The sequence below is a fragment of the Anabrus simplex genome, chromosome 7, assembly GCF_040414725.1.
Source record: "Anabrus simplex isolate iqAnaSimp1 chromosome 7, ASM4041472v1, whole genome shotgun sequence".
In the NCBI taxonomy this organism is placed as follows: domain Eukaryota; kingdom Metazoa; phylum Arthropoda; class Insecta; order Orthoptera; family Tettigoniidae; genus Anabrus; species Anabrus simplex.
The window spans coordinates 240,120,995-240,349,070 of NC_090271.1; the positions used below are offsets into that span (position 1 = coordinate 240,120,995).

Below are 228,076 nucleotides of genomic sequence, written 5' to 3' on the forward strand. Positions count from 1 at the left end.
ACTTGTATTGCTGTAGTTGTTAGAATTTCTGAAAGTATGGCGAAATCACCTGAAAATGCTAGACAGTCTATTTCAACACCTCTGCTTTCTCTTCCCAGTGTTAATGGTGATAGTATGTGTTCTTTCAGTTTTTCATTCCAAATTCTTTCAAGAGTAGGCAAGGTTGAATATCTGTATTCACGGAATTGTTCATATTTTTTGAAAATCCTACATATTTAGCCCCAAAAATATCAGTGAAGGTCAGGGCACAAGTATTTCTATGTATTTTTAGCCTTTCCTAAATACCATACTTGTTGTATTAAAATAAACGCTATCTGGTAATGGGTACAATTACTAAATAAATAATTATTAAACTTCCTGTATTTAGTAGGTTTCTCATGCAACGTCAGTTACACAATGGATGAGAGGACACTGAATAGTAGACGCCTAATGCATGGTTAACATGTAACGAAACATGTAACTAACCACCGGTGCTAACCCTGGTTATGTTGAGTGTACTTCACAGATATGGGTGAAATAGACTTCATCGCAATGTCTGATCAATATAGTATGAGATGTGTACGGCCGAGCGATAGATCGTATTTCGAAACGAATACACGGAACACTTCCGTCTATGAAACATACAGATTACTATTTCGTACGGTGTTGAAAGTCTTTATAAACTTAAAAAAATGCTGGTAGAAGCTCTGGTTTTCTCTAATTTCGACTATTGTGACACAATTTATAGTGACGCTCGGCGAAAGTTATTGAGCAGGTTGCAATGTGGCGATTCGGCGAAGTTTGAAGTTCAATGATTTCACCGAAAATTTCATTCGTATTTTCAAGCTTGCACCATTTACTAGCTGAAATCGTACGCCATGATGTTTTAAATGGACGTTTTCTCCCCCTACAAAATTTGACAACCTTTACCTCCGGTGATCTGCAGACTGTACTATGATTCCGTACAATGAGTTACTAATCACCGGCGCTAACCCTGGTTACGCTGAGTTTACTTCACAGAAATGGGTGAAATAGCCTTCATCGCAATGTCCGAACATTATATTTTGATGCATTGACTGATAAAAGTTTTTAGAAAATCGGCTTATATTAATATTTTAAAGAATCGACAGATATCTGGCACTCGATTGATACCATCACTCTGTATTAAAATATGCACTATAGAGTCGTTACTGTTACTTTCGCATTACTAGGCAACAGAGCTTCACGGCGTGATCACACTGTCAGCCTCCCTTTGAAGGGTTTATGGTATCGAAGTCAATGATTTATGACCAGCTAATTAATTTCCAGCCAATCGCCGTAAGTGACACTGTCATTAGTACAGCCAATGAGCAGCTATTAGTAATCTCTCTCACGTGGTGGTGACCGCTGGTTAAAGGGGTGTATGTGGTAAATAAAGGAAGATTCAGCTAATGGTAGTTGTTCTACATGATGGTGTGATCGTAGTAAAAGGGCCGAAAATGAGACTGAGATGTGTGCGGCCGAGCGATAAAGCGTATTTCGAAACGAATACACAGAACACTTCCGTCTTTGAAACTGTGCTGAAAATCTTTATAAACTTAACAAAATGCTGGTAGAAGCTCTGGCTTTCCCTAATTTCTACTATTGTGCCGCGATTTATAGAGACGTTGGGTGGAAGTTATTGAGTAGATTGCAACGTAGTCAAAATGCATGTGTGACATACGTCTGTAACCTACGGTACTAGGACCATGTATCTCTTTTACACAACCATCTATCTTGTCCCCGACTCGCACTGTTCATATCCTATGCCATCTCCATAAAATCCTTCATTCTTCGAAGCCATTTTACCTTACTTCATATTTCAAATATCTCTCATCGTAACACTGTCTTAACGCTAGGTCTACTAATAATTCCATCCTTGCTTTTACCTACCCATAAAATTGCCATTTACGATGATTCATTTACAGTAATTGCCTGCCTTGAGTGGAACCTCCTTGCCGAAAGTATCAGACGGTTAAGCGCTATTAGCACTTTGGAGACATTTTATGCAATAATAAGGAACATATGTAAACGTAATGCTGCTACTCACAACCATGCTATTGTCATGGATGCCCTGGTAGAGGCTTAGTTAAAAGTTCTTAATATTTAATTTTTAAATGTTATTACATTTTTTACATGTAGGATATTAGTTTTTAGAATTTTTCCTTTTTATGATATTTCAGTTTATCACTCATCATTTTCGTATTATTATTCAATTAATTGTATTTAATCTAATTATTGTAATGAAACACAATGTAATATATTTCAGTGCCTGGTTGGAAGGAAGAGAAGGTCTAAAACCTTAACCTTGCCAGGTAAAATAAAACATGACTAACTATAATATTAATATGCCGTCCCCGCGATGTAGTGGTAGCGTGCCTGCATCTTACTCGGAGGCCCCGGGTTCGATTTCCGGCCAGGTCAGGGATTTTTACTTGCACCTGAGGACTGGTTTGAGGTCCACTCAGCCTACGTGGTTAAAATTGAGGAGCTATCTGATGGTGAGATAGCGGCCCCGGTCTAGAAAGCCACGAATAACGGCTAAGAGGATCCGTCGTGCTGACCACAAGACAGCTCGTAATCTGCAGGCCTTCGGTCTGAGCAGCGGTCGCTTGGTAGGCCATGGCCTTTCGAGGCTGTTGCTCCATGGTGTTTAATATTAGCATACACTCTAGTGAAACAGTCATTAAAGAATGACACGCCCACATAACGCCACCTAGCCATCTGGTGAGTATCGACCATGTTCGTATGCTGATAGAAGTCGATTGCGCAGTATCGTGTAGTTCACTGTCTACATTTGTGTAAAGAATAGAGTTCGACATAACACGCAACAAAACATCAAGCTCACTTGTCCTAGAACTTAAATTTTCATCGCCTGTTGACCGAATATTATATTCTTCTTCTGTAATGGACTGCGTCGCTGTCTATTATGAGTGCGGATAAGTTTCACGCATTTAATCTAAGTCGGGAGACATAAAATAAATTTTCCCAAACTCTCCATTTCTTACACAGTCCAACCTGACAAAACCATACATTAATTATTCATGACCCAATTCGTTATCAGTATCGTATTATATATATTTGATTCACTTAAGCCTATGCATGACCCAATTTAATTACAATATCTGATATGTCCCTCGCTTTCAGGGTTCGATTCGTGTATGGTGACAAGATCTGTGAAGGGAGCAAAATTATCCTAGTCCATATCAGAACACATAGAGCATTGTTAACTACGCCTTCCCAGCAAAGACATATACTGTAATTTCTAACAAAATTGCTAAAATATATAGGCTGCTTTACGTCGCACCGACACAGATTGGCCTTATGGTGGCGATGGGATAGGAAAGGGCTATGAGTAGTAAGGGAGTGGCTGTGGCCTTAATTAAGAAACAGACCCAGCATTTGCCTGTTGTGGAAATGGCAAACCATGGAAAACCATCCTTAGGGCTGCCGACAGTAGGGTTTGAACCCACTATCTCTCCAATGCAAGCTCACAGCTGCGTGCACCTAACCGCGCGGGAAAGGCTAACATATATTTTACGGTTACGTGCCAGATGCGACCGTGCCGGTTGCGACCCGGCCATTATCGTGCCAATAGCGACCGAGTTGATAAGCATCGTGCCGCATGCGACCCATCAATCACTTACAATTGATCTGCATTAAGGGCTGTCACCAAGTGGCAGATTGCTTATAAGTAGCTAACTTGGTATTTTCTAAAATAAAGGTCTTACACGGTGGTTAGTAGGTTCGAGTGCCGTTGGTCGAAAGAAAAATAGAATAATGTTGCTGGCTTTACGTTCCAGTAACTACATTTATGGTTTAAGGAGACGCCGAGGTGCCGGATTTAGTCCCGCAGGATTTTATTTTACGTGCCAGTAAATCCACCGACACAAAGCTGGCGTATTTGGGCATGTTCAAATACCACCGGATTGAGCCAGGATCGAACCTGCCAAGTTGGAGTCGGAAGACCAGCATCTCAATCGTCTGAGCCGTCTAAGCCACTTAGCCTGGGTGAAAAAAAATCACCATCAGAATGTTGGCCGGCAGGGTAGGAGAGTTGGTGGTAGACAGTTTCTAATCACTAGATTGCATGCCAAAAGCCTGGATTAAAATCCAAACCTTTTCGCAGTGTTCATATGGAGTGAGGGGATATGATGCTGTTGATGGTGATTCGGCCGTCGGATGGCGACGTAAAGCATTGAGCAACCCCTTGGTATTATTCGAGAGGAGTAGGCTACGAGCCGAAACCGGGTTTCATCTCTCCCTACTTCATTATCATGATCCCACATCCAGACGCGCAGGCCGCCCACGGGAGTCAGGTAGAGAGACCTGAACCAGGCAAGCCGAACACGTCCTCGGACACTCCTGGTACTAATAGGACACGATCAGTAAGAAGGCCTAAGCCGTAAATAATATCAGAGAATTAGGATCATTTTTGCTAGCGGCATTACGTCGCACCGACACAGACAGGCCTTAAGGCGACGATGGGATAGGAAAGGGCTAGGAGTGGGAAGGAAGCGTCCCTGGTCATAATTAAAGTACAGCCCCAGCATTTGCCTGGTGTGAAAATGGGAAACCACGGAAAACCATCTTCAGGGCTGCCGACAGCGGGATTCGAACCAAGGCCACACTAGATAGACAGGCCACAAGGCTCGGAGCGTGACGTCACGCTAGTGGCTGGCGTTCATCATGGCAGTGTAGGGCCCGCTCTCACTTTCACCATGATATTGTTCATTTATTTTACCTTAACGATAAAATTGAACACTCCTTCAATTGTGGCTTTACTTAGGCTTGTATACTACACGAGTTTTATGCGGGGAGAAAACTGGAAGGGCAGTACATGTACATTTCTTTACGTAAAATTATGATGACATCTGTCACTTGTAACTCAACACGGTATCTTTAAAAGATTAGAACGCATAATACGTATACAAAAAGTTTTAATGTTACTATGAAAATGCATGATGGTAATTCACAACAAAAGTCCTGAAACCTTTCTTAGAAATTAAGCTGCAACTTAAAACTTACCTAAGAATTCCTAAGGTTTCAGTTTGTACATTTTTATTTTCCTGAGGATTTCTTCTTCTCAGCGATGAGTTTATCTACGGTAACTTTTCTATTGTTATTCAATAATATATTACAAAAGATGTATATACATCTGTCAACGAAATGTTTAAAACTATTTAATCACAGCATGTTTAAACATTTTCGTTTTCCAGAACATTGTTGACAAGCGAAGTCAGAATTTTTCTCTGAGAATCCTCATGTAAAAACATTAGTATACAGGTTTACATTTTGTAGCTCTAAAAGAGTCTGGTACGACACCTTTTTATACAGGGCAGGAGCAAGCCAAGGCCGCACTAGATAGACTCAGACATTCTTTGTCTGACTCAGAGTTGTCAAAGTCAGGATAAGTTGTCAGCTTGATTAAGCCAGTTATTTATTAAGATTTTAAATAAATGACCAGTATCAAACAATTTTGTGTGTGTGTGTGTTTCGTCAAATGGATTTTGAAAAGTGGTTTGTAAATTGCTTTTGCACAGCTTTTCAAACATTTTCCTGTTATTATTAGAAATTATGCATGCTACCTTATAAGCTATAAGACTATCTGTTAATACTTTAAAGACTTGCAAAGTTAGTTCTTCTAAGAAATGTCATATTAGGTTCTTACATGGAAACAAATCAACAACGTCTTTATTTTTTTAAAGACTGGATGACAACATAAAAGTTTGTGCAGTTGTAGCTAATGTAGTGTTATTTTCTCCGCTTTTACTACTAAAAGCAACTCCCTCTACCTTTCCTCCTAGCGGGCGATCTGGCCGTGCGGCTGTGAACGTGCATCGGGAGATAGTGGGTTCGAATCCCACTGTCGGCAGCCCTGAAGAAGGTTTTCCGTAGTTTCCCCATTTTCACACCAGGCAAATGCTGGGGCTGTACCTTAATTAAGGCCACGGCCGCTTCCCTCCAGCTGTTATGCCTCTCCTATCCCATCGTCGCCATAAGACCTATCTGTGTCGGTGCGACGTAAAGCCACTAGCAAAAACAAAAATAAAACCTTTCCTCCTTTATAGTTCAGCTCACGTTTTATGTAGACTCCATTCAACAAGTTACAAAATATGTCATGCTCCTTTAACAATTTTAGTTTCTTTTTTCAAGTAATTCCAATGTGAATCATCAATACCCGAATTTCCCGTGCCTAGTTTTGCAGTAAAAGACTGTGAATAACCAAGTGGGGCATTGTAAGAAACGTTGACTGTCTTATCTTCTTTTACGCCCCAGGAAATGCGAAAAATATTGAAGTGAACCATGTTATTAGAATACAGGAGTAAGATACTTTCTTTGCAAAGGCTATATTTAACTGTTCCTTAAAAAAATATATAATTTATCAGTAATGATACACTCATTAACTTCACTTTCAATTTCATCGATTATTTTGTGTACAGATGTCCGCCTCTGTGGTGTAGTGGTTAGTGTGATTAGCTGCCACCCCCGGAGGTCCGGGCTCGATTCCCGGCTCTGCCACGAAAATTTGAAAAGTGGTACGAGGGCTGGAACGGGGTCCACTCAGCCTCGGGAGGTCAACTGAGTAGAGGTGGGTTCGATTCCCACCTCAGCCATCCTCGAAGTGGTTTTCCGTGGATTCCCCACTTCTCCTCCAGGCGAATGCCGGGATGCTACCTAACTTAAGGCCACGGCCGCTTCCTTCCCTCTTCCTTGTCTATCCCTTCCAATCTTCCCATCCCTCCACAAGGACCCTGTTCAGCATAGCAGGTGAAGCCGCCTGGGCGAGGTACTGGTCATTCTCCCGAGTTGTATCTCCCGACCAAGAGTCTGAAGCTCCAGGATACTGCCCTTGAGGCGGTAGAGGTGGGATCCCTCGCTGAGTCCGAGGGAAAAGCCGAACCTGGAGGGTAAACAGATGATGATGATGATGATTTTGTGTACAGATTCTATTTTATCGTGGACAGTCACTTTTGAGTTACGAGCAGGTCTAAACAGGAAGTTATAAATACTTTTCTAATTTGACCATTTTAATATCTTGCCCCCATCACCTAATGCACGTATATCAGGGTTATAACTCATGAAAATATCATGTTTAATGGATTTAAAATTAAGAGCCTCGTTTAATGTTAAGGAAGTACCAATTTTCGGAATATTTTGCTCAGTCACATACATTTTGAAAATACAGACTTTGGCTGTTAAAGTTGACGGAAACTTTGTCCAAATCTAATTTGCGTTTAATACTGAAATTACCCTGAACGTCGTCGAAGTCCTTGATCCTGTCATATTCTTCCTCAGCTTTCTTTCTTTCCTTCCTCTTCCCGTTTTTCAATTTCTTCTTGTCTTTGAATAGGATTTTTGCTCGTTGTTGGAAGATTTTTTATACAGATAGGCAGGCACATTTTAAAACTTAGGAATAGCATCGTTTGAGAGTTTTAAATGGTTAGGTTTTACAGTTAAAAGAGACTCATCAGGTCTTTTAACGGAATCGTCCCTAATTACGAAACTTCGTCGAAGTGTTTTATGCACACAACTGAGCTTGCTGAAGGGATGAATTCGGTTCGATGGATAGCTATGATCCACTTTCGTTTCCGAAACACGCCAGTAGGAAATTTAAACACTGAAATATTAGGCTGTTTTGAACTGTAGTTTATTCTACAACCAGGTATACAACACGACGTGGCCATAATTCACAATGTTCACACACGTTTAAATCATTCAACACCATCGATAGCCTCACTGCTGCGAAGTTCAGATCAGCTTATAAGTCACTGGCGAGAAGTGAAGCGGCTGGCGACTAGTGTGACGTAGCGCCCGAAGTGGAGGGGGAGCCTTATGGCCTGTATATCTAGTTGGCCTTGTTCGAACCCACTATCTCCCGGATGCAAGTTCAGTGCCACGCGCCTCTAACCGCATGACCAACTCACCCGGTGGGAAAAGACATAAACGCATCACCATGCTTCGTGTTGTAAAACGAGTTTCCCCCAGATGTGTTATGTAAAGTAGGGGCAGCAGCTGCCTATAGGACTTATTGAAATGGCATTGCACTCCGTTTAGCTTACCTTATCTTGGGTGATGACACAACTTATCAAATGACAATTTGCTTGTCAACGCCGGTCGCATCCGGCACGGTTACAGATTATGCGGTCGCTAGTGGCACGGGTCGCATGCGGCGCGGTCGCATCTGGCACGCCATCATATTTTACAAATCTGAGAAGGGCTAATCTGAGATAATTGAAGGCTAAAACTACTTTTATGTTAGTCTAAAAATCTGGGCCATAGTTATTATATAATTCCTAGCTTTTATAGCATTGTAATTATTGAAGGAATTCTGGTGTACATTGGTACGGTGGACCCATTACTAGAATGAAACAATAGACTTACTCTTTGTTAACTGGTACTGCTGCTGTTCCGCGCAGGAATGCTTTTAGTAGTACTCCCACTCAATGTGCCCGGTGTGGGCGATGAGAACTTCCCGATAAAAGCGTCCGTTGTCATCGCTTTGTTTGTGCCTGCCAGATGTGCCTAAATATAGCGCCCGCCACGATTGTGGTCGAAGACTCATTCACTTCTTTATTGCTGGAATCAATATTAATTCGTTTGTCTCGGAGCTGTTTGTGAACGAACGGCTTTTACAACAGAATAATCTATCAGCTACAGCACAAGACTAACAGATCCTTTGCTTTTGTACGTTATAATGTGATTAGCCATCTGTCCGACTCGTTGACTGAATGGTCAGAGTACTGGCCTTCGGTTCCGAGGGTCCCTGGTTCGATTCCCGGCCGGCTCGGAGATTTCAATCGCTTCTAATTAATCCTTCTGGCTCGGGGACTGGGTATTTGTGTCCGTCCTAACATTTTCCCCTTCATATTCAGACAACATACCACACTACCAACCACCACAGAAACACGCAATAGAGATTATACCCCTCCATACAGTGTTGGCGTCGGGAAGGGCATCCGGCCGTAAAACAGAGCCAAATCCACACGTGCGACGCAGTTCGCATCCGCGATCCCACAGGTGGTGGAAAAGCGGTAGTAAAAGAAGAAGAAGAAGAAGAAGTGATTAGCTATCTAGATATTGAAGATCGCTGGTTCGATACCATAATTTCGTATTTGAAGGCACGAATCTCACACACTAGAGTAAATTCAGTATGTTCACTTCTAACACTATGCTGTAGGTGATTGGCTGAAATTGTTGAAGTGGTGGCGATGATTATTGGATCCCTAATATTTATAGCTCATAACATTTTAACTATGTATACATAATGCGTTTAGTCGTCTACGGAGCTCGTAGAACCATTATTTAGCACTGGCCTACTTTTTCTCCTTATCTTCCCAAAACTTCCTCATCCTTTCACTATGGGCTTGTCTTCTCCCTTGTGCCCAAGAATTATTGAGTTTCAAGTTCCTGGCTGTTGGGTTCTTGGATGTGAATTTATGTAAACTGATTTTCTGTCTGAATGTGGTCCGGGTAGTTGCCAGTTGGTCAATATTCATTTCTGCAAGGTCGCTTTGAGTGTTTACCAACCAGCGTAATTTGGTTTGTCGGATTCCGTTAATGATGGAAAAGATTATTTTGGTCAGTCGAGAGTCCTCCATTCGTACTTTGTGTCCGTAAAATTTCATACGCCTCTTCCGTGCAACTGAGGAGAATTGCTCAGTCATGGAATAGTTCTTCTGAGATTCCATGCATCCAGATACCGTCTTGAATCTTGGGTGTAAATATCTTCCTGAGAATCTGCCGTCCTATTTTCACTATGTCCTTGATGTTGGGGGCAGAGGGTGACGTCTCAATTGCGTAGAGTGCTTCTGCAAGAACAACTGTGTGGTAGTAGCGGAGTTTGGCTTTGGTGGAAAGCGATTTCTTATTGTACATATTCGCAAGTGATTGTGTAGGTTTTACGTAATTTTTATGCACGAGTTATATTAGCTATTGTTTTCACTTCCAGTTATCTCGATAATTTCACCTAAGTACCTGAAGTGATGTTGCCACATTTGGTTGCAAGTGATATCAGGCTTTGCTTCTTGGAGACCATGTAACGTGCTTTCTAGAAAGATATTTGGAGGACAGTTTTAGTGGCGATTTCATTTGCTAATCTTGAAGCTACTTATGTGTTTGTTCTAACGTTTCGTTCATCCTACCACATCGCATAGCCAAGTTGTTGTTAGCGATAACTTTCCCGGCTGTCAGAATGGCATGTACTGAGTATCTCAGTAAAACGTTTCGCTTAACGGAAAGCAAATCGTCATGAATATGTCTTCCGGCCATGGCCATCCATGCGTACCTTACATCACAGACTGCACGGATGCTAGGTTACACTACGTCGGCATCCATCTATACCTCGCATCACAGCCTGCACAGTTGCTAGGTAACATTGCCTGCCTATCCATTGATACTTTACACCACAGCCTGCACAGTTGCTAGGTAACATTGCCGGGCTATCCATTGATACTTTACATCACAGCCTGCACAGTTGCTAGGTTACATTGCCTGGCCATCCACGCATACGTTACAACACAGCCTTTTACGGTTGCAAGGTTATTTTTTGCGATCTTTCCATACCTTACATCACAGCCTGTACGGTTGCTAAGTAACATTTCCTGGCCATCCATACTTTACACAAAGCCTGAATGGTTGCCAAGGGCATACTTCCGTCACACTAACTTCCGTAAAGCCAACTTCCGTGACGCACACTTTCAGATGATCTCCAACTATAAGATATATTTTTCGTCAAAAACCTGGTATGTCCACCAGACAAGTGTAACATTCCCCCAGAAGTATGCATGCTAATTCATTTAAGTTTGTCGTCGACTTCTCCATCGCCACCGTACTACCAACACCTCGCACCACTGCCTGTCATATTTCTGAACGCCGCATGCCTGTCTCTTCGCTCACCACGTCATCGTCAAGCACGAGTACATCATTTTCTTTCGACTTTCTCGAATATTTTCGTATGTCTCAAGTAGGGTTGGGCATTATGTCCCTGTTTCGGCACAAGGTGCCGGTGCACAGTTACGTTCCGCTGTTCCAGAACACCGAGTGTCAATTGTTCCGAAACATTCTCAAGCGAGCCGGAGACACTGACTCGCTGTCCCATCAGAAGCGCCGCTATGCACTGCCCTTCGCCTACTAGCTGAACTGTGGAGCGGGCGCACGGGACGCGGGACTGCAACTGCGCAGTGTAGAGAGAACTTCGAGAGGCAACATTACATGCTCCGCGCCAGTGGGAACTGGGAGTGTGCCTGTACGGAATGTCCTGTGTGGTGTGTGCCTGTGTGTAGTTATGGCCATGGTCCAGCATAAAGCTGCAGGGAACGTGAACGAACAGTCGGAACACTGAAATTCGCGCCCAATAATCACGTTAAAGGCTGCTATTAGGTTAAGATTTTTCCGGTCAATATAAAATACTCATAACACGGTTACAATGGCAGTGCAGGTGTTTAAGAGTAACCAATTCAAGAATATTTTCACCAGTTGAATGTATTGGCCTGTATTGTGAGTAATTAGTGAGTAATTAATATCTCGAAAATTTCCCTTAACACTTTCTCGGGGATTGACGTTAAACATTAATTTGGACTTTAAGGAAACTTTTAAGCCCAAGAAAAATATGGGTCGTCGCTTTGGAATTAAAAATATAACTGGATGAATACATTGTTGTACTTTCCTGCTGTTAGTCCGGGCGCACATTGAGAAGCAGTTGGCCGCAGAGCAGGGAAGAGCAGAGCAGAACACCGCGAAGCTTACGAAATTGCGAAGTGGACGTGAGCGCACATTGCCACGCAGGGTCTCGTCGGTTTTCAGAAATAACGTGTTTTCTTTAGACTCTGTGTTACTGGGGCATCCAGTATAAAGAGGCTCTTTTTTCTTTTTCTTCAAGCATTCGCGATTTTTCTCATTTTGTTAGTCATCTTCACAATTTCCCTTGTGCTGATGGCAACGCGGTTATTCAGCTTAAGACAATCTCAATAAAAACAACCACCTTCGCCAGTTTACAAGACTGAACAATATTTCTATGTTACCGATATTCGGCGTTCATATGGACTAAGCCAAGAATTTAATTCATGATTATTTTTTTATATTTTTTACGTCGCACCGACACAGATAGGTCTTATGGCAACGATGGAATAGGAAAGGGCTAGGAATGGGAAGGAAGCGACCGAGGCCTTAATTAAGGTACAGCCCCCCAGCATTAGCCTGGTGTGAAAATGGGAAACCACGGAAAACTATCTTCACGGTTGCCGACAGAGGTGTTCAAACCCCCTATCTCCCGAATGCAAGCTCATAGCAAGGCGATCCTAACCGCACGACCAACTTGCATGGTAAATTCATTAATAGGATCACAGTGGGGGAGAGGGAAAAATATGTATTTACAAATGTACTGCTAGATTTTCATCTAGTTGTCACAAGACACAAGATACTAAAATCAATCAACATTGACAATCTGTTGTGAACGCGTTTGCATTTATATTTGACAAGACATGATAAATGAATTTCCGTATTTATCTCTTCACATAAATGTGATGATGGATGACGGCGACGGAGTCGGCGATGATGCTCTCCATAATCAACATTAGATCTTTGTCTTAAATTCTATATGTTGCGAGAACTTGGGTCATGGATTGTTTCAGAGATATATGAGGATTACATGCTTTTGTTTAACGTCGCACTAACATATCGAAGGTTTTCGGCGACGGAAGAAGGGTGGAACATTGCGAAGGTAGCGGGCGTGGCCTTAATTAAGGTACAGCCCCAGCATTTGCCTAGTGTGAAAATAGGAAACCACGGAAAACCATCTTCAGGGCTGCCGACAGTGGGGTTCGAACCCACTATCTCCCGAATGCAAGCTCACAGATGCGCGACCCTAACCGCACGGCCACTTGCTCGGTGGATTACATTTTAGGCCTTTCTCTAAACTACCTTGTTACGCAGCGTGAATAAAATGATTTATAGCCTGGACTGTAGTGCCTTATTCCCCGAATTTACATACCGATTTTAATTAAATCCTGTTCAGCCATTTTCTCACGAACATACATACATACATACATACATACATACATACATACATACATACATACATACATACATACATACATACATACATACATACATACATACTGCATTGCAGTCCACATGATTCACATGGTACCTACAAAACATGGCGAGACTGAATGGCTGTGGTAATTTTCTCCTCCATTTCTTAACTGCGTGACACGTGCGCAGGAAACTGTGTTTCGAAGACATCGCGTGGTGGGCGGAAGTACGTGCAGAACCGGCCTGCTCTGCTCTGTCCTGCCGTGTCTGTCAACTTGCGATGGTGCAATGATTTGTGTGGATTACAAAAATCTGGTCTGCGCTGCACTGCTTTAGCTGCTTCGCCTGCGTCCCAATGTGCGCCCCGCCTTATGCTCTCTGCACTTCGAATTCCTTCCCTCTCAACTTCCATTTACTTTCTTCAATATCTCAAAAATTTCCCTCAACACTTTCTCGGGGATTGATGTTAAAAATTAATTTGGACTTTAAGGAAACTTTTAAGCCCAAGAAAAATATGGGTCATCGCTTTGGAATTAAAGATATAACTGGATGAAAAAATGTTGACACTCCAACACAGGGCGACACACAGCCGGTATCGACAGGCAGACACAGCCAAGGCCAATCTATATAGTGCGGCCTTGGCACAGCACGTTCGGTTCAGGCACATTCCAGCTGAAGCGGAGCATGTCCTGTTGCCTCTCGAAGTTCTCTCTAGGACGCAGTTACAGTCCTGTGCCCCGTGTCCCGTGTCTCGGCACTCTGTACCGAAGCACTCCGCCTCAAGTTCCTAATGTTGCGGAACAAGTGAATGTTCCGGTCTGCCCAACCCTAGTCTCAAGAACCTTCCAAATGCCCTGCAAAAACTGAGACTTTCCATCCCTTACTCAGTCCAGTATTGACGGTGAGGTGTGTGTGCGTGCGGGTAGGGCTCAACATCTCGCCGTGATGCGTGCTGGTCACGCCTTGTTATCGTCCTGCACGCGGGACTACTTGGTGAGCAAAAACATTTTATAACTTGTCAGGACTTTCTGTATCTGGCGCTTCTCGCCTCTATTCAAGCCATCATATATTCTCGTAACTTTGTGCATTTCGTGGGAGTGCTATGCTTTTGGAATTAAAGCATCACGATGTCTGACTGTTGGAACATTAAGTGCAGTACTCTCCTCCAATACGTTACAGAATATTTCTTTATCTGATGATAATTTTCTAAATATTCCCTCCTTTTACCTTGCTCGGCGAGGTCCCTTTTCACATCCCTGCCTGCGATCTCCCTTTCCTTGCCCAGAATAGGGTTCTACTCCTTTTGCAGGTGATTTACATTGTGTAATTGTACTTGGGTATCTCATTTTATCTGAAATGTCTTTATTGTAACCTATGTTTTTGTGGCCAATTCAAGTTATTAGTGTTTTATATTCTCAAATCTTAATTGAGGCTCTTATTAATACGCTAGTATATACTGTAGGTTCTCTTATTTCTGGTTTTTAATTTATTTATTCAAAGTACAGTTGTTGTTGAACTTGTTGATTCGTTACAAATCTTTATTTTGAATGATTTTGGGGTTTTGCACTCTTCCCGAACTCTACTTATTGCTTACTTTCTCACTATTCTAAAATATGGTACTAAGTGAATAATATATCTAAATTGTGCCTATTGGAATCGTTTATTACGTCACAAACCATTAACTGAGTTAACCCCCAACAGCACTACCTCCCCGATCAAAGAAGAAATCGGGAAGGTTTCTTATTTTTTTGTTACTAGATGCAGACGTAATAAACACCACATTTTATTAACAATAACTGATATGTACAGATACTATTCAGAGAGTTTCAAAATGCTCTGGAAACTAGCAAACACTGATACTTAAACATAGACCTGTTACAAACCGGGAATGTGTAAACTCGCGGCTACGTTAATATGTTCTTTGCTAAAATATCAAATAGTAATCCGACACTTCGAAATGCTCCGTGTCCCGGCTTTAAAAAATGGACGGAGGCTTCAAAGTGCTATGAGTGGTTTATTACTAGGCTATCGATCAATTATCACTACTATTAGTTTAGGGCTGTCACCCAGGTGGCAGATAGCAGATTCTGTATCAGTTGTTTAATTGTTTCTTTCTTAAACGATTTCAGAGATGATCTAAATCTATCGAACCTCTGCTTCCTTAATAAATTATTCCAATCCCTCATCAAAAAACAGAAAATTTTCCTAAATTCATTCTCTTGAATTCTAACTTTATTTTCATACTATTTTCCTGTAACTTACTATAGTCCTTAAATAGCTTCATAACATTTATTTACAACTTAGTTAATGATAATATCCGAATGACGATCTTTCTTTATATTAACACCTGGGTACTATACTGACAGTGATCCCCATGACGTACTATCACCCCATCAGCACAGAGATTAAAACTGCGAGGCCTTTTACTTTTGGTGAAACTTAAAATACATAAAATAACGTATTGTGTGAATTCAAATATCGAGCGAAATAAATTCTGTGTATTGCACAAGAATTAAAGCTAAGTAAACCTGACCTGTGTAATCTACAGTAAGTAATGAACCGAAGAGAATAGAACTACTCAACGTATTTTAAAACCACTAAATGAATTAGACACCATTTTTTACTGTTATGCCGAGTAATAACTACCGATAATAAAATAACTATCGTAAATAAGTGCCTTGATGGAAAGCGCAGAGAAACAATAAACGAATACAGTTATTAAATAAACCTTAAACCATCTATATCTTTCTTAATATGGCAAACAGATGAACTGAAATGAAGTTAAGATTCACAGAAATACAATATATTAGTGTTGTTGTTACGAGGCCCGCGGGCCACGTGTTGGAAACTCCTACCCTAGAAACTTTAAATATGTTTATCACCTTATAATAGGCTATAATTTTGTGATCTGAATACGGAATGTTATCACAAGTTAAGTAATTTATTTTGGTTCCAACACAGTCCAATCACTGGAGGGAACCTTAACGACTTTTGGTTTCAGAATGATTTAGGTTTTATTACAAGTCGGTCTGGTATTTAATTCCGGTCTGGTTAATTTTTCTGACTCGGGGATTGATAGTTGTGTTCGTATCAATATATACAGATCTTCAGTTACAAACAGTACATCACACTACAATCCACCACAGAGGCACAACATTATGAACAGTGTTGGTGACAAGAAAAACGTCTGGCTCAACAGCCCCGAAGGGCCTTGGCCTACCAAGCGACCGCTGCTCAGGCCGTAGGCTTGCAGATTGCAAAGGTGCCTTGTGGTCAGCATGACGAATCCTCTCAGCCGTTATTATTGGTTTTCTAGACCGGAGCCGGCATCTCACTGAAAGATAGATCGTCAATTGTAATCAGCTAGGTTGAGTGGACCTTGAACCAGCCCTCAGATCCAGGTAAAAATTCCTGACTAGGCCGGGAATCGAAACTGTGTCCTCCGGGTAAGGGGCATGCACGCTACACCTACAGTGTGGGGCCGGCTATGGCTGTAAAAACTAGGCCAAAATAACTGGTAAAACGTCAGGAAGAAGGTAGTCTTTTGTGACTATCGATATTGTTAAAAAAATTCCACCGGGTCTCCACTTTTAAATAGAATCCGAATGAGATGGACATGAATGTCACTCAGCTTCCACACCCTCTTTTATGTGTTTGTGGAGACAGAGTATTCAAATTTCTTGGTGGTAAAATCACTGTATGTGTATGTCTTTAATTTTGGATATAACCTGTATGACGAACGTGCAATATTTTTTTAAATGTTATAAAGAACCTTAAAGTATGACTGTAGCTCCAGGTGGTGAGAATGCAGCGCACGGATCTGACCACGGGAGCAATTAGAGCCGCAAATCGTGCTCGCCATCGCAAGTGGCTCCCGCTGCGATTAGAATAATCAGTGACGATCGATAAGACCAGAGTTCAAGGCTTGAGGCTGGCCCGGTGATCTCACGAGCGTCTCTTACAGAAAAGTGAGAGCATACAGGTGAAGTATCTGCATTTGTGGTTCATTCTTCACATTCCTGGGTTCAGTCCCGACAGAGGTTCTATCAGCATTCCATGTCGCACAATGTCAGCATGCAGAAGATCTCTGGGAACACATTCGGTATTCCCTTGACAGATATGTGCACGTAGAGCAAAATACAGGTCTCAAAACATAAATCTTCGTAAATTGTCTTCACGTAAACATAATTCATAGAATATTTTTTGTGAAACGCCACAAATGTGTAAATTAAAACTATTATTGAAAATATTTTATTACTAGCTGAAGTACCCGTGCTTCGCTACGTTGTAAGCCTGTACTGAATTCTAGATCAAGTAACCTACAAGTTATGAGTAATATTTCATTAAATTTCATAGCTCTTAGCGTTACCTCAGAAACAGGACGGGGAAGACGCCAGACATCGTTTCTCATGTGAAACGCGGGTTAGGGACTTTCCATTGTAATGACAGGCCCGATTGCCCAATGCCAGCCACATTCGAGTTGGGGAGTTCTTATTATTATGGCAGTCCCCCTTGCCTCCTGCCAGTTACATTCGAGATGCGGTGTTTTCATTATAATGGCCGACACTCTCTATCTGCATCTTTAAATCCTCATAAAACCTTAAAGGATCAGCTAATGGACAGAAAACCAACATGACAGCAATATTCACCTAATAAAGAGGTTTTTAATACTTGTCTACGTAAGTATAAATTCAAAGGAAAACGTATTAATATTAGTGTTCTCTTATTGGTTCGCTACAGAAGATATATCGCTAAAATTTTTCATAAAAACTTGGAGAATGTTAAGACTTAGGAAGTCTGCGATTGAGCAAGAGTTAAAACTATCTCTGTTATATTACTAGCTGGTGTACACGTGCTTCGCTACGGAATTCTACATTGTATACTGAATTCTAGGTTAAGTAATGTACGCGTTGTGAGTAAGACTGTATTAAATTGCATAGCTCTTAACATTACCTCGGAAACGCGCCGGCGAAGTCACCATAGGTCTTTTCTCATGTGAAGACTGGGGTAGAGAATGTTCATTCTAATGGCAGGCCCTGTTACCTACTATCAGTCACAATCGAGCTGGGGAGTTTCCATAATGATGGCAGGCCAACTTGTCTACTGCCAGTAACAATCGAGTCGGATAGTTTTAATTATAATGGCAGATACTCTTTCTCTACCTGCATTTTTATATCCTCAGAAGGACTGTTTATGTGGTTTTCCACACTGAAATCAACATAGGTCATTACAATGACGTCAGTAGGAATGTCACGATTGAAAGCAATGCTGTCATATGAAATATATGATAAAATGAAAAACTGCATATTTTCTCACTTTTAACGAATCGTACTACGCAGTCGATCTAACACTGCAAAGTTCCCAGCTCGAATGACCAGGCCGCAGACAGGCGAGAACATTCCTCTGCCTTTATTCCTTGAACTGCGCACACTACTCATTCGAATCAGTGCCTCAGAATAGGGATCGGATAGCTGGAATACCATGATGAACCAGTGTATTACATACAAGTAGTATCGGAAAATTTATGAACCAGAGGAATGGCATGCTAAAGAAGAAAGTTACCTCAACTCCCAAATCAAGCTACTTCCCAGCAATATTCAGGCAGGTTATTATAATCCCATCTATAGGAGATGTGTGGCAACGGAAGAGACAAAGCACATCACTAAAATAAATAGTCAGTGTAATGTTATTGTTGATCAATATTATGAGTTTTCGATATTGTAAGTCTTTATATTCACTTTTCTTCCCACTCTGTGATATGAGGGCATCTAATGTAAAGGAATTCCTCCTTTCTTTCGTGCTAGTTGCTTTACGTCGCACTAACACAGATAGGTCTTATGGCGACGATGGGATAGGAAAGGCCTAGGAGTTGGAAGCAAGCGGCCGTGGTCTTAATTAAGGTACAACCCAATTATTTGCCTGGTGTGAAAATGGGAAACCACAAAAAAACCATCTTCAGGGTTGCCAACAGTGGGATTCGAACCCAGTATCTCCCGGATGCAAGCTCACAGCCGCGCGCCTCTAACCGCATAGCCAACTCACCCGGTCTTTCTTTCATGACTCCCTCTTTATTCTTCAAGCGATCATTCCTTTGCAGTTTTTACTGATTTTCATAATCATGGTCACATTTTTCCTTGTCGATACGGGCCGATGACCAAGCGTTTTTACACCCTAAGACAATCATCACAATACCCATCGCCAGGCAACAAGATTGAACAATATTTCCATGTCAACAATACTCTGCTGAGCTTTGATATGGACTAAGCAACAAAGGTCTAAGTTCATCTAAATTCACGCTTTATCTTATCATAATTGTCCCCCTGTGGATGGGGAAGGTAGGAAAACACCCACGGTATTCCCTGCCTGTCGTAAGATGTGACAAGAAGGAGTCCCAGGAGCTCTGAAATTGGGAGCGTCGGTTGACGACCATGTGGCACTAGCTGAGTCCTGGCATTGCTTCCACTTACTTGTGCAGGCTCCTAACATTCATCTATCATATCTGACCTCACTTGGTCAACTCTTGTTTTTTCCTGACCCCAATAGTAATACGGATGGAGGCCTAAGGAGTTTTTACATTCAATCCCTTTGTTGCCCTTGTCTTTCTCAGATTTTTGTTATATACAGGACGGTTGCCTATTTCCAATTCCTTTTAAAACAATAATTGCTACCGCCACCATTCTTATCATAGACGGTACGGCAAAATTAAATTAAGACATAAATGATCAGAGATGTTTATTCTCTATAACTTTTGTTATGTAGTAACTTACCTTCCGATAGCACAAATAACATAGGTATTTAAAAATTAAATTTTAGGAGCTTCTCCTAAACTACCATTTCATCCGAGGTGAATACAATTATTTATAGCCTGGCTTGTACTTCCTTATTCCCTGAGAATACATACCGATTTTCATTAAATTCTGTACACCCATTTTTTTGGGGTTCGTTGTTGAAGGAAAAAACCGAAACAAAGTCATGAATATCTGTTATCATAGCCGAAACTGTAAAAATGTTTAACACAAACTGTGAAAGTTCGGAAAATTAATTGTATATAACTTTAGTTATGTGTTATATATCGATAGGACCACTAATAACATGGGCCATGGTCTACCAAGCGATCTGGCTGGGAATCGAACCCGGGGCCTGCGGGAAAGAGGCAGGCACGCTACCCCTACACCACGGGGCCGGCCAAAATAATGAATCAGCATCAATTTAGACTAAAATATTTAGTCATCAATGTATTAAAATTGAAAATAAGAATTTAGATGAACATATTTGTATGATTAAGAGCCATATAAATTTAACAACTACATTTTTTCAAACAGTTTAAGAGAAGGGCATAACATTCAGTTAAAATGAAGAAAATGTGTCAATTGAGACCCCATAAAGCCTTCAGCTTATAATATTGCATAGTTGCTGAGAAAAGTGCACCTGAAATAAAGTAATTAAACATTTTCATCATAGGCTGTACAAACTCGCCTTTTATTTTACAGGTGAGCATGTCTACTACTTTAAACCATGACAGAAACTTCTTTAGAAATAATGCTGCAGTACTTTCAGATACCAGGAATCAGTAATAATACTAAGAAGTCTACGACATACGGCCTGGAGCACCTTGAACGCTAATTAATATTTGCTTATGTAACTTAAACAGATTCCACTTTCATACTCAGAAATTCCGCTCTAGAGTAACCTTTAGAAGTTCGCAACTTCAAAACAGCATTGCTAAGTAAATAATAATAGTAATTAATAATAATAATAATAATAATAATAATAATAATAATAATAATAATAATAATAATAATAATAATAATAATACCGCAGTGAAAACAGCCCATGAACATTTTCACACCAGGCACATACTGGTGCTGTACATTAATTAAATCCACGGCCGATTCCTTCCCACTTCTAGCTCTTTCCTATCATCCCATCGTCGCCATAAGACCTGTCTGTGTCGGTGCGACGTAATGCCAACTTTACAAAAAATATCGGTGCTTGAACAATTAGAAATTCCACTAAACACCATACAGGACCGATCCCAATTTCGACGGATTACTATGCAAGGTGTCTGCCCATTGTCCCTCACCAGCCAGAAGAACACGGAGACGACTAGACCGAACTGGGCAGAAGAGAGGGAGCTGGCACACAGCCATAAAGTGAAAGTTTTATGGGTTAATAATGTTATTTTGCTTTAAGTCCCACTAACTACTTTTACGGTTTTCGGAGACGCCGAGGTGCCGGAATTTTGTCCCGCAGGAGTTCTATTACTTGCTAGTAAATCTACCGACACGAGGCTGACGTATTTGAACACCTTCAAATACCACCGGACTGAGCCAGGATCGAACCTGCCAAGTTGGGGTCAGAAGGCCAGCTCCTCAACCGTCGGAGCCACACAGCCCGGCTTTTATGGGTTATAAAGTTAGAGAAGACCCATATAAAGAGTAAAAACGACCCCGGTGGTCTCAAACGCATAATAATAATAATAATAATAATAATAATAATAATAATAATAATAATAATAATAATAATAATAATAATGCATTTAATTCCCACTAACTACTCATACACCAAGCGGGTAGACCGTGCGGTTAGGGTCGTGCGACCGTGATCTTGGCTTCGGGAGATGTTGGGCTCGAAACTCACTGTCGGCAGCCCTGAAGATAGTTTTTCCATTTTCAAACCAGGCGAATGCTGGGCTACGGAACGCCTAGACCTTTCCTATCCCATCGTCGCCATAACACTTATCTGTGTCGGCACAAAACAAATTATTTATAAAATATTAGGAGACACTGTGATGCGGGAAATCTTTCCATAGGAGTTCCCTTTAACCTACTGTACACACATGAGGATTGCGTCATTGAGCACTTTCAAATACCAAGAGACTTTGGCTCCCTTTGACCCAACATTTCTTTCATATTTTCTCCTTTACGGCTAGAATAGCATTAGTTATAATATGGCTCTGATTTATGTATCAGAAAGTTGTAAAAGTAATGGTTTCATACTAGTGATGTTAAGAGCTATCTGCTTTAAGGCCTTTGATCATTTAACCATTCACGCGTCACTTCACTTCACCAACTCTTCGCTCACTTGTCAAAAGCAGCAGACTTCGACAGCTTGGTTTTTAGGTATTAACAGTATTACCCATATGTAATGTTCAAAAGCACGGTCGATACCATCTGAAGGATAAAACTTCTGCAATAATAATATTGAGAATATACTGGCCACGTAATTCCGGTAGCATAGCTGCGAGCTTGCAGTCGCGAGATGGTGGGTTCGAATCACACCGGCAGCTGACCTGAAGCTGGTTTTCCGTAGTTTCCCATTTTCATACCAGGAAAATCTTGCGGATATATCTTGATTAAGGTCATGACCACCACATTCCCAGTACATGCATATTCGAACTCTTGCGTAGCCGAAAATCTTCTATATGTTAGTACAACGTTAAGCCATTCATTATCATCAGTTTCTAAGGTCAATGCCTTGTCTATGCAAGCATTCTTTTCTATCCTCAGCTCCTCCTTTCATATCATAACAAGAACCATGTTGAAGATTCTGTGCCTGAAGGAATTTTTTCCTCGGTCCTCCTCGGCCTTTCTTCCGCATATTTTTTCCTTCCAGCAGATTGGTAAGAACTAAATGATATCGCAAGATGTGCCCTGTCAATTTAGCTCTTCTTCTCTGTATCGATAGCATCAGTTCTCTTTTACCTTGAATTTCTTGCAGAACGCTTTTGTTTCTTCTCTTTTCAATCCATCTCATCCTTAGCATTCGTCTCCAAACCCACACCTCGAACGCTTCCAGTGGTTTCCAGTTCTGATCTATGATTGTCCTAAATTCCCAGCCATAAAATAGCACACTCCATACAAAAGAAATCACAAATTTCTTCCTAATACCAAAATCAGAATTTGCACTGATTAAAAGATTTCTCTTATTACTAAAAACCTGTTTGGGGAGCAAACCATAAGCAATAAAGAAGGAATTATACAAAATAATAACGTTCTTTGTTTGACATACCTCCAAATTAAGCCTTTCCTGGCAAGTGAGTGTGGCATGAGTGATATCAGTCATGCCATTCCTCATGTAGCCAGTCCCTGTTTTTAATGGTGCGAAAATATCGTTCATAGTTAGTAAATGCATTTCAGTGAGCTTGTCAGATTAGTATGCAATAGCAATTCCTGGCTTTCTGAGGAAAGCAACGGGGAATGACCTGACTCATATCCCTAGTAACCTTATTGAGTGACGCCTAAGCCATCTATGACAACTGATGGTAGAACTGTAGAGGCTGAAACCAACCTTCGGGATGAATACTCCAAACACACACCTTCAAATTAATATCGATATTTAGATGGCATCACCAATGACATACATTCATTTGCTATGTGTACAGGCAAGGACACGTTAGTATAAAACACATAAAAATATTGAACGACACCAAGTATTTATTTGTAGTTCAGGGTAATAAACACCCGCAGAAAGCAATAAGTACGGTGTTGGACCAACCAGGCGGTAATATGATTGGGTAAAGAGACATTAGAAAGTCGGATGTTTTCCTGAGGATGATGCTGCTATAGCTGGCGTAATTGACCCACCAAGTCTTTCGTGACTGGTGTTGGCCGAAGTTGCTTTCCAATCTGCCCCCTAGCGTTCCCGATGTGTGTGAGGCCTGAAAACCTTACTGGCGTAGGAAGTATGCTGATACCATGATGGTGAATCACAGATATTCACGCTGTGTGCAGCCGGGCATTACCTTGCCGCAAAACGGTGTTTTCGAGCTGCACCAGGAAGAGATGCACATACGGTCGCCGAATTTTCTGAATGTAGCAATACACCCTCAGGGTTCCTTCAAGCACCACTAGTGAGGAGCGGCAAATGTGAGAAATGGCACCTCTCGTTAGGGGCGATATTGGGCTGTGGAATGAAACGTTGATCACTGCACTGGCTGTATTCAGATAGAACAGTGATTCGTCACTGAACAAACCTCGTCGCCAGTCCGAAAGCTGCCATGGTGGTACCGGGCCGACTAACTCCATATTAGGACATAATCCGCATCAAAACTCGACCTTACACTTCTCATCACCTCCTCCTCGCTTCCCATGCCGTAAAGTTAGCTATCTCTATCCCGAATAAGAGCTTGAGAATGAAATACTGTCATCTCTCTACCATAGTACTCTAAGCTAAGTTGCGTTCCTTTACTCATATCAGTGGTAAAATAACCTCCAACAAAATTATATGCAAGGAAAGGCGGCAAAATATTAAGAACATAATAAAGCATTGTAACGAAGAGGAGAATTCAGGGCATTTAATAGCCAATAACGACTTGAATTTTAAAGGAAATAGAGAAAAGTCGAAAAAACATTCCGATTCAGCAAATCCAAGAATAATAGATATGTCTTAATGGAGCATAACGACATCATTGCTTGGCGTGCTACATTCATATGCATCCTGGAATACAACAGAAAATCCACTCTAAGGATTTGAACGTTTGAACAGGTCAGTTGTTAGTACATCCATTGAAGCTGGAACGTATGTAGTTTCCGAAAGCCGGTCTGAACCAAAAGATTTCGACAAAGTAAGCTGATACACGCCCTGTTTAATTAAAGAAATTGCGTCATATAGCTCTTTAATTCTTTCCACGTAGGGTGAATGGACCTCGAATCAGCCCCCAGATACCCTGATATGGCCGAAAATTGAACCTGCGGCCTCCGGCATTTATTTAAGGAAAGCTGGAAAGACCTATATCGATAATGTTAAATGTTGTTAATTACAAACCGAACCAAACCACACCCCATGGCACTACAGCCCTTAGAGGGCCTTGGCCTACCAAGCGACCGCTGCTCAGCCCGAAGGGCTGCAGATTACGAGGTGTCGTGTGGTCAGCACGACGAATCCTTTTGGCCGTTATTCTTGGCTTTCAAGATCGGGGCCGCCATCTCACCGTCAGATAGCTCCTCAATTCTAATCACGTAGGCAGAGTGGACCTCGAACCAGCCTTCAGGTCCAGGTAAAAATCCCTGACCTGGCCAGGAATCGAACCCGGGGCCTCCGGTTAGAGGCAAGCACGCCACCCCTACACCATGGGGCCGGCTATTTTGTTAATTCACTTCCCATTATTTCAGAAATCACTGCAGGTACGGATATGAAATGTTAATGGCCATTACTGGACATGTTGGATTGTGTTCTTATTTCATTGAAGAAAATTGATTGGATCCCAGTCACCGGTTTAGGAAATACTGATTTTTTAAAATAGGGATAATTTTTTAATCATTTGATTGTGCTTTCCCCTAAGTAAATTTCGTTATACATAATATTATGTATTCATTTTAGTTATTTTATAGGCATGTTATAACTCTCTGAGCATTTGAATACTCTACTCCAAGTGGCTCCTGATATATGAGGAAGAATGTGACTAAAAATGTACATGTTCAGAAACTGAATTTAAAGTTTGAAATGACTAAAAATGAGTGAAAATGTGGTTGTTTTGTCTTCTAACTTACTCAACAGATCAGAAAGAAAATTTTAAAAATACGCCAACACAATGAAAAGGGGATGCTGAAACCACCCATGCGATCCCATGATATTGCGTAAGAATAAACCTGATGGGACACGGGGCCCAGAGAAACAGAGGATAAACCTCATACTACCTTGTGACTATAAGGAAAGAAAATTAATAGCCGAAAATTGAAAAGTACGGTTAAATTTTGGAAATCCTAGTCACAAAAACTTACGTTTCCTGAAAATCCATATTCATGGAGACATATTTTAACATTTTTAAACGAATGCAGCTGACTTTTACTCAAAATACAGGCAGCACTTTCTACAAAAAAAGCACAGCCATATTGGTTTCTATATGCTACTAATAGGCACTACGTCAATTCTCCTTTCTAATACAACAAACCATAACCTTCTATATGTAAAAATTACCGAATTTATTTTACCTTGAAGTAACGAATGCAATATGTTTAATATTTTAGACGTGTGGAGACAGTATTTAAAGAAAAATACAAATAACACATTTCCCATGCGAGTGTATATATCCTTTCATTCAGAAAATAGCGAATTTTAACATGAGATAAAAATGCTAACGAGAAAAGAATTACCGAACATGCTTTCTTGCTCCCCTTAAAGACTATTAGCTGTAACCTCAGGAGATTTCCAACAACGACGAAATAAATTGGAAATCCACTACATAATACTTATCTTTAATTCTTATAATAATACATTATCACTTATATCTTCTTTATTAACTCTCAGATTCAATATAGCTAGGTACTTTTCTAGAATAATTTGCAATCTATATATCGACGACTTACTTCTAAAACCTCGTATCTCACAATGCTTTTTCCACCCATTATTTTCCCATACACATCAGCATAGGAAATTGATCACAATAAAAATTGTTCTGATGGACTGCATATCCATATGTGGCTGGGAGGCGTGGCCAGCCTTAAGGAAAATAATGCGTAGGAAGTGCATCGGGACATACGAGGTTTTAGAAGTAAGCCGACGATATACAAATATTGAACTATTCTCGAACCAGATCCCCTAGATCCATACCGACAGAATTACAATTTCGCTTATTTTCTGATAACCAGGCTGTACATTTCTCTTTCATGTTTTCCCGTGAACAGTACCAGTAACAGTACCATACACAAAGTGATGCATGCCTCGTAAAGAGAAAATAAGTGTCCTCAATGAAATGAAATACATTTTGAAACTCTCCATATATACCCATTTGGTGTAGAGGAACCTGTCCTTTACCGGGAGGTCAAGATCTCCATATCTGGCCTGTCTAAGGTTTTGAATAATAATAATAATAATAGTACCGGAAGGTACACCTCAACTCCGCACTTTCAAAATAAGCGCGTTGATGAACTCCTCTATCGACCAAAATGTGAACATGCTACTACATAATGTTGAGGCTTTAATCAGAAGGTGTCACTGCTGAAATATTAAGTAATTGTGTTATTGTGAAGTTTCCTAAACTGATTGGATTTCTATTGGTTTTGTTTTAGCTGTACACCAAGAAGTTTGGACATTTTTCCACAGATGTCACTACTAGAAACTATGGTAACGCACTCTGGTGCTAGGAAGAACAATTTGTTATTGAAATAATATTTGTGTTTATAGGTTTTCTCAAAGTTCATTTTTTTTGTAATCCTAAGTTTGCAACACTTCTTCTTATTCCGCCAGTTTTGAATCTGGCCAATGAAAATTTTCTGTAATGAATGTTGTTCGATTCTGAGTGTAACTTTTGGGTTCAGCCAATAAAATTGAAAGGGTGTATCCGTATTAGTCCAGAAATCTCTCGAACCTTCCCTGAGGGTACATAAGTTGCGACTTTTCAAGTTTCGTTGTCAATTGATCGTCGTCTTCCTGAGTGTGTGTGTTAAGGCAGGAGGCGGGGCGCCTCATTCTTCGGCAGGCAGTAAATCAGCCAGGTAATGGCCATCTAAATTCTCTTTTCCTGTAGCCACCTCCACAGACTTATCCGAGGGGAAGGTCCGAATTTTTAACCATGTAACTAACTTTTCTAAAATGTAATTTTTCTTTCAGCTAATGTAAAATTTCGTGAAGTCTTTAACTGTAAATCGGGGATAGAGAATGAGTTACTCTCTCGACCTCCCCTTCATATTGGTTTGAGGTGACTACGACTTCGTAACTGTTTTCTTTCCTGTAAGGTATTTCCATGCGAGCCACCTCAGTAGCTTGAGACTAGCCCCTGGTTCATCGGCCTGAGAGCCCTGTTAGGTTTTAATATTTCGTTTTCTAGGAGCGCAAGTGTATGCCTCCATTCATTTTGTGTTCGGACCATTAATTTATCCTGTTATTTCTTTTTACTCGAAGGTCGAGTAGGTTGGATACTAGATACCCCTGTGTAAAACTATTTCCATTTTTAAATCATGCCTTTTGAGGCCTGAGAGTATAAGATTTTGATGTAATGTTGCCTTGAGTGGGCCATAAGAAATCGAGAGCATGTAAGCTCTTTTCAAAGTTTTATAATAGTAAGGGTTGCCTCTTGAAGGCTAAAGATTGTAACTTTTGGAGCAAGTGCTGTTGTTTTGGGGAGATTTCTATCTGTGTCTGAGTAATACCACTTCTGAAATTGTGAACTAAGGGCATGAAGCCCGAAATTGTTAAATGCCCTATCCTAGGGTTTTTCTGTTTTAATCCATTAATTGGTTATTGTTCACTCAGGGAAGAAATTTGTTAAGTTTGATATTCTAAAGAAATATAACCTTTTAAAGTTTTAATTCACTTCTTGATATTGTAGTTAGACCCATTGAAGACCGCATCTTCTTTCACCTCTCTGCGTTCCACAGATACCCCGGAATAATAATAATAATAATAATAATAATAATAATAATAATAATAATAATAATAATAATAATAATAATAATAATAATAATAAGTACATGAAGTCCACGGTCTGTCTACAACAGGGAGTACAAGACGAACTGACATTATTGCCTTTAAAGATAACGACAAGAAAGGCTTCATTGTCGATCCGACCATCCGATTCGAGCACCATGTCGGCCAGTCTACTGAAGTTCATCTTGAAAAGCAGAACATTTACGCGCCCACCACTCCGTTCTGCAAAGATAAATACCAGCTGAATGAAGTACAGATTATCGGCCTAATGGTTGGCGCTCGTGGCACAATACCTGCCTTGTTCATAGAATTCTGGAAGAAGTTCGACCTGCCTATGAGCAGCATTGGATGAATAGTTACCACCACCATACGTGGATCTGTACACATCCTGAAATCTCACCCGTTCCGACCTCCACAATTTAAAAAATCCGTATCACCGCTATATTTCTATATTATAAAACATTATCCGTCCTGACATGCTTTTCTTTGTCCTTTGTGGCAACCCGTAATTGCGGGAAGTCGTTGACTCGTTCAATAAATGTATATAATAATAATAGTTATAATAATATTGAATTTACGTCCCACTAACTACTTTTACGGTTTTTGGAGGCACCGAGATGCCGGAATTTTGTCCCGCAGAAGTTATTTCACGTCCTAGGAAATCTACCGACACGAGGCTGACGTGTTTGAACACCTTCAAATACCACCCACTGAGCCACGATCTAACCGGCCAAGTTGGGGTCAGAAAGCCAGCGCCTCAACTGTCTGAGCCATTCAGCCTGGCGATTTGAATTCTGAGCTAAACGCTAGAACACGAATTACTCAGTCTTATAAGACCTTTAAGACCAACTCAGGAGCTGTCTGAGAAGAAAGGCAGTGGACCGTGTCGCAGGAGTAAAGCTGAGGATATCGCCAAAGTCACCACACCCACGCCATATTGTAGTAGACGTCCAAGTTTCTTAACCGCCTTTATACACCAAGGTACAGCATACTACTCGTATGTTGTATTCAGTGCCATTTTGATGTGTTTGCTCGCGAAGGAACTGAAATTATAGTGAAGAATGTTTGAGATTTATTGAGTCGGATGTCAATGACACGAGAATTCGCGTATGGTAACATCCTCAAACGACACCGACATGAGAGGGAATCGATCCCAGTCGGGAGCAGAAAGGTAACAACTGACTGTACCGCTAAGGTGGAGCACGTGAAGTTGATCTCGTGTCAAAATGCCACAATGTAGTAGACTCGTTAATTTTCATCTGACGCTATACCCCATGGGCTTGCAGTTTAAAAGACTGTTGGTAACGTGGTCATAACCACGAGAACTCCCGTTTCATGTGGTATATGAACCACAAGGACGTGGATTTTCACTTCCATAATCCAATATCAACTGGCCAGTATTCGAAAGAAGAGTTACAATGCCACTCAGCCATCATTCTCCTTCGTCTGTGGTTGGCCTGTTCGAATCCGGTTGGTGGAAAAAGTGTTCACCATGATAATATTGGCAGGCAGGGTAGGAGAGGTGCTGATATACAATGTCTAATCACTAGATTGCGTGCCAAAAGCCTTATCCGCAGAGCTTATTTGGAGTTAGGGCATATGACGTTGTTGATGGTGATTCCTCCGTCGGATGGGGATGTAAAGCCTTGAACAGACCGCTTGGTGTTACTCGACATGAGTAGGCTATGTGCTGACACCGGCTTTCATCCTCGCCCTACCTCATTATTACCATCATCCCGCATCCGTTCACGCAGGTCACCCATGACCATCGACTAAATATATATCTTCACCAGGCGGAACGAACATGTCCTCGGACAAATCCGGCACTAAAAGGCATGAATTAAAATAATAATAATAATAATAATAATAATAATAATAATAATAATAATAATAATAATAATAATAATAATGGTGGTGGCATCTAGGCAGCCTGCGTTCAAATTCTGGCATTCCCATCGTGCTGATATCTAGCAACGAAAGTGAAATTCTGCGGGACGGTTTCTATGGCTTTGTTAATTTACACTAAACACTACTGAGTTTTGGACCTAAAAATGACAAAATATAAACACGCTACAAGTTTTAACACCGCCTAGGTTTTGTTGCTCCATATCCGCCTAACTTGCCTCACGACATCCGGCTGCCTTAAGTTTCAGACGCTCCAGATAAGCGTTTTGATGCTCGGCGTTGATTATTTTGGACGTTTTGGAAATCTAAGAAGACGTTGCATCTTTTTGCATGGGATTTCAATAAGTTTGACGTTATTTATTGTCAATATGTCATGATATTTCATACGAAAAAAGAAATGTTCCTCATTTCTTTATAATACAATTTTCCTTACGTTCTCAACTTGATTTTCTTCGCTTCTAGAACTCACTGAGGCGAATGAAACGATTTGTCATGCGATGTCCTACCACACCGAAGTCTTTAGTATCTTAAGATGACGGCACTATTGCATCGCACGATAGCGCCATATTGTATATTCTTACGTTTATAGTGTTTGAACTCGATGGTCATATCGCGACTTGCATTAAATGTAAAGAAGAAACAATTACACGTAAACAAAAGGATTACATCAAAGTTAAATAGTAATCTTTAAATTGATAATATAAACAATAACATTTAAATAATTTGAAGGTATAGTGAAGGGAATGTAAGTGTCTTATTATAGATCACTAGCTACTTTTGCCATCGGTTGTAATGTTGACATTCAGTGGTTATGTGCTTGACTCTTAATGTTGGGTTACTGTATATTCATTGTAGATATGGTATTGCTCCTTTCCTAGAAGATAACTGTGGGTCAGTTTTGAATGTCCTATCATCCGTCGTGATATTAAAACATGATCCTGCCTGCAAAGGTTCTTAACTGGATACCGTGTTATCGAATTAGTTGTAACTGAATTGGCTGGCCAGTCCGTATAACATTGTTGACATATTTTTTCAACATAAGTTATTATGCCACTATGTGGAATAGGTACTGCTAAGTCACTCACGGAGCGTCTATTAGATTATTTCGCTGCCTGATTAACAGACTCATTACCTCTGATTCCACAGTGTGAAGGTATTCATATTATACTAACTCGTCTTCCTACGCTCTTGAAATTTTGAGATAATGAAATGCAAAATACTGTTGTCCCATTAGTTGCTTAGAAATATATTTACGTTGTTAGACTTCCATGTTTTTGAACGCTCATCGGTCTAAGTATTGTTTCTGAACTACAACCATATTTTAGTACTAGTAGTTACCACAAACTTTGGGGTACTTAGTGGTTATGCTTTCTTTGGTATGGCCATTTTTAAAGTCCTGGTGACTTTTAAATAACACAAAACGTCCCTTTGACAAACACTCGAACCTTGTATTCTCTCAAGAGCAACATTATCTGGAATTTTAAGCTAATTAAGATCAAAGCGTGGGGGAAGGTTTGTAGTACTGCTTGGTGTTACTTAAAAGCTCAGCTTTTAACTATCGTAAAAGCAAACAGTACAAACACCTTCCTTATCTTAACACCCATTTTTAAAATATGAAAGCAAAAAGTTGTGTTCCTTGATCATTTTTGAGAAATAAATTTCTAGGAAATAATTTTTTCATCAAATTAATCAAATTTTGAATTGCTCTGTTTAACTCATATAAATGTCTCACTAAATTTTGCGTAAATCAGGTTAAAACTAACAAAGATAGAAAATTCAATAGGCTCCCGCTTAATTTTGTTATTTGGTACTGAGTACACTGCCAGGGATCTTTAACATGTGAACAAGTATTTACAAGATTTTTGTTTTTCCTTCAGAAATCGAATATCTCGGCCACGATGGAAGCCATGAACTGGGGATTATGAGTCGGATACCTTAATGATAGTTCACTAGTTGTACTTCCTCCACCAACACCAGTCGGACAATCGACGGTACTTATCACTGATGTGGGAAGTGAAAACAGAGCGGCCATAGTCTGCAGGGAGTTGTCCACAGCTGATGGGGTATATTACTTGTAGGCTGACATCTGTCTTCCGCTTCGAATGAGTGCATCCCTTTTCAACCATGATTTCATCGCTTAAATCCTCCATTGCAGAACCAGGAATCGATTTCAAGTCTATCGGGCGTGAAGCTCTTATGGTAATGGTGGAGGCTGTGAAGTAAAGTTAATTTCCTCTACAGCGTTTCCCTTTACGCTGTCGTTCTGCTATTTATTGCCACAGGTTCTATTGATAGTTGTGAGCGTTATCAAGAGAATCGCTTAAGCGCACTCTCCGGCTAATTCCCTTCAGGATCAGCTCACCTCCCGTCATTACTGAAGTGATGTTTAATTAAATGGACAGTACAACCGCACCTATATTTAGAATATTAACGTGATCTTTACCAGTGTGACGTTATACTTCTGCTTGAATACTTAAACACTCTTAGGTTGCGTTTGATTAGATTGCAAAAGGGAGGTCGCTGTATGACCTCGTACCGCGGCCAATTAGATCTATTGTGCTTTCCCTTCATTAGATTCTAGATTATATCTACAGATATTCTCATCCAATCTGGTGTGTGTCAAAGAGCCGTTGTCTATCCGTCATTCTTCAATGCTGTTGTCGATAGAATCATGAGGAAACTTTTTATCGATCAACGTGGAGTTCTAGTGTTATTTGTGTGATACGATAAAATTGTCATTATGATCCGTATTGACAGTTGCAGTTCGTAGGTAATTGGACTCCACACAAATAATTCACCAATTCAAAACCAAGGCCCAAAATTTTATGACGGATGGACATAAGTGTCACCAAGCTTTCAGTCGGAGATTGATTTAACGTGTATTATCTTATCTACATATCTTGGCATGTGTAATGTTTATTACGCCAAGGTATAAATTCATTGTATAATATTTCTGACGCAGGGACATAAGTCCTACCAAGGTTTCTATAAGAGATTGTTATTAATGTGTACCTTTTTGGATGTCCATTTTTGTTGCATGATCTTTTATGTTTTAATCCTGCCTTTTTTATCTTAACGGCTGATGATGTCCAAGCGGTCGAAACTGGTCCCACGAACTAATTATACGTATGACAATGTAACTGATTTTTGACCAAATATAGTTACATGTTTTACTAGTGTGGTATTGAATAGGTGGAGCCATCTTACCTATTAACTGTTATTTATATGGTGCTGAGAGGCGTTATGGAATCATTCGTACATGTACGGTGGAGAGTGCGGTGTAGTAGACTAGGAGTGTGAAGTTCACTTCTGTCCTAGAGGAGCAGGCAGTTCAGTTCCTCGTACGATTTAGACACATGATCTGTATATTTTAAATTATAAATAAAGTGAACACAGACATTTTGTGCGCGTTGTACCTTTAAACACATATCTATACTGATATTTTGGTGAACAACGTCACAATAATAAAATGCTGGTAAAATAAGTGCTTAAGCTTGTTTATCTTTAATGTAAATATAAATCTGAATTTATTGAGTTTTTAGTGAAGTAAAGACTTTTTTGAAGACTGATATTACTTGTTCTGGCCAAGACAGATACTGGTCAAACGTTATTCCTAAGTTTTAAATGAATATCAGGGATACCAAAGCGATAATTGGTTGATAAGAAATCTAGGATGGGCTATACAATTGCTTGTGATTTGTTTGGATTGAGTTGTAGAGTCGTAGAGACGGGCCCGTTTACTGTGGAGCTGTCAACATCGAAACTGGACCATGTACGAAATGAGGCATGTGCTCTTCACAGATGAATCCCACTTCAGTTTGTAGAACGATTCCCGTTGCACATTAATCTGGGCAGAACTGAGTAGCCGATACAACTACAGGAACGGGACCAGTATGGTGGTGTTGTTATAGTGTGGAGCGGCATCATGCTGAATGGCCGTACGGACCTGCACATCTTCATGGGTGGTCCGAGGAACACTGTTAACGCTCGGAGATACAGGGATGAGATACTGAGACCACATGTTTGACTCTTCAGAGGTGCGGTTGGTCCAGACGTCCTCTTAATGTACGATAATACCCGACCGCTGCGCTGGTGGATGAATTTCTGGCTGGGGAAGACATTCATTGCATGGACTGGCCAGCGATGTCTGCGGATCTAAATCCTATAGAACGTGCCTGGGATGCATTGGGGAGACGAATTGCATCCCGTCAGCCTCCACCAAGGACCCTCCAAGACCTTTGGATTGTCCTTTCAGAGGAATGGGATCGACTGCTACAAGAGCTCTTGGGAGACGCGCGGCTGTGAGCTTGCATCCGGGAGATAGGGGGTTCGAATCCCACTGTCGGCAGCCCTGAAGATGGTTCTCCGTGGTTTCCCATTTTCACACCAGGCAAATGCTGGGGCTGTACCTTAATTAAGGCCACGGCCGCTTCCTTCCAACTCCTAGGCCATTCCTATCCCATCGTCGCCATAAGACCTATCTGTGTCGGTGCGACGTAAAGCCCCTAGCAAAAAAAAAAAAAAAAGGAGCTTTTGGACCATCTGCACGTCGCTCTGAAGCATGTGCGTCCGTTAGGGGTAACCATACACCCTATTAACAGCATATTTTGTTGCGGAAGACATTGACAAGCTTTGTTAGTTCTTGTCAAAGGTGTACCTTAGCTATCAAAACCTTTCTGACACTGCTTTTCTTGGACAAGTTGTGTATCATAAGGTGTGTGAGTCAGCTTCCGTTTGTTCAGCAATCCCTCTAACATTCCTATCAGGTGGTATGGTCTCTTTTAGAGATTATGCTTAACTTTTGGACACTAGTGTACTTATTTTCACTTGTGTACCTGGCTACTTCAATGGATTACAAGTTTTAGGACTCATCATTATCCATTCTTCAATTTTCTCCTCCAATACTCCGTAGAAAATACGAAATATTCTCAGGTTCTGTGAATATACTCTGAGTTGTCCACTTTTGCTAACCCGTCAGACCTCTCATTTGCGAAATCCACATCATCTTCACCGAACTGTGTTTCGCCAGGTTTATGAGTGAATCTAGGCATTCAGGAATCAGTTTCGATTGTACCTTTGAGGAATCCAGAGCGATGAGAACCGCTTGGTATGCTTATTAATAATAAAATATAATCTCCCAGCACATCCGTACACTCCACTGTCTATTACACTATTGTTTTTTCCTACCAGTCCCTTATCTAAATTCGCAAAATAATTTTACTTCCTGCAGTTAAGACTTTTAGATTTTGTGAAAACCCTCTGAAATGAACAAGTTATCATATTGCCAATTTAATGACAAACATATGAGGCGTCTAGTATCAAAACCGGCCAAGTCACAAAATTTACGAAAATGAGTTCAGGTTATCAATTTGAAGTAGAAGTATAGCACTATCAGGTGAAACAAAAATATGCTTTAAAATCGACCATGTCTTCATGTTATAGAGCACTGAATTCTCGGTCGTGCAACAGAATCGACCAAGTCATGTAGCCAGTGAATTCAAAACCGGCCAAGTCAAGGAACGAGCGACAATCTTTATGATGCAGCATTATAGTCTGGAACCTTGTGTTGTTACATTAAGCAACAATGTGATAATATCAGTAGGCAAAATCGTTCCTTGTAATGCATATTCTTTGAAGTCATAATATTTTGTGTTTTGTTCGTTTGCAACACTGATTTACGTATTCGCGGGCTTCTTACCGTCATTGGCGCCAAAGCAATCCTATTTCCGGTGTGCTCGTATTTGGTCATTATTGTGTGCTGTAACGTTGATATTGTTCCGAGTGGTGAACTGAAAGATTTACTTTCATACCTTGTAAAATTGTACAAAATTGCAACAAAAACGGCCAAATCAAAATTTAAATTAACAAAAAAGATGGGTTAATTATAAGTTAGATTTCTCAAAACAGCGGAACTTAAATATTAAACCATTAAGGAGATAACAGTGAAAAAAAAATCTTTTCTGACCATCATTGCTTTGTCTCTACAGGTTTTTCGTCCATATTGAAAAATATGCCTTGAGTGACTTGGCCGGTTTTGATACTAGACGCCTCATATGATCTACCTCTAATACGAACTTTGAATCTCGTTATTGAAGTGAGCACGGAAATGTTCAGTACACTACGATGTTTTACTGTCACATTTCGCCTGCAATACAGTGCACTACATAGACTTTGCACGTAAACAAACCAATAGTGCTATATCCCTGATGGGCCGTGGCCTAGCAAGCGACCGCTATTCAGAGCAAAGGCCTGCACATTACGAGGTGACGCGTGGTCAGAACAATGACTAGACCGGGGTCGTTCTCTCACCTTCAGATAGCTCCTCAGTTGTAATCACATAGGGTGAGTGGACCTCGGCCCAGCCCTCAGACACAGCTAAAATTCCCTGACCTGGCAATCCGTCTGACATTCCTATCAGACGGTATGGCCTCGTTTAGTGATTATGCAGGCACGCTACCCTTAGACGACTGAGGCAGCAGATTTTACACTTACAGGTGTGAAAATTATTTGAGTCAACATCATTGATTTTTCTTAGTTTGTGTTACTGTCCATAAAACATTCTCAGCGTAGAGAAATTTCTTTTAAATCGAAACAGTAACACTTCTGTATATAACATTGATAAGATCGGTATTAACGCATTAGATCCTAAATTATTTACGATATCAATTTTCGGTGAAAGCATTACACTGCACTGACAACCGCTTGGTTCAATGACCAAGAATAAAATATAATCTCGAACCACATCCGTACACTCAAGTGCATATTACAGTATTTCTTTTTTCTACCAGTCCCTTTTCTAAATACACAAAATAAATTTCTTTCCAGTAATTACGATTTATGTTCGATATTGTGCAATTTCTCTGAAGTTAATTAAAAACGTGAACCATTTCGTAAAGTAATTTACGTAATTCAGGTGATAAAGGACGCTTTTTTTTGCTAGTTGTTTTACGTCGCACCGACACAGATAGGTCTTACGGCGACGATGGGACAGGAAAGGGCTAGGAGTGGGAAGGATGCGGCTGTGGCCTTAATTAAGGTACAGCCCCAGCATTTGCCTGGTGTGAAAATGGGAAACCACGGAAAACCATTTTCAGGGCTGCCGACAGTGGGATTCGAACCTACTATCTCCCGAATACTGGATACTGGCCGCACTTAAGCGACAGCAGCTATCGAGTACGGTATAGGACGCTTTTAAGTGGGATATTTTACCTAAGGAAGAACAATAAATTTTATTTAATATATATAAAAACCAAACCCCATGGGAAAAGTGCCCCGAAGGTTCATGGCGTGCAAAGCGATCGCTGCTCAGGCCGAAGGCCTACAGATTACGAGGTGACGTGTGGTCAGCACGACGAATCCTCTCGGCCGTTATTGTTGGCTTTCTAGACCGGGGTCGCCCTCTCACCGTCGGATAGCTCCTCAATTGTAATCACGTAGGCTGAGTCGACCTCGATCCAGCTCTCAGATCAGGTAAAATCCCTGACCTGGCCAAGAATCGAACCTGGAACCTGCTAGTAAGAGGCAGGAACGTTACACCTACACCGCGGGGCCTGCATTTAATATAATATTATTGGTATTCTTATTATTATTATGGCTTTATTTACATGGCGTGACTCAGGCTACAAAGACTGCTATTCTGCCCAACAGTGTCTTCTAATGTACATACAGTTTAACATATCGTCGCTGCCGGGACAAAACCTCCTATGTGAAATATTTTAGCTTAGAACTTTGGCCGGTAAGGTTCTGTCATCTAAGGTACAATATTGTGTGAATATGGGGGCATTCTCGCTCTTCATAATGTATGTGCTGCGGGTCAGTATATCTAAAAAATTAATTTACACATAGGAGGTTTTGTCCCGGCAACGACGATATATTACACATAACTTGTTACATAGGCTGGGGGACCTGGAACTAGTTAGACACACCTAAAATTCCCTGGCCTGGCGGTGAATCGAACGCGGAACCTCCGGGAGAGAGGCAGGCACGCACACACACTATACTACTAAACTTTACGCATAATTATACAAACACATTAAAGGAAAGAAGAAAGAAACGTTCATGAAATAACCAAGGATGAATAAAATTGTCCTAATGCATCAATAAAAACAAATTTAGTAAGGCTTAGTGACACACGTAGGAAATAACAAACCAGGAAAAGGGAATTCGTGTATTACACTCAACTTGTTCCGTCCAAGTACTGCTGCCAATATTTCTTTCTAAATACCGGTTCACATAGGGTGTTTATTAGGTCATTGGGAAACGAATTCAATGTTCGAATTGTACTAACAACGAAAGAATTATTGTAGAGGGTAAATCTGTGATCTGGTATTTTGAGGGTTAAGTTAGCTGCAGCTCTGCTCGTGATATTATGAATAGAAATCTTCTTTTTTCCTTAAAAAGAAATATGATTTGTGCATACTGTTATTAAATTTAGGAAGCACAAATCACTTAGTTTATTTAGACAATTAGGTTAAACCATAAAAGGGAACGCTGTAAAGTATGTGTGAACATAGAAACTGAATTTGCCTTGAAATAAGTTTGGAACTGGTAATAATAAAATATATAAGTTTCAGCTCTTGTAATAATGGTAATAGTCACAAACAATAAGTTATTGGTCTCGGAACTGCAAAATACCGTACTGAACAAAGGCACTCGAAGGTGTCTGCCTGTCATGGTGTGTACAGTATCAGAAATGTGGTGTGTGTTGTGTACATGCCACAATATATGCCCTGAGGTGCTGGCAATGTTAATTGGCCATTCAAACAGTTCATGTAGCAGGATAGGAGTAGCCCCCTCAAGGGAGTGCTATGCTGCCATTAGAAGTTTTTAAATTATCTACTGCTCACCATTGGTACGATAAGGAAATGTGGCATGAGGGGGTGGTGAACCATAACTGAAAATAGAATCAACAAATTGGAATTATCGAATAAAAACTCCATATTCTCCCGAGACTACACGAATGGTCGGTAAGTGGCGATATTCGGTTAAGGCCTCAAAGATGTTGAAACAGCATCAAATATAATTTCACCTAAGGAGAAGGATAAAATGAATTATTTATTTAGCGTTATAATTGCATTGGAATATCTCCGAAAGGTTTCCCTATTCGCTCATGTTTTTCTTCAGAAGCGACCGAGCCTCACAAGAAGGCTGTGGCACTGGGACTGAAAGTGCTAAGTCGTGGTTGGAATTGAGGTACAACGTGAAAATATAAGATAATATAAAACCATTTTAGGGCTGTTGGCTGTATAATCCAAACAAACGACCTGCAGAATTGGAGCATACAATCAATAACTCCAGTTTTCAGGAGACGTTGTTGCCTGTTGACTAGATTTGTGATAAATTTTGGATACTATTGAATGTCCCAAAGCGGCAGTAGTGAAATTTTCTTTCTTTCTTTCTTTCTTTCTTAATCCGTTCATCCTCCATGGTTGGTTTTACCCTCGGACTCAGCGAGGAATCCCACCTCTGCTGCCCGCAGGGCAGTGTCCTGGAGCGTAAAACATTGGGCCGGGGGATGCAGCTGGGGAGGATGATCAGTACCTCGCCCAGAAGGCCTCATCTGCTATGCCGAACAGGGGCCTTGGTGGGGGATAGAAATATTGGAAGGGATAGACAAGGAAGAGGGAGGGAAGCGGCCGTGGCCTTAAGTTAGGTACCATCACGGCATTTGCCAGGAGGAGAAGTGGGAAACCACGGAAAACCACTTCCAGGATGGCTGAGGTGGGAATCAAACCCACCTCTACTCAGTTGACCTCCCGAGGCTGACTGGACCCGTTCCAGCCCTCGTACCACTTTTCAGATTTCGTGGCAGAGCCGGGAATCGAACCGGGGCCTCCGGGGGGTGGCAGCTAATCACAATAACCACTACACCACAGAGGCAGCAGTAGTGAAACTAAGATCCAAAGTATGTTCACAGTGGCAGAGGCAAAGTATTGTATTTTTCATTTGACACGTCTTACGCCAATAATTTTGTAAAAATCGTATTTCTGAAGAGGATCAGACTCGACGCACCTATACAGTATAATAATGCACTCTGCGGTCATGCAGTTGTTGTAATACGAAGATATCAGAGTTCAGTGGACATTCGGTTTTTCATAAATTACTTTACTAACAATTCCATATTGGGGATGTACAATTTCTAGGGCGAATAATGCTGCTAATATTCTAAAGACTTACCTCAATAGACTCTTTAGATCAAGGGCTCTTAACCAGCACCAAAACTCAACTAGACGACCAATTTACGCGATCCATGGTTCCATTTTGAAATCAAAAAGGGCTAAAATAATAATTCTCTATAAATATGTGTACAGTTTTCTGCTATTATTCATTGTATACTCAAGGTCAACGTTATTCTAGGAACTAAAAACAATTGTTTCCAGAACTACGAATCTCCAAACACTATCGTGTATTCAAATGTTAGTAAAATGTAGTTCTAAAATAGTAGGAAATTTGATTGGTGCTTTTAATATTTCTTATTTAATTTTCAAGATGGTGCATCTGAAATCCGCAGCGAACCAAGTTTGAGGTTAAGATCACCACATGACCAGCTTATGTTACTATAGTACATAGTGGTGGCAGTCTGCCGTATCATAATATATCTCTAAAACTGGTCAATGGTACATTACTCTGACTCACTAGCGTTAACTGAAGTGTACTTCATCTCTTCTGGTGAAAATCACGTTCGTTTGATACTCAAAGATAGTCAGCGGCCCTTATCCTGCAAATGGTACAAAATATAGCCCGTCAATGAGTAGGCTACTGCTGCAAGTTATAATGTTGTTGGTCGGGTCGTCAGTGCATGGACCGCTTTGGTTCAGCTTGTCATACCACTTTGACCTGCGTCTCTACTCTGATCTGTTTGTCATATTCATACCTTGGTTTACCCCTACCGTTCTTACCCCCAGCACTTCTCTTAAAAACTGGTCACATCTTGGGTGTTTTAAGGTGTGCCCTGTCTATCTATATTTCCTTCTACTCATCCCCCTAACCCTGTTGGTGGGGGACACAGACAAAGAATACACCCACGGTATCCCCTGCCTGTCGTAAGAGGTGACTAAAAGGGGCGACCAATGGATGATGAAATTAGAACCATGAGACTACTTGTGATTAGTACCATTACGCGAGGAACACCATGGGTCGACGTTACTTGCGATTGCATAATGTGAGGAACACCATAGATCTACGCTACCTAGAGTAGTACCCTATGTGAGGAACACCACAGGTCTGGGCGTTGCCTGTGGTTGGTACCATCGTATGTATCCCATTGTGGAGGGGAGGGGGGGGGCACTCCGCTGCGTGGACTAATACCCATGAGAGATAACGTGCCGTACGCTGTGCTGGAATATGTCGGTTCCCCTATGTTCAGAACTGATCTGCGTTACTTATGGGTAGTACCACCATATGAAGAACACCACGGGTCTACGTTGTCTCTGATTACTAACACTATGTGAGGAACACCACCAGTTTGGCTGTTACCCGTGATTAGTACCACTCTGTGAGGAACACCATGGGTCTACGTTGCTTGCGAGTGGTGCCCGTATGTGAGGAACATCATGGGTCTACGTTGCATGAGAGTACGACCATTATGTGAGGAACACCATGGGTCTGTGCTGCCTGTGGGTTATGCCATTATGTGTGATAAAGCCGTAGGTTTGCATTTCCTATGATTAGTACTACTTGGTGGGTGGCAGCAAGAGTATACGACGGCAGTGATTAGTTCCACTATGTAAGGAACACCACGGGAATACCGGCCCTCGTTTTAGTCCCACTGTGTGAGGAACACCATGGGTCTGCATTACCTGTGATTAGTACTATTATGAGGGGCCGGTGACCTGAATTTTGAACCCCTTTTTATAACAAGCATTTTCCCAGAAAAGAAGGCATTGTGAATTGGATCCACTGATTTGTTTGGATTCATGGGTATTTTTTCATCATTTATTTTATTCAGTGGATAGATTTTGAAGTTTCAAAAATCGTTTCATTATGTTGCACTTCGTACGGCTAGGGGCCGATGACCCAGGTGTTAGGCCTCTTTCAACAAAAATATCATCATCATCATCATCGTCATCATCACTGGTCCACTAACAGAGTCTAGCTTTGTTTCACTTACTTTTCTCAGGCTCTTCACCTTCCTTTTTCCCATCCGACCTCCCTTGCTCAACCCTTGTTCACTAATTTTTTTTTTGCTATTTGCTTTACGTCGCACCGACACAGATAGGTCTTATGGCGACGATGGGATAGGCAAGGCCTAGGAGTTGGGAGGAAGCGGTCGTAGCCTTCATTAAGGTACTGCCCCAGCATTTGCTTGGTGTGAAAATGGAAAACCACGAAAAACCATCTTCAGGGCTGCCGACAGTGGGATTCGACCCCACAATCTCCCGGATGCAAGCTCACAGCTGCGCGCCCCTAAACGCACGGCGAACTCGCCCAGTTCTTGTTCTCTTTCAACCCTGACGGTCTTTCTTCGAAGTGTCAGATCTGTTCCATTTTCTTTCTGATTAGTGTTAACAGTCGTATTTCCTGTTTAATCAACAATCACCCCCACCACCGCCACGATTTGTTCTTGCTAAATTTCGCCACATCATTCTCCTCCATCGAATTATGTTAACTACGTCTTCATTCATGATCCAATCTGGCTTCATCAATATTCTTGTGTAACACTACATTTCAAAGGCTTCTGTTCTCTTTCTTATTTTTGAACTAGATATTATTCGTGCTTCACTTCCATGTAATGCCGCTTTCCATGCGGAAATGTTCAAAGTCATTTTTCTAAACACAGTCGAAACCGGTTATAACGACTCCGAAAGGACCGCCCATCAACGGTCGTTAGAGGGGACAGTCGCACAAGCCGATCTTTTTTTGTTGTGTTTCTTGCTAATGATGTCACGTATGTCGGGTAATCAACTCGAAGACTGGTTTGATCCTCCACAGCTCCGCCAACAGCTGGCATAGATAGCCTTGGCGTCACTGAAGAGTCATACTAGGGAAATGAAGAGTGAGGCAGTTTCCCGTTGCTTTCCTCACCGAACCAAAAGTTTCCGTTACATATCAGTCTGCCAAGCCCACTGAAATGCATGCACTAACCAACCCTATGTGTGATATTTTCATATCAATCATATTAAGGACTGGCAGCGTAAAGAATGCTATCAGTAGCATCGCTCATACCTCCGTAACTTTCATAATATCAAAGCCAAGGAGGAGACTGAGACAGGTCAATGAAAGTAACAAATTTAATTTATTCTAGCCCATACCAGAAGACATAATGCACTGTAAACGCTACATCTCGCCAGCAAACTGTAGGCCTACGTTTTACGCTGCAAACTTAACAAGGTTTATTTACAGAATATAGTAAAAATTTCAAAACACCTAAGTGGAATAAGTACTGCCGGGCTGAGTGGCTCAGACGGTTGAGGCGCTGGCCTTCTGACCCCAACTTGGCAGGTTCAAACCTGGCTCAGTCCGGTGGTATTTGAAGGTGCTTAAATACGTCAGCTTTGTGTCGATAGATGTACTGGCACGGAGAAGTTTTCCTACGGGACTAAATTCCGCCATCTCGGTGTCTCCGAAAATCGTAAAAGGTAGTTAGCGGCTCGCAAACCAATAACAGTATTATTCATTTACAATACAGTATTTGTAGAGTGGGACTGTCCGGCTCATTGGCTGAATGGTCAGCGTTGAGGCGTTCGGTTCAAAGGGTCCCGGGTTCGATTCCCGGCAGGTTCGGGGATTTTAATCACCCCTGATTAATTATTCTGATTCGGGGACTGGGTGTTTGTGTTTGTACCAAACCTTTCCTCTTCATATTCACACAACACACTACACTAACAACCACCACAGAAGCACGCAATAGTGATTACATCCCTCCATATAGGGTTGGCGTCAGGAAGGGCACCCGGCCGTAAAACAGGGCCGAATCCCCATGTGCGAGACGCGACCCCACAGGTGTGGGAAAAGCGGTAGAAAAAGAAGAAGAAGAAGAATACGATTTGTAGAGTTGGACTGAGAGGAATTTTGCACAGTAGGCTAAATACAGGAAGAATATGCCAGCAAAATATTGAACCCATAATTCTACTAAGTTCAAGGATTCAATATAAAACAATAAATGAGCAAAGCAGTGGCAACCATATAAATTGATCAATAATATCGCACAGGGCCTCGGCTAATAAATGAGATGTTCGCTCTGTCCTTCCAAATTGTATAGATCAGAGGGTCCCGGGTTCGATTCCCGGCAGGTTCGGGGATTTTAATCACCCCTGATTAATTCTTCTGATCCGGGGACTGGGTGTTTGTGTTTGTACCAAACCTTTAGACGGGATAGTTACAATTCGCCATTATATCCAGTACGTCGTTTTAAGCGATGTCTTACTAAGTAGTTTTAAATAGAGTGTTTATATAGGATTTAGATGCAACCGTCAGATTTTGCCTTTATATCCAGTACATCGTTATAAGCGATGTCTTACTAAGCATTGTTTTAAATACAGTGTTTATATAGGATTTAGATGCAACCGTCAGATTTTGCCGTTATATCCAGTACATCATTGAGTGTGGTACTACAAAATCCTTCGAGATGCTGACGTTTGCTTCCCCATTTTGTAATCGCCATATTATTAGTGACTTTTCTTCTATATTACAAAATTTTCATTTTTTGCGACATGTTCACAGTGATGCTGATTTGAAATCTACACTCTACTTAAAACATGAGTTTAAAAAATACTTTACACTGTTGTCAACAATGTAATCCCAAACGCGTAACAAATAAATATCAACATCGGACCTTACAATCTATACATTTCTCCGAAAATGTGATTTTTAAAAACGCCGTTTTATACGGTATGTCGTAATAAGCGACGTCGTACTAAGCATTTTTTAAATACACTGTTTATATATGATTTAGACGGGACAGTTACAATTCGCCATTATATCCAGTACGTCGTTTTAGGCGATGTCTTACTAAGCATTGTTTTTTAAATGCAGTGTTTATATAGGATTTAGATGCAACCGTTAGATTTCTCCGTTATATCCAGTACATCATAATAAGCGATGTCTTACTAAGCATTGTTTTAAGTACAGTGTTTATATAGGATTTAGATGGGACCATTAGAATTCGCAGTTATATCCAATACGTCGTCATAAGCGATATCTTACAAAGCATTGTTTTTAAATACAGTGTTTATATAGGATTTGGATGGGACCGTTAGAATTCGCCGTTATGTCCAATACGTCGTCATAAGCGATATCTTACAAAGCATTGTTTTTAAAAACAGTGTTTACATAGGATTTAGATGGGACCGTTAGAATTCGCCGTTATATTCAGTACGTCGTTATACGCGATGTCTTACTAAGCATTGTTTTTTAAAACAGTGTTTACATAGGATTTAGACTGGACCGTTAGATTTCAACGATATATATCCAATATGTCGTTATAAGGGATGTCTTACTAAGCATTGTTTTTTAAATACAGTGTTTATATAGGATTTAGACTGGACCGTTAGATTTCAACGATATATCCAATATGTCGTTTTAAGGGATGTCTTACTAAGCATTGTTTCTAAATACAGTGTTTATATAGGATTTCGATTTCGCCGTTATATCCAATACGTCGTTATAAGCGATGTCTTACTAAGTATTGTTTTTTAAATACAATGTTTATATGGGATTTAGATGAGCCCGTAAGATTTCGCCGTTATATCCAATACGTTGTTATAAGCCATATCTTACAAAGCATTGTTTAAATACAGTGTTTATATAGGATTTGGTTGGGAACGTTAGATTTCGCCGTTAATTCCAGTACGTCGTTATACGCGATGTCTAACTAAGCATTGTTTTTTAAAAACAGTGTTTACATAGGATTTAGACTGGACCGTTAGATTTCAACGATATATCCAATATGTCGTTATAAGAGATGTCTTACTAAGCATTGTTTTGAAATACAGTGTTTATATAGGATTTAGACTGGACCGTTAGATTTCAACGATATATCCAATATGTCGTTATAAGGGATGTCTTACTTAGCATTGTTTCTAAATACAGTGTTTATATAGGATTTCGATTTCGCCGTTATATCCAATACGTCGTTATAAGCGATGTCTTACTAAGTATTGTTTTTTAAATACAATGTTTATAAGGGATTTAGATGAGCCCGTCAGATTTCGCCGTTATACCCAATACGCTGTTATAAGCCACATCTTACAAAGCATTGTTTTAAATACAGTGTTTATATAGGATTTGGTTGGGACCGTTAGATTTCGCCGTTAATTCCAGTACGTCGTTATAAACGATGTCTAACTAAGCATTGTTTTTTAAAAAAACAGTGTTTACACAGGATTTAGATGGGACCGTTAGATTTCGCCGTTATATCCAGTACGTTGATATAAGCGATATCTTACTAAGCATCGTTTTTAAATACAGTGTTTATATGGGATTTCGATGGGACCGTTAGATTTCGACGTTATATCCAATACGTCGTTATAAGCGATGTCGCATTAAACGGTTTCAACTGTATATACATTTTTGAAATTATTTTTCTTATCAGAGTTCTGCCTTGATTGTGCTAGTCTTTATTTCTTTACCTCTTTGTACCTGCCATCGTCACTGTTATTCAACTAACCAAAAACCACGATTAAACAATTTTCCTTAAGAGTTCATTTCCTAATCTAATACTACCAACATCGCCTGGCATTTTCCAACTCCTTTCCATTTCTTCTGGTGTCCCGAGATAAATAAAACGTCCTATTTCATCTCAGACCTGGCTTTTTCTATAGACACTAAATATTATTTGGTTGTAATTTCCACTTTAAACACCAGTTGCTAATAGTGGCTGCAGCACTGAACGTGTATTAAGTATACATGTCAACTGAGAATGAAAAACAGTCAAAACACTGCGGAAGCCTTTTCATTTCTTTTATAAGAGAAAATATGTTATGACCAATGGAATGGGCATGCAGTTCTTAAAGGGTTAAGAAAAATAAGGAGAAGAAGAAGTGTTTATAATTTGTTCCAGTGGCCGGGGTGACTGATTGTTATCATGCAGAAGTTGTTTATTTTTCTGGAATATTATGGTATGGAGTTGTCGCTACTTAACAATTTCAACTGACTTTTTCCTCTCTTGGGGTAAAAGCACCATCTTTGGAAAGAATGGCTGACATTTCGACCTAATGACCCATTTAAGTCGATTGAAACAGGTGGTGTATCTCAAACATCTACGACTGGTGAATTACATATATTAATCATCTCCCGTTTATGGCGCACTGAAAATCTCTGTCTTTTTTGTGTAGTTGAGCCGGCAAAGGTTGGTATGGCAGCGTGAATAGCTGTTTACATGCAAATCTGCTTTCATGCAAGCGATAAACTGAAATCCATGACATAATACGAGCTTTTAGGAGCTTATATACAAATTTGTCAGAGCGAATGTCCTTCCAAAGAATCGCTTGGGAGTGCTGTTAGTGATAAAGGAGGCAAATGTTTGCAGAAATCAGTTTTCTTCATTATTGGCATATCCTTCCGTGAGTTAATACTACGTCACCACTGTGATTATTTCAAGGGGAAAGGTTTCGCTAGCTAATACAGGGTGAGTAAAATAAAATTGGCTCGGAAAATATTTATAAGACTGCCGCGGAACTGGCCCTTGTTAATGAAAAGGACAACTGCCCATCACAGGAAATGTTGGAAACTGTGATTTTAATGCATCAATCGATTGCTGTCACATGTCTGTGCGTGCGCATCTTCAGCATATCCTGCCAACGGCCATACCATGTTTAATACACCTGTTCTCGCCCAATCACTGCAGTTAAGCAACATTGGGCGTGGTCAGTACTTGGATGGGTGACCGCTTGGGAACACCAAGTGCCGTTATGGTACTCGTATATCCTTCCGTGATTTAATACTACGCCACCATTGTCTGCAAGAGTCTGCCACGGAGCTGACCCCTGTTCATGAACGGGAGAACGGCCCATCACAGGAAATGCTGGAACTGTGATTTCAATACACATATCGAGTGTTGTCACATGTCTGCGCGTGCGCACCTCCCGCGTTTCGTGCCAGCGGCGATACCATGTTGAATACACCGGTTCTCGCCCGATCACAGCAGTTAAGCAACATTGGGCCTAGTGAGTACTTGGATGGGTGACCGCTTGGGACCATCACGTGCCGTTATCGTAGTCGTATATCCCTCCGAGATTTAATGGTACATCACCATTGTGATTATTTCAAGCGGAAGGTATACCTTTGGCTAGCTAATACAGGGTGGGTAAAATAAAATTGGCACAGAAATTTATCAGACTGCCACGGAACTGATACTTGTTAATCAACAGGAGAACTGCCCATCCCAGGAAATGCTGGAAACCGTGATTTCAATGCACCAATAGATTGCTGTCACATGTCTACGCATGCGCACCTCCCGCGTCTCCTGAGTACGTCACTGTATCATTACGTTTGAGTGAGTGAGAGGAGCAGACATGTTCAGTGACCAGTTGAATAAAACACAATATGATGCTCGCGATAAAACAGTGCGTGTTCATAGTGGCGTGTTATACGAAGCACGATTCGTGGAAAACCTCTGCGTAACTTTTTGCCCAAGAGTTTAAGACTGGAAGTGTTTTGGCAGAACCTCGAGCAAAGCCTGCAATGCAAAACATAGCGGCAAAATGGCGTGAAACGGGCTCTGTAATGAATGAAATCCGTAGCTATCCGAAAAGACTTCGAACAACAGAAAACATTGCTCGAGAGAATAAAAGCCTGGAAAGAAGTCCGACGATATCTCGACGCCGTTTACCTGTACAAGTGGGAATTAAAAAAGATACTTTAGTCGTGTTGAAACATTATTAAAAAGGACCTACATCTGTATACTTACAAATTTACTATTGTGTATGCGTTAAAGTGTCCAGACGAACATTCGGGTGTTGAGTTCTGCCGGTGGTTTCTGAGTGAACTAAGTCAGTACTTTTGGATCCTAAGTTTTTCATTTCTTCAGACAAGGCCATTTCTAGCATCTACCGATGTTCATTAACAAGAGTCAATCCCGGCTCAGTCCTATTGTAAATATTTCCCGGGCCAGCTTTATTTTGCCCACCCGGTGCTTCGTACAATTTAATTTCTGAAGTGAAGTCTTCTAAAATTTCGTTCCAGTAGCAGAGTTTAATTCTGGAATGTCACCTGACACCTTTCCAGCTGAATATTTTCGTTCCTATAATGTATAAACGACGCAACGTATTTAAATGAAGCAAAACGGTGGTCGAATGATGAAAGACCATTGTATACAATGCGATCTTGAGTTGGAACAGGTGTCGTAATCTTGCGGTACTTAGCACAGAGGAATTTAGGACATGAATTGACGGGTAGCACAGAAGGTAAGACATCGTAGCTGGAGAATGCGATTTGGTAGAACATCCGCAGTAGCATCAAATATTTCGTAACGAACAAGGCTATAATATCAATAGAGAAAGTATCAGGATCAAGAGGTTAAATTGGAAAATATGCCAGATGTATTGGGAGAATAGAAATATATTAATTATTAATTTCTGTGGTTATGGAGTGAAGTTACCGTGTGCGGATCACATATGTAACTAAGGAAGGATCTTCACTGGGGTGAGCACATTAACGAGGTGGTACATAATGGTACATATGGTTACGAGGGTTCTAGAAACGAGGGGTTGTAAGACCCCAACTAGAGCATGGTTCCAGTGTAATCTTCGTTACGGATTTTATTCACCACAGAGCCTGCTTCACTCCATTGTGCAGCTAAGTTTTCAGTGCAGTCTTTAGAACATTTCCACTCTTAAACTCTTGCGCAAACAGTTCCGCACAAGTTTTCCACGAATCATGCTTCGTATAACACTCGACAATGACCACTCTATCGTGAGCAGCATATTGTGTTGAATTGAACTGGTCACTGAACACGTCTGCTCCTCTCCCTCACTCGCACGTAATGACACAGCAACCGATTGGTGCATCGAAATAACAGTTTCCAGAATTTCCTGTGCTGGGCAGTTCTCCTGTCCATAAACCTAACCAGGATGACTTGATTTGAGTACTGGAAAAATCCAAGGCAAGGCAGCACGATTTGTTCTAGGTGACTTCGAACATATGAGTTGTGTTATAAAACGATTCGAACTTCGGGTTGTGAGGACTTAGGAGGAAGGAGACGAGCTCCTCGAATAAGCTTTATGTTCTGAGCTATCAGTGGAGAGACAGCGTGTAATGACATTAGTAGACGAATAATTATGGGCGTAGATTTTAAAAGTGGGAAAGATGATTTTATGAAAATAAAGTTCGAATTCTAGAGAGTAATTACTATGGAATGGAATAACGAAAAAATTCGATATATTCCAAACTTCTTCGATTTTTTTTTGTGAAATGACCAGGTGAAGAATTCAAATGGAATCTATCACTTGGGCCGGTAACGAAAAAATTCGATATATTCCAAACTTCCTCGATTTTTTTGTGAAATGACCAGGTAAAGAATTCAAATGGAATCTATCACTTGGGCGGTAGCCTTCAATGCAGATAGGTGGTGAAATATGGTGATGATGATCATGATCATGATGATGAAAGGACCGAGGGATTTGGCTATACGATTGGGGGCGCGCCGCTGTGAAATTGCATCCGGGAGATAGTGGGTTCGAACCCCACTGTCGGCAGCCTTGAAGATGGTTTTCCGTGGTTCCCTGTTTTCACACTAGGCAATGCTGGGGCTGTGCCTTAATTAGGGCCACGGCCGCTTCCTTCCCACTAGCGTCTTCTGCACCCATCGTCGCTATAAGACGGTTCGACATATAGCCAATTGTAAGAAAAATAAAAAGAACCTCAATGGTGAGGCATTATGTGGCGAAAACAAATGGGGGGTGGGGGGTTAGTGAAGAATGTGAGCGTTTTGACAAAGAGAAGAAGCACATACTTACCATTGCTGCGAGGTGTAGAAACTGCAGAGAACGCAAGAAACTGGTTGGTCGCGGGGGAAGGGGGGAGGGGGTTGAGTCAGTGAGCCGACTGCACGCGATACTTCTGGCGCGCCTGTGCCGGTGTGAATGGATATGGACGGGTATATCAATAAATTCTAAGTTAATTAACACTCCACGACAGATCTTGAAGTAAATTTCTGGAGATCGTCGGATTTCGAAAGACTTGCACTGAACCAATTTTCGCTCTGAGCTTGCGTTCGGTAGATATTGGGTTCGGAATCCATTATCAGCAGACATGAAGAAGGTTTTCCGTGGTTTCCCATTTTCACACCAGGCATATGGTGGGTCTGTGCCTTAATTAAGTCCATGGCTGCTTCCTTAGCACCATTAGCTCGTTCCTATTCCATTGTCACCATAAGACCTCCGTGTAATGTAAAGAAACTTGGTAAAAATTAGAAAACCTAACATTGATTCCAATTTTATCCTATTTTTCATACCATCTAACTATTATAACTGGTATGATACTAGACTATTTAACACGAAGGCATTTCTTCAGCTTGACGTACCGTCCCAAGAAACATATTCACGGCCAGAACTTGCGACTGACACTCTGATAAAGTCTGTTCCGTTTTTTTTAACTCAACTGCTACAAATTCATGCCAAACACACATCCATTACCATTTATGAAACAAGTACCATATTGAAAAAATAATTCCGTTAATTAACGATAAAGCATTTATCAAATTTGCATTTAAATTTCAGCATCGGAATCGAGTTTGCCGAATTGATCTGGCATTCAATGAATATTTTTCGATTTATGTGATGGAAAATTTTAAAGACTTACACACTTATTTGCGAAAGAAATTAGTACCATGAAAGAGCCAGAGCTGGGGCACAGGACAAGGTAGTATAAACAAAATGTCAAAATATTGTACCACACCAAACATGTACTGTAAAGTATGAACACCTGCAGGACGCCCTTATTAACCGTAGCACAGAATAGGCGTGGAGGGATAGAGACGTCGGATGATTTCCTCACGAAGATCCTGCTACAGCTAGCGCAACTGATCCTTCATCTCTGCAGTAGTCAGCGCTGGCCGAAGTTGCCGTCGAAACCCCAACATTATCGATGGATGGGAGGTCTGAAGAACTTGCCGGACAAGGAAGCACGTTGAGATCACGAAGGCAAGTTAGAGACACACGTGCTACGTGAGGTGGGGCATTATAACAAATCCACACCCTGTTTCCAGTTATTCAACCGGGTCAGGAATTGAATCAATGAAGCTCTGTCTAACGGCGAGGATAGGAATTGTGCCGGTTGTCGACCCCTGTCACAGCTGGAATGAAAGATGACAGGGAAAACAGAAACATAACTAGAGGAAACCGTCCCGCCTCCACTTTGCCTGCACAAATCTCACATGGAGTGACCGGGATTTGAACCATGGAACCCAGCAGTGAGAGGCCGGCACGCTGCCACCTGAGCCACGGAGGCACCTAGATGGGGCATTATGGCGCTCGAAAATGCGGACGTCGAGTTGAAAAAGGCCGCAGAATTTTCAGGCTGCACATTTTGAAATGAATTTTCATAACGTTCTCACAGTAAGGGTTCTTTCAGTCACTACCATTGCCGACCGGGAACCGAAGATAATGGCACCGCAAGAGATGATGCCTGACATTGGGAGTGTGCTGCTCTAAAATGAAGCTGGTCAGGACGTCTCCAGACTGGAATTCAAAGATTTTTTTATGGAAACGGAATCATGATCCATTGCATAATACCACTCATCGCCATGCTGGCTGTTCCTGGCGGAAGTTCATACGTAGTTGGCGATAATCAGGGTGTAATGGAAGACGTTCTTATGGACAGCCGTGACCACACATCCTTCTCTGCTAGTTGCCTGAATATGGGACTGGACGACTCAGACGTATTCCCAGGTGCCTTGGAATGTCTTTGGAAGGTATGCAGCTACGCCCTTGGAGTGCTTACAGCCTGTCACACGATGGAATATTTCTCCCTGATGGTTATCCGCCAGAATCGACACACATGTGTTAAAACACGTTTCCACTACACCGCAGACCGTTGCACAACGTTGTCAGAATGGTTAACATTTTGAGCACTGCACCAAAACCTCCAACCTGAGTGTCTTACTCAGCCTCTCATACTCTTCTAGTTCTGCAAAGGCCACTCGAAAGTAGAGTACATGCTAACTAGGTCTCATTCAGTGCCTCTCATCGATGTATGTGTGAAGGATATGTACGTCCCCTCGACGTACTGAGCATTGATCGTGAGTGAGACACATAAGAGCTATAGGTGCAATATCCCGATTCCGTGTCTCAAGTTTCGTCGTACTTGCGTGATTAGTTCATAGGGTGCAAACATTTTTGGAAATGAGTGTAAAGAAATAATCTGGAATCTCTCAAAGAATCGCTCAGACATTAGAGATAAATAAATGTTTTTTTGTCTGCCTAGAATTGTAGCAGGCCACAATAATGAAAAAATATGTGCATGGGATAATCTTGAAAATTCAGTACATACTATCAAGTCCAAAAGTAGTTGTCGAACTAAGGGACTGGCAGAGAGATAAAAGTGAAGTTCGTTATGAAGAATACTCAACGAATCCATTTTTACATCTAATATTATGTTGCTGAGTATATTGACAGGGTGACCAACTGCTGTCGGCATCTTAGGCTAGCTTAGATACGCCAACCCTCAAACACATATTTTTTAATGTTTACAGCATGTTTTAAAACATCCTGATAATCAATTACTGTTATTGAGGGAAAACGTATAAATCAGATAAGGAGCTCCTCAATTGTAAAACTGTAGGCTGAGTAAATCTCGAACCACCCCTCATATTTAGGTTAAAATCCCTGACCTGGCCAGAATCGTTCCCGAGGCCTTCGGGTAAGAGGCAGGCACGTCACCCCTACACCAGCGGGCCGGCTTACACATAATTCTCATGCATTAATTCAAACCAACTGAATGTACTGAATTTACGGAGGTTGTTTTACACGTTCTACAAGAGCAAGGCTTTTTAATATCTAGCGGGATCGTATTCCATATCTTCGAAGCAGTGACCTGGAACGAATAGCTGTAGCTATTCATTCCATTCGATGCTATATCGAGCAGTGTTTTGGAACGAATATTAATTTCGTGAAATGAAATGAAGAAAGAAACATAAAATTGAAAGATATATTCTAGGGGCTGCTGTAGAAGGCAACTGGCAGACGAGAGTCATTTGGTGGGTTTGAACGTAACCGTTGTAATATTTTGTATAAATCGTGAGGGGAATGTGCGAGTGAGAAAGCAGTGGGAACGAGAAGGCATGAGCATTATGTCGAAACTGGAAGGCATATCGATGGCTTTCATTTAAAACCTCGTATGTACCAATGCTATATCCATTATATTCCTTCAGACTGGTCACACATCCCAGCCACATATTTATATGCAGTCCATTAAACTGTAGGAGTGTGTAAATTTGCCACGCAAACAGCATCGCTACAATACTGCAGGATAAGGTCCATTTTCCTTTACACATTAGCATAGGAAAATGAATAAAACGAAAATTTTCTGATGGAATGCATATAAATATGTTGCTGGGAGGCATGACCAGTCGCAAGGAATGAAATGGGTAGGAAGATCATTGGGACATACGAGGTTTAAAAAGAGAGGTTTTAAAAGAAAGCCATCGATATGCAATGCAAGAGTTCTGTACACTTTGTAGTATTGCTGCATTTTTACAGGATAGGTCAATCGGTACACAGTCACAATAGACAAAGATTGGAAATAGAAGTGTTGTATGTTTGGATTTAAGCACACACACATCACAACGCTTCTCGTCTGGTGCATGGGGAACCTCGCTAACACATATTTCTTAGCTTCGCCACAGCACCTCCAAGGTTTTTGCTCGGCCGCGTGGCCCTCAACATTAATTGCTACCAAGCCGACCTCAAATAGCATATAAGTTGACGCCTCGTTGGCAGTCGGCATTCCCCACCCACCATGTCTCACTGCCTAATCCCCGGAGTAGATCCAACCATCTCTGAAGATGCTATCTACCACGATCTTCGTACAGCCGGCGTCCCAACTTATAACGCCTACCGATTGATGGATGACCTAACTTCCACTCCAACATCGCAGATTTTGGTACATCTCCCGGGAGAGGACGCCCTGTGACGCCTCTTCGCCTCCGGAGCGACCATTCGCCATAAGACCTATGCAGTGGTGCCACTTCAGTCGTCTATCCAAGACTAGCTCTCTGCGGACCCATCTATTGTTCCAGTCTTCAACGCGTCTCTACCCCGGACATTGCCTCAGCCACCATCATCCTTGTTTTCAAACACTCCTACTCCCACGACCACTATGACTATGACTATGCCATCCTCGAAGTGGTTTCCTGTGGTTTCCCACTTCTCCTGCAGGCAAATGCCAGGATGGTACATAACTTAAGGCAACGGCCTCTCTTCCTTGTCTATCTCTAGTAATCTTTCCCCCTCCCCCACAACGGCTCTGTTCAGTATAGCAGGTGAAGCTGCCTGGGCGAGGTACAGGTTCTCCCCCAGTTGTATCCCCGACCTAAAGTCTCACACTCCAAGACACCGTCTTAGGCATTAGAGGTGTGATCCGTCGCTGAGTCTGAGCGAAAAACCAACCCTGGGGGGGTAAACGGATTAAGAAAAAGAAAACAACAAAGTTATTCTGAAGCAAAGGAAAATTGAATTTTTGAACAGAATGAGGAGGGATGGTAGATTATATAACGAAACGATACCATTTTATTTGCTATAATGGTGTACACTCGTGAATACAAAAAATCCGGATGGAAAGGAAAACAGATAACGTTCGGGCGTAGATTTTGGCCAACCCTGAGGATCAAGAGGAAGTAAGCGAGGCAACGTCACATGTGTTCGTCTTCCAGGAGGCGTGGCTTGTGACGTTACGCACTCAGAGGTCACTTACAACAGCATTTTCTCGGGAAATAATTAAAATGTTTCTATGGTTAAATATTCTGGCTATATTGGCTTCTACTAATCAGGGAAAACAATTAATGAACTGAAATTTAATTTTGAAGAAGTGTGCATGATGTAATCCCACTCCAATACTCACTCAAAGTCAGTACCAGGTTCATGCCTGGGGCAAAGGCATCCTCGCGTAAAGCTAACCACTCAATCCCACCAAGTGCCAAGGTTACGGATAGCCTTTACCTTCCATTCAAGTGTGTGATCAGCGCTGACAACTCCATAGGAACGGTTTTTTTAAACACCCTTGCGTCTCTGATTATCATGATTATTTAATGCCCGGTTCATTTTACTGGGGTTGTTGGAGATAAAATATTGTATTGTTATTATTATTTATTGTTATTATTTTAACTTTATAAAATAGGGTTCAACACTGCATTGGACATTCAATAATAATACTGCAATAATCATAACAATAATAAAACACCCTATGGGAAATAAACTCAGCAGCTGTATAAAATTAAACGGCTTTATAAAGGTACAAGAATGGTCATGGTAAGAAGGAATACTTTTATACCACATGGCAGTTCGTGAAAAGAAAAGAAAAGAAAAAAAGAAAAGAAAACAAAAAAAGAAAAGAAAAGAAAAGAAAAGAAAAGAAAAGAAAAGAAAAGAAAAGAAAAGAAAAGAAAAGAAAAGAAAAGAATGGGAAAGACTTACAGTACCAACTTTGCACGTTTTCTCCTGTGAATAAATTATGGACCTGTAACGTATTTTAGGGAATATAGAATAGCACACAGCACATCGCTGAATACTGATCATGATCAGGCTCGCATGAAAACGGATATCTCATGTAATTCAGCGTTTCCAAACTACTAAAACAATGGAGTTCCATACAGATGTTTTACTATGATATTATGAGAATGTCTTATTTATTACAACTCACCTTTCTTTTTTTTTGGACTGTGAATAATATTCTTCATTAACAAGTTTTTTAAATGTGAGCATTGTCTTTTATATTTGTGCGTCATTTTATCCCATTTAATTTCTATCTCGTTTCCCATGATTATATTGAGAAAAAGTATGGTATGATATTTCTGTAAAAACAGTATGAAACACGAATCGTCTTAGTGAAGGTTACCTTCCTTCATTTTAATTTCCTGCGTCCAAATTAGATATCCGTGCATATTGTACTGCAAAATGTATCAATTCGTTGCTGTTCTGGCAAAAGGTTATATCTTACAATCCTATTCCTACCCATTATTTTCCTTAAGACTGGTCACACTCCCAGCCACATGTGGATATACAGTCCTTCAGAACAATTTTCATATGCTAACGTGTAAAGGAAAATGAACCCCAAGTACATTATACTGTAGCCCGAAGAGCGACGAATTCTTCATTTGACAGTGGCTGCAAATTTATTCATGTAGAGTAATTTAATCGGTCATATATTGACAAAAATAAGGGCCATTCTTTCTTACAATGGTCGGGCGCGATGCCATTTGACAAGATCGAGACCACTAGCATTTCAGCAAGTCTTCGCACAAAAGAATGACAAAGAAATAAGAGAATTTGACCCTCAGTGAATTAACATACGAGCCCGTGTAGTACCTCCCTTCATTCCCCTCTCTACCGTATATTCAAGATCGAGACAGTGGAGCGTGTGGGCAGGCGGGGAAGCAAGTACCTTCCCCTCTGTGGATGTTTGGTTCATTAAAGGTCTCCCGTCATTCGCTATCTCCATCTCCTCTCGCTCTTTAGGTGTGTCCTTCTGTTATGCTTCCGCATAAATCTAACGAATGATATAGAGAGCGTAAATTGGTGCTGGGCGGTTCTGAGGGCTGTACTGATTTCCTTGCCAGAAATGAATATTTCTGGCCCGATGTTTAAATGAATACTAGTGTACTTCTCGCGTTAACATCGTCCTAAGAAGGGAATAAAATTAATACCTGAGTCACCGCCTATACTCAAAAATTTTATAATCTTCTAATGAGCTCCTTGTTCTAAGTTTAGTTTGTGTGATTTCTATGCGCGTTAATACACTTCTGAACGGCTAATCCGATTATCATTAGCCTATCTTCCATACATCCAACATTACAGCATTCCCAAAATATTAGCTTACCACCTCCAGCAGTATTTAATGGACAGATTCAATGAAAACTGGATTTCACTAATATAATTTGTCAAAATTTGTATCAAATAAAGTAATAAGGATATTACGAATCACTTTTCAGTTTATTTAGATTTAGATTATTTAGATTTTTAAAGCTATTTTAATTTCAGCGTAATTTGTAGATTTGTAATATTGGTTAAAATACTACTTTATACTTTATTTTATCTGTCAACAACACAAATTTTGAATAAAAAATCTCTGAAGTTGCTCTGAAGTTGCTCGCAGCAATAAAATACCCACTAAACAAGTCAGACTAAAATTGATAGAATATTATATCAAGATATTACCTAACATGATGCCTGGCCGAGGCGGTAAATGCGTGCTCGGTTCATCCGGAAGGACATGGGTTTGAGTCCCCATCAGGAAGTCGAAAAATTTAAGAAACGAGATTTCCACTTCCAGAGGTGCACATGGCCCTGAAGTTCACTCAAAATCAGTACCAGGTTAATTCCTGGGGGCAAAGGCGGCCGGGCGTAGAGCTAACCAGTCTACCCCACCAAGTGCCGAGGTTACGGACAGTGGAAGCCTTTACCTTCCAACCCTCTGAGCGCCTTCATAGCCTGTACGGGGATGACTTTGCTCTGTTTTCATTCCTATAACTGAGTTCATTTAATTTAGCTGGGTTACAATACAAAGAGGTCCTCAACATGCCAATAGCGACGACATGGAATATCATCATGTTAATCACACTTCAAATCGGTACTATTTAGACCTGATCTAACCCGGGAACTTTGACACTTTATGACTTATCCACAGAGAAACTGAAGAACTATCACCAATCTCACGTCAAAAGAAAACAAGAGTTGACGAAATCAAGTCCGATCGGATTGACGGCAATATTAAGTGTAGGTAATGAAAGACTCCCTGGGGAAGATTGCTCGCTGTGTGAGGCTGATAAACTTATTTCATTCCATTTAAACTAGAATCATGAAAATCTTTCCGCATCGCGGCTGTGAATTATACAAACTATTCGGTAAACTAAGATAATCCAATACTCAAGGACGATACATACGGCTAAACGACCAGGATTCTGATACGGATGAATAAAAAGCGAGTTATTATTATAAAATACAATTGCACTCAACGTGAACGCAGAAATATTACTTCTGAAATGGGTGGTGACTGTGTGTAACATGGGCATAGAATGGTCAGAGGCGCGGAACGGCTATGGAGTTAATAATAAATATATTGGTTTCCTTTTTAGAGTTGTCCCTTTCAGTGTAATTCCAGCCGTCATTTTGGTCTGTGATGTAATAACATTTGAGAGGAGGGAAACAGTTTGGATATCGCTACCAGCACACAATCCAATTTTAGCAAAAAGCTAGTTGTTGGCTATAAATAGCTCACCACACTGCAGTCTGTTAACTAAAAATATTCCACTTTTGTCTTGTCGTAGACAAGTAACGAACAAAACCACGAACATTAATAATTTAATTCAAATTGGCCGCATGGGATTATAGCTTCATATCGAGACTTATTATAGAATAATCCCTACACTACTTAGGCATATTGCTTGTTGTTTTAAGGGGCCTAACATCGAAGGTCATCGGCCCAATTAGGCATATTATCGGTGGGTACGTATAAGTAACTTGTCCTATATAGATAGCAACATTATTCTAAAATACAGGACATCACAGATCATTATAATCATCCTTCGAATAACTATGCATCTTGCATATTTGGAGTACTTTTATCTTAATAGTACATATTTTGTGCTTTCCTCCTATTTAGGCATATTTTGAAAATGTTCTGCACCTTGAGTGTAGACATTGGCTTCTTCAGGACAATATTGGAAAATTTATATGTACTTGAGGGGGTAACTTAAATGATGAAAATCTGTGCATGACGCCATTTGTTTTTGTTTTTTTAAGTAGTAATACTGGTAGCTGAGGGCCATGATTCTGAATGAAGCACAATAAGTCTTCAGCAAAGGCGGTGTTCGTGAGCAACTTATTTTCATTCGTTCCAATTTAATGTTCACATTTGATAAATTGAAAGCAAAAAGGATCGTCCCTTTACGTTAATACACTAATTGTTGAAGAAGTTGAACGATACCTATTGAACCTAATACATCAAGTTTTCTTGTAAGAATGTAGATATTAATGTTAACAACACCTTTCTTCACAATTTTTTTTTAAAAATGGGGCTCCCCAAAGCGAAGAAAATATTGACGGTGCATCAATACTGGAAGTATCTGATTTCATTTAGTTGGAGTATGCTCCAATTGTGGCGTGTGATGTAGAGAGAGTGTTTTCTGAGTACAAAATCATTTTCATGAAAAATAGGCGAAAGTTTATGTTTGAGCACCTGTTGTATCATGTTGTGATTAAATATAATTACGACTTGCGAATTTCATTGAGAAACGGGAGCATTTTGTTTTGGTACGGTAAGTATTTCCTATTTATTTCGGCGATGTTTACAGTGTAACTTTCATTATTATAATGTAAACTTATTTTTAATTGATACGAAATTTACAATTTTTAATGCATATTTCAGCACTTTTAGTGCATATTTTGACACGTTTTAGTACCTTTATTGGTATGTTTAAATATATAATTATCCAAAGCCTGATGACAAATAAGCTTTGTTCTATCGGTAACAGCAAGAACATGTTTGGCTCCACGGATGAATGATAAGCGTCCCAATCTTCGTTCCTGTGAGTCCCGGGTTCGCCTCAGGACCAGAACGAGGGACATTAAACTTAATTTACCGTGGCTCGAAGACTGGGTGGTCTTACTATCCCCAACATTCCTTTAATTCACACACGATACAAAACTGTTCTCCCTCACATTAACACGCAGTTTTCCATACAAGGCAGACACTGGCCACCCTCGTCCAATGGTCAGCCTTAAAAGGGCTACACAAAATTAATTATTAGTATTATCAAGAAGTCTGACTCTTTTGCTCAATGGTCAGAGTACTGCCCTTTGGTTCAAAGGGTTCCGGATTCGATTCCCAGCCGGGTGGAAGATTTTAATCGCTTCTGATTAATTCTTCTGGCTCCGGGACTGGGTGTTTGTGTCTGTCCCCAGACTCTTCATAATCAGTCAACACACCATACTACCAATCATCACAGAAACACACAATAATGATTGCATCTCTCCATGTAGATTTTGGATCAGAAAGGGCATCTTGCCGTGAAACAGCGCCAAATCCAAATGTGCAATAAACTTCGCACCCGCGAAATCGATAGAAGAAGAAGAAGAGTATTATCAAGAATATAATTCTTAATTTAATGCAGAATTATCGGTTCTATTGTTTATTACTCTGAGCAGGTACCTTATGATTCTTATATTGCTTATCTATTCAAAATATCGTCGCTGCCAGGACAAAACCTCCTAAGCGAAAATTTTAGCTTAGAATTTTGGCCGGTAAGGTTCTGTCATGTAAGGTGCAATATTTAGTGAATATGGTCGGGGCATTCTCGCTCATCATGTTGCATGTGCTGCGGGTCAGTATATCACCAAAAATATTATCACGTAGGAGTTTTTGTTCCGGCAACGACGATATTCAGTTCATTTCCTGTATGTTACTGAAATTTTTTTTAGAGTTGGACAAACAAAAATACTAATGCCGTTTGAAGATTTTCTTTATATCTTCTAACACCGATCATGCCAGAGAGTTGTTAACTTCTGCTATTGCTTTTACATTTAAAAAAAATATTCAAAACGTTTCTCATCACGAACTGAACGTTTCTATATGCTTTGTTAAAATATTCTATGGTTGTGTGTTAAATACTAATGGGCAATCAATTATTGCTCCAGGATATTCCTTTTGATTGAATTTTATTAGTACTTTTCAACAATCCTAAAAATCCTAAACCAACGGTCTTACTCCGAGTATGTTTTATTAAAATTATTTGTTCGAAAAACTGTAAAACGACTTCACGCTTACAAACATGATAAAGTAGAAGGAGATGAAGTCAAAACTGACGTAGTGAGAGCCCAGTACCGTAACCGTATCAGATCCACAGCACCCTTCTATGAGTGACACACTCTCTCTTTGAAAAAGGCATCACTTATATAGCGGATAATTTATATTCGTTTCTTTCACTTATGTACTCAGGATATTCTATATATCAACCCCTGATTTCTTCCGATATTTGTTAAACGTCACACTTACGATGGCAGAGGATAACATGGTGGCAAGTATAGTTGACAGTCATAAGAATTTTAGGGGTAAATGGAAGGGAACATTAAGGCAGGAACAGTTTCAAGAAAAGACATTCCAGTCGTCATTAATGAACAAGAGGAGTGTATATGAGGACTTACTGAAGGCAGAAGAATTCAGTCAGTAGTATGTCAAGATAGTTAGACATAAGGAAAATATTCAGGTAGAGAGCGTGACTAATATTGGCGCGGTACAGAAATTTACAATTTACAAAACGATACAATAATTGAAAGGTAGAAAAGCAGTTGGTACTGATAAGATATTTGGAGATACACTAAATGGGATGGAACATAGCTCCGTACTTGGTTATTGTTTGCACAAAAGAGCAAAGTCAAATCAATGGAGAGTTGCTATTCTACCTCCAGTATACAAAGGAAACGGTGATAAACATAAACCGGGTAATTACAGGCCAGTTAGCTTGACATGTATTTCATTTAAGCGCTTCTGATTTATATCAGACAGTTAAAAGAGGAGATTTCTTCGTTATGATCTCCGTACCAGCAGTCACGTTACTCTATAAACTTGATTACTTCCTCTCCTCGTAAAATGGTTCACATTAACACTTCTAACTTCCTGATCGATCTCGTCCGTGATCGTTTGCAGCTCAAGTAGTCACCTTTTCCATATCTCCTGTCGCTTTTCACAATCCCTGCCGGCGTCATCGGTGTGATCATTGTCGGAGATGTTGGCTTTACCGACATGGCGGCCGGATACTTTTCCTGAAGTCAGCCCCGTAAGGAGGGATATATTCAAGTATTACGTCTTTTTGTGGTAGATGGTAGTTGTATGTAAGTGAAGAGGTGAGTATAAATAAACAAAACTACTCAGTTCCGGAACCAGTTTAATTAACCACATACGACTAAACTCGTAATATCTGGGAAGAATCAAATTCGAGACATTATAAATAGAAGGCTGCCCATTCAGCAAAGCTAGTAATTAAAGTATATAGCACCAATTTCTCCACGAAAACTCGTTGATGTAGGAAAAATTATTTAGCCCAACTTGGTTTTATCTAGATGTGCTGCTGACCCCAAGTAACCTGGTAAAGGTCAAGGAAAGGAAAAATTAAATGTGAGAATTTATGTATGATGATGCTGGATTTAGAATACGTTAACTAGTAGTACTTCTTGCAATATTTTCCTTCCATGGACTTGCTGTTGTATCTTGTTGTTGTTGTTGTTGTTGTTATTGTTGTTGTAAGTCATAGTGTAAATAGTTTGAAATACTTAAGCTGCATGTGAATTTGTATATGAAGGTGTTGTAATGTTAAGCAATTAGTCAGCCTAACCTATAGTATTGTAAGCCGTAGTGTTAAGCACTGAAAATATTTAAGTTGTGTATGAATTTGTTGTATATGATGCTGGATTTAGATTGTTAAACTAGTAGCAAACCTATTTCTTGCAATACACAGTTCAAAAAATTAGGGGAACAGGTTTTTGAACGTATGCCATGCTTCACAAAACAATACCTAACACCCGGGTGTATTACCAACTGAACATGTATTCTTTACGTTGAAGTATACAAAAGAACATCCATGAATTCAGGTTCATTTTCAGAACAGAAACAGAAATGTCCAAATAGGGGCGAAAACAAAGTGAAACAACCCTCCAGGGTGGATTTTTATCACAGTTTGGGAGCTTCAATATGATGTATGTCCTCCACGAGCATTTATCACAGCTTGGCACCTACGTGGCGATCTCCGTATAAGTCGACGTAGGTCACGTTGCGGTATGAGCTCCCATTCTTCAATGAGAGCCTGTTCGAAGTCTTGGAGAGTCTGTGGTGGAACAGCACGCCCACGAACACTTCTGTCAAGCCTATCTCACACATGTTCGATGGGATTAAGGTCGGGACTCCATCTCTTGAATATACAGTTCTCGCAAGACAGCTCTGGTGATTCGCGCTACATGAGCCCTGGCATTGTCGTGCATGAATACGAATTCAGGGCCAACACCGTATGCAGCAACCAACACATGCTGTAGCAGTATCTGCTTGATGTACCCCGCAGCGGTAAGATTACCATGGACGACGACAAGATCCGTACGGCCATCAATACTGATGCCACCCCACACCATCACAGAAACTTGTCCGAATCGGTCGCCTTCCTGGACAACATTTGGCATGTACTGCTCACCACGGTGTCTTCATACACGTTGACGTCCATCATGTTGGGTCAGGTGAAATCTGGACTCGTCTGGGAACAACACTGGTCTCCATTGGCGAAGTTGCCAGTTTACGTAGGTACGGGCAAACAGAAGGCGAGCTGCGCGATGTTGCTGAGTTAAACAGGGCACTCGAACAGGACGTCTGGGTCGTAAGGATATTTCTCTTAACTAACCTGTTCCTTACTGTCTGGTCAGACACCGTTACTCCAGTGAACATCCTGAGGTCTTGTTGCAGTTCTCTGGAAGTTGCTGAACGACGCCGCAATGGGTCAGATATCGGTTATCCTGTGGGGGTTGTCGTGCGTCCACAACCGTGTCCACCCCTCATTGTGAACTGGCCTGTCTCATTGTAGCGATTCAACAAGCGGTGAATAACTGACGGAGAGACATTGAGATCCACAGCAACACGACGGAAAGTCCATCCTTCTGGATCAAAGTGACGGCCCTTGTGACTTGAACCTCGTGCTCAAATGACCACAGTAGTCTGTGTACCTCACAACGACACACGGACCCACCGCTATTCACTCTGTTTTGAGGGGCCACCTGACATTTTATGTATGGCTACGCTTACAGATGGAGTTTTACTTCGATTTGATATACCCTGAGTAGCGAATGTCTCTAGGGAAGTTGTACGACCATTGGAACCCCAACTACCAAATAAGCGTCCATATGCCAGACGTTACAAAACATGTTCCCCTAATTTCTAACTGTATATTTTAGTTTCATGGAATTGCTTGCTTGTTGTTCTCTTGTTTTTGCTGTTATCTTTTTTTTGTAAGACATAATGTAAAATTTTGGAATACTTAAGGTTCGTGTGAATTTGTATATGTCGGTGTTTTTAAGCTAGTAGTAAAGTTCAACCTACAGTGTATTGTAAGCCATAGTGTTAAGTACTGGAAATACTTAAGTTGTGTGTGAAACTGTATATGATGATGCCGGATTTAGAATGTTAAACTTGTAGTATTTCTTGTGATATTTTATTTCCATTGAATTTCTTGTTGTACTCTTGTTGTTTTAGTTGTTGTTGTTGTCGTTGGTTAATTATGTTTTAACTTTATTTTATTGTCACAGTGCTGTAAGCAATCATTGTCACCGGGATATTTTCCAATTGCGATGTACTTGATGATGATGGTAATAATAATAATGATAATAATAATAATAATAATAATAATAATAATAATAATAATAATAGTAAACTTGGTAATCCGTAGCGATGTGTGCGATAGCTATTTGGGTAAAACTAGTCAACGTGGATTGTGCTGTATAATAATATAAATATCCAAGAGCTGAATTAAATATAAACCTCAGAATTTCCATGACCAAACTTGAATATCTTTAACAGTTACTTTGTTGGCTCTCAACGCATAGTGGAGCAGCGGACGAATATTTCATGAATAAATTTAAGATTAAAATAGAATCGGAACACGCCCTGGCTGGTGAGGTTTTGTCTGACTACAAGACTTGAGAGACGAAGCTCGCAAAATTAATGACGACTCTGTTTTAATAAATTTGCAAGTTTCCGGTGAGTCTGCACTCCAACCCAGACTGCTCTCAAGCCCACCCACTTCGGGAATATCTGACAGCGACGTCGCCTGAATGATCCTTCGTTCACCTTCTGTGGAGGAAAATAATTTTGAAGAAGCAGAGTGAAGTACAGTGGTACGAGCTCGCTCTCATAAGAAATGCCTTGCCGATATCAATTGGGTACACAAGTTCGGGAGTACTTGTGAATGCATTTGACCGCGACAGATCTCAACCCGTAACTCTGCATACTTCGAAAGACATATAATGGGACCACAACGCACTCTTCTACTTCGTATTATTCTTATTCTCCTTCTTCTTCTTATTATTATTCATCTTGGCCGTTTCCCATATTTTTAGCTGTGTAGGCACTTGATGAGGACTGGACTAGTTTTACGACTTTGACGCCAAACTCATGTGTATTTACTACTGCGTGTTTCTGCGATGACCGGTCATGAGGTGTGTTGCATGTAGATGATGAGAGGTGTATTAAGACGAAGAAAACACCTAGTCCCAGATCAAGAGAATTATCCATACACAATTAAAATTACATATTCGACTGGGAATCGAACCCGCGGTTCTTTGAACCGACGACTAGTATACTGACAATTCATCCAAGGAGACGGACACATATATATACTTGCTATTGGCTTTACGTCGCACCGACACAGATAGGTCTTATGGCGACGATGGGACAGGGAAGAGCTGGGACTGGGAAGAAAGCGGCCGTGACGTTAGTTAAGGTACAGCCACAGCATTTGCATGGTGTGAAAATGGGAAACCACGGAAAACCATCTTCAGGGCTGCCGACAGTGGGGTTCGAACCCACTATCTCCCGAATACTGAAACGGACAATTGGACCACAGATTTACTTCAGCTTTATTTTCTGAGTTTTCCATAAATCACGAGTAGGTTTGTGGTTCCTGAGGTAGTGGGTTCGATCGCACTTATATCGATAGCATCTGAAGAAATTAAATAGAACCAATGCCTGTCACTAGCTTCCGGCACTTTTAGGAACTTTCAAAGATAAATTTGTATACTTTGTCGTCTGTACACACCGTCAGCGGTTATAATGACAGTTTAATAATAATAATAATAATAATAATAATAAAGTTTCTTAATCCGTTTACCCTCCACTGTTGGTTTTCCCTCACACTAAGCGAGGGAACCCCACCCCTACCGCCTCAAGGGCAGTGTGCTGGAGCGTGAGATATTTAGTCGTGGATACAACTGGGGAGGAGGATCAGTACCTCGCACAGGCTGCCTCACCTGCTATGCTGAACAGAAGCCTTGTGGGATGATCGGAAGATTCGAAAGGAGAGACAAGGACGTGGGAAGGAAGCGGTTATGGCCTTAAGTTAGGTACTATCCCGGCATTTGTCTAGTACGAAAATTGGAAACCACAGAAAACCATTTCCAGGGCTGCCGACAGTGGGGTTCGAACCCACTATCTCTCGAATACTGGATATTGCCCGCATTTAAGCGACTGCTTAAATGAGATCGAGAATCTCTGTCAGAATTCCAAGTTTACACTTAAAAATGCTTGGCCCAATTTGGAAAGGTTGAGCGACAAGGTAGAAGATATCTCTGATTTCGCAAATAAATATGTGCCTAAGGAGAGAGCTCTTAAAGGCATTTGCAATGTCCTTGAGACCCCACTTCACTGTGTTTCTTTTGCTCTGAAAGGATGGTGCGACGTAAAGCCCCTAGCTTCAGAAAGTGTCCCTTTAACCTACAATTTTGACATGTAAGGTGGCCTGGGTATAAGAGAAGATCACCCAGGGTCGACGAAATGTCCAAGTATCGCCCTCAGTGATAAATCGTGTTGTCCCCTCTCCTTTCAATGTTTTGTACTGAACAAGAGGAATTTCGAAAGGGAATCGCAATCCAACTTGAGGTAACCAAAAGGCTGAGATTTGCGGACGATGTTCTTATTAAATCTGAGTCTGCAGATGATATGTAGAAATTGCTATATACTGTGAACATCGTCTTGAAGTAGGAGTGCAAGATTGAAATATATACTGTAAATCCTCAACAAAACTAATGGAGTGCAATCGGACAAGTCTGATGGTGCAGGAAAAATTAGATTAGGAAACGAAGTCTTAAAGAAAGTAGATGAACATTGGCACTTGGCTACTAGAATCAGTAGCATAGCCTATTGGTGGGTAGGAGAGGGGTCATAGTTACAAAATGATGGTAGAACACAATAAAGGTGCATGCATGACTTGTCATTACAAGGGCACTGATATAAATGAATTGCAGGTCTGTTGGTCCTACAATTATGTTTCTGAATTTTTATTTAGTTTACTGTGTATTGTCTATTTCTTTTTATTTTATTTTTTAAATCATGGGGGTTATAACACCAAGCATCCAACTCCTACCCTGGCTACGCCCTTGATAAGAATAACTAACCGTGACAGAAATAAGGAGGACATATAAAGCAGGCAAGGAAGACTTGTGTTAAGAAAAGGAATAGGCTCATTTAGAACACTGATATAGGAATGAGGAAAATGTTTGTCAAGATTTTCATCTCTAGCGAGGCGATGTATGGAAGTGAAACATGGGCAATAACTAACTCCGAAAGAAAGAGAATAGAAGCTTTTGAAATGTGGTGTTACAGAAGAAAACTGAAGATGAGTTGGGTATATCTAATCACGAATGAAGAGATACTGAATGTAATTGGTGAGAGGAGATCGATTTGGCTAATTTTTACCAGAAGGTGAGATAGGATGATAGAACACATTTTAAGACACCCAGGGCATAATCAGTTGGTTTTGAGGGAAGTCTAAGCTTTAAGAACGGCAGGGGTGGAGCTCCGCCTGTTGCCATTTCTTGATGGATGCAGTATTTTTGTATCCGTCTCTTGGCACAGGCCAGAGCAAAGTGTAGCTTCCACCGAAGTCCCAGTCTCATCCATGGCTGTGACAATATGGAAGCTGCTGGGGTATGGGTGGTGCTGAGTAATGACATCTCGAGCACAACTGGTGTCTTAAGTGTTATGAAAGGTGTTGCTCATAGGATCAGTCGTGCTGCAGTGGCACCTTCTGGTCCAGTGAGGAAAGCAATGACAAACTACCTCACTCCTCATCTTGCCTAGTACGCCTCATTTGAGCTCTGCCATTAGTTTTTGCAGTTTCCCTATAACTGCATAGCCTTTAATGGGTCTATTTGAGGATCCAACCAGCCTCTGGGCTGATGACCTAACAGACAGACAGGGGTAGAGCAACGCATGAAAATTGCAAACAATTTAGAGTAGATGAATGATGAAGTAGTTTCGTAGAAATGAAAAGTTTAGCATAAGATAGTGTGACATGGAGAGCTGTACGAAACCAGTCTGTGGACTAAGTCTATGGACTAATGACCCAAAACAACAACTGATAATTATAAACAGATTGTAAATATTTACGTGCATGCTTAACCCTTGGCAAGTGACAAGTGAAAATTCCTCTAAAATAGAGCAGGTAAGTTAGATAATAAACTACCATAAATATATTTGTTTGACTTACATGCTTTTTCGTCACTTTATCTATATTATAGAGGGTGAAGCGAAATTCGCGCACTCGGACGTCGCAGCGCGACTTCCCAAATGCCAGCAATAAAAATATGCCTCTCACAAAAGTTCATCCTGCGAGTATATCCGGGAGAAAAAGGACGTTGTGTAGTGGCAATCTGGCAACACTGTAACCACATGTAGGTTAACTACCTCTGTCAGCACCTATAAGTCGTCGTGTACAGTTGGTGCAGTGGATACAGTTTTGGGTTAGCATGCAGGAGTTTGAGGGGGTCGATCCTGGTTTGAGGCGTATGTTTTTTATTTCTTAAATGTAGTCCAGGTGGTATGGTATCTGGAATCTTAATCGTCAACAGCGATTGCAGCGGGTCATCTAGAAACCATTTGCACTTACATACTACGATCCTAGAAATGCACAAAGATTCGAAAGATGCCCTTTCCACATCGTTGGCGTGAATTTATTTGCACCACTTCTACTAGATGCGTTACAACGTGTTCAGCGTTAGTAAATTTTGTAAATGTGACCTAAGAAACGGTGTCTTACTGTATTACAGTATGTAATATCCGCCTCAACCCAGTATCGAACCCTCGACCTCCTGCCCGCTAACCCAGAAAACTGTCCACTGCACCAACTCTACAGCATGACTGCTACGTGCTGACATAGGTAGTTACCCTGCATGTGGTTACAGTGTTGCCAGATTGCCACTCTTCAGCGTCGTTTTTCTCCCGGATATACTCGCTGGACGAACTTTTGTGGTAGACATTTTTTATTGCTGGCAAATGAGGAGTCGCGCTGCGACGCCCGAGTGCGCGAATTTCGCTTCATCCTGTATAGAAATGAATGTTTGTTTGTATGTATGTAAATGATACATATCATAATAAACCACTGGACCAAAATCAATGAAAGTTGGTACAATCATAACTTACTATCTGGAGACGAGTACTGTGGGGGTAAGCCATCCCTAGTGCCGTGAAGGGTGGGAGGCCACGGGGTGATATACAAGATTTATCGAAAATGGTGTCGAATGCATAGTTTTCGGGTTCGCTGAGATGAATAGTGACACTCTGGATTTTTTAAAGTCCAAGTTCAGTCCCCTTCGTGATGGGGGCGAGGGGTAAGTGTTATCAAAAAATAATCGAAAATAGTGTCGAATCCGTACTTTTATGGGTTGCTGAGATGAATAGTACAAGTCCGGCCCACTTTGGGGTGGGAGGCGTACAGATATTACCTACTATCTGCAAAAAATACTGTGGGGGGCAAGACGCCCTGTAACCGTACAACAGGGTTACAGATTCCATTCAGTATTTATTATTATTGTTATTATTATTATTATTATTATTATTATTATTAACCCGATTCATTAGATTTTATATATTCTGTTTCTCATCAATTAGACTGTAATAATTAGGTATCACGTATATTATTGTATTTCATCATAGGTTAAGTGAATATGTTTGTAATTATTCTGTATTGTAGTAAGTGAGATTTGTTGGTTTCATATTGTCATGCTGTGGCTTGTAACTTTGGCTAGATGAGCTGGCATAGTATTGTGCAATCGAGGCTATGTTTAACTGGGAATGTTGTGTACAAGGAGATTTCCCGGTGACGCATTCGGTATAGTCATTCTTGGTCCGCTTGGGTAAGCTTCGACGACACATGACTGATGACATCAGTGCGTGGACACGTGATTGCGACCAAGTGTCAGTATTCGCCAGCTACTGTATGTGGAAGTGGAAGGGATGAACAGTGAGTGGGGAGATGAGTCGTCATCGCGAGGTGATATAAGTCGAGGCAACGGTAGTGAGAGAGGCAGATGATATCAATCAGTGGATAGTACTCAGTTCATAAGCAGTTGATATCGTGCAGATCATATGTAACAGTCAGATGTATCAAATGGAAGAAGTGGTCTTAGTGTGATGGTAAGAGCTAAGAGTTGTGTTTGAAGAAGTAATAATCGAGGAGGTCTACAAGTGGTGCTTGTATCCGAGCAGAGACGGGTACTATGCTGATAAAGAAACATCATCTTCTTGTGAGGATGGACTTCACAAGGTGCTTCAAGAATATTTTACAATTTCTTATAATATATTGAGTGGACGTAATTACATTGGAGCTCCCTACACGCGTACATGGTATGTAGGCCAACTCCTTGTTATATAAGAAGATAACAACAGACGGCTCCTGACTTCAGCTCACAGGTTTTCCCAAGAATTTCAAGTTCAACAGCGGTGTATGCAGACAACAGGTAATTAAAGCATCAGACATGTTATGCATTCATAACATGAAGAAGAGTGTAATCAGCGGCGATATCACATCTCACTTCAAGTTCATGCCAATAGCTTTTTTTGTTTAGATTAAATTTTCCTTTTCTTTGTACCGCAAATCTCACGATATATTTCTTTTGTTAAATTAAAAGACGTAAATGATTGTTCATTGTGACGTAAATTTAGTCATAAACTCAGTTTTATTTTTAATTATAATAAGTGATTCCAGTTCCATGTACAATCCTCAATTGTGGAAATGCAACAGTAATTTAATATTGTCCTGATCCATATCCCTGTATATTGCCAGATATGTGAGTTTATCACCTCACGCCTTGAGATAATTGATATAAGAGGTATGCTCTACCGAATTTTGTTGTTTTTCTTAAAAAAGCAACTGGCGCTCAAACAAATGTTATGTATATTGTGTGAAGGAGATGTAAGTATAAGAGTAGATGGTCAGAGTAGCCACAACGTGTCGCCAGCAACGTGGGTTTCGAAAGGTTCAGAAAAAGTGTTTCTGAAATGGCAATATACATGGATCAGTTCTTTTAATAAATACGCACATGTTAAATTCACCGAGTAATGTTAGGAAGGTCATTTTGTTGAAGTTTGTATTTAAGGGGTAATGTCAGAGGAATTGCAAGGGGAAATAGCTTTGAGATCGCGAAAAATTAGTAGGAAACCGAAGATGGACAAGGATAGCAATATGCAGTCAGGTGATGAGGCTGAGGTTATTGTGTCCAAGGAAATCCAAGGTGGTAACATAAATAGGAAGTTAGTGACTAAGTTGGGACCTGCTGAAAGTCAGAAAATAGTAGAAAGTGAGGAAAACGCTGTCACGCAAGATCAAAGTAAAGGGGTGATTGACCTGGGTTTATTTAATTTGCTGATGTCCAAAATGACTGAGCAGAATAATGCTATGAGTGAGAAAATTGAAACGGTCATTAGTGAGAAAATTGAATCTCAGAATAATGCTATGAGTGAGAAAATTGAAACGGTTATTAGTGAGAAAATTGAATCTCAGAATAATATTATGAGTGAGAAAATTGAATCTCAGAATAATATTATGAGTGAGAAAATTGAATCTCAGAATAATATTATGAGTAAGAAAATTGAAGCGGTCATTAGTGAGAAAATTGAAGCTCAGGGTATTAGTATTAATAAGAAGATCGATGATGTTAGTAATAAGATAGATCATAAGGTGTTAGAAATAAGTAAGCAAATTAATAATTTAGAAAGTAAGGTAAATAGGGAGTGTAGTGACATCAGAGCTGAGATGGAATTGGGTCGGAGCAATCTCCATACGGAAATAGAGCAAGTTAGTGAGACATGCATTAAACAAGGGCATAAGATTGATGAATTAGGTGCCAAGATCGAGTCTAATAAAGGAGAAATCAATGAGTTAGTAGAAGAAAGGTTTGAAAAGATAACCAATACAGTGGGGCAAGAAACTAGGAAATGTATTAGTAGGGTAGAACAGGTGGAAAGAAAACTTGGAGAAGTAGGTGATCTAGAGAGTGAACAAAAATCATTATCACAGAAGGTGAGAGAATCGGAAGAAAAATTACAGGAGAAGTTAAGAAAAATTGAAGAAAAGGCTGAGGAAACATTGGAAGAAAAATTTCTGAGTTGCCAGAGAGTACTCCAGAAAGAAGTGCGTGATAGTAGAAATGTACGCGAAATAATTGTAAATAATGGTTTAATCACTAGAGATCATGACTTACCTAAGTTTTCTGGGAAAGAATTTAACCCGATGGAATTTATGAGAGTAGTAGAGAAGAAATTTGCTGTTCAATTAAGAGACAATATTATTAGCTGGGAAACTGTATTGGAGATCTTATCTAATGCTTTCGTAGGAGAGACTAAGTCTTGGTTTCAAGTATATAAAAGCTCGATGTCTAGTCTAACTGAATTTAAGGAGAAATTCATGGCTAAATTTTGGAGTGAAGGTGTTCAGAGTAGAGAGAGAGAGAGAGTAATGTTTGGCAGGTATAATTCTAACGAGGGTGTTAGAATGACTGAATACTTTTTGGCTCATGTTTTGGTGTGGAGAAATTTAGAATGTATTGGACCTGAGGCTGATATAGTTAGACTTATGGCTAAGCATTATCCCGATAGAATAAGAGAAGCTGTTTGTATGCAAAGAGTGGACACTATTAAGGAAATGGAGATTTTGTTGGAAAGTTTTGATGCTTTAGGTAGTAGCTTGAATAATAGTAGGACACTAAATAGGAATGTAGAAGGAAGGGGTAACCAATCTTATAATCAGGACAGGACTATGAATAATCGTAACTACAGAAGAGAATATCAGGAGAGACCTAATAATAATTTCCACAGGGAGAGAAATTATCAAAATAGTTCGGAAAATTTCAGGACTGGGAGGCGTGATTATGGTAATCAACCAGAAGCTGGGAGGCGAGAGAATACAGGCCATAATAATAATAATAATGACGCTAGAGGAAATAGGCAACAGGGGAGGCCGACTGAGGTGTGTAACCAACAAGTCGCAACCGAACCTAGTACTTTAAACGCGCAACGGACTGTATAAACAGGTCACTGAGACAGTCCGTAAATGGTGAGTTCACGTATAAGGTAGATAAGTATGTTGATGTCGACCAGCCTATAGTTGTAAGTGAACATGATTGTGACCTAAGTAGCAATAATTCAAATATTTTAAGTGACGACTTAATCGTAGACAATAAATTTTATAAGTGTAATTTAAATTTAGATATAAGGCAAGATTTGTTAAGTGATCTTATATTATGTAATGAGGATAATTTAAGTAGTGTTACTGTTACACCGACGATTGAACTGCTGATATGGGGCAGAAAAGTTACGATTTTGTTGGACTCTGGTAGTGAGAAGTCATGTGTAAATTCCAAGCTGTATGAGGAAGTTTTAAGAGAGAAGTATGAGGTAGCGGAAATTCCAGTGAGGAATACGTTCATCGTAACAGCTGTTGGAAACAAGTCTCAAAGAGTGAATAAACAAATAGCTGTCCCCATTAGCATAAGTGGAGAATGTATTTTCCAACCATGCTTAGTAGTGCCTAATTTAGTTTATGCCGTTATTTTAGGTACCGACTGGTTAACGTGTCACAAGGCTAAATTAAATTTTGATCTGTGTAATGTCAATCTTATTTGGGGAAAGAGTAGCAGGGAAGTCAGTTTACCATATGATGTTTTGTCAGAAATTAGTGCGAATAAAGTGTGTTCTAGTACGGAAGGATCTTGTGAAATTCCTAATATGAGGAAAAATATTGATGTCTGCCATGTGTCTATACAGAGAGATTCTAGAGATGAATTGTATGAGACAGTGGAGAAATGTAATTTAGCGGAAAGTCAGAAGGACGAATTGTGTGAATTATTGATATCACATAGTGATGTTTTTAGCGATCGGCCTGGTAGAACACATCTTTACGAACACAAATTTAATGTTATTGATAACTCAACTTTTGTAGGACCGAAATATCCCATTCCGTTAAAATACGCTAGCGCGGTTGAAGAGCAGATTGACATTATGCTAGATTATAATATAATTGAACCATCATGTAGTCCTAATTTAAATCCACTTGTTATTATACCTAAGAAGGATAACACGGTAAGACTGTGCATTGATGGCAGATTAATGAGTATGAGGATAGAAGCCGATCAGCAAAGGGCGGAGACGGTAGAGGAACTTATTCAACGTTTTGAAGGTAGAAAATGGTTTTCTACTTTTGATTTGTCGTCATCTTTCTGGCAGATTCCGCTTAGAGAAAGTGACCGTCCACTTACGGCCTTTGCATACAAGAATTGCTTGTATCAGTTCGCCAGGGTGCCCTTCGGGACCCGTACTTCTTCTGCAGCATTAGTTAGAGCCATGAATAAAGTATTAGGGAGAGATACGGATAGTTTTGTGACCATGTACATCGACGACATTGTTATAGCATCCCACACGTTTGACGAACACATGAAACACTTACAGATTGTTCTACATAAAATCAGGGATGGGGGATTTACATTAAAACTGAGTAAATCGACATTGTGTTCACAACAGATCACATTTTTGGGACACACTGTATCTGAACAGGGGGTTAAACCGGAACAGACGAGATTAGACAAGATAAACAACACTCCTACTCCACGTAATGTTAAGCAATTGAAATCTTTTCTGGGAATGTGTAATTACTTTCGACGTTTTGTGGGTAAATATTCTGCGCTGTTAGAGCCGTTTCGTGAGCTATTGAAAGGAGGTGCGAAGTGGAAGTGGAGGAAAGAACATGATGAGGCTTTCCAGAAGTTGAAGGATGGATTTAATGAAGCAGTTATGTTGAGATATCCTATGTCAGATCGTGAATTTATTCTCATGACTGATGGTTCAGAGAAGGGAGTTGCTGGATGTTTATGTCAGAGAGATGATAACGGCAATTTAGGCATAGTTTCCTTGGCAAGTCGTGGGCTCAGTATGGCAGAAAAGAGATATACGATCACTGAGATTGAATTTCTTGCAATCATGTATTCATTAAGTAAGTTTAGAATGTATGTTTTAGGTAATAAATTCGAGATATGGACTGACCATCAGGCCTTGGTATTCTTAAATACTTATAAACTAACTAGTAATCGTATGACTCGTTGGATTTTAGCCATAAGTGAATATGATTTTAAGATACGTCATATTAAAGGGAAAGATAATGTTATGGCTGACTTTCTCAGCAGGTATCTCCCTAAGGAGGAAAATACTGTCTCTTTAGAGGTGAAAGAAGGTATTTTGATTTGTGTTGGCTCGATGACTGATAATACTGCAGAAAGAGATAGACTTCGTTATCTGTTGTCCGAGCAGGAAAGAGAAGAAGAGTTGGCGGGACTGTTGACCTCGCTTAGAGATAAGGAACCAGGTACTGTTCTAGTGAACGGTAAATTTACGTATAAGTTATGTAATGGTTTTCTCACTCGGAAATGTTATTCTGGGAAGTTCAATGTATGTGTACCTAAAGCCCTGCAAGAGGATATGATTTGGTTTTATCATAAGGAGCTGGGTCATTTTGGAGCAAATAAGGTCTTATATGCTATTCAGGGTAACTTTGTGTGGAGGAATATGGGAAGGCACGTGAGGAAAATACTCGCTACGTGTGATCTCTGCCAACGCTCTAAGCACCCGACTAGACTTCTAGAGGGGCCCAGGCAGGCTGTTATTGTTGACAGACCCGGGAAGCTTATTAGTGTTGATCTGTTTGGACCGTTAGTTAAATCCAGATATGGTTACCAATTTGTTTTTGTCTTGATTGATGCCTTCAGCAAATATGTCAAGATGTACCCATTGAGGAAAGCTACAGGGAGGGGTTGTCTCAAACAGGTCGTGGACAGATATATTCCTGAGTTCGGATGTCCCCTCAGAATACTATCTGATCATGGCAGCCAGTTTATTTCGAAGATCTGGAATACCAAACTAAATGAACTGGGGATCAAAACTATATTTTCATCGGTACGTTGCCCTCAGAGCAATATGGTTGAAAGAACGATGCGTGAAATAGGACGTATATTTAGGGCATATGTGCATGACAAACACAACTCGTGGTTTTCACAGTTGAGTAATGTCGAACGTTGGTGTAATATCACGTTGCACGAGTCCACTGGATTTACGCCCTATGAAATTCATCACGGCAGGAAGCCTACTGATGAAATTGCGAGTATGTTAGGCTTGGACTTGGGAGAGGAGAAAACTAAGGATTTTTATATCCAGCTGGCTAGGGAGAATTTAAAGAAAGCAGGAGATAAACGTATTCGCCAGCAGAAAAAGACTAAATTGGATGAATTTGAACTTGGTGACAAGGTTTTACTCAGAGTGCCACTTCCGTCATCAGCAGAAGCTGGTCAATTTTCTAAGTTTTTCTTGTTATATCAGGGATACTTCACCGTAGTGAAACGGATTGGGAAATGTGCTTATTCATTAGAAGACAAGGAAGGAAATATCGTAGGCACATACAATATAAGAAATCTTAAGAAATATATCATGTGAGTTTGTTGATTAATTTTCATTATTATGTTAATTCACCATATTTTATGAAGCTGGCATTACGAACAGGACTTCAGTGAAATTAGCGTGTGTTGTGATAATAAGTGAAGCACGGTAGTGCAATAAACTCCAGTGCTTGGAGACAGTGTATATAATGAAATGTCTTCGAGAATTACTTTTGAACACTCAATGAACGTTTGAAACGACAGAAGTGAGAAAGAAATGTAATCTGTATGTAAATAATACTGTATAATCAAAGGTGAACATGATAATTGATCAATGTTTTATATGTGTAACAACGAACATCCAGATGGATGATAACATGTAACCAATTTGTAAAGGGCATTTTTATACATGTATCTATGGTGTACTCGATTTCAGGTGATTATGTATATATTTCATGAATCAATCGATTCATTTAATCGATTATTTCATGAGGGAGGCGTTCTGTAACCGTACAACAGGGTTACAGATTCCATTCAGTATTTATTATTATTGTTATTATTATTATTATTATTATTATTATTATTATTATTATTATTCACCCGATTCATTAGATTTTATATATTCTGTTTCTCATCAATTAGACTGTAATAATTAGGTATCACGTATATTATTGTATTTCATCATAGGTTAAGTGAATATGTTTGTAATTATTCTGTATTGTAGTAAGTGAGATTTGTTGGTTTCATATTGTCATGCTGTGGCTTGTAACTTTGGCTAGATGAGCTGGCATAGTATTGTGCAATCGAGGCTATGTTTAACTGGGAATGTTGTGTACAAGGAGATTTCCCGGTGACGCATTCGGTATAGTCATTCTTGGTCCGCTTGGGTAAGCTTCGACGACACATGACTGATGACATCAGTGCGTGGACACGTGATTGCGACCAAGTGTCAGTATTCGCCAGCTACTGTATGTGGAAGTGGAAGGGATGAACAGTGAGTGGGGAGATGAGTCGTCATCGCGAGGTGATATAAGTCGAGGCAACGGTAGTGAGAGAGGCAGATGATATCAATCAGTGGATAGTACTCAGTTCATAAGCAGTTGATATCGTGCAGATCATATGTAACAGTCAGATGTATCAAATGGAAGAAGTGGTCTTAGTGTGATGGTAAGAGCTAAGAGTTGTGTTTGAAGAAGTAATAATCGAGGAGGTCTACAAGTGGTGCTTGTATCCGAGCAGAGACGGGTACTATGCTGATAAAGAAACATCATCTTCTTGTGAGGATGGACTTCACAAGGTGCTTCAAGAATATTTTACAATTTCTTATAATATATTGAGTGGACGTAATTACATTGGAGCTCCCTACACGCGTACATGGTATGTAGGCCAACTCCTTGTTATATAAGAAGATAACAACAGACGGCTCCTGACTTCAGCTCACAGGTTTTCCCAAGAATTTCAAGTTCAACAGCGGTGTATGCAGACAACAGGTAATTAAAGCATCAGACATGTTATGCATTCATAACATGAAGAAGAGTGTAATCAGCGGCGATATCACATCTCACTTCAAGTTCATGCCAATAGCTTTTTTTGTTTAGATTAAATTTTCCTTTTCTTTGTACCGCAAATCTCACGATATATTTCTTTTGTTAAATTAAAAGACGTAAATGATTGTTCATTGTGACGTAAATTTAGTCATAAACTCAGTTTTATTTTTAATTATAATAAGTGATTCCAGTTCCATGTACAATCCTCAATTGTGGAAATGCAACAGTAATTTAATATTGTCCTGATCCATATCCCTGTATATTGCCAGATATGTGAGTTTATCACCTCACGCCTTGAGATAATTGATATAAGAGGTATGCTCTACCGAATTTTGTTGTTTTTCTTAAAAAAGCAACTGGCGCTCAAACAAATGTTATGTATATTGTGTGAAGGAGATGTAAGTATAAGAGTAGTGGTTGGAGTAGCCACAGCCCCTAGAACCCCTAGGGAAGGGGGTGAAGTATAATCTATATTAATAAATGGAAGTCGGTTCGCAACGATCTATATATACTTCACTGTTTATATATATATAAAGATATAAAAATGAAAATAGACGTGAATCAATGAGGCACTTCCAGGCATCTTAGAAACTTAAAACTTGATACCAAAGAAGCTGATGACATCAGGATCCCTAGGAAAGACTGAAAATTTTCAAAGTATCCTCGCTGCGAGTCTCAAATTAGGTGCTCAGCATAAGAACGCAATGGGATATATTTATCCAAAACGATAATCTATAGGTTTCATGGGCTTAAATGTTTCCTGAAAGTCCTAAATTTTTACCCCCTCAACCAAATCAAGATGACTGCACAATATGCCAGACGAGCTAGAAAATTGAAGTTTGGCAAAATGTTTAAATTTTTCATTTTTAGCCCCGAAAATTACGGTTCAGACCTTCCTTTCGAGGTATTTGGTGGCTAAGTGGTAAGTCGTATCACAAAACGGATAGCACAATCGTGTTCAATTTGGAGTGATGTACAACTTTAGTCCTATGACTTTTTTCGTAAATCTCTCCCTTATACGTTAACTTTGGCTCTATTTCTGGATTGCACGTACATTTTGCACTTTTTACACGTATAATTGGTAGTTTGAATCACTTATCCAAAATATAGGATCATCAAATTCTACGCGAAGTTTGACCCACCCAGTGAGTCAAATTCTATATTTTTAGCTATCATATATGTATCCGAAAAGTAATGCACTGTGAGAAAACCTTGTCCTAATTTCACCCTATAGAACGTATCTAACTCAATCTTACCTGTAAATAGATGAGATACGATGACATATCATAGGACCAGCCATTTAGACCGTTATATGTGGCGTCTTATCTATATGATGTACCGTTTAGCAGCAGTTAATCTTTAGAGGCAGGCAGGTAAAAATGCACATACAGTACTTTCTTATGTCGATTTATATGTATTCACTGAAGTCGATTTGTATGGATCTAGAAAGGTTTTTGTGCCTTTTTAATTAATACTTTACAAATCGATAATGACTCTCAGCAGGAGGGCGTCTGTTATTTTAATCAGTACTCCCCGCATCGACTTTGACTGGCAGTATGAATGGGGTCCTTCTCTTGTGTACCATTGTAATTTCCTTCTCGATTTGAGTGGCGAAAGGCTAGGGAGCATGCAACTCTCTCGAAACTCTTATACCCGAATATGTTTGGTAGTAGGCAGGGCGCTCGCCATTATAAACAAAGTTATCCATCTAAAATAACTGACGTTATGCATAGTGGCCTGCTATTATAATGGAAACTCACCAACTCAGTGTGATTGGCAGTAAGCTGACTGGCATTAGGAAAATGGGCCTGTCATTATATTTATAACAGCACACCTCAGTTTTGACTGACAGTAGGGAAGGTTCCTGCTATTATAATAGAAATTCCTCAATTGTTATCAGTCTGGAAGTAGGAAATGGGGCCTGCCATTGCAACGAAAACTCCCAAAATCCATTGTGACCGCGCAGCAGGCAATGGGGCCCGCCATTATATTGAAAATTCCGAACTCGATTGCCAATGTCAGTAGGCAGGTGGACTTGCCGTTATCGTCACAATTCCGCGAGTCGCGATTTACTTTGGAAACAACGTATGTTGACCTCCCTATGCTGTTTCTCGGATAACGCAAAGAGACATGGAATTTTAAAAAATCTTATTCACTTCATGTACAGTAATTTACTTCGTATGCAATGTAGAATACCGTCGTGAAGCACGGGTTCATTTGCTAGTTATACGATAAAACGTATCCGACGCGAGGTATTTCCATGAAATCTGTCAAAAATTTATCTTCCCAAAGGTGTAGAATTAAATTGTGAAGTCCTGCGGAGATTTTCATTTTTATCGATCTTCACGATCCCTTCCCTTAATTTGCCGATACCTTAACCATTTCTTCTTCACTTTACCGAGCTCGATAGCTGCAGTCGCTTAAGTGCGACCAGTATCCAGTAATCGGGAGATAGTAGGTTCGAGCCCCACTGTCGGTAGCCCTGAAGATGGTTTTCCGTGGTTTCCCATTTTCACACCAGGCAAATGCCGGGGCTGTACCTTAATTAAGGCCACGGCCGCTTCTTTCCACTTCCTGGGCATTTCCTATCCCATCGTCGCCATAAGACATATCTGTGTCGGTGCGACGTAAAGCAAAATAGCAAAAAAAAAAATCTTCTCTTTCCTCCTCTGATCAGAAGAGGGGATGAGTGCTTAGCAGTGCTTCTCTTAAGAAAACCATCACCACCACTAAGTACACAGGACTGCTGACCAAAACATCTAGAGGCCCTTAAATGAAGGCGGTAGGAATTGCAATGCGTCTTGGCGCTTTTAAATCTGAACTGAGCGTATTTTGCTGTCATATCGTAGCTCTTATTGCAATTTGTTCTTCCGCGCCGAGAGAAGTGTCCTGTTAGCACTTTCCAAGTACCTGACTTGCAGGCCGATAATTGCTGCGCCCTGCGACAAAAGAACAAATCTTAATTACAGTCTGTGAGGCAGCAATTAGACCGGGAGCGAGCATAATAGGGGCGGTAAATAATTGAGTGGGGAGTCCAAATATTAGTCCTGTGTTCAACTCGCCTCTCACTGTGAGCAGTTCACTTCTCTTATCCTATAACTGGATCACCTAACCCAGGTTATATTCAAGGGAACGTGTAAGTGTGAAAGCATAAAAGAATAAATTGTTGTTTTTATTGCAGTTAATTCTTCTAAGATTTAAAAAAATGGTATGTATTTTTGTTGTGTTACGAGCGTATTTAGTTTTTTAAAAAATTTAAAAGAACGACGCGCAGTTAAGTTGTAATATTATGTTTGATTTTAAAATAACTTTTTCTCGATACTATCTATTGGAAAACGTGCTTACATATTTTCAGTAACTCTCGGACATAAAAAGATGTTGCTCGTATATTTTAGAGTGGTGGTGATTATTGTTTTAAGAGAAAGCACAGCTAGGCAAACAGCCTCCATTAACACTAATCATAGGGAAAAGTGGAAAGGTTCCGACACTTCAAAAATTGAAAGTATCGGCCGTAGAAAGACAAGAGCCACAAAGGGCGTAAAAATGAAAGACTAACTACGTCTTAAATACTCTAATACCATCGGGGTTGGAAAAGAACAAGGGTTGACCAAGCGAGGGTCGGATAGGATAGTTGGAAGTAAGGACCCTGGCACAAGAAAGTGGAAGCAATATCGTGACTCAGATAAGGGTCCCGTGGTGGCCAATACAAGCTCTCAAGTTAAAGGAACTGGGCCCCTTTTAGTCGCCTCTTACGACAGGTATGGGATACCATGGGAATAATTTTAGAGTCCCCACCCACAGAGTGATATGTTTTAGAGGTGCTATTTTTAGGTCCTCTAGATCCTAAGGCATTGATTTTGAGCTTGAAAAAAAGCAAAGCAAACTCATCTCCGTACAGGCCATGAAGGCCCTTGGAGTGGTGGAAGGTAATCGCTTCCACTATCCGTAAGCTCGGCACTTGATGGGGTAGAGTGGTCAGCTCTTCGCCCGGCCACTTTTGCCCCCAGGAATTAACCTGGTACTCATTTTTTGTGTAGGCTGAGTGAACCTCAGGGCCATGTGCTCCTCCGGAAGTGGAAATCTCGTTTCTTAAATTTTACGACTTCCTGACGGGTACCCACGTTCTTCCAGGCAAACCAAGCACCTCTTTACCGCCTCGGTCAGGCAGCCCCTTTTTGATCCTGAAAATATCCGAGATTTTAGTGAGAATAATAATAGTTTCTCCTACATAAATCTGTTTCAGTTTGAAAGTTGACTTCACACATCAGGCTCGAGGATAAATGGCAGCACAAAATATTAGACATACATTCTTTAACCATTTTCTCAGATATTGCGCAAAAAAATAATTTTTGGAGTTTTTGTAAGTTTTTTATTTTCTTCATAGAAGTATTTTTTGGTTAAACGATAAAACTGTGAGAAAAATAAGATAGCGCTTCGATAAGTTACTGACAAAAATTAAGTAAATTATCAGAATATTTTGAAATGATGTTAGTACAAACATGCACATTTCTCTGATTGAAAAACCTACCAGTTCCCTGAAGGATAAATTAGATATATACATGGGTACAACCTATACTAATATAATGTAGCGATCCATGAAGCTGCACTTTCTTATTTTTCCTGGCTGTATACGTGTCCGCGTCTGCCTCTGTGGTCTAGTGGTTAGTGTGATTAGCTGCCACCCCCGGAGGCTGGATTTGAATCCCGGCTCAGGCACGAAATTTGAAAAGTGGTACGAGGGCTGGAACGGGGTATACTCAGCCTCCGGAGGTCAACTGAGTAGAGGTGGGTTCGATTTGCTCCTCAGCCATCCTGGAAGTGGTTTTCCGTATTTTCCCTCTTCTCCTCCAGGAAAATGCCAGGATGGTACCTAACTTAAGGCCACGGCCGCTTCCTTCCCTCTTCCTTGACTATCCCCTCCAATCTTCCCATTCCCCCCGAAAGGCCTCTGTTCAGCATAGCAGGTGACGCCGCTTGGGCGAGGTACGGGTCATCTTCACCAGTTGTATCCTGCGACCCAGAGTCTGAAGGTCCTTGCCCTTGAGACGGTAGAGGTGGGATCCCTCACTGCGTCCGAGGAAAAAACCGACCCTGGGGGTTAAAACAGATAAAGAAAGAGAAATATACGTGTCCGCAGTGCAGGCCCATCCAAGTATCATTCATAATTGGCTTCTCTCATCTGGAGGGAATAATAATATTGTTTTTTACGCCCCACTAACTAGTTCGATAGTTTTCGAAGACGCCGAGTTGCCAAACATTTGTCCCGCCGGAGTTACTTTATATGTAAGTAAATCTATGACACGAGGCTGACGTATTTCAGCTCCTTCAAATACCACCGGACTGAGTGAGGGTCGAACCTGCCATGTTAGATTCAGAAGGCCAGCGTCCCAACCGTCTGAGCCACTCAGCGTGGCACCTGGAGAGGGTATTCTGCCCTTTGCTGGTAATGGTGACTAATACCATCTATTTCAGGAAACCATTCCTAACAAAGTTTACTGCCTGCCTTACGATCCGCATAAATTTTAGGCCCTTTTCACTTTCACTTTACGCTCCGCGGGGCAAGTTTCTGTGCGACTGGGAACTGTGGTCTCCCATTTATCAGTGTGAAAAGAGAATCACCGAAGGCGAGTCAGGATTCTTGTGCTCTAGCTACTTTTCAAACATGACAATTCATGGAATTCAATTTTTGGAACAATGTGGAATTCGATCATGGATTATTTTCAAGGAGTGAGGATATTGCACTATTTCCTCATTGGCAGTATTGTAAGCGATCCATGAAGCTGCACTTTCTTATTTTTCCTGGCTGTATACGTGTTCGCGTCTGCCTCTGTGGTCTAGTGGTTAGTGTGATTAGCTGCCACCTCCGCAGGTCCGGGTTCGATTCCCGGCTCTGCCACGAAATTTGAAAAGTGGTACGAGGGCTAGAACGGGTTCCACTCAGCCTCGGGAGATCAACTGAGTAGAGGTGGGTTCGATTCCCACCTCATCCATCTTCGAAGTGGTTTTGGGTCTCCCACTTCTCCTCCAGGCAAATACCGGGATGGTACCTAATATAAGGCCATGGCCGCTTTCTTCCCTCTTCCTTGTCTATCCCTTCCAGTCTTCTCATCCCCCCGCAAGGCGCCTGTTGAGCATAGCAGGTGAGGCCACCTGGGCGAGGCACTGGTCATCCTCCCCAGTTGTATCCTGCGACCAAGAGTCTGAAGCTCCTGGACACTGCCTTTGAGGCGGTAGAGGTGGGATCCCTTGCTGAGTTCGAGGGAAAAGCCAACCCTGGAGGGTAAACAGATTAAGAAAGAAAGTATTGTAATGCTATCGGGTGGAAATGGCACAATGGAGACATTAGGTGAAAGTTTCGAAATTGCTCGAACACCTGGAAAAGTTTTATAATTATTTTCAGATATCCCTATCACAGTTTTAAAAAGAGCACAGCTTCTCTGTGTCCAGATAATCGTGTCCCCGCATGTTACAGATTATCTCTCTCCTTAACTTCGTCGCTGTATTTAGAATAACACATGTTGCATAACGCAGGACGAACTCGGACAGCATCAATTGCCACCTCAACATACAAAATACGCATTACTTTTGTCACTGTACCGGGGATCCAAGAGATGAATCTAAACAGACGAGGGGACAGTCCCTGAGGGGCACATGATGCCTTTAGGCCGCAAGCCTTAAGACACACTCAGCATAGTCTGAAGGGGTCAAGGAGTTTCTCGTAGCAGAGAGAGACGCAGCTACCGGAGTCAAGTATAAAAGGGGCTTAAATGGTGCAACCACAATTACTACGATGGTATTATTACTAAGGTCAGGAATTATACAGAGCGATGCGTTAACATTCAAACTAGCATCAAATATCCTCTTGTTTACATGGTGATTTTGTTCTGAGAGTTGTATACCTATCTGCATCATGACGTGTTATAACACCTGAAAGTTATGCAAATCCTCCTACATAGTCAAGCGCAAGAGTATACTTGGTACTGCCATGCTGTATTATGAAATTATTGCCCCTGTTATAACGCTACCATGCTAATCCTGGCGGCGCCACTATTACTCTATAGTGACCAAACTCTAATCATTTGCATATCCATTGATGGTGTATACGTAAATCAAATTATATCCCACCTCAATCGTTCCTCTTGGGTGCTTAACTTCATTTTGCCGGCGTGTGTAATTCGAGATACAAAATGAAAAATAAAATGTAGTATTTTACCTTTTTCTGGGATGATTTCTCCGAGATTTCGACATTAACCTCAGGATACGATATTTTAATCAGATTTGATGTCTTTCCTGAGGTAATTTATCATAATGGATGAGGTGCAATAAACGTGACCAGGAAAAGAAAAGAAAATCTACTTGTGAGGAAATAACAAAGAAACACTCCAAAAGATAATTTCAGTTTTTCACCACTTGGCAGTAACAGCTGATTTATCGATGAGCTTTTCACACATAAGACAAAGGTAAGTATCACAAATCAAACCATAGCGCCAAACTCTTTAGTAAGACAAGATTTAAGACGTGGTTTTAAGATATAACCTTAAAAAATGAAGAAGTGAAATTCGAACGAAATCATCTAGTTCTTGTAAGTGCACGAGTAGTATGAAACTGTGTGGAGTGAGGGGCAGAATGACTAAGCAGGCATCGAGGTACACTAATTTAATCCCGCTGATTCCTCGACGAAACGTCAACATTAGGTAGACAAGGATTTAAGTTGTTGGTTTTTTTTTTACTGGTTTATCGTCCCACTAACACATCGAAGGTTTACGTCAAGGGAAGGAAGGGAGAGGGCTAGGGTTTGGAAGGTAGCGGCCGTTGCCTTAATTAAGGTACATCCCAAGCATTGTCATGCTGTGAAAATGGAAACCACAGAAACCTATCTTCTGGGCTACCGACTGTAGGATTCGAACCCACTACCTCCCGAATGCAAGCTCAGAGCTGCCGAACCCTTACTGCACAGACAACTACCTCTGGGATTTATTATTAATGTATCGTCAAATTTGATGCGTGTTTCAGCCATTCAAAAATATTTGATTCATATTTGTAATGTTCGTACAGCGAACGGTTAGATTTACTCAGCATTTACGTTTGGAGATGGCTGGAAAAGATAAGACCCAAAGTAAGGGATTGTGATAGTGGGTTTAAAATAAATGTACCACCTCAAACTGAATGAATTTAAGTATAATTTAAGAATTTATGTAGAAACTAGCAATTACCCACGGCTTCGCTCGCGTGGATTTTGTAATTTGATCAAAGTAATCGTTCCTCGGCATTGTATTAGACATTATCTGAAAATTCCTACAGTATAAAAACTCAGCCAAAAATTGAGTTTCATTTACCCCAGAAATATTTTGTAAACCATGTTTGTGGTATTACTTTTTGGGGCCAAGACGACCATGTGTCAGAAGAACTGTACATGTGAGAAAAGAAACAGTCTTCTCTCAAGTCGAAAAAATAAATACATGTTCCTTTATTTTTAAAGGAGATTCCAAATAGATATTCGCACATATGTAACATCTTCAGTTTTTGAGATATACATAAGTATACCCATAAAAAGAATTCAACCCCTTAATTAGTCCTACCCCACCCCACCCCCATTTGACTGTATTTTCCGAAAACAAATATATGTTTATTATTCAAGGAGATTCCAAATATCAATTTTCTCGTCTGTAACATCTTCAGTTTTTAAGATACAAGTATTCTCATAAAAATAATTCAACTATTTTTTACTTCTTTTCACTCCCCTCACCCGTGTTAAGTGCCTTCTCCGGAAACTGAAGGGTACATGTTCCTGTATTTTTAAAGGACTTTCCAAATACCAAGTGTATTGTCTCTAACATATTGATTTTTTGACACATAATGTAAAAATATCGGTACTCTTATTAAAAATTCATCCGCTCTTCCTATTCCTTTCAGCCCCTTAACTGGATTTTTCGAAAACAAAAAATACCCGTTTCATTATTTTTAAAGGAGATTCCTAATACCAGTATTCATGTCTGTAAGTCTGAAACACCTTCAGTTTTTGAGATAAATGTATACTCGCAAATAAAATTCAACTTCTTCTTCTTCTTCTTCTTCTTCTTCTTCACTTCTTTTCACCCCTCTCCGGCCTTAAGTCGACTTTACAGAAACAAAAAAATGCGTGTGTGTTTATTTTGAAAGGAAATTTAAAATATCAACTTTCACGTCTGTAACAGCTTCAGCTTTTAAGATAAAGTATCCTCATAAACATATTTCAACTCCTTATTTACTTATTTCATCCCCACACCCCTTATGTCGATTTTCCAAAAAAAAAAGTGTGTTTCTTTGTGTTTAAAGAAGATTCCAAATACTAATTTTCACGTCTGTAACATCTTCATTTTTTGAGACATAGGTATCCTCATAAACGTAAGTCAACTCCTTTTTCACCCCCGCCCCTTCCTACCCGTTAATCTGATTCTCCCCTCACCAAAAGTGCGTGTTTCTTTACTTTTTAAGGAGATTCGAAATACCAAATTTTCACGTCTTTAAAAACTTTAGTTTTTGAGATATGAGTATCCTCATTCAATGAATTCAACTCATTTTTCAATTCATTCACCCCCTTTAAGTTGTTTTTCTGAACACAAAAGAACACGTGTTTCTTTACCTTGAAAGAATATTCCAAATACAAATGTTCATTCCTATAACATCTTCAGTTTTTGTGAAATAAGTATCCTCCTAAAAGTAGTTCAAATCCTTTTTCACCCCAGCCCTTTAATTTGATCCCCCCCCCCTTCCTCCACAAATGCATGTTTCCTTATTTTTAAGGGAGATTCCAAATACAAATTTTCATGTGTGTAACATCTTTAGTTTATGAGATATAACTATCCTCATACAAATAATTCAACTAGTTTTTTAATTAATTCACCACCTTAAGTGGATTTCGTAAAGACAAAAGATTACTTGTTTCTTTACTTTGAAAGGGAATTCCAAATACAAATTTTCATGTCTGTAACATCTTCAGTTTTTTAGATATAAATATCCTCATGAAAAGAATTCTACTCCTTTTGCAATTCACCCCCGCCCACTAAGTTGGTTTCACCCCACCCATAAAAAATGCGTGTTTCTTTATCTTTCAAGGAGATTTCAGACACCAATTTCCACGTCTGTAACCTTCAGTTTTGAGATATAAGTTTCTCCAGAATAATTCAATTTTTTCACTTCCTTTCACATTCCTCATTTAAGTGAATTTTCCAAAAATAAACAGTACCCGTTTCTGTAAAAGAGCTTCAAAATACGAATATCACGACTGTAACATCTTCAGTTTTTGAGAGATATGTATCCTCGTAGAAGGAATTCATCTCCGTTTTCATCCCACCTACCAAGTTTATTCACCCCCCCCCCCCAAAAAGCTTGTTTCTTTATTTTTAAAGGATATTCCAAATACCAGTTTTCACGTTAGTAACATCTTAATTGAATCGCTAATTGCAGAAACCACCTAAGTGCACTTTTTCAAACTGTTGGGAAAATGAAAATAACTGTGTGGGAGTATAAGTTGAAGTCTCACCTCCTTCTAAATATTTTAAAATTAAACTTTAATGTGCTAGAAAAGTGTAGTAAACAAGAAATAAGTTTAACATTTTTTTAATTGCCATAAACATTTTTTTAAATATTGCACTTAGGTTGTTTCTGAAATAAACAATTTGTCCTGTTAATTTTTGTAGCAATTATAAAGAAAACAGCTAATTGATTAATTTATGCAAGTTTTAAGATGAAAGGTTACGTAAATAACGCCTTTCTATTCATACAAAATTTAATATACATCAGTTAATGAACCACAAAATTCAAATTAGAACAGTAAAACCCTTTCTGGCTTTATTCAGCCTCTGGCATATCCTCAGCAGGTTCTCTCTCAGTTGTTGGCCACTGAATGATGATGTCATAAAAATCTTCATAACCAACGGTGTAGTCCATTAATGTTTTCAAGTCTTCTACTTTCCTTTTGTTGATTGGAACTTAAAACCAAGAACTGCGATGTGCAGAACCCATTGAAAGTTTATAAAGCTATTATAGTCTACAAAATGTTTTTACTTGCTCAATAATTTTATATCCCTTTAATAATATTATTGTAATCAACATACCTTTCCCAAAGGATAAGCCTTTTCGGAAGGTGGCTCAGGTGGGCTGTCAGTTTTCAGTAGTGCGGAAGTAGATGATAGATGAAAATCCTCCAATAAACGCCTTTGCCACAACTTGTCCTGAAGTATCTTTATAGTGCAGAAACTGTTTGTAACTAGAAACCTTGAATGGCTTCTTACGTTCTCGTGGTACTTCCCTGCCTGATGTTTCATTAGCGTTTGTTATTTTCCTGTGCGATATAGCCCACCAATGTTTAAAACCTAAGACATCTTCCGAGGTAAGATGATAAACGGTAAAACGTCCTGACACACTTGCCTTGCTCAGCATACTCATCTAGAGTATAAATTCTGACCACCTTCCTCAAGAGCCGTTTAATACTTCCAAAATCCCTGTCACAAGGCGAAAAAGAGTGGCCACGGACAGAGAAGTTATGCGTAATCGTCTCAAACTGACCTCTGTCGCAGAGATTCAATAATAAACGCACAACTGTGTGATTCTGTGTGAGTCACAAAACAGGTTATCCTAGCAGAGCTACCAACCGTCATGAGTGGAGGAATGAATTTACCGCAGAAAGAACCTAAGCGACGGCGCTTAGGGTCTTTCTGAAATAAACACATTATTTACACAGCTGCCTAACAGCATTGCTTGTATGGAATATGGTTTGTTTCTGCTAAAAACAATGTATTTATCTCCAAATAGTACAATCCCGTCAAAAACTCAATTTTGATAAAAGTGTCACTTAGGTGGTTTCTGAAATAAACGATTCAATTGTTTTACTATATATATTCATACAAATAATTCAACTAATTTTTCAGTTCTTTCACCCCTCCGCCCGTTAAGGGTTTTACCAAAAAAAAGAATAATTTTCACATCTGTAACATGTTAAGTTTTTGAGATATACTGTAGATATGCTAATTTTTTACATTCATCCCTCTCTTTTTAGTTTCCCTTAAGTGGATTTTCTGAAAAAAAATATTTATATTTCTTTATTTTTACAGAAAATTCCAAGTACTATTTGTTAAATCTGTAATATGTTACCTGTCTGAGATAATTTGCAGATATTGTCTTTCTTTTTAATTCACCCCTTTTTTTCACTTCTCCTCAAACCCTATTCATCGGATTATCCAAAAACACAAAAGTATGTTTTCCTTTATTATCAAAGGATATTCCAAATACCAATTTTCATGTCTGTAACATCTTCAGTTTATGAGATATACGTCTCCTCATAAAAAGTGTTTTCCCCCGTTTTTCATTCACTCTTAATGGGACTTTACGAAAAACAAATGAATACGACTCTTTATTTTTTAAGATTGATCCCAAGTACCAATTTTTACGTCCGTAAACTTTTATGTTTTTGAGATATAGATATCCTCATTTTAAAATTCACCCCCTTTTCACCCCCTTAGTGCCCGAATATCCACAAATCCAAATATCGAAATATATATATATGTAGATTATTATCAAAGTGATTGTGTGACGTGTTGTCAAGCATTTGCTCAAGAATACAGGTGGATTGCTTTTGCAAAAAAAAAAAATCACCAATCTTCTTCCTTTCATAACGTCAAATCAACACCTTAACGCAGAATATGACAATTCAGTACCACAAATAAAATATGTGTAGCAGCTTATTTTTAAAACTGACAACCTAGGAAGGTTTGCTTCCAACGTTTGTCCCGATGAGCCGCTTGTCGCAGTGTGGGATAGACTGGATCCGATCTACAGGTAATGGTTTAGGAGAAAAGAATTCTAAACTTTGTACCACGAGCGACGTACATAGTACGATTTTTCTCCATACAAGAAAGAAGGAAGGAGGTAAAGGGATGAAATGGAGTGATTATCAGAGGTATTATGGTTTAATAATAATAATAGTAATGGTTTCTAATTTAACGGTTTTGAGAGACCCTGCGGTGCCGGAAATTTTGTCTCACGGGAGTTCCTCTATATGCCGGTAAATATATCGACACGAGACTGCGGTTTCTAAGCACCTTCATATTCCATAGGAGTAAGGCAGAATAAAATCCCCTGCTGGGCCTCAATACATTATGTACAGTGTACTAACTTAAGCCAGCCCCGTGGTGTAGGGGCAGCGTGCGTGCCCCTTACCAGGAGGCCCCGGGTTCGATTCCCGGCCAGGTCAGGGATTTTTACCTGGACCTGAGGGCTGGTTCGAGGTCCACTCAGCCTACGTGATTAGAATTGAGGAGCTATCTGACGGTGAGATAGCGGCCCCTGTCTAGAAAGCCAAGAATAACGGCCGAGAGGATTTGTCGTGCTGACCACACGACACCTCGTAATCTGCAGGCCTTCGGGCTGAGCAGCGGTCGCTTGGTAGGCCAAGGCCCTTCAAGGGCTGTAGCACCATGGGGTTTGGGTTTGGTTTTGGTACTAACTTAACTCGTTCCATCTACACAGCAGAAGCTATTACTATTATAGAAGCCCTCAAATATACCATATGATTCTACCGTAAAAGTATCTTTATCCTTTCGGATTCACTCAACATCCTTTCCGAAAAATCTACACCGCTTATCCTCCAGAATCCCAATATATACCACATCAGTATTATTCAATAAACATATGAACTCTAAAGATGCGGTTCCAGGGTAAACTTCGTATAGATCCCTGCTTACATCGGGATGGTGGACAGGTCATGAATACCACCAGCAACTTTATGGATTATATATCAATTATAAACAAAAGAGCCTATAGTCACTCGATAAAGGAGCGGTAAGGAACGAAAAGTTATAAAGGTAAACATTACTCAATAATTCACACAATGAATACACGACGATCACTCGAATGCGATTCAACCACGAAAATTTTAAAAATAATCTTTATCTCACCAATGTGGTGGACACACCGTACTCTGTTTGTGACAGCCAGTTGATTCATACCTAAATCATATGTTTTTTTTAACGTGCTTATTACCACAAACAGAAACTGCGTTGATTAAATCTCTTGTCCACGACAAACAGCAGTTACCATGCAACATAATTACACTTCTGGCGTCTAAAGAAAATACAGAACAACTATTTTTAAAAACGTGTATAAAATTTTGAATGTTTATATATGGATCCTTGTGTAATATAATGGAATAATTTAGAAAATAAGAATTTCATAAAACCAAAGCTAACAAAGCTGACTGAATAGTCCTCCAGAAAATGCATTTAATTACAAATGGCTTCATGCGGATGGTTAAAATGTATTATTAAAAACTTTTTTTTAACTTGTGTACATTTTTGAATGCTTTTGTATGAATCCTTACCTAATATTCTGCGAAACGTTTGCACAATGCTTAATGTGTGAAATCTGTTTTATATTCCACTCTGTTTAAATGAATTGTAAAGTAGAACAAATGCATTTTGTAATATCCAGATTGCTGTTTTCGTCTATCAATGATCTAAAGCTAAATAAAATTCTTTTTAAAACTTCACTTCTTTACAGATTGTAGACGATGACTTTTAAGTGCTGCATTAAGAGGTAAAATTTTTCAAGTTCATCTCCTGTAGACAGTTCATCTCCTACGTGAAGGAGTCATTAATTCACTTTCGCTTGATCAATACTCGAGAGAGTGCTAAATGTGCCGCGTGGTGGTAGGCGGAAGAAACTGTTTACAAGCGGGGAGGAAGTTCCCAATGTCGAGCTATTAGCGCTATTGATTGGCAGGTCTTCATTCAAATTAAAACACTGTGTGCTCTAACAGCATTCATTCACTTCTGGACCAACACAGTTTGCTAAACTGGTGATTTGTGAAGTTTTATTCATGAGCTAAGCTAACAGCTGGTGAACAGTAAATACAGTATTTTCGCTCTTTAGTCCTCTTGAATCGTGAAATTACCAGCATTTCTCTCCAGGGTGGTAGCGAGCCCGTCAGTTCGATTCAAAACGCCCGCGACTGCTGCATCCCCTTTTTCTTCACAATTGGCCTGACGTCGCAGTGACACGGGCAGATGTTATGGCGACGATGAGAATAGGAAAGGGCTAGGAGTGGGAAGGAAGCGGCCGTGGTCTTAACTAAGGTACAGCCCCATCATTTGCCTGGTATAAAAAGGGGAACCACGGAAAGGTACTCCCTTAATACAACCCTTGAAGCATCCCCCGTAGGACAATGTGACGGTGCACTAATGGCGGTATATTTGTATTTATATCTTACTGCAAATAGTGCTGTATATCCGTACACAGATTGTTCCCAGAAGTGCGGGAATTAGTCGGAACCTAGATATCACACCCCTAAACAAAACGTCTGCGTAAACATACATCCTACAGTCGGTGGTATACGAGTTGCAGGCATTCCAAAGTTGTACTGACGTTATTCGCAATAGATATGCCTTTCTTCTTCTTCTTCGTTTTGCCTCATGACTGAGGCGTCGTGACTATCATAATATTCAGCCCTCTAGCCGATGAACCATACTCCGCCATTTCTTCCCTATCTAAAGCTTTCAATGTGGTTACTCTGAGAGAACACTGCAGGGGGCCGTTCACCATGTCAATCCATCGCGTTGGTATTCGTCCTCGTTGTCTGGTTCCCTGGACTTTGCCCTCAACAATCAGCTTATTGCTGCAATGTTGTATATCCACCTTCATAGACGAAAACATGGTGCTGAATGGACTATAATGTATCCGTTTCCCGTCTGCGAATGCCCTCTATAAGAGTAGGCCCATATGTCTTGCAGGATAAATATATGTTTCAACTAGGGAATGTTAGGCTACTGGAACGGTGGCAACATTTTCCAGTTAGACGATGACTACGTCTTACGTCTGCCGCCACACAGTAGGTCACCAATATTGAAAATGTCCTGGACATAAGCAAATAACGGGTGAAGATTTACAACCTTTGCGAGTTTACTTGTGCAATGCTGTGTGGGTGGTTACAGCTCGGAGCCGTGCTGACGAGTACGGCAGATAAAGAGTCTCTGCACCTCTTTATTCATCCTCTATACCTCGTGCAGAGAACCGTCAAACGCAGTCAATGTCCTCAGTTTTGTTTAGTAAATACATCATGTGGAAATCACAAACAGTGCAACATAGTGTGCGGAAATTTATCAAGAGCAAATTATGTAATCATAAGTAATGCATTAGAAGTCGAGCCTTTACAAAGGCTATGAACAATAAAGTATATTACTGTACAAGAACCACTATTTTGAACGAAACAGACCAGAACATGACCTTTAAAATGTATCCTGGTACAGATCCTAGAAATTCGGGTCATTTTGAATTTCCTTAAAATACTAGAGTAATTTAGAATCATACTTCTTTTCTTTAGAGGAAATAGCCTACTTATGCCGTTTCTTATTGTGTTTGTAACATTTGAAACTAAACTTGCTTTGATACTTACGCTTCCCATGTCTGTACAATCAACGTGCACTGCACTGAGCTGTGTCCTCTGTGGAGAAGAGGGCTGCAATATATACCGTACGTAAAAGTCCTTTGAGTAAACAACGATTTAATGGATGGTTACCAGCTGGATTCGCTTGTTTGTTCAGTGTAGGTGTTACGAAACATTGATAATCACATTTTTTTGACAGTAAATTTGCTCATGTATGCAGAAACAGAATAAGTGTAACAACACATGCCTGAACCTATATATCTTTTTATTTTCATCCAAAGGACGGTATATGCTCCATGAACATCAGTGGCGTATGCTGAGGGCTACCAAGACTATCGGTGAAGCCCAAACCTCAGATGAGAACGATAGAAATCTAAAGCACATTTTAATGTAAGCATCTGGCACATTGTTCCATTTACAAAACTTGAAACCAATGAGAGAAAACGTCACACGTATTTCTGAAAGCAAAGCATCGGAGAATGGTATTGCAGCCCAGGCTCTGCTTTCCTCGACTCCCTGGACTCACCTTGCGCAGCTTACTGCTGTATGTCTGATAGATGCAGGGACTGGTGGGATAGCTGTTCTAGGCTTCGCTCCGTCAGATCGCCACTGCTAACTAACAACCATGCGTTCCTCGAATATACAATACTTTTACATCTCATACTTCTGACAATTATATAGATAACAAAGTGCTGGTATTTCACTCCCTTTTACTTCTACATCCTTGCAGAAAGACACTGCAAGGTTGCTGTTATAGGAGTAATATCGTTTTCTTTTTATAGGTAGAGCTGTTGAAATGAACTGCAATCTTTCAGGTTTGGTGTTCTATTTTGTTGATTGGAACCGAACCCGTGATCATAGGTCGGACACCACCAATGACCTCCCGAGGAATGTAATAAATCAGTAAACGATGGATACGACCACTGGTAATGCTGTAAAATTCACAATTTTTTTTTAATAATATTAATAATTATGATGGTGTATGGAATCTCTTTAGGCTTAGTGGTGAGCTAATGAGGATGAAATGAATTGTGAAGACGTCATAAACAACACCCAGTCCCCAAGTCAGCGGAATTAAGAGTACGAGGGGGTTGATTCTGAGAATTGAACGGGAGTCATCAAACCAAAGGCAAACATTTTATCCATTATCCACAAAGCTAAGGACTTCAATTTGCTAAACCTTAGGCTACGATCTCCACTGATCCGGTGTTGAGTATTGAGAGTAGCAGAGGCAGCAGGCATACAATAATAAAGTTTTATTATGAATCCACCTGTTCAATACATTATAATGTTGTCACATTTAAAATAACTTCATTAGTTAAAAAGCTATATATGGGACATGTTTCGCTCCCTTATAGAGCATCATCAGCCAAATCTGAATCTCGAATAATTGTTGTTTACGTAAATAATGACTTAAGAACTATTAGAACATTTTTGACAAACTTAAAACTTATTCTATTAGAATATCATAAAATATAAAATCTTTGTATACATGGCTTAATTACATGTGCTTAATAGGAAGATACATTAAAATTATGGAAGAGAGAGTACTAAAATATAAAATAAAATAAATATATATATATCATGTTCAAAATCTTAGGAGCTAAATTTGAGGATTTTCTTGGCAATGAGATCTGGTAAAAAAGTTCTTTATCCCTTGTGGATAAGAGTCTATAAAGATTCAAATTTATCGTCAATTTGATGATTGAACTTGTAACAGGATAAATGCTGGTCTTCAAGAAATTTAAATGCTTGTTGTCATATGACCTCGGCGAATGCTTTTGAAAAGATATGTTCTTATAGATGTCAATGACCGTTCGTTGAACTAATGGATTTGATAAAGGTGATTGAAAGGGACGTAAATCAACGTTTGTACTGAAAGCTGCTGCTTGGTTTATCTTGTTAAATGTCTGTAACAAGAAAAGGAATCTTGTAAGTAATCGGAATTTGTGTTGCTAGTTAAGAGTGTGCTTCTAGAAACTTCACTTACCCCTCTAATTGCTGTTTGTCGGTTTGGTGTTGTCCGAGGTTATGTGGTGACTGTCTGTTCTGTGTTTACTCCTTGTGTTGTAAGAGTGAGGTGGTGGGGTTGAGGGCAGGGAGTAGGGGTAGGAGGGGAAATGTTTGTGGGTGTGGTTTTGGAAGGGGAATGTCTAGTAGGAGCGCAGGGAGGGGTTGAGTTCTTTAATGTTGGATGATTATTAGTTGTTTTGGGAATGAAAACTTTGGCAAAATTAATCGTTTCTACATTAAGCGTCTTTAATAGTTTCGGTAATTGTTCGTGTAACGGATTTCTTATTTCAATTTCGTCATTTAATTTTTTTCTTTACTGAAATACTGGTCTAAGTGGATATAAATATTTTCTAATTCTGTCATTAGTTTACCTTTTTTCTATCTTCTTTATAATTTTTAGGTCTTTGTCTATGGTTGTAAATTGGTGGCCTGACTCTCTCATGTGAGCACTCATCGCAGAATGTTTGTTGTGCTTTGTAGCATTAAACTGATCTAAGTATCTTGTGAGAAAGTTACGGCCAGTTTGGCCAACATATGAACATTTACACTGTACACATGTTAATCTATAGATGCCAGAACTTAGATAAGGGTTATTGTTGGAATTTATACTATTGAGGTTGAAAAAAATGTTTCTGTTTGTATTTTGTATTTTGAATGCTACAATCACATCTCGTTTTTTGATAGGATTAGTTATTTGAAAAATGGCTGGATTGGTGAATGTAAATGTTGCGAATTTGGACTGCTTAGTTTTTTCGGGAGTAAGGGAGCGAAACATGTCCCATATATAACTTTTTAACTAATGGAGTTATTTTAAATCTGACAACATTACAATGTATTGAACAGGTGGATTCATAATAAAAAATTTTATTATTGTATATCAACAGATTTCAATACGGATTAAAACATGAGATTAGTCACTTGCAACGCAGCAGGCTTCTCCGTTGGCTATTGGCTGCAGCTCAAAATTCTTGATGTTCAATAAGTCTAGTAATAGCCCACGTCCTGATCCCAGCATACGCCACTGATGAACATACAGAAATATACATTGCAAATGTGGTCATAAATCAGCTTTATCAACTAATTTATTTTAAACTGGTTCACTAAATGACGTGGAGGAATGATTTGTATCACAGAAAATTTGTTTTAGCATTGAAAATCGGGAAACAAGTGGAATAGTTAACCATTTATCCCAGAATTTTAGACCTAGGTGTTAGCCGCTTTACTTAATGAGCCCAAAGACCAGGTATGTAGTCAAATATGGAAGAGCGGGTAGCTGTTATCTTGCATACGGCATGGTCCTTTCTGTACACCCCTAAAGATGGTTTTCCTTAGTTTCTCACTTTCACACCAGGCAAACTCAGCGAATGTACGTCAACGAACAAATTAGTATTAGTGAATACATTGTAAATGCTGTAGTTGTACGCCTCTGTGGTGTAATGGTTAATGTAATTAGTTGCCATCCGCGAAAGCCTGGGTTCAATTCCCGGCTCTGTCATGAAATTTGAAAAGTGGTAAGAGAAACAGTATGGGGTCCACTCAGCCTCGGTACGTCATCCGAGTAGATGTAGGGTTCGATTCCCACCTTAACCATCCTTGAACTGGTTTCCTGTGGTTTCCCTACTTCTTCTCCATGCAAATGGTACCTATCTAAAAGCCATGGCCGCTTGCTTCCCACTTCCTTCTCTATCCCTTTTAATCTTCACATCCGCCACAAGGCTCCTGTTCAGCGTAGAATGTTAAGCTGACTGATAGATGTCCTGGTCCTCCTTCCTAGTTGTATTCATGACCCAAAGTCCCATGCTCCTGGACACTGCCCTTGAGGTGGCAGAGGTGGGATCCCTCGCTGAGTCCAGTGGAGAAACTAACCCTGGACGGTGAACGGATTAAATAAATATTAATAAATGTAATAAATACTGTAGTTATGTAATATAAGTAAAACAAATATGTCCTTTACTAGTTTATATTGGTGACTCGTAAAAGTTCCGCTAAGAAGGAGTGAATTAAGTCAAATTATAATTATTATAAACATGTTTGTGTTATTTAATTGTCATGAAAAAGCCTGTTCTTCGCATAATGAAAATCCACAGCCTGTTTCCAGTCATACGACCGGGTCAGGAATGGAATGAATTAAGCCCCCATCTAGCGGCGAGGATAGAGATTGTGCCGGCTGCCGAAGCCTGTCGCACTTATCTGGGGCAATGATTAATGAATGTTAGATGAAATGAAATTATATTGGAGAGTGTTGCTGGAATGAAAGATGACAGGGAAAATCGGAGTACCCGAAGAAAAATCTGTCTCGCCTCCGCTTTGTCCAGCACAAATCTCACATGGAGTGACCGGGATTTGAACCGCGGAACCCAGCGGTGAGAGTCCGGTGCGCTGCCACCTGATCCACGGAGGCTCCTCTTCTCAGCATGATATTTTCATGAAAACTCTTTAAAATTTTCACATTGATGCTGTCATAGTTCAGAAGGATAGACGTGATATTATTTTAGATTTGTACCGTTTGAAACGGGACAAACTGTAGCCATACATCGTTCAGTAAAGAAGTGAAACAACCGACCAAAACTTTTGTTTATCAAGACTACGGAAAACAGGTGGCCCTCCAGCCCCGTACTTTCTACTTATAAGTGTCCAACATGCACTAATGACGAATGGGATGCCTAATCACCATTTTACAATGGTGTGCTGTATTTCGGATGTGAAACAATAATAGTAGCCATTTTACTACACACGTTCTGTAACAGGGTGCACTTGTAAATACACCAAAGATGCAGAATATGAAGTTGAATAACTCATTGACATACACGTTCGGGCAATCCTTTCTACCAGAGGATTGTTTGTATGTGGCTTGAACAATCCATTGGCTCTTAACTACAACTCTGTTCGGCTAAATACATGTTTAGAAGGCAGGCAGCAATTTGGAAACTCCTGTGAATACCGTTTGCGAGCTTCAGCTGCATTTCGACCAGATTCTCCATAGACTGAAATTATGTCTGTGTTTTCGTCGTTCTGAAGCAAGCCAGCCATCGTCGATATGTTGACAGCAACTGTAAAGCTACTGTGCCAAATACCAACCTGCTACTGAGAGTTGGAAAACGAGGCTGACTAATGCAAGGGGTAGCGCTGAGGAACATGAAATGAGTAACCATCCAGTTGTAATCTCTATTCAGGCGTAAATAACCTGCAGGCAGTTATATCCGTGTGAAAACCAGTTATTAGATATCCCATTCATCACTAGTGCATGCGGGGTACTTATAAGGAGGAAGTACGGTGCTGGCCGGCCACTTGGTAGAAGGAGAGGCTAGGGAGGCGATTACCTCAGTAACTTACTGCTGGCTTTCCATCCAGAAGGATGTCCGGCTCCGTGCTGGCCATTTGGTCACAGGGGCCCCAGCTTCGATTCCCGGCAGGGTCGGAAATTTTAACCATCATTGGTTAATTTCGCTGACACGGGGGCTGCTGTATGTGTCGTCTTCATCATCATTTCAACCTCATCACGACGCGCAGGTCGCCTATGGAAGTCAAATCAAACGACCTGCATCTGGCGACCCGAACTTGTCCTCGGACACTCCCGGCACTAAAAGCCACACGCCATTTCATTTCATTTTTACCCGGAAGGATGAGGCTCGAATCCGGCTGGGACGAAATTTTCATTTCAAGAATCGTGTGCGTCAGGAATTGCATTCGGTCTTAAGACCCTGGTGGGGTCGATGATCTTAGATGTTAGGCCTCTTTAAACAACAAGCATTATCATAATCATCATCATCGACAAATCCAAAATGAGCCTGACTGGCTCCAGCGACGCCAGAAAAAACTGGGATAAGCTGAGGAAAATTAGTTATTCATAACACTTGACTCTGGCTACTTGGCTGCATGGTCATCGTATTGGTCTTCGGTGTAGGTGGTCCCGAGTTCGATTGCCCGATGATCCAGGAAATTTTTTGCTTCATATTGTTAATTTCTCTGGCTTAGGAACTGGGTGTCTCTTTTTTCTTAACATATTCACTTATATTCAACACATCACATACCTCTACATAGGACTGGCGTCAGGAAGGGCGTATGGGCGTTAAACTGACACAAAGCCGTAATTGTCGATGACAGTAAATTCATAAAAAGGCCCAGAATGATAGGAAGATTATGTGATAACCATGCAGTGAACAATGACTAATAAGATAAAAAGTTAACTTACCTTTCTCAATTATATCGGATTATTATTCTAATGCCTATCACATGTATAATTAAATTACCCTGAATTCATCCTAACGTCCTTCCAGAACGTGGGAAGGGAAATGTATTAATTATGTTAGGATAGAGGAGCATTTGGTATTAAAAATTTGGGAGAGTCTGGCTATTGCAAAAATGCAACAGCTTGTCGTGCCTGCTGTATGAGAAGTACAGTTATGAATATTTATGGCAAAAATAATTCAGTATTATATATTCCAAAGATTTTCTATTCCTTTGGTGCAAGTGAATATATTAGCAAACGGAAACGTATTTTTGACATTATCTGTGGATATTCTTGGTCCTCACACATCTATTGTTGTACGAAGGAATATATGTTTTGTATGTATTTAAAAGCCACCTTTAATGCAGCCGGCCCAAAGCCCCGAGCGCATGGCTGCAGCTGGCGGCTCGACACAGCCCTCTGTATCACTAATGACACTCGGACACGGCCTGCTCAATTTCCAGAGTAATCGATATTAATTCCTGGCTCATGCCGGGTCTCCTCTGTGACATCCACTGTAGTCAGCTGACGCCAGGCTCCAAAAATACTTTAGTTTTTAATTTGCAGGGAAGAGAACGTCAGATACCATTATGTACGCTTAACGCGTATGGTTCGCACATGTAAACAAGCCTAGAATTTTACTGCAGTGACAGGCACATTATCCCTTCATCCTAGAATATGGAACAAGAAGGATAACGTAAAATATTGACCCTTGTAAACAAATCGCTTGCCGGTGGAACATATTTCTGAAATATCAGTACACTCGCTTTCTGGATTTTGACCATCGTGTTCTAGGGATAACTTAGTAACCTAGTAAATTCAATCAATCAATCAATCAATCAATCAATCAATCAATCAATCAATCAATCAATCAATCAATCAATCAATCAATCAATCAATCAATCAATCAATCAATCAATCAATCAATCAATCAATCAATCAATCAATCAATCAGTCAATCAATCAATCAATCACTAATGATCTGCAATTACTGTAGGCCAGTCGCCCAGGTGGCAGATTACCTATATGTTGTTTTCCAAGGCTTTTCTTAAATGATTGCAAAGAAATTGGAAATTTATTGAACAACTCCCTTGGTAAGCTATTCCAATCCCTAACTCACCTTCCTATGAACGGTAATTTGCCACAATTTATCCTCTTGAATTGCAACTTTATCTTCATATTGTGATCTTTCTTACTTTTAAAGACACCACTCAAACTTATTCGTCTACTAATGTCTGTCCACGCCATCTCTCCACTGACAGCTTGGAACATACAACCTAGACGAACAGCCCGCCTCCTTTCTCCCAAGTCTTCCTAGCCCAAACTTTGCAACATTTTTATGAGACTACTCTTTTGTCCGAAATTACCCAGAACAAATTGAGATGCTTTTCTTTTAATCTTTTCTAGTTTTTTAATCAAGTGATCCTGGTGAGGGTCCCATACATTTGAACCATACTCTAGTTGGGATCGTACCAGAGACTGGCATGTCCTCCCCTTTATATCCTTACTACAACCCCTAAATACCCTCATAACCATGTGCAGAGATCTGTACCCTTTATTTACAATCCTATTTATGTGGTTACCCCAATGAAGATCTTTCCTTATATAAACACCAAGTTACTTATAATGAACCCCATATGGAACATGAAACCCATCAATGCAGTAATTAAGGCGATACTCCAGAGATAAAAATACATTTTTATCTAATGCATGGGTTTTTACGAAACTTTGTGGGAATATCACCTACATAAAAGTAGAGATATCACGAACATTTCTTTCATATACAATTACTAGTTTTTTTTTTTTTTTTCAATATAAACTTTTTGAAATTTTGAATTCTATATTCTCATGACATTTAATTAAGCCGTTAATGTAAATTCTTTTAAAAGCAATACGAATAAATTTTTTCTTACATAATTTATATAAGGAGATATATCGCACTAAATTTTGTCTATGAAATGGCGTATGGCTTTTAGTGCTGGGAGTGTCCGAGGACATGTTCGACTGGCCAGATGCAGATCTTCTTATTTGATGCCAATAGGTGACCTGTGCGTCGTGATAAGGATGAAATGATGATGAAGACGACAGGTACATCCAGCCCCTGTGCCAGCAAAATTAACCAATGATGGTTAAAATTCCCGACCTTACCGTGAATCGAACCCGGGACCCCTGTGACCAGAGGTCAGCACGCTAACCATGTAATCATGGAGCCAGACAAAGTTTGTGATGATCAATTTGGTTTCATACAAGGCAAAGGAACGTAAGAAGCAATCCTTTCATTAAGAATGATACTGGAACGAAGATTAGAAATGAACAGATTGGGGCTTATAGCGTTCATTGACTTGGAAGGAGTTTTTGACGTGATTAACTGGGAACTATTGTTAAATGTATGAAGAAAGTAAGTTTTAAAACAAGAAAGGCTTTTGTAAAATCCTTTTTCTGGAGTGTACTACTTTACGGTTGTGAGAGCTGGACAATTGCAGAAAGGATAGAGTTTCATTGGAAGTAACTGAAATGTGGATTCGGAGGAAAATTAGTAGAGGACATACTTGCCTGAAAAAAATTATTCGAGATATTCTAAAGGAAATCACTGAAGAACAGAGACTGATAAAAGATATAGAAAGAAGGAAGATGAAAATTTGTATGTCATATAGTGAGTCACAATGAATTCCTGGAAAGAAAGGAGGAGGAAGACAAAGGAAAACATACTTCGAGGATATGAGAAACTTGAGAGGTTGTAAAAACTACGAGTGAAGAGAACTGCAGGATTGAAAGGAGAACGGTTGCAACGACAGGGATTAGCCTTTAGTGCAAGATTATTATTATTATTATTATTATTATTATTATTATTATTATTATTATTATTATTAACTCAGATACCCTTTGTCCAAGTATTTTTGATACATACTATATAGAGAGGTATAAAAGTACTATCTCGATTTCTCCCTGTCAGAATGAATGTTGTGTATGGGCTTGGACTGCTTTTCAAATTCGCCATTCACTAGAAACTCGATCATTTATCTAGTTTAATTCAAACTTCAAATCTAATCACCCTAACAGTGACTGTCCTCTTCAAAAGGTGCGATGTGGCAGTAATTAACAACTCCTTGTTATCACAGACCGGAGCGCATGTCCCAGGCTAATATTTCTAGCATTGTCGAGCGCCACAGCTGTAAATCATCAGAGAAGCGCTCTCGACAGAATGTCGATACACTTCCCGACCTACCATCTCGCTGGGAATGTGGGAAATTGGACGACCGTCAGCAGCAGCAGCATAGCTGTTACACCACAGAACAGACCGTTCATTTTAAATGTGTGCCTAGATGAGTGTTAATTCGCATTAAATTAAAAACATTGCTCAAAAGAAATAAGTTTCTTCACTTCATTATTTAATAATAATAATGTCATTTGCTTTATGTCCCACTAACTACTCTTTTACGGTTTTCAGGGACGCCGACGTGCCGTATTTTAGTCCCGCAGGAGTTCTTTTACGTGCCAGTAAATCTACCCACACGAGGCTGTCGCATTTGAGCAACTTCAAATACCACCGGACTGAGCCAGGATCGAACCTGCCAAGTTGGGGGTCAGAAGGCCAGCGCCTTAACCGTCTGAGCCACTCATCCCGGCCACTTCATTATTTGTTCATAATTCTGTTATACTGTCACATCCCGGAATGAAAAAGGGAACAATGTCTTTGTGTTTCAAACAATAAACGAATTAATTCGAAACATTCCTTAGAATGTTCAGTGTATGACTTTGTTAAAAAGTGTCGCAAATCAAAAGACGACTTGCCCTGACTTCTTATAGAAACAGTTTAGTACGGTGCATCGCTTCCCCTGGTGTGAATTCCAGTCACACAATGCCATTTCATATTCCTCACAAGACTCCACAAATTTATTTGCGGCAGGTTTCTCAACTCCTTCACAAGGGCTTATTCAAGGAGCTTGCAACGTCTGAGAATGTTGCGCTCGTTGCCCGATGCGTTGTATCAGATGATCCAGACTTGATCGAATGGACTTAAGTCTAGAATTAACCTGCATAAAAGGCGCATTGTCTATAAATTATCTCAGTTGTGAAACTACGGTTATTATCAATACACCACCAAGCAGTTACGTACTCCTGTAGCCTATAAAAATGACGGAAGACATTGGTATCATGAGGCTTAGAACTTCCATGCATAAAAAGCACATTATCTCTAATTTCTCTAATTTGCGGAATTATATTAGGCACTAAAATCTCATCAATATACCACCGAGCAGTTAAGAAGTCATTCCGAACGGTAACGGGATCGAGCTTTATGTTTGGACGGAATTGCTCTCCACATTTTCTTCAAACACGAACCCGAATGTCTAAACAATATAAACAGAATTATGACTCATCAATAAAAGGCACACGGTGCCAGTGTTTAAGCTGCCAGTCAATATGGTATCCTGCGACCTACAATCTCATCCGACGATGACTTCCTTCCAACACAGGAGTCTTAGCAGGTCATCGAGGCCCACTAACTCCATAAGTCTGCTTTAGATCCGCCTGGTCTGCTCGTGGAGTCAATTGGCTGTTTGGGGCAAAGCTTGCAGCCGCACAAGACCTGTTTTAGGGTGCTTGACAGCACTTCCTATCTCCTGGAAACGATTGTAAATATGCCATATAGTGCCCTGGGCAACGGATCTCCTGGCCATTTGCCTCTCAGAATACGCTTCCTGAAGCTATGTAACGTCACGAATGGCCTCCTTTGACAAGCGCTCCTTCCCTCCCTCCCTCTCACGACCCTCACGTTCTGCCTTAACTCATAAACAAAGCCATGAAGCGTCCAGTTGGTACCGAAACACCGCCAAGAAGCCAATGACAGTGGCACCATCTTTCTTGCAAACGAGGAATGTTGTTTTACAATCATTTTGATCTCCCAACTCAGTCTTACCACCCAAATGGCCTGTCGCTGCAATACCTGTGAAAAAAATTCTAAGAATGAGTCACTTTAATAAAATAGCGTACAATTCACAACGAACGAGTGCATTTGACTGTCTTATTCATTGGCTGATTTTAGTATTTCGTTGTAAACTATGTTTTCTTGTGAAATACCGTTCAGTTTCGGGAAACTGACCCTGGTATGGAGTAGTTATAATTTTAATTTCGACATCCCTTTCAGTGAAACTTCTAACTGCCACATATAAGTGACCATGGCTGGTGTAAATACCCTTTTTGACTTAACTTTGATCATGTGCTTTGTTAATGGTAACTGCAAAAGCTAGACATAACAGGAACTGCCTCCTTTTAAATTTGAAAGGTGGGTTACTGTCAACAGACACCAAACCAATCCTAAGTAGATCAATTACTTGATTCTTGGAAGCATCTGTAATGACCATTAATTTTAAAATATTGCCATATATCGCTTACTAGAACCAACATGGAGCCACAACTTACATTCTGGCGATGACTTGATTTCACAGACCAATCTATCGGACTAAGGAAAATCTGCATAGACAACAACTTTCACGGAGACCTCTATTGGGCTGGCATAAAACGATCAGTGGAGACGACTTTCATAGGACCATCTACTGGCAAATACAGTTAACTGCAATGACCTAACCATCGCATTATTCGAATAAATGACTACTTTACGGAAATAAAGCCCTGAATCCCATAAATAATATTTTCTAGTATTCCTGATAAGGAGATCTTTCTTTTGACGAATAATACATAGGCGTAATTATTGCGGTTTTCTCACAAAACTGTGTTACGTTCGAATGATATATATGCAGTGAGTCAAAGTGAAACGCATGCACCACTGTAACTAGTATGCGTTTATGAATAGAAATGTGGGCAATAATCTATATACGCATTTTATGTGTGGAACAATAAAGGTACGTCTTGAATTATTAAGTCACCACAGGCTAGTTAGCGTATTCCTTAACTTAGCGTGATATAACAGATTCTTTGTCTATATGTTACTGGGGCACGTCAAAGTGAATCTCATACAGTCCTACATGGACGGATAAGAGGGCAGTAAAAATTCTGCATGTCTGTGTTTCGACACCACATTCAGTTTGTTGTGGAGAGTTGTGAAGTACAGACAAGTTCCGGTGCTATTATGGTGCATCAAAGAGGACAAACTTCGAAAGAAGAAATAACTGATGATTTTTCACCATAAGAGAGCAAAATCACTTCTAGAAATCGGTAAACGTGTAAACAGGAAACATGCAACTGTACAGTGCGTTATAAATAAATATAAAAGTTCACACAGTATTGAAAATAAAGACAAAGTAAGTTGGAGAAAAATTTTCTATATCAGGGAGGAACGTTGGATAGTACTTTTTTTTCTAGTTGCTTTACGTCGCACCGACACAGACAGGTCTTATGGCGACGATGGGACAGGGAAGGGCTAGGAGTGGGAAGGAAGTGGCCGTGGCTTTAATTAAGGTACAGCCCCAGCATTTGCCTGGTGTGAAAATGGGAAAACCACTGAAAACCATCTTCAGGGCTGCCGACAGTGGGGTTCGAACCTACTATCTCCCGAATACTTGATACTGGCCGCACTTAAGCGACTGCAGCTATCGAGCTCGGTTCGTTGGATAGTAAGACAAGTGAAGAAACATCCAGCGATTAGTGCACCTAAACTGGTATGATGGCTGAAGAACATAGCAACCAGAGAGCACATCTAGAAACTATTCGACTTTTCCTGAGGAAAAGTAACAGGCATGAACGAATAGCTAGGAAAAAGACATGTGTTAGCAAGATTAATAGGAAGAAAAGTTTGAGCTTCGTTAAGGAGATTACTAAAAAAAGATTTTGACTTCTGAAGTATGGACGTGGCTGCTGTATAACTGCCCAAAGGTATTCGAGACACCTCCACAGTCAGTAGCAGTAGCGAAAATAAAATACCAGATTTCGAACAAAGATTATCTGAAAATGGCTCTATGTGAATAATGGAATAAAACATCCATCTTATTGCGAAAAGTTGGTACAATCTATGCCTAACTGTTTAAGAGCTGTGAAAAGTGCTAAAGGTTATCCAATAAAGTATTGACTCTTAAAAATACTGTGCTATTGGAGATCGATCTGGAACTACTTGAAGGAGTATGAGTTTTACATTGACCTGTTTCATGCATGTTTATGAATAATGTATTAATTTTCTTTGTAAGTACAGTATAAGAAACAGTGGTTGATTTACTTTGTATGTATTTTGTGTGTAATGTGTATTTGTTAAATCAGAAGCAAGACTAAAATAAAGTAGTGGTTATATTTTTTGTTGACTCCAAATAAACAAGCTTTCCTCTAGTGTATGAGTTCCATTTAGACTCACTCTATATGTAGATGATGAGAAGGTTGAGCAGGGAACGGATGTATTTACTTACTAACAGAACGTATGTATCCTTGACGGGTATAAAAGCTGTGAACCTACCAAGAACTGATGCTCGGCCAGTAGGTGCTCTGGAACGCGTGCTTTAACAGGTAAAAACGTAAAACTCTGGAGAACTTGAAAAGTTACAAGGCAAATGCGCGTGTCTCGTTCCGTACAAGCTGAGTTGTGGACATGTTGGGGCTTGTTTTGTAATGGGACAAACAATTTACCGATTATTTCGGTTTTTAATTGATAAACGTCCAGAAATTCAGTAAATACCAATATATTAATGGCTTCCATTTAGAAAAAATGGTAGCCTACGCATTACGAAGGAAAAAGGAAATGTTTTTCCCTTTGCGAAAAGCTAATGATCATGAATACGGCTTTAGTGCCGGGAGAACCCAGGACGCGTTCGGATCACCAGGTGCAGGTCTTTTGATCTGACACCCATAGGCGACGTGCGCGTCGTCATGAGGATCAAATGATGATGAAGACAACATATATGCTACACCCAACCCCCGGGCCAGGGAAATTAACCGACAATAGTTAAAATTACCGACCCTGCCTGGAATCGAACTCGGAATCCCTGTGACCAAAGGCCAGCACGCTAACCATTTAGCCATGGACACAACGGTAACAACTAATGCAATGTTACTGACGGTACACTTTCAACACACACTATTCATACAAATCCACAGCCGCAGCATCTTTGGCGACGAAGGCCTACAGTACCGACTAATGTGACGTCACTTTCCTTTCACATTTTGTCACTTGACGTTACACAAATTTTCGAATAGCTCTCAGCCATGAGACATATTCATGTCAAAATTAATTATTGGAAAGTGCAATAGGCTTGTGTTTGAACTGAATGTCTGAGGTGTATACACCCAAATTTCAGTTGAATTTGTCCAGTAGTGAGTGAGAAATGACGAGATACCATCTCATTTGTAACTATTACGTTTACAAATAAATAGTAGATCGAATATGAGGTGAATAGAGTAGTAATGGCTTATCCGCCAACTACATCACTTTTGTTTTTACCTGCTTATAAGCTGGTGAAAATCCCATTCAAATGCATGGTCTCCTCAGTTTCATGGCATAAGGGAACGTTGTCTAGGACTTTCAGAATAGCAATGATGTAAGCGTCAACTCAGCACACATCTGCATCTATGTTTGAACATAGTGTATGCAAATTGCCATTTCGATCTTCAAAGCTGGTTGTAATAAATCTTGGTAATATTATTAATGCATTAATCAGTTACGGAAATTGAATCTTGTAAGGACATACTCCTTACCATAATATTATTGAACTGTTCTCCAGATGGCTGCTTACGAAATAGTTTCCTATTTGTACTCCCGTAGGTTTTGTGTAAGTTCAATTCCTTCGCTCTAGCATTTGCTTGTTTAGAGTTAGGTCTTATTATGTCTGCAAGACCTCGCAATTGCTGAGGAATTTTTGATGACTGTACAACAGTTTTGCTAACAGTAGGGGGGAATGTGATAGTTGGAGGTAGAGGCTGTCCGGGTGAAATAGGAAAGAAATGGACCTGGGCACCCTTTGGAGAAGAAATAACGGCAGTTTAATTAGAAGAGAGAACAGACAGCCCTTGACCTCCTGGGGGAAGAACTAAGGATGCTTTGGCATTTGGAGACAGAGAATGCGTGGATGAAGAAATAAGTATAGAGGCTTTAGAACCAGGAGACACGGTCTGGCCCGATCCAGCTATAGATGCTTGGGAACCGGTCTGCAGGGCCGGATTGCGGCTGTGGAATGTGGTAGTAGTGTTTGGAGACACAGGAGATGAAGCTGTTGTTTTCATAATCTTTAACCTACACCAGTTTTCTTTGAACAAACCTAATGACTACTATGATAAAAGTTTTCTATTCCAGGAGGAGTGGATATTTCCTCTTCAACCCATCTCTGTATTATCAACCTGCAAAGTGACTGTCTCTTTATTATTATTATTATTATTATTATTATTATTATTATTATTATTATTATTATTATTATTATTATTATTATTATTATTATGATTATCAGCCTATAAAGGACTTGTGCTTTCCCTGTCTAATGGATTTTGCCTCACAATCATTTTTTCCTAATGTCATTAGAGGTGAAGTCGCTTTTAGTACGACGTTACTATAGTGTAATAATATCGTGATGACTGACGAAAGTAATAAATCACTTCAGAAGCGGCCTAAGAGCTCTAGGAAACGTCCCTTAAACGAAACAAAATGTAGACAAAATTTGAGAAATACCGGTAAATGGTACGTCAGTGTGAAGACAATGGTAAAACCAAAAGCTCTTGATCCTTCTTGCCATTGTTGTTGCTTCCAAAGACTCGGTAAGGATATTACTGATGTGATACTTAATGGATTCTGAGAAATTGGATATTATGAAGTGGCAAATAATTTTTTAACAATCTAATAAAAAGTATCCATGTCAAAAGAACACTTGTGAAGAACAGACCTTCGCGGTGAGTGTGAAAAAAAAAAAATTAAAACCTACAACCTGTTTTCCAGTCATTGACCGGGTCAGGGATGTAATGAATGAAGCAGATATAGGCTGTTAGTACGATGGGGTCGCCACTCCCAAAGTGATTTATTAATGAATTATAGATGCTATGAAATGAGAATTGAGTGCGTTGCTGGAATGAAAGATGACAGGGAAAACCGCAGTACCCGGAGAAAAACCTCTCCCGCCTCCGCTTTGTCCACCACAAATCTGACATGGAGTGACCGGGATTTGAACCACGGTATCCAGCGGTGAAAGGCCGACGCGCTGCCGTCTGAGGCACGGAGGCTCCTCGCGGTGAGTGTGATGTATAAAAATAATATTCATGCCCAAAGTGAAAGAAGATAGTGTACTGTCTACGATAAATTTCAAGTATCAGGTGTCTTGGACACTGACAAACGCAGATAACACACATTAACCAGGAAAGTATTTGAAACTGTACGGGCGGAAGTAATTCAGCAAACCAACACCATCCCTGCTCTTTCACATGCTGGAATATTGATGCTCTAAACATTTAAGGGAACCGCTACAATACATTCCACAGCACTATTTAATTTTGTAAGTAAATAATAGTCCGCCTCTGTGGTGTAGTGGTTAGCGTGATTAGCTGCCACCCCCGGAGGCCCGGGTTCGATTCCCGGCTCTGCCACGAAATTTGAAAAGTGGTACGAGGGCTGGAACGGGGTCCACTCAGCCTCGGGAGGTCAACTGAGTAGAGGTGGGTTCGATTCCCACCTCAGCCATCCTGGAAGTGGTTTTCCGTGGTTTCCCACTTCTCCTCCAGGCGAATGCCGGGATGGTACCTAACTTCAGGCCACGGCCGCTTCCTTCCCTCTTCCTTGCCTATCCCTTCCAATCTTCCCATCCCTCCACAAGGCCCCTGTTCAGCTTAGCAGGTGAGGCAGCCTGGGCGAGGTACTGGTCATACTCCCCAGTTGTATCCCCCGAACAAGAGTCTGAAGCTCCAGGACACTGCCCTTGAGGCGGTAGAAGTGGGATCCCTCGCTGAGTCCGAGGGAAAAACCGAACCTGGAGGGTAAACAGATGATGATGAAGTAAATAATAATTTGTTCTAGTTGTCAGTAGTATATTTTTTAAACTTTTATTTGACTTATTTAGCAATAGTAATCAGAACTGTATGGACAAATCTGCCATTTACGACACTTTTTGTGGCTAGAAATTTGTTTCATAGCGTCTATTTTTGAAATATTTAAATAATAATGCCATGCTTTCTCTTTCTCTCGTACAATGGTGAATAAGCCGTACGTGAGAAATGTAGGACTCATGTATGCATCTCTAAACAGGAAATTGGCGGATTGGTCATTGCTCTTCTAAAGGCCTCATATTTCCAGGAATATTAATTCAGTCTAAAGAGTTTCTATAACACAACTTATAAAAACATGAATTTGTAATATAGTATATTGTATACATGTTTTACTCTTTGTTTTACAATTTTGCATTACGTTGTACCAAAACAGATAGGTCTTATGGCGACGATGGGACAGGAAAGGCCTAGGAGTGTGAAGGAAGCAGCCGTGGCCTAAATTAAGGTACAGCCCCAATATTTACCTGGTGTGAAAATGGAAAAGCACGGAAAACTATATACAGGGCTGCTGACAGTGAGGTTCAAACCCACTATCTCCGGGATGGAAGCTCAAAACTCCGCGCCCCTAACAGCACAGCCAATACATGTCTTACCATGTGAGTATATATGAGTATATTATAAGGGGCATATTCAGTATTCACGGGATATTTTTCAGAAAATTTCAAGCGAAAATTCTAACAAGTAAACCCAGTTGCAATCAAGCCATCATGTCCATAAGCTATATCTATAAAATTAAAAGTTTGTTTGTTTGTTTGTTTGTTTGTTTGTTTGTTACACGCCTCCAGTGATGGGTACCAGCATTCGCACCAAGGCTGATGGGGCACTCAGACGGGTCGTAGTGGTAGTTATATCGTCATGTTTTAAATAAAAAGAATGGTCATAACATACGAGATAAGGGTAGAAGGCCTTATGAGTTTGATATCAAAGCTCTTATGGAATAGACTAGACACACGAAAAGCAAGCATGAAACTTTGAAAAATATATGTATCATCTCTGTCTTCTTCTACTTTATCTGTTTACCCTCCAGGGTCGGCTTTTCCCTCGGACTCAGCGAGGCATCCCACCTCTGCCGCCTCAAGGGCTGTATCCTGGAGCGTGAGACATTGGGTCGGGGGGATACAACTAGGGAGGATGAACAGTACCTCGACCAGGCGGCCTCACCTGCTATACTGTACAGGGGCATTGGTGGGGGATGGGAAGTTTGGAAGGGATAGACAAGGAAGAGGAAAGGAAGCGGCCTTGGCCTTAAGTTAGGTACCATCCCGGCATTTGCTTGGAGGAGAAGTGGGAAACCACGGAAAACTACTTCCAGGATGGTTGAGATGGGAATCGAACCCATCTCTACTCAGTTGACCTCCCAAGGCTGATTGGACCCCATTCCAGTCCTCGTACCACTTTTCAAATTTCTTGGCAGAGCCCGTAATCGAACCCGGGCCTCCGGGGGTGGCAGCTAATCACACTAACCACTACACCACAGAGGCGGACACAAATTGAATTAAGAGACAAAAATATAAGGAGAGTTAAGAGTTTTAAGTATTTGGGAGAAACATTGCAAACGAATGCCATTAAGTACCGGTCGAAATATGAAAATGGCATTTCAACTGACAAGGAACTCCTACAACAAAAATGTTGTCTAATGGGTCCAAATTGAGGCATCTTGACACCGTCAGTAACCTGACTGCCCGTAAGCAGCGAAAATATTGGACATGATTGGAAAAGGTGGACTTGAAGATATCCGAAAGAGAGAAAGAAAACTGCTTAGAAAAATTCTGGGCCCAAATGTAAAAAAATGGGAAGACGAGACTCAAACCTAAGAAAGAATTGTATCAAAGAATAGAAGTAGTGGTTTAACTAATGGAATGGATTACTGTTCTATGGACACTTGTTGATGATGGACAGTAACAGACTAACGAAGAGAATCTTTGATTTGTTCAGGAAGAAGAAAACCGAGTTGAAATGATTTCGAAATGTGAGGTTGGACTTGACGAAGACGGACATAAATCAATTTAGACATCTCGTCAACTATTTTCGTGGTTTCCAGGTGACTGGGAAAACACTAGTGAGAAAAGGGACGCCCTATAAAGAAGAGCAGAAGACGTAAGTAGGAGATACGATGAAGAGACACTAGCAGAGAGTGCAGGCAGAGAAGGCTAAAAATTACTGTAAAGATTGTCAAGCATGGTCCATAGATGGCCGAAACGTTTTTTTTTTTTTTTGCTAGGGGCTTTACGTCGCCCCGACACAGAAGTGTCTTATGGCGACTATGGGATAGGAAAGGCCTAGGAGTTGGAAGGAAGCGGCCGTGGCCTTAATTAAGGTACAGCCCCAGCATTTGCCTGGTGTGAAAATGGGAAACCACGGAAAACCATCTTCAGGGCTGCCGATAGTGGGATTCGAACCTACTATCTCCCGGATGCAAGCTCACAGCCGCGCGCCTTAACGCGTACGGCCAACTCGCCCGGTAAACGAAAATTTAAATAATAATAATAATAATAATAATAATAATAATAATAATAATAATAATAATAATAATAATAATAATAATAGTACCGGAAGGTACACCTCAACGCCGTGCATTCAAAATAAGCACCTTAATGAACTCCTCTATCGAACAGAAGTGTAAACTACTACAACAGGAACTTAGAACTTTAATCAGAAGATGTCACCACTGAAAAATTAAGTAATTGTTTTGTTGTGAAGTTTCCTAAAATGAGTGAATTTCTCCTTGTTTTGTTTGCCATTCATCAAGAAGTTTGGACATTCTTTCACAGATGACACTACCAAAAAAAAAACTATGATCATGCACCCTGGTGCAAGGTGTAAGAACTTTTAATTTAAAGAAGTTTCATATTCCTAGGGTTTCCATAACTGATCTATGTTTATTTATTTTTGGGTTGGCAATACTTCCTTCTTCTTTCCACCAGTTTTGAATCCGGGCAATGAAAAATTTCTGTAATTAATTTTCAACCTATCACAGGCTTCTCGTTCGATTTTGAGTGTTACTTTTGAACTCAACCAATAAAATTTAACGGGGTGTGTCCTGTTTAATCTTGGATGCTCTCGAACCTTCCCTGAAGGTTTATAAACTGCGGATTTTCAAGTTTCTTGGCCAATTGATCGTCATCTATCTGAGTGTATGTGTTTAAGCAGGAGGCGGGCGGCCTCTTTCGTCGGCAGCTAGAACATCTACAAGGTAATGGCCACATAATTCCATCTTTCTTGCTGTAGCCGCAAAATTATTCCGAGGGGAAGGTCCGAATCCTCAACTATGTAATGTACTTTTCTAAAATGTAACCTTTATTTCGACTAATGTAAAAACATAAAATCTTTAATTGTAAATCGGTGATAGAGAGGGAATCACCCTCTCGATCTCCCCTTCATCTTGGTTTGAGGTGACTTCGTTTTGTAACGGTTTTCCTTCTGTAATGTGTTAAAGTAATTTCCATGCGAGCCACCTCAGTACTTTGGGAATAGCCCCTGTTTCATCGGCTGAGAGCCTTGTGGGATTTTATAGTTCATTAGCTGGAGTGCAGGGTGCGCCTCCATTCAGTTTGTGTTTCGGGCCGTTTACTTAATCCGTTCTTTTCCGCAAAGGCGCTATAGGTACCCCTGTTTCAATTTGTAAGTTGGGCCATGGAAAGCCAGAGAGTGTAAGATTTTTGCTGTTGCCTCGAGTAGGCTGGAAGAAACGGAGATCCCGTTAGCTCTTTTCAAGTTTTGTAATTGTGAAGGGTGCCTCTGGAAGGCTTGACAATTGTAATTGAGGGAGCAAGTGCTCTTGATTTGGGGGATTTCTGCCCTTGACTTAATGGTTCTCAATTTTTAAAGTAAATTGTGTAAACTGGATCCGGTATCTCTGGAATTGAAGCCCAGAATCTGTAAATATCAATAATCTTGGATTTTCCCAGTCTTGTCTAATGATTGCCATTTGTACCTGTAACGTTGTTATGAAAAAGATTGTTAAGTTTGTTTTCGGAAAAGAAATATAACCTTTTAAAATTTTAACTCACTTTTTGATATTGTAGGTAGACCCATTCAATCCAGCACCTTCTTTAACCCCTTTCTGCTCCACGGGTATCCCCGTAATAATAATAGTAATAATAATAATAATAATAATATCGTGTGGCTATTTCGAGCCGAATGCAGCCCTTGTAAGGCAGACCCTCCGATGAGGGTGGGCGGCATCTGCCATGTGTAGGTAACTGCGTGTTATTGTGGTGGAGGGTAGTGTTATGTGTGATGTGTGAGTTGCAGGGATGTTGGGGACAGCAAAAACACCCAGCCCCCGGATCATTGGAATTAACCAATGAAGGTTAAAATCCCCGACCCGGCCGGGAATAGAATCCGGGGCCCTCTGAACCGAAGGCAGTACGCTGACCATTCAGCCAACGAGTCGGACATAATAATAATAATAATAATAATAATAATAATAATAATAATATGGTGTCCGATTCTCTGTGTCAAATATAGCATCCTGGTCTTCAGTTCAGAGGGTACCGCTTTCGATTCCCAGCCGGGTGCATCATTTCAATTGCGTATAGTAAATCTCTGTAGCTCGGGTGCTGACGGTTTGTGATCACGTCCTCATCTACATACAACACATTACACTAGAAATCTCTACAGAAACACTCAATAGTGGGTACATACCTACACGAAGGGTTGATGTTAGTGTGGGAATCTGGACTTAATCTACATTTATGCCCACCCCAGACAATTGAGAAAACACCAGGAAAGGAAATATGACACCTGCCAGCATATTCGAGACACTATTCATGTGGCACCATTTAGACTGCTCTCGTGACAATTTAGATGTTACGTTTTACTATACCAGACGGAGTTGGAAACGGAACAGTGTTGGGCGATCTATAGTTTAATTACATGTCTCGGATAAACATCAAATGTGTCATCAGAGATTTTTGACATGTCCACCTCGTACGTCATAAAATGTCGAATGGGCTTTTTCCTTCGCCTTTCAAAAATCCGGCTATCTCTTCAGGGGATAGGCGACGATGGGATAGAAAATGCCTAGCAATGGAAAGGAAGCGACCGTGGCCTTAATTAAGGTACAAACCCAGGCAGCATTTGCCTTGTGTGAAAATAGGAAACCACGGAAAACCATCTTCAGACCTGCCGAGAGTGGGGTTCGAACCCACCACCTCCCGAATACAAGCTCAAAGCTGCACGCCCAGTGTACAGCTGACCAGCACGCCCACGAAAATCAATTAGCGCTTCTGGTAATTGCTCGCCTGCGGTCATTTGGCGTCCGCCTATCATAGAATAGAAGATTGTAACTAAATTAAAGGATTAAGCCGATACAGCCTCCGGTGTGAACTAATATCTGGCATTATTCTGCCCTATTACTACGACGCTAATGGATTCGTCCCCGATATGAATTCTATTATTTCAATATAGAAGTTCGAGAATTGAGCAGAAAATTTTTAATATAGCTAGAATTATTGCGACTACAATCGTTCAGTATAAATTAAGCAATCCTTTGGGGAGTTGCTACCCTAAAAGTCGATCATTTTACATTTTCTACGTTTCATTCCTCTAAGAAATTTAGAATTGTTCGATTAAAGTAGCGCATCGTTTATTTATTAATCTGTCAGCGAAGATGAAAAGCAGCTTGATGGGTATTCCTCTGAAGACAAACAAAACACATACGGAAGCGCTGCGACGTAGCAGAAAAAACTGTTGTAAGGTAGTAAAGTGTGTATCCATATTATTCCATGCAAGTAAAATATTTCGTACTATTTCTTAATTTACCGCAGATTTTACACTTTATTTGAGTAAAATGAATTAATACATTCCATTTGGGACAAATATTACAGTGACATTTCGTGGATACCTTTCGTCTACATAACCGGGATCCGATAATTCTAAAATTAAAGATATATGTCAAAGAACGACAGGGGCCACCGAAGAGCGTTAAAATGAGAAAGACTCCCTGCCCCTCGGATGCTCTAATAGCGTCGGGGTCTGAAAATAATAATAATAATAATAATAATAATAATAATAATAATAATAATAATAATAATAATAATAATAATAATAATAATAATAATAATTTCTTACGCCCAACTAACTATTTTTACGGTTTTTGGATACACCGGGGTACTACAATTTTGTCCATCAGGAGTTCCTTTACATGTCAGTAAATTTACCGACACGAGGCTGACGTATTTGAGCACCCTCAAATACCACCGGACTGAGCCAGGGTCGAACCTGCCAAGTTGGGGACAGAAGGCCAGCGCGCCAAGAGTCTAGCCCGACAAAAGGGCAAGAGTTGACCAAGGAAGATCGTATAATACACTGACTGACAGAGCAAATGCAACACCAAGGAGTAGTGGTTCGAAAGGAATGAAAGTTGGGGAAAAAACAGAGACGGCACGGACGAATAATTGATGTTTACTTCAAACCGATATGCAGGTTACACAATGCTCACGGCATCGACTCAGTAGGATGTAGGACCACCGCGAGCGGCGATGCACGCAGAAATACGTCGAGGTACAGAGTCAATAAGGGTGCGGATGGTGTCCTGAGGGATGGTTCTCCATTCTCTGTCAACCATTTGCCACAGTTGGTCGTCCGTACGAGGCTGGGGCAGAGTTTGTAAACGGCGTCCAATGAGATCCCACACGTGTTCGATTGGTGAGAGATCCGGAGAGTACGCTGGCCACGGAAGCATCTGTACACCTCGTAGAGTCTGTTGGGAGATGCGAGCAGTGTGTGGGCGGGCATTATCCTGCTGAAACAGAGCATTGGGCAGCCCCTGAAGGTACGGGATTGCCACCGGCCGCAGCACATGCTGCACGTAGCGGTGGGCATTTAACGTGCCTTGAATACGCACTAGAGGTGACGTGGAATCATACGCAATAGCGCCCCAAACCATGATGCCGCGTTGTCTAGCGGTAGGGCGCTCCACAGTTACTGCCGGATTTGACCTTTCTCCACGCCGACGCCACACCGCCACACTCGTCTGCGGTGACTATCACTGACAGAACAGAAGCGTGACTCATCGGAGAACACGACGTTCCGCCATTCCCTCATCCAAGTCGCTCTAGCCCGGCACCATGCCAGGCGTGCACGTCTATGCTGTGGAGTCAATGGTAGTCTTCTGAGCGGACGCCGGGAGTGCAGGCCTCCTTCAACCAATCGACGGGAAATTGTTCTGGTCGATATTGGAACAGTCAGGGTGTCTTGCACATGCTGAAGAATGGCGGTTGACGTGGCGTGCGGGGCTGCCACCGCTTGGCGGCGGATGCGCCGATCCTCGTGTGCTGACGTCACTCGGGCTGCGCCTGGACCCCTCGCACGTGCCACATGTCCCTGCGCCAACCATGTTCGCCACAGGCGCTGCACCGTGGACACATCCCTATGGGTATCGGCTGCGATTTGACGAAGTGACCAACCTACCCTTCTCAGCCCGATCACCATACCCCTCGTAAAGTCGTCTGTCTGCTGGAAATGCCTCCGTTGACGGCGGCCTGGCATTCTTAGCTATACACGTGTCCTGTGGCACACGACAACACGTTCTACAATGACTGTCGGCTGAGAAATCACGGTACGAAGTGGGCCATTCGCCAACGCCGTGTCCCATTTATCGTTCGCTACGTGCGCAGCACAGCGGCGCATTTCACATCATGAGCATACCTCAGTGACGTCAGTCTAGCCTGCAATTGGCATAAAGTTCTGACCACTCCTTCTTGGTGTTGCATTTGCTCTGTCAGTCAGTGTATATATGAAAGCGAGAAGTCTGGCACAAGTAAATGAAAGCAATGCCAGGATTCAGCTAAGGGTCCTGTGGTCACCAATCCACGCTCCCAAGCTGAGATCCTCTTGGGCCCTTTTTAGTCGCTTCTTACGAAATCCAAAGGGATATCATGTGTGTAATTCTACCTTCCCCATCCAAAGAAGGAGATTAGATAAGAGCAAACTTAAAGAATGGAAGACTGCTAATTCGGGCATGTTGTAATGACGCTCATCTTAAAAAACTGTGAGTCTGGTGATGATTATTGTTTTAGGGAGAAGAGTAACTGGCCAAGGACCATCTCTTAACACTGAGAGGACCAAAGAGGTATAAACAAAACGAAGAACGTGAAAATGTCTCTTAAACCTAATACTGTCAGGGTCGAAATGCAACAAGAGTTGATCGTGAAAGGTCGGAGACGACAATATTGAAAGTTAGAAGGCTCACACAAGTAAGTGGATGCCCTACCTGATTCAACTCTGGACCTGTAGATCTCAACAGACGCTCGTAGACAGGAGCACCAATGAGTTTCTGGGACGATGCGCTGAAGTGAAATATATATTCATTGCAAATGTAGGTAATAATTCTCGTCAGAACATATGCAGATGACACTCTTCTGCTTGCAACTAGTGCGGAATATTTGCAGACATTACTAAACTGTGTGGTCGAACATAGTGCTGCACGAAAAAAGATCGTAGTAATGGTCATTAGCAAATTTGTCTTTCAACCTGTTAACTTGACAGGAACTGGCACATCACTGGAGGAAGTCTAACGATTTAAGTACCTCGACAGCTTACTTGATCACAGATGGAACAATGCTGTTGAAATTCGATCCCTCGTAGGCAAGGATTGCGCTCAAGGGAACGAACAAACTTCTATGTAACGGGAACTTTAAGATCAACCTCCGTGTCTGTTTATTCCTATGTCATGGATTTTCTGTCTTATTTTATAGTGCTGGGTCTTGGACGCTATCAGAGATCACCACCAAAACACTTCGATCCTTTGAGATGTGGTGCTACCAACGCCTGCTGAGAATATCATGGGTTGACAGAATATGTAACACTGAAGTACTCCAACGTCTGAACAAAGAGCTAGAGGTCATGCACAATATCAAAAAGAAGAAATTTGAGTAATTTGGCCACATCATTCGAAATGATAAATATAGACTCCTTCAGCTTATCTTACAAGGTAAAATTATTGAAGGAAGGAGAAGTAGGGGAGGGAGGAGAATATCATGGCTACATGAAGAAGTAGTGTCCTCCCACAAAAGTTAGGCAACTCTTCAAACATATCTAGTGGTGAGATGTTCGATTCTGTCAAGATACCATTACTATTGGTTTAGTTATTTAGCCTACTTACAGGTATCGCTTTTCTAACTGGTGTTGCCACCTAGGAGCCTGTCTTGGAACATTATTAGCGAGAATTGTGAATGCTAGTTGCGAGATGGACAACACACAATGCTATGACGGAATCTACGAGAATGATGTGGGCTCAGTACCCGCTCTCTTTTCCAAGTTGCTGAGAACAAAAACTAGATCGTCCTAATGACAGCCGACATTCAATGAAAATTGGTACAAGAAGAAAAAGACCATATTCAGTAAATTACAGATAGGGAATTATTTATTTATGTATATTTTTACAAGTTGCTTTACGTCGCACCAACAGAGATGGGTCTTAAAGCGACGTTATATCTATTTATTTATTGACTTGTTTATTTACGTTTAAAGATACAAACACAAGAGTAGCACAGCTATCCTATATTGGTATAAAATTAAGTATGGTTGACTCATTCTGTGGTGTAGTGGTTAGCGTGATTAGCTGCCACCCCCGGAGGTCCGGGTTCGATTCCCGGCTCTGCCACGAAAATTTGAAAAGTGGTACGAGGGCTGGAACGGGGTCCACTCAGCCTCGGGAGGTCAACTGAGTAGAGGTGGGTTCGATTCCCACCTCAGCCATCCTCGAAGTGGTTTTCCGTGGTTTCCCACTTCTCCTCCAGGCGAATGCCGGGATGGTACCTAACTTAAGGCCACGGCCGCTTCCTTCCCTCTTCCTTGTCTATCCCTTCCAATCTTCCCATCCCTCCACAAGGCCCCTGTTCAGAATAGCAGGTGAGGCCGCCTGGGCGAGGTACTGGTCATTCTCCCCAGTTGTATCCCCCGACCAGGAGTCTGCAGCTCCAGGACACTGCCCTTGAGGCGGTAGAGGTGGGATCCCTCGCTGAGTCCGAGGGAAAAGCCGAACCTGGAGGGTAAACAGATGATGATGATGATGATGATGATGGTTGACTCATACTTTACAAATGCTAATTTAAAGCATTCTGCTGTCCAATGTTAATGTAAATACACAAGTAGTGCGATGTACTTCGGTTAATTATCCATACATGATATTAAATTTGTAGCTGCAGTGTCAGCGGATGTGATAAAAGCTTTTTCATTCCTGCATTAAACATTATCAGATAACTAATTTCAGCTCGCAACATATATATGAACACAAACTTTGCTGTTGGAAAGCTCTAACAGTTATGACATTCTGAAAGTGAGAATATTACATGCAAAATTCAGTGTATCCCAGGAGAGTTACGTAAACATGGCATCGTTCGTTCCAAAGTTGTGAGATGGACAGCACGCAATGCTATGATGAAAAAGCAGGATGAAAAATCAGGGTGTGAGTTTCATAAGGAGAAAAAGTTCTCTCAGTTTTAATTACTAGATTGACGGGGTGAAACTCCCTCGTGGGAGTCCGGCTCCATGGCTAAATGGTTACCGTGCTGGTTACAGGGGTTCCGGGTTCGATTCCCGGCAGGGTCGGGAATTTTAAGCATCATTGGGTAATTTCGCTGACACGGGGGCTGGGTGTATGTGTCGTCTTCATCATCATTTCATCCTCATCATGACACGCAAGTCGCCTACGGGAGTCAAATCAAAAGACCTGCACCTGGCGAGCCGAACTTGTCCTCGGACACTCCCGGCACTAAAAGCCATACGCCATTTCATTTTTTTCCCTCATGGGATCACTGTAAGTACCTAGGTACCGAGAAAGTAACCGTATAGTTTGCATTCGGGGTATAGAAGGTTCGTACCCCAGTGTTTGCAGTCCTGAAGATGATTTTCCGTGCTTACCCATCTTCATATCAGAGAAATGCAGGGGCTGTTCTTTAATTAAGGACATGGTTACTTCTTTTCCATTCTAAACCCTCTCCTATCCCATCGTCACCATAAGATCTATCTGTGTCGGTGCGACGTAAAGCATATTGTAAAATATAAATACGTAGGTGTTAATATAAGGAAAGGTCTTCATTGGGGTAATACCATAAACAGGAGGGTTTTTAGGAGTTGTAGAACCGGGCGAGTTGGCCTTGCGGTTAGGAGCGCGCAGCTGTGAGCTTGCATCCGGGAGAGAGTGGGTTCGAGCCCCACTGTCGGCAGCCCTGAAGGTGGTTTCCGTGGTTTCCCATTGTCACACCAGGAAAATGATGGGGCTCTACCTTAATAAAGGCCACGGCTGTTTCTTTCCCACTCCAAGTCCTTTACTATCCCACAGTCTCCATAAGACCTATCTGTGTCGGTGCGACATACAGCAACTAGCAAAAAAATGAGTTGTAGTAAGGATGTAAAGGAGAGGGCATATAAGTCTCTGCTAAGACCACAATTAGAGTATAGTTCCAGTGTATAAAACTCTAACCAGGATTACTTAATTCGAGATCTAGAGAAAATCCAAAGAAAAGTAGGTAGATGTGTTCTGGGTGATTTCCGACAAAGGAGTAGCGTTACGAAAATGTTGCGAAGTCTCCGCCCGAAAGTGGGTACGCACTGAAACACTGGGCAAAGGAAACAGACCTAAGTATAACAACTCACTGCTCTGTGTTGTAAACCACAAACCTCATGTCGTTACGTAACTACTGATCTTGACTCGATAGCTCATTCGTTTGAAACGCGACCATTCTCTCTCCTTCCCTGCCGGGGCCGGGTAACATGCCGCTTGCGATGCGCCGTCCCAGCAGGTTCCCAGTTCTGTTTGAGTCGCTCTCACTAGCTGCCCTGTCGTTCGTTTCATATGATTCAGGTCTCATTTGAAGGATAAATATCCTCGTATGGGTGGGGGCGATAGAATAACACCCTGCCTGCCGTAAGAGGTGACTAAAAGGGGCCCCAGTGGCTCTTAACTTGGGAGCACGGATTGGCAACCTCGGGGCCCTCAGCTTAGTCCTGGCATTGCTTCCACTTATCAGTGCCAGACTCCATACTTTCATCTATCCTATCCGACCTCCCTTGGTCAACTCTTGTTCTTTTTCGCCCCCAAAGGTAATAGAGCATTCGAGGCCTAGAGAGTCATTCTTTTTCATGCCCTTCGTGGCCCTTGTCTTTCTTTGGCCGATACCTTCATTTTTCGAAGTGTAGGATCCCTTCCATTTCTTTTTTCTGTTTCGCCTGAGGGTGGAGGTTATAGGATAACATCCAAGGTATCCCCTGTCTGTCGTAATAGGCGACTAAAGGGGGTCCGAGTGGCTCTTAGACTTGGAGCGTTGGTTGGCGACCATGTGGCCCTTAGCTGAGTCCTGTATTGCTCCCACTTGTGCTATGCTCCTCACTTTCCTCTATCCTATCTGACCTCCCCTGTTCAACTCTTGATCTTTTCCGACCTCGACTGTATTAGAGCACTCGAGACCTTCCATTTCTTCTATGTGATTATTGTTGTTAAGGATGGTTGCCTATATGTACTTCCTCTTAAAACAATAACCATCACCACCTCCGAAGGATGGACAGACACAAAATACTCAAGAGATGCTAACGTATTACTTGTAATGTCCGTCTTCATGGCTAAATGTTTAGTGGGCTGGCGTTTGGTCCAAGAGGTTCAGGGTACGATTCCCGGCCGGATCGGCGATTTTAACTTTCCATCGGTTAATTATAATGGCTCAGGGGCTGGTGTGTGTGTGTCGTCTCCATCATTACAATTCATCATAGGTAGGGTTACGGGCTCATAGTAGTGCAGGTCACCTGTACGGCGTCAAATTGAAAGACCTGCATCAGGCTTCTTCGGATTCCAGAGGCCATTATTATTATTATTATTATTATTATTATTATTATTATTATTATTATTATTATTATTATTATTATTATACTTGTGATAATGCTGTGTTACTAATTCTCCCTAAATGTTGAGTCTTGAGGCTAAAAGTGGACGTACAGGCCTACGTCTCCGTTCCTATTGTACAGATATCGCTGAAATGCCCATGTTTTAACAAACCAAAAAAAGTTATGACTTTGATTTCTAGAATATGAAATACTATTTATAAAAATTTCCAGTGGGTTCAAAAGACAAACCTACCGAACATTCAACATAGAGATTCTAAAAGAAGACTTATCAGTAGGTATAACTTCTCAGATATGCAATGACAGGTTCTATAGTTTCCATTGAGGATCACCAGCTGGTTAACTATTATCATGATTACAAGTTTCGAAAGTTAGTTTTGAACAACGCTTTTGCAATCTGAAGCAGAAAAAATACGATAAATACATGAATGCAACGTGTTCGTTACTTTTTTGCACGATAAACAGAATTACTTACTCCTCGGCGCTACAGCCCTTGTAGGGCCTTGGCCTCTCTGACGATTGTAGCCCAGTCTTCACGATCTTCTGCACGCCTCCTCCATCTTCTTATTACCATCTTTCTTAAATCCTCCTCCACAACATCCAGCCATCTTTTCCGGGGTCTTCCCTTCCATCTTCTACCACCTGGATTTCCCTTATAGATCTTCTGGACAGCCCTATTATCTGGCATTCTCTCCACGTGTCCCAACCACTTTAATCTGTTGCTTTTTATTTCGGTTACGATACTTGGATGTCCATAGAGTTCTTCCAATTCCTAGTTTTTCCTCATTCTCCACAATTCCCCTTCCTTCACTGGGCCAAAAATATTTCTCAGTATTTTCCTCTCCCATCTTTTCATCAGTTCTTCATCTACTTTGGTCATTGTCAATGTTTCAGAGCCATAAGTTACCACTGGTCGTAATACTGTTCGATAAACAGAATAGTAGAATTTAAATAACAACATAAATTTACGAATATGACAATAAATTCTTTACCATGGCTACAGATGTAGATTCGACAATTTGCCATGAGATGCGTAACCAACAATAGCATTGGAAAATGTCAAAACTGCAAATGCGTTTTTTGCACATTTCTTAGTTGAACATGGTGCCAACGAAATGGCCCACTAATGCAGCATGTATTTTGACATAAATATAGTATGGCTGGGGGGGGGGGGACATTTGAAACTTTGCGTTGCGATATTAGCGATACAAAATATGTAACACGATGTTACCTAGCAACCGTGCAGGCTGTGATGTGAAATATTGGTAGATGGCCATTACTGAGGGGCATTTTCAATGAGGGAGCATTATTATGTTGTTGGTGGTCAATGTGATCTTGCTGGCTTTGAAATGAAGTATTGATCGATGACCATGACTACATTTGTTGTCTCCAAATTCCATACACAACATGTCTCTTAAAAAGAAAATTAGACAAAAATAAATTACACGTTGTTAATTTTTCATTTATTGAAAACATTTCTTAGCAGATTATGTAGGGGTCCGCTTACCACGAAAAACGAAAAATTAGGCAATTTCCTCAATTGTGCCCAAAAGCTGAAGGCTAAAGGGGCCGGAAAGGTTTCAAATTATGAGTCTTGGATAGCTCTATCAAACTTTTCTTTTTTTATTCTAAAATCACTTCTAGCCTGAATGCAGTTCCAGAAAAACTGCCTAAAATCGTTTGATTCTTTAATCGTTTTTAAAATTCAAATCGGCCGGGCTGAGTGGCTCAGACGGTTGAGGCGCTGGCCTTCTGACCTCAACTTGGCAGGTTCGATCCCGGCTCAGTCCGGTGGTATTTGAAGGTGCTCAAATACGTCAGCCTCGTTTCGGTAGATTTACTGGCACGTAAAAGAACATCTGCGGGACTAAGTTCCGGCACCTCGGCGTCTCCGAAAACCGTAAAAGAGTAGTTAGTGGGACGTAAAGCAAATAGCATTATTATTATTAAAATTCAAATCCTAGCTAAGTTAACTTATTTACGTAATTCTTTCTATAATGTGTTCCTTGGTTCAATACCGTCAGGAACTGTTGATTTTTGAAAAATATCCACACCGAATGTAGTTATAAGGGCTTAACTGAAACTCTGCATTGACTCACATTAGCGCTTGTAGTGCTAGATAAAGGCAACCTGCTAATCTAATCGACCGGAAAACGATCATTAAGATAAGAATTGTATTTTGTTAGAAATAAAGAAAAAATATATTCCCTATTATATTTTATGTACCTGAAATTAGTAGCTCATATCCCTAGGATGTTTTCAAAGTCGAGTTTCTTGCCTGAATAATGTTTATGGTCATTTACGTTTCAAAAAGGAAAATATGTTGTTTTTTTTTTTTTTAATTCTATCCACACTTGCAGCTAAATGACGTATTCGACCTACCGATCGATTCACATAGCGAATCTTGTACCGTACGCGCACCTTTTAGCGATACATGGACACTCTAGTGTTGAATAGGTCGACATCGGGTATCTTAGAGATTCGTATTGACAACCTTTGAAACACAAACTATGAATCGATTATGCATCGCTGTGGGACATCTGGCGTACACTTTACGTACTAGTACTGTTGCTGTTTACACAGCAAAGCCAAACTATAGAATTCATGCTGGGAACAAGATTCACATCGAGAAATGTTATATAATGTTATATAATATGTGTATGACACAGTTGTTGGCTTAAGATAATAAAGGTTTAGAAAATTTATATCGATCGATCATATTATCGGTTCATTTCAGATTTCATTTCCATTCAGTTGTCAGTGTTATCGGAACCGGGAGAGCTCCCTCCTTACTCCTCCTACCCGTCACAAAGAAATATCGCTAAAAGGTGCGCGGACTATACCTACGAGAGAAACGCTTGAATGATGATGATGAGGAAGGAGTGTAGGTTTCCACATTTGTTCTGCAATATTTTGAAATTATCCATCACGTTCCTGTAGTACATGTTCCATCCATTTCCTATACATAAATAGTGAGATAAAGGAGAAGAAGGCATGCTCGTAACAGGGAGGGGTGGGACGGGCCTACCAAAGAAGGATGGAGATATATGTGGGATGAGGAATGAGAGAGGAGTAGTATAATATACGGGTTCGGCCGCCACCGCCACCTCCGGCTCTCGGGAGAGGCCTCCTCCTCAGCCAGTGGCCTCCTCCTCCTCAGCCAGTGGCCTCCCAGTGGCCACCTCCTCCTCCTCCTCAGCCAGTGGCCTCCCAGTGGCCTCCTCCACCTCAGCCAGAGGCCTCTTCCAGTGCTGCCAACTTAACCTAACTAGCGCGAGATAAACAAAGCCACGTGCTTTTTGACAGACAACAACGCACCGCTAACCTCAGTACTGCCATCTTGACGGGCCTAAACCTCAGTAGTGCCAACTTAACCTAACTAGCTCGAGATAAACAAAGCCACGTGCTTTTTGACAACCACGTGCTTTTTGACAGATTTGTAAACAAAGCCACGTGCTTTTTGACAGACAACAACGCATCGCAAACCTCAGTACTGCCATCATGACGGGCCTAAACCTCAGTAGTGCCAACTTAACCTAACTAGCATGAGGTAAACAAAGCCACGTGTTTTTTGACAGCCACGTGCTTTTTGACAGATTTGTAAACAAAGCCACGTGCTTTTTGACAGACAACAACGCATCGCTAACCTCAGTACTGCCATCTTGACGGGAATAAACCTCGGTGGTACCAACTTAACCTAACTAGCGAGAGGTAAACAAAGCCACGTGCTTTTTGACAGCTACATGCTTTTTGACAGCTGCCATCCGCCATCTTTGAGCACCGTGCTGCCCTCTTTCGTCACCTGTCATCGGCAGTGCTGCCATCTTGACGGGTCTAAACCTTAGTGCTACCAACTTAACCTAACTAGCGCGAGGTAAACAAAGCCACGTGCAGCTGTCATCCGCCATCTTTGAGCACAGTGCTGCCCTCTTTAGCTACTTACCTTTGAAATGTGGTGGCGGATAATTTGAAAAATGCTTTTTGACAGCAGCCATCTTGCATCGCAAACCTCAGTGCTGCCCTCTTTAGCTAGATACCTGTGGTAGCAGACAATTCCACGTGACAGCAGCCATCTTTAATCAAGAGAGCACCGTGCTGCCCTCTATGTGGTGGCGGCAAATTCCACGTGCTCTTGTTTGGAAACAAACTCACGTGCTTTTTTGACAGCTACCATCCACCATCTTTAATCAACAGAGCACAGTGCTGTACTCTTTAGCTAGATACCTTTGAAATGTGGTGGCGGCAATTTGAAAAATTCTATGTGCTCTTGTTGGGAAACAAAGCCACGTGCTTTTTTGACAGCTGTCATCCGCCATCTTTAATCAATAGAGCACTGTGCTGCGGGCAATTTCATCACCTATCACCCGCCATCTTTAATCTACAGAACACCGTGCTGCCCTCTTTATGGCTACTACCTTAAGCATGTAGTAGCGGGCAATTTGAAAAGTTCTGTTAGCTATCATCCGCCATCTTTAATCAAGAGAGCACCGTGCTGCCATCTTTAGCTAGATACCTTTGAAATGTGGTGGCGGCAAATTGAAAAATTCCACATGCTCTTGTTTCGAAACAAACTCACGTGCTTTTTGACAGCTACCATCCGCCATCTTTAATCAACAGAGCATAGTGCTGCCCTCTTTAGTTTGAAATGTGGTGGCGGCAAATTCTAAATGCTCTTGTTTGGTAAACATAGCCACGTGCTTTTTTGACAGCTATCATCCGCCATCTTTAATCCAGAGAGCACCGTGCTGCCCTCTTTATCGCAGTAGATGTAAATTCGTCACCTGTCATACGCAGTGCTGCTATCTTTAGCTAGATACCTTTGAAATGTGGTGGTGGATAATTTAAAAAGAAAAATTCTACAGCAGTCCTCTCTCGACGCTAATTGCATAAGATGGCGGCTATACATGACTCCTTAAGGGTGCTTACGCAAGATGGCTGCTATACACAGGTTCTTATGAGACGCCCTTGGGATGCTTGCGCAAGATGGTGGTTATACAAGGCTCCTTATGAGACACCCTAGTGATGCTTGCGCAAGATGGCGGTTGCTCTTATGAGGCGGCTTAAGGGTCCTTGCACAAGATGGCTAGAGATGCCCTAAGGATGCTTGCGCAAGATGGCGGACACAAGATGGCGGCTATACACGTCTCCTTATGAGACGCCTTAAGGGTGCTTGCGCAAGATGGCTGCTGCTCTTAGCTTAGAGGCTAACGTGTCGTGCTAGTTCGATTCATTAAATTTAGGGCTTAAATGCAAAATGTTAAATATCTCGAAAGCAGTGCACCGTAGAGCAAAACGGACAAAATTTTTCTGCCTAATACCTAGGTTCGCAGTATGAGGAACAAGAAAATCATAGTCTAATGATGGGATCAACGGTTCGGTTCCTACTTAGGCCCTTTGGCATTTGCTCTGTTTTAGCTTGTATTGAAGCGAGTCTTCGTAACATGATCAGGTTTAGCTATGGTAGAGAGTATAACGTGCCGTGCAGGTTCGATTCATTAAATTTGGAGGCTTAAATGCAAAATGTTAAATATCTCGAAAACGATGCATCGTAGAGCAAAACGGACAAAATTTTTCCGCCTAATACGTAGGTTCGTAGTATCAGGAACAAGAAAAAACATAGTCTAATGATGAGATCAACGGTTCGATTCCTACTTAAGCCCTTTGCCATTCGCAGCTATCTATTTCTACAAGATGGTGGCTGCTCTTATGAGAAACAAGATGCCTTGAGACGTCCTAGGGATGCTTACGCAAGATGGCAGACACAAAATGGTGACTATACATAGCTCCTTATGAGACGGCCTAGGGGTGCTCGCACAAGATGGCGGCTACTCTTATGAAGAAAGCTAGCTTAGAGGCTACTGCGCAAGATAACAGCTGCTGTTATGCATGTGGTGGAGGGCAATTTGAAATTCTATGTGCTTAATCAACAGAGCACCCTGCTGCCCTCTTTAGCTGAAATGTGGTGGTGGATAATTTGAAAAATTATTTTGACAGCTATCATCTTTAAACAAAGGCGACTATACATAGGCTGTTAAGGCCTTATCATTCTCCTCCTCCTCCTCCTCCTCCTCCTACTCCTCCTCCTCCTTCTCTACCTCCTCCTCCGCCTCTTATGTCAAGGCATAGCTTTATATCGAACAAGTTTAAACCTGCATCGCGAAGGCAAGCGTGTGCAGCGATAACATTATTGTGCATGTTTAGACTTTCGAAACATAAGAAGAGTAGAATCAAACGCTGTACTCGATACGACATGTGATCAGAACATTGATTGATGCGTTCAGAAAACAAAATAAGTGATCAAGACTAGAATCGAACAATGTACTCAATACATCATGTGTTTAGAATATGTCATCGCTTGTTCTAAGAAGATCAGATTGAAACATAACAAGACTAGAATAGAACACTGTAATCGATGTTGTTAACTTCAACATGTGATCAGAACATTGATTGATGTGTTCAGAACACAAAATAAGTGATCATGACTAGAATCGAACACTGTACTCGATACAACATGTGATCAGAACATTGATCGATGTGTTCAGAACACGAAATAAGTGATCAAGACTAGAATCGAACACTGTACTCAATACAACATGTGTTTAGAACATGTTAGGGGGTACCCTCGTTCTAAGAAGATCAGAATGAAACATAGCAAGACTAGAATCGAACACTGTAATCGATGTTGTTAACCTCAACATATGATCAGAACATTGTTTGATGTGTTCAGAGCAAAAGTACAATTTTGATGATTTGCGCGGCTAACTCGCTCGGTAAACGATATAGCCAAAGTATAACTTCAAATTATTTACCTTCCATCATTCGTCTTGTGTGTAAAAATCAGTCGAACAAGTTATCGCATAAACATGGCTGAAAAAAAAAAAATCGTGATAGGGTATGGAACCCAGGGGTTACATCTTATCAGAAGGGCAAAAAGGATGAAAGGACTCTTCCTCCTCCTTACCGCACATTCCTTGGCTAAAGGGCTAATGGGCTAAAGGGCTAATGGGCTAAAGGGCTAAAGGGCTAATGGGCTAAAGGGCTAAAGGGCTAAAGGTGCAACAACCTCATCGATCGCTATCAGCAAGAACGCTTGTACTTTGTAGAAAATTAATCTTTATTGGTAAATGGTTTTATGTTCAGAACAAGGAATGGAACCTAGGGGTTACGTCTTACCTAATAAAATCCCCGAGGTGCGATGAGTTACGTTTTTCGAACTAGTGTTTGGAACACTGAACTTTTCAAGATGGCAAGAGTGAGGTTAGCAATGTTCTGTTGTTGGATTTTAAATTCCGCGCTACAACATGCATAAGGTGGCAGCCCTTGAGGTTTACTCCCGTAAAGATGGCAAGAGTGAGGTTAGCAATGTTCCGTTGTTGGATTATTAAAATTCCCCGCTATAACATGCAAAAGGTGGCAGCCCTTGAGGTTTACTCCCGTAAAGATGGCAAGAGTGAGGTTAGCAATGTTCCGTTGTTGGATTTTTAAAATTCCCCGCTATAACATGCAAAAGGTGGCAGCCTTGAGGTTTACCGCCGTAAAGATGGCAGCAGTGAGGTTAGCGACGCTCCATTGTCCTTCAAAGTGAGGTTAGGGTTCGTCAAGAAGACAGCTGTCAAAAAAGCACGTGGCTATGTTTACCAAACAAGAGCACGTGGTCGTGACGTCACGGTCACGTAATCAATCCTTAGCTCGACGTCGCTAAGAGCAGCATTAGGATTAGCTATGCTTAAAAGTCTTGGGAACAGAGCAGCAGTATGAATTGCTATGTTTCAAAGCGTGTACACATCACCTATCGATTTTACATACATCGACCATCGAACTAAACTTCATCCGCTAGATCGTGCTGCTATCTTAGCATGACTTTAAAGTACAATGAATAGCCATGTTTCAAAGCGTGTACACATTACCTATCGATTTTGCACGCATCGACTCTCGTACTAAACTTCTCCCGCTAGATTGTGCTGCTATCTTAGCATGACTAAGATGCATGAACTGAAAGTACGAAGAATAACCATGTTTTAAAGCGTGTACACATTACCTATCGACTTTGCATGTATCGACTCTCGTACTAAACTTCTGCAGGTAGATTGTGCTGCTATCTTAGCATAACTTATACGCATGAACTTAAAGTACAGAGAATAGCTATGTCTCAAAGCGTGTACACATTACTTATTGATTTTGCATGCAACAAATATCGTACTAAACTTCTTCCTCTAGATTGTACTGCTATCTTAGCATAACTTATACACATGAACTTAAAAGTAGAAAGAATAGCCATGTTTCAAAGCGTGTACACATTACTTATTGATTTTGCATGCATCAAATATCGTACCAAACTCCTTCCGCTGGATTGTGCTGCTATCTTAACACAACCTATACGCATGACCTTAAAGTAAAAAGGTGTGTACACATCACCTATCGATTTTGCATGCATCGAATCTCGTACTGAACTTCGTCCGCTAGATTGTGCTGGTATCTTAGCATAACTTATACACATGAACTTAAAAGTACAAAGAATAGCCATGTTTCAAAGAGTGTACACATCAACTATCGAATTTGCATGTATTGACTCTCGTACTAAACTCCTTCCGCTAGATCGTGCTGCTATCTTAGCATAACCAATACGCATGACCTTAAAGTAAAAAAGAATAGCCATGTTTCAAAGTGTGTACACATTACCTATCGACTTTGCATGCAACAAATATTGTACTAAACTTCTTCCGCTAGGTTGTGCTGCTATCTTAGCATAACCTGTACGCATGTACTTAAAGTACAAAGAATAGCCATGTTTCAAAGCGTGTACACATTACTTATTGATTTTGCATGCATCAAATCTCGTACTAAATTTATTCCGCTAGATTGTGCTGCTATCTTAGCATAACCTATACCAATGAACTTAAAGTACAATGATTAGTCATGTTTCAAAGCGTGTACACATCAACTATCGAATTTGCATGTATCGACTCTCGTACTAAACTTCTGCAGGTAGATTGTGCTGCTATCTTAGCATAACTAAGACGCATGAACTTAAAGTACAAAGAATAGCTATGTCTCAAAGCATGTACACATTACCTATCGATTTTACAAGCATCGACTCTCGTACTAAACTTCTTCCGCTAGATTGTGCTGGTATCTTAGCATAACCTATACGCATGGCCTTAAGGTACAAAGAATAGCCATGTTTCAAAGCATGTACACATTACCTATGGATTTTGCATGCATTGACTCTCGTACTAATCTCCTCCCGCTAGATTGTGCTGCTATCCTAGCATAACCTATACGCATGACCTTAAAGTAAAAAGAATAGCCATGTTTCAAAGTGTGTACACATCACCTATCGATTTGCATGCAACAAATATCGTACTAAACTTCTTCCGCTAGATTGTGCTGCTATCTTAGCATAACTAAGATGCATGAACTGAAAGTACGAAGAATAACCATGTTTTAAAGCGTGTACTCATTACTTATCGATTTTACATACATCGACTCTCGTACTAAACTTCTTGCGCTAGATTGTGCCGCTATCTTAGCATAACCTGTACGCATGAACTTAAAGTACAAAGAATAGCCTTGTTTCGAAGCGTTTACACATTACCTAATGATTTTGCACGAAACGACTATCATACTAAACATCTCCCACTAGATTGTGCTAAAATCATGTAAGTGTGCTGCTATCTTAGCATAACCTATCGATTTTACATGCATCTACTATCGTACTAGACTTCTTCCGCTAGAGCATGTAGCAATCGCTTTTGAGTATCCCTAACCCATGTGCATGAACTTAAAGCATAAAATGAGCTATGTTCTAAAGCGTGTACACATCACCTATCGATAATGTATGTATCGAATATCGTACTAAACTTCTCCTGCTAGAGCGTACGAGTATCGCTTGTGCGTGCACGAACTTAAAGCATAAAGAATAGCAATGTATAAAAATCTTGTAAACAAAGCAGCAGCATTACGTATAGGTAAGATTAAATGCGTGCACACATCATGTATCCATGACGCACACAGTACTAAACTTATTCCATTAGAATGTACAAAGTTCGCATGTGTTTGTGCTGCTATCTTAGCATAGCCTATGTGAATGAACTTAAAGCTTAAAGAATAGTGATGTATAAAAATCTTGTGAACATAGCAGAGTGTTAACTACGTAGGTGTAGACATTCAACTTTACATGCTGAGGCAGCATACTACGTGACCGTGACGTCACGACCACGTGCTCTTGTTTGGTAAACATAGCCACGTGCTTTTTTGACAGCTGTCTTCTTGACGAACCCTAACCTCACTTTGAAGGACAATGGAGCGTCGCTAACCTCACTGCTGCCATCTTTACGGCGGTAAACCTCAAGGCTGCCACCTTTTGCATGTTATAGCGGGGAATTTTAAAAATCCAACAACGGAACATTGCTAACCTCACTCTTGCCATCTTTACGGGAGTAAACCTCAAGGGCTGCCACCTTTTGCATGTTATAGCGGGGAATTTTAATAATCCAACAACGGAACATTGCTAACCTCACTCTTGCCATCTTTACGGGAGTAAACCTCAAGGGCTGCCACCTTATGCATGTTGTAGCGCGGAATTTAAAATCCAACAACAGAACATTGCTAACCTCACTCTTGCCATCTTGAAAAGTTCAGTGTTCCAAACACTAGTTCGAAAAACGTAACTCATCGCACCTCGGGGATTTTATTAGGTAAGACGTAACCCCTAGGTTCCATTCCTTGTTCTGAACATAAAACCATTTACCAATAAAGATTAATTTTCTACAAAGTACAAGCGTTCTTGCTGATAGCGATCGATGAGGTTGTTGCACCTTTAGCCCTTTAGCCCTTTAGCCCATTAGCCCTTTAGCCCTTTAGCCCATTAGCCCTTTAGCCCATTAGCCCTTTAGCCAAGGAATGTGCGGTAAGGAGGAGGAAGAGTCCTTTCATCCTTTTTGCCCTTCTGATAAGATGTAACCCCTGGGTTCCATACCCTATCACGATTTTTTTTTTTCAGCCATGTTTATGCGATAACTTGTTCGACTGATTTTTACACACAAGACGAATGATGGAAGGTAAATAATTTGAAGTTATACTTTGGCTATATCGTTTACCGAGCGAGTTAGCCGCGCAAATCATCAAAATTGTACTTTTGCTCTGAACACATCAAACAATGTTCTGATCATATGTTGAGGTTAACAACATCGATTACAGTGTTCGATTCTAGTCTTGCTATGTTTCATTCTGATCTTCTTAGAACGAGGGTACCCCCTAACATGTTCTAAACACATGTTGTATTGAGTACAGTGTTCGATTCTAGTCTTGATCACTTATTTCGTGTTCTGAACACATCGATCAATGTTCTGATCACATGTTGTATCGAGTACAGTGTTCGATTCTAGTCATGATCACTTATTTTGTGTTCTGAACACATCAATCAATGTTCTGATCACATGTTGAAGTTAACAACATCGATTACAGTGTTCTATTCTAGTCTTGTTATGTTTCAATCTGATCTTCTTAGAACAAGCGATGACATATTCTAAACACATGATGTATTGAGTACATTGTTCGATTCTAGTCTTGATCACTTATTTTGTTTTCTGAACGCATCAATCAATGTTCTGATCACATGTCGTATCGAGTACAGCGTTTGATTCTACTCTTCTTATGTTTCGAAAGTCTAAACATGCACAATAATGTTATCGCTGCACACGCTTGCCTTCGCGATGCAGGTTTAAACTTGTTCGATATAAAGCTATGCCTTGACATAAGAGGCGGAGGAGGAGGTAGAGAAGGAGGAGGAGGAGTAGGAGGAGGAGGAGGAGGAGGAGGAGAATGATAAGGCCTTAACAGCCTATGTATAGTCGCCTTTGTTTAAAGATGATAGCTGTCAAAATAATTTTTCAAATTATCCACCACCACATTTCAGCTAAAGAGGGCAGCAGGGTGCTCTGTTGATTAAGCACATAGAATTTCAAATTGCCCTCCACCACATGCATAACAGCAGCTGTTATCTTGCGCAGTAGCCTCTAAGCTAGCTTTCTTCATAAGAGTAGCCGCCATCTTGTGCGAGCACCCCTAGGCCGTCTCATAAGGAGCTATGTATAGTCACCATTTTGTGTCTGCCATCTTGCGTAAGCATCCCTAGGACGTCTCAAGGCATCTTGTTTCTCATAAGAGCAGCCACCATCTTGTAGAAATAGATAGCTGCGAATGGCAAAGGGCTTAAGTAGGAATCGAACCGTTGATCTCATCATTAGACTATGTTTTTTCTTGTTCCTGATACTACGAACCTACGTATTAGGCGGAAAAATTTTGTCCGTTTTGCTCTACGATGCATCGTTTTCGAGATATTTAACATTTTGCATTTAAGCCTCCAAATTTAATGAATCGAACCTGCACGGCACGTTATACTCTCTACCATAGCTAAACCTGATCATGTTACGAAGACTCGCTTCAATACAAGCTAAAACAGAGCAAATGCCAAAGGGCCTAAGTAGGAACCGAACCGTTGATCCCATCATTAGACTATGATTTTCTTGTTCCTCATACTGCGAACCTAGGTATTAGGCAGAAAAATTTTGTCCGTTTTGCTCTACGGTGCACTGCTTTCGAGATATTTAACATTTTGCATTTAAGCCCTAAATTTAATGAATCGAACTAGCACGACACGTTAGCCTCTAAGCTAAGAGCAGCAGCCATCTTGCGCAAGCACCCTTAAGGCGTCTCATAAGGAGACGTGTATAGCCGCCATCTTGTGTCCGCCATCTTGCGCAAGCATCCTTAGGGCATCTCTAGCCATCTTGTGCAAGGACCCTTAAGCCGCCTCATAAGAGCAACCGCCATCTTGCGCAAGCATCACTAGGGTGTCTCATAAGGAGCCTTGTATAACCACCATCTTGCGCAAGCATCCCAAGGGCGTCTCATAAGAACCTGTGTATAGCAGCCATCTTGCGTAAGCACCCTTAAGGAGTCATGTATAGCCGCCATCTTATGCAATTAGCGTCGAGAGAGGACTGCTGTAGAATTTTTCTTTTTAAATTATCCACCACCACATTTCAAAGGTATCTAGCTAAAGATAGCAGCACTGCGTATGACAGGTGACGAATTTACATCTACTGCGATAAAGAGGGCAGCACGGTGCTCTCTGGATTAAAGATGGCGGATGATAGCTGTCAAAAAAGCACGTGGCTATGTTTACCAAACAAGAGCATGTGGAATTTGCCGCCACCACATTTCAAACTAAAGAGGGCAGCACTATGCTCTGTTGATTAAAGATGGCGGATGGTAGCTGTCAAAAAGCACGTGAGTTTGTTTCGAAACAAGAGCATGTGGAATTTTTCAATTTGCCGCCACCACATTTCAAAGGTATCTAGCTAAAGATGGCAGCACGGTGCTCTCTTGATTAAAGATGGCGGATGATAGCTAACAGAACTTTTCAAATTGCCCGCTACTACATGCTTAAGGTAGTAGCCATAAAGAGGGCAGCACGGTGTTCTGTAGATTAAAGATGGCGGGTGATAGGTGATGAAATTGCCCGCAGCACAGTGCTCTATTGATTAAAGATGGCGGATGACAGCTGTCAAAAAAGCACGTGGCTTTGTTTCCCAACAAGAGCACATAGAATTTTTCAAATTGCCGCCACCACATTTCAAAGGTATCTAGCTAAAGAGTACAGCACTGTGCTCTGTTGATTAAAGATGGTGGATGGTAGCTGTCAAAAAAGCACGTGAGTTTGTTTCCAAACAAGAGCACGTGGAATTTGCCGCCACCACATAGAGGGCAGCACGGTGCTCTCTTGATTAAAGATGGCTGCTGTCACGTGGAATTGTCTGCTACCACAGGTATCTAGCTAAAGAGGGCAGCACTGAGGTTTGCGATGCAAGATGGCTGCTGTCAAAAAGCATTTTTCAAATTATCCGCCACCACATTTCAAAGGTAAGTAGCTAAAGAGGGCAGCACTGTGCTCAAAGATGGCGGATGACAGCTGCACGTGGCTTTGTTTACCTCGCGCTAGTTAGGTTAAGTTGGTAGCACTAAGGTTTAGACCCGTCAAGATGGCAGCACTGCCGATGACAGGTGACGAAAGAGGGCAGCACGGTGCTCAAAGATGGCGGATGGCAGCTGTCAAAAAGCATGTAGCTGTCAAAAAGCACGTGGCTTTGTTTACCTCTCGCTAGTTAGGTTAAGTTGGTACCACCGAGGTTTATTCCCGTCAAGATGGCAGTACTGAGGTTAGCGATGCGTTGTTGTCTGTCAAAAAGCACGTGGCTTTGTTTACAAATCTGTCAAAAAGCACGTGGCTGTCAAAAAACACGTGGCTTTGTTTACCTCATGCTAGTTAGGTTAAGTTGGCACTACTGAGGTTTAGGCCCGTCATGATGGCAGTACTGAGGTTTGCGATGCGTTGTTGTCTGTCAAAAAGCACGTGGCTTTGTTTACAAATCTGTCAAAAAGCACGTGGTTGTCAAAAAGCACGTGGCTTTGTTTATCTCGAGCTAGTTAGGTTAAGTTGGCACTACTGAGGTTTAGGCCCGTCAAGATGGCAGTACTGAGGTTAGCGGTGCGTTGTTGTCTGTCAAAAAGCACGTGGCTTTGTTTATCTCGCGCTAGTTAGGTTAAGTTGGCAGCACTGGAAGAGGCCTCTGGCTGAGGTGGAGGAGGCCACTGGGAGGCCACTGGCTGAGGAGGAGGAGGAGGTGGCCACTGGGAGGCCACTGGCTGAGGAGGAGGAGGCCACTGGCTGAGGAGGAGGCCTCTCCCGAGAGCCGGAGGTGGCGGTGGCGGCCGAACCCGTATATTATACTACTGAGAGGCGGGGTACAGTACGAGAGCGGTTCCAGCCCCAAGTGGCCGGCCGCAAATGGAATGGTGAGAGAGCTGCACTGTCATCTGGTAGAGGTAGGGGTGGGTTTTTTTTTGGGCCCCATGGGTAGGGCCGGTCATGCCATCACTGGGAAGGTGGCCTTTCTTTCACCAGGGGTAATGGCGCGGCCGGACAGTAGTAGTAGGTAGGTAGTTTATATTATAATTAATATTAAATGGAGACGATAGATGTTCAAATATTGAAAGAGTTAGCACCACTAGTAGGTTTAATTAATATTAAATGTAGTAAAATATAGTAATATAGAAATTGTTGAATTAAATAAGCTAAGGAAGGGGAAGAAACATGTTGTCCTAGACTGTATAATATTGTTCACGTCTAGGACAAAATAAATTATATTTAATATGGTAATAGTCAAATAACTGTGAGAAGGAAATGTAAGTCATGTATGAAAATGAATTGCAATAAACGAATGCTCTCTCCCCAGTTTCAGGCAATCCGGAACTGGGAGACGGGAGTATTATATTCTATTCTTCTAGTACGTGTTCGACGTAAGACTGGTCCTTTCAAGGGCCTGTGATCACACGATTCGCAGTCATATGAACATAAAATCCTGTTTATTTTATAACAGAGAAAAATAGCTCTTTACGTGCGGATACAAAAGAACGGCAACACAGAGTCACTCGGTATCTTTCTCCTACAAAGGACGATCATAATCATTCAGTTGATCTATACAGAAGACAGCAACATTCCGGTTCTGGAGAATAAAGGGGGAAAAGACCTGACATCTAATTGGTCATCCAGCTAGACAAAGTCTTTCTGGTAAGCCCCACCCAGCAATGTTTCATTGCCGAGGAGGAGGTCGAATTAATCTTTCATTATTTCATCGTGGGGCGAGGAAGCGAGCAGGCTTGTTATCAGTTCCATCTCCCTGGTTGAGATTTACTGTTTCTCCTCTTGGTACTACCACTTCCCTCCAAGTCAACAGCGTGTGCGAGCACGGAAGATGGAGTGAAGCCGTAAGAGGAAACATTGCCTATAATCTCCTCGGGGAAAGGAAGAAAAATTATTTCAAGATGGACCTGGCGTATCGTTTATCTTCCTGAGGGATTTTGATTAATGGGTTTGACCTCACGAGAAATAATTCTCAACTAAAAACAGAAACTGTTCTAGCTAGGAACAATGGAAAGAAAGAACTTAATTCGATGAAGAGGAAGGAAAGATGTTATACTTGGAATAGTCATGACGGAGTTTATTAAATTATTTAATGGTATTGATGAATATATTATTATTACACTGGAATAAAAAACTGGAGCATGTGAATCATTTCAAACATTTTTTTTAATTTTTACTTTTTACAATTTTGCTTTACATCGCACCGACACAGGTAGGTCTTATGGCGATTATGGTATAGGAAAGGCCTAGGGGTGGAAAGGAAGCGGCCGTGGCCTCAATTAAGGTACCAGAACAGCATTTGCCTTGTGTGAATATAGGAAACCATGGAAAACATCTTCAGGGCTGCCGACAGTGGGTTACAAACATTTAGTATGTGCATTTTCTCAACATGGTAGTACAATAAGAGGACATGGGAGTTTAGGCTCTAAAAATTAGTTTATGTGCCTAAAATAAGCTTTTAAAACAAGTAAATAGGCTTTTAAAAGAGAAAATAGGCACTTAAAATATGTTTTTAACATGTGTGGATAGGCAGGAAATAGACTCTAAAATATTACAACATACACTTAAACTGTAACGTCATACTTTTTTACTTTAACAAACGTGGTATCCCTATTAACAGAAATAACTGCAAAATTAAGACAGAATAAAAAAGACATTTATCAAAAACAATATAAAAAAGGTCATGTGTCAAAAAAAGTTATGGATTATATGATATATCATTATCAGTACTGATCTGTCCGCCTCCGTAGCGTAACGGTTAGTGTTATTAGCTGCCGTCCTTGGGGGCCCGGGTTCGATTCCCGGTACTGCCAGAAATTTAAGAATGGTAGGAGGGCTGGTATGTGGTTGAAATGGTACATGCAGCTCACCTCCAATGGGGGTGTGCCTGAAAAGAGCTGCACCACCTCGGGATGAGGACACGAGTTTAGTCCGACTCGTTGGCTGAATGGTCAGCGTACTGGCCTTCGGTACAGAGGGTCCCGGGTTCGATTCCCGGCCGGGTCGGGGATTTTAACCTTCATTGGTTAATTCCAATGGCCCGGGGGCTGGGTGTTTGTGCTGTCCCCAACATCCCTGCAACTCACACACCACGCATAACACTATCCTTCACCACAATAACACACAGTTACGTGCACATGGCAGATGCCGCCCACCCTCGTCGGAGGGTCTGCTTTACAAGGGCTGCACTCGGCTAGAAATAGCCACACGAAAAAAAAAGTACTGATCTAAAACCTTAATACTAAAATTACTGTACACAATTACAGCACTGTAGGCATCCAATAACGGGGTAAACGCGAATGGAGTATGTGTTTATTATTTGTGAGGAATATTCCTACAGTACTTTCATTCGTAGTTTGCTTTACAGTACATAACAATAATCTTCTCCAAATTTTCCACAGTCAGGCTGTGTCTTTTGTCTGTTAACATCATTTTGAAAGCAGAAAAGGAGCGTTCCACACTCAAGATGTTAGAGGGGCATAGGAAAATTTACCTACATTTTTTAATTCAATTTCACTTGGTAAGTCTACCTTTTCCCCATCCAGTACCTAATGTACCCTTTTCAGCACTGAATAACCTGGGTTCTTCTGCAGTACACTAAACCGCTTGTCTCTTATTTTAACCCCTACCTTTCCCCCAGCACTTTGTATGTTATTCTCAGCTTCCTCAATCACAGAAAAAAAAAATTGAGACTGTTTCCTTTTTCCTCCATTTTTCTAATGGTGACTGGAAGAAATGAAAAATTTGCCTGAATATACGCAATGTCATCTGAACACTGGAACAATCATTTAACAGCTCTTTGACATACGACACACATGCAGAGTTGTCAGTTAAAGGCAAATTGTCTATCACAGTCATGATTTCCTCAAGATATTCTGCATAATACAGGGCAACTTCCATGTCCGACTCGTTGGCTGAACGGTCAGCGTACTGGCCTTCGGTTCAGAGGGTCCCGGGTTCGATTCCCGGCCGGGTCGGGGATTTTAATCGTCTCTGATTAATTCTTCTAGCCCGGGGACTGGGTGTTTGTGTTTGTCCCAACACTTTCCTCTTCATATTCACACAACACACTACACTACCAACCACCACAGAAACACGCAATAGTGATTACATCCCTTCATATAGGGTTGGCGTCAGGAAGGGCATCCGGCCGTAAAACAGGGCCAAATCCACATGTGCGACACAGTTCGCACCCGCGACCCCACAGGTGTGGGATAAGCGGTAGAAAAAGAAGAAGAAGAAGAAGAAGACAGGGCAACTTCCATCCAGGAACACCAACGGGTGATGATTGGCTGTGGTGGAAGGGGAATAGAGGAGAGTTTCTCTCGAAAGATGACTATTCTTGATGGAGTCTTACAGTACACTTTCTTCATTGTTGAAATGAGAGTATTTACTGCAGGAAACTCGGCCCTAGCTGTTTCTACGAGTCTATGCAAGGCATGGGCCATGCAAGTAACATGAATTAAAGAAGGATAGAAAGTTTTGAGGGGAGGTGCAGTGGCAGTCATGTAGGAAGCAACATCGGATACAAGGAGTAGGACTTTAGAATCATCAACACTCCCAGGATACAACAATAAATAGCAACCCCTTGTTGATGAAGTATGCCATGCTTTGACTATTGACTTTCTCAAGCTGTTGAGAGCAAAGACGGTGAGCGGTAGAGATTCCTGATTGGGCTCCAGCTTTCCTATTATAAGGTTAGCAATGTACCTGCCCGCATAGTCGGTGGTTTCGTCTACACACAACCAATATCCTCCCTGATTGACAAAATGACCTCAATGTAACAGATATCTAAGTATTTTTCTTTAATATAGATGCTGATTGGATGCGCTGCTTGGTGTATTTCTGTAAAAAATCTCTGAAAACCGGATTATGCAAAGCATTCCAGGGGATATTTGCTGCAACTAGGGCTCTACACATATCAGCAAAGAAACCATTATGGGTTGTAGGAGATAGAGTTTGTGTGAGCGGAGTCTGTCTAATGTTACTTTTCATGGCTGCTTGCGCTTTGTGACTGGCAGTATCTGCATGCTGCTGAAGGTGGCATTTTATCTCATGTGAAATCTAAAACACAATAAAGTGAGGTCAATTAGAGACTAAGATGAGGAATAGAAAAGGCGAGCTATTGAATAAAATTCGTAATTTTGAACTATTTAAATTAAGCCATTATTACTCTAAAGTTAATTAAGAACAAGAACACTACAGTCCCCGAAGGGCCTTGGCTTTCAATAACGGTTGCTGCCCAGCTCATGGCCTGCAGATATTGGGTGGCGCATGGTCAGCACGATACATCCCTCAGACGTATTGCCTTGCCTCCGTGACCCCTGCCCACTGTAGCTTCTCAATTGTCCTCACGATGCTGGGTCAACACCGTTTCAGACTGGAAATCGAACCCAGGAGGAGCCAATATCAAAACCTTAGTTTTAGATTAATATGAAATTTAAGATATATGCACATACCTCTTTATTGCAGTACTGGCAGAAAATAATCTTGCCATCAAAAGTCATCCCTGGAAATTGTACAAGCCATTGTTGTATAAGCGCACTCTTAGATGATTTTGTTCTAGGCATGATGAACTACATTCACTTATACAGGTGTTCTTTCACTGGCGACTTGACACAGTATGTCCCTTCTTACTACCTACTACGTGTTCATCCTAGATAATCCTACCCCTAACCCCGTCACTCGTCACAGTACGTCCTTTACTACCTGCTCGTTCTTCTGAGCTAATCCTCCACCTCCACCCTTCACTCAGTATTCCTTTGGTGACAGTTGTCTGGGAAGACCACATTTCAGTGAAAAACCCACCCTCTGCTGTTCTGCTCGTTCCAGGGATGTCCATTGTGTGATTCTAAAAATTGCAGAAGTTGAATTTTACTTCAAATGTAGAAAATTGGCAATTTTAGGCACTAAAATAGTAAAATAGGCTCTAAAGGTCCATATAGGCATTTTAGGGCACTATAAAACTCTACTAATGTAAGGGATTTATCATGAAACGTCAATATATTTTAAAATCATGTTATTTCGTAAGAAACGAAATAGGCACCCGCCTCTGTGGTGTAGTGGTTAGTGTGATTAGCTTCCACCCCCGGAGGCCCGGGTTCGATTCCCGGCTCTGCGACGAAATTTGAAAAGTGGTATGAGGGCTGGAACGGGGTCCACTCAGCCTCGAGAGGTCAACTGAGTAGGGGTGTGTTCGATTCCCACCTCAACCATCCTGGAAGTGGTTTTCCGTGGTTTCCCACTTCTCCTCCAGGCAAATGCCGGGGTGGTACCTAACTCAAGGCCACGGCCGCTTCCTTCCCTCTTCCTTGTCTATCCCTTCGAATCTCCCTATCCCCCACAAGGCCCCTGTTCAGCATAGCAGGTGAGGCCGCCTTGGTGAGTTACTGGTCATCCTCCCCAGTTGTATACCGCGGTTCAGAGTCTGAAGCTCCAGGACACTGCCCTTGAGGCTGTAGAGGTGGGATCCCTCGCTGAGTCCGTGGGAAAAACTGAACCTGGAAGGTAACCAGATTAAGAAAGAAAGACGAAATAGGCATTTGCCTTAAAATCCCAGGTCTAATAATAAGTGACATTGAATCAAGGTGTAGCGAGCCTCACGCAGTGAGTTTGGAATTGAGATCAACGGGATTCTTTAAAAAAATACGTCAGATCACGGAAGAAAGTGTCCACAGAGCGACTTTGCTGTACGAGAGTGAGAATTTGGTGAATTCAAGATATCTCATTCAATAATAGAAGGTAATAGTCAGAACGATTGTTTGTGCATGCAGGTTGGAACAACTGCAAAAGGGTATTTGGAATACAGGAGGTGGTGGTGGTGGTGATTATTGTTTTAAGAGGAAGTACAACTAGGCAACCATCCTCTATTTGGAATACAGGATAAAGGCTAAGTTAGGAATCGACTCGATGAATGATGTATGCTTAAACCGGCTGAGATATGAGGTGATTGAAGGAGCGTGGGCTACCTAAGAGAATACTGAAATCGTCCATGGAGGGTACGAAATGTAGAAGAAGACCTAGGGAATGCCGGTTAGAGTCAGTATTTAATGATCTGATGATAAGAGTTGAGGAAGTTAACGAGGCTATAATCAGTTACAAGAAAAGAACTGTGGAGGTGCTTATTTTAATTCGAAGAAGTTTGCAGACTGAATGCTTAAATACACAGGACTCTGTAATACAGGAGTAGCCTATGTACGAATATTATAGTATAATTTGTACTGGTGATCTTCATGCAGGATGGCCAGGTGGCATTTCCATTAGGACAGTAAAGTAATTTGAAAGAATACCATTATACTTACTTCATAAGGTAATTTAAAACTGCAGCCTATAATACCGTATTGCATGACGCACTAATCAATACGGTTCTGATAAAGACTTATAATACAGTCCAAGGAAGACAAGCTTAAAATTATGAATTGGATTTTACTAGAAACTATATTCAACGTTACAAAGAATACGGCCTTCCTTGCACACTAATCAAGACTACATGTTCTCAAAAATAAATAGATTTTGAACAAATTACCTTTATGATGTATGGATATGTTTCTTCCTGCTGGACAAACGAAGCTTTCAACTTGTTTGGTCTTTGAATTTTTTATGTTTATTTGTGTTTATTTGCCATCGTATGCACTACATCGTGTGTAGGGTAGTTCGATTTCTCCCATAATTACGAAGACTCCACGCAGTAATAATAGCGCATCTTCTGCACAGCAGAACACAGTGGTTTCTGTGATATGCATTGTCCGTGACCAGGCGGTAGGTAATCCCACGGTCTTGTGCAACTCGTCTTCCATAGTTCATGTGAACTCTTTGGAGATAGGTATGTTTGAGGCAAGTAGTTTAGAGAAAACTTAAACTCCACAAAGGAATAATCTGAGTATATATATCTTGTTTTTTGATTGTTGGGAAATTTATTTACCCTCACGTGGTATGATTGTCCCTTCGCCGTCTCGCACCAAAACACAGTTAAAGAGATACAAAAAATGATGGAGCCGGCAGAGTTTTCATTGCTCAGTGCAAAGGCTCCGGTAGATTAATTTTTCGTCAGTTGAAAGAAGTTCCTAAGAATTATCTAATTAATTGAAATAAGGACTACGAGGTTTGGTTGAAAACAAATATTTTCGTAAGTTTGACATCTGTTTAGAGAATATCATTAAATTCCGGTAAATAACCTCGTACTTAAACAACGGATATATTTGTACTGCTTGCTATATTACGAAAACGGAAAGTCTATTTTCTATTTTTTGGTGAGTCCCGTGTTTGGTAAAAAATTTCAGTGTTATGAGATTTCTCTCAGGAAATTTGCTTTGGGCCTCAGAAGGTTAAGGATGCAATTCCTATGAAGCGGCTAACGTAGTACTTGTGACGCAGGGCACTGCCACGATAGAATGGTTGGAAAATGGTTCCTTTACTCTGTCAGCAGATTACCGCGACCGGCCCGTAAGCAGAGCCACGCGACAACCTTTCGCCGAGAGCAGTCGTCGAAGATAAAAGGGCCTCTCACTTGTCTTCTATAATTTTGGAAGCAAAAATTTTATTTCCCCTTCACAAGCATGAACACCTAGTAGAAATTTTGTCGAACGTTCCGAGTATTTTTAACGTAGAAAGCCCAGTATACGAAGATGACATTGTTAAAGATAATGCATGGAAAGAAATACTGGAATTTGTCCAATGATCAGGTAAGGAAAATAAAATCTGCCATGTATTTATATCGATTACACTGATTTAGAATGGGTTCATATCTAACATGATATTTAGTGTTTCTGGTAGAATTGTCAAGCTAATTTCAAATCTGAAAACCGTTTTGCTCTATCACGTCAGGTTTTGAAGATGTGGACAAAGTTTAATTTTTTATTGAACAGCGTTCATCGAGAATTTTTCATTATTTTTCGTTATTTTTAATGAAAACCTGAACATTTTCATTTGCTTCTTTCTTATTGTCAGTGACAGTGGACATTATGGTGTCCAGATGTTACATAAATTCAATACATCTCTTTTGCTACGTGTGCGGTAGAAAAATGTAATTTGTACAATGTGGTGCATTTGCCATGTTCATTAGTGCTCCATGTAGCAGTCAATGCTCTGGCGAAACTTCTGTCTGTGAGTTGTTTTCCTTAGTACAATGTAAAATATATAAATGGTTGATGTCTTATATCTGAAGAACGGTGGATAAAAGACACGAATCGCTTGCATATTTTGAATCAAAATGTTTCAATGTTGACTTAGAATGCGTATTGAATACCAAGATATCCGCCTAAAGTCATTTTCATTGATTAGTGTTATTGGCATTGTGTCATACATTCATATCGTATGTTGTAGACATATTGTAGAACGAGGAAATAGTTAGAAAATGAATTCCTATGACTCATTGTGAAAAGTTTGCTGTGATTGCTAAAGATAACACATGAATGACACTTCATATGAATCGCTTACTTAAGAGTAAGCCTTGAACATCACGCGTAATATGTGAGCCGCTTGCAACAGCCGCTTTATAGGTATTTAACGTTAAGGTGGCGACTGTCCTGTGAGAGAACATTGTAATGTAAGACGAGCATTCAGTAACCAGTACAGTGTAAGGAGAAGAACTGCTCAGTAAAGGTAATCGCCCACTGCAGGGAACCGCGCCGCGCGGAACTAGCTTGTGGAACATTCCACGGGCCATTTTCCGAGACTTTGCCCATACAGCACACTTCACCGCGCCGTGCCTCTCCACTTGGGAAGTACAGTTCACACAGAAAGATGAGTTCCATTTCCTAGGAGGACTTATTATTTGTGGTTGCGCTACTTACAAATGAGGAAGAAGAAAAACGCGAAAGAAAAGTTTGGGTCCACAACATTTATGAGAAAAGGGAAACATACGGAGTGTTTCACCATTTATTTCCTGATCTACTAAAGGACCCAAGTAAATTTTCCCAGTACTTTCGTATGTTCCAAGAAAAATTCTATGAACTATTGAACCTAGTTAAGCCCTGTGTAGAGCGCGAAAATACGACCTTTCGCCGAGAAAGGCGTACAGCACAATACCACTAACCGCGTGAAGGTACGAGCGTGCTGGCACTAGTCGAGGACTCACGACGACTGCCGAAACGGCATGAAACCACTCTCTTTCCGTCATTACTTCCTTCTACCCTGGTCCACACAAGCGCGCCGAAAGGAAAAAGTTCAGTTCCAGAAACCTGGAGGCTTCTGGCGCGGAAATTCCACAAGCTTGTTCCGCGCGGCGCGACTCCCTGCAGTGGGCGTTAAGCCATTTCATCTCACAAGAAGCAGACCACGGAAATTTCTTCTCGACTGCGCTGCGCTGCGCGGCGTGGTGGGCGATTACCTTTAGAGTTGGCAGCGATCCCTGCATGCACATCGGACAGTCGAATTCCCACCACTCGGAGGAGAAGTTGTCTTGAGACGTGTTAAATAAATGGGGCAGAACCAAGATAAGACAATTTTGAAAACATAATATTATAGGAATAATCTTATTTTGTGGGATCGTCTAGAACCGTAACACTATAATAAATTTCAAAATCATGTGTCTGACAAGATCTAGTTAGAGAAATGCAACCACGGAAAATGAATTCGAACGAAGAATTGACAGTTTACAAATTTCGCTCAGATCAGAAAAGGTAAAATGGAAAAATGCAGAGGCACGGCGAGAGTTAACAACAGCTGATTTCCAACCATGCTTCGCATGCGTTGGTGTGGCTCTGGCAGATATTTTTTGAAACGTTAGACGTGTTTATCTATACTTATATTTCTGAAAATTAATCATATACCCTGCCTGGATATCTAAAACAGATACTATAAACTGGCACCTGAAGCATCAATGCGCAAAGTTTTCAAAGGTAATTGCTCATCTTCAAAGAATCGCATGACCACAACAATGGTTGCCACACGGTATTGTCATAGGCTGACAAGTGTCTCATTTGCATTTTATGTTGAATTTTTGCATGGAAACCAACGTAGGGAAAGTGGCGTATATCGATGGTGATGCGAATAAATTTAGAGAGAAAGATGTGTGTTTTAATCTAGGTTCACTTACTGACCAGCCAACACTGACATAGGAAATTGTTAAGGAAATATGTGGAGAAATAAAAGGGACATGCGTACGTTATTGTGGTACCGCATTGAAATGATGTAGTGGGTGAAAAAATGGAAGCTGAGAAATACTGAAACAGGAAAATACAGGGAAATTAGAGATGATGTATAGTTTAGCCGTGGAGTTAATTCTTAGAAGACCGAAATCGATAGCTGCAGTCGCTTAAGTGCGGCCAGTGTCCAGTATTCGGGAGATAGTAGGTTCGAACCCCACTGTCGGCAGCCCTGAAAATGGTTTTCCGTGGTTTCCCATTTTCACACCAGGCAAATGCTGGGGCTGTACCTTAATTAAGGCCACGGCCGCTTCCTTCCCACTCCTAGCCCTTCACTGTCCCATCGTCGCCATAAGACCTATCTGTGTCGGTGCGACGTAAAGCAACCAGCAAAAAAAAAAAAAAAAAAATCTTAGAAGAGGGAACGTGAGGTTTTTTTTGTTGTTTTTTTTGTTGTTTTTGTTTTTTTACAATTTTGCTTCACGTCGCACTGACACAAATAGGTCTTATGATGAAGATGTGATAGAACAGGTCTAGGAGTAGGAAGGAAGCGGCCGTGGCCTTAATTAAGGTACAGCCCCAGCTTTTCCTGGTGTGAAAATGGGAAACCACGGAAAACCATCTTCACGGATGCCAACAGTGGGGTTCGAACCCACTATCTCCTGGATACAAGCTCACGGCTGCGCGCTCCAAACCGCACGGCCAACTCGCCTGGTGGAGGTAAGAGTATCAGTGAAAGGGGTACGCTAAAGCATTTCGGAAGTAGAAGTGGAAAGGGCATTGTACGAAATGAAATATTGTAAAGTATGTGGGATTGATCATTTACCAAGAGAGGTGTTGAAGAATTTCGGAAACAGGGTAATGAATGATATAATGTGCCTTTATAATACGATGTTTGAGAGGGGATAATGGCCCGTTGATGGTAATGATACCAATTGAGATGAAGGAAGTATTTAAAGAACAGGAAATCTATTGGATTTCGACGACGATAATTGAGAGATATATAGATAAGAACAGCGAAATTGTTACTGTTCTCAAAGATTTTTAAAGGATTTTGACATAATTAATTGGAAAAAGCTGAAGGCCGTAGTGAAGTGGACATCAATAGACTAGAAGAAGAGAACAAAAGACGAAGACCCCTCCGTACTGGCCATGAAGGCCTTTGGAGGAGTGGAAGGTAAAGGCTTCCACCATTGTTAACCGCGGCACTTGATGGGGTAGAGTGGTTAGCTCTACGCCCGCCCGCCATTGCCCCCAGGAATTGAGAGATATATTGATAAGAACAGCGAAATTGATACTGTTTTCAAAGATTTTTAAAGGATTTTGACATAATTAATCGTAATTTTTGGTGTGGGCTGAGTGAACTTCAGGGCCATATGCAGCTCCCGAAGTGGAAATCTCGTTTTTTAAATTTTACGAATTCCCTACGGAGATTCCAACCCACGTCCTTCCGGGCGAACCGAGCGCGCCTTTACCGCATCGGCCAGGCAGACCCTAGAAGAAGAGAAGGCTGATCTAAAACCCGTATTTATAACAAAAGGCAAGAATGAAAATTGAGAATAAGATTACAGAAGAAAGAGAGTTGAAAAGGGTGTTGGAGATGGCTTCAGTATTCTATTTTATATGTCTGGATAGATAAAATTAATTATGTATTGATGGACAGTAAATATAGTGTTATATTTCCTAACGGCGTGATGTTATTGGCCGAAACTGAACGGAATGTTAGAAGATCTGAATGAAACTTGTGAGGGGTATTGAAAGAGGATTAATATAAAGAAAACAAATGCAGTCGAACTTCGATATCTCGAATCACCTCGGGAGCAGAATTTTATTTCGAGATATCGAAACTTCGAGATATAGAGAATATCGTTTTTTGAGAATGTATAACACATAATTGAATCATGTGTATCTACTGGCATAAACTGAATACATTATTTTGAACAGTACTTAAAATATCATATGGCCCTGAGGTTCACTCAGCCTACACCAACAATGAGTACCAGGTTAATTCCTGGGGGCAAAGGCGGCCGGTCGTAGAGCTAACCACTCCACCGCATCACGTGCCGCGGTTAACAATGGTGGAAGCCTTTAACTTCCACTCCTCCAAGGGCCTTCATGGCCCGTACGGAGGTGACTTTGTCTTTTGTCTTTGACTTAAAAATATACAAACAAACTATATTTTACTACATCGCGTGGATTATAACACTTATTAGTATAAATAATAGTAATTATAGCAACTTTTTGCCAACGGCCGTAGTCGTGTTGAAACACCGGATACCGTGAGATCTCCGAAGTTAAGCAACATTGGGCGTGGTCAGGAGTTGGATGGATTGCCACGCGCTGTTGGTGGGGGGTAAGGGAATGGAGGAGCGGAAAGGAACTGGCCACCCTGCCGCACGTAAACTCCGGCTCATTAACACCTCTGCGGAGGTTCGGACCTACCTTCGGGCAGAATAACCCTTACCTTACTTATAGTAACTTTTTAGAAGATACTGTACATAGAGTAATGAAACAAGAAACTCACCTCCGTCAACACCTTTAGAAAAAAATCCTTAGTCTCTTCTGCTTGTTACGCTTAACCTTTCCTCTCATCACGTTGAAACTTCTCCTAAATACCACACAGCCGAGATTCGTAAATATACCTTGTCATACGCGACTTCGGAGGTTGCTTCCGTACGTGACCAGTAATTAATTCGCACCCGAGAAAAGAGCGAGGCTTCACTTATTTTGTGATCACTAGAACTTTCAGTTTTTCAGTTCCCGTCATATTAGCTCCCAGCATCACTGTAACCCTTTCCTTACTTGTTAACTGTTCCTCACAAACCGCAAATGCCGTATTGCACAGTTAATGTTCACAAAATTCGTGTTACAGATTATTTTTTTGTTTCAAGGGAGGAAATCTTTGCTTCAAGAAATCGAGAAATTCGTGGAGATTAGGACAAACGGTCGGAAAATTTAAGTTACTTCGAGATATTGAAAATTCGATTAATGGAGTTTCGAGATATTGAGGTTCGACTGTATTATGATGATCCGAAGTAGAGGGAACAGGGCTATCATCAAAATATGTTATGAATAATTGAATAAATTCTAGCTTTCAAGCACCTTAGCAATGTAAGAACTGAAGACATAAAATGCTACCGGGAGATGAAAGGCCGCATCGCTCTCACGAAAGAAGCCTGTAACAAGTGAAAGGAGGTTCTTGTGTGGGCGGCTGGATGAAGTGCTTTGTCTGCAGTGTGGCACTCTTTGGAACTGAGACGTGGACGCTGAGAGAGGAAGATGAAAGCAGGTGTTGGTATGGCCGAAAATTGGAAAGATAAGCTGGGCAGACAGAGTGAGAAGTGAGAATTGCTACAAGATATAAGAAAAAAGTAAGAGGATTGGATTGGACACTGGATAAGACGAGAATGAAGTATTGCTGAGAGAAAGAGTGGAAAAGGACGGAAAAGATAACAGGTGGAGGATAATATCAGGATAGAAGGAAGTTGTGTCATTATGAGAGGGCAGCACCCAACAGGAGGGAATAATAATAATAATAATAATAATAATAATAATAATAATAATAATAATAATAATAATAATAATAATAAAGAAATTAAATTGTATGCTGATGGGAAGGAAAGAAGACAGGACTAGCATCAAAAAAAGCCATGAATAATTGAATAATTGATATCTTTCAAGGACCTTAGCAATGTAATAACTGAAAACACAAAATTATTATTATTATTATTATTATTATTATTATTATTATTATTATTATTATTATTATTATTATTATTATTATTATTATTATTATTATGTCCACCTCCATGGCTAAATGGTTAGCGTGCTGGCCTTTGGTCACAGGAGTCCCGGGTTCGATTCCCTGGAGGGTCGGGAATTTTAACCGTCAATGGTTAATTTCGCTGGCACGGGGACTGGGTGTATGTGTCGTCTTCATCATCATTTTATCATCACGACGCGCAGGTCGCCTACGGGGTGTCAAATCAAAAGAGCTGCACCTGGCGAGCCGAACCCGTCCTGGGATCTCCCGGCACTAAAAGCCATACGCCATTTCATTTTCAACTCAAGGCTGTTATTAACATTTTGCTGTGTTAACTTTGGACCTGTCTCACTCGTGGATATTCCGTATATGTAATTTTTAACATTTATTTCTCGTGGTGCAGACCTCGTTGTAGTGCGGGTCTGTATATTGCAGTCTACTGAACCTAACCCAAAATGCATCCCATTGTGTGTACAATTGTGGTCTGGTAATCTGTGCTACTGTGTTGTCTGCATTGGTGTGTATTTTTCTAGAGAAATCTTGAGTATGATATGTACCTCACGCGTGAATTTGACCCAGTTTTACGATCAGCTGGCCTTTCTACCGGAATTCTGTTAAGCGAGGGTGCATTCAGCAGCTATCACACGTTGGCAGTGTGGTGTAACGATGTGTGAAATACGATCCTGTCCACGAGCCAGAGGAATGAAACACACGCCTCTGAACTGAACGCCACTCCGTTGAACCAAGAAATATGACTCCTAACTCGAATTGTGTCACTCAAAAGCCAAGCCTCTTACCCTTGAATACAAAATAAATTGAGAAATTACTTTAATGTTACTTTCCCGATTTTATTACAAAATAAATTGGGGAGACTTGCAACAATGCTGTCATAATTACAATGTTGAATACTTACATAATAATTGATCCTTCTGTCAGATTAGAATCCAGCCACCGAGCTCGATAGCTGCAGTCGCTTAAGTGCGGCCAGTATCTAGTATTCGGGAGATAGTAGTTTCGAACCCCACTGTCGGCAGCCCTGAAACCCTGAAAATGGTATTCCGTGGTTTCCCATTTTCACACCAGGCAAATGCTGGGGCTGTACCTTAATTAAGGCCACGGCCGCTTCCTTCCCACTCCTAGCCCTTCCCTGTCCCACCGTCGCCATATGACCTATCTGAGTCGGTGCGACGTAAAGCAACTAGCAAAAAAAAATTTAATAAAGAATCCAGCCGCAACCAACCTAATGACGTCAACGAAGAAAACAAGATCTATGAACCTACCACTCACTCGTACCGCCAAAAGTATAAATTAGATTGATGTTTGCGGCAAGGGGAACGATCAATAAAAACCACTGCTCTAGCCCTTCAGACAAGCTACCCAATTTTGAATACATCCTAGGGACATGAGCTACTTTTAGGTAAATAAAATATCGTCGCTGCCGGGACAAAACCTCCTATGTGAAATATTTTAGCTTAGAACTTTGGCCGGTAAGGTTCTGTTACCTAAGGTGCAATGTTGTGTGCATATTGTCAAGGCATTCTCGCTGTACATATTGCATGTGCTGCGGATCAGTATATCTCCAAAAACATTATCACTTAGGAGGTTTTGTCCCAGCAACGACCGATGTAATAAAGTATAAGGGTATGTTATTTATTTATGCTTAAATATTACAATCAATCTCTTAATCATCGCTATCCGGTCGATTAGATTAACAGTTTGCCTTTTTCTCTCACTACGAGCGCTAATGTGAGTCAATGCAATGTATCACTTAAACCATTATAACCACATTTGATATGGACATTTTTCAAAAATCTAACAATATACTCATGGTATTGAACTAAGGAATACATTACAGGAAGAAATATATAAATAAGTTAATTTAGCTAAGATTTCAATAGAAAATAAAGCGAGTAAAGAAACAAGCGATTTTAGACAGTTTCTCCGAAATTGCATTTAGACCGGAAGTGATTTTCGAAATTAGTTTTTTGGTTTGTTATATCTATCCAAGACTCACAATTTGAAACCATTTTGGGCCCTTTAGCCCTTCAACTTTCGGCACAATAAAGGAAATAGATTAATTTTACGTTTTTTCGTAGTATGGGGACTCTTACTTTGTATGTTTTCAACATTAAAAATGTCCGACTCATTGGCTGAATGGTCAGCGTATTGGCCTTCGGTTCAGAGGGTCCCGGGTTCGATTCCCGGCTGGGTCGGGGATTTTAACATTAATTGGTTAATTCCAATGGCCCGGGGGCTGGGTGTTTGTGATGTCCCAACATCCCTGCAACTCACATAACACTATCCTCCACCACAATAACACGCAGTTACATATACATGGCAGATGCCGCCCACCCTCATCGGAGGGTCTGCCTTACAAGGGCTGCAATCGGCTAGAAATACCCACACGAAATTATTATTATTAACATTAAAAATAATCTTCGTATTTTGTCAATGAATTACGCTACATCTTTACATATTACAGACATTAATCATGTATTCTTTGAAAGGACCTCTGACTATTCTGCGAGACCATCTATATTCGTATTGTCAACTATACATAACATACAAACGTTGCATACGTTTAGCAATTTGAACTGTAAATATTAATATTTTTCTGGCTTGTCAAATATGCCCTTATTATGTTCTATCGCTTTTAGCAGTCTCCACATGCGGTGAAGTGTTCGTTACGTCTGAATAAATATCTGTATACAAACGTACCTGAAACATCCATGAGCGTGGAGTCTACTGCATGTACTCTACATGACGGGGTTTATAACGAGTACCTCTGTATCTGAGTGTGTGTGTGATTTTCTTTCGTCGCTGAATATATCCCCATAACAACGGTGATTATTGCCCCGGTGCCTGACTTGCCCACGCTAATAAAATTGTGGTATAATGGTAGCTTCGTATTGCTTTCTTTTCATGTGTGTGTGTGCGTGTGTCCACGGCAGCAGTCAATAGCAGCACATAGGGCGTTTTGTTCAGAGCTGTAAACGAGAGATATATTTTTCAACCCTACCGGTAGCACAGAGGAGAATTTTCGCTTAGTTTTATGAGCTTCATGTACTTGCATATTTGTAATGCCTTTCAGTTTCATACCTACTGCTTTACAACTTTATAACTTTACTTTATTTTAGAGAGTTCATATCCGTGGAAGTAACGTAGAATCCGGCAATATTCATAACTTTTAGTACGGGATCTCATCTGAATCTTTAACGGACTAGCACTATGTCCCATAGTCAACTCCGACGATATAAGTTTTGCGACACCTCGGAATTATTCCATGTTCTCCGCATTTTGGATACTATTTGTTCCATCACCAGATGTTTTCACTCTTCTAGTGATTAAGAAGAAGTTCTTCTTCACCATTCTAGCAGATTAATCCTTTCAAAGCCACGTTCATGTTTGTCTGGCTTCTCCGCCTGGTTTCTGGATGAAGTAAAAGGTATAATTGAAAGTATAATTTTACCCGGAATGTCATTGGGAACATTACGTTTAAAACGAAAACTGAGTGCTTTGGAAGTACTGCGAGTAAATATCTTTACTTAGAATTTTGGAGTGGAACCCTAGGACAACACACAACCATATATCATAGGCTATTCCTTGTGTCACTTTCGCGACATTTTACCAGCCGTTCTCATGTGCCCTACAAGACAAAATTGTGGAAAAATGTAAACTCGAAGTTAGTGTGACGTCATTAATTCGCAATTTTAGTTTTGAAGATTTTTAAATCATGTTCTTCACAACATCAACATAATGGTTTAATAAGTGCACTAATCAATTTTAAGAACGAATGTTATCATTGTTTCAGGGATACAATATGTTAGACATTTGTCAGTTGTTATTATAAGTGGCTGTGAATGACCCTGAATATGGTCGAAACTAGTTCCACAATGTTCTGTACATATAAACACAAATTAAAATATGTATTGATTACGTGGACTTTTCTCAACCTATTGTAATTGATCAGAAATATGGACGAAACATGAAGATTGTTTTATATCATAAGAATCCTGAATACAAGAAAAATGAATTATATGGAAGTAAATAGTTTGTAAAGCAGAGAAATAGATTAGTATGTTAGTAACCCATTAAGCAATAGTGCTCTTAAGGCCCACCTGTAAATTGTTTCTGGTCAGTGTAAGAGAAATTATTGTTATTGGCAGAGATAATTATATAACACCGAACGCTATTCAAATTCACTCGCTTGTGTTAGCAGAAAGACGAATAGAGTCAATAGAATTATTAGCAATCAATTTCGTTACAGGGAAATACTCGTTATCTATATTCTACATTATCCCGTACAGAGAACATTCCTGATCATTGTAACAGATTGACATAAAACACAATGCAGATACCGTTGCATCGTAAATCTAAGAGTAGTATGTGGCAAATCAAAACGACACTGAAATTACTACATCAAACACTACGGTACTGAATGTCTCCTGAAGACCTACAGCCCACAGCGCAACAATACTTTTGAGATCGCTTAATATCCTCTACTCTCTCCACTCTCCTGGTCTTAGATATCTGTGGTACACATGCTGAAAGATTCCGTTTCCCGATCAGATGACCGACCTAGCAATGTCTCAGAATTACGACAGAAGGTACAATCAATAATCGTCTCCTTACGGAAACGTGTGTTTATCAACATCGTCCACAGCATTGGTTTCAAAGTGTGGTTCGCGTAACTCTAGCGATACGCGGGATCGTCTCAAGGGCTACGCAAATTTATCGTTTTTCTTTTTTTCAACTTGTTGTACGTCGCACCGACACAGATAGATCTTATGGCGACGATGGGATAAGAAAGACCTAGGAATGAGAAGGAAACGACCGTGGCCTTAATTAAGGTACAGTCCCAGCATTTGTCTGGCATGAAAAAGGGAAACCACGGAAAACCATCTTCTGGGCTGCCAACAGTGAGGTACGAACCCACTATCTCCCGGATGCAAGCACACAGCTGTGTGCCCCTAACCGCAGGACCAAATTTATCGTAGCTTCTGTTTTAAGTCAGCAGTTCAGAAGTGAGTTGAGCCTGCTCATTTTCAATAAAATTTTGTTATGATTTAGTGTTTGTGTGTACCATTACACAGAATCCCCCTTCCGAACTATTAATTCTAAATTATGTTTCAGTTTGTTTAGGTTTGTAAAAAGGGCTTACTTATAATACATTGTTCTTTTTTCAAAACTTTACTGGGCAAGTTGGCCATGCGGTTAGGGGCGCGCAGCCGTGACCTGGTATCCGGGAGATAGCCGGTTTGAATTCCACTGTCGGAAGCCCTGAAGATGGTTTTCCGCGGCTTCCCATTTTCACACCAGGCAAATGCTGGGGCTGAATCTTAGTTAAGCCCACGGCCGCTTCCTTCCCATTCCTAGGCCTTTCATATACCATTGTTGCCATAAGAACTATCTTTGTCGGTTCGACGTAAAGCAAATCGAAAAAAACATTTCTTTTTTTTCGAAATCTACTCGTTCACTTCATTTTCTCAGCAGCAGTTTATTTAACACAATAGTAATTGTTGCATTAATAATAATAGTGACATACATATCGTTGCTAGGCAACGAAAACTTCGTAATTCCACTCACAGACAAACCACGTTTTTCCTCTCTCTCGTGAAGGCCTGCCGCGTTGCTTGGGAAGAGAAAAGAGTGCTCCAATGCTCGAATAACTGAGCTACCGGTAAGCACTGAAAATGCCAGGAACAGTTGTCCGGCCTTTGCTGACCGATCAGTGTTTGGCTTCTTCTGTAAGGAACTACGAGGTTTCCTTGGCCCTACGATGATATACATACAAATATTATTGTTATTATTGGGGAACAGTGTGGTGTAGCCGCTTAGCTGCTTGCCTGTCATCCCGGCGACCGCGGTTTGATTCCTTGTGCTGCTGGGGTAGGATTTTCAGTTGTAAATCCCGTGATCAGGGAGGACATTAGACCTTAAATCCCTGGCCAAAGCTCTTTCATGCCTCTTTGCGGACCCTGAGAAAGCGGGATAAGCTAGAGATGTCGATTATTATTATTATTATTATTATTATTATTATTATTATTATTATTATTATTATTATTATTATTATTATTTGGCATCCAGCAACAAACATTTGTTATTTCTCGTATTATCGCAATATACTCGTAATTCGGGAATACGAAGTTAACACAGTTAGATCTTGCGGGTACGCCAAACAAAATGTTTGGGTACCACTGGTCTAAAGGACCGTTATAAGACGTAAGGTTGCATATTTCGAACACATGTTGTGCCAACGTGTTGCCGTCATTTTATGATGACGTATCTTGATGTTCAGAGCATGTTTGTAATGCACGTACTGTTTCTTTTACAGAATTGTGTATAACAAATCGACGTTGCCGGGATAAAATCTCCTATGTGATAATATTTTTGGAGATATACTCACCCGCAGCACATACATTATGAAGAGCGAGAATGCCTTGACGGTATGCATACAATATTGCACCTTAGATGAGAGAACGCCGCCTCTGTGGTGTAGTGGTTAGCGTGATTAGCTGCCACCCGCGGAGGTCAGGGTTCGATTCCCGGCCCTGCCACGAAATTTTTGAAAAGCGGTACGAGGGCTGGAACGGGGTCCACTCAGCCTCGGGAGGTCAACTGAGTAGATGTGGGTTCGATTCCCACCTCAGCCATCCTGGAAGTGGTTTTCCGTGGTTTCCCACTTCTCCTCCAGGAAAATGCCGGGATGGTACCTAACTTAAGGCCACGGGCGCTTTCTTCCCTCTTCCTTGTCTATCCCTTCCAATCTTCCCATCCCCCACCAAGGCCCCTGTTCAGTATAGCAGGTGAGGCCGCCTGGGCGAGTTACTGGTCATTCTCCCCAGCTGTATCCCCCGACCCGATGTCTGAAGCTGCAGGACACTGCCCTTGAGGCGGTAGAGGTGGGATCCCTCGGTAAGTCCGAGGTAAAAGCCAACCCTGGACGATAAACAGATTAAGAAGAAGAAGATGACAGAACCTTATCGGCCAAAGTTCTAAGCTAAAATATTTCACATAAGAGGTTTTGTCCCGGCAGCGACGAAATCCTTTACTTATTGCTCACTAAGCATATACAATTTCAATAATTTATAAAATACAAAAGCTCGAGTCATTCAGTAGTTAAGATACATCTTAAAGGGAGACACTATTGAGTTTTGTAACTTATGGTATTTTTATCCTATACTCACCATAATTTTGGGGTTCATTTATGTTGCGCAAATAAGATCATTCTAAAATTTGGAATATTTTGATATAGTTTAAGATTTATAACACCTCTTATAAATTTAAATTCAAGTATTTTAAAACACCCTTAGCATACCATAATTTTTAAATTTTTCTTTCAAACTTTTATAGCAGTTCTTACGAGTTCGCGATTATTTACTGGCATTATTAATTAAACAATTGCATTATTGATATTATTAGAGTAGCCCAATTTTTCACTTACCCCGTTTGCATTCCTATTAAAATTCTCAAATGTTCATGTTTGAGCCGGCTTTTCTCTATGATTTGTATGTTTCCTTTTTGTTATTTATCTTTATTTTTCTTATATGTTAACTATTTACATTGTATTACTTGCATGTTTAATGTATCACTACCTGAGTGAATAATGTAACTGGGCTTACCGCTTGAATATTCACATGAAACAAACAAATAAATAAATGAATAAATACGAGTGTTACGGTATTAGCTCTAGCTAAGAATGATTGTCAAATGTAACACGCAGAACTCAAGCTGAATTTTGAAGCTTGAAATATTCCTCATCAAACTTAAATAAAAATTATCTATTTATCGTACGATCTACAATCACGTCACAATAAAAGTATTTTAAAACTGTTTACACGCCTCAACACATTTTAAGTCACAATGTCAGATTGGTATCACTTATATAATTAACACCATTTTGAGTAGCCTTCAAGAATTCGGCTGGATCTCCTGATCCCCCTGTGGGTGCGGGCGGTAGAATAACACCCACGGTATCCCCTGCCTGTCGTAAGAGGCGACTAAAATGGTACCCAGGAGCTCTTATCTTTGGGGGCGAGGATTGGCGACCACGGGGCCCTTAGCTGTGTCCTGGCATTGATTCCACTTACTTGTGTAAGGCTGCTCACTTTCATTTATCCTATCCGACCTTCCTTGGTCAACAATTGTTCTTTTCCGACCCCAACGGTATTACGTATATAGGCCTAGGGAGTCAATTTTCACGCCTTTCGTGGCCCTTGTCCTACTTTGGCCGATATCTTCATTTTTCGAAGTGTCAGATCTCTTCCATATTTTTCCTCTTATTAGTGCTATACAGAAGATGGTTGCCTAGTTGCACTTCTTCTTAAAACAGTAATCACCACAACCTGGATCTCCTGAGAAGACTGTTAGAGGGCATTCTTGTATAATATTCTGAACAGTTTGTCTTTCAGCACCACAACTACACTCGGGAGATGGAATTTTCTTCCATTTATAAGGGGAGTCTGCACATCTGCCACAATTAGTTCTGATTCGGTTTATAGTACACCAATTTTTTCTGGCGAACTCAAAAACTTGTGGCTTAGATGTGATACATGGCATAGTTTGCTGTTCTGGTGTTGCAGAGGTCTTCTATAACTGCTTCCAGCTGTCATTCATGTTGAAATTACTTTCAGCAAGCTTCCTTGCAGTATTCAGTGGAGGGTGGCGAGAGCGAAGTATACTCCTGTTAATAACAGGGAGGTGTCGACTCGTTGGCTGAATGGTCAGCGTACTGGCCTTCGGTTCAGAGGGTCCCGGGTTCGATTCCCGGCCGGGTCGTGGATTTTAACCTTCATTGGTTAATTCCAGTGGCTCGGGAGCTGGGTGTTTGTGCTGTCTCCAACATCCCTGCAACTCACACACCACACACAACACTATCCTCCACCACAATAACACGCAGTTACCCACACATGGCAGATGCCGCCCACCCTCGTCGGAGGGTCTGCCTTACAAGGGCTGCACTTGGCTAGAAATAGCCACACGAAATTATTATAACAGGGAGGTCAAGGTTTACAGGAAGAGAAGAATTGTTGCATATATTACTGTACACCTTGATCAGTCCTTGTTCTCTTCTCATGGATGGAGGTGGTGTGTGGCTTAATGACGGCAGCCAGTATATTGGAGTACATCTGATTGTCCCTGATATTATACGCATGGTTTCGTTGAGCTGAGTATCAACAAGCGTAACATGAGCGCTATTTATCCAGATTGGTGCACAATATTCACCCACGGGATAAGTTAGTCCAAGGGCAGAAGTCCGAAGTGAGAAGCTGTTCACCCCAACGTAGTGCCACACAGTTTCTGCTGGATATTATTTCTGGTTCTGTGTTTGGCGGCAGTTCTGGTAAGATGTTCCTTGAACCTTAGAGTCCTGTCTAGAATGACTCCTAGAAATGTTGGATACTTGGTATGTGAGGGTAATCTGCCATCAAAGTGAACTTTCAGTTCTCTATTCGCTTGTTCAGATGGAACGAAGCAACTACTGTCTTTGCTGCGCTTGGCTGTAACCTCCAGTCATAAAAGTATTGCCCCATAGTAGATAGGTCTCTTGTTAGAATATCCTCGGTAATTTCAAAGTCTGTGTGTCTAACAGCAAGGGCCCAGTCATCTACGTACCCAAACTTCCTAGATGTAGTCTCTGGCATATCTGCTATATATACAGAGAACAAAAGAGGAGCCAACACAGAACCTTGTGGGAGACTATTGTTAAGATTCCTCAGTGAGCTCATACTATTACCAATTTGAACTATGAAGTTTCTGTTGCTGAGCATGTTGTTTCCAATGTGCAGTCATGGAATGATTCGAAGAAGTTTGAGAATCAATCCTTGCCTCCACACAGTATCATATGCTGCTGTTAGATCAACGAAGGCAATTGAAGTTTTATGGCGTTTCTGAAAATTAGCCTCTATGAATGTTGTCACAGAAAGGACCTGATATGTACAGCTTCAGTGCGGGGGGAAAACAACTTGTTTAACAAGTAATTTTTTGAAAATAATTATTTCCAGAAGTTCATAGATCATGCTAAGCAGAGCAATTGGTCTATAACTTGAGGTTCGTTGTTAGGTTTGCCAGGTTTAAGAATAGCAATAACTTTTGCCCTCTTTAATTCATGTGGTATATTGCCTGATAGAAGAATGTCTGTGAAAAATTTAGCAAGCCATATTCTTACATTTTTCCCCACAGTTGAGAAGGAACTCTGGATGAATACCATCGAAACCTGGAGCCTTTCCTGCCTATATATCTTAAATAAAAATATAAAGCACGTATGGTTGGCATGTGCTGCTCGACATGATTTGTCACCCATAACGGTGAACGGGTGAATAAATAATGTTCCTCTGTGTACGTAACTACGCAAAACTGTCCACATATTACAACACAGACCAGTATGGAAGAAATTTAAGATTGGTGGCAGGGCTGGTATGTGGTTAAATGAGCACCTGCAATGATCTGCACCACGAATTTACTTACTTCACTATAAAGTCCGGCCTTCGATACTTGGGATTCGATAATTCACTTGTGTTTGGGTGTTTATGCTGTTCTCAGCATTCTTATAAATCAAATACAGGAAATACAACACTACCATGCACCATACTTGCCTACAACGACAGATGTTACACAATCTTGCCGGAGGTGCTGCGCGCCGCTAATAATGAGAAGGAGAAGAAGAAGAAGAAGAATAACAACAGTAGTACTAGTACAAAATGGGTTTGAATCTCACCGTTCGTAGCACTAAAATAGTTATCCGTAGTTAACACTTAGCAAGGCTGGCGCTGAACTTTAAATCAATATTACGACCGGTGCCTTCCTGAGTCGTTGTCCTTATATCCGATCTTTCCCGCCAGTGCAACTCTAAACAGATTGAAAAAGGAAATCTAAGAATCTTCATGTTTGGCTGCCATGTGAAATTCTCCTTAATAACGAAGTCAGACTAGAGAAAATAACTTAATTTCTCTTGCAAAGCTTTCTAGCCCCTCAGAGACACAGTGAAATTACTTCATAATGCTCTCTAAAGAGCACGCCACAAACTAATTTGCAGCATTGTTTCGAAATATTGCAAATCCACAATTTTACATACAAAGTCAAATAAACTGCAGATTCAATTTGTGACTTGTCCTTTCTCGCGCACTAAATAGCATCGATAATAACTTTTATGTAGTTCTGAAAAGTAATTAGTGGATGTGCTACTAGTTTGTATTTTAATCCTAGGACTCCGAAGGCGGAAGGGAGTTTGTTGAATCCACAACTTTATTCATTGCTAATTTTTACTGAAAATAATGTCCACATAATCCCCTCTCTTAATTACTGTATAATTAGTGTATTATGACTTTTTGTGGTTCTAAAATTGAGAAAGTAAATAAAAATCCACAATTCTAGACATTCAGGCTAGGAACTCAAAGTTGAATACATCCTAGGGACATGAGCTACGATTTTCAGGTAAATAAAATATAATAAACTATGAGAATATATTATTTATTTATTCCTAAAAATTGCTATCCTTTTCTTAATCATCGTTATCCGGTCGATTGGATTAGCAGTTTATCTTTTTCTACCACTACGAGCGCTAAAGTGAGTCAGTTCATTGTTTCACTTAAGCACAACTATGAGCGCTAATGTGGGTCAATGCAGAGTTTCACTTAGTCCCTTTCAACTACATTCGGTGTGGACCTTTTTCAAAAATAAAAAATACCTGAGGTTAATGAACCAAGGAGCACATTACAGAAAGAATTGAATCATGAATTGTTAAAAGGGCGTGAGTCCATTTAACTTAGTTCTGCGAAAACTGGGAAAAAGTGTTTGTATCCTGTGTTATTGCATTACGGAAGCAAAAAACCTCTTGTAATAAGTTTGGCTACTTCTGACTGACCTATATAACTCCAAAAATTGAATATAAAATTCATTTTTATGTATTTTGTTGTATTTAATGAGCATTGACTCAAATCCTTTTAGCAATTCGTTCAGTTTTGTATATTGCATTTGCATTTAACAAGCGCCATTGTTTGAAAATTAGCCTTTATTTAGGATATTAAACAAGTTATTTATTGGTAATTGCAGTATATTTTACTATATAGTTTACATTAATATAAACACAGTCAGTCTCTGAAAATAAAAAATTTATATATATTTTTGAATGTATGATGTTTATCTAATGCAACAAGTGTTTACGTTATCACATACTAGTACTAAAATATCACCAGAAGAGATAGAAAGAAACCAAGAAATACTTACATTAGCCAATCCTCCTAAATGTCAATACAGAATGTTTTTCAGTGTTACCCCCTTAATTCTTTTCAAACTGACCGTTAAGACCCTGGATAGTATAATCAGTCTTCATCACTCTCATCCTTCAAACCATCCACATTGTTCCATTTTATAATATGTTTGTAAAAACCGTCCTCTTCCTTGTCCTTCGGAATGTATGTTAGGAGCAGCTCAGTATCCTTCAACATTTTAGTGTGGCTGAGAATAGAACCCTAGAACAAGTTATGTGGAAGCGTAATGTCTCCTACTCCTGGCTGAATTAGCTAAAATGTGTGTTTCACAAGACTCCCAATGTAGGAAGAAACAATAACGCATCCAGGACTTATCGCCTATTAACACTCCATGAAAGAACTGACTAACCCGAATAAGCTCGAGATTGATCCGGTTTTAATGCCTTTTAAGGCTAAACGATGGGTATAACCCAGCGGAACAAATTCATATTTGTAAGTGAAAACCGCCAACGGCCGTAGCCGTGTTGGAACACCGGATCCCGTGAGATCTCCGTAGTTAAGCAACATTGGGCGTGGTCAGGAGTTGGATGGGTTGCCACGCGCTGTTGGTGGGGGTAAGGGAATGGAGGAGCGGAAAGGAACTGGCCACCCTACCGCACGTAAACTCCGGCTCAGCAACACCTCTGCGGATGTTCGGACCTGCCCTTACCTTACCAAGTGAAAACCACCAAAATGTGGACGAACGCACTTTCCGCAATTCACGATCCAATTAATTCGGCTAGGATTAGAATAATGAAGAAACAAGTGATTTTAGGCTTTTTCCGGAGCTGCATTTAGGACGGAAGTGGCTTTCCAAATTTATTTTTTAGTTTAGATCTATCCGAGACTAACAATTTTAAAACTTTCTGGGCCTTTAGCTCTTCAACTTGCGGCACAACTGAGGAAATTGCTTAATTTTATGTTTTTTTTTCTTTTTGTAATATGGGGGCCCCTACTTTGACTGCTGAGAAATTTTTTCAACAATAAAAGGTTACTGTGGGTTCAAAAGCCCCCTTTTGAGTACCAGTGCCTTAATTTATTTGGAGTGTAGTTTCAAGTTTCTCGCATTAACGATAATGCAGGAATTATTTTGTTCATATACCTGACGTAGCCAAACTCAAGAATTGATTTTTCAAGAAATACTCTGACCATTTATAAACATCTAAAACGTTTGTTTATTCATTTCAATTAATTAATTTTATTTAATTTTATCTACATCAGCAGAGATCTATCGCTTGCTGACATCGCATAACATGAATTGTAGAATGGACTTTTTACGCACTTAAAAAATACGACTACCTCTGTCGCGTTTAAACCTTCTATTAGGAGCCCGCCACTCTACCATGGAATTAATAATAAATATAATAATGCTATTTATTTTACGTCCCACTAACTACTCTTTTACGGTTTTCGGGGAAGCCGAGGTGCCGGAATTTAGTCCCACAGGAGTTCTTTTACGTGCCAGTAAATCTACCAACACGTGGCTGATGTATTTGAGCACCTTCAAATACCACCGGACTGAGCCGGATCGAACCTGCCAAGTTGGGGTCAGAAGTCCAGCGCCTCAACCGTCTGAGCCACTCAGCACGGCTACCATAGAATTACAGGTGAAGCTAATGAATAGCTGAACCAGGTCTATGGCTTTTTTTCAAATTCAGGAACAAAATTCAATCAGTAGGATACTTGTTTGTATACACGTTAGGCCTATTTCTTCCCTGCGGATTTCAATCAGTCATCATTAATCTGTATTTAGGACTGTCGCCCAGGTAATAAATTCCTTATCAGTATTTTCACCTACTCTTTTCATGAATGATATCAAGGAAATTGAAAATTCATCGAACATTACCCCTTGTAAATTATTCCAATACCTAATTCCGCTTCTTATAAATGAGCTTTTCTCACACCTATGGGATCGCGGGTCCGAACAGTGTAACACAAATGGATTTGTCTCTGTTTCATGTCCGGATGCTTTTCCTGACGCCAACCCTATATGGAGGGATTTAATCACTGTTGCGTGTTTTTGTGGTTGTTTGTAGTGTGGTATGTTGTCAGAATGTGGGCAGGAGAGTGTTAGGACAACACAAAAAGCCAGTCCCCGAGCCAGAATTTCTCCCTGTGGGTGGGGGCGGTATAATAACACCCACGGTATCCCCTGCCTGTCGTAAGAGGTGACTACAAAGAGCCCAGGGGATCTGAAGTTTGGAATGTGGGTTGGCGACCATGGGGCCCTTATCTGAATCCTGGCATTGCTGCCACTTACTTTTGCCAGGCTCCTCACTTTCATCTACCCTATTCGACCTCCCATGGACAACTCTTGTTCTTTTCCGACCCCGACGCTATTAGGTTTGCGAAGGCTGGGGAGTGTTTCATTTCGACGCCCTTCGTGGCCCTTGCCTTTGTTTGGCCGATACGTTCATTTTTCGAATTGTCGGATCCCTTCCATTTTTTCTTTCTGATTAGTGTTTTACAGAGGTTGGTTGCCCAGTTGTACTTCCTCTTAAAACAATTATCACCACCACCAATCACCACCAAGCCAGAATAATTAATCAGACGCGATTAAAATTCCAGTACCGGCCAGGAATCGAATCCGAGACCTCTGAACCTAAGGCCATAACTCTGACCATTCAGCCAATGAGTCGGAATCTTCCCATAAATGAATATTTTCCCGAATTTGTCCTCTCGAATTCAAACTTTATCTTCATATAGTGATCTATTATACCTTTAGAAGTTCAACTCAAGCTTATTCGTCCACTAATGCCATTCCACGTCATCTCTCTACTGACAGCTCGGAATATACCGGTTAGTCGAACAGCTCATCTCTTTACCCCCAAGTCTTCCCAGCCCAAGGTTTGGGACATTTTTGTGACAATAGTCTTTTGTCGGAAATCAACTAGAACAAATCGTGCTGCTTACCTTTGTGTCTATTCCAGTTCTCGTATCAAATAGTCCTGATGTGGGTCATATACAATGTTAGGTATTAAATTAAGGGCACTGAGAACTAAATATTTTGGTGATGAATATAAATTAAAAATAGAAAGAAAGAAGGAATTTTATACAATAGCTAAATTGTTAAATAATGGAGCACCCCAGGATGAATAGCTACTTTGTGTGTGTGTGTGTTTTAAGAAGCATGTGGCAGAAAGAAATGAAAAGAGATTAGCACTAACTAAAATTACTGTTACTGTTAGTATGTAGGGGAACTGATGTACTGAGAACTAAATATTTTGGTGATGAATATAAATTAAAAGTAGAATGTGGCAGAAGGAGATGAAAGGAGATCAGTACCACTAGTAGGTTTAATTAATATTAAATGTAGTGATATAATAATAATAATAATAATAATAATAATAATAATAATAATAATAATAATAATAATAATAATAATAATAATAATAATAATAATAATAATAATCGTATGGCCTCAGCTACCATGTGCAGACATTTCAATTTGACGCCATCTGGCTGTCTGCTCGTCAATTTCGACGTTCCGTTTTACTCTAGGCCCACTAGATGGCAGAGCGAGTAAACCGAAACTCTCTTGTGTGTCTGCGGCTGAGATTTAATGAATTTTGTCGGGTAACACCAAACGTGTCACCAGAGATCTTTTATATGCCGACATCGTACGACATGGAGTGTTGAATGAACTTTTCTCCGCCCTTCAAAAATCCGACTACCTCTGCCGGGTTTGCACCCGCTATCTTGGGATCCGGAGGCCGACACTCTACCACTGATCCACAGAGGCAGCTAATCTGGTAATATAGAAATTGCTGTATTAAATAAACTAAGGAAGGGGAAGATGGATGTTGTCCTAGACTATATAATATTGTTAACGTCTAGGACAAAATAAATTATATTTAGTATAGTAATAGTCAAATAATTTTGAGAGGGAAATGTAAGTCAGGTATCAAATTTAATGAATTGCAATAAACAAATCCTCTCTCCCCAGTTTCATGCGATCCTGAACTGGGAGACGGGAGTATTCTATTTTATTCTATTAAATTAAGAAATTGGATCCATCAGACGTAAAAGTACCCACATTATGTGAGATATCTAATATAACAGTAATTTTATGATCAAAAATGCTCACAGCTACATCAGCATTCTACCTGTCGATAGCTGTGAGAAACAAGGCTAGTCAAATTCAGTCATTAATAGCATTTCCTTCTTAGAATGAAAAACGTCTCTAAACTCTGAAAAACTAGCTCGAACAGTAGTGAGCCGGCATATTGCCAACGTCAGGAGTGTTCAACACGTTCTCATTGGTGGCGAGAATGTCTATATAACATCCGTTATAAGAAATTTTACGGAACATCAATAAATTCACATTGTTAAAAAGATGAAGGGGAGACTTGGAATGATCATTGGATTAGGGACACAAGTGTGTACTATGGTGAGATATCGTCGCTGTTCCGGCAAAGGGACATGTCTCCCAATGCTCATCCTATCCATTATTCTCCTTAAGATTGGTCACGCCTTCGAGCCACATATGAACCATATTCGTTCATGTGTTCATTTCCCTATGCGAACGTGTAAAGGAATATGAACCTTACCGTAACACACTCTAGAAATATATGTTTGCATGATTTCCTTACGCACTTCTACAGTAGTCCGCCTCTGTGGTGTAGTGGTTAGCGTGATTAGCTGCCACCCCCGGAGGCCTGGGTTCGATTCCCGGCTCTGCCACGAAATTTGAAAAGTGGTACGAGGGCTGGAACGGGGTCCACTCAGCCTCGGGAGGTCAACTGAGTAGAGGTGGGTTCGATTCCCTCCTCAGCCATCCTGGAAGTGGTTTTCCGTGGTTTCCCACTTCTCCTCCAGGCAAATGCCGGGATGCTCTTCCCTCTTCCTTGCCTATCCCTTCCAATCTTCCCATCCCTCCACAAGGCCCCTGTTCAGTATAGCAGGTGAGGCCGCCTGGGCGAGTTACTGGTCATACTCCCCAGTTGTATCCCCCGACCAAGAGTCTGAAGCTCCAGGACACTGCCCTTGAGGCGCTAAGTCCGAGGGAAAACCGAACCTGGAGGGTAAACAGATGATGATGATGATGATGATGACTTCTACAGTATGATGTACTTAAGGTTCATTTGCCTCTACACGTTAGCATACGAAAATGAACAAAGCGGAAATTGTTCTGATGGACTGCTGGGAGGCGTGACCAGTCTTAAGGAAAATAATGATTAGGAAGAGCTTTGGGAGATACTGAACCCATGAAATGAAATGGCGTATGGCTTTTAGTGCCGGGAGTGTCCGAGGACATGTTCGGCTCGCCAGATGCAGGTCTTTTGATTTGACACCCGTAGGTGACCTGCACGACACATACACCCAGCCCCCGTGCCAGCGAAATTAACCTATTAAGGTTAAAATTCCCGACCCTGCCGGGAATCGAACCCGGGACCCCTGTGACCAAAGGCCAGCACGCTAACCAGTTAGCCATGGAGCCGGACACGGAACCCATCATTCGCAGTCATCAAATGGGCCACTAAACTTACTAGCCACCTAGCCGCGAGATACATGGTATGGAATGGAGTATCCATTTTTGCATCATTACTTGAGGAGCACACTGTGTCTTCTTCATATTTCGTACCCACGAGACAAGAGCGTTGAAGCTGAATTGTAATCTCTTTGGGCAGGAAACGAATCTAGATTTATAAGATCCTAGTGGAGAATTTCGGATGGACTGGAGTATAATCGTGGCTAATTTCTAAAATACGATGATTATCCAGATGTAAATTAAAACTTGGATTGGTACAGTGGAACGCCCAGTAAATTGGAAGGAATTATCATGTTTTCAAATAACTTCTAGATAAAGACGGAAAGATTGTGCTAGACCGTGGTAAAATCCTAAGCCACACACTTGTAAGTCGTCATAGTGGGAGAAAAGCTTGGAAAAAAGTCATACAACGATTTGTCTCACAATGTCACCTTCGCTGAGTTTGACCAAGAGAGAGATAGAGAAAACTCCATGATTAATTTGCATAAAATTTGCGACATATCTAATGCGTTTATGAAGTAATTGGTACCTTAATTTGTAAAGTTACATCAATTTTCTCGATTTTTCCGTCTGGAGTTGCAAAAATTTACTAATGACAGGCCTACTTTATATCCGGAACACCCGTGTTACAGATTCTAGATTTTTCTTCCCGTGTCCTATTCCAATGTCTAATCATTATTATATGCAGACGATTCACTCATCATCATCAATCCTTTTTAATTAAAGCTGGCACACCGACAGAAAAAAAAAAACATGCAAATTTTAACAACGGACTTGTTCCCAGTATGCTCCGAATCAAACACTGCTTCCCTATATTCTCAAAAGTTATTGCTAATCCTATAACAGTTGCTCACAATATCTGGACATGAATCTTTTATACTCTGAAAGCAGCTGCAGATGTAGAACATAAAGGTAGAATGTATCCAATATGAGCAAAATTGGACTTGAATCCTTTGTGATCCGAAAGCCCCAGATATTAGAATTGAGAAAATAAAATCATTCCAGTAGGGGTTTAAGGAATTACATTTCTTAGTAGAAATAATTTCTTCTTAATCATACTTTCTGAATCTCCATCACACCTTGGCACAGGTTTACTATGTTAATTCTGAAGCGTCAATTTGCACGATTATTTGCGCCTTCAGGTCGAATATCGGCGATGTTCAAGTCAGAATTGAGTGTGTCATTCCACGTTGTTTTTGTCTGCCAGGAGGAGGTCGACCAACTGGTTGGAGGTGGTGAGTAACGCTGGCGACAGTGTTCTATGAATCGCGAGCTGTTTGTCCGAACGATTGGAGTCTTCTGTCCATTATTTAACCTGTACTGCCCATCTGCCGCCGTATTATGTCTACTGAATTTTTATAAATTCAGATTGGTGCTCAATTATGAAAGAACATATGCTGGAACATTCATGTTAAAGAAAGTGATACTTCCACAGGAATTATTAATATTATTATTATTACTTTATTGAACGTAGCGAATTTTTTTTTGTGCTAGGGGCTTTACGTTGCACCGACACAGATAGGTCTTGTGGCGACGATGGGATAGGAAAGGTCTAGGAGTTGGAAGGAAGCGGCCGTGGCCTTAATTAAGGTACAGCCCCAGCATTTGCCTGGTGTGAAGATGGGAAACCACGGAAAACCATCTATAGGGCTGCCGATAGTGGGATTCGAACCTACTATCTCCCGGATGCAAGCTCACAGCCGCGCGCCTCTACGCGCACGGCCAACTCGCACGGTTGTAGCGAAATTAAGGCTCTTTCCCCTCTCTTACACTTAACCTCACAATGTTAACAAATATTAACACGAATGTGACGTAGGAATTAAAGAGAATAATTTCTGGCAAATAATCGTTCATAAGAAGTGCAATCAGGGAAATATGCCAAGGGATGTGTTCGACAAATTCCTAATTTTTTGAAATATTTTTAAAAGAAGGCTAGGTTGGAAATATGGCACCCAGTGACAGCCCTAAACGATAATCTTTCTTTCTTTCTTTCTTTCTTTCTTTCTTTCTTTCTTTCTTTCTTTTTTTCTTTTTTTCTTGATTGATTGATTGATTGATTGATTGATTGATTGATTGATTGATTGATTGATTGATTGATTAATACTACTGATAATATAGGCAAGAAAACATAAAGTTAGTATTTCAGGAAATATGATGTGCTGTATAAAATAAAAGATCTGAGTTAAAATTAAAATCTGATGCTGAAATAGTAAAATATAAAATACTCTAATATAATCGATTCCCTAAATAATATATCCTAAACATATTTCAACGTTTGAAAACCCAAGGTATGAATTCAATAACATAACTAAGTGTAATTGTGGTGGAGGATAATGTTATGTGTGGTGTGTAAGCTGTTGAGTGCAACTGAAATATCTAGTCACCTATCAAGGGAAGTAATCAGTTCAATTAAAAAACCTGAATCCGACCCGGAATTGCACCCGGAACCACTACCCTGGCCATTCAGGTAAGGAGGGGGACTGTGTGAAAGTGACTTCCTAAAAGCACCATTCATTGTAAATCTGTGAGTTTGTGAGGATCACAATAGGCGTAAAAAGGGAGTTTGATTGTCACTGACAGTCGTGTTTCAACTACAAATGAGTATTTCGTAAATAACAGTGAAAACCACGTAAAAACTTAGGATTCATGATTTCCGATTACACGAAAACTATGCGCTAAGTTAAGCGATTATTACGACTCACACACACACACACACACACACACACACAAAGAAATCTGGTAATGGTACCACTAAACACATTCTGAACGGCCTTATCAATAGGCCACGGCCGCTTCCTTCCTTCATCCTTCCCTCTTCCTTGTCTATCCCTTCCAATTTTCCCATCCCCCCCGCAAGGCCCCTGTTCAGCATAACAGGTGAGGCCGCCTGGGTGAGGGACTGGTCATCCTCCGCAGTTGTATCCTCGGACCCAAGGTCTGAAGCTCAAGGACACTGTCCTTCAGGCGGTAGAGATGGGATCCCTCGATGATTCTAAGGGAAAAGCCGACCCTGGAAGGTAACCAGATAAAGAAGAAAAAGAACAAGATGAAATTGTAACCACTCAGAATGCAGGCAATGAATCGACACTCCTAAAAACTTTAACATCTTATAACCATCTCATATTCCTCCCGAAGCACTAAACAATATTATTCCACATTCCAAAGCGGTTACGAATCTTGGTGTGGCTGCAAGCGAAACATTAAGCTGTTCAAAGAGATATATCAATGGCTGCATCCCCTGACGCTGTTCAGAAATATCGCATTTGTCGCAGAAACTACAAAGCCAATTCACTCGGTTTTGTTTCCACTTCTCGAAAACTGTGATACACTGACTGCAACGTGTGCAAAATGCTTCGATCAGATAGGTTCCTATGCCCCTCTTCGAACTCCTTTCTATTACATCTGGAATACACGGGTAAGTTAGCACTCCCACCTAACTGTTCTGAAGATTTCGCTACTTTAATTCTATGCACCTGTTCAATACCCGGTCAGACGATATGCTAGGGGCTTTACGTCGCACCGACGCAGATAGGTCTTATGGCGACGATGGGATAGGAAAGGCTTAGGAGTTGGAAGGAAGCGGCCGTGGCCTTAATTAAGGTACAGCCCCAGCATTTGCCTGGTGTGAAAATGGGAAATCACGGAAAACCATCTTAAGGGCTGCCGATAGTGGGATTCGAACCTACTATCTCCCGGATGCAAGCTCACAGCCGCGCTCCTCTACGCGCACGGCCAACTCAGGCGATCTGCTAGAAACACATGATATACAACACATTGTTCATGGTCACTGCGGTGATCTGGTGCAATGAACTCCTCAATAAACTTGGGACGCTGAATCAAAATCAAAATTCAGTCTCGTGACACTGTCGTCTAATAAGCACGTTCAGTCTAATGTGGGTGTGAATGGGCTGCATGCATGCGAGTGATTGTCTATTTTGATACACACGAGAGAAACCGCTCATTCTCGGCTGAGCGTCTGTCTCACAAAGGCGGTACCAGTCTAGCAATAGCCACATGAAATAATAATAAAACAACAACAACAACAACAACAACAACAATAATAATAATAATAATAATAATAATAATAATAATAATAATAATAATAATAATAATAATAATAATAATAATAATAATAATGTCCGCCTCTGTGGTGTAGTGTTCCGGGCGAGTAGGCCGTGCGGTTAGGAGCGCGCAGCTGTTATCTCGCATCCGTGAGATAGTGGGCTCGAACCCCACTGTCGGCAGCCCTGAAGATGGTTTTCCGTGGTTTCGCATTTTCACACTAGGCAAATGCTGGGGCTGTATCTTAATTAAGGTCACGGCCACTTCCTTCTCATTCCTAGGCCTTTCCTGACCCATCGTCTCCATAAGACCTATCTGTGTCAGTGCGACGGCCAATAGCAAAAAAATTGTGGTATAGTGGTTACTACGATTAGCTGCCACCCACGGAGGTCCGGGTTCGATTCCGTCCTCAGTCATCTCGAAGTGGTTTTCCGTGGTTTACCACTTCTCCTCTAGGCAAATGCAAGGATGGTACCTAACTAAAGGCCACGCCCACTTCTTTCCCTCGTCCTTGTCTATTCCTTCTGATCTTCCGTCCTCCCACAAGCCCCTGTTCAGCACAGCAGGTGAGGCCGCCTGGGCGAAGTACTGGTCCTCCATCCCAGTTGTATCCATCCGACCCAAAGTCTCACACTCCAGGGCACTACACTTGGGGCGGTAGAGGTTGGATACCTCTCTGAGACCGAGGGAAAAACCAACCTTCGAGGGTAAGCAGATTAAGAAAGAAAGAAAGAAATAACAATAACATTAATAATAATTCGTGCTTTCATTCGCTTAATACTTGAAAATCATATCAAGCATCTAGGCACAAGAAATTTGCTCATCGATATCGCGAACGTTTTTTTCTGTTACGTTTTTAATGGGGGGACGTTCTAGTATTTTTTTTAATAATAATGTTACATCTTTTCACATCGCAACAAATGCTATAGATTTTAGGAAATTATGGGGGAGGGTGTAAAAATGTGTCCCACTCGAGTTCTTTAAAGGTACAGAAGCTAACGCCGCAGAGTTGTCGTATTTCAGTACCCTCAAATACCAATTACCTCAGCCGAGACTGAACTAACCTGAGGTTGGAAGGGCGACAAAAATGCCCACCGTTATTATCTTAGTATTTATTATTATTATTATTATTAATTTAAATGAAGTATAATTATTCGTTCGTTCGTAACCTGTTTACACTCCAGGGTCAGTTTTTCCCTGGGACTCAGCTAGGGATCCCACCTCTACCGGCTCAAGGGCAGTGTCCTGGAGATTCAGACCTTGGGTCAGGGATACAACTGGGGAGAATGACCACTACCTCGCCCAGGCGGCCTCGCCTGCTATGCTGAACTAGGGCCTTGTGGGGGATGGGAAAATTGGATGGGACAGGCAAGAAAAAGGGAAGGAAGCGGCCGTGGCCTTAAGTTAGGTACATTCCCGGCATTTGCCTGGAGGAGAAGTGGGAAACCACGGAAAACCACTTCCAGGATGGCTGAGGTGGGAACTGAACTCACCTCTACTCAGTTCACCTCCCGAGGCTGAGTGGACCCCGTTCCAGCCCTCGTACCACTTTTCAAATTTCGTGGCAGACCCGGGAATCGAACCCGGACCTCCGGGGGTGGCAGCTAATCACGCTAACCATTACACCACAGAGGTGGACAGTATAATTATTATTAAACTAAATCATCGTTCTGTCTGAATATTTTGAATTATAGGCTATGGACCTCATTTGGTCTTAACGTAAGAATAACATTCCATCTCAAACTGTGTGGTGTAACTAACATTTATGTCGATGCCCTTCAAATACACACACTCAACCATAACATGGGAGCCTAGATCATTAAATGCCTTAACCATCAAGATCCCGCCTTCTCTGATGACCTTTGGTGATTTATACCCCTTTCAAAATTCCCTAACACTGCCACCCCCGGAGGCCCGGGTTCGATTCCTGGCTCTGCCACGAAATTTGAAAAGTGGTGCGAGGACTGGAACGGGGTCCACTCGGCCTCAGGAAGTCAACTGAGTAGAGGTGGGTTCGATTCCCACCTCAGCCATCCTGTAAGTGGATTTCCGTGGTTTCCCTCTACTCCTCCAGGCAAATGCCGGGATGGTACCTGACCTAAAGCCACGGTCGCTTCCTTCCCTCTTCCTTGCCTATCCTTTCCAATCTTCACATCCCCACCAAGGCCCCTGTTCAGCATAGCAGTTGAGGCCGCCTGGGCGGCGTACTGGTCATTCTCCCCAGTGTATCTCCCGGCCCAGTGTCTCATGCTCCAGGACACTGCCCTTGAGGCGGTAGAGGTGAGATCCCTCGCTGAGTCCGAGGGTAAAACCAAACCTTGGACGGTAAGCAGATTAAGAATAAATAAATAAATAAATAAATAAATAAATAAATAAATAAATAAATAAATAAATAAATAAATAAATAAATAAATAAATAAATAAATAAATTTATTGGTTTTATCTCGGATCCAGCTCTATCGCACAGAGATGAGAATCACAGCCTTCGATTCAGAGTGCGCTGGCTTCGATTCCTGGCCGTATCAGGGATTTTAGGCGGGTCTCGTTAATTGTTCTGTTTGTTTCAATATACACCCGACACACAAACACACTATCAAGCACTTCAGAAGCACACAATAGTAAGTACATTCTTACTCAGAAAGGGCTCTCGGCCATGTACGACACAACCAAATGGCCAGTATCCAGTATTCGGGAGATAGTAGGTTCGAACCCCACTATCGGCAGCCCTGAAAGTGGTTTTCCGTGGTTTCTCATTTTCACACCAGGCAAATGCTGGGGCTGCACCTTAATTAAGGCCACGGCCGCTTCCTTCCCACTCCTAGCCCTTCCTTGTCCCATCGTCGCCATAAGACCTATCTGTGTCGGTGCGACGTAAAGCAACTAGAAAAAAAAAAAAAAAACCAAATGAGGGCGCGGGGGAAACGGCGGAAGTAGAAGAAGATTTCGTTTCTTTTCTAAGGTAAGACATTATTTAATTGCTTTTGATCGCTTATTTTTTTGCACAGCAAATATAATAAATTTGTTGACATGAAAGTCGTAGAAGGATACAGGAAAGAAAATTAGGCTACAAACCAGTACGATATGTAGAGGGATTTAGAGCGGACTAATGCGGGATTTTGCTCATATTTCAACGAGAGTATCTTTTCTGGAATGAATTGCACAGGACGAATGATGTAGGAGAAATATTTTAACATATTTTTTCAGCTTGTTTTTGGAAAGGCAATTCTTTACTAATGCATATGCGGAAAACTTTTCAGAATGTATTTCATACTGTAAATTACATACAGTTTTGGTTGTACTGAATGTGGTACTGCACACTCACTAGGATAGCGCCTTATTTGAACTCTTGGAGCACTTAGCTAAATCTTAGTCCTAATAAAAACAGACAGTCCGCATACTTTCCCTCGAGTGAGCTGGTCGAGCTGTGAATTTGTATTCGCGAGATGATGGGTTCGAATTCCACCAACGGCAGCCCTGAAAATTATTTATTCGATGGATTCGTATTTTCAAAGCAGGAATATGTTTATTAATTATGGTCACGGCCCTTACATTTATATCCTTGCATTCTCGAAAACTTTCGGTATATTAGTGAGACACTACATGGGCCCGATGACCTACAGTCTCCCAGGCCCCTAAAACTAATCATCACTGTGTAAAAGAGGTAGCAAATAAACTGACTTACCGTTCATATTGAGCTCTGTACACTTGCCAGGTACGGGGAGGGTTGACCCCGAAGATGACTGCCGGCTGTTGCTCGCGGTGTCGCAGTCACTTGGCCGGTGGATTTGACCGCGCTGGCTGTGTTGGGTCGTGCGGTGTTGATGGATGCTGTTCAGTAAGATGTTGCTCGAGGTCCGGGACAAGGCCTTGCGCTGTCTCACTGCCTCCTTGTATATCCTGTAGTACATGGTCACCATGACCACTCCGGGGATCCAGAAACTAACCCCGGACGAGATGATCGCGTAATACTTGTTCACAACAAATATACACACGTTAGGGTGAGCTCGACGAAATTCCTGGTGGTCCTCGGTTGTGTACCAGCCCAGGAATATGGGAGTGAATGAGATCAACGCAGGTAATATCCACACGTTGGCGAGCATAAACGATACAGTCCTATGAGTCATGGTGATGGGGTACTCCAGAGGTCGCACAATAGCGTAGTAGCGGTCAACAGAGATGCAGCACAGGTGGAGGATGGAGGCAGTGGAGAAATAGACATCCAGCGAGTTCCAGACGTCGCACATAAAGTATCCGAAAAGCCAGGTACCACCTGTGAGCTCCACACTGGCGTTGAAGGTCATGGCGCAGAGGGCGACCAGGAGGTCAGCTAGTGCCAGAGAGACCACGTAGTAATTTGTGATGATCCTGAGCTTGCGATGTCGCACCACGCTGATGATGACGAGAGCATTGCCGAGCACCGCTGCCAGGATGATGGTGCCCATAACCAGCCCCTTGCACACGGCGGGGAAAATGTCCGGCCAAGGAACTACAGGGTCAGCGGCCGGCACTGTCTGCTGAGACTCATTATGTAACCAACCCGCGGTGGCGGCAACCACAACGTTGTGGTGCTGTTGACCCTGCGGTTGGCTTGGTGGTTCATCTGAAGGTGAAGCCATACCACTGAGCATTGTTCTAAACACTCCTTTCACACTGAGATACTAGACATTTTACCTAACAATTGCAGTTCCCTAACTTGATGAAATTGATACCTATAGCGTACGGATACGTTAAAAAACACTTTCATTGCCTTTGTTCTTAACATCCTCAACTAGGAAGGTATTGATAACTACACTCATACCTTCAATCAACACTTATAAATGTTTATTGTGTTTGCCAGACCTTGAGCTGATTCAGAGAATCATTCACATGGAAGTTTTAAGAACACAAAGCGAACAGATATTAAAGATCACCTTTTGGAATTATTTGGTGAAGAGAAGTTTTCTAAATCTATACGAATTTGTTATAAGTAATGTTAAAAATTTTCACAAGGAGTGAAATTATTTTTAATATTAGAAGACTGGATTTTTCACCAATTATTTAAATTCGCAATAGTTCACGCAAATGTCACACGCTTTGTAATATTATATGCTAATTATTGTGTTCATTAATTTATCGGCATGAAACTTCTTGGATATCGCATTGTTTTGAATTTTTGCCCTTACTATCCTGACAATTCTTGGAAAAATATTTTGAAGTCAGAAAGGGATCTTAAATTTATTGCATGCTTTATTCCATGTATTGTTTCCACTTTAGCCCACAGTTAGCACTCGGTTTGCAGCCGGCGCGGTCGGTTGTTGCGTGAGGGTCAATATCGTTACCGGCGCCGCGGTGAACTGGCTTCGCGCTGCACCACGCTGTATCCCGGTGGCTGGTCCGTAGGTCGCCCACCACGCATGCGTCAGCGTGCAGAGCCTGCCTTACCCTGTACGGAACTTCCCCTACCCCTTTCCATTGAGTAGACGTACACCACAGAAATTTGGGGCCTGTTACGTCGCTTGCAGTAAAATAATGTCTGGCGTTGAGAGCAAAGCCGTACACTGTGCTGTTACATTCAAATCTTAAATCTGTACTATTTAAAAGTTCCAAGATATCACCAAAGTTGTTATGTCAGCTCTACGATAAGACTGGGAGGATTTATTTTTGTTTAGAATTGGCTTTAGGCTATGTCCCACCGACACAGATAGGTCTTATGGTGACGATGGGATAGGAAAGACCTAGGAGAGGGAAGGAAGCGGCCGTGGCCTTAATTAAGGTACAGTCCCAGCATTTGCCTAATGCGAAAATGGGAAACCACGGAAAACCATATTCAGGGCTGCCGACAATGGGGCTCGAACCCACTATCACCCGAATGCAAGCTCACATGTGCAGGCCCCTAACCGCACGGCCAGCTTGCCCGGTCCGGGAGGATTTACTTTGGGAACACCGCATAGTCGATTCTCTATGGTGACAGCTGTAGTATGTTGTGAAACGATTTTTTTTTTCAATTTGACGATGGTATAGGAATAGGAAGGAAGCATTCATGGCCTGAATTAAGATACGGTAAGGGTGTATTATGCCCGAAGGCAGGTCCAAACCTCCGCAGAGGTGTGCCTGAGCCGGAGTTTACGTGCGGTAGGGTGCCCAGTTACTTTCCGCTCCACCATTCCCTTACCCTTCACCAACAGTGTGTGGCAACCCATCCAAATCTTGACCACGTCCAATGTTGCTGAACTGCGGAGATCTCACGAAATCCGGTGTTTCAACATGCCTACGGCCGTTGGCTGAATTAAGATAAAGCCCCTATATCTGCCTGGTGTAAAAATGGGGAACAACGCTAAATAATCTTTAGGACTGCCGATAGTGGAGTTCCATTCCACTGTCTCCCGAATGCAAGCTCACAAAGGATGGTCTTCTTATCGAAGCAATTTGGCCTTGGTGGTGAAGGACCGGTTACGCCAGGTGGCATCCACGATTTTCTCTGCTTTGGGTTTTCAGAATAAATCCATTTTTCGTGACCCGTCACAATTCGGTACAGAAATGATTTTCTTTCGTGGCGTTGAAGCAGCATTTCATAAGTTATTTTGCGATTTTCTATTTGCGTTCATTCAAATCATGTGGGACCATCATCATCATCATCATCTGTTTACCCTCCAGGTTCGGTTTTTCCCTTGGACTTAGCGAGGGATCCCACCTCTACCGCCTCAAGGGCAGTGGCCTGGAGCTTCAGACTCTTGGTCGCGGATACAACTGGGGAGTATGACCAGTACCTCGCCCAGGCGGCCTCACCTGCTACGCTGAACAGGGGCCTTGTGGAGGGATGGGAAGATTGGAATGGATAGACAAGGAAGAGGGAAGGAAGCGGCCGTGGCCTGAAGTGAGGTACCATCCCGGCATTCGCCTGGAGGAGAAGTAGGAAACCACGGAAAACCACTTCCAGGATGGCTGAGGTGGGAATCGAACCCACCACTACTCAGTTGACCTCTCGAGGCTGAGTGGACCCCGTTCCAGCCCTCGTACCACTTTTCAAATTTCGTGGCAGAGCCGGGAATCGAACCCGGACCTCCGGAGGTGGCAGCTAATCACGCTAACCACTACACCACAGAGGCGGACCATGTGGGACCAATTTACCGAATTTACCGACCTTCACCATTGCCCATAGACGTCTGCTTATTGTTTCTTGTGACACATTTAAAGCTTTTGCCAATTGCTGTTGAGTTTGGTTTGGGTCGTCAGCCGGTAACGCCTACATTTGCTCGTCTTCGCACTTTTGTCGTCTACCACTTTGAAATTGTCGAAACCTTCTCTCATATGTTCTAATCGATAGAGCGTGTTCACCATATTTTTCTACCAGCAAACGATGACTTTCCACAGCATTTTCCTTTTGATTAAATAAGAAAAGTAATGCGTCCCGTAAATGTTCTTTTTCAGGAACAAAAGTCGACATGATCACTGAACGATACAACACAGACGCTAGTGTTTGGTGTACTCAACTTGTGTGTGTTGATAGTTTAATGCCAGACGAACAAACTGACGTATGTGTTAAATTCATACGCTGCGTGCGGTTCGCTGGCGCCATCTCTAAATAAAACCGAAAAATACTTATGCATGCACCTGGTAACTGTAGATAAACGACCCTGCTGGTAGTCCTTTTAAGGGGGAAAATAATTATCATCCATGAAATCAAAGAAAACAGTGGAAGAAATTTTGAATTTAATGATACAAGTATTTTTAAAGAAAGGCTGTCAGAGGTATAAAATGAAAATCTCGCTATGTCTTGCAAGTTTATTACTGCCAGTCTATGAAGAAGAAAAGAACCGATCAGAGAAAGAGGTCGGTAGATGCAGAGTGGGTCTCGGCCCTCAAGTGGCCACGGCTGGTCCGTGGTCCAACAGCTCTGCACTCTGACTGGCCAACCGAGCAGAGGAGGGGTGGCCACGACTCTACCGTGGCTCTACGCCTCTGCATTCGGGGGACGGGACAGGGTTGAACCTCATGGCCGGCCCCAACCGTCGGCTGTCCTGAGAATGGTTTTCCCTGGTTTTCCATTCTCCTGTACTAAGGCGAATGCCTAGACAGTTCCTAGTATAGGCCTCGGCCGCCAACCCCCTCACCTTCCTCGTGCATCTCCTCCACCATAACAAATCTACCGGCCTGAGAGATGGCGTCACCGTCAAAGAGGCCCGCCTCCCCCTTCAGGGAAGGAATAAAAACATTTTGATAGTAGTAGTAGTACAGAAAGAGCAACTGGAAGCAATGCCATACTGAGCTTAGACCCTCTCAACACTCACTAGTGCTGACAGATGTGTCGTGGCGGTACCCATTTCAGGTCCCCTGGCCAGTTACACAAGCCTGTACACAAATAATCTAACGTTCACTAAACATCTTACTGTAGCAAACAACAGATCGTCGTTGAGCCCATAGAGTTAGTAAATAATACACTAGAGGTAGCACTGGCGCTGCAGTCGCGTGCGAAGTTGAACGAGCGCGCTGTTTGGTGGATAGTTTGGCGCTTTAACTGCTGGAGCTTCCCGATAAATTGAAGTATACACTTCTCTGAAGGAAACTGCCAGTCTCCTGTGCAGCTTGTGGCTGTATAGAGAGATTCATAAAGGGCAGTAGCGTATCATTTCACAGGTATTTTCCTTGAAATTCATTTTCGTGGCTATAAAATAATACATTGCCTTACACTTATTGTCATGTGAATAGGCCTACTTGGGCTGACTTCGCGACTGATTCCACTCTCGGTGTGAATGAGATTCTTTGGGTCTTTCCTTGAAGACTGAAATTAACGTTTTAGGAAATATAAGGGATGGCATTTTCCTTTCGCTGAATGGCCATGCCTTTGAAAGCGAATATCCAGAAAAATCATGTGCATGATACCGAGCGAGTGGCTGCAGGCTTTAAGTCACGTAGCTGTCAGCTTGCATTCAGGAGATAGTGGGTTTGAACTCCACTGTCGGCAGCCCTGAAGATGGTTTCCAATGTTTACACCAGGAAATTTCTGGGACTGTACATTAAGGCCACTGTCGTTTCCTTCGCACACCAAGCCCTTTCCTGTCCTATAGTCGCCGTAAGACCCATGTGTGTCGGTGCGACGTAAAGCGAATTGGTACAACAAAGAAAATAAGTAAGAATGTGCATGATAGCCTGGAATCGTGCTCTCTTTTTCACTTTCTGTGTGTATTTATAGTATTAAAATCTACTGAATATATAAAAAAACCAGGTAAGTCACTTTTTCATCGAAATTGAGATATTGTTACAGTCCGCTTCAGAGTGATGATGCGCAGGTCGGAAATGAAAAAAAAAAACAGGCGAGTCAGGAGAAATTAGCACTCGAAGTTTCGGTGTTAAGGGAAAGAACTAGGGAAGTCAAGCACAAAAGTTGCTTTTTCTCAAGTTGTACAAATATTGACTCTCCTGCTTTTTTCCCCTGACCCTTCATATTCTGTATATACAGCTTGTTGATTTCCCTTCGTACAATACGTGTAGCATTCATACCTTACCTGATTTTAAAATTTGAAGACTAGATGTGCAACACCGTGTGAACATCTGAGTCCTTTACTTTCGTCAATATTATTCCCTTAAGTGTCATATAGGACTGTATGCAAGCATACTAAATTATTGACGGAGCGAGTTGGCCGTGCGGTTAGGGCCACGCAGCTGTAAGCTTGCTTTCGGGAAATAGTGGGTTCAAACCCCACTGTCGGCAGTCCCGAAGACGGTTTTCCAATGTTTCCCATTTTCACATCAGGTAAATGCTAGGAATGTACCTCAATTAAGCCTATAGGCGCTTCCTTCTCACTCGTAGTCCTTTCCTATCGCATCGTCGCCATAAGGCCTATCTGTATCGGTGCGATGTAAAGCAAATTGTAAAAATTAATCTAAGTATTTTTTCAGTTCTCATCAATTATATAATTTACCCTTCTCCCTTTCCATTAACGGAAATCATTCTACAAATTAAAAGCAAATCATACATCTCAGAAAAAGCTTAATAAAATGTCCATAATAGGCTGAAACCACAACCGACTGTCGTAATTCCACTTGTAATGGCGTTTATAAAACATCGATAATAATAATAATAATAATAATAATAATAATAATAATAATAATAATAATAATAATGGCTTTACGTCCCACTAACTACTCACATGGTTTCCGGAGATGCCGAGATGTCGGAATTTTATCCCCACGGGGTTTCCTTCATGTGCCGGTAAATCTATCTATAAGAGTATGACATAATTTAACACCTTCAAGTATCACCGGACTGAGCCAGGTTCGAACCTGCCAACTTAGGCTCAAAAAGCCAGCGTCTAAACCGCCGATGATAAAATATTGTCTACTTTATCCCAAAATCTTGCCAATGCTTTTAGGCCTAAAAACTCGTTCATCCGCTTCATACGAGAGAGGACATTTTCGATCGTTGGGCAGAATTGTAGCAAAGCCCTGGTCATTTACACAAAGGATAGTGAAATATGTGTGCCCTCCTTCTAAACGTGTGTTGTTAGAAGACTATCATAATATGAACAGTAAACTGATTTTGTGGTACTTAACTGCACCTGAACACCATCCTCTTTTATCACGCATTTCTCCTGCATTTATGCTTTTAGGGCTTTCTTTCTTACTGGAGAAAAGCATCGCAAGTATTCTGTAGTATCTGAGAATGTTTACATGTAAGAATTTTAAACCTTATCTATGTTCACATAGTTTTAAAAGTCCCCTATTTACATTGTGAGTACAGCGGAGTGAGCTTTTTGCCAAAGAGCTGCGATTTCAACATGCTCCGCTCGCTACAGTGATTCTCTCGTAGACGGTGGCACCAATGCTACCTCTAGTGTATTATTTACTAACTTTATGGTTGAGCCTAGAAAAACCGCTATGCGATAATATTTTAGCTTAGCACTCTGGGCATAAATGTTCCATGAGGTATGAACTCTTTTGTTCCCTCAGTCCTCAAGCAGGATTGGCAAAAGTGGAATAGTAACTTGCTGCCCTGTCCTGCTCATGAACACCAACACAGCAAATAGCTCTAACTTCTCAGTACCTAACACGTTTAATTACAGAAAGTTGCACTAAGAAAACCAGTGAAAAATGTTTGGTTTGTGTTTAATGAAGGCGTCTTACGGTTAGCGCACACCGTACGGACAGAGACTTACAGAAGTGGACTAGTAAAAATGAAATGGCGTATGGCTTTTAGTGCCGGGAGATCCCACGACGGGTTCGGCTCGCCAGGTGCAGGTCTTTTGATTTGACTCCCGTAGGCGACCTGCGCTTCGTGATGAGGATGAAATGATGATGAAGCCAACACATACACCCAGTCCACGTGCCAGCGAAGTTAACCAATGATGGTTAAAATTCCCGACCCTGCCGGGAATCGAACCCGGGATTCCTGTGACTAAAGGCCAGCACGCTAACCATTTAGCCATGGAGCCGGATAACTGGACTAGTGATGGGAAGGAATCAACTGTGGCCTTCATTAATGTACAGCTCCAGCATTTATTAGTGTACAAACGGGAAACCACGGAGAGCTACCTTCAAGCCTGCCGACGATGGAGATCGACCGCAGTTTCTCACGAAAGCGAGTTCACAGGTGCGTGAGCCAAACCGCGTAGCCAACTCGTTCGGTAGCGCAAGTAAAATATACCTGGTCGCGATCATTCCATTCATAGTGAACAGTCCAGGTATTCCTTTCACTAGATATAAATATTAATGTAATAAACCTCTAATACCTCTTATGAACTTTCGTGATGTTTGTATAGCTATCTTAATTCATAGCCTGCAGGCGGAGAATAAATAATAAATTATTGTATTTGTTTCATTTTCTTGGCGAAAGCGCGCCAACTTACCTTTTTTAGATCATAACCAAATTGAAGTGCTAAACCTGCAAACGAGAACCAGTGTTAACAACACAACACGGTAAGTTCGTCCACACCTCAGTACCTAGCATCCAGGTTTACCGGACTCTGAGAGGCTAACACGGACGCTCACACAACAGGACCGATACGTGGTAGGCGCAGTGCGGGTCTTGACTCCATACGAGACTGGTTACGGTGCTTCACGTCAAAAACCAGCAGGATACGTACTTATTTGCTATTTAGCTGTGGCTACGAGGGTTGTAGTGGCAACGTAGTCCAGACACTTGAAGATTGGGCATGCGCAAACAGGATATAGAAGCGGTTAGGTGGTACTGTTGTCGATGTGAAGTGTGCATTTGACGGGCATCCAGTTGGGAATATTGTTGCTGTGTGGCGTTGAAGTGAAGAGTGTCGATTTCACGGCTCTAAAGAACGTTTCCTGAAAGTGATCAGCGTCCATGGATTAAAAGTGAAGTTGCTAGTAGAAAAAACTCCTCAGAATGTTATCGAGGATTATGAGAAGCCTGTGGCGAGAATGCATTACCGTATAGGACGGTTGTACTATAAGTCAAAGCGTGTCGTACGCGTCGTACTGAGAATGCATTACCGTATAGGACGTTTGTACTATAAGTCAAAGCGTGTTGTACGCGTCGTACTGAGAATGCATTACCGTATAGGACGGTTGTACTATAAGTCAAAGCGTGTTGTACGCGTCGTACTGAGAATGCATTACCGTATAGGACGTTTGTACTATAAGTCAAAGCGTGTTGTACGCGTCGTACTGAGAATGCATTACCGTATAGGACGGTTGTACTATAAGTCAAAGCGTGTCGTACGCGTCGTACTGAGAATGCATTACCGTATAGGACGGTTGTACTATAAGTCAAAGCGTGTCGTACGCGTCGTACTGAGAATGCATTACCGTATAGGACGGTTGTACTATAAGTCAAAGCGTGTCGTACGCGTCGTACTGAGAATGCATTACCGTATAGGACGGTTGTACTATAAGTCAAAGCGTGTCGTACTGAGACTGCGGATTTGCACCGGCCGCCCATTCCTCAAGATCAGATTGACATCGTGAGTAGTATCCAGTAATCGGGAGATAGTGGGTTCGAGTCCCACTGTTAGCGCACTGTTAGCGTTTCCGTGGTTTCCCATTTTCACACCAGGCAAATGCCAGGGCTGTACCTTAATTAAGGCCATGGCCGATTCCTTCCAATTCATAGGCCTTCCCTCCTATCCCATCGTCGCCATAAGACTTATCTGTGTCGATGCGACGTAAAGCAAATAGCAAAAAAAAAAAAAAAAAAAAAAAAAAGAAGAAAAAAAAAAGAAAATAAGACATCGTGAGTGGCCTCGTTTCCGTATACCATCGATGGAATGTCCGGGAATTGTCGGAAGGGAGAACTGTACTCCGCGCAGTAGGGTGCTCCGTCATTCTCATCAAGAGAGAACGCCTTTTCAACGCTTTCCCGACATTTGGCAAAAGGCATTAGACATTGCGGGTGACTACTTTGAAGGAATCCAATGTAAGTTTTCTTGTTAGTTCATTAAATATTGCGTCCTATCAATATTGCCACTACTATATTCACAACCCTCGTATTATGACTGGAAAATTAATATACATGCATCTTCAGTATAGAGTGTTTGAGCATTCAGTCTTCAAGCCTCTTGAATTCATTATGCACTTCCCACAATCCTCTACTTGCAACTAGCACTTAGGCTCGTATAGCTCTACAAATCTTATCATTAAGAGCAGAGTCTAAGCATCGTAGCCTTAGTCTCCCTCTTCGTCTCTTACCCTCCATGGATGAGTCCATTATTTTCCTAGCTATCCTGTCCTCATCCATTCGTCTCACATGACTGTGACACGGAAGACGGTTTATTTCTGCGGCTTCATTCATCGAATTTATTTACAACCTAACATTTATCCTCTCATTTCGAATACCTTCCTATCATTGTTCCCATCTGTATGTACTAGCAATACATAATATTATATTTCATTCATGCGTGTCGTTTCTATCGCTGAGATGTTGGATTATTATTATTATTATTATTATTATTATTATTATTATTATTATTATTATTATTATTATTATTATTATTATTATTACAGTTTTCTTTACGTCGCATCGTCACAGATATGTCTTATAACGACGATGTGATAGGAAAGGCATAGGAGTGGGAATGAGGTGGCCGTGGCCTTAATTAAGATACAGCCACAGCATTTATCTGGTGTGAAAATGGGAAACCACGGAAGACCATCTTCAGGGCTGCCGACAGTGCGGTTCGAACCTACTATCTCCTGGATGCAAGCTCACAGCTGGGCGGCCATACCCTCACGGCCAACTCGCCAGGATAGGTTTTATTATTATTATTATTATTATCATTATTATTATTATTATTATTATTATTATTATTATTATTATTATTATTATTATTATTATTATTATTATACCAATAGTACATCTTCTCCGTCGGGTTAAATTGCGCGCCTTCTATAAGGCAATCTATGTTATTGAACTTGAACTAATGTAATGCTAGGTAGTTGGGTTTGCAACTATTAGATGCCTCTACCATTGGCCTAAGTGTCTCCCTCTGGCGGGATTAAGGACAATTAATTCTAAAGGGAAAGTTAATTATCAGAGTTGGATAACCTTAGTTTTGAAGAATGTTTTGTTCTTGTGTCAAGGTTGTCCACACCTCTGCCCCCCCCCCCCCACAGGTCAGTCACCTTTATCTATCAACCAATTAAGAATTTTGTGAACATTTTCTTTAGCCAATCAAAATTGGGGGTGTGTACAGACATCTAGCATATCTATAAAGAGTTCTGGAAAATTCTCCTCGAGATACTATAAAAGCTGGGCACTTTAAGGCTGTATGGTCATCTTCATCGCTTTAGTTTATTGTGCGCGGCGTGTACTACAGGGTCAGGTGCCGAAGGTCGGCGTTCGGAAGGCCCAGGAACTCAAGGTAATGGCAGAATTTTCTTAACACGTGACAGCTCCGTCAGTTAGCTTGAGGGGAAGGTTTGAAAGCTCTTTAATTTCATGTAAATTTCTAAACCTGTTGATTCAAATATGACATTTCCGGTCAGTCTAAGAACTCTGTTTTATTCCCTACTGGGAAATCTGTAATGTAAGGGAACAAAGAGTGATTTTCCTCTGTTGATTCCCATTCGACTTGGTATGGGGTGACTAAAGTGTATTATCCTCTAAAATTCGTAACACTATTTTGGTATTTAATGTTTCGCATTTAGTCACCCCGGCGTAGAATAGGCATAGGCATTGTATTCTTGGGCCACAAGCCCACTTAGGGTTTTAAGAGTTTTCTAGAAGGAGTGCAGGTTTTTCGTCTGCCTGCATTTTGTTTTTAACGGATCTTTATCAACCTTTTCCTTTTTACATTATGGCCATTTAGTATGGGTAGTCATTGTCCCTGTTTATATTTCCAGAAGATGGTTTTCCGTGGTTTCCCATTTTCACACAAGGCAAATGCTGGGGCTGTACCTTAGTTAAAGTCACAGCCGCTTCCTTCCCACTCCTAGCCCATTCCTACCCAATCGTCACCATAAGACCTGTCTGTGTCGGTGCGACGTAAAGCCACTAGCAAAAAATAATTTCGAGAAAAGAAAATGAAAAACTGTTGAGTAGAAGTGACTGTAAATATCTCATTTGAAGATTGTCAGGTGTAACCTTGCCTCTGAGAGGCTGGATTGTATTAATTTTGGAGCGCAGACTCCTAGGCAATGGAAGTTACTGGAGCAAGTATGCTCTTGTAAAATAATGTACAGGTTTCAGAGTTATAATGCTCATCCCTCGTATATTTTTAGTTGATAATTCTCTCTAGATTTGTACCCGAATTTTGGAATTTAGGACATTGTTGTGCGAGATGACGAGCTCATTATTATATACTGTTGTTGTTTGTTCAGATTTTCTATCTATCTAATTTTACGAAAAAAGAAAGGAAAGAAATAAAAATTCAAAAGTTACTGCTTTAACTTCTATGCTTTGGTCATTTCTATGTCCGCCTATCCAACCCGGCACATTCATACACCTCTGCAATCCACGATATTTCCGGAATTATTATTATTATTATTATTATTATTATTATTATTATTATTATTATTATTATTATTATTATAGTTGTCTCTTATGGCTAGATAAGCTCCATTCCGAGGCTGTGCAACCGAGGCAGTGAAACTTTGTTCCGTTCACCCGGAAGAACATGCGTTGTATTTTCCGGCAGAAATATGACAAACGTAGAAACAAGTTTTGCACTTCTACAGTGGTACATGTTTCTGAGCGCCAGGTTAATTCCTGGCGGTAGTAATGCTATCCATTCTGTCTGGCTTTGTGACGAGATTACAAATAGTGAAGGCTTTTGCCTTTCGGCTCTCAATGGCGTTCATGGCATGACTTTGCTCCCATTTGAATCGTTCTGTGTCTATTTTATTCAGAAATACCTCCATAGTCCCTGTAAACAGTATTATCGACATGTATTTGAGGTTTCATTTCCTCTCCTTAAACTGTTGAAAAGATGTTCTTGACTTATTTTGTCTCTAGTTCTATGTAAGCATTAAGTATGAAGGGGAGACCAACTGTAACTCAACTTGATTCTTTTATGTGTAGCATCACTCCTTCATACCTCTCTACTTTCCTTTGATGCTTGTGGAATTTGTATATAATATTTATTTCCCTTCCCTAGTATGTTAAATAACTTTTTCACCATTTCCCCAGAGAGTACAGTAGATCCGGAAGTGAATAACTTCCCTTCCTGTATTTTATTATTAATTTACCTGGCTGTGTTACAGATTTCCTACATCATCCCGGACTTCAGCTTTCACAAACAACGTTTATATTATACTTTAATTTATTCGTAGGTCATTAAACATATTTACTTATTCCATTTTCGTTAAAATCTACCTCGCCTTTCATTAACCGCGTTTTTCTGCTCCATATCGATATCCCTAATATACTTTTCTGTCTGACGTGATCTGACAGAAGTTGCGATGATTATTATACCTTGATGCTGCAATTAGTCGATGGAAGAGAGAGACAGCGTATTGATAAATTTAATCCCAGCACCTAATTAGCAGTTTGCTTCGGGTGGGCGTCTGCAAAACTCCTTTGATCTCTGTAATTGGAATGAAATATGTTTCAAACAGATATCTCCACCTCCATTTCTGTTTTGAATAAATACACAGCTCAATCCCTCTCTTGTAGGCGCTCTCTAACCTAGCGAGCCTTCTGTTTCTTAAAGGAACATCTACATCAGGGCTGTCCAATTTTGAATTTGATCGATGGTGTAGGTTTGTATTCCGAGCTACATGTAATAAATTAGATTTACGCCCTAAACTTTATGCAAGGTGGATATTTCTCCTTATCAATGGATACTTTTAAAAATGAAAATCGACACCTTCTTGTACCAATTATTAAGTACGATTAATTTGTGATTAATAACTGCTTTGCCCTAGATCAATCAATCAATCAATCAATCAATCAATCAATCAATCAATCAATCAATCAATCAATCAATCAATCAATCAATCAATCAATCAATCAATCAATCAATCAATCAATCAATCAATCAATCAATCAATCAATCAATCAATCAATCAATCAATCAATCAATCAATCAATCAATCAATCAATCAATCAATCAATCAATCAATCAATCAAGCGAGCAAGTAATCAATCAATCAATCAATCAATCAATCAATCAATCAAGCAAGCAAGTAAGCAAGAAATCAATCAATCAATCAATCAATCAATCAATCAATCATCAAAATCTGCGTTGAGGGCAGTCACCAGGGTGGCAGATTCTCTATAAATTCTTCACCTCATATTTACATTTATTTATAATTTTTTACCTTGCTTTATTTTAATATTTTCAACGAACTTGGAAAGTTATCGAACATTTCCCTTAATAATTCATTCCAACCCCTTATTCCTCGTCCTATAAATGAATCTTTGCCCCAATCTGCCCTCTTGAATTCCAACTGTATCTTCATATTATGACCATTCCTACTTTTAAAATCTCCACTCAAGCTTATTCTTCCTTTTATGTCATTCCTCAGCATCTCACCACTGACAGCTCAAAATATGCCACATAGTCGAACATATCACCTCCTTACTCCCAAGTCTTCCCAGCCCAAAGTTTCGCAACATTTTAGTAACATTATTCCTTTTTTGGAAATCACCCAGAACAAATCGTGCTGGTTTCCAATGACTTTTTTTCCAGTCCTCGTACCAAGTAGTCCTGGTGAGGGTCCCATACACCGGAGCGACACTCTAACTGCGGTCTTACCGGAGACTTGTACGCCCTCTACTTTCCATAGTTCCTACAAGCCCTAAATATTCGCAATAACCGTGCGAATAGAACTTAGCATGTCTTAATATCCTCGTTAATAGATTACCGCAATGAAGATCATGCCTAATATTAACACCTTGCATCGTTCCCCATCCCATCAACATAATAATTAAAAATGAGAGGACGTTTTCTTGAATTGAACAAAAAATTAGAAATTGCACAGAAAAATATATATTTAAAAAAGCAATTTAGAATCTGAGCATGAATAAGGTATATGGAAGAAACATTAACACATATATTTCATAATTCTAATAATGTTATTTGCTTTACGTCCTACTAACTACTTTTACGGCTTTCAGAGACGCCGAGGTGTCGGAATTTAGTCCCGCAGGAGTTCTTTTTCGTGTTCTTTTAAGTGGAATTATCGGGGTATAGGAATTATTAAATATGAAATGTATAGATATGATAATTTGTATTTACTTTGTACTCATCTTTCACTTGTTGTGTAAATAGTTTATAGGTTGTCATTATTCATCATACGCCAAATAAATAATACATAAATAAAAAATTATATACTACACTATTTACTTACGTAATAGTTGCCATATTGCTACACCATCTAATTTCAAAGGACGTTTGAGAGGTCGTTTTCTTGTCAATTAACTTTTTAGTAATAAAAATATCTCTATTTTATAGATATCATTGATCATGCCTTGAACAAAAAATGACACAGAACTTCATGTTTAATCTAAAATAATAATCGTATGGCCTCAGTTGGAGTGATGCACACCTTTTGAAGTGGTGCCATTTAGGCTGCCTGCCAGTTTCGATATTCTAATTGTGCTGCTATGTAGTGGAATTTTTCTGAAAGGGATGCAATCAAAACCAAACCAAACACCATGGCGAATGAGCCTCGAGGGGCCATGGTCTTCCAACCCACTGCTGTTCAGTCCGAAGGCCTATAGATTATGAGGTGTCGTGTGGTCAGCACGACGAATCCTCTCGGCCGTTATTCTTGGCTTTCTAGAGAAGGGCGACCATCTCGCCGTCGGATAGCTCTTCAATTGTATTCACGTAAGCCGAGTGGACCTGGAACTAGCCCCCTCATACAGGTAAAAATCCCTGGATTCTACAACAGAGTTAATTTAATTTTATCCGTTCACACTGAGAGTGCCACATGCCAACAACAATGACATGGAGTTCCCAGATCTTCTACTGCCCTTCAGATACACATTATATCAGCAGGTATCGAGCCCGAAAACTTCGTGTCATAGGTTGGATATTCTACTACATATCGTACGAGACAGATATTTTAAAGCTCTTAATAAATAATTAATTAACATAATGGTAAAAATATTACCAAATTTATGGACCTGATATAGGCTTTGTGGGCTTACGCTGTATCTAGAAAATAAGGTGAAATACTTTACATTTCGCGTAGTAGTTCGTTCCACGTCTTTAGAAGAAAATCTCGACTATTCGCGGGGAAGTCTTCTCCAAGAAGACATGGTGCAAAATCCGTCGTCCCCATTCAACTGTTCATGTGTGGCGAGGCGAGTGGCTGACTTTCAAAAGATTATCCCCTCTGTGTAGATTGTGTTTTCCCAAGTGATTTTTGAACAAACTGTTATTTTTGTCCTCTATTTACACATACGCTGTTTTCTTCATTTTCTCTTTCACAGAGGGCTGAAAAAAGAGAAGAGTGCCAAAGAGTAAACGCAACTGGCATGGAGAACGTTAGTCATGCAGCAATCAATACGCGGTGAACGGTACTGAGCCCCAAGGCATCTTTTTAGTACGTGAGATCCAGCAGAATACCTTCTACTGTGTTTGTATATCAACAGATTAGGAAGTACGGAAACCTCGACTCCCTGGCTGAACTTTAAGAGTACTGGTCTTCGATTCAAAGGGCCCCGGGTTTGAAATTTTACTGCGTAATGTTAATAGTATCCGCCTCTGTGGTGTAGTGGTTAGCGTGATTAGCTGCCACCCCCGGAGGTCCGGATTCGATTCCCGGCTCTGCCACGAAATTTGAAAAGTGGTACGAGGGCTGGAACGGGGTCCATTCAGCCTCGGGAGGTCAACTGAGTAGAGGTGGGTTCAATTCCCACCTCGGCCATCCTCGAAGTGGTTTTCCGTGGTTTCCCACTTCTCCCCCAGGCGAATGCCGGGATGGTACCTAACTTAAGGCCACGGCCGCTTCCTTCCCTCTTCCTTGCCTATCCCATCCGATCTTCCCATCCCTCCCCAAGGCCCCTGTTCCGCATAGCAGGTGAGGCCGCCTGGGCGAGGTACTGGTCATTCTCCCCAGTTTCATCCCCCGACCAAGAGTCTGAAGCTCCAAGACACTGCCCTTGAGGCGGTAGAGGTGGGATCCCTCGCTGAGTCCGAGGGAAAAACCGAACCTGCAGGGTAAACAGATGATGATGATAATGAATGTTAATAGTGTTCAGATTACTGGTCTTCGGTTCAGAGACCTCCGGGTTCTATCTTTTACTCGGTATTGTTAATTGTTATTGGAAACTCCGCGGGCACCGGGGAAGTTGATCAATGTCAGCACCAGAATATGATCCAGGCCCTTCGTAGAATAAGTGTGGATGGAAAGCACAATGGTCTTATTACGAAACTCTAATGTTACCTGCGTGCGCAAGTCCGAGTCGAAGACCAGGTGAACTTTATTTCTTAATCCATTCACCGTTCACCCGCATAACTTAGAACGAAATTTCTTTGATACGATTCATGCCATACTGAACCTTATATGACAGAACCTTTCTGGTCAGAGTTTTAAGCAACGACACAACGACAATATGTTAATGGTCCTAGTAGCATAAGACATTTATTTTGAGCATTTAATGTAATTCCGGACTGATTACTATATTTTTATTTTGTAAGCATATAATTAAAGAAGTGAAGTACTAAAATATATATCATGCATTCGCTTACACTGTTTTTGGCTCTCTTATAAGAGCAGGTTTTAAGGCTTGTGTCATTTTTCCTCAGCACTACATATTTATTCCTGAAAGATCTTGGCAGAGCATTCGGTTGGTCTAGACGTAGGCAATTCCAGTCATACAGGAGTATCTGAACAATCTACGTTAGGCACGGTCCTACAATTATTGGCGGACCGAGTGAGAACTGCGCGAAAAGCTTCCGGATTATCACTAAACACTAAGAAGACAAAAGCATGGTGATATACCCCTCAAATATGCCTACCTGGGAAGCGGACTTAACGCCCAGAGGAATCCAAATATAGACACTGAAGCCCGAAAAAAAAGTCAGACCGGCCTTCACCAAACTTAGACCGTTGCTCTCCAGAGATATTGAATTTGCTTGATGAAGGCCAAAGATACAACAGAAATGAACACTCGCAGACACGTCACAGACCACGTGAGCAACATCACACCCCTGCAATGGATTCACCATCATGAGAACTAGTGAAATATCATGAACCAGCGGAAACCAAAATTATTTAACATACGTCATGTAAAAAAACTAGGAGAAATGCCGAATACTCCAGCTAATCGCACAGGGCAACATATTCGTGAAAAGAGACCCTGCACTCAGTTGGATCTCTTAGCACTGAAACCTCCGTCATTGGTTTGAAATGTAATCTGCAGAGCTGTTCCAATGATCTGTAAAATTAAAGCTACAGCTGGACAGATTTTTAGCTGGCATCAGAATCCCATTAGTCACGGAAAGAGTAAGAAGAAGATAGTTAATTCCTCTGTCTCGGAAACTGAGTGATTATGATCGTTTTAATACACTTCTGTTCATCTACATATTTTGAACACAACACGAACGCACAATAATGATTACATTCCACCGTATGTGGGAAAGGCATGCTCATCCAAATCAAGTGAAGCCCCAGTAAACTAGGCTAAGAAGCAGGATATACGACGGCCTCCAGCATCTAGGGAGCTGTATACATTTTAAGAACTGCTTTGATGTTAAATTGAATTCGGGAGATGGTGCTTTCGAATCTCACCATCTGAAACCTTGACGACGGTTTTCCGAGGTTCCTATTTTCACAGTAGCCAAGGCAATCCCTTAATTAAGGCCACGGTCGATTCCTTCCAAATCCAATCCCGTCATTACCAACAATATGTGTGATTCAGTTCGGCGTTAGGACAAGAGGAACATCCCATATAATTTGTGATTAATAATTGCTTTGCCCTAGATCAATCAATCAATCAATCAATCAATCAATCAATCAATCAATCAATCAATCAATCAATCAATCAATCAATCAATCAATCAATCAATCAATCAATCAATCAATCAATCAATCAATCAATCAATCAATCAATCAATCTATCTATCTATCAATCTATCTATCTATCTATCTATCTATCTATCTATCTATCTATCTATCTATCTATCTATCTATCTATCTATCTATCTATCTATCTATCTATCTATCTATCTATCTATCTATCTATCTATCTATCTATCTATCTATCTATCTATCTATCTATCAAACAGTCAATCGCCACTGATCCTCATTTAGGGTAGTCACCTAGGTGGCAGATTCCCTATCTGTTGCTTACCTAGCATGTTCTAAAATCATGTTCAACAATTTGAAATTTATCGAACATCTCCCTTGATAAATTATTCCAATTCCGAACTCCTCTTCCTATGAACGAATATTTTTCCAATTCTTCTCCTTGAATTCAAATTTTATCTTCAGTTTGTTATCTATCCTACTTTTAAGAATCCCAATCAAAATTATTCCTCTACTAATGTCATTCTACGCCTGCACTCCACTGCCAGCTCGTGACATACTACTTAGTCGAACACCTCGTCTCCTTCTTCCAAGATTTGCAGGCCCAAAATGTGAATACATTTCGTAACACCACTCTTTTGTCGGTTATCACTTAGAACAAATCGTCCTGTTTTTTTCGATGTTTTCCATTTCTCGAATCAAGTCATGCTAGTGTGGGCCCCATACTCTAATTTTGTTCTTGCCAGTGATGTAAATGCACTTTCCTCACACAACACCTTAATACCCTCATATCAATATGAAGGGATCCCTAACAGCTTACATTCGGGAGATAGTGGGTTCGAACCCAAACGTCGGCAGTTCTGAAGATGCTTTTCCGTGGTTTCGCACCTTTCAAATGCTTGGGCTGAATCTTATGTAAGTCCACGTTTACTTCCTTCCCACTCCTAGCCATTTCCTATCCCATCGTCGCCATAACACCTATCTGTGTCCATGCGACCTATACCGGTAGTAAAAAAAATGTACTTTAGACCTTCCCTTATATTAACACCTAGGTGTATACAGTGATCCCCTTCAGGTAATTTCACCCCGTCAACTGAGTAATTAAAATGAGAGGAATTTTATTATTGGCGAAACTAATAACCTAAACTTTTCACCCAGTTTGCCATTTTACCATTACCTGCTAGCCATATTATAATAGTGTCAAGGTCTTTTTTTCAAGCGCCCACGATTCTATAACTTAATACTCTTTGCTGTAATATCATCTGAATAAAGGCTTATCCCTGCTTCCAGTTTTATAATCACAAGAGGTCAAAATAACATACTACTTTGTGTAACTCCCCTCTTAATGATTACGGGATCGTATAGCCTTTTTTTTTTTCATCTGCTCGAATTTTGTGAGTTCTGTTTCCTAGAAATGTAGCCTGCTATTCAGTTGCTCTTTCGTCTAGTTTTATTCCACTAATTTTTGTCGTAGCCTCCCATGATCTACCATGTCAAAAACCTTGGATATGTCAATAGCGATACAGCCCATTTGGCGTCCTGAATCTAAAATATCAGTTATACCTTGTTCAAATCCTGATAATTGGGCTTCAGTGCAATAGCCTTTACTAAACTCGAACTGCCTTGTCTCAAACCAGTTAGTAATTTAGAGAGCTTGGTTAATATAATCAAGAAGAACGCTTTCCCAAAATATATTTTAACACAATTACAGTTCACTGGCCTATAATTATCCGCTTTATGTCTATAACCCATTATTTGTACACTGGAGCTAGAATAGCAACTCTCCATTCATTCGGCATAGCTCCTTCATGCAAACAGTAATGAAATAAATGTCTGGTATGGCACTACATCCCAAACCATTGTCTTTCGTGTATTCCCAGAAATCCTATCAATCCCAGCTGATTTTCTAGCTTTTAATTTTCGTTTCTCTTTGTAAATAGCTTTATTATCAAAGAAAAATTTTAGACTGCACCAATATTAGTCACATCCTCTGCGTGGACATTAACTTTATATCCAATTACCTTGACATACTGCTAACTAAATACTTCTGCCTTCTGTAAGTCCTCACATACAGGGTGTCCTTGACAAATATTCCAATATTTACAGAAGAGGCAGCGGGCAACAAACGAAGGAAAAAGGTCCTATAAACTTAGGTCACAAACCCAATATCTTCGGACTTATGGTACGCTACCACTAAAATCAATGATCACGATGTTCCAATTGATTACGGAGGGTCGTATACTAGAAAAGACAGAAATACGTTTCTACCTAAACATTGGTCGTAAACCCACTAGCGTGTTGTTTTATGGTCTTATTATGATAAGAAGCTGCATGAGCGATTGGTTTGTTAAAGAAGGTCAATAACATGGCCTCCCCGTTCTCCTTACCTTAACCATGTACATTTTTGACTTTTGGGTCATGTAAAGACCCTGTATGCGGTCCCGATAAATGACGTGGATACAATAAAAGAACGCGTGTTCAATGCCTATGATGCATTCCGGCAACAGCCAGGGGTGTCCCAACTAATGCGTGATTGCATGCGACGTAGGGTGGAAGGCTGCATTGAGATGGATGTCGGTCACATCGAACACATGTTGTGAAGATTAGATCAAAGACATAGTGATAATTGATGGCAGTATTAGCGGACCATAACTCTGAACATATTGGGTTTCCAACCATTGGTAATAGGGCCTTTTTTCCCTCGTTTATTGCATGCTGCCTGCTCTGCAAATATTGGAACCGTTTTCAAAGACACCTGTATACACTTCCCTTGGTCATTAACAATTCCTGAAATGTCGTTCCTGGAAGACGTTTCTGTATTAAGTACCTGTACATCCCCTTCTATTTTCGCTAAAACTCATATGGATACCAACAACGCTTGGCATCATGTTATACTTTTTCTCTAAATTCATTATCCTGGTAAGCTTCTTCAACTTTTCCTTACTTCCACAAGCTTTCCTCTCTCAATTTCTACTCGACCTGCACTTATTCCTTAATCTCTTCATTTCTCTGTTGTAATATCCCTATATTACCTTTGGCATTCCTTACAAGCTTTTAAGCTTTTACCTTTTTCACACTCCTCAACAACTGCTTTAAACCCTTCCCATAAGCTGTTTTTATTGTTATTTACCATTCTCCACTGATCATAATTACCTTTTAAAAACTCTCTCATGACTTCCTTATCAACCACTTCCGAATACTCCTACGTTTAAAAACTTCCTATCTATCACATTTATTTTTATCTACGATGAAAACAGCTTCGCCTTGTTGATCATCTATACCATTTATTACTTCAGTTTCCCTATAAAGCTCATCTGTTTTTATCAGCACGACATCTACAAGTCTAGTTGGTTCTACCAATTTCCTATTCAGCTGTCCGTACCAGACTAACTTTTTACCATTTGTCAGTCATGCTTCCTGTTATTCGCATTACTGTCCCAATAAACATCTCGTAAATCACTCGCTATAATCATGTTCCTATCAGTCATTTCTCACATAGCTGATTATTTTATCAAATAACTATCTGTATTACCCGGCGCTGTCCCGGAACTTTATTGACTGTTTACCTTTAGGTGTTTTATTACTTGTTAATTACGTGCGGAGCCAATTTTTGCGGATTTCTTTATTGTGACGTTGACTGATATTTAACAATTCTGTTTTTTGTTTAAGAGTTATTGTTTTGTGTTTAATTTCAAGTTTTATTTATAAATTAATTTGTTTCTCGTTAATTAAATTAATTTAGGTCAGTTTGGACATTTTCTTCATCAAAACTTCTCACCAAGCTTATGCAGTTGAACTGGTACTTAAACGGTATCTAGAATGTCACAATGCACATCAGCCACCACGGAAACTACGGATTCGACGCTAATATTAGTCGTTTACGATTATTATTGTCTGTCATTCCATCCCCTAAAGTTGCTAGAGGTGTCCTTCCCTTTCAGTACCTCGTCAACATAGTAATTCGTATTTGTACGAAATTTGGTTGAGAACTGTTCTGGAACATACATACATACATACATACATACATACATACATACATACATACATACATACATACATACATACATACATACATACATACATACATACATTGGACATTTTGGACATTTTCTTTATCCCACCTTCTCTCTCCCCATGGTGATGGTACCTTCCACTTAAAGGCATCCGGAGTGTCAATATTCATCTAAGCGAACGGGAAAAGCATGAATTTGAGAGTAATATTCGTCCTTTTCGATTATTTTTAATGCCATCCACTCCGCTAGGGGTGTCCTACCCCATACATTTTTCCAGATATTATAATAAGTCATGTGTTCACCAAGATTAGTCGACTGCTATACTAGAATATAGCACGCACATCCCTAATCTCGGTTATTTTGGATATTTTCTTCTTCCCCTTTCTCACCCCGTTGCCTGTGAACTTGGAGTGTAACTATTCATTTCAGTGACTCCGAAAACTATGGATTCTACTGTAATTTTGGCCATTTCCTAAACTTATACTTTACCGACTTTCACCTCTCGCTCAGAGGGTTGCACACACATACATGCATAATCTCGGAGATTTTAGACTTTGTTCACCCTTCCTCTCCAACCCTCCCCACCCCCTGCCATGCCGATGGGGCTGTCGTTGGACCTAAAAGACATGCTGAGTGTCACTGTTCATTTCAGCGACCCCGAAATCTACGGATTCGACACTATATTAGATTATTTGTATGGTGGCTTACCCCCACAGTGCTTTTATTCTATTTTCAGGAAGTCACGTGTGTAGCAGAATCTCTCCTTGCCATAACCTATATTTACGCACGTGTCTACTTGAAACACAAGGCCTGCATTTTACTGTATATTCCTTGTGCTGACGTTGCCATATTCACTGCTCGTTATTTCTTCACTACAGCGGGGTAGTGTGATACCAATATCTCAACAGCTGTTGGTGTTAGGCCCTTAACACATGGTTTACGGGGTCCATAGGGCCTTAACGAGTTTTGTCCTTCGCGTCGTGAAACTTAAAATGAGTTTTTTTCGTCCTTGTAAGACAAATTCGATATTTCGCCTATTGTAGCCTATGTTAATGTGCCAAATGGCCTAAATCTAGGGAATGAAGAATACTGTTCAAATTTGTTGTATATGGGGTTACTCGCAGGGTCGTAAAGGGTAAGTGCACAAAATTTGGTTCAGATTGGTGGAACGGTATGGATTTGTATAAGGAACAGACAGACGGATAGACAGTCAGACAGGCATTCTGCTTTATATATACCAGGCACCTCATGAACGCCGTACATTCTACTTACAATTGCCCCGCATGCAGTAATGATGCATGGGATGCCTGATCACTTGTTTTCGAAGGAGTGCTACAACCTGCTCTATTGTGGATGTTATGAAAATAGCAGTCATTTTACTGTACACATTCCATAACAGGGTGCATTTGGTAATACGCCAAAGGTCAGAAAAGAAATTTTAATTACTTATTAATAGGGCCCGGATTTTTAGGTTCTTAAAAACCACGTTTTAGTTTTTTAATAGCTCAAAATAGTTTTTTTTTTAGTTTTTATCCTCCTGAAATAGTTTTTAATGATCATTTCAATCATTACTGAAGTTATACTATTCATTCAAACTTTTTTTGCAGTCGCTTAAGTGCGGCTAGAATCTAGTAATCGGGAGATGGTGGGTTCGAATCCTACTGTCGGCAGCCCTGAAGATAGTTTTCCATGCTTTCCCATTTTAACACGAGGCAAATGCTGGGGCTGTACCTTAATTAATGCCACGGCCGCCTCCTTCCCATTCCTAGGCCTTTCCTATCCCATCGTCGCCATAAGACATATCTGCGTCGGTGCGACGTAAAGCAAATGATGACTTGCATTTAGGCATCGCTACTTCTGAGATGCGTAAGCTTCTTAAACTGCCTTCAATAATAACTTTATTTATAGGGAAAATTAATTTTAGTTTGTCGCATAATAGTGTGTATAGAGCTAAACAGCCGTAGCTGGCGGTAGTCAACCGTACACAATGAGAGATGCACTGAAGCTGTCAAGTCAAGTTAGGCGGTCTTGTACCTGCTAGATACAGGTCAGTGAACGCCAGGGGGTTGTCTCTTGATTTGTGCTGTACCCTAGTGGAATAGTATCGTATCACGTTGTTTCGCTCGCACTAGTTATACTTGCAAACCACTTCCAGTTCCAAACCATGAAGTCATTTCAAAAAGTCGTGCATAATGTTTATTTTTTAAAAAATCATTCAATTTCATTAATATTTGGTGCTTCTATTTCAAAATAACGTAATACTGTCTTGAATAGCCCATTTAGTTTTTTTTAGGTTTTAACGTCTTATTTAGTTATTTTTAGGTTTTATAAGATTCGAGTAATTTACTCCAATGATAATGAAATGGATAAGTAAGTTAAAATACTGCAGTTAACTAGCAAGGAATACAATAGTTTAAAACCTAAAAATCCGGGCCCTACTTATTAATGTATACACTTGTAGACATTCCACTCTATAAAAGAGCTGGTTGTATGAAGAGAAAACTAATACTGTTCGGCGAAATACGCGCGTGGTATGCAGACGTCCGTTTGGTGCTTCGAATTCATTCTCACCAGATTCTCCACAGATTAAAATCATGTCTGTGTATTCGTCGTTGCTGAATACACTAGCCATTGCCGATATGCAGACAGCAAATGTAGTGCTGTTGTACGCTAGTACATACACCAGCCTAGTACTATGTGGTCTTAAACGAGGTTTACTAATCCAAGGGGTTGCATTAGACGGGTAGTGCTGAGGAACATGCTGCGAGTGACCGTCCGGTTGTTATCTCTTCATATTCTGACGTAACCTGCCAGCTGGCAGTAGTGCTCCTGTGAAAATCAGTTAGTAGACATTCCGCTCATCATTTATGCATGTGGGACATTTATAAGTAGAAAATACGGCACTCGCGAGCTGCCTGGTAAATATATATTCTGCATCAGCGTCACACTTTCCAGATCTGTACAATCCAAAAACATCAAGTTGCCTGTAATCTTCACAGATCAGCCTTACACCTAGAATCTCATGTTTCTCATTCCTAACTTTTTCATAGCTTACTAATTCTTGTATCACCAGAATGAATACCCACCTCGTTTTCGAATCTATCTTGTCTCTACTTATAAACACTCCAGTTCCGGCAGAAAATTTCTGCGTTCATATTATATCATTACTAAGGCATGATCCAACTCCTATCACAAAATCTGGTAAATACAGTATGTTATTATTCTATAATATTAGTTAATTCTATTCCTTTCTTTATTTTTTTTTCTACAACTTACCAGTAACAACTTTATGTCATCTGTATGTGACTTTCAGATCCCTGTACTCCCTTCACGACTTCCCAACTCAACCCGTTTCCCTGTATATACACCCAACTTTGGGCTTTCAATTAAGGATACGTGCTGCTCGTCTAAGCGGGAGTGTTTTGAACTGCTTTTGAACTGTCAGAGGAATAATACCAATAGGCGAATAAGCTTGTGTGGAGTTTTTAAGAGTAGAAAAGATCATAAAATGAAGATAAAGTTGAAATTCCACAGGACAAATTGGAGCAAATATTCGTTTATAGTAAGGGAAATAATGAATTGGAATAATGTATCAATGGAAAGGTTTGATAAATTTCCAACTTATTTGAAATCATTTAAGAAGATCTGTTGGAGAATCTGTCACTTGGGCGACAGCGCTTAATGCGTATCATTGATGACTGACTGAATTGAACCTTGTGCTGCTCTCTGTTCAACACTGTAAGAACCGTTCTCACAGTTGCATCTAAACTAGGTTGTAGCTTCATGGTGTCTGGGTTTTATCGTCTATTCACTTCTCTTATATAACTTCGCCAGCTATAAGGTGGCATGAATGGGGCGTGAAACAAGCTATCAAAACGCACCGTAGACGAAAGGCGAGAAGGGTGTTGACAGGTGGAGATTGAATTATGATATCATGAAATGTGAAAGTTCAAAGCGTAGTTTTATCTCATACTAGCATTGATGTCTTTCCACTGTTGTCCAAAACTGTGCATAAAGTGATAGTTGGAAACCTGTTAGTTGAGGGATGTTACTCGTAGAAAGAACACTGGTTCTTTCAGGTTAGTCTTTTAAAAAGTTGTAAGTCATGTTATTATAGGTATATCAACAATAATAGAATATTAGTCGCGGAGTGTTGCTTCTAAGAATAAAAATTAATGTTCTGCTCTGTTAAAATTATTCTTCGACTCTTCGCATTTTCCCTCAGTATTTCATGTTGTGCATAAATCAATTACACATTTTTGCTTCAAGTATTAAGAGAAGAGATGAAATAGTAATGTGTGGTTGTGAACATTTGGAGGAACAGGACTCGCTGTAGAGCAAAATTAATAATATAAAGGAATTGCATTTTGAAACACTGATAACACAAACGGTATTAAGACAATTCGAGGATTTTTATTGAATATGATGAAACATGAGTAATCTACCAACAAATTTCTTACGTACTTAGAGATTTTGATCTGTTCCTTGGAGAGCTCTCTAAAATTACATTTGGTTAAAAACTGCACTAATCTTGGAAGAAGTACAAGAAGACGTAACAAATGCGGTATGGACAGAAAAGGAAAAATGTCCATATTGAAACAATAAAATGCATTCTCATATTCGAAATACATTTCCAAGATGTTCTTTGAAATGGATTCGATGACATTCTAATGCAAATCACCGAGGTTCTGATTGGCATGCATTTAGCAGAGAAATAAAGGAATTTGACTAATTCGACTGAGATTTGCATCTGCATCTAAATAGGTTGGTAAAAGATCTTCTTAAATATTTTTTCAATTGACAATTCTCTTCATTCTGTGACTAAAATATTGTTTAGTGTGTTATAAAAATACCTATGCGTTGGGTTATTTTTTCTGCATCCACTAGAATTGTGATGTAACATGTCACGGACCGTTATACAAATGTTCAAGAAAAGTGCCACCCTACTTTTGCAATGCTCATTACAGTGTGATCTTGTACAGCTTACTAAAACATTTCAATTATCACACAGAAAATTTTCGCGTGGAATCGATTTACCTCTACATTAAGATAACGTTTTCCTGTTATGCTGACAAATGATTTTTCATCACTTTTGAAGCAATAAACTTAAAACGTTACCATAACTAATTTTTAACATCTTGACTAACCAAAAATCAACCAACTGGCCCCAAAAGTAGATCAGCCGGGAACTCGTGACACTTGTTCCGTCGTAGTTTCTGTCTGCGGAATGGACTCGTCCGTCACAATGAGTTCAGTCCGTAACAATCTGTCCACACCTGCTAACTTAACTGGAGAATGCTGAGTTTGCTACCGCACTTTCTCTGTCAACAAACTGCTCTCTTCCCTGGTACCCTACCTCATTTCACGCGGATTTTGATGCCACTCCATTCCGTCCTAGCTTTTCAGAGCAGAATGAGAGGAAATGCTCGCTGAAGAAGGAAAGTGAAAGAGACGGTCAACATACTTCACATAGTAGTAGAAAGAAAGGAAAGCCTGTAATTCATGTAAAGTCTATATTTTAATTATAATAAATTCATAGCCTCTGTTTGCAGTAAACTTGACAAGGGATAACGTTATCCTTATCTGTCGGAATATTCATACCTGTTCAACTCAAATCAAGTGTCCTAGCTTCCAAACACAAAGTAGACAAACCTTCTTTAAGTCCAAAGGTATAGCTAGCTCAAAGGGTAAACGAATACGCGAAGGAAAGAAAAGAGGAAATGGAGAAAGAAGGAAGTTGAGCAGATAAAATGTATTTGCGTAGACAGACTACAGAGTTGACCAGGTTTCGGCTATTAGTCAAGAAAAATAAGAGAGAAGAATGGCTCGGGCGTGGAGAAATACAGCCGATAAGGGCTCAGGTTTCTGCCCGGCTTTGGTCCATTTCGTCACGTTAACGTACAATGCCTTTGTTTTCGACGTCCTACCACGTGACAAGCGACACACTGACAGCTGCTTACTCTGCCCTGCCGTCGTCATAGTTACCATAAACCATTGTTAGGTAGAATATCAGGGTGTGAAAAATAAGCCTACGTCTCCTTCTGTGGATCAGTGTACAGTGTCAGCTTCCGGAAGAAAGACTATTCGACACTCCATGTCGTGTGATGTCGGCATGTAAAATATCTCTGATGACACATTTGGTGTATACCCGACAAAATTCATTAAAACTCAGACATAGACGCCTAAGAGAGATTCGATTTACTCTGCCATCTAGTAGGTCTAGAGTAAAACGGATCGTCGAATTTGGCGATCGGACAACCAAATGGCTGAAATGTCTGCATATGATAGCTGAGGCCATAAGATTATGATGATGATGATTGTTATTATTATTATTATTATTATTATTATTATTATTATTATTATTATTATTATTATTCATCGTTAGGGCCACTAAGAACCGTGAGATCTCAACTGTTTGCCTTCTTGTGGGCCCACCAGGTTTTCATCCTTTTGGAGTGTGCTTTCTTCCATGCATCTGAATAGACATGCTTCAGTCGAGTTGGAGCTTCTTCTTGGTGAACCTGCCTAGGTTTGTGTTTGAGTGGTACTCGGAGCTGAATGTCTGTTTCTCTGATTTAGTACTTTAAAAGATCCTTATCGATCACCACCAACCAAGGAGGAATCGTTTTGAGACTTCTGAAGTAGGATAACAAACGTTTACACATTCTTTCAGCTGGAAATCTGAAGTGCTGAGCGTAAGATGTTATCCTTCTTTCTGGGATTACGGTTGATATCTTTTCTTGCTATATATAATTAAAACTTATGTTTCGTTAATCAGTTTATGTATTTTAACCATTGTCAGGAAAGTAATATTTTTCTACTAGCATAAATTAGTAATACTAGTAAACATTTATTTTTACAATGCTTTTACGTCGCACCGACGCAGATATATCTTATGGCGAAGAAGCGGCCGGTGGCTTTAATTAAGGTACAACCCCAGCATATGCCTGGTGTGAAAATGGAAAACCTAGCGAAAAACTCATAAAAACATTGATAATAGTTATTTTATATTAATAAAACAACGCCGCAGATCTTAATCCCTTGATAGTTCATGCTAGGGATGAGGGAAAGTTTCTCCAATAAGGAGCAAGTAATAATATTATAAATGATATTTTCATTTTACATGTTTATGTTGTATAGAAACGCACTCTACGCGTAATATATTTTTTTTGCTAGGGGCTTTACGTCACACCGACACAGATAGGTCTTATGGCAACGATGGGATAGGAAAGGCCTAGGAGTTGGAAGGAAGCGGCCGTGGCCTATATTAAGGTACAGCCCCAGCATTTGCCTGGTGTGAAAATGGGAAACCACGGAAAACCATCTTCAGGGCTGCCGATAGTGGGATTCGAACCTACTATCTCCCGGATGCAAGCTCACAGCCGCGCGCCTCTACGCGCACGGCCAACTCGCCCGGTCGTAATATTTTTATACCGTAGGAAAGTATAAAGCGTATTGGTCTGTTTCGTGCTACTTGAGAAGCCAAACTGCAGCATATAAACAAATAAACGCATGCAAATAATGATTACATTAATGCAATTACGTCCTAGGAGCAAGAACGCCTGACTTGTTTGCAGTATATAGGGAATAGTTACATTATATTCAAAATTAGCCATCTTCCCAGTATAAGAAAGGCCCGGCAGATAATAGGGGAAAGAGAAGTGCAGTCTACTTCCTTGTAGCTCTGTAAGAGGCGGATCCCAAAAGTAGGCGGGGCTAACTTCTACAATTGCATATTTTGTGGTGCCACATATCAATGTCTATAATTTTTCCCAGCCTGTTGTGGAAGCTAACTTCAGAGATGGATATTGTTTTATTATACAATCTAGCAATTCATTCACTGGAAAATTCACCTCGATTCCATGAATGAGTATGGAACTATTGATTTCAGGTGGATACGTGCTTCAATCATATGCACCACAGTTTGCATGTTTCTTGGTTACCTAATTAGTTTTAAATTCTTAATAAGTATTTCCTTGACTCTCTTTGTTCCAACATTTAGAGACTTCATTTTTTGTCGTAGACTGCAGCAGTTGGAAAGTTTGTACTGAATCATTTACCTCAACTTCATCATTGGGGTAAATAATAAGTATAGCAGTAGAAACTGTTGCTGGTTCATCAGATTGTTCGACATCAGCGTAACGAAGCTTTTATGTTGACTGTAAATAAGGTTCATGGACAATCGCTGAAAATAGCGGGGATTAATTTGGAATTCAGTGTTCCTCTCATAGTCAATTTTATGCAGCTTACTCCAGGGTTGGAACTCAGAGGAATTGATACATTTTCGCTCCAAATAGCGCGACACGTAATATTGTTTATCCTGAGGCACTAGCTGCCTCTGTGGATCAGTGGTAGAGTGTCGGACTCGGGATCCCAGGATAGCGGTTCAAACCAAGCAGTGTTCGTCGGTGTTTTGAAGGGTGGAATGAAGTCCATTCGACACTCCATGCCATACGATGTCAGCATGTAAAAGATCTCTGTTGGCAAATTTGGTGTTTACCCGACAAAATTAATTGAATCTCAGCCACAGACGCCCAAGAGAGTTTCGGTTTACTCTGTCTGACATCTAGTAGGCCTAAAGTGAAACCGAACGAGGTAATTGACGAGTAGACAGCCAGATGGCCTCAATTCATATGTTTGCACACGGCAGCTAAGGCCATACGATTATTATTATTATTATACTGGGGCACTGTGCTAATGATCTCGAAGTTAATGAAATGTACAAAGTTGACGAACAGATATCAATAAATTTCAATAAGCTCAAAAATTACCAAACTGCAGAGAAACAAATGTAATTCAGTTTCTATTTATGAGGTATTTTCAAGGGTTTCTTGATATAATATTATAATTCTACTACCACTACCGTTGATGTGTATTATTTCATTACCTAGAAACTTTGCAAGTTTATGCCTGGGTGTACTTTTATGAGCAGTATGAAATATTGCGGATGTAGTTTTTAAATGCAATTTACTTTTCAACACATCACGAAATTTGAATCCCATTCCTCAGCTATGCTAATGAAAAACTTCATTTCAGTACATCGAGTACTTTTTGCGCTAACTGGTTGCAGCTGACGTTCATACATAAATAGAAAGACAAACATAAAACACGTACAAATTCATTTACACTCCTGTATTTTGGGCTGGTGATTTGCATGAAGTTGAACATGATATTATGAATTTCATCGACTTGAACGATTTATGATATTGTGAAATGCATTATAATCTAATATAGTACAAGACGAAAAATTTTTACAACTTCAGCAGCGGTGAAGTGGCTCTTGTGTAAATTCGAATCCATGTTGTCGAGTAACTCATTTTCAATGTTGAGATTTATTTCAAGTACTCTACAACTATATATTTCTAATGTCATGAAATATGAATAGCCAAAACCATCTCATGCTATATGTTTGACAATGGACATAGTTATACAGCGAACACTTTGACCTTGGCAAGACGTCCTCTCCAAGTTCATTCACACTGTTATAATTGAACTGAACAAATATTTTGAAAGGATATTTGAATGAAATTGATTTTTTTATCTTTTGTGATCACATAGTACTTCAAATTGGCATTTATATCATTAGGTCATCTGGAATGTATATTGAGGGTTAGAATCACAACACAATAAGTAAAAAACCTTACTCCTGCCACTAAGAGGTTTTGAAAGTCTTCTGTTCTCAGAATAACAATACATGCATTCGCAGTTATATAGTAGGTTAGTTCGAGTGCATATAATAGCGTCGTGCACCTTAAATTTCGTTAATGTCACTGCCTTACCCGGCATACTAATTACTACTTCATTGCGGCAGTTGATTCTGGCCAAGACAAAGAACGAGAAAATTGTTGCAAACTTAGTCATCCTTGACATCCAAAAGGCATTTGAAAACATTGGCCGTAACCGTCTGAGAAGAACCCTAGAAAATTCTGCCGCTCCATCTAAACTTATCGAGATAATCCACTCTTTTCTAGAAGGCAATACACCCCAAATTGAAACCAACTACTCGCGAACTAAGAGCATGAATCTGAGAAGAGGTGTTTTTCAAGGTTCATCATTGTCACTTACGCATTATAATATCACAACGGACTATATTCTAAATGAAATCTCAGAAGAATCAATAGTTAGGGAATATGGGTTTCCTCGCGTAGAAGGTTTGAAGCCTTTCACAGTACTGAGATGACACTGTTATTTTTGGTACAGATAAAGCTTCTGCACTATATCTGACAGAAAAGTCAATGAAAAGTCCGGCTCCATGGCTAAATGGTTAGCGTGCTGGCCTTTGGTCTGGGGGGTCCCGGTTTCTATTCCCAAAAGGGGCGGGAATTTTATCCATCATTGGTTAATTTCACTGGCACGGGGGCTGGGTGTATGTGTCGTCTTCATTATCATTTCATCCTCATCACGACGCGCAGGTCGCCTACGAGCGTCAAATCAAAAGACCTGCTCCTGGCGAGCCGAACATGTCCTCGGACACTCCCGGCATTAAAAGCCATACGCCATTTATTTATTTATTAATGAGAAGATTCAAAGAGATAGTCTTGAACATCAATAAGCCTAAATCAGTGTCTATCAACATATCTAAGGGTCAGATAGCTGATAGCTTGAGTCTGTCCTTGGTGGAGATATAAAAGAAATATGAGTATATTAGATGTCTTGCAGTGATCTTTCGATCACACTAGGAAGCTGTCCTGCAAAGGATTAGCTCCCTTGTTGCAGTACAAATAAATGGGAACCCTTACAGTTTGGGAGCAGGCATCTCTCTGAGGAGAGTACCAGACGCTTACAAAATCTGCACATTTCACCTTGCGTCAGCTTGTTAAATTCCAAGAATGGTCTTTTGGATTCCAAGAAAATAAGACAATTACTGAGAGATCAGGAATTCAAAAAATGGTGTCAACTTCCTCAAAATGGAAAATATGTTATCATATTTAAAGAAAACCTTCGAGAGTACACTTGGACAACACACCATGGTGGTATATCTTGCAGTGATTGGCGTGATGCTCTAAATATGACCGCTAATGTCGCAGCCGTTCGAAACGTGCCAAGCAAGTCCCAGGAAAATAACCGTTGTCGGCATTGCCACTACGAGCTAGAAACCCTTTCTCCTGTCCTTGGATACTGACCCTACGGTGAAACCCTACGACTTACTACAGCAAACACAATCAATCAATCAATCAATCAATCAATCAATCAATCAATCAATCAATCAATCAATCAATCAATCAATCATACAATCAATCAATCAATCCCGATCTGAATTTGGGGCAGTCGCCCAGGTGGCAGATACCCTATATGTTGTTTTCCTAGCCTTTTCTTAAATGATTTCAAAGAAATTGGATATTTATTGAACATCACCCTTGCTAAGTTATTCCAATCCCTAACTCCCCTTCCTATAAATAACAATTTGCCCCAATTTGTCCTTTGAATTCCAACTTTACCTTCATATTATGATCTTTCCTGCTTTTAAAGACGCTACTCAAACTTATTCGTCTGCTGTTGTCATTCCACGCTATCTCTCCGCTGACAGCTCGGAACATATCGCTTAGTCGAGCAGCTCGTCTCCTTTCTGCCAAGTCTTCCCAGCCCAAACTTTTCAACATTTTTGTAACGCTACTCTTTTGTCGGAAATCACCCAGAACAAATCGAGCTGCTTTTCTTTGGATTTTTTTCAGTTCTTGAATCTAGTAATCCTGGTGAGGGTCCCATACACTGGAACCATACTCGAGATGGGTTCTTACCAGAGACTTATATTCTCTCTCCTTTACATCCTTATACAACCCCTAGATACCTTCATAACAATGTGCAAGAGATATGTAACCTTTATTTACAATCCCACTTATGTGATTACCCCAATGATGATCTTTCCTTATATTAACACCTAGATACTTACAATGATCCGCAAAAGGAACTTTCACCCCATCAACGCAGTAATTAAAACTGAGAGGACTTTTTCTATTTGTGAAACCCACAACTTGACTTTGAACCCCATTTATCATCATACCATTGCCTGCTGTCCATCTCACAACACTATCGAGGTCATGTTTCAGTTGCTCACAACCTTGTATTATGTATCTATACAGAATAACATCATTAGCAAAAAGCCTTACCTCTGATTCCACTTATTTACTCATATCATTCATATATATAAGAAAACATAAAAGTCCAATAATACTGCCTTGAGTAATTTCCCTCTTAATTATTACAGGGTCAGATAAATCTTCGCCTACTCTAATTCTCTGAGGTCTATTTCCTAGAAGTATAGCAACCTATTCAGTCACTATTTTGTCTAGTCCAATAGCACTCATTTTTTCCAGTAGTCTCCCATGTTCCACCCTGTCAAATTCTTTAGACTGGCCATTCGCGATACAGTCCATTTGACCTCTTGAATCATAGATATCTGCTCTATCTTTCTGGAATCCTACAAGTTGAGCTTTAGTGGAATAACTTTCCTAAAACCGAACTGCCTTTTATCTAACCAGTTATTAATTTCGCAAACATGTCTAATGTAATCAGATAGAATGCCTTCCCGAAACTTACATGGGAAGGCATTCTAACCATGAAGCAATGGACCAATGGAGTAATGGAGGTTCTAATAACGCGGTTAGAAGCTCCATTGGTCAGTCATTGCGAGACGCTGGTTACACAATGCACGAAGAGGTTGCATGGATTGTCGGAAAACAGCAGCGACCGTAGGATTGATATGTTAGCCTTAAGAATAACATTGAATATCGTCGCTGCCGGGACGAAACCTCCTATGTGAAATATTTTATCTTAGAACTTTGGCCAGTAAGGTTCTATCCTCTAAGGTGCAATATTGTGTGCATATTATCAAGGCATTCTCGCTCTTCATAATGTATGTGCTGCGGGTCAGTATATCTCCAAAAATATTATCACATAGGAGGGTTTTTCCCGGCAACGACGATATATTATTGATCCTACGGTTCGGTTTGAATCGCACGCTAACCATCCCAGTGAAGTACACGAGGAAAACAAAAGCATTTACGAATCAACTATCCCCTTCTACCGACGTTAATACGGACTGGATAATATCGAGGTTATAGGCCCATGATCTTTGCAAGAGGAACAGTTCCTAAGTTTTTCGAAGAAATCCATTCAAGGTTCAATCTAACAGAATGGTTGACAAAAATGTTTGTCCTCAAAAGTCTTGAAAGGTAATTTATGTAGCCATAAATGGATTTAGTATACTTTGTCTTCACGGGCAACCTCCTTATAGGGGAAGTATTTACTCTCTGAATTAATGTATGTAGTAGTAGTATTAGTGGTGGTAGTAGTACTACGGCTGTCCACAGTGGGCAGAGGAAGAGGCGGCAGGACCGTAGGGACTGGGCGAACAAAATGAACACATAAAGGCAAAACTCTAATACATCTCACTCTCTCTCTCTTGCACCTTTTGCCTTTAACAGAACAACAACAGTAGTGGGTGATCGATCACTGTCAATAACAGCTGGTAATAGTCTACATTACCGAACTCGATAGTTGCAGTCGCTTAAGTGCGTCCAGTATCCAGTAATCGGGAGATAGTGGGTTCGAGCCCCACTGTCGGCAGCCCTGAAGATGGTTTTCCGTGGTTTCCCATTTTCAAACCAGTTAAATGCCGGGGCTGTACCTTAACTAAGGCCACGGCCGCCTCCTTTGAATTCCTAGGCCTTTGCCTATCCCATCGCCGCCATAAGACATATATGTGTCGTTGCGAGGTAAAGCAAATAGCAAAAACAAACAAAAATCTATATTTTTAAGACTGTCAAACTTTACAGCAGATCGAATGCTCTCAGGGATATCCTGAGTTCTCATTTTCCTGGACCTACACGCCTTCAGGTACAGGTTCATACACAGTCAAACACTCGCTTCAATTTTATTCGTAAAGAAAGGTAACGACAACACAGCACATGAAAGGGAGAGAATCCCGTAGTTAAACAGAAGTAAAACTCATACTACACCTTGGCAAGAAAAAAATCATGGGCTGAAAGGAAATCACAAATGAGATGTAGAAAATGGACCGGCACAAATTCGAAATGGAATACACAAACCAACCAAGTGACCGCATGACATTACGTTAAAGTAAAACCTAATGGGGTGCGATATCCAGAGAAACAGAGGATAAGCCTATGCTACTTTTTGACTAGGAGAATGAAAAACTACAGCCGAAATATAAAATTAAAGCTTAAATTTAGAAGTTCTAAACATAAGACTAAATTTTGAAAAGGGGAATTGAGGGTCAACACTCATGCTTCATTTTAAAATTTTACACCCATTACGGCTGCTACATCTGTTGCTTGAAAGAAATTCGAGAAAACTAAATAAGACAGTTACAGAACCCCTACCTTAAAACGGACCAATGAACGGCATTTCTCTAATCGCTCACATTCTAAAAATGAAATAAAATGACGGATGGCTTTTAGTGCCGGAAGAGTCCAAGGACAAATTCGGCTTGACAGATGCAGTTCTTTTGATTTGACTCCCGCAGGCGACCTGCGTGTCGTGATGAGGATGAAATGGTAATGAAGGCGACGCATACACCCGGTCCTCGTGACAGCGAAATTAACCAGCTATGGCTAAAATTCCCGACCTTGCCGGCAATCTAACCCGGGACCCCTGTGACCAAAGGCCAGCACGCTAAACATTTAGCCATGGAACCGGACGCTCACATTCTAAGACACTCAAATATAAGCATCTCCGTCTTCCATTCGGTATTTCTAGAGTAATATGTTTACGAAGTAACAGCCTACCTTATTGGTTGCCCCAGCGCGCTAGTCGCCTTAAGCGAGGTGCGAACCACAATCGCCGACGATCAAAACAAGACAACATTTAAAGGCGTTTACGAGCCCCTTTCTTTAAGACTGGCAAACTTTACAGCAGATCGAATGCTCTCAGGGATATCCTGAGTTCTCATTTTCCTGGACCTACACGCCTTCAGGTACAGGTTCATACACAGTCAAACACTCGGCTATTGGAAAACAGGAGCGACCAAATTACGGAGTGAAATTAAAGGCGGTGCCTACTCCTAACCGTTACAATTGAGGCTCCTAGAATGCAACCAACACCAAACATGAAAGCGACTCTAATAGGTAGGCTAGAGAACCACCAACGAGATATAGTCCAATGTTATACCGTCAGGTGACACTACCCCCAAATGATTAAAGTGTTGGCTAACTCTAGGGTGAGGAAATATTCATGCCACAATTATTATTATTTTACGTGTTGGTAAAAATAGAGGAATATTTTAGGTTTCATTTGCAAAGATTGATACATTTAGGGGACTGATTTTCCTGCTTGCCAACATAGTCGAAAAGCAGAACATGGATTAGTGGATGCACTTTGTTTCCTCTTCGCAAGGGACAATATTTCACATTGTTAATTATAATGGTGGCATGTGTGTGCTTTGTTAAGTTGTAAATCTGTCTACTACCTCGTAATTGGCTAATCTATAATACTACTGGGACAACGGAAACTTCACTGAAATATTTGTGTAGTAGTGTTAAATAACTATACAATGAAACCTGATATACAAGGAAGTAACATAGTTTTTAATTTACACATCAAAAAATATTTTTACTTCCACAGATTCGATTCAGGTGTTGTATTATGATCTACTCCTTCACGTTTGTACAGCATTACTGAAGAAAGTAAACGTACTCAATTCCCAAACACATTCTTAACGAGTGGTTCCGAAAAATAGAAACAACTTCTCAATTGCATCTTCCAAACGATATAATGTTAATCACAGTTGTGATTATCTAAGGACACGCGCGATTGAAACCTCACACTCTATCAGACATGGTGTGTAATTGAGTATCAAGTTAATTTCGTGGTAACTGGATCCACTCAACTGTGACAGAAATTACAATTACAGTTTTCGCAACGTTGCATGGGTGCATGATTGCATTCATGTCTGGAGATTCTGCAAGACATTCCATTCGATTTAAGTTCTGCCCTTGACAAATGTAAACATTTACTGAGATGTATAATGTACAAAACCGGCCCCGTGGTGCAGGGCTTGCTTGCCTGCCTATTACCCGAGGGACTCAGCTTCGGTTCCTTGCCAGGTCATTGATTTTACTGGGACCTGCCGGAATCCACTCAGCCTACGTGAGGACATATCTCACAGCCCAGAAAGTCAAGTAAGCCGAGATGATTCGTCGCACTCACCATACGTCATCTCGTAATTAACAGGTTCCCAACCTCAGCAGAGATCACTTGGTAAGCTAAGGTTCTTCAAGGCTTACTAGCATGTGGGGGTAAGCTGGTAAAAATATACACTATGTAGTCAATACATATTGCTTTCACACATTATATCATTCATTGTCCACAAATTGTTTTAACAACGTAAATCAAATAAAAACTAGTGTATGTCGGTTTTAATAATCGACAAATAATATTACGAGAGACCACAGCAGGCACTGTTCAGAAAATGCTGAAATTCTCCTGAAAATATCTTGTACACATTCCCGTGTTTGACTACGAAGTGCAGAGAAGTTCACCCCAACTTCCTTGCTTCCCTTGGTGAGTCTCCGGTAAGACTCAAACAATAGTATTGATTCGAGAATAGGAAAACATACAAAGAAAAGCAGCTCGATTTCTTCTTGGTGACTTCCGACAACAGAGTAGAGTTACAAAAATGTTGCAAAGTTTGGGCTGAGAAGACTTCGAAGTAACGAGACGAGCAGCTCTACTAAGTGGTATGTTCAGATCTGTCAGTGGGGAGACCAAGTAGAATGACATTTGTAGAAGATAAATTTGGAATTGAAGAGGTCAAAGTGGAGCAAATATTCGTTTATATGTAGGAGAGATAGGGATTGGAATAATTTATCAAAGAAGATGTTCAATATTTTTCCAAATTCTTTGAAATTATTTAAGAAAAGAGTAGGTAAACAACAGATAGAAAATCTGCCAGCTGGGTGACTGCACTAAATGTATATAAGTGTTGATTGATTGATTGATTGATTGATTGATTGATTGATTGATTGATTGATTGATTGATTGATTGATTGATTGATTGATTGATTGATTGATTGATTGATTGATTGATTGATTCATTCATTCATTCATTCATTCATTCATTCATTCATTCATTCATTCATTCATTCATTCATTCCAGCCCTGACTTATACAGTATTTCACCACTTTACCTGCGAAGGAAACGTGTCCTAACCAGAGAGTACAACAAGATAACTGTACTCTACGAGAGTATTTCAGGCACTGTAGTAAACCACCGCCCTCTACCATGACTACGCAGTCATCGTGGAGGGCGATGGGTAAACTAACTCCGATATACACAACACCTATCAGGACATCTAAAGATCTGCCAGACACGAACTCCCATATCAACCTGGCTTAGAAGCACAGCTCCGTACTGCAGCTGCAATGCCATCTAGCGGAGATGAGTAACGAAGCACACCTCTACCAACAAGACTCAGTGCCTGGAATGTTATAGCTGATAAGTTGTGCGACTTTGTCGTTGATCACATTCTGCTTTCTTTCTGTTCTGTGACATTACGGCGTTTGACTTCATTTTTCCGATTGATCTCCTTCTCTCATTTTTAACTTCATTGGCGTTACTAGATCGGAGTAGGGTGCTCACCGGTCTCGAGTCCACTCCCAAATTAGCGAGAACTCTCTAACAACAAACTACGAAATCACAATAAATACCCAAACTATACATAAATTATTGAAAAACGAGGGGTAATATCAATCTATGTGAAGAAGTGGGTTGCGAGTTGTATACACTGACCGCACAAAAGGTGATTGCAAATAAAAGGTGACGAGTACACACGTCGTGTTTTTACTTGCCAGTAGTCAATTCTGACATGATGATCATTCACCCAGAAGAAAGTGGTGACTTAGAGACAAAGATAAATGATTTGGCATTGCAAGTTCCTAGTACAGTAATTTTTTCCAAAACTTGTGTTTTTTTCTATTCCATATCGACGACTGTCAGGTAAAAGAATGTAACACTCATTTTCTGAAAAAATAGATTTCTGAACCGTTGGAGGCATCATGATCTCCTACAATTTCTGGTAATGTGCCGTAACACTCAGCTCATTAGTATATACGTAAATAGGGATTTAGTTTGGCGTATCAACCAAACGAAACCAAACAAAAACAGGTAAAGTACTGTAACCCACAGCTTTCTGTCATTCTGTTAATGTAAACTGTTGTTTGACATTCTTCTTGAATTGCTGAGGGGATATAGTGCGATTGTCTTTAGCAGAAGCAGTGTGTGAGCAGTAGCTGCTATCTTTTGCCTGGACGCACGTACATACCTGTTGACTCAATGCAAGCATGCATCGAATATGCATGTCATAGGAATGTCGTTTTGGCTCGATCGGAATGGACAATAATTCTCACTAACAGTCGCACAAAGCCATGGCCATACTTTGTCATTGTTCTCACATTCAAGCCATTTCATGATTGGATTTTCCGATAATAGAAAAGGGCTTTAATTTCGCAGTATTAGGTGAGTATAGATTCACAAGTACAGCCCACGTTCAAAAGTAAAATACTCATCTGCTGAGTGATGCATGGGTTACAGCAATCTTTTTTTTGCTAGGGGCTTTACGTCGCACCGACACAGATAGGTCTTATGGCGAGGATGGGATAGGAAAGGCCTAGGAGTTGGAAGGAAGCATTTGCCTGGTGTGAAAATGGGAAACCAAGGAAAAACATTCTCAGGGCTGCCGATAGTGGGATTCGAACCTACTATCTCCCGGATGCAAGCTTACAGCGCGCGCCTCTACACGCACGGCCAACTCGCCCGGTGGTTACAGTAATCAAACTGTTTGATTGGATTATTGGATTTTCCTCGTTACCGAGTCTCCTTAACAATATTTCAACCTCAACAATGGTGTATCTTTATGCATATACTGATAAGAGTCAATCACTACTAATCTGCATTTAGGGCAGTCGCCCAGGTGGTAGATTCTCTAGATAAATGGCGGATTGCAAAGAATTTGGAAATTTATTGAACATCTCCGTTGGTAAATTATTCCAATCCACTATTCCCATTCCTAAAAATGAATATTTGCCCCAATTTTTCCTCCTGAATTCCAACCTTATCTTCATATTGTGAGCTTTCCTACTTTTAAAATCATCAGTCAGACTTATTCGTCTACTAATGTCATTCCACGCCAACTCTCCATTGATAGCTTGGAACATACCGCCTAGTCAAGCAGCTGGCTTCCTACTCCCAAGTCTCCCCAGCCTGAACATTGTAACATTTAGGTAACTCTATTCTTGTATTGGAAATCATCCTGAACAAATCGAGATGCTTTTATTTGGATTTTATCCACTTATCAAACCAAGTAATCCTAGTGAGGGCCTCATACACTGTTCAAGTCCTCAATCCAACCTCTAAACACCCTCATAACCATGTGCAGAGATCTGTACCTTTTATTTACAATCTCATTAGGTGATTACTCCAATGAAGATATTTCCTTATATTAACACCGAGATACTTACAGTGACCTTCATAACAAACTTCCATCCTATCAACACAGTAATTCAAACTGAGAGGACATTTCCTATTACCGAAACTCACAACCTGACTTTTGACCATTTGAATAGTCAACAATTTTCACTAACAGTCGCGCAAAGCCACGACCGTAAGAAAATGGATCCAAAAATCGTGGGTGGCCAGTGTAGATGACGATACAAGGGAGAACTATACGAGGAAAGTGAAAGACTGATTGATCCAATGAGGAAAACTTGACTCATATTTTACGGACATATGTTCAGAATGGATGAAAAGAGGCTGAGAAAACAGAATTTTCGAACACGCGATGAGACATAAAGTTCTCTAAAAATGGTTCAGTGACGTAAGAAAGGACCTTGAGCTGTCTAGATTATTTTGGAGAGACATCCTAAAACGAATAAAGCATAGATCAGTGGTCAAAAACTTCAGAGGTGTCCATGACAAATAAAAACTGAAAAGGGGATGGATGAATGAATAGAGAAAAGAAGACAAGCTGCTTGAGAAAGAATGTAGACATTTTGAGCGGCAAACAATGCTTCCAGTAATGTGTGATGGTTCCTTAAAATGGTGTCAAATGGAAGTAAACGAATATAATAATAATAATAACAATAATAATAATAATAATAATAATAATAATAATAATAATAATAATAACAGGAATGTCGTGACTATGAGAAGCCGAACAATTTGAGGGAAAGATCCTCCGCAAGATAATTGTTCCAAAAATCGTGGATGGCCAGTGTAGGTTACGAGGGAGGGGATAAATATACTAGGAAAACTTAAACGAATCAATGAAGTAAAGAAGAATCAAAAAAGGATGACAAAATGCAGACTAGCATAAGGAAGGGAGGCCTTCCTTCAGAATATAAATGTAATCACTTCGAACAATGATAGAGGAATAATGTTTTTAATGACTTTCGTCTGGAGCGTGGCATTGTACAGAAGTGAAATATAGGATTATAACTACCTCGGAGAAGAATATAAGCCTTTGAAATTTGGTGTTACGGAAGAATGAAGGTGAGGTGGGTAGATGGAATCACGAATGAAGAGATACGGAATCGAGTTGGTGAAAGGAGAATGATTTCGAGAAATCTTATCAGAAGAAATAGAATGACAGGACACATCTTAAGACACCCAGGACTTGTTCGGTTAGTTTTAGAGGGACGTTTACGTGGTAGAAAACGGCAGAGCCAGGCCAAGATATGACAAACAGATGTTGGACGTAATAGTTACTAAGAAATTAAAAGCATAGTATAGGGTGGCGTAGAGAGCTGCATCAAACCAGTCAGTGTACCGATAACTCAAACAACAACAGCAACAACAACAATAACAAAAACTACATCATAATAACAATAATAATAATAATAATAATAATAATAATAATAATAATAATAATAATAATAATAATCCTAGATATCTTATTCATAAAGTGAAGTAATGAACATGAAGTAACAACAATGATTGTTGGTCAAATTATGTGGGAAAAGTGGCAGGAGGGTACTCGGAATAAAGGTATAAGAGGTGAGCTAGGAATGCAATCAATGAATAAAGCTATATATAAACCAGTCTCATTGCCGGGGTTATGTGAAGCGAGTGGAGGAGATAGATTACATAGGAGTGTAAAGGACTCTGCCATTAAAGGGACGAAGTCGACGATGGTTACACTCAGTTTTTGATGACATAATGATTAGACGTCTCGAACTAACCGAGAGGGCAGCTCTTAAAGGCAATACTATCTATAATCAAGATGTATGTACGTATTGTATGTATGTATGAGCTGCTATTTAATTATGGGAGAAGCCTATTCGGCCAACAACATACTTCACCTCTTAAGCCCCACATGAATGTACAGTGAGTAACAACATGAACAAACCCTTAAGAGATTGAAACTGAGGCCCAAGTAGATCGATAAAAGAAGTGGCAAAGAGAAAGAATGTCCTCTACATCCCGATCGCCTCATTCCATCCTTTGTGGGAGCCAAATCGCTCTCCACTGTAAGCCGGAGTCAAAGAAAGAGACCAGATGAGGAATACTTGTGCGTAAAGGTTCTCTTGAAAGAAACAGCAGTCTGTATCCAGACTTGAAGAGATATTGTTTACTATCGCAAAATGCCCGTGCCGGAGGCAGCTCTCGATAAGAAGCAAGTGGCAGAGATTGAAACTAAGATCGTTAAATTTCCAAAGGAAGGAAGGCATGTGGAGTTCCCTTTGAGAGTAAAGGCCCAGGCGAAGAAGGTTGTATGGAATGCTTGATTCTCACGATTATAGTGCCTTTATTAAAGAAATAGGATGCGGACTATCTTTAGACATTAAATTTTCAGGGACATGTCTCCAGCTATAGATGAGGTTTCACTCGGAGTAGTTGACAAGAAAATCACGTATTATTATTATTATTATTATTATTATTATTATTATTATTATTATTATTATTATTATTATTATTATTATTTCGAATAACCTTTTCGGAGGGTACGAAAAATCAACTTTGGATATTTTAAATTGTATTCGATTTTTTTTTTTTTTTGCTTCCAAATTTCCTTCATCCTTCGAGAATGTCACTCTTTCTCTTCTTGAGTCCACTTTCTTCTTATTTGTCGGTGTCTTCCTCTCCTGATATTCCGCCTTTTGAGTTACTTCTCTAAAACTTTTTCCCTTTTCTATTGTGTCAGTCTTAATTCCAGCGTTCTTCATATCTTGCTCAATGTGAACAAACCACGTGGGTTTGGATTTGTAACTGTTCAATAAATTGAAGACCTGTTTAGTTAGTCTGTTGCTTTTCATTCTATAAATGTGTCCAAAAACTGTGGTCTTCTCTTCCTCGTTACATCAGTTACTCTTTCCATTTTGTCTGTATGGCCTTAACATGTATTCTCCATTATTTTTTATTTTAGCTCCTAGTATTTTTCTCAAAATTCTTCCTTCAACTTTCTGTAGTTTTTGTGGATCTCCAGTTCTAGTTAGTTTAAGTGTCTCTCACGCATATAACGTTTCGGGGATGACCAGTGTTTGTTAGTGTCTTCATTTCGTGTTCCACGACAAGGAATTTTTCTTGTATACATTTTTTATCATATGAAACATCCTTTCCGTTTTGTTTACTCTGGTGTCTATGGCTGCAATTCCTTGTCTTGTTCTTGAGCATTTTCCAGTGAGTTAGTAATTAATAATGTCATGTCATCCGCAAAAGCTAGGCCAAGATTTCTTCCTAGCTGAATACCTTTAGCATCAATTGCTTTTTCCCATTCTACAACTATCTTCTCTATTGTAAAGTTGAAAAGTAGAGGTGACAAACCATCTCCATGTCTTAAACCTGACTTTATTTCGAAAGGTCTTGAGATCTCGCACCTCAATTTTACTTTGGTTGTTGTGTTTGTTAATGTTGCTTTAATTATTTCGGTTGTTTTATTATCAAGTCCTAATTCCTTTAGAATGTCAATTAGTGTATATCTGCCAAATGAGTCATAAACTTTCTTAAAATCCACTATGTATTTCAAGTTCCAGGTTTTCCTCATTTTATTATATTCTTTAAGTTTAATGTTTGTTCTTCACCTGATACCCTCCTAGTTGTGGGTCGAGTATTGCTTCTGCTATTTTTAAAATTACCTTGAACAAGATGTTGTAGGCCACACGGAGGAGAGGGATTCCCTTATAGTTGTTAGGATCTGTTTTCATCCCTTTTTATGTAGTGGATGTATTAATGCAGATGTCTATTCTGATGATAAGCTGCTTTTTTCCATTTTTCATTGAATATTTCTGTTAAAAAATAGTGTCATATTGTCACTTGAGTATTTCCATAATTCAGCAACTATATTGTTTTATTATTATTATTATTATTATTATTATTATTATTATTATTATTATTATTATTATTATTATTATTATTATTATTATTATTATTATCTATATAATTAAAATCTTAACGAACGTGTGTCTGTACAATGACTATTCTGGCGAAATTTCCGTACAGTTATCATTTCAGGTGTAAACATGACCATCTGCATAATTTCTAGCTCTGGTGTCTGTTTGTCTGTTTTTCTGTCCTTCTATATAACTTGAAAACTACTGGATATATTTCCACCAAACTTCATATTTAGAATCCACCTGTCCTTGGGTAGGTTTCAGGGCATATATTGTTTCTAAATCCCTGAACTGCCTGGGGGTTTATATGAAACCGAAATCGTGATTTTGCACCCCCTCAAAATATACACAACCAAACTAAATGGAAATCAACCTGCCTTAATAAAAATTAATTTTTATATCTTTTTCTCATGTACATCATTTCTATAACAGTATTAATAAGGAGATATCAGTAACGGACCGTTTCTCGGTATAAGTACCATCGGACTTGAGCAGGTGCGTGTAAAGCGTATTTCTTACAACTTGAAAACTACTGAAGATATTTGAACCGTAGCCTTAATTAAGGTACAGCCCCAGATTTTGCCCGGTGCTGAAATGTGAAACCATGGAAGACCTTTTACAGGGCTGCCGACAGTGGGGTTCGAATAGACTACCTCCCGAATGCAAGCTCACAGCTACGTGATCCAAACCACGTGGCCACTTGCTCGGTCCACCAGGAATTAGTCAGCTGTATATTGAGTGCGACTTAGGGTTATCTCCCACTTCGGAAGTAGAAACCTAGTTTCTACATTTTTCCACTGCCCGATGGATGATCGAACCTACGTTTTCTGGGTAAAACGAGTACACTTCTTTCTCCTCGGATAGACATCTCATCACCGAGAATCATCAGGCGTTGATAGGTCTCGAAATTCAGTCAACTTTGAGTAATCCTAAAATAGAATCAATAATTGACTGTGCTTCGCAGGTTGCATATAGTCAAGGAGTAATATATTTAAGTAAAGATACCAGAGAAGCTAAACAACTATTAAAATGACAGCTGTCTATAGGCAGACCTGCAGTTTCAATCAACCTTGGTGCATATATGCTATCTGGAGGGAAATTCTGCGGAGTTAAGGCACCCCAACTCCCCTATAAGTGGAGTGGAGAGGGAGTAACATGTAGAAATAATCAAAAAACGACGTATATTAATGTCATTCCATTGTTTACGGGATCGCTGAAATGAATTGGGATACTCTGGATATCAATTAAGTCAAAGTTTAGCCTTCATTAGTATAGGGGATAAGATGGGTTGGAAAAGAAAATGTACAAAACGACCGAGATTAGTGTTGAATCCACAGCTAAAATTATACTTGTATATAATTTACCGGCAGGTGATTCCGGAAAGAATTAAAAGGAATGAAACAAATCAGTCCAATAGGACAGCCGGATGAATTAGGCAAAGCTGTTTTAGTTGACTTGCTTAATGTACAAATAATATGTGGGAGATAGTGGGTTCGAGTCCCACTGTCGGCAGCTCTAACGAAGGTTTTCCGTGGTTTCCCATTTTCACACCAGGCAAATGCCGGGGCTGTACCTTAATTAAGGCCACAGCCACTTCCTTCCAATTCCCAGGCCTTTCCTATCCCATCGTCGCCATAAGACCTATCTGTGTCGGTGCGACGTAAAGCAAATAGCAAAAAAAAAATTTACTATTTCATATTAATTTACTGCCCAATTATTAATACATACCTATTCCACACCTAGCTATTGTGAACATTAATTTTCATTGCATCTTCGAGTGTCATATATTTGATATTTGCCGAATTTCCTCATGTAAGCTTTT

The 228,076-nt window shown here is 40.6% G+C and overlaps 1 protein-coding gene and 2 pseudogenes across 1 annotated transcript; 2 read left to right on the forward strand and 1 right to left on the reverse strand.

The window, feature by feature from the left end:
* Positions 1-39,138: 39,138 nt before the first annotated feature.
* LOC136877793 (octopamine receptor beta-3R-like) lies at positions 39,139-181,161 on the reverse strand. Its single transcript, XM_067152000.2, has 3 exons — positions 180,216-181,161; positions 106,918-107,041; positions 39,139-39,196 (listed from the first exon to the last, which is right to left on the reverse strand). Exons 1-3 carry the CDS (start codon positions 181,159-181,161, stop codon positions 39,139-39,141), a joined length of 1,128 nt encoding a protein of 375 aa, XP_067008101.2.
* On the forward strand, positions 48,038-48,156 carry LOC136877883 (5S ribosomal RNA; annotated as a pseudogene).
* LOC136877896 (5S ribosomal RNA) lies at positions 48,338-48,456 on the forward strand (annotated as a pseudogene).
* Positions 181,162-228,076: the final 46,915 nt, after the last annotated feature.

Coding starts and splice junctions, on each gene's coding strand:
- LOC136877793 (XM_067152000.2), bottom strand. CDS start 181,161: ATGCTCAGTGGTATGGCTTCACCTTCAGATGAACCACCAAGCCAACCG. Junction 107,042..180,215: donor TACAGAGCTCAATATGAACG/GTAAGTCAGTTT, acceptor TTTTTTTCACAG/GTATTGCAGCGACAGGCCAT. Junction 39,197..106,917: donor GGCTTCTTGGCGGTGTTTCG/GTACCAACTGGA, acceptor TTCTATTTTCAG/TTATGGTTCACCACCCCCTC.